At 41.3% G+C, this 288,358-nt stretch overlaps 2 protein-coding genes and 4 long non-coding RNA genes across 6 annotated transcripts in view; 4 read left to right on the top strand and 2 right to left on the bottom strand.

Annotated features, from left to right (window-relative positions):
- Positions 1-20,156: 20,156 nt before the first annotated feature.
- Positions 20,157-26,464, bottom strand: FOXF2 (forkhead box F2). The gene is made up of 2 exons (XM_038130056.1): positions 25,062-26,464; positions 20,157-21,107 (listed from the first exon to the last, which is right to left on the bottom strand). The coding sequence occupies exons 1-2, from the start codon at positions 26,068-26,070 to the stop codon at positions 20,941-20,943; spliced, it is 1,176 nt and encodes a 391-aa protein (XP_037985984.1). The 5' UTR covers positions 26,071-26,464; the 3' UTR covers positions 20,157-20,940.
- Positions 26,465-61,176: 34,712 nt separating this feature from the next.
- Positions 61,177-62,729, bottom strand: FOXQ1 (forkhead box Q1). Its single transcript, XM_038129728.1, has one exon. It carries the CDS (start codon positions 62,591-62,593, stop codon positions 61,358-61,360), a length of 1,236 nt encoding a protein of 411 aa, XP_037985656.1. The 5' UTR covers positions 62,594-62,729; the 3' UTR covers positions 61,177-61,357.
- Positions 62,730-68,653: 5,924 nt separating this feature from the next.
- On the top strand, positions 68,654-69,089 carry LOC119698136. Its single transcript, XR_005256071.1, has 2 exons — positions 68,654-68,716; positions 68,828-69,089. It is a non-coding gene; the product is annotated as an uncharacterized LOC119698136 (long non-coding RNA).
- Positions 69,090-77,305: 8,216 nt separating this feature from the next.
- On the top strand, positions 77,306-243,960 carry LOC119697915. Its single transcript, XR_005255999.1, has 10 exons — positions 77,306-77,452; positions 175,999-176,117; positions 219,287-219,362; positions 223,539-223,635; positions 225,535-225,604; positions 231,905-232,089; positions 235,888-236,029; positions 237,357-237,497; positions 243,140-243,252; positions 243,671-243,960. It is a non-coding gene; the product is annotated as an uncharacterized LOC119697915 (long non-coding RNA).
- LOC119697917 lies at positions 171,702-175,438 on the top strand. Its single transcript, XR_005256001.1, has 3 exons — positions 171,702-171,848; positions 172,538-172,656; positions 175,332-175,438. It is a non-coding gene; the product is annotated as an uncharacterized LOC119697917 (long non-coding RNA).
- A 30,900-nt stretch (positions 243,961-274,860) lies between the features above and the next one.
- Positions 274,861-288,358, top strand: part of LOC119697916 — a 14,132-nt gene continuing 634 nt past the window's right edge. The window contains exons 1-7 of the long non-coding RNA XR_005256000.1: positions 274,861-274,986; positions 275,337-275,423; positions 276,468-276,574; positions 276,957-277,085; positions 279,659-279,780; positions 287,898-287,961; positions 288,078-288,131. This is a non-coding gene — a long non-coding RNA (uncharacterized LOC119697916). The remainder of the gene's footprint in view (positions 274,987-275,336; positions 275,424-276,467; positions 276,575-276,956; positions 277,086-279,658; positions 279,781-287,897; positions 287,962-288,077; positions 288,132-288,358) is intronic.

The following is a 288,358-nucleotide window of genomic DNA, read 5'->3' as shown; positions in this document are numbered from 1 at the left end:
TGACCAAGTGGGGGAAATTTTTGGTGGCATTAAGGAGAGGGAGAAAGAGCTTTCAGGGGAAATTGGAAGGGACAGGTGCACTCACCAGCTCCTTTGGTACATATCAAACAGGAAACCTTTGCCAACATTTGAGTGGTAATTTTATTAGTGAGGGGATAATTTTACTTTGAAAAGAATCTTAAAAATACTACGTTCTTGCTCAGCTGATCCATTTCTCTCTCTAGACTGGCAGTCCATTGACCTCCCCTTTACTTGTTTCAGTCTGAAAGAGATAGTTGGCACCAGTTCTTGGTCATGTGTCACCCTCAGAAACATCTGGAAAGTTTAAGTCAGCTGTACTGGGTTTCAGCGGAGTGCATGCAATATTTTTGCACAAGCAGAAATGAGGGCTTAATTTAGTTGATTGAAATTTTAAAATATTAGCTGTTAAATATTAATGGGGGAAGATGATGATTAGGTAAGGTGAAGGTGTTTTCTTAATGGCAAAGGAAATTACTGGAGGTACAACTCCATCAAGGGCTTAGTGAGTTTGCCATCAGTCGAAATCTTATAGCCACATGCAGACACCTCTCTAAAAGTGACACTTTGTTCAGTTAGCAGGTCTGATTCGTGTGTATGAGGAAGCCATGAATGAAACTGTGGGCTGTGTACAGCATGAGATTAGACAAAAGGATTGCAGGGGTCACAGGATCACAGAAAAGCTGAAGTGGGAAGGCAGATCTGGAGACTATCTAATTCAAAGAAATTTCAGCCACATCAAATTTCTCAGGGCTACGGTCTGTTGGGTTTTGAGTATCTCCAAGGATGGAGACTCTGCTACATCTCTGGACAGCCTGTGACAGTATCTGACCATCCTCACAGTAAAAAAAATAAATAAATTTTTTTGATTCTTGTATTTAAATGGAATTTCCTGTATTCCATTTTCTCTTGTCCTGGGTACCACTGGAAGGATCTGGTTCCATCTTCCCTCCTTTCAAGTATTTTTCTAGATTTATGAGATTCCTCTGAGCCTTCTTTACTCTAGAATGTACAGTCACAGCTCTCCCAGCTTCTCCTCACATGAGAAATGCTCCAGTCCCTCAGCATATTTGTGGCTCCCTGACAAACTTGTTCTGGAATGTTCATGTATCTCTGGTCCTGGGGATCCCAGATCCAGACCCAGCATTGCATATGGGTCTCACCAGTGTTGAATAGAGGGGAAGGATCGTACCCCTTGACCTGCAAGTAATTCTTTCCCTAGAGCAACCCAAGATGCTGTTGACCTTCTTAGGTTCATTGCTGGTTTATGGGCAGCTGGATGGCCACCAGGATCCCCTGGATCCTTTTCTGCAAAGCTTATATCCAGCTGGCCAGACTCCAGCCTGTACTGGTGCATGGGGTTATTCTGCTCATATCCAGGATTTTACAATTCCCTTTGCTGAACATTGTGAGGCTCAGGTTGGCCAATTTATGCAGCCTGTTGAGGTCCCTCTGAAAGGCACCACACCCACCTGGTGTGTCAGCCATCATTTTATATCATCAGCTGAGTCACTTCATTTTAGAGGGCCATTGGGTCAGTCAGGCATGATTTCCCCTGCATAAATCCACAGTGAATACCCTGAATCTTGTTTTCTGTGTGTTTGGAAATTATTTCCAGGATATTTTGCTTCATCATGTTCGCAGGGATCAAGGTGGGACTGTGGTTCTCCAGATCATCCTTATTGCCCCTCTGGAAGCTAGCAGCGACACTTTTATCCAGTCCTGAGGAACTTCCCCAGTTGCCACGACCTTCCAAATATTATCAAGAGTGGCCTCACAATGATATGTGCTCGGCATTCATGAACACTCAGTGATGCCTCAGCACTCATGGCTGCAGCCCATCAGAGTCCACAGATTTTTGTGGACTCAATCTGTTTAAATATTACCTAACTAGGTGCTCCTTCAGTGAGGGTAAATTTTTATTGCTCCAGATTTTCACAGTTATGACCTATTCTTCCTCATTTGTCAGTAACAGGTCCAAGAGAATGTCTCTCCTCATTAGTCCCTCAGCCACCTGTGTCAGGCAGTCCTTTCTGACCTTATAGATTCATGACTCCCTAAACAGGGAAACTGATTCTCAGCACTTGTCTGAATTCTCTATATTAGCCATGGGTAAAAAGATGTCTGCCAGTAATCAGAATTGATGAGGAGAACAAAGACAGTAAATTCTACTTCTAGAATTCTACTTTTACGTTGATTCTTCTGGCTAGAACTACACTTCAGGAATTCTGTTAAAATTTTCCGTCCATTTCCAAGTTAATAGTAACTAAATTTGAGCCAAGGAATACACCTGTGACCAGGAATTTAAAGAGAAATTCTCTTGAGAAAAATAATTTATTTATGACAAAGTGGACAAGTGTTGAACTTAATGTGGCCAGAGCATGTATTTCAAGTTTGACAAATGTATAAAGATGCCCTTATAAGAAGGCTGAATGGTGTAATATTTATACGTGGTCGCTTCTTTAGTGTTAAACTAGGAGTTATCTAAATTAATTTGGGGGATTTTAATAAAATAGAAGAAGTCAGGGGAAACGTTGCTCAGAGAAATTTATAGAATATACCACATAATTTGGGGTAAGGAAAATACTGGGTAGTTGCCAAAGGTGGAAGCCCAGTGTCTCCAGCCTGTGTATGGAAACAGTGGGGAGAGACAGGATCCCCCTTGCGAGAAGCCAAATTTGGGTCTGCTCTGGGCAACACAGTAGTGCCATTCGGTTTCCTACAAATGTGTGTGATCATTCATATTGAACACAAGGTTAGAGCCCCTCTAATCCTCAATGCCTCCTTTTCCTCATCTGTTTTCCATAAGAAAGTAGCCTAGGCAAGGAGAAGTGAGAGCCCAATACAGTAGATGACCAGCCTGGATGATAAGGGCACTGGAAATGTGGGGTCCCTCTAGAACCAAAGTGCAGTTCCTGCTGTGAAATTCCTTTGGGGACCCTCTCTCCTTACCATGCCAGTTAGGCAGCACAGATATGCAAACAAGTACAGCACCACACACTGACCATGTGGGAGCCTAGTTCTGCAAACCACACTGCTTATTTCTGCCTGTCAATCTGGACTTGGGTGTCTAGGTGCAGTTACTTTTTCTTCTGCATGAAGATAAATAGTACTATTGACAATGGAAATTACTCTTGCCAAAGAGAGTTTGAGCTTTAGGCAGCCAAGCTGGGGAGTACTGGTGTCAGCAATCCATCTGGAGCTGTATGATAGATGGGAACACAGTCAGGAAAGCATCCAGGTGCCCTGACACCAGGCCCAAGCCTCCCCCTCTCTGCAGCCACTGCACTCCTTAAGGTATTTTATTGCTTATGTCTTTCAGGACATGTGAAAAAGGCTTAAAATACACAAGACAAATTATCCAACACGATTCTCTGGAAAATGTTGTGTATCTTAAATGCAGCCAAAGTGCAGAGTGTATGCCAGTTGTAACAGTAATCACTCATTTTCTGTTTTGACCTAGCTGAGAAATTACAGACTTGGAAAGGAGTAATTTGAATGTAACAATCTTTGCTGTTTCAAAGGTTTTCTTTCTCTTTTACCCTTCTGGGAGCAGCATGTACTGTGTTAGTTTTTTCTCCACTTGTTCAGAACACATCCTGTCTCATCTGACCCTTCTTTCTTAAGGCAGTTAATCTATTGGAGATAGATAATTTTATCATATCTCACTTCCTGCCACTCAAGTTCTGTCTCAAACATTCATGCAGATGCCAGAAGTGGAGCTGGTAAGGGTTAAACATTAGAAGATCAGTGAATTGCAAAAGAATTTCTCACTGCTTCCAGGTCAAGTATTCACAGGTTGTTTTGAGCTGTGCCTTCTAGACTGGGATCATGTCAACACACAGAGCAGGGCTGACACTGAGACATCCATTTAATAAATATTTGCTTTTATATGTGTGTGAGTGCATGTGTGTGTGTGTGTGTGTGTGTGTGTGTGTGTGTGCAGGCTGGCGTGCCTATGCATATTCACTGAGCTCATATCCAATGTCCATCCTTGGAAGATGGATTCATCCCACTCCCTGACTTGCCCACAAGACAAGCCCAGGACACATATTTACTAGCAACAACATTTTGGAATGCATTTGTGGTTGTAGAGTGCATTTTGTGGTATCCTGCTTTAAACTTGCAATATTACTACTCTTTTTAACAGCAGAGTAGCTGCATCACTCAGCTGTTGGCACAATGAACTGAAATAGAAAAAAAATGCTTTTTACAATACAGTCTCCACTGATACAATAAGTTACACTAAAAACATTTCCTCACAGTTATTGTCTCCTTAGAAATTGAAATAAAACATTTGAAAGTTTTCATCCTTCCACTAGTTTGTTTTCAAAAATATGTGAGCTAAAAAAGGAAGTTGACAATATTTTTAAGATGGGTAAAAATACATTGATATGTCAGTGTGCAAGGATTAAAATGGCATACAAAGGCATAGGCAATAAAAACCAGTTACTTTCAAGCATACATGAAAAAAAACATAATTATTATGAGGCTTAAAAGCACATGTTGGGATTGTGTATGTGGACACAACCAGTATGCAATGGTATTTGTAACTTACATTTCTTTGAAGCAATCTTATTTCTGAAAGCCCAAACAAGTCACTTCAAAATATCACAAACATTTGTCATGGTCAGGGCATTCTCAAATTCATCAGATTTCTTGGCTCAGACTGTAATTTTCTCTTATTTATGTATTGCAAATTTATTCTATTGCTCTATATATTGATAGCTATATTCTAAATTTGAGCTGCAGGCCCTAAACAAGACTGTGAAGCCAACAAGTGATCTTTCATGTTTGGCAATGGCACAACTCTTTCTAGCAGGAATATTGCCAATTTTTTTGAACATTTCTGTATACAGCATTTTATTATTAATACTTTCTATAGATCTCAGATGTCTTTGGATGAAGCCATAGCTTGCATGCGACTGACTTTTCTCATCTTACGAAAAGTCCATGGATATTAAATTTATTAATTCATCTGTGGTATAATCCATTGATCTTCTGTATACATTTGTTTGCCATGAAGTGTTCTTGATTTTTAATTGGAGTTATATTCCACTTCTGCCCAGGACCCGTCTGTGACAGTCAGACCATGAGGTGTTACTCAGTAGGAAGTTGAGAGCATCCTCCAACAGAGTTTTAACTTCAAGGAGAAAAATGAGGAAGGTTTCCCTTTCTGTGTTAGCATTTCTTGGGCAACTGCATTGTACCACCCACACTGTAAAGGTGATTGACTCTGATGCTGACTCATCACATAATTCATCCAGCCACCATTCACTGCTTTATATATGACACATTAATAAAATTTTCCCCTTGATTATGGTGCCTTAATCTAAAACAACCAACTATCATTCATAATGGCCACAAGCACTTTAAACCTATCCAAACCACAAAAAGAATCATTCTTCACTGTGATTTAGAATGCTATTAATTTGGTGTAATAATGCAAAACTGGCAGACTATTTAGATAGAACAACCTTCACCTGAATTACTAGAGTTAAAATCTTTTCCTCCAGGGAAATGTGACCTACAGAAATGTTTCACATTATCCCAGGCAAAAGAGCCATGTTGAAAAGATTAGAAGCCATCTCATGCACACATGCACACATGTGCTTGCATGCACGCACGCTCTCCCACCCCTAGCAGTACTGTGGGCAGCAGAAGGAGCAGTGCCCTTTCACAGACTCCTGCCTTGTGCTCAAAGGAAATGCAGCAGACATTTAAATATTTCCAAACCAAACAAGACATCCTGAAGGATTCTCCTCCTGTGGCCTCATTATCTGCTTACATCTGTGTTTTTAAATTCAAAAGAAATGCTGAAGCAGTCAGAGCCACCCTTGACAGGAGCAGAAAGGGGAAGTGGAACTAGAAAAAGTTTGAGACCTTCACTCAAGCAGCCCTCACTTTCTGAGGACACCAGCTTTAAAATATGGTGGTTGGAAATTAAAATCATAATTTAAAAAGGCATCTTTCTTTTCTAAGGCATCACCTCTAAGTGTATAGATTTAAAATGTATAGGAAGGTTGATCTTGCAAAAACACTGATGACCTCTTTGCAAGTACCTGATCATTCCTCTAGAGTTTAGGGGCTAATTCTTCCCTAAAGCTGCACCTTTGCATTCGCTTTTCCATAGGAAGATCTGAGGCAGCAACTCTTCTCCCTGTATGACCCTGGGGTCCCAGCAGAGCCTGAGGCTGACGTGATGAGCAAGCTGCTGACATGAGGGATAGGCTGATGCAGACAAAACCTTTATCGGTGAGTGCCAAATGTCATCAAAGCCCCATTCAAGCCTGAGGAGGACCTTCTAAAGGGTGCTCCTCACATCACCTATCTTCACAGTGTCACTTCCTGTACCCAATACTCCCTGGATTTTTGCTTTAGTTTTCGACATCTTTGCACCAAATAAAAATACAGCTTTCTCCATTCTCTCTGATGGTCTTGTCCACCTACTAACATGAAAGGGTACTCACTGAAAAATTCCCAATAATTTTTAGTGAGTGGGGAAGGAATTTAAAGAGTCTTTGAGCACCTCATACTTACTGCCTGTAAACATTCAGCTTTGAGGAAAAAAAGAGTAATCAGCGAGGAATTTGGCTTCAAAATCAATGGCATGATACTGTGTGGTCAGGCTGCATTCTCCAAAGCCAGCTGAGTAGCCCTGGAGGGAGGAATTGACCCTTGCTGCTGCAAAGTGTCTGGTAAGCATCTCCAAAATGTTTGCTCCAAAGATGTCTCACCTATAAAGCAGGTCAGCCACAACCTGTGAGCTGGGCCAGCTGCAGTCACAGAGCTACCACCAGTGTCAGCCTAGGAAAGGGCTGTGGATTGAGTGTGTGAGCCAGCCTCATTGTTCTTTCCCACCACTGCTGGGAAACTGTAATTTTAGCACTGGGTACAGGTCTTGCAGAGAGAGGCAACAGGGGACAGAAATAAGAGAAGGGTTTCAAATTTGCTGAGAGTGAGGTAGAGATAGAAAGAGAATAAGCCTGAAGCAAAGGAGATGAGAAGTGAGAAAATGAAGAAGAGCATCCTTGTTACTTGTTCCAGATGCACTCCTCCCATTGAATACATGCTGTTTCTTCACCTTGAGAATGTCAACCTGTAAATAAATTATTTTTATTTATGAATGTGAAAAGCATCTCTACCTTGGTGGGTTGTATTACAACTGAATGCTGTACAAGCTGGACCAACCCTGATGTTGCTTTTTGTTGTGAATAACCTCTTGCCTTGCACCTGAATTACCCTGTTGCAAAGGCAAAGGTTGTTTTAGGCATGCCAGGGAGCAGGCTGAGGTAAGGGCAGGGACAGAGTTAAGGAGAAGGGCATGCAAGTGGCCATGAACACAAAGACTATGGTCCCATGGGCTGAAGAAAACATGGGTGAAATATGTTGGCCTAATCAAACAAAAAGCACACAAGAAGTTAACCTAGGGACAGAAACTGGCTTCTTGCTTCAGCACTCTGCTTGCCCTTGCCCTGCTGTTATTCCTGCACCTCTGCTACCAGCAGGCAAGTTGAATTCAAATCTTCTCCAAACTAGGTCTCTCAAGATATTGTGGATCCCAAAAGCCCTGGGAGAGATGAGTGACAAGCAGCTTCCAATTTTAGGCAACAGGCTTCTTGTCTTGATGAAGTGGCACATGGCTTCCCTAGTAAAGGCATCCTGGGTTCCCCAGATGAAAGCTGAGGTTGGTCCTGGGAGATGGCACACAGTGTCCCTCACCAACCACCCTGCTTTGGCAATGCTCTTGTTGCCAAGACACAAATCCTAACAGGAATCTGTCACACTTGAGTCTCTTTCGTTGGCTAGGAGGCAGTTTCTGAATACTGGCTGTCCAAAGGCTACAGATGAGCATTTTTACAGCCTCAAACTAAACACTGTATCTTTCCTACTAGGAGAGCTGCCATCACTGAAATCCAGGGCCTACTGGTTGCTGACATTTACATGAGAATTTATGGCTGCAATAAATTATGCTTCAGATTTTCCTTATTTGGAATAATTTTGGAATATCTTTTCTCCACATTTTTATGGCAATGTAACAGACTATTTTTTAAAGGACCAGGAAGATGTTAATGCTACCTTCACTGCATAAAGAGCTTGGATATAAAGCTTTCCAAGAAAGGAGTTTTTGGACAATGCAATGTTATTTATTTACTTAAGCCATTTTATAATAATCTGGCAGTGTAAGCCAATGGTGAGGTCTCGAGCAACTTGGAATCTTTAATTTTTTTTTAGTCTCTGTGCACAGGATGTACTTATTTCACTGATAAGACAAAAATAAGGTTTTTCTGAAGAAGAAAATCTATATTCTTTCTCAGTGACTTTATCTCTGCAGACAGATTACAGGTATAAGGGAAACAGGAACAGTGAGACAGTTGTGACAGCTAAAGCTCATCTTTGAAAGAAACCATAAATGTTATCCATATGCAAGCTAAATGCATTTTCACGTGGCAGCAAAAACCATTTTTAATTGGAGATACCATATATTGAGATCTCCATGTCCCTCTGAGCACAGAAACCATGTGCACTTCAGTAAGGATCTGATATGCCTTTAGTCACCTAGATATGTCTTGGAGAGAGGAAAAGAAAACCCTTAAAGGAATGAGCAGCAAATGGCCTATCCAGGATAAATGAAAGATCATTTTCACTTTCATGCAGATTTGTCTTTTCCCCTTGACCTCATGCATTTTCATTGCAGGCATTTCTGTGTTTCATTCCCTGGACTGAGTTTTCAGGGACTGGTAGCTGTTCCTCTCCTGCAGTGTATAAAATGGGAAGGACTTCCTCTCCTGCAGGTTAGCCATCTTGGCTTCCCTCTTTCCTTTGGAAAGGCCTTCCCAGCATCATCCTTTTATTCACTCCTTCCAGCCTCCTCAGCTTCCCTCTGTCCTACCCTGCCCTTGGCATATCACTTTCCTTTCTTTGGGTTTCCCATTCTCTTTCTCTATCAGGATGACTCTGACCACTTCTCTTTTGTCTTTTTCTTTATTCATACCTGTTTCCCAGACCTAATCCCATAGGTATTTCCCCATCCATAGATCAAAAAGTCTTTCTTTGTAGGCTAGCTTTTTCTAAAGCCATCCTCCTCCTGTAGTCACTCCTCTGGGCTTCCCTGTTTCCCAGACACATTATTGGTGATACGTCTCCTTGGTGGCACCTCTCAGGACCAAGGGGATGTCATGCTTTCCCCAGACCTATTTCCCAGGCAATTTGGGGTCTGCAAAATGTAGAATCACAAATGAAAGAGGGAAAAACCCAGACAGCTGTGAAAGGCTTGTTCGCATCAGCATGCCACAGCCCCAAATTATGATGAGAGCCAGTATTCATCTGCCAATATCAACATAGCCCCTCCATGGTGAATGTGCCTGCTGCTCTTCCTTGCTCTCTTTGGGACCCTGTGAGAGCACCCCTTCCCTGTGCTCTCCCTCATTTCACATGGGGACCATCTCTTTCAGGCTAGATGTCTGGCTTCAAATCCCCTTGTCTCCTCATTTTGCTGAGCTGGTTTGGAAGCTGGCTGGAAGTTCCCCACTCTTGGGAGCTCTGTAACCAGACAATGCATCCATCCAGTGACGCAGTTTGGCCTTTTCTAAACAAAATAGGGTTTAAAAATCAACAGGAACACATTGCTTCGGTAACTGGGTTAAAATAACAGAAGGAGGCCTGCACGCGTGAATATGACTTAAGCTTCATTCTTCCCTCCCAAATTTTGGGCAAGTTCCATGTCATCTTGGCACCTCCGCTCTTGGGCTGGGAGAGGCAGGACACAACTTTCTGTCTTTCTGTTGGAAATGGTGTTAGACTGGAATGTCCGTCAGCGCTGGGTCTGGATGGAGCTGGTGACATGCCAGATCATGGGCCAAACAGGCCAGTGCTGGGATGATCAGCTGCTTCCCAATGCCCTGGGCGTTGCTCACTCTTTCTGGGGGAGTCTTAGAACCTCCTTTATTTAATTTTGTGTGCACTTCCTCCTACCCACCTCCTTTGTTTTTTGCGGTACAGAAAATAACACCAAGGAAAGACACAGTGGCATATCTCATAAAAATTTTCATTTTTAATTTTCTGCGGGTTCTTCATTTTTGTTGGTTTTCTTTCTCATTCTCATCTCTTCTTACTGGTTCTCTAGATAACTGTTACTGCATTAGCACATGCATTCAATAACAAAATACTGGTATCTGCAAGTATTTGGTGTTTCCATGCATTGGACAAGGCGATTTTACAAATGACATTGTTATTGAAAATACTAGCTTATCATATTTATAATACAGTATCTGATCAGACTGTAAATTTCCAAAATATTTTAGCAGGTTTTTCTTTCAGTTAGGATAAGCATGCCCAAATAATCAGACCAAACTAACAAAGCTTTCTTAGTTTGCACTGGTGTAATTAAGATGAGAAGTTTATCCACGGGCCTGAAAAGCAGTGTATACACTCTGGGAATTGATCTTTCAATTGCATCTGTATGTTTCCAGCCTGATTGTTGTATCAAAAAATACAAAAATCCCAACCAAACAAATAAAAACCACCAAACCCAAATTCCAGCGTCCCACATCCTTCTTTTAAAGAACTTTGATAAGATCTTGTTTAAGTGTTTACTGAAGTAATTGAAGCTGTCACATGATGAGAAACCGTGAACTGAAAGATATGTAAGAAATCAGAGACAATAGATATAAAAAAATAGCAAATTTTTGTCTCTGAAAAAATGTTGGCACAGACGTGCCAAGGTCTAGTACTGTTTAACAAGTATATTGGCAGTCTGGAGATGGGAATGGGAGTAAGGATGTGAAATTGATGAAGATATTTATTTTAGTCAAAGCCCAGCGCTTCGCTGGGGGCAGCATGTCAGTGTGACTTCAGCAAAGCAATACAATGGCAAATAGAGGTAAATTGGTGGCACATGCAAAATAAGATACCGTAGGGGGAAGACAAAATATTCATTTGTCAGGGAACACTTGATATGAGCTCTGAAAAAAGACTTGGGTCTTACTGAAGGCAGCTTGATAGAAACTTCTGCTTCCTGTGGAGAGTGGTGGGGACTACACAGCATCACACTAGAATCCAGCAGTGCAATTTTGTCTATTACTTGTTGTTCAGGATTTGGCATCTTGGCCAGGATTCATCTCCCTTGACCACAGAGCAGACATCTTCACCTGGGCCTGTCATCTGAGCTCTTTTACAGCCAATGGAGAGAAGTGTACATGCAGAGGTTGAGTCATGTTCTTCTAAAAAAGACACCTCTGAAAGATCTCATCACTCTTCCTCAGATGCCTGTTTTGACTTTTTCTGTAAAAGGAGTTTTGTCAACTAGTATTAATATGTATGCTATAGAAAAATGCAGTCTCCTGCCCAAGCAGTTTTAATTTTCTGTGATAAGAAAGAAATTAGTATTTCAGTAAGAAACCAGGGGCCAGGATATCTGAAGATGGTGTTGAGCTGCCTCAGGAAGGGGACAAGGGCAGATGTGGTAAAATCAGTTAAAGATAATAAAAATGTAATTAGCATTAATCAAGAGCTTCTGTCTTGGCATTTAAGACAAAATAAACACAGACAAAATGCACAGAAAGAAACGTATCTTTAAAATACTAACTAGCAGCCTCTGGTATCCCCCAGCACAGGATGCTGGAGAGGCCAAGAGCTGAGTTCAAATATGAGTGCAAATCATGCTCTGAGGGATTGGTGTGGATACAGGCTGGCCTGCTGCAAAATTTCTTGCATCTCCTGAAGCACCTGGGGTGGAATAGGCTGAGTAAGATGAAAAATATCTTATGTATTCTTAATATCTGTATGTGCATAATTCACCTATGGGCTTGGAAAAGAAGTAAATTCTGAGTTCAATCGGAAGTTCTTAGGCTGCCAAGTGGATATCTTGGGAACTGAATGCCCTGGCAAAATTATGTGTGATGACTATCTTTTTAAAACAAGGAAGGACATTCAGGATGTAGATCACGCCCTCCAGAGACACTTCACGAGGAGCAGGAGATGTTAGACTGTTAATGCTTTTTTTAAAGTCCACCAAATTTTTGTTCCCTTTCAAATACAAGTTCCTAGAGCACATGGACTTTGAGACTGGACTGATGAGGAACTTGCTACATTTTCTTAATGACATGAGTCCACCTGAAAGAACATGAAAGCATGTGCACTTCATGGACAGATGGGGTTTTTTAAAAGCTTCTACCTACTGCCTGTGTCTGTAAGGATGTGAGAGAGTTATCAAGTTCTCTTTCTGGTGGAAAAAAGTGACCTTGTGAATGACAGCTGTGTGGGCAAGAGACAAATTTATTAACATCTCTACAGAGCAGACTATGCAGAACACATGCTATAAGTGGGGGCTTTCCCAGCTCTGGGGGGTCCTCTGTCTGCTCTCCCTGTGCTCAAGTGCCTCCTAAAGTGCTGAGCTTGGAACTTTTTCTAGCTGCACGTTTCTTCTTCTGTTTTTATTTTACTCTGCATTCAAAGGACTAAGTAGTGAGAAAGGGCTCTGGCTGCTTCAAACAGCGTACAGGAAATGAACAAGCTGAATAGCATGTTTGCCAGCACATGGGTCTTTTTGGCACACAGAGCCTATCTGCACTATGGATTTGTCTCATTCTTAGCCATTACTAGGCAACCATCAAAGGCTTTTCCATATAGAAGGAGCACCATGTTTTGTTGTGGTTCATGCTCCTGACTAATTAATATGTCCTGAAATGCTCCCTAGATGGGATGGTCTGTTTCATATGACCATCTGTTTTCTGTTCCTCATCCCTGGAGTGTGGCTCCTGCCTGGGGACCCTGGGGGTACTTAAAGTCAGAAACAACTGTGGGCAGGTGGAAACTACTCAGATGTCTGTATTTCTGTTTCTCTTAGATACATCCCCGAGGAGGCAGCCAACCCAACCAGTGGTGGTTGAAAAGGAGGACAGAGATCTCCTGGAACAGACAAATGGCAGTTGCTTACAGTAGATGCTCTTCTACTCCATGAGAACAAGGAATTTTGATCACATTTCCCTTGAAGTTTGAAGGATGGGGCCAAGAAGGATCTAACCAAATACAGTAATGGCTGGTAGAAGACCTAGCCCACTTCTGTGGGCTAAATCCAATGTTTGTCCTCTCTTGCTCCTCGTTACGTGTCCTGTGGGTCTGATATGCTGAGTTGCTATGAGTCTGTCCTCCTCTGTTCTGGCCATTTTCTCTCTTGACCCTTTCCTTCAGAAACTGAGTTAGAGGAAATTTCCTTTCGCAGGTGGGAACTTAAAGACTCAGAATCCATAATCAGCAGGCTACAGTAAAGAAAAAAAAAGAAAGTTATGGGAATCCTGGTTCTTCTCTTCAGATGTGGGAAACAAGTACCTGTGGATGTCTTGTCTTTTACCAAGGAATATCATTAAACCCTGATCTTGTAGTAGGACTGCAGTGCAAGCAATTAATCAGTAACAATAAGGAGGAAATCAGTGACAAAAGCAGAGGAAATATCAAGGGCTTGCAGAGGTCAGCAGATCTGGCGATATAATAGAACAGAAACAGTAGTGTATGAATCACTCACAGTCAGTCCTTGCCCCCATAGTTTTGGTAACAGAGGCCATTGTCTGAAGTAGGATAGGAGCAAGGTTTGTGTCCCAGGATTGAAATGAGGCTCATGTTGGCAGACATAGAAATCTTCTGGGTAATCAACAGGCATGGAAAGGTGAAAGAAGACAGCAAAAAATTAGACTCTTGCTGCTGTCACCTCCTTCCTGGATATTCACCTCTGCTACCATCACAAACACACTGACATCAGGCATAAAGTGATCCAGCTGAGACCCTTGTCCTCATTATGGTCTTGCTGAAGGCAGGCACAGAGCTGTGGTCCTTTCCTCTCTTGGGTGCTAGATCAGGCTTCACTGTCTGGAGACTGCAGTGGGCTGCAATGTGCCAGTTGCACTTCCCAGGATGTTGGCAGGGCTGAGCATGTGCCATCTTTGAGAAAGCCTGAAATGGCACATATCCAGGGATAAAGTAGTCTTCTGAAATTCAGACTCTTGATTGATTTTCACAGAAGAAATAATGCTTTTAAAAAAGAAATTTGAAGAGCTACCATGTGTCTCCATACTGCCTACTGCTGGAAGCATTAGCAAGGCTGGACTGCTTTACATGTGCCTGTGTCTAAGATAGGCTTCACCAAACAGTTTCTACTGCTTTATTGACAGAGCCTCTGAGCCTGCTGAGCAACTTGACTGTGTCCTGCACTCTGGTTGTGCTTGTTCAGACTACATTGGACACCTTCAATGAGTAGCCAAGCCAGAATCCTCCTACCCCCTGCTCCTCTGCTGCCCTGGAACAAGCTTATGTTTGTTTACTGGAGGTCACTTTTCTTGAGCTGTTGCTTTTTTCCTGTCCACTCATCCTTGCTGCCTCACACTAAGCAAAACCAATATGCTGATGTGTTGAAGTGTTCCCGCTTCCCAGTGCAGCTTTGTTTCTGCCTCAGAAAGGAAAAGGGGGTACACTGCAATCAAAGCAGTATTTAGCACTTGATATGAGGAGTAGAACTTGGTATCTGTTTTTAAGGGACCTAATAATTCTGCCTTTTGTTATGACATAGTGGATCTTCCCATCGTGACTGCCGATGTTACTCCCGTTCTTGGACCTTTTTTATCCATGATTGCCTCAACTTGATAACATCCACATTGCTGCCTGGAATCGCCACTCTTTCTATTATGGCCCTGCCTGGTAAGTCACCTGGAATCAAAGTACACCTCTTCAGTGCTTTTCTGATGCCCGTTTTTCCTCTGTGGTGAACAGTTCTGCTTTCCCTTCATTAACGGCCGAGAGACCATCCGACATTAGGAGACCAAGGGCCAAAAGACGAGTAGAAGAACCCAGAAACATTTCTGTGTTCTGCAATTTTAATTTATCTTTAATTTGAGCCTGTTGAAGGCTCTTTATTCCTTTTTTTAAGAAGAGTGAATCCTATTGCTGACTCTAATCTTCGCTACATCTTCCCCCTCCCTGTTGTTCATATTCTTTCCAGGACAAAGGATGAGAAGCACCATCCTGTAACCAAATAACTTTCTCTAAGCCACCAGAAAATGCTCTGCAAGCCACCATTGGTCAACAAATCTCTGGCAAGGAAATATCCAGATTAAAAAAAAAAAAAAACAAACACCCCCTTGCAAAAAAAAAAAATCCAAAAAACAACCCAAAAAAACATGAATTCAAGAAGGCCCAAGGCCTGATTTTAAGGTCTTGATTCCATGAGTAAGATTGTCCAGAAAGATGCTTTAGATCCAGTTTCTAACATTCAGCTATTTCATAAGGAAAAGCTGCAGCCCTTTAATACAAGGATACCTAGTCACAGACACTGCCTTGTTTAGTTTCCATCAGCTCTGGGGAGATGATACCACTTTAAAGTTGGTCGAATTGGTGCAGCTTGCAGCTGTACATGTCTAAAAGAGGGATTACAGTAATGGAGTGTCCATAAACACCAGTTATGCAGTTTGAACTAAATCACACTTTTCATCATATCAGAAAATTGTTGTGCATGAGACACTCTCTCAAAGAATAATTTTAAACTAGTTAGAGAGATTTTTCATCAAGTAAAATGTGTTTGGTATATGTTAATCGGGACAGGTATAAACCAATCCAAAGAGGATCTCTGAAAATGAGATAAGATTGTGTACATAAGGGATTTCAGTAGCTCAACTAAATCAGTTATAAAACTTCTAATTTAAACTAATGCTACCTATATTTGGACAGCAAGAATTAATGGGCTGCAACTCTACTGCAAGGAAAATGTTACCAGTGGGGATCCAGTCCAAGAAATCCTGTTCCTCAAAAGCAGCACAGTCTCTTTGAATTGCCCTAAAAACATCACATTACCTGTGAACTCAGTGGTACTTTGCATACCACCACAAATTCATTTTGCAATGCTTAAAATAATCGATGTAATGCAGTTAGCATTTCTCCATAATCTCCTAAATAAATCTAAATCCACTGTTAAAATATCTCTAATTTCCAGCTGCAGTTTGGTAGCAGTGTCCCAACATATTTTAAAACCTCCTCCTCCTCCCTGCATATTTCTTTTTAGAAAAGACCAGTGGAGAAGCCAATAGATTTCTATAAATCACTGCTGGATGAAAACAAGCATAAAAAGGAGGCTTGAAGTTGTTTAATATTACAGATGTTTTGGAGCTCTATTCGGTAGTTGGCAAGTCACATGAAGCTGCTCTGAATTCTTTATAATCTAGACACAAAGATCATTGAACTCTGAAAGAACCTCTGGGCTTTTATTCAAAAATATGTTGGCTTCTATTTACCTCTTTCTTCATTTATATCTATCAAATGGCTCAATATATAAATAAAGCCCGGGTGTTCTTATTAGCTAAGGCAGTATTTCATGCAGATTAATGCCAGCAGGTTTTGTAGAATACATCTCTATTCAAAGCTGGAGTATGTTTTGAATTAATTTTCATCCTGTATATGAATCAGGTATATTCTACTCCTTTTCTTATACAGACATCAGCTGCAGCAGCACATAGGAGGAACCTGTAGTGTTTAATTCTAGTCCCATCATCCTTCTTCAGCAAAGCACTTTTAACTCTAAGCGTCTGCATAATCCCATTGACTCTAATGGGAGTACTCATGTGCTCAGGTATATTAAAATCATAATTGAAAACAGCACCTTGCTTTCTCTAAGTGACATACCTAGGATTTTATTGAACAGTCTTATTTAAATATTACCTCATGTATATGTTATGAGCAAATCTTTCTAGTTCAATAAAATCAGGCTTATTGTTACTGAGTTAAAAAAAAAAAATCTTAACTTTTCTTTGCCTCCAAAGCAGGCTAAAACTCTCTCACTAAACTGAAAATATTGTGTTGGCTAAAGGTATTTTGCCAGCTGAGCTAAAACACAGCAAGATGTTCATCTGCTGTTGGTCTTAATAGAATGATGGGCAAGAAGACTTAATGGGATTGATAAACTTACTGTTTTAAAGAACGCTTTGGTCCACTACCAGCTAGAAATTCAACATCCCACATAAGATAACTCAGCATTTGGCTAATTTTGGCTGAGTTAAAATGATTACTTAAATGATCCCAGCTTTCAAGTGGTTGAGTGGGGTTTTTTTCTGTGTAATATAAACACCCTCACAAGCAAAATCCCTCCACTGAGGCAGTAAGACTGTGATGAAACCAGAGAATGGAGAAAATATATATGTAAGATTATAGTGGATCACACGCAAACTGTTTGAGGCACTCCAGCGTGATTTCATTCCCATCCCACGGAGACTCTGCCTAGCGTGTTCTAATAATGGAAATGTTTGGATTAGTCTATGTTCAATCCATTTACCTCAGCACCTCACCAAATGTGAGCTATGCCATCAGTCTACATGACTAACTATTTGTAACTTAGTTGTAGCTTTCTTGTAGCTGCGGCCGTCCGGGGTCATTAGGGAGGCACGGTTTGCATTACTAATGCATTAGACCGACTGATCTGGTTGGAAAAGCTCGTGTAGCTTTCTGGATACACAAGCTGTTCACTAGGATAGATCAGAAGTGTATCTAGAAGTTCTCTGCTCACATCTTCCTTTGAGCCTACCTGAAAGGACAAAGTCACTGTGAGGGCTGAAGTCCTAGGCTGAAAGTCAGCAGTGACTTTTTTTCCAAACACAGCAGAGGTGTGAGACTGTTGTTGGGTGCTACTTGGGTTATAGCACTGCTAAAGGGGAAAAAAGTATCTTGTAACTCCTTACAATTAAAACATAGGAAACAAAGCAGTCAGGGACATGTTAGCAGGCAAGGAATTAAGAGAAAAAGAGAAAGAGAATAGACTATTGTCAAAGAAAAGAGCAGTAATGGAGAGCCGCAGAGACACAGACCTTCCCATGTTTTATACCCACTGGTGCTCACTTGAACATAGCAGCCACAGATTTTCCTACAGACCGACCAGCAAATGCATGCTCAGTTTTGGGTCTGCCTTCCTGGACTCTTTCACAATGCTGAGACTAAATGTACACATCTAGATTTCAGGTTTTTTCTAATGCTAGAAATTTCAGCTTTCTCTGACACTGTAAATCCCCACAAGTCTCAGATATGAGTACTGCGTCACTGCTGCTGTGATTTGAAGTCTCAGTGTGCTGGATATGTAGCAGAGAATTTCTCTTTCTGAAATGTGAAGTATTTGGGTACATTCAATAGCTGTTAACAAATGTTAAAAGGTGCAGGGAATTTTTAACTGTATGGCTAAAATGTAAATACCTTGTCCTCACAGGGGCGTAGCTCTTGGTCATGACTCTCACTGGCTCTGCAGCCACTGGAGCTCTTTAGACTAAACAAGGGCTGAATTCCTAGGGTAGAAGGTACTGCAATAAAATCAAATATCAAAACAAAATCAGATCAAATTAATGTAAAAATCTGTCCACTTCTTTCCTCCCTGTCATTTAAGTCACCCTTAAATTCAGAAGGAGTTTGAGCTCATTTTGCTGGCAGCACCCAGAAAAATGCTGATGTCTAAAGAGTTCAGCTTCTGAAACGTCCTTTGTTTGAGAGGCTTTAATGGGGAAAAGGGAACCTTAATAGTCTTAAATCACCAAGGGAGAACACAGAAGTCCAAAACCGAAAGATGCCCTAGCAAATCATTCCCCTTCCTTAGGAGACCAGCCGCTGGGAGCGTTACTCACGCTTTCTGGTATATAACAGCACTCAGAAGGTGGGGGAAAAAACTAATAATAATTTTAAAAATATTCGCCGGGGCAACATTGTGCTGCGGAGCTGCCGGGGCCCGGCGCTCTGCGGGCCGGGGCCGCTGGAGGGCACTGGCGCCCCACGCCCGGCGGCCGGCCGGGAAAGGCAGTTTTTTTCTCTTTGAGGTCCTGTCATTCCTGTGTAAACAAGTTACGTTCAAGTGTTTAGGATATAAATTACGACCATGCAGGCTTGCCTCGGAAAGAATGTAAACACAGCACTGTGGTCGGAGCAAACGCTGAAACTGACTTTATAATTTATCACAGGCCCTGAGAAGCTCAGGGAAGAAAAGGGCATGCCTGAGCATAAATATGTATTTTAAAGATGAAGAGTTTTATGTCTATGTATAATTACATAGATATAATTTTAATATACATATATATATGGGAGTGGGGGTGTGTGTGCGTGCACGCATATATATATTTTTATATATATATATATATATATATATTTGTGTGTGTGTGTGTGTGTGTATATCTACACTTATATATGTGCACACATGCACAGAGCATTTTGCTGAAACTCTCTCCCCTTTTCCAGCGCTCGCACTCGGGGCTGGGCAGAGTCGGTCGTCGGTGCGCGTTGAGGTACGGGGACGATTCTGTGTCCCCGTCCGAAGGGACGGGCTGCGCGGGGGGTGGTGGCCGTGCCGAGCTGCCCCGGGGCCGGTCCCTGCCGTGAGTCCGGGGTGAGTTCGGGGCGCATCCCCCGGCCGTGGGGCTGGCGCGGCCCCGGGCTCTGCAGGATGCCCAGACGAGCAGCTCCTGGCGCCCAGCTCCGACTCTTGGCCGCTCGCCATCCACGGGGCACCGTAGGGACAGGGATCGCCTTGCTTGGGGTGATTCGGGGGCCCCTTTTTGTTTTCTTTTGTACTTTTTCCCCCCTCTTTTTCTCTCCTCCGGCCCGGTTCGCTGCCCTCAACTTTGTCGGTGCTTGCCCCAGACCTTACCCTGCCACGGTTTTATCGCCTCCCCCTGTGACATGCCCTCTCGGGTCCAAGCCCGCATTGCCCAGGGGCTCCTGCCCCCACACCTGGCAAAGTCCCTCGGGCACAAAGGGACTCCGAGGGCGCTATGGGGAAAGGGGGACATGGGGACACCCAGACGCGTCCCCAAGGAGCGGGGAGGGCGTTTCAGACCTGGAGGCGCCCCCCAAGAGAGGATCATGCAGTCCCGACCCTCCTGCTTTTGCGTCCCCTGCCTCGGTTATCCCAAAGTCTACCCAGCAGCGGTGGAAAGCAGGGTGGGAAGTGGGTGACGGCGGGAGGTGCAGCCCGGAGAGCATGGCACTGGCCTGCTCGGGTCAACCTCTCGCTGCCCTCCTCCGCCAGAAGTGACTGGAGGATTTGGGGTTACATCCTTAACTCTCTCGGATGGTGGAAGAGTTTTCTCAGAAGGAGCCAAGGGAAAAGAAACGCCTGTCGAGTGATAGTCGTTCTATACATTTTATTGGAAAAAAAAATTTTTACATCAAAATATTTTGGCAAACTGTAAAAAGTATACATAAGTGCAAATATATTCTCCTTTTAAAGCAATAGTGTGTGAGTATACACGAGATTTATTTAAAATAAATTTTTAAAAAATATTGTGGTAGAAAACAACTTTTGTAAAAATAAAAAACAAAATATTGTATTGCTGCAATACTGGAAAAAATGGAACTTTTCTTACAGTCTATACACGAAAGGGCTAAACAATACTGTTTTAATAATATCAATTGGTCGGTGCTGAAGTCCATACAAAGTGTCCTTGGTGGGGCTCGGAGAGAGAACACAGTAAAAAAGTACATTTCCCGCTAACGCAGTAACAAGGGAGAGTCCTCGCAGGTGCGGAGACATTTACTTTTCCTATGCAAAGACACTTTCTCGTATCAAAATATGTCGAATTGTTCCCTTTCCCAAAGCTCGGTTCTTTGGGAGATTGCAGAAAAGTGGTTTGTGATTAAGGTGGTCAGACTTGGCACAAGGACACTTAGATCCCCCCTAAGCCGAAACATCACGCAAGACATTTTTCTCTTAGTAAGACCTTTGGAGCACTATATCGGCTGTACGTGTCCTTCAGGGGGTGGAGTGGGACCGAAAACACTGCTTCCTTGGGCACATTTGCTAAGTGACTCGTGTACTACCAATGCTATCAGAGTGCACATTATATTTAATCTGCGTGGGTCCGTCTACACCTCGGCTCTGTTCAGTGACACCTGATTGTCTCTGTTGGGGCGCGACCTTCACATCACGCAGGGCTTGATGTCTTGACAGACGCTTTGGTGGTGGTGATGGTGGTAGTAAGATCCACTAGCAGACGGGTGAAACGAAGAAATGCCATTAAAATTGAGGACAAAATCTTTCCTGTCACACACCGGGGAGGGATGATGCTGGTAGCGAGGCAGTCCCACTGCAAGAGAAGGAAATAACAAGAGCTGCTCAGAAGTCGGAGAGCTTTGCCCGGGTGGAGCAGTCCTTCCTCCCTCACCCGCAGGGAGGGGAGGCTGCCTACACAGAGCTGGCACACCGCCCCCTTACCACCGGGCTCGGCTCCCCCAGGAGTTACCAGGGTTCGGTAACTCATCTTTGACTTTCCTGGCGGAGGACTTGGACGCTCCCGCAGGAGCAAAGCCTGACCTGCTGCAGGGCAGAGAGCCCGGGGGTTCCATTGCCCCGAGCGAGGAGGGGAATTGGGTTCCCCGGAGCCCCCCAACCCCCGCAGGTCGGCTTGGAGCTGCAGCCGTGCTCGCAGGAGCCCCCGAGCCCGCTCTGCGGGGAGGTTCTAGACCACACAGCCGTGCGGCACGCAAGCTGAGGAGGGGAAGGCATGCGGAGGTGGATGCCCACGGACCCGTGCCTGGCCGCATCCCGGCCTCGCTGGCATCTCTGGGCATCCCTCCTGCGTGGGCACACACGCGCTGTTGTCTGTCTGCCCTCTGCCTCGGTACTTATCGACGTGGAGGGGTAGTTCAGCCTCCGCGTGGGGGGTGGATGAGGGAGTGTGTGTTTGTGCGTGTGTGTGCGAGAGGGAAAGAGGAGGCGATGCCACTTGCGTGTTTTCCTGCGTGCACCACAGTTATTTGAATCCGATTCCCACCTTTCCTCGCTCCTCCCGCTCCCTACCCCGTTCCTGGGAGGATTTTGCTTCTGACTTGAGCGGCTGCAGGTTGAATTCCAGTCAGGGTCCGTTTGTGTGTTGATACAGTATGTATTTATTTATATGTGTGTGTGTAAGAGCGTTCACGCCTTTTCGCGTGTGTGCTTTCATAAACATAAGATACACCCTACGGTTCATCAACAACAACAAGCCAAGTACATCCGTGGCACCGACATGCGCATGACCTCGCAAATTCCCATTTTAATTTCCCACAGCCTAAGGCAGCCTTTCGGGGGCCGCATGGGAGACGTCACCCCACCCCCAGCACCGAGCTGGGATCGGGGCTGGGATCTTTGGTCTGGCAGGGTTCCTACTGGATCCGGCGGGGAGGGGAGCATTGCCCGAGCAAGGCCCGGAGGGTAGAGCCAGAGAGGATTTTGGGTTGGCGTGTGGATGTCAAACTCGTCTAGCGGGATCCTGTCAAATATGACCGAGGGTCAAGGGAAAAAAAAAAAAAAAAGAAAAAGAAAATGGCGAGGAGGAAAAAAAAAAACAAACCAGCAAAAGAAAGAGCAGGAGAGTGAGGGTGTAGGAAAAAAAAAAAGAAAAAAGAAAAAGAAAAAAAGATAAATAAAAGAAAAATAAACAGAATAAACAGGAGGGAAACGTCCCCGGTTTTCCTCAGGATGGCGGAGCCGAACCCTTTGGCAGCGTCGGCCGGCGGCGCGCACAGCCCGTTCTCCTCCGGCGTTGTCCCCTCCTTCACCCCGCAGAGCTCACTTTATAAAAGTGATTATTTCGCTGGATTTCCTCGGCTTTCTAATAACCCTGCTGGTATGCTCACCATAAACTGGGGCACTTTATTAGAATCCTGATTCAATCATTTAGCAGGATTTAATAGTCTGCGAAAAAAATCCGGCTCCCCCCGCCCCCCAGCTTCAAAATCCTTTTAGCAGAACCAAGCCTCCTGTTTCCAATTTTTACCTCTCCTATTCTTGGGTCTGATATAAATTCACGGTTTTAAGTCCTCCCTGACGCTGTCATGGGTAGAGAATTATTGGCAAACCAACAGCGATTAGCCACCGAATTTGCTTTGCATTTAACTTAGAGAAAGGGAAAGGCGAATTTCACTTGCTACTGCTTTCGCGGGGACAGGAGGAGAAAGATTATTGCTGATTTTAAGTACAAATAAAAGACCTCATCTCCTTTCACTCTTCGGAAATATTTGTGCCACAGAGATTTTACATATCATGCACAAATAAAATAAGGATTGGATCCACTCAAAAAATAAAAAATAATAAATAAATAAAATTAAGAATTTGTTTTGATTTTTTGTTCAGTTAATCAAGGATCGCATATAGTTTGCACTAAAGCCTTGGGCCCAGATACTGAAGCTGTAGAAAATAAGCGGAGAAACACCATTTTGCAAAGTGATGGCATTAAATCTGAGCTGCTGGAAACGGACGCTGGTGGTCGACATTAAGACAGCGTCCAGCGGTTCGTATGCTTCTGTCTCCGTCCTTGAACAGAAATTCGGATTTAAACCGCCCGACCTTGGAAACTGCAGTGGAACTCCAGGAGGACCAGAACCCTTGCTCTATCTCCCTCTGCTTTTTGTTTTGTAGAGGTATTCTTCGGCTGTTTCTGGATGAAAATTTCTCTTCCAGGAATCAGCTTTCTTACCTCAGGTGTCTGGCAGGAGGAGGGGGCAGCTGCCTCCCAGCTCCGCTTCCCGGGCCAGTCCCACTCCTTCACCACGCGTGGCCCCATGGGCCCTGCGTGACGGACTATGCGGCCGCAAAGAGTAAAACAAACAGAGGGGAAAAAAGATGCAAAGAAAGAAAAAGAAAAGAAAACAAAAATCCAAGCAAAAACAACAAACCAAAGCAGAAATTCCTAACGGAGCAGGTACGGAGTTCGGCGGGGGATGCCCTTGTGAACCCGCCGGCCTCTCTCCCTGGCCTCTCTCTAAAAAGCACGTGGAAGGTGCTCTATAGCTCCGAAAAGTTGGTTTAAACCTCAGCAGCAGCAGAACCCTGTGGGCACAGAGGAACCCAGCTGGGAACGCATCTCGTCCACTCTCTCCCCTGCGCGGAAAAGCCGGTGAGACGGCGACCCGCTTTGCAGCCTCCTCTCCCCAGAAGGGCTATTTAGGGGGTTTGCCTCCTTTGTTTTTAAGGGAGGAAAGTTTGCAACTGCTTGCTGTCCCCTGACAGACCCCGTCCCTTCTGCGGTGACGGCAAAGCGACTTGCATGGCGACAGCGGGCTGCGGGGAGGCCAGGGCAGGCTGCGGTGCTCGCAGGAGGACAGGAGAGTGATTGACAGGCGCCCAGGGAGGGGGCGGGAGGGGACCCAGAGCTGAGGGTCGCCTGTATTTGTTACTTGTTGAAATTCCCATAAAATTGAACAAGACCCCGCTCTCATAGGGGTTAAGTCAGGCTAAAATCCTCTTCGGTGTGGTCCAGCCCAGACTGTCTTTGTTTGCTTAACCTCTGGGACCCACGTTTAAAAGGGCTATTTGGAAAAATTCCCCGTAAGAGCCCAACATCTTTTACCCATTTTTGTGCTCGGATTTTTCTGAGCAGACATTGTCTGTAATCACCGGCCGGGGAGGGGGTGAGGGGGTGGGAGACAGCGACCAGAAAACTCTTTCCCTCCGGTTGCAGAATTATACTCGATCCGCTTTAATCTTTCTAGCTAAGATAAGCGGGTGGTTTGCTGTCAGAGGGTTTTTTATTTTCTTTTTAATTCTTTCTCTTTTTTTCCCCCCCGGTAGGGTTTCGAGGATAATATTTGACGCCTTTATTTGATTACTCCCGCGGCGCGTCTCCGCGGAGCGCGGTTTACCGAGGCGGCGGCGATGCCCGGCGGCGCTCCCCGCGAAGTGAAGCCGCAGCACGGGGCCGAGGGGCCAACCCCGCTGCCACCGCGGCGCGCACATGTCGCCGGCACCGGGAGGGGGTCACGCGAACCGGGACGGAGCCGGGACGAAGCCTGGCTTTCCTCGGAGCGCTCCTTCTTGGCACCGGGCGAGCGGGAAGGATGCTCGCAGCCGTGCCCACAGCCGCCCCCCTCAAACAGCCCCCCTGTCCCGAAACAGAACAGCTCCAACCCACGCGTATTTTTTTCCCTCTCGCAGACAATGCGCCTCTTTTTTCCGACACCGTGGCGGTCCGGGGTTCCCCCGCGAGAAACCTTTGTCGCCGGCGAAAACCCCCTCCGGCGCCGCGCTCCCCGCCGCCCCCGCCGCCCCTCCGCGCCCCTACCTGAGAGGTCGTCGCGGGGGCTCTGGTGCAGGTATCCCTGCTCCAGGGAGTAGGAGGGCACGCTGGAGTGGATGCCGGAGGAGGCGGCGTTGGCGGCGGGGAGGCCCTGCTGCTTTATGTAGGGCGAGGCCCCCGAGGCTGTCCAGTGAGCCGAAGGGCTCGTGTAAGGCGAGTGGCACTCGATGGCGCTCGCCATGGCCGGCGAGGAGGGCACGGGGCTGCTGCTGCTGTCGGGGCCGTAGTCCCCGTTGGCAGTCACCGGGCAGCTGGCCATGTAGGTCGAGCCGGGGTTGGGAGACATGTGTGGGACGTGGTGGCCGCCGCTGAGTCCCTCGTAGCCGCTGGCCATGGCGTTGGGCATCATGTCGAGGTTGTAGCCGTTGGAGTGGCAGGCGAGGGAGGCGGGGGGCGCCTGGAAGTCGAAGCCCTGCGGGAGGATGGAGGCGCCGAAGCCCAGCCCGTTCATCATGCGGTACATGGGCTTCAGCGCCTGGCATTTCCTCCTGAAGCCGCGGGGCCGCCGTCGGAAGGAGCCCTCCTCGAACATGAACTCGCTGGCCGGGTCGATGGTCCAGTAGTGGCCCTTGCCCGGGCGGCCCAGACCCTTGGGCAGCTTGATGAAGCACTCGTTGAGAGAGAGGTTGTGGCGCACGGAGTTCTTCCAGCCCTGGTAGGAGCCGCGAAAGAAGGGGAAGCGGGCCTGCAGGAACTGGTAGATCTCGCTGAGGGTTAGGCGCTTGGAGGGCGAGCTCTGGATGGCCATGACGATGAGGGCGATGTAGGAGTAGGGAGGCTTCTCGGGACGCCGCAGCCCCGAGCTGGCCTTCTTGCTCTTGGAGGACGCCGCCGCCGCCGAGGAGGAGGAGGAGGTGGAGGTGGAGGAAGAGGAGGTGGAGGTCTCCAGGGCGGAGGAGGGCGGCCGGCTCATCTGGAGAGCTCCGGGAGCCGGGCTGCAGGAGCGGAGAGGGACGGGGGGCTCCAGCCGCTGCTGCCCGCTCTCGGTGGTCATCTGGCGGAGGGAGGGGAATGGGGCAGGGTGGGGTGAGGCTGGGAGGGAAGGGGGGGAGCCGGGCGGGGTGGGTACCGGGGCGGGGGGTGCCCTGAAGGGGGAGAGCGGGGGGTGCGGTGGGAGCCGCTGTCCTCCGGGCACCTCCTCAGCGCGGCGGGCGGCGGCGGGGCGGCGGCAGCGCCCTGCGCATCCCTCCCCACGGTCCCTTGCGCAATGGCTCCTCTGCTTTCCGCCGGAGCCAGGCACTAGGCGGGATGGACCGGCCCAGCCCCGGCCCCGGCCCTGGTCCGGCCCCCTCCCTCCCTGCGCGGCTCAGCGCCGCTCCGCTTCCTCCTCTGCCCCCCACCTGGGGACCATCCCGCTGCCTAATCCGGCAAGCAGAGGAAGCGCAAAAGCCTGCCCCCCGCCCCGCAATCTCTTCCGCACTGTTACTTTTTCATATATACATTTTTTTTTTCGTAAAAGGCACAGCGCGATCGCCTATCAGTTCCTTCAATCTCGCTATTATTTTTTTTCCCTTTCCCCGCATACCCCCCCTAAATCCGGCCGAGAAATCAGTAGAGATAGAGGGAGAGGGGGAGCGAGAGGGGGAAGAAAGAGACCACCCCTTTTCCAGCTGGCCTCTGTCCACCCGTCATCTGGGCAAGAGGCGCTGCTGCTTCTGCTGCTGCTGCTGCTGCGGAACTATTCCCGGCTCGCTCCCGCTACCGGACTAGCACCGGTCCCGCTTACCGCCTTCCGGGGGTTCCCTCGACCCCACAGGCACCGCTTTGCCCTCTGCTCCCGACACGGCCCCGGGGCGAGGCGAGCGGCTGCCAGCCCTGAGTTCCGCGGGCGCGCCCCGTGACACACGGGCGCTGATGCGGGACACGCGTGTGAGGGGATGGCCCACCCTGCGGAGCCCGAGGCAGCAGAGTTTACTGCTCCTCAAGCCTGCAAGACATTTGTTTTTAAAGACTTTTCACTACCCCTTGCTACCTTCCACGGCCCTGTAAAATATCATTCATTTTCTAGAGCAGCAGGGATAGAGTCCGAGGACCAGGGATGCGCCCTCCCTCCACGCCCCGGGGACGTTCCACCCCTGCCACGGGTGGGTCACGCGTTTGCCGCTTGCCGGAGGAAACGGGGCGCCGGAGGGGGCAGGGAGGAGAGGGGCCGGGGAGGCACAGGCCTGCTCACGAATGATGGAGGAGGCTCCAGAATCAAACTGGAGACGCAAGGAGGACGGCGGCAGGGCAAGAGGCAGAGCAGACAGGGATGCTGGAGCAAAGGAACGGGGGTGGGAAGGACGCGGGCAGAGCGGGACGCCGTGTCAGCGGCGTGCCTGCAGTTCTCTGTGTGTGTCTGTGTGTCCGTCTGTCTCCAGTGCAGCTCCGTGCTGAGAGCTCGCTGGTGGGTACGGGTAGGGAGGGGGTGGGGCTGGTCCCAGACAGTGACCTGCAGTTGAGTGGAAGCAGGCTTTTTCCATCAAACTCTGCCTGGATACCACACACAGAGCCCAAGTGTCAGTTTACTGCCCTGAGCCCAGCTCCTTTTCCCTAAGCTCCACAGTAATTAGACAAAGAAAACCTAAATTAACTGAACAGGCGTCGACAGCTTCCTCCAGATCACCACTGCTACATACATGGGAATGTGTCCGAAAATGGCTTGATTGTATCTGAGGATAAGCTAAGAAAAACACTACCAAGCCCGGCAATGTTTATGACACATTTTTAATAGAAAAAAAATAATAGGTCGGTCCATAGACCCATGTTTACCTTTCCTAAGGCATCGATTTAAATTGTTCCCATAATTATATTTAAAAAAAATCTATCTATCAACCTATCTGTCTTCTTATCTTTTTTTTTTTTTTTTTGCCTGTTGTTCCCTTGAAAGACAGGGAGGCCGATGTGAGATTCCTGATCTTGTTGTAACGACCTATTTTGCTTTTTTTCCCCCTTTTTTTAATATCCGTGGTTTTATATATAAACATCTTTCCTTGCTCTAGATCTGTGAGGGAGGGTGCTTTTTCACCTTCCTCGGCGGGATGTCTGTCTAAATGTCATCTTCGGATGACGCGTCCAAGTAATCTCTGCGATCTTCAGGAGACCAAAGGAATTAAATGCAAGGGGGAGGATCATTGCCTGTAAATCATTCTAACCTGCCCCCGATTCAGACTCTTCGTTTGGATCATTACTTTTAGTCGAGCGAGAAAAATTTTTTACTCCCAACACAAGATGTCACGATGTACCGGGGTGTCATTGGTGCCTCGGCGGTGCGACACTGGACAGGCAGTGAAGCAAAGCCGGGAAAGGCAGCCCGAATGCTACTTCAATCCTGACTTGACAAAGTGCTGATACGGGAATCGGGGCTAACACATTCAATCTTCTACCTGTTAGCAACGTCCTCTTCTTCGCAGCAGATACTTGTTCAAAACACAGCGTTAAAAAGTCTCCAAGATATGATCCTGATACTTTAAAAGATGATTTAAATTGCCTATGGTTAAACAGGAGTGCATTTGCTGTTTTGTGGAGATGTTTATTTTGGTTGGTGTATCCATTTCTGAGCTGATCCTAGTTTCGGAGCACAACTGGTTTGTTTTACCAAAGTATACGGAAATTAAACTTTTTGGCAGATTTGGTTACTCAGATGTTGTTGTATAATCATAGTTTTTATTCTAGGAAATCTCTTCATTATTGCGGTTTCAGTTTCACGTTCATAACACAGTCCCCTCTGCTTCGTGAGCTAAATGAAATAAGTTAGACTAAACCAGTTAAGAAAATGGAAGACAAATATGAAAGATAAATGTTTACAGTTATGTTGGAGTTCTTTCCCCCCCGCCTCTTTTTGTTCTTTTTCTGTCCTTTTCCTCCCTTTTTAAACTGTGTGCTTCAGGCTCTTTCCTCTCCTCTGAGGTTCTGCAGATGAGAAGCGTTTTTTCAATTAAAGCCGAGACTGAAACTTAAACAAATCCCTCCAGTATTGTAAAAGTGCGTTTCCTTAAGCCCTGGAGGATTTTCCTCCAACTGTCAGTTTCAGGGTGCCTGGATTTAGATCTCGATCTACAGCGGCTGACAGAGATCCCTTTCCGCATGAGGGGCATGCGGGCACTTTAACGAGCTGGAAGAAGCCTTGCTGCCGCAGTGGAGCGCCCAATTCTCGGCCCCCGCGGCCCGGAGCGACCACCTGGAGGGTGTGGAGGGGGGCAATCCCACCGCGGCGGAGGGAGCAAAAAGGCCAGGATGGGAAGGGACTCCCAGCGGTCTTGTCCCGTCCTTTGTGCTGCTCCCGGGACCTCTTGACTTCTCGGGACCTCTGGCAGTAGCCGTGCGATCCCGATGTTTGTTTAGAGAGGTTTTCCGCTTTTTTTTTTAACGCCCCCCTTTCCTTTTTCTTTTCTTTTCTTTTTTTTTTTCCCTTTGCATACGCAATGGGCAGCAGGCGTGACTCTTTTTATAGAAGTCTCCCCGAAGGCTGCCATCAGGACCTTTCTTCCCAGCTCCTGTTGAAGAGTCGGTCTCTCCCTCCTTTCCCGAAGCAGAGGAAAAGGAGAGATGATCACGACAATCTGAGGGGTTGAGACATCTCGCATCTCAAGGGCAGACAAGGACATTTAGAGCACATGCACTGCATTTTCTCGTGTTGGGAGAAAATCCCCCAAAACCAGCCTGACTCCAAAAGCATCACCAGACACTCTCCTTGCACAGAGCGGGCACCTCTCGTAGCATTTTACAGGGGATCGCCTGGGGTATCGCCACGTGGGTTTGGTTGGCTTTCCGTGAAGATACCTTAAGAAATTTTTCATCAGTGTCTGAATGTGGCAGAAAGCTAAGCCTGGCACAGGACACCTACACGAATGTGGCGATCGTAAAATCGTAGGGCCGCACCTTTCCCTTTCCTCCCTGCTACTCAACTCTCAGAGCCGGGGCAGCTTTGTTCAATGCCCGAGGACGGAGAGAAAGACCAGGAGGGAAACAAAGTTTGGGCGAGCAGCCAGCCGAAGAGCAGAATGTAGTTGCCTTTAGGGAAGTGTGTTCCAGGGGAAAAACGGCCTCAGCAGGTGGGAGAAGACTCTTTACTCAATTCTCCACGCTGGACCCGCAGGACCCAGCTCCTGGGGGCGTCCCGCGGGGACCCGGGCACCGCGGGCCCCAAGGGCAGGAGGACCCCGCGGAGGGGAAGTGAGAGCATTGCACACCGGGGACGAGAAATATAGGCCCTCCGCCGCACATCCCATCCTCCCCCTCCGGACAGGTCCTGCTTTCACAGGCATTTGGTCTCTTCAGCGGGCTGATAAAGAGTTTCTCAGCGTTTAGACTTTCCGGGGGACACCTATGCCTAAGATTTTGCTGCACTGTTAACCCCTCAGCTCTCCCCCTCCAAGACTGCCTGCATCCCCTGCATCCCACCCCAGCCTCCTCACTGCTGGGAGCCGTGGCACACAGACACCCTAAGAGACTGAGGTGCCCGCGCTCCCTCTGAGCTCCCGAAACCCAGGGTTCAGTCACGTCGAATTCCACAAAGATGCGAGGCTGTGCCAGGGGACCAGCTGGTGGTCTGCCGGGCCCCAGCGGGCAACCTGTCCCGCACGCCCTTCTGTGCTTTCCCCGCGGGGCCGGGATGGTGGGACACCGGAGAAAGGGGGGTCCCCAGATTCCGGCTAAAGCAGGGGTTCCCACAGATGGAGCGGATCTGGCTGCCCCGCAGATAACGCTGGTGTTTCAACAACCGGCCGGAGCTGCGAGGCCATCGCAGCGAATAAACCTGCCCAGAGACACGCTCCTCGTGAAGTAAAGCTCCTCTGTAGTAAGAGCGCTGGTTTTGTGTCAGCCCCGGAGTACTTCCAACCGAGTGTTTTTGTGCGTAGACTTTGAATTTCCTATACCAGATGACAATGTTAAAGATTGTATCCCCTCCCATTTCTGCACAGCTCTAACTGAACTTCCCGGAGCATCAAAATAAACCCCCTACAGCGGTCAGGATATAGGTCACCTCTCTAAAAGGAAACACAACCCTTCCAAAAATATAAAACATCTTTGACGTAGAAAAAAAAAATACTCTTTTGTCTCCGAGCATCCTCTGTCGGTGTAAATAAAACGTGACAGGCGCGGGGTAAAATAAGAAGCGGGATGTTTCGAGATCACAGGAGAGGCGAGGTGCCGGCGCAGAGCGGGCAGCCGGGCGGCTGCAGCAGAGCAGGCGGCTCCGGGCAGGTGGAGGGTCTACCGCGCTCCCGGGAAGGAGTCAGGCTGAGGGCTCGGGCACACCTCTGAGGGAAGGCTGCAAAAGACACGGGTGTGGGATCCGCCGCCCTCCACCCGTTCACATCCTAAAGGGTTCTCGGTGGTAAAGGTCGCGCAAGTGCCAGCAGCGCCAGCGCAAAAAATGTTAGCGGCGGCCCTTGTAGAGATTCATCGTGTCTCTGCAAGGTTGTACGAAGAGCCCCCCCGTCTCTCGATCCTGCTCTGCATACCCCGTTGACAGCCGCGAATAAGGGCAAACACGCTTTGGCCCGAGATCTGAACACACGGCACCTTTTTGACTGGCTTCTCCCCCGCCCAAGTTTACATTCCGATCAAATGAGATTTCTAACTTTACACGTTGTCAATAATTTTCATACGTGCGCCGACCTTAATTACTTTCCATACCATTTGCAGCAGACAAATAGTTTCAGTGGAGCGAGAGAGCCAGCGGTGCCCCCGGCCCTGGCGGAGGGCTGCGCTTTTCTCCCTGTTGCTCGCCGCTCCCCCCAGGAACTCCCCCCTCACCCCGAGCCCTCCGGCCGCCGCCGCCCCCGGCGGGACGGCATCCTCTTCCCGCAGAAACCCGCGCGAAAAGCTCCGCGGGACGCCCCCGGCGCCAGGCAGCGGGGCTCCTCGGGTGGGCAGCGAGGGGGGAGCCCTCGGGGGCCGGCTGGGACGGCTGGCGTATCGGTAGCATCGGAGGGTGTGTGAGGGTGTTTTAATTTCGGAGGAAGAAGGGCTCGGAGCGATGCGCGCAGCCGCCAACGCGGCCCCGCCGGGCGACCCTGCGCGCCCCCGACCCGCGCCGCGGCGGTGCCCGCAGCCCCGGCCCCGCTGCTGGGGAAGGCACTAATCAGGAGCAGGTTTCCCCGCTCTCTCCTTTCCTCCTCGCCGCCTCCCCCTCCGTACCCCCCTCTCCTTTCGTGAGAGGTTTGCATTAATTTTTAAGTAAAGCCCATAAAACATAACGACCCACTCAAAGGTAGGGCAGAGTTACTGAGTGCCGGATTATTACATGATTTACGAACATAGTTTGGAAAAAAGTAATAATCCAAGATCGCACCTCAGGAGCGAGCCTGCCAGGGCCGGGCATGGCTGCTGTGGCCGCGGTCCCGCTACCTCCTGCCTCGGCGACCCTCAGTAGGGCCGGTTCAAGGTGCGGGAGCAGGAAGCCGTAAAACCAATTTTAAATTTTTTTGTTAATTTTTTGCTGTTGTTGCTGCTTTTTAATTTTTTTTTCTGCTGTGGGTTTACAGGCTGCATCTCCCCGCCTCTCCCCCTCCATACACACCTTTTTACACCGATACCTCCAAAGCCCTGCGTCTGCTACGATCCCCCACAAGATCAAAGGCAAAGGGGGAGCAATTGTGCCTCTGGGGTCCATGTCCCCCCCACTCCATCACCCTTTCTCGCTTTCCCTCCTCCATCCGGGAGGTTTTTATTGATGAGCTGCCTTCGAGCCCCCGCACGAAATGTCCCTGAAGGGTTTAGACAATTCATCAGCCATCACTTTCAGTATCTGCTTCCTCCCTTTCAAATACAATCCTCGCACACCACGCTGGGAGGGGAGCCGACTTGAGACCAGAACAGCTACATAATCAACGTCAAAATGATACAACTGACCTTTCGGAATCATGGACCCCCGGCCAAAAAACCCTCTTCATGATTGATTTTTCCTTTTTTTTTTTCTTCTTTTTTTTTTTTTTTTAAACTTTCACTGCCACACCATTTACACCATTTACACATTATTGCTTGCTTCCCCAAATTCATTAAGGCTTTGCAGCTTGGCAGATCCAGCTCCTCCACCGCAGTAGAGGAGCAAAAAAACCCGAAAATACAACGTGAGGTTTTAAAACCATGTCCTTTCAAGCTGTCCATCTCCTACCCGCAGTGTGTTCGGGGGAGGAGGGAGGGACCGGGGGACCACCGGGACGCCCGGTGTGCCCCGGGACGGGACTCCCTGCCCCGCGGCGGCGGCCCGGCCTCTCCGCTGGGTGGCGCTGGGATCCTGGGAATGGGGGCTCGGGTGTCCCTCACCTGCCGGGACAGGAGCCCGGGACCCCCGCCACCCCCAGCCCATGGCTGCCCCCGCCCATGGCATCGCCCCCGCTGGGCGCCTTCCCACAACAGCTCCTGAGCCGCCCAGTTTTAAAGATACGTCTATATCGATATTTTTCGCCCTCTATTCAGATGAATTATGCCACTGCGTGGAGAGGAATAGGGGGGACCCCTCCGATTTCAAAGGGCCCCTTGTTTGGCTCTCATGTCATCCCTACCGATAACGCCAGCCATGCCTGCTTCTTGCCACGAAAATAAATTCCCAAGCTGACAGGCGGAGAGGGGCGGCCCCGACCCGGGTCCCGGTCCTCCTCTCAGCCAGGCTGGGTTTAAACATCCCACATCACTCTAGAAGTGAAAAATCTCGCCTCGGATTTGTCCCAGGGCAGAGCAATATCCTTTGCTTATAAAGACCAGCTATGCCTTTTAAACACGAGGCTGACATCACACATACATTATATGTTCGTCTTTATTAAAACTTCGAGAGAAGTTTTTATTGTTTGGGCCGAAGGGAGAGGAAGGGTGAGATCTGTTGGGAGGGGTGGTGCTGGTTGTGTGGACCAGAATAAACCTCTTGCTCTGGGTCTGGGCGGTGAGCAGGGAGCCCCGGGCTCCCCCTGCCATCGCCAAAGGATGTGCGGATGCCAGGCACCTCGGGCAGTGAATGGCCTGGGCACAGGCTGCTTCTTCCCCAAGGTCTCTCAAGGGCAGCTGGGCATCGACTCTGGCTGGAAGAAAGAAACACTTGTGGCTGCTTGGGTGTGAAAAGCCATTTGAACGGCACCAGAAAAGAAGCAGAAAAATGTCCAAGTCGATGCAGTCATGAAGGCATTTTACTATTCCTCTGCAAACCCAGACAGCCTTTAAACCTGCATGTGACACGCAAAGCAATGGATCTCTTCCAGCACTAGATATAGTTAATTTTCCTTCTCTTCCTTGTCTTCAGTCTTCAGAAAAACAAAAAGGCAAATAAAAATAGGATAAAATGGATTTGAGAGACAAATTTTCTTTAGCCTTTCTTTATTCCCTTTCCCTTGTCCTCATTCTTCTTCATGAAAAGAAGAAAAGAGAAAAAAGAAAAGAAAAAGAAAAGAAAAGAAAAGAAAAGAAAAGAAAAGAAAAGAAAAGAAAAGAAAAGAAAAGAAAAGAAAAGAAAAGAAAAGAAAAGAAAAGAAAAGAAAAGAAAAAAAAAAAAGAAAAGAAAAGAAAAGAAAAGAAAAAGAAAAGAAAAAAAGAAAAAATACTTTCATCTTCCCATCCTGGTTGAGGGCTGCTGATGAGGGAGCCTGCAGATGAGGAAGACAGACCTCCCCAGAAGCAAAGCAGGGTCTGCATCAGAAGGGAGCTGCTGTGGAGTCAGACAAAGGCATCAAGGTGGGTACCCACAAGCATGCTGACCGAGGCAATATGTCAGGCTTAGTGACACAAGGAAGTGGTCGGAGGTGTGGGAAGGAGGTCTGGCTAGCAGACCTCAGGATGGAGGGATAGCTCCTGTGGTTAGAATCTGGCTCCATCTCCAGCTGTCACCCCAGAAATACAGTATCATGCATGATAGAAGTGAGGAGAGCAAATTAATGCTCTGGGAGTCTACAGCTTTCTGGATCTCATCACAGCACTTCCCAAGCCACGTCCAAGGAAATACATTCTATACTCACTGTGTTCAGGAGTGCTCTCCTCCTTGCATGTCCCGCCCCGGGGCAATGCAGCCACGGTGTGCAGTGGGAATTGACGGATGCTCTTGTAGCACAAGATACACAGTGAGGGAAATTGTGTGGAGTGCCTGATTCAGGCTGCACATGAAAACAGAAATATGAACTGTCCCCCCTTTTCCAGAGGCTCTGCTTTGGAACAACAGTGTGTGTCTTCATGGGATAGAGGCTTAGTTTCCTGCATTCTGAGAAGACATTAGCTAAAGTGTCTTATGGCTAACCATGCATCTGATTATTTCAACAGATCAGACATACTGGCTTGGAGGCTCTGAAGACATCTAAGAGAGAGCCAAGAAGTAAGTGAAACAACAGCCGTGAAGAGGATGAGATGTAGAGATTTCCCCCAGGGAAGGCAGCTCTGCTGCTTCTCATAGTACTGAGGATACAAAGTCCTGTATTTATTGAAATTCAGCTATTCAAACCCTGCTTAATTTTAATTAGGCTTTTCCCCCCTCTTCTACTAACCCTTCTACTCTTTTTGTTCTCATGAAAGAGACAGAAATAAAAGGAAAAAAAAATCCCATGGGCCTTAATAGAGCAGGAACATATCTGTTTAACAGAAAACATCACATCTTTTGCTCTCCAAATTGAATCTTATTACAAACTCACTCCAAGAAATACCAGACCCAAAAGGAAGAGGACATGGCCTTTTCTGCCAGCTAGAAAAATGCTAGTGAAGAAACTGATTGGGAGATGAATCTGTTGCCAAAGTTGTCCTGCCAGTAACTAATTTATTCCCTAAAGCATAACTTATTCCAACTCTTGAAATCTGCAGTGTGGATCCAAGGGGAAATTGGTTCACAGGAGGTAGCAGGTTCAAGTCTCTGAGCTTCACATAGAAAAATGAATCTGGTGATGAGGGTGAAGATGTGTCATTTTCTTTAAAAAATTGAGCCCTTGTAACACTCTGGCACATTCATCTCACCAGGATATCTGGATGTAGAAAGAGCTAGCAGTTGTATTTGTCCACATCCGGATCATGTCTCAATGATCGTCTGTCTTTTCAAATCATCAATAATTTTCTTTTAAAGTTATTTCTTCCCAGAGACTGGACCTAGCCCTGCAAAGTGGCGCATTCCCAGCTGAGAGTTAGGAGCAGTAGGATTGTTATCAGTTACTTAGCTCCTAAATGGAAAACCATAAAATATTTTTTATATATTGGTATAAACTCATGTTTGGACGGAGACACAGCTTTTACCTTTGTGTCTTTATATAGGCATACATATAGCACGTACCTAAAGCATTTGCATAAACTCACCAGCAGGTGCAGTCCAGACAGGCTGTGTGTTGTGTTAAAGGAACAATTATCCATGTACAATTCATATATCCATGTACAATCATCTTTCTTTCCATGATGTTTCCCTCAGCTGTGGCTCATTCAAATTCCAACAGAACTACTGAGTAACATCAGGGTGACCAACACCGAGGTGAAATCTTAGCCATCCCATTTCGCAAATGGTATTTATGCATGAGGTAGATCTGATGTCACTGCATTTGTCTGGATGCATTGGTGATCTCTGATACGGGTGAATAAGATGTGGCAACATAAGTATTTTTCATGTAAGTGACTTGGTGATGCCTTCATCTTACAGAGGGATGGAGGGATGTAATAGAAATTTGCCTGGTTTGTGCCTTGATCCCTTCTCCATGCATACTGTTGCCTTTTGGGACTTGCATGTTTTGATGGCACAGAGAAATTCTCAGATCTGGAGGACTATTGTTAACCAGACACTCATTTTCTGTTGCCATCTGAGTGGATCAATAAGTACCTTGAATTGCTGACAAATTGTCTGCTGCCCCTGGGTAGATCTGGCAAAGAAGGAAGCCCAGCAGCAGAAAGAGGGAGGAGAAAGACTGACACAAGAGTGAACTTACTAAAATGGCTGTAGAAAGCAAGGAAAGGTGTAAAAGTTTATGTGACCAAGAAAGCCAATGATAAAACTAAACCTTGGTTCCAAAACCAGAGCAATCTTGATGGACAGGATAATAGGATTGTCTCTTGTCCCATTGGCCTTGATTTTCCACTCACTTCCACTGCAATAAACAAGGAGTAATTCAGGTAAGTTAATGAAATTGTGTTAGTGCTAGTCTGGTATACAGACCTTATTGAAGCCAATGGATGTTTTACCATGAACATGAATAAAAGCAGAGGAAAAAAAATCAAGCTTACAGCTTTCCTCCATTTTGCGTGTTTTTGTACAGCAGAATTAATCAGCAGTAATATCTCAGTGTGATTGGAACAATGCAGGCACATTGAAAAAAAGTGGAAGTGGTGGGGTTATTTTTGGGCTCCTGCCATTGGGTGCAGTCCATTTATGAGGCTGTGAGCTGGTTCCCCGTGAAACCACCATGAGAGGGTGTTCAATTGGCCTTGCTGTCAGGAGTTGGGGTGGAGTTTGAAGTAGCTGACAAGTGCATTAGAAAAAATAAATATAACTGGAATGCTTGGGAAGTTACCTCATCCAGAGCTAGAAAATAATTTGGACTGCTGTGAGAAGGAATATTTGAAAAAAGATTATTCAGTAGGAAAATGCTTGGATTGGCTATTAATCCCCAGTGCTAAGCATATTTTTCTATATTTCTGTAATTATATTATTGCCAGCTACTGTGGGACAATTGACAAATAACATCTGGTCACAAAGCCTGTTCAGGGTGACGGAAAAATCACTACAGCAGCAATTAAAATGCTTAGAGCCAAAGAATAAAACAGCATGCAGCAATCAAATGAAACAGAGCATACTCTACAGTCAACAGTTTTTCTCCCTCTGTTTTAAACACAGCAGTGCCAGCCCTGGCTGTAACAGACACAGACTCACTGCTTTCTCAAGTGGTTCCGGCAGACTCTCCTGACACATTAAACTAACCAGGACTTTTGTATCAAATTCTGCTTGATCCTAGATCAAGCTTCATGCATCCACGGTTGTTTTGTTAAGAAATATATATTTCAATTAATGCTTCAGTGTCTTTGATAAAACATCTTTAGATTTAGAAAGCTGGAAATGCTTTTGTTCCTTTCTGGGTTTAATTCTTTGCTGTCTCTCTTTTCTTGATTTGTTTCCTTTTTTTTTTAAGAGTCTGAACAGGGAGTGGAAAGAGGGCAGTGAAAATTGCTTTCAGTTTGTCTTATTTCTGAACACCTTATGCATATGCTTAATCTATAATTTAGCAGATAGCTTTTGCATAAAAATAAATATCTCACAATTACCCCTGTACAGTCATATAATTCTGTATGTGGCACACATGAAGAAACATGAGTGGATGTTTACTACTCAAGCCATATGATTTTTTCAGTTTACAGGAACTATTTAAAAGATCTGTTCAATAGCTGAGGTGTATACATCAGTAGAATGATTACCTTTAAACTTTTGAAACAATATTTCAGCAACAATTTCCTTGTCTACAACTTTACAAGGCTGTAAATAGCCCCTGTGTGCATAATGAATTCTGACATCATAGGCCAGGGTTCTTATACACAGCAGGTTTTCCAGAACTTTTATGAGCAAGCTACACCTTGAGGCAAAACTAAACCCCCCAACTTCTATTATAAATGTTACAATAAAATGTTCCTTTGAGTTTTCCTAGAGCTCAATGTTCCGTCTTTCTTCCCGTTCCAAGTCATTCTTTCTGTGCCGTGCACCGATTCGATACACGAAAAATGTGTTTTGCTGCAGACATATTGGATATTAGGTATGGTTACAAGGTGTTTTTTATGGCTAGGCTTGCAGGACCAATATAACAAGGTGGTAAAGAACAAAATCTCTTGCTCTTACAATACTGTACTCAAGGCTGTTGCTGTTCCTACATGAACCATGTGCGTTGATTTTATTTATTCAAGTGCTGGGTGTAACAAAACTCCAGTATGTCCCAAGCAAGGACTGGGAGGAGAAAGAGTCAAATGATTTTTTCAAAAGATTGAATAGAGACAGGCTTGCAATGAAACTATTCTGTGTAGCCCGACTGTGTTTCTCTTCACCCAGTGCTGTGGTGAGCCCACCTTACAGTGCTGCTCTAGGTTCCTTCATATTCCACCACAAAGCTGATGCAGCTGTAGAGGTCTTTCTCCTCAGTTTTCCTACAGTAAGTCCAGGCTTTAGAAACACAAACAAATTAAACTAGATATATAAACTAGACATTAAACTGATACATGCAATCTCCTTTTAATCACTAGAGCCATTCCCAGCAGCTAAAAGTGATCTTGGTTTGAGAAAATAAAGAAACATCCCTTTTGTCCTCTGCATTGTCACTGGGCAAGCCACTTCCATGTACATTTCTGAGCAGTAGACTAGCTAAAGGGTGGGGACAGTTGAATTAGCCAAGAAAGCACTTCAAAAGATGCAAGCAGAAATTGTTCCTAGGTGAAAAATGCAAATGGCAGTGCTTCCTCATTGTGTAATGTCCCTTCCCTGCCCTTCCTTTACAGAAAGGATTTCATGACAGTGTGACCAACACCTGACTGTGCACAGGAAAAAGAAACCTAGGCAAGGTGAACTGTAGGTATTTATACAATCAGCTGCTTACTGAATGTGTGCTGCTGTCAAATGACCGTGCAAACAACCCCCATTCCTGCTTTTGACCCTAGTTTCCCCTTCACTTTCAATTCTGTGTCTGCACTTTCATTTCTGGTATCCCCTGGTATGAATGACCAAAATCCACACTGAGACTACATATCTAAGGCAGAAGAGCTTGGTTTGCACACTCCCTCTGTGCCTGCTGGTTGAAAAGCTGTGTACAGTGTGGAGCTACTTTTTCTTTGGATTCCATTTGCCTTGGTCTGTGGAAAAGCAGAGTCCTCAGGTAAGAGGATCAAGGCAAGTGGAGGCAGCACCACTTAGCTAGTGCTGCTAGGGCAGAAAAATTCACTTCAAATCTCTGTCAGGAAACAGGTTTTTTTAGAAAGCTGATGCTCTTCTCCTTTTACAGACTCATCAGACGAACATCAAAATGATGACAGAGTTTTCCTTGGCCCATTTCCTATGGCAGCAAAGCATCTTCCCAGCGCTGCCCCTCCGCCTCCTCAGCACACTGTAAGTTTCATTGTTGCTGAAGTAGGTTATCTAGAGGTCAGTAGGCTAACAGGGTGTTTGGATTTCCTAAAATTGTGCCTGTCCTTAAATGTGGCAAATGGGATTGTTTACCCACCACTCTGTGAGCCTGGACCGCACACTAAAAGCCGTGTACAATGCTGCTATTTCTGCTTCCCTGCTCCCCACCCCCTCCCTGCAGGTATTTCTGCTTTCCGTGGGGGGGCTCATTAAGGTTCATAAAACACAGTAAAGGACCTGGCTGGAGACCCTTGTAATTCTACTGGTCCACCATGTGGGATATGCAATAAAAAAAATTGCATAGCTGGAAAGAGATGTCCTCAATAAAAGGCTTAATTGAAAGCAGCCCTGATGGTCAAAGTGGTATCAAGAGGAAGGAACTGCCATGACACTAAGGTTTGAATTTGTTTCCTCTGACACTGATTTCCTGTATGGCTTTGAGCAGCAAGGCACTTAATTTCTTCAGAGCTCTGTTTCCTAGCCATAAAACAGGGATAAGAAGATTGCTTTTATTTTATTGCATTTTATCTTACCTATTTGGACTGTGAGTACTTCAGCACAGAACCTATCTCCAACCAGCTAACAATATCCATGTGGCTGTTTAAGGTGCCAGCATTACACTGTCAAAGGACAGACAATATCTCTGTTCTCTTCTGCTGTTTTGGGGTTCAAAAGGGTTTTACTATGAAGTGCAGGAGTGAGCGTTACATTCTGCTCTTCTTCCTAGACCAGTAAAAAAGCCCCTTTGCAAGAACTCACTCGAATTATTGAGAGCCCTTTTGGGGCTTCATTAAGAACTATTAACCCCATTACTCCTATTTACCCCAATGTACTTCCACTGAGATAATTTCACTGTCTTCACAGGTATTTTACCTTCTGGTTTTTCCTAATAAAAATACACCTGTAAAAGAGCAACCCAATTCATATTCTGAACTAGAAACTTTCCAGTAATGTCAACAGCTTTGGATTGAGTATGAGAAACAAGGAAGAACCTCCAACAATACTTTTTTTACTTCTAAAGTAGTAATATACATAAAAAAGTCCTTGTTCTGATTGAAGTGAGTGATATTTCTATGGCTTTTTGCTTTTCCTAAACACAATATTCAAACTCAATCTTAACTTTGGCTGCTGTTCACTGAAAATACTGCATAGCATGAACACTTAGTACTCCTACTATGTCTTCTTGCCCATTTGTGTCATGTGGATAATGTTAGAAATCACACATTACTTTGCTTGCAGATTGAGACTCAAACATTATTGTTAAAAAGGCTTTAGGTGCATAGTGAAATTTTGGGCCAGAAGAGGACAGTTTTGGAGAGGCTGAAAAATCACACAGATTTTGAAAACATCTATGTCTACCTTTAGGGTGTAGAAAGTTAAGGAACTCTTACTGGAATATTAAAACATATTTAATAAATGGAACTTATGAAGTTCACATTATTGTCTTTTTGTCATGGCTTCATATTGTCTCCCTCCTTCTGTGCATGCCTGGCACCCATCATGGAAACCACCACTGGGGTAGCAGCAAGTAGTTGAGGGCTCAATCTACACAGAAAAAGTAGCCAAAATGACAAAGTAGAAGCCATTCCAATAGCTAATGCCCACCACATCACTTTCAGTTGTGCCTGTGTCAGACAGCTGCAGGAGAGATACCATGGCACTAGGAACTACACTGGGGACAAGGGACCTAACATGCACCCCAAACCCATGCTTGTATAGACATGAGAGACCACTTGAAGGATGATGAGCATCACCTGCCTGCTGTTCTGAGGGAGTGTAAGGCCAGGCTGAGTGCAAGCAAATGCTCTGAGCCTGAGCAGCACAGCTCTTTTCAATGTACTGCTGATCAAGGCAACCATAAAAACCAGGGTGGCCCCACAGGCTGGGCTAGTGGTCACAACTGGGTGATCTCTGTGGGTTGCAAACAGGGGAATTATTGTAGTACTTGCTATGTGTTTTTTAGAGCAACCAAATATTTGATGAGTAGTTGTAGTGTGAGTTGCTCCAATCCTCTTTGGGTAACCTGGGAGAGACAGAAGAAAAGGAGTTGTCATCTTTAGCACAAAATGATCCAATGTATGCTTGAACCTTATTGTTGTTTGGGTTCAACACGTGGGCTTGTTCTTGGTATCTTTGGAGTCAAAGTTGTGTGATTCTTTATTGATGTGCTGTTAATTAAAAGTAATTGAGGCAGAGGGTGTGAATAAGACAAGTTGTAATTTTGTATGTGAGCCTGTGAAAGACGTTTTCTAGAAGAAAAGACAGAAGATGTCATGACACGTGCAGTGTCTAAAATATTGAGAGATGAGAGCTCAGTAGTGGTCAGAGAGGTTGTTGATGCAGTGTCAGGGTTCAGAAGGGCACAGAAATGGTCCTCAGACTGCTTCTCCTGTTGTTCTGTGTAGAAGGCAGTACTTAAGTTGGAGACATCATGGGAAGATGAAATCATGATAGTGTTTCTCTGACTGCTTTTTTTTAATGTTAGTGCAGAGGAGCCACAGACAGGTGTGACCTTACCCAAATGGAAAGTAAGTTTGGGGCTTGGGAGAATCACAGCTCCTGTCCTTGTAAGTAGAGAGGCAGGCAGGAACAGGTAAGTGCTAGAGGGGAGTGTGTGGCTGAGCAAAGGGACCAGATTGAGTCTCTGTGTCTGCTGATCATGAACTTTGTGTGCTGTGAGAAAGAAGAAATAAAAGGTGATGTCTAGTTAGTTAAGCAGGGAGAAAGCATTTCTTGACAGAAGAGAGAACTAGGCTTGAAAAGACTTTTGGTGAGAATCCACAGCTAAATGAGCATCCTGACATCTGTTGGGGGTAGAATGAGGAGCCTTATAAAAGCCATCACAGAAAGAGAACTGAGAATAATAGGGCAGTGAACTGAGCACTTGGGATCTCTCTACACTAATGCTAATGATATGCCAATTAAAAAAAAAGTATCCAAAGCATTAGACTACAGCCAAAGATAAGTTATAACAGGTATTGTAGAAACTTGGGAGATGGATTCTATGACTGCTATATCAGAATAAATTGCCGTGGAAGGGAGACAAGGGAATGAAGGAGAGAGCTTGTATGACATGCCAAGAATTTGAGACTTTCTCCAGAGAAGAAGAGATGAGTACCTAGTTTACTGGTTGCTTCTGGGAAATAGATGTAAAGATACATAAGTCTTCTGAGGTCACAAAATGAGTGGAGGCATTAGAGTAGAATCTGGTTTGAGTAACTATTAGAAGGATTTAAAAGCTAGGTCATGAAGGAGTTTTAATAAAAAATATAACAGGACAAAACTAATCAAAATTTTGGAGAGTGCTGAGAATATTTAACTGTAGGAATGTAGAGAAAGCAGTAAAAGATGTTATTTCTGACTCTTATTTGAAGAAGCTGACAAAGGATCTGAAGTTCTGAGTTAATTTAAGTGAAGAGGATCATCTGAAATAGCTTGAAAATGGTGGTGGTAAAGCACCTGAGCTCCAAGGAGAGAAATATGTTAAAGCAATGGAGGGGGACAATAGACTTGGAAAAAAAGCTGCCCTCAGCAGGCTGCCTGCTGGGACTTTAACAAGGTATCTGGCTGCTAAATCAAAGAAGGTAACGAGTGTTAGCTGATTTGGTCCCCACTTATATGTTGCTTTTCAGTCCCAAGTCTCTATTTCTCTCTTATGCTCTCAGTTCTGTGTAAAAGTACATTTACTGTTCATCTTGAGGGTTTTAGACTTTCCCATGCACATAAACATCCACGGAAAAATACAGAATTCTACAAATAACCTTCACCAAGTCCTTCAATTATTGAGAAAGGTGGGGGTTGGGGGGGAGAGAGGGAAGGAAAGGTAAATCATTATTTCCTTCCAGTTATGAAGAGAGCCCGAATAATTTATTTTGGTCTACTTAATACATAGCCCATTAAAGTAACTTCAGAAGATCCTCTGGTCTGTCACTGCCAGTGCACTGTCCTCTGGGGGTGGGGAACAGAGGAGTATCCAGGTGTGTCCTGGTGTTATCTTAAAACACACCTGCAGGCTGCAGTGTTGCCTTGATTATCTGCACACCTCCACAGAGGTTCTGCTTTGTTTTTTTTACTAATGGTATACTAATCACAAGTTGTAGAAACTGGAGTCAAGAGAAAGCCAGCAATCTGGCTTCAAACTAAGACAATACTAGTTAGATGTTTTGATTGGTGTTGCTCAGGCTAATGGGGGAGAAAGAACTGACAAAACACTCACATTATTCTAACAGTAATGCGTCTGCTCCTACCAAGCTGATTGAAGAGACACAAGGTTTGTAAGGGTTGCTGATGTTCCTGCTGAAAGCTAAACTCATTTTGGCTGAGAAAGCGCCTTTTCCTACAAGTACCTACAAATTCCCTCAAAAGATGTTTAGCTTTGTGTCCAAGAAGTAATATCAAATTCTGTCTTCTCTTTTTTCATTGGAAATCATGTGTCTCAAGAATAGAATGAGGGCTAAATGTGTTCTGTAGGAATAGTTCCTCCTTTTGTAAGGATGGATGATAGAAAAGGGAAAGTTTTGAATCTGAGCGTTCTCAGTCTGTGTAGAAAAGGGTTAGTGTGTCCAGGGGTTGCTGCTGAAGAACACGGAAGACTGAGTATCTTGGGAAAGGCAAATTGGCACAATTATTATTTGGATAGCAGGAAGAGGAGAATCTCCTCTTCATTGGGGGTTGTGTGGGTGTGAAGTTATTTGTGCTGATCCTCGATTGCAAAGCGACTTTGCTTAGTGTATGGCACAGGTATCACACTTGCTGGATCAGACTTACCCATCAACAGAAAACAGAAGATGGGGTGTCTCCAGTGCCTCTATGGAGGTGAGCTCCTGGGCAAGTCCTTGGTAGATTCAGTCCTCAGGCCTACTACAGACATAAGTCAAGGAGTGCAGACCAGCACCTCCTTGTGCCACAGGTCTCTGCTCTGCTGAGTGAGATTGAAAAGGGTTTAGAAATGGAGTTTGGATGCTTTGCCTGCCATCTAGAAAGCAGTTAACAACAGGAAATTGTGCCCTACTGAGAGGTACCCACTGTTGTGTTGACCTGTAATTAAATTACCAGACTGTGTCCATGGAAAGGCAAATTGTATGTTGGAGCACTGTGCAGTTCTTAGTTGATGCCAGGCTTAGGGCTTGTAAACTGTACTGAGAGAGTTGTGGGCTAACGGGGAAGTTGCGAATCTGGAGAGACCAAGGGTACTCTGTTGGTCCTGAGTGGTGTCACTGTCAGACAGGGACCTGGAGATGTGGATGTTTGAGTTAGAGGCACAGAAACCAAGTAAAGTCCCAGGTTAGTCTGCCCATGTGGGCTGTCCCGCTCAGCGGCAAGGAGACTTCTCTGGGAGCTATTAAGCTGCCTTTTTTTTTTTTTTTTTTTTTCTGTAACAAAAAAAAAAGCATATATATCCTGCAAGCCTCATTTAATGGTAGTTAATTCTTAGGAAAATTTAGCAATTAACAAAGCTTGGCCTTGTCTACATTCACCCCAATATTCAAGACTCCGTAGATATCTGTTATATTCTGAGGTGATTTTTCTCCCCCCCACCCATTTGTTGACTCTAGGTTAATTATGTTTAACTGCTGCAGAGAGCTCTTCCACAGCAAGATATTTTTGAACCTGATCATGTAGACTGTTACCCATCAAGTAAATTCGAAGTCTTTGTTTTGCTTCTTATGCAGAAGTCTTATGTTTTCTAGGTCAATATATACAACTGTATGTGAGAGAATAGTTTTCTTTCCTTTTTTTTTCCCCCTCAAAGTATTTCCCCACTGAGTTGTGTACTCTCCAGAGACCTTAACATGTCTGGAGGAAGGGAACAAGTAGAGTCCTGACCCATAGCTTTACAGATAAACTGTGTCACTAGAGTGTCCGCTCCTACCTGAAAGGACTTCCTGATGGATAGAGCTAGACTTACAGCTGAGGACTCCATTTCCATGCTGCAGATGTAATTTTCCTGTTATAACAGTACAGCTGTCACATGTTTTGCATTTTTCTTGACATAGAAGTGCCTAGGAATAGATATATCCACTTGTATCTCAACTGCTTCAGATGCTTCCTTCTACTTTTGCTAGGGCTGTCTGCATAGGTCAGCATTTCCTGAAGTGAAATACCTAGAAAGTATTCAAAACTATATTTGGGAATATGAATTGAGGGCCGGCTTTTTTTCCACCCCCTACCCCATAAGGATGTAAAACAGATGCTACCACAACCAACATCAGTGCCAGCTCTGATTTCTCAGCTTTGACAGGAACATATGTCCACTTTAATTTCCTCTACAGTTCAAGCCCTATAGCTCCATAGAAGCAAAAAAGGGAACAACATGGAGAACACTCAATGTCTGATCCAAAGCATGTTGAAATGTATGCAAGTCACTATCATGGGCTTTGGTTCAGGTCCTAAGTAAACTAATTCTTGGATTGTCACCTCTGGTCGTAATGACCTTCTGTTTTGCCTTTTTAATGATAAATGATTATGCTATAAAAAGCCTTATGTAATTTCTGGCATGGTTAGGCATCATAAGTGAGGTGTATAATCTTAGAAATGCTCTAGCTAGTTTCTTGTGTTGTGTAACAAATAATTATGGAATCTCGCTGAGTCTTGCTTTATTATTATACAGCTTCAGGCTCTTACCCCCACTGGCTTTACATGCTTGTTAATATTTAAGCTATCTTATAGCTTGGGTAATTTGTAATGAGTTTTTTTGTTGTTGTTGTTGTTGTTACTGAAGCTAGTATTAAACAAAAGTAGTCCTTGGAGGAAAGGGGGAAAGGTGTGATGGATGATTTGTTCTTCTGAAAATCCTTTTCCTTGTTTTAGTACCTTTTGGCTCATTCACAGATACAAATATGAAATAGAAAACTCTTCCAAAACCTTTTATGTGTGCTTCTCTAGCCAATTAGGAACATACAGCACTGCTACTTCTCAGCAGCTTGGGCAGTGATGGGCACGAAGGTTTGACATAAAGAATATTTTTGTGTAAAATATAGATCACTCTTAGAGATGGTGGTTTTGTCTACTAAGACTAAAGATCTAGACCATGACTACTAAAGCAGAAGAGGTCTTCTGACTACAGAAATTATCCAGACTCTTAGAAAGGACACAGAGAATTTGGTCAACCTTTGCTATGAAAAAGGTAGACAAGATACCTCTTGTTCCTGCTGATTTTACCCCATCCTGCTTAACCATGAGCTCTTTCTTTGACACCTCTAGTTAAACCCCAAGAATTTTCTAGTTACTTATTCAAGACCTTTGTGGTCTATCTTCAGGGTCAGAAGAACAGATCAAAACCAGGAAACTTTTGTGGAGAATTAGAGTTGTTCTTTGGCAGGCCAGAGCTTCTGTTTATATATGTGGTAGACAAGGCTTCAAGAATGGAATGTGCAACTATAAAAGATCCTGGTATGGATGGAATGGTGGGGGATTGCCTGGAGGGATTTCAAGCAGGACTTATTGTTAACCTCACCCTCCCCCACCAGTTTTTGTGGTCTTCACAGGGACCTGAGGACAGCATGTGCTGCATGGTTTGTATGCTGCTTGCTCAAAGACAAAGGGACGGAGCTATACAGCCCAACACTGATGACCTAGAGAGGTCCAATCCTCCCTACCAAAGCTGAAGTACATCTGGCTTTTTCAAAGAGAGCAATTTTAATGGTGAAAAAATAAGAGCTTCAGGTAGGCTCTGAAACAACACTTACCACACAGGAGTGCTGCTTTGAATTTCCTAATGAAGAATGAAAGTCCAGATTGAGCTGCAATTGGAGAAAACAGTATCAACCAGTAAAGGTATTTTGTTCATGACTACCAGTTAACTTGTGTTTGCATAACATGGGTCCTTGGTAGACTCAGCTCTCAAATCCTGTCTGTGGTTGGAGGCCTCCCAGCCCTGAACCTTTACCAACCACTTCCACTTCTCAAAGCAAAGTACAGTAAAGGTAGAATAAGGTTCACATGTATAATCAGGATGAGGGATGGGTTTATCAAAACTCTTCAAGAGAGTCCTCGTAAGGGGATTAAATGCAAGTCTGCAGTTGTGAGTGAAGAGCTTCAACCATTTGCAATGGTTGCAAATTTCTCCCAGATGGCAGCTACAGTTGATCTGTTGCCTGTTATCAGGAGGTGCTTTTGTAACAAAATAGCAAGAGGTCCTTCTTCACATGACACATATCTGACTATGAAATTAAATTGAAAAAAATTGGAATGGACTCAAAAAGTCACAGGACATATTTGCTAAAGAAAAGTTTTTCAGGGCTATTAAGCACAAAAATTCTGTTTCAATTTAGGAATGTCTTAATGTTCATGTAAAATTGGGAAAATGTGGGACTATATTTACCTGCTGTTGCCCATTCCCTAAGCTATAGAGAATAGATGTACTGGAGACAGGACCTTGGGCTAACCAAAGCTCCTCTTTGATGTAGGACAGGCAGATTTTTGGACATATCCAAAGGGATTTTGGAATTACATGGCTTCCTATGAGAAGATGCATAACAATTCTCACAATTGAGCTTGGTGTTCTTCATGACCTTTTTGCACCAATTACAGGTCAGTTGGAAAGCTCTATACAGATTGGTTGTAAATTTGGACTTTTAGTAAGATATAATTCAGCTGTATGGAGTGTGCTGGAGTTGTCCTGGACAGAGCAGCCAGGGAAAAGCAAATTCACTGGGCAGGCTGTGATGGTGGTAGTCCAGCAAGCCTGTCCACCCTGCTTGGGTCTTTCAGCATCCCATCCAGGAACAGGCTGGGAGATGCTGCCAGAACTCACAGGTTCAAGTGGAGCATGTGGGCCCCTGGGGGGATGAACAGCACAGTCACCTGTGTCACTTGTGGTGCAGGTGCATGCTACTGTCCAGAAGGAGACATTCCTTTGCTTGCCCACATCAAAAGGATGGATCCCTTCTTTTCTGCAGCATGTGGGTCTTTCTCTGATTGCAGAATAAGAAACTGGCTCTGCAGGTCTTTTTTCATACAAAAATTTTCTTTTTTTCATGCTCCCATTTACATCAGTGAAACTGGGGGTTTTAAGACCTATTTTTTTCTAGCTTTGGGCTCTGTGTTCATAGTGCAAATATGGCCACATTTAATCCATATTTCTACCCTGCCATATTATACAGCTTTTCACCAAGACAAACTTGTTATTTCAGTGAATGCCAGTATATATTTATCTCTGCAGCCATAAAAATTTTATGCTTTCTTTTTCATACAAATGTAAATGGCGATTTGCCAAATAATTGAGGATTTTACTTGTAGATAATATTTTGATGTATTATTCAGATTGTGTATTGATGGGCCCTTTGCTATTACTTTTACCAGATGATATTTAAAAAAAGTTGTTGGTTTTTTTTTTTTCTCCTTATATTGTGTGGAGTTACTAAGTAAAGCAGGTACTGGAGTAAATCAAGCAAAGGAAAAGTAGTTTTGACAGTGTTGATCAGGTCTCTGAAAAAGAAACCAAAGTTGAAATGTGAATAATTAAAAATAGGGTGTTTTTCCCCTTCCTGACTGAAAATAACATTCTGGTTTTGTTCTCACTATAACTTTATTTTAATGAAAAAAAAATTCTAGTAATATATTTAGTTTTTCCTGTATGTTCAGTCTGTAGAACTAATAGAGCAAGGAGAGAGCCTTATGCAAGCAGGGCCACCAGTCAAGCTTCTCTACCAGTCTGTACATATAAACACCTCAGAGTTCAGGTATGTTTTCAGCCTGATAGGGATGATCAACACTGTATGGTTATCACGCATCAGTGCAACTTGAACAGTAGTTGAGTTTACATGATGGAAAATGATGATAACATATCTATGCATTGATGGGCAGAAGGGAACCCCCAGGGCTCAGAGCTATACATGGTGATAAGAGTGTTTAGGTTGGAAGCTTATAAACCTCTAGACTTGTGACTGATACAGTGTCAGGCAGAGCTGCAGCAAGGCCTTTGGGAGACTGAACTGTTTCCTCCTCCTTCCCCAGGTTCCTTCCAGCTGCTGCTGCGTTCGGCAGTTTATTGTCCTGAGAGGCAGCAGAGGTTGGCAGGGCTTGGACAAAGCTTCTATCTCTGCAGACATCCTGTGGAGTAGTTTTAGTTGGAACATGAATCCATGACTCTCTGGACCTCAGGATTGTCTCCAAGGTCCCAGTTCTCATAGATGCAGGAGAAACTTCCCCCTACTTGGTTAAAGAATGATGTGTCCTTGTCCATGAGCATCTGACTAACTCCTGCCTATCATGACCCTCCCTGAAGAATTAGTGTGTATTTTGAAGGCTTAAGCGGTTTTGTTCTGCCCATTAAAGGGATGTGCCCTTGCAAGACCTGGTCTGTCAAACATTTCAGGAGTTGCTCATTGATTTCACCTCCCACTGGAGTAAAAATTCTTCTATCTATGGTGAGGATGGCACTGCATGTACTTCTGGGTGGCATTGTATGAGGTGGAATTCTCTATTCCATGCTGGGAACCTCAGAAGAACTGGATGCAGCCTGGCCCGTGATAAGCTCAGCACCCCGAAATCCCTCTGGTTCCTCTGAATTCGCTGCCATAAGGTTGTGGCCATAAGGCTCTTTGAAATAAGTTGAAGATCCAGAAAAACAGTTACTGTGTAAGTGATCATTCTGTTCAGCATCTTAATATCTCAAATTTGGCTGTTATAGGGCAAATTCAAAGAAAAGCGACAGATAAATATGAAAATATATAATAAACTATCAAGTGAAATTTAGTTTTAGGATTTTTTTGGCTTTATGCCAAAATAAGTGTCTTGCTCAAAACAGAGTTTGATGTCAGTGTTTGAGCCTTCTAATTTGAACACCTATTTGGCCTTTTAATAATGCAGGGGACACACAGAAATACCCCTTCATGCCTCTGGTTGCTCAATTTGGCTGGGGTTTCCCATTACCTTCTTTCCCAGACTATTTATAGAATAGCAATTAAGATTAATGTATAGCTGCTCACATTTAGTGAGCAGCTGTTATAAAATTTGGCTGTTATAGGGCAAATTCAAAGAAAAGCGACAGATAAATATGAAAATATATAATAAACTATCAAGTGAAATTTAGTTTTAGGATTTTTTTGGCTTTATGCCAAAATAAGTGTCTTGCTCAAAACAGAGTTTGATGTCAGTGTTTGAGCCTTCTAATTTGAACACCTATTTGGCCTTTTAATAATGCAGGGGACACACAGAAATACCCCTTCATGCCTCTGGTTGCTCAATTTGGCTGGGGTTTCCCATTACCTTCTTTCCCAGACTATTTATAGAATAGCAATTAAGATTAATGTATAGCTGCTCACATTTAGTTCCTGGCTCAGCTGGGTTTTGAGCCACTCCCAACAAGAGCTGAGTGACTGGGATATTTAATGCCCATGAGAACTCCTGCTGAAATCAGTTGGAGCCATCTGTCTTGTAGGTAGATATGTGCGTATCTTGAAAACAAATGGACCTTTTTACCTTTTTTCACCATTGTGAAATGAAATTTTGAGGCTGAAGTCAAATAGAACATACTTCTGAGTGAATCTATGGAAATATATTTTCTGTTTTTCTCAGTCTATTCTTGTCATTGAATCGGAAATTTATCAAACAACTAGAAGTGACCTCACTATGTGCATCCAATCCTATCCCAGCCCTTTTGAGGGGAAATATCCATACAACTCAAACATTTTACAGTTGTTATGAAGTGATGAAATGCAGTGATTGGTGAGGTTTTCTTTACTACCTATAAGCTTTTGTGGCTAGGATGTAACTGGTATCAGTAAAAATTGTGTAGGCATGGTCTGAGGTGCTGCATGTGCCACTTAGAAGAATGTACTCCAGTAATAAGTGCACGACACCAAAGTTCTTTTTGTGATGGAGATCCTGTGATAGTCCTGTGCTGCACTAGTGGTGGCTGATAGATCCAGGCTATTGGCACAATCCCTGGTAACATCCCATCATAGGATGTTACTTGCTGGCCTTGTGTCAAGGGATGTGGATGGATGGTACTTACAAAAGCAGCCAACCAAAATAAATTGAACTCAAGCAGTGTTCAATCCTGTTTTGCAAGCAATTAAATAAGAATGAATATGATGATACGGTTTTGTCAGCCCTCATCACATCTGGGAGACCTGTAGGCACCAGCCTGTTAAGCCAGACTTCTTGTTCTGGTGAGGAAGAGCAGAACTGTGCCAAAGGGAAGGGTCCCACGGCTTAGATTATTATCTGAGTTAGATTCAAGTCTGGGTGCCTGTGACTCCTCAGAAATTGCAAAACCTCATTTCTTAAAGGATACTATGACAGAGTGTGCATGTTCACAAGGAGCCCTGCTTTTCCATTGCAGTGTCCCATGTATTAGAATGGATTCTGGTAATGTAACACAACTCTCTGTGTTCCTGTTAATGCTAACTACCAGAAGTACTCCAAATACAAAAAGGTCTTCGTTTACAACAGGTTTCTATATATTCTGACACCAAGCTGGCTGAAAAAATATTAAAGACTTTAGTTCTCCCATGTACAAGCACATCTATAATACTGTGACTTAAACATTTAAACTGTTCATTCTTTTCCAAAGATTTTTATTCTCACTGGAATATACCTCCTGACTTCCACTGAGTCAGGACCCTGAAAACAATTTTCCTTTTAGTTCCACAAGACAGTTTCCTTTCCACAACAATTAGTTATATTGGATGGTGCAGCAATCCTATAGGAAGAGAAGGAGTGTGATCCTTTAATTTAAATAGTTCACTACAGTGATATGTGCACTGAATTAAAAGCTGCTAAAATAATGGTGTACACTGGTCCATTTTTAAAATGTATTTGCTTTAATATGTTTTATTGTAGGGGCTTTTTTAATGTAATATCTATAAATGTGAAAATAGTTTCTAATTGCTGATACCACACTGTGACCTGAATAAAAAGGTTTTTTTGGCATCGTAGAGTAAGACAGTAAACTAAAGCTTTGGCTAATTAGCACAAATACTAGCCTGAGAACTATATCCCATGCTCTTCTCTGTTATACAGATTTACTCCTCCAACTAGCAGGCCTTTGGCAGCACTGCAGTGTTCACAAACCTGTGGGTGACCTGACTGACTTCTAACTGCTTCAGCTGTTTCCTAGTTTGAGTCATCTCCACCTTGTAGGAAACCCCAGCATAATTCCCCAACATTTAAATCAAGCTATGAAAATTTATACCTTTCACTTCTTTTTACATAGATGATCTATTGGTCTTGAGATTTCAGTTGGGCAAGGAACAAAAAGGTGTCTAACATAAATTTTCCTGACGCAAACATTAATTAAAGTTTGGGTAATCTTACAGTCCTTGCTCTGGTTGTTTGTAGTGGAGAGGAAGATATTATAACAACAAGATCATGGTATACGTTGTGTCAAGTCACCTGCTCAGATTTGAACCTCTCATCTGCAGTGCCAGAAATAATAATGTAATGATATTCTCCCTTGCATCCACTGGTAACAGTATGGGATGGGGGAAACTTATTGCCAACAAAGAATAAAACCAATCTTCTTTGTATGGAATAAAGAAATGGGGAGCAGTATATAGCTCCTGTGGAACAGGAAAATTCTAACCTGAATTCTCCTTGGGGGCTCTGACAAGTGTTTTATCTTGTTAGCTGTGGAAGAACCAAGAATTTCCCAATTTCCTTGGGAAATGGCGTGAGCAGTGCAATTTTACTTTGGCCAAGGTCTCAGCCATGACTTTGCTACAGGATGAGTGGGCTTTGGTTTAGCAGCTCTGACCAGACAAAACACATTTTATGTGCTTTATCTTCCCAGTTCAGGATCTGGAAGGACAGATGTTGTCTGTTAGAGACTTGGGACAAAGTCCTCTTACCAGAGGATGCCAAAGCATCAGAAAAGTCTATGGCAAGTTCTGCCATTTTGTGCCCACTGTTTTGTAGACTACATTCAAGGGCAAAATTGTTTCTGTTTCCTTAAGGATAGCTTTGGATAAGAGCAAGCAAGATATAGGAGCAGAGGGAAGTGAAAGGGGAAGGCTGTTTCTCTGACTGAACAAGGTTGTTGAAATGTTACACTGAAGTGTTTTTTTTTTGATGATTATTGCTGAGAAGGTTGAGTAACTGCAGTCTGTACTCTGTTGCCATGTGTGAGCCTGGCTGCTTTGAATATAATTTATAACTTCTTTGCCCTTTTTTAACCTGCTTCTTCTGGAGCTGGGGGGCATGGGAAGAGCCTGACATGACTCCAGGTATTGTGACACAGAAAGCTATGCCTTTGCCATGTTCTTACAATTAGTCAGAAAGAGATGATCCAGAGAAGTTCAGAGAAACACAGAAATGACTTGGGGGCTTCCTGGACTGACTTACGAGGAAAAAATTGGGAAAGTTGCTGCTGTACATCTGCACAGTTCTGCTAAATGATTAATGGGGAATGTGATGATAATATGCAACTAATTGAGGCTTGTGCATGCCAAAGTGAGGAGAATTGTATGTCTGGAGTTGTACGAGGATGAGTATTGAGCACTTACCACTGTATTGAAAATGGCTCTGTGAAGTACCTAGAGCAACAGCAGTTGCTTGTTGGTGAAAGAGAACTGCCCTATATTCTTGTTTTAGGAATAATAATAAAAATCTGCTGTTAAAAAAATGCTAAAAATCTGCTGGTTATACAAACTTAACTAGTCTCACAAAGAAAACCATATCTTTGTAGGGTTTCTTCTTCATTGCTTAGGATGCTTGAAACATAGCTACTAAATAATGTCTTGCTTCAGAAGTTATTAAAAATAAACTGAAAGAAACTGAACTGGAGGGAAAGTAACTGGGCGATTCCAGAAGATGTTCATGTCCACATTTTTATACATTTTTATTGGAAATCTAGTGAAGCTATTTCTGTAGTAAGATCCTGTGATTTTAAACAGTAAATTCTGTGGAAGGAACTGAAATGGACAGTTTTGGGTCATATGTCTGGTTTGAAACACGATAGGTAATCTCTGAGGTTTTACAGAAAATTGTCTTTTCAAAAATTCAAGATTGACAACTTCTACTTGGAATGTTGAAGTTCACTTACCTGTTTGTAACAGCTACTGAATAAAGTAGTATTAAAGCTCCAGGAAAATGGAGTCCCAGGTTTCTGCTGAAACATTGAGATCTTCAAGACAGGTAATTTAAAGATCTACCAAATAAAAAAATTAATTTCACAGAAGCAGTCATGTTGAAGAGTCCTCCGAGTAAAGTATCCTGGGATACCTCACGGACCCACAGAGTGCCTGTAGTTAAGCCAAATTTGGCTCAGGTATGTTATTCATTAACACTATTTCTCTACAGTGGACTAAAAATACTTCAGCAATATTAAGGATAAACAAGAAGTGTACTATTTATGTGAAGGGTTACTAGCTGACTGTCAGATGCTATTGGAATTATACTCCAGTACCAAATAATGACTTAAAATAACAACAGCAATTCAAACACAGCTAAAATAAACCCATTGGACCCTAAACAAGCTAAATTATACTTATTAAAACATTTATGAACACATACTGCATATAAACATGTGTTCTGTGAATAGTTAAGATCAGGAAGCAACTACAGCGGAATTTGGAAAACTAGGTGTCGGCCTATTATTCTGTTTTTCACCTCTTTTTCCCCTCTTATGTTTTTTCTACCTTGTGGTCCTGGGTTCCACATTCTCTGCTCAAGACTTTGTACTGAGGACTAGAGTTGTATTGCTCCATCTTGAATATTCTCTGCAATTAAGGACAGGAAAGAACCCACAAAAACATTGCTTTTCCCCATAGCAGAGGAGGCTATTAGTGTGCCATACTGCTTGAAAGAGCTTTGACGTTTTGAAACAGGTCATAACAAAGAAAACAATAGCATGGTGCAAGAGCACAAATGTGTAATGACTGTGTTCTCTCAATCCTTCCTCATACTCTCCCCCTCTGGCTCGGGAACAGAGGACAAAGGCCTAGTCCATCCAGACATATGGAGGTATAACTTCCTGAAGGCAGCAGCAATGTTTACCTCCTATGCAGGGCTGGAAACTATGTGAATTAGTAGCTTTCTGACGTTGTCAATAGATAACCTGAAAAATGATCATTAATACGTTTGCATGTTTAGAAGGGACTAAGTGTTCTGTAGCCATTTGTCTCATTTTATGATAGGGTATTTGCACTCCATAGATGTCTTCCCTGAAGCTGGCTTTGAGACTTCTGAGAGTCAATGAAGACAATTCAGTCAAGAGGAAAATGTTTCCCCTTCAGGATGTAAACAAAAGATGGAACTATATTCACCCCATCATTAAAGAGCTACTGTAGTGCTCAGCAAAATTGCAACAAGCGCTCTTTCCAAAATCACAGTATAGTGCCTTGAATTTGGCTGGAGGTGGATTTCAACTTTGTTTTTGTCTACTTCAGACCTAAAAGGCAAAAAGCCTGGCACAAAAAAGGACTGACTCTCTTGCCTGTTATTAAATGAAACACCTCCCCCAGCCCAGTGAAGAGTTGTGCAAAATGTAGACTTTGGTTAGAAGCACTACCCTTCTGTGTAGCGCTGTGGTTGTTCTCCTTGCTCTTGTGTGGGAAGCTTCACCTTGGGCTTCTTAAGGCACCGTGTGAAAAAAGAAGGCCCTGTGAATCTGAGTCCTTTGTATGTGCATTTTCTGGGGTGGAATTTATTTTTCGAAGGGTCTTCTGTTCCTGAACCATCCAGCCCTTAAGAATCACCATTTTGAAAAATGATTTGGGGAAGAAAAACCTGCAAATTCCCAAGACAAAATTCCATCCAACTTTTTTTCAGTCTTCTCAGCATCTAGTATGATGCAAAGGGCAGCACTTTTTTCCTCAGATACCTTCACTAAAGATCTGTGTTGAGCTGAGTTTTGTAGCTAGCACTGTTGTGCTGAGCTGGCTGTTGAATAAAATTATTGATTTCAGTGGATTCCTTCCTAAGTAGTATTATGGATGCTGGCAGGATACTTCTGCCATCTTATGGGTGATTTGGATGGTAAACTGAAAGCAAATTTCAGGCTTCATCAGATCTGGATGGTAAAAATTTGGGTTAATTAATCTGATGGGAAAATAACGATCAAAAGGCTGTCCTGCTGGCATGCCTCACTGAGATACAAGACTTAAACATTTTGCCTCCACTACAGAGGAGAATAGGCACAGTATTATTGTATTATCCTGCTGCATGGACTCTATGTAATATATGCAAGCTGCTATCTACAGATCACTTTTGCAAGCTTATTTCTTCTGTGAGTTCATGTTTGGCAGCCATTAATTGCTCAAGTGCAGAAAATTCTGCTTAAACATCTCCTTTGCAATAATTTGGTCTTATTCCATTCAGGAGCAATTTATGCAGTTGTGCTTCTCACCAGGCTAAAATTTGAAGATATTTAGGAAAGTGGCTAGGACTAACATTATTCAGGCAACCATTTAAATCACTATCTGCCATAGCTGGGGTGGGATATAGAGAAGCTGCCCAAAATATTTGCTGAAAATATTTTGCTTGTCAGGTATGATTTTTTTTTTGCTTCCCTGCTTTAAAGCAAGTTTAAACATTAAAAGCCTGAAAGAGATGATTTAGTCATAGGGGAGAAAAGTCTCAGGAACAAAATATATTTATCTGTAAAGCTAAATCTCTCCTCAAAAATGTGCTTTAAACCAGAGCCCGGTCTGAATCTGAATTCACATGCAATTCTGCTCAGGCTGGTGTTTCCATTGAAGAAACTGCAGCAGGGTTGGAGCAGCCAGCGTGGGATGTTTTCAGGTCCTCTCACACGGTGATAGACTTGTTTTGCTCCCTGTTCCTGTCAGGCTTTCTTTGCTATTGACTTAATTTTTGCCCATGTAGTGTGTAAAAATCCCTCAAGTGTCATCACAAACTCACCCAATCCAACAAACACGCTATGGGTGATGCAGACACTGGTAGGACTAAAAGGCCATGGCGCCAAAGTGTTGGCTCGCTGCTGATGTGTCAAATATCACAAGGCAAAAGGCTTTGTCTCTCTTCTGTCATCCTGATTTATTAGACGTTAAAAAAGACAAAGTACCCAGTTTTGGGAAGGTCTGTGAAATGGTTAATGGGCTTGTTCCACACAAAAATGTAAAGTGTCGGTTCTCTGATTACCTGCTGCTGGAAAGTGTTTGGACAGGTGCTGTGTTTCACCAGCCGTCCGTCACAGCTGACAGCTCGGATTTATGGCTGAGCACCGGGGCCGGCCGTCCCCCTTGGCCGAGTCCGCTCCGAGTCCCGGGCGGGGGCGGCGGGCCGGTCCCTGCGGCCGCTCTCTGCAGCGGTGCCTCTGCCGTGTGCCGGGGCCGCAGCACCGGCACAGCGGCTTTTTCCTGCCCATGCGTTCATTCGCTCGGAAGCAAATCAGCCGGCGCGCTCTAAGAAGTAGCGCGAATGGGACAATTTCCACCCAAAGGTCAACAGGGGGAAATTCGTCTCTTGCTTCCTCTTAGGAGGATGATGCTTCAGCAGGAGGAGGCGGAGAAGACCCTCCCTAGCCTTCAGCAAGCGAAAGCCACACAGCCCCGCCGCCGAGCGGGCTCCGGACAGCAGGCGATACCCGCTCCCTGGTGCCATCGCCACGCACCGGGGACCACTTTAAACCCTCATCTCGACAGTCTGAGGAAATCGAAACAAGGGCTAAAAAAGGACAGCGAGGACACAGATATCCCTGTTAGTGTACTGTTGACATACGTCTCTCGACATGTCAAAAAATGGAGTTTCATAGAAGATAAATACAAATAGAATACTTGTTAACAAGGGATATATCGAAGTCTGTGGGTTTTTTTCTTTTTTCTTTTTTCCTAATTAGAAAGATCAATGTGATCCTGCGAAGCATACGTTTACACACAATTCATCCCTACTCACACTTAAATACATCCGTTTAAAATGCACGCTTGTGGCTATAACAACAAATTCCACTTTCCATCAAGATACTTTTAACATACCCTGAAATATGACCTTTACAGATGGACATAAGCAAAAGACAGGAGTTGCATGCTAACAGGTCATATGGACTCCTATAAAAAAGAGATGGTAAAATACAAGCCAGAGGAAAGAGCAGATTATGGATGGGTAGATTAATATTTGCACAGAGCCTTGAAGGCAGAATGATGTCGAAATAGTGTGTGTGTATATGTGTGCGTGCGCGTGTGTACATAAAAACCAATTCCTTCAAGGGCTGGATTACTTCATACATTAGTCACTAATCTCTCGCAATGCTCTGATGGATGTTATGGTCTGAGCTTAACGCACCGTGAAATCTGTTTGAGCTGTATTGAAACAAGTCGGTGTTTTCGGCCGCAGATTGTTCTGTTTGAAGCTTTCTTTTCACAACACACCTTTGCTATTCGGAATAATTTTTGCCAGTAGGGTAGAAGATAGCCGCTGAATCTCGGCACTGAGGGAAAAAAGAAGTGGGAGAGAAACTCCAAGGTCCGAAATAGGTGTAATTAAAAATTCTCCTTGACATCGTGTTTTTAGGTAACCTGTGCTTATAGAGGACTTGAAGGGGAAAAAAAAACCCCACAGATTTTCATACTTTAAAAAGTATTCATTAAATCAAGCAACCGAACAAACGAACCCCGAAGGACCATTTCAGCATTTGTATAAACTCTTCGAGTTCGGGGACGACACTGATTTGTAATTCAGCAGCACAGGCAGTTAGCCCCCCAACCTGTCCTTTTTCCGATTTAGCCTTTCTGAGGCTTTGCTGATCACTTCTGACAATACAAATCAGTCTTAACATAACGTCTATCGGGAAAAGGCAACGCGTGCGAACTTTATATTACCAGCAGATATTCCCCAGCTTTCAACCCGCTGAGGATGCGCCCGCTGTAAGTGCCACCGGGGATGTCTCCACCAGAAGTAACCAGAGCCCGGTAGTGCCAGCGACCTTCCTGAAGCGAGTTTTCCTTGGACCGGGAGATGACAACAGGATTACATGTCACCTGCTGTCCTTCGTGGGAAAAATAACAAAAAACAAAACAAAACAAACAAAAAACCCCAAACAAAACAAAACAAAACAAAAAACCGAGGGGAAGAGAAAAAAAAAAAAAAAAAGCAGGCAGAAGGCAGATGTACAGGATTTTCACAGGCTGCCCCTACGTCAGGCGGTTTGTCTGCAAATCTCTCCGCCTGCAAATCGCCAGCATTTCTGCAGGGCTGAGCCCCGGCGAGAAATTCTGATTTGACTCGAGGAATTGCAGAGGACTTTCATACCTGGCGGCAGCCCAAGAGGAGAACCTAAAATAAGGCGGGTCCATAGATGGCACCTCTACCCGCCGGCAGGGATAGGGACGAAAGGGCGGGCAGCCCTGCTGACCCCACGGCCCTAGCCAAGCTTCTCGGTCAAGGTTGTTCCACGACAGGCTTCCCTCCCTCACGCCAGCACAAACATCACGCTCTTCTCCTTATTACCGCCTTTATTTCGGGGGCAGCTTTTATTCGGGGCAAAGGAGAAGGGAAAAAATCCGGAGAAAACATGGTGGCCGAGCGTCAATAAAATGCACACGCACACATATTACATACAAACACAAAAATAAAATACGAAAAAATTTACTCTTCTCTTTCCAGTAGCAATGGTCTTGGCCATAAACATAGAACGCCAGCCAGTACAGGACACAACGCCTGACATTTCCTTGAGCCCTTTCCCCTCTCCCGCCCCCTCCAATAATTAATTTAAAAAGCTGCACTCTCTTTGTGTTAAAAACACTACTTTTATAAATAATTTAATATCCTCCCTTCCCAGGAAATGCCAGTTGCCGGACAGGAGAAAAGGTTTCTTTTGGCACAGTGATGCATTGCTTTGCAGTACAGACCTACGGCTCCACAGCAGACCCCGGCCCCCTCCCCTACTCTCTCCCTGCTCTTCCCAGCCCCCTCCCTCCTCCCCGCCCTCCCAAGCGCACAGCGCGTCCCCCAGCGGCCGCCACCGCGCCCCTCCGCGGGGCACCCCGCTCTACTGCCCCAGGCTTCGGTAGCAGGAGATGTGGGGACAAGAGAGGGGCATAGAAAGGAGATGGCGAGGGACTGGCTTAAGTCAAGTAGTCTCAACGAACAGTAAGAAGCACTTGAGGCTCATGGCTATGTCCAAACCGACAGTCGTCTGATTTTGATTTTTTCTTTTTTTTTTTTTTTTCCTTTTTTTTTTTTTTTTTGGCTTAAGTTAAACCCACTGTCATTTCACTAAGGCACAGTCACCGAGGCTTTTGCTTGGAGGCTGTGGTCGCCTCTGGAGCTAAAGTGCGGGATCCAGAGCCTCCTCCTTTCCCCCTCCACGCCTCCCCGGGCAGGTCCCTCGCAGGGGAGGAGGGGGGCTCCATTAAGCCAGCGGGGTCTCCACGGCGTACGGCTGGAACGAGGCCGAGCCCCCCACCGCCGGCGGCAGCGGCCCGGCCAGCCGGAGGGGCGCGTACAGCGGGGAGCCGGGCGGCGGCCCCCGCCCGCCCTTGGGGAGGCCGGCGGCGAACAGCGGCGCCCGCGGCCGCTCCGCCAGCGGCGACGCCTCCCCCGGGGCCAGCGCGGGCCGCCCGCCCCCCAGCAGCAGCGGCGGCGGCGGCGGCGACGGCTCTCCCAGCCCGTAGGCGCAGAGCTGCAGGAGGCCCCCGCCGTAGAGGGCGGCGGCGGGCGGGGGCTGCGCGGCAGGTGGGTAGGGCAGCAGCGGGTAGGGGCCGGGCAGCAGGTGCGGGGGCGCGGGCGGCGCCGGCCACAGGAGGCGGGCGTGCGGTGTCGGCGGCGGCTGCGGGGCGGCGCGGGGTCCTGCCGGCCGCTGCAGGAGGCTCTCGATGGCGAAGGAGCTGGAGAACTTGGCAGCGCCGCCGCCCGCCGGCCTCGCCCCGCCGCCCCCCGCCGCTGCCTCCTTGGCGCCCGGCGCGCAGTGACAGGGCGAGGAGGCGCAGCAGCACCGCGGGGAAGCGCCGGGGGACGCGGCACCCGCTCCGGCCGCCTCCTGCGGCACTTGCGGCGGGACGCCGGCGGCGGGGCGGGCGGGCTGCGGCGGCGGGGCGGCGCGGCTGAGGCGCTTGCGGCGGCGGCGGAAGACGCCGTCGGCGAAGGTGTACTCGCTGCTGGGGTTCAGCATCCAGTAGTTGTCCTTGCCCCAGGGCCGCGCCGGGTCGCGCAGCACCTTGACGAAGCAGTCGTTGAGGGAGAGGTTGTGGCGCACCGAGTTGCGCCAGCCGGTGTAGGCGCCGCGGAAGAAGGGGAAGCGGCTCATCAGGTAGTCATTGATCTCGGCCAGGGTCAGGCGGCCGCCGGCCGAGTCGCGGATGGCCATGGCGATCAGCGCGATGTAGGAGTAGGGAGGTTTCGGGCGCCGCGTGTAGGGTTTCCCCTTGGCGCTCTCGGCAGGCGGCGGTGGCGGGGGTTGCGGCGTGGGGGGCGGCGGCGGGGGATGCCCCGGCCGCCCGGCCCCGCCGCCCGGGCTGTTGGCCGCGCAGTCACCGTCCGAGCCCAGTTCGCTCTCCGCCGGAGCCGGGGAGAGCGAGCCGCTGCCTTCCTGGTCGCTGCCGGTGCTCAGCTTGTCCTCATAGTGCTGCGAGAACACCTCCAGCTTCATGGCGGCGGCGCCGCCGGCCCCCCCGCACCCCGCGGCTTCGCTGGGCGGGCGCGACCCCCGCCCCTCGGCGCGGCCTCAAGGGAGGCGGGAGGCAGCGAGGCGACCCAGCGGCTTTCTGTCCCCTCGCCGGCTTGGACAGCTCCGCGGCGGCAGGCGCCCGCCTCAGCCCGCCGGCCCGGGGTCGCTAGCAGGGGCCGGCCCCTTCGCGGCCGGTGGGCGCCGAGGACGGGCTGCGGTGCCCTGCCGCCTTCGGGACTGGGCGATTCCTCCGGGCTTCCACCTCCTTCTTCCCCACTGGGGTGCTCGCTCTCCTTTCGCCCCCTTTTTTGTCCTTCTCGCTCTTTACTCTCGCTGCTCCATGGGGCCGAAGGAGGCGGGCGAGGAGGTCCCCGTGGAGCCGGTGCGAGGAAAGAGAGGGCGGGCTGGCGATGCCGGAGCCGGCACTTCTCCGTGTCCGCCCGGGCTCGGTCCTCCTCGGGGGCGCTGCCGCTGTTACCGTTCGGCGCTCCCCGGGCGCGGGGAGAAGCTCTCGAGGGCCGTCGGGGTTACTCCGTTCTCTCCGGCTTCGAGCCCTGTCAGTGCCGGGACGCCGGGCTGGCTCCTCGCTGCGAGGCGGGCAGCAGACGGGTTATTAGGGTTATTAGTGTTATTGTCATTATCTCTCCCTTCCCCTGTGGTTGTGTGTCTCTCCACCACTTTCAGACCAGCCCATTATAACGCCGGCGAGAGGCGGAGCCAGGACAAAGATCTGAAAGGGTGGTGGGTGGAGAAGCAAGGTAGCAAAGGTGGGTATGCCCTAATAAGCCGTATCAGAGCCATAATTAGCCAAGATGACAGCGAGGTCTTGTTGGAAAGTTATTTTACGAAACTTGTTTGTATTTTCTCCTGCCAGGTCCCTCCCCTTCCCGGGTATTTCGAACGAAGCCGCAGTTCGGCGCGATTAAGCAGAGCCGGCCCGCCTCCCAGGTGTAAAATGCAGAATGACTTATAGGTGGCAGAGCTGAACCTGTTACGTGCAGTGATTTATTTTAATAGCACCGTATAAAGCAACAAGTTGTAATATGACAGCTCAACAACCTGTTGGAAAATAATACATGGCTTTGCAGTTGTGAATTCCTAATGATTTATGTAGCCTGACAAAACAGTTTCAGACCTCGTCTCTCTTTCCTTCTGTCATAAGCACACCTGGTGCAGAAGTAGAATGGGAACAGGTAGGCAATGCTTTGGAGTGCTGTTATGAGAGAGTTAATCAAAGCCTTAACCTCAGTTTTACATGTGCTACTGTTTCTGTAGTAGCATTGCATAAGCTCTTCTGGATGGTGTGTTTGTAACCTCTCTCTTACAACTGCCCCTCTCTAGTAAAATCTTTTATTGTGTAGGTTTTCGGTTCGGGTTTTCTTTAATGTTAACTTTAACATTTTTTAATTCACTGTGAATCTGTAAATTTCCCATAAAACTTGGGACGGCGTATTCTGCAATTTTACCTAGACAGTCTTCTTTCTAAAAAAATTAGTCATCCTTTTCAGGTTTGTTTTTAGGTTTAAGTTGTCAGGGTCTTGCCCTCCTTCGGAGTTGTTTTTTTTTTTTCTCCTTCAACATTATGCTAGATAGAGCAACTCGATGAAGAGAACGAGCTGGCAGTAGCTTCTCTGAAAAATCCCCGTTCTGCTCACTCTTCAGAGTCCATTGCAAAATGCCATTTCACTTCATACGGCAGTAGCGCTGGCGTCTGCAAAACAATAACAAATACATCAGCAGAAATCCAGTGTGGTGCTTATGTTTTATTTCTCATATGTATGCTTCAAATTTTGTGTCCTGGAGTAAGAGTTGGATTGCTCCATATTTTCCAAAAGCAGTCTTTCTAAACCAGACCTTATTTTAGAATAAATACATAATGCAGAGTCACTCTGGTTAGAACTATTCCACTGTGGTCTGGCTCTCAAGGAGTATTGGAGAGGAAGATGAAAAAAGACAGGTATAAAAGACTAAGAGGAGAAACAAACAGCCCTACTTTCTATCTTGATCTTGAGAATATATGTTCTTGATCTTGAGAATATATGTTCCCCCCCACACACCTGCATTTTGTTTCAAAGCTTTGCCATTTCTTCAGTCTGCATGGGTTTTCATGGTAAATACTGAAGAGTGAGAGGTTCTTCTGTCCCTCTCATTGCATTCTTGACAACTTTAATAGAAATAATAATATGCTGGGTGTCTTGCTGTTTCCACAAAAGCTGTACCAGTTGAGAAAAGCAGGCAATTCAGAAAGACAAAAATAAGAGGAGGGAGACCTCTCTTGGTTCATTGTTGTTGTTGTCTCCATGTAATGTAAACTGAAATCCTTCAGTAAAGTCTTGTCTTAGCTGTAGGTGCCAATGTTTGTGTTTAAGGGTATGGGAAAAAGGTATCATTCCTTCCAAAACTCATATTTTCTATGATGATGCCAATGGCAAGGGTAGGTTTGTTCCTCTTCCTGCTTTTGTTGTAAATAGCAGAGAAGTAGCGATGATTTGCTAGCTTGCCTTTGATGTTTATTTTATTACCGTTCCACTATTTGTGTGGAAAATGTACACATTGTCTCTTATCTTTATTCAAAGAACTTAAAAAGTCATTCAAATGCTGTAGGTAAACACGTCAGACATAACAGAAGCTTTTTCACAGCCATACTTCAAGACTAGGAGTGGATGGCAAAGCTGGTTTTGCAAGATTCAAGAGGGGACAGAAGCTTGTACTCAAAATAATACTAAGATAGCTATTAATGGGTGGGAGCAGGGAACCTTTCTAAGATCAGCACTGATTCTTGTGGTGGCTCAAGGCCCCTTTGCTATCTCTGAGCCAGTGCCTGTTGTAAACTGTCCCTTGAAATCTCTGGTGGCTCTGATTTGAGAAAATACAGGAAAGGTGCTCATGAAAGGTCTGTGCAGGGTTTAAATAGAGCCTTCCTGGCCTGAGAGCAAAATCAAGCCCGTTGCTAACGCTGCCCATGAAACATGAGCAAAGTTGTAAGAAGTGGTGAAATAATCCAACTACTCCCATCTCTCGCCACTGAGAGTATATGTAACCTCAAGTCTTTTCCTGCTATAGTTTTTAAAAAGGCACAGTATCGCCTTCAGGTTTATAAAGATTAACACAATCATCGGAAAAACTGATTCTGTTAAGTAAACTTCACATCAAAAGCACTTTGATGTGCTGTATTATAGCAAAGCCAAACACCCCACCCCCATCACCCCAAGAAAAACCTCCAAAAACCTCCAGTGAAGCAAGGTAAAAAAAATCCAATTCTTTGTTCTAAAATGAAATGTCTCTTCCTCTTTAGATCAGCAGAGCAGGACTTTTTTTGATGTACGATCCCCTCTTTTCCTACCCAAAACAGTATCCAGTCAAAGACAAATGGAGAAATGTGAATGGCTGCTTGAAAATCATGCGATCAGCTTTGCTTCCCATTTTCTGTAGTATTTCACTCATTTAATTCAGAAATAGTCCACCAATGGGTATTTGGAAATAAGGTTGCACAGTCCTTTGAAGTTTGCTCAAGCTACCAATTACAAAAATATTCCTTACTAAATGTAGAAAAATGTTACGCTGTCTGGTGGTTGTGAGTGTATTTTTGGTTGATCCATGTTGTCTCCATGGTATTTTAAACTGTGGAGACATGTGTTTTTTAGTTCAGCAAACATCATTCAAAGGTGTGTCACGATATGTTCTTGGTTCAAATTCTTTTTAAAAATTATTTCTTCTAGTTTTTTTTTTTTTTCCTATCCCCACCCAGTTCTTTCTTCTCTTTTCTGCCTTCTGTCTCTCCAGACCACTAACTATAGATTAGAGAGGGTTTCCAGGTAAGGTTGTATAAGAACAACTGGTCAATAAGGGTCTCTTATAAGGGTGTCTGGGAAAGTCCTATAGTTAGTGGTAGGCAAGCTTATTTGTGCACCTGAGATGTCCAGCACACCAGCTGGACAAAGTGCTCCATCATCTCTTCTCCTCCTGTGGCAAGCTGCAGGAGTGCATTGCCTTGCCAGGAACGATCAGACTGGACAATGCACTACACTACGTGAGAAACAATGGAGCAGTTCAAAGAGCTCGCTCTGGATGGGCTGCTCGCAGCAGGAGATGTGCCTAGCATGCATAAATGAACTACAGTCTGTGAGGGTTGGCTAATTGCACTATGTATATTTTTTCAGTTGAAGGAAATCCAGCTAGGGACTGAGCCGTAAGAAAGGAGGTTAGTGGAAATTCCTTTAGACCTTGAGAGGAAGAGTTTGATCACTGAAGCAGAATGCATGTCTGCGTGAATTCCCTCATTGGGAAAGACTGGCACTTTTTCAGAAGGACATCCATTCCCTGTGGGTAGAGATTTTCTCGTGTCTTTGGCAGGTACTAGGAGCTGAGTTTACAATGGGGAGTTCCATTTCAACTTTGTTTCATGCGGTCTTTATTTTCTTGGGAGAGATTACTCAGAATGAAATTTTCCCATGCTGAGAGCTTAGTATCACTTCCTCCCTGTGCCCACTTCATGTTCCATAAAAAATCTCTGCATCTAAGCAAATTTTTTTTTTCTCCAGAGCTGTGGATTGTGACAGAATGGGCAGGCACAGATTTTCTCCTGTGAAGGAAGTGACATTATTGTTCTTGTTATTAATGCTTAGAACTGGAGGAAAATAAATCCAGATTCTTACACCATCATTTTCACTGACAAATCTCAGAGCTCTCCCATTTTACAGGCGACAAGGAGTGAAGGCGAGTCCTGCTGAAAATAATTTGGTAAGTCGGTTGCAACCCTGTCCGTAGAACTGAGCTCTTTGGAGCCCTTGTCCTGCCCTGTGTCCACTGAGGTATCCACCGCAAGGCCTCACTGGAAAGTGCTGTACTGTTTAGCAAGGAGCTGTCAAAATGGAGATTGCTCTGTCTCGAGACTCAGATAATTTATAGCTAATTCTCGCTTTTTACTAGTGCTGTGTTAAGCCTCCAGGGCTTGAATGAGGTTCCACACTGGCATAAGATGAACCTCTCTGGAATATATTGCAGGTTTGCAGTCTGAGAAATACGTGACATAAAAGAGTGCAGGGTGAGGTTAAATCAACACAGTATTTACAACATATTTTGTGATGACTTAATTCAGTAACTGTCCCCAAAGGCTTTTCTCATGGCTGATTACTGGGTTTCATGTAACTGCACCACGAGAGACAAAATCCAAATGGTGATGGACTTAGGGGCTTGTGGATCTCTTCAAGGGAATTTTTCTTATGGTAAGGAAGAAACTGGTATTGGAAAGCAGCACATGTATTGATAATCCTGGATATAATTGCCAGGAGAGAATTGCTTGCTAAGGGGCAGGCTCCAACGCAATTAGAAGTTACGCTGTGTTATGCTTGTTATGAAGTTATGATGCAGAAGCCATTTGGTGAAATTCTGTGGCTCTCTGCCAAGCATAGTGAATGGTTTTTCCTACTGGTGCCAAACAAACTTAAAAAGAAACCATCACAGCTTGTTTTTGCTGGTGCTGGACCAAATATCTGTTGGCATCAAACTTGGTATTGATGCCAGAGGCTTGCTATCACTGGCCCGTGATATGAGGAAACACCAGCTGAGCTGTTACAATAGCCTCTCACTGCCTTCAAGTCCGTGCATTGATGGAGGAAAGTGAACAACCCTGTAAGAAGAGAATTACAGCAAAATTAACCGAAGGATGAAGGACTTAGAAAATGTGATGGAGACTCACTGAACTTTGCTAGCCCTTGCTGGAGTACACCTAAGCCAACTCAAACCCACATATATTTTACATGGGTAAACAGTGACTAGAGATATGAAGGATATGTTTCAATTCAACAAAGTTAAAGTACTATTTTTAGCACTGTGGATCAACAAATTAATCACCTTGCCAATAATATTCCAGTTGTACAGCAATAAGTATTTAACATTCTTACTTCTGGGTTGGATTTCTTTTGCTGTTTCTTTGTTTTCAAAAAGCTATTTCTGGGTGGAATTGCATGATTTATATAAGCATTAGCCAAATATATGAATAAATAATGATGTGAAAACTTTCTTGATTTTTATTTTTTCCAAGACCAAGTGAAATGCATTATAATGGAGCTTTTCAGGAGCAGGCTGCTGACAGACTTTGCTTTGGTAGGCAGGATTTGGCAGGATTTAACTACCCTTAAGTTGTACCGCTCTGGTGCATTTTCTGACCTCCGTTTGCTGTGTTCTGTTTTTCTTCTCTGCAACCCCCCATGACAGCTCCAGAACCATTGGTATCTTTGAAAATCTGGTCCGTGCTGCTGCTGGCTTACTCCTGGAACAGAGAGCAGAGTTATACCGAGGGCACATCCACTGCAGTACCTCAGGTGGCGAGAGATGGGCATTTATGTCCTGCAAACTGGTTCTAGAAACCGGCATGTTTTCACCACCTTTCAGATGGCAGAGAAATGTAGCAAAGACTCGGAGAGCTGGTCCTTCTGTTGCTGCAAATGAAATAAAATCATTAATTTGTTGAGTTGCATGCACTGTGTATTTGATTTCCAGTTCCTAGGTGAGTTCTTAAGGGATTAGCTGAGTTTCAGTCTCTTTAAGGTGTGAATAAACATCCTGTTGCCTCACACCCATGAAATTTCTTCCCTACAGATGTCAGAGTGCTTTGTGCAGAGTGTTGCTATTTTGGTTCTCTTAAGTAAAGGTTTACAGGTTTTGAATGTCTTGGCCAAACTTACATGATCTAAGATGGGAATAGGACATGGGTTTCCTAATTCCTCCACTACTGCTCTACCTACTAACCCTGTTGTTTCCCTGAACCTTTACATATACTTTAATAGATTAATAATTAACCTCCAAGTGGGGCACTTTGAAGCAAAGCAAATGTAAAATGAAACCAAACACTTGTCATGGTTTTTAGTCATACCAGATTTGCAAGTAGGGTGTGTTTAAATGATGCAGGTAGATAAAGTCTTGTTAATTTAGATTAGAGTAAAAGTCAGTGCCTTATCAAAGCAAGTGACTAATTAGGAAAACTATTACCTTTTGGAAAAGAAACAGTTGAACTATCACTCAAAATTATTTTAACTAATTGAACTGTGCAACTGCTCAGGCTCGTGCAACTTCTGGGAAAGAGGAAAGACAGCGAGCTTTTCCCAGGAATTGCCAGTGTTCTGGGGGTTTTTGATAATTTTGCTTTTAGAAAGTTAACAGTACTTGTCATCACTGTGTAAACAAGGGGAAGGGAGGAGAGTCCCATGAGTCATCAAGGAGCCAAACATACAGAATTTAAGTGAAGAACTGGAGCATTTGTACTAAAGACACTGCCTTCATTCTCTTCACCTTACTAAGCCAACAGGACACCAAAGTGCTCGTGAATGGTTCAAAATGATGAAGTGAATCTCAGGTCTGTAATAACAGACATTGGGCATTTGGGAACCTGCAAGGGTGGAAACACTAGGGCAAATTCATGGTGTGAAAAGAAAGATTATGATCAGACTGTATTTATGTTCAGACAGATACATGCAATTGTGAAGAATCATTAAATAACTGTTAACCACACCTGCACAGAGCCTCTGGCAATGCTGGCTTATGCAGAATCTCAAGAACTGCCATGTGCCTGACGTCATACCTTTGCAAAGAGAGAAAAGTCTTGGGTGTTAGCCCAAGACTGGTAAGTAAAACACAGTCCACGGATTTGTGCCAGTTTAATGTCTGCAAGTGACTTTCTGGTGTGTCACACCCAGTATCTTCTGCCCTGTAAACCTGTCAGTAGTCCTGATTTGTTTGCTTATGACGAGGTCTTACTAAACATCTCCAAATCTACTTTAATGCAATGGCTCCTTCCCTCTAAGTCAGTCAGGACCGTGAGGAGTGAGTGAGTGAGTTTATGTGCACAGAGAGAGTCTAGCACAAACAGGATCCTAACTTCTCCGGGATTGTAATTGCTATTGTGGCCCCAGATGCTGCTTTGGGTTTCTTTTTACATGGATCATTTTCCCTTTTAAGAATATTGGGAAGTTTTGACATTTTTTTTATGATGGAAATGACTTTTCAGAACCTTTTTTTTTTACTGTAAAAAATAAATTAATGGAAATATATGGGGGAGGGAATCAGGCAGGTTAAAGGCACCATAGGAAAAAGAAAAGGGAGCAAAGCTGAGATGAAGAGGTGAAGATGAGGAGAAAGTTGGAGTAGAGAGCTCCAACTGAGAATACATTGCAGAGCAGTTCCACTTAGACTGCAGAAAATTTTCAGGATGCCCAACAATCTCCAATTTGACTGCTTCTGCTGGTGTAATTTTTTTGGACTGCTCAGCTCTACAGCTTTCCTCAGGCTAGGGAGTTCTCTGGCTTTTCGTTTCCCATGGTGCTTTTGGAAGCGATTGTCTTTCATCTACATTTTGTCTCTTGGAGTATACTTTTCCAGTCTTTCATGGCTAGGGGTGGTTGAGAAGTGGAAGGGTTTTTTTTGTGGTTGATTTTGGTTTTGTTTTGCTTTACATGGAATAAAAATTACAAAAAAAAAAAAAAAAAAAAAAAAAGCCAAAGTGAAGGTTGAACATCAGTATGTAATTCCTAAAGGGGCTGGGGTTCATCAGTTTGAAAGTTCTTTCTACTTGCAATTTCTGTGCAAAATATTTCCTCCTTTTATTTTTTTCCTAGTGAAAATCTCTAGCAACTGTTAAGAATAGGAGATTATGAATGAGAAACAGAGCATGACTGATGCACAAAGGGATTTAAAGATCTGCGGACTTCAGTATTCATATATGAGAAGTGGAAGCTCTGGTGCCTGACATTGATGGATCAGGCAATGGAGATATTTACTCATCACTTATGAGACTTCTTATTCATAGCTTGATTTATTTATGCCATAAGGGTTTGGAAGACAGTCCGTTTTTATCTTTTCGACCTGACACACGGTCAGTGCCAAGAAACTCAACAAGGCCCAACACAAAGATTTTTTTTAAGTTATCTAAGTGGTGTGGGGAAAACGGCCTTGTCCAGTGCTACTTAAAAAACTAGTGATCTCTGTAAGTCTTGGTGACTTGGATAGACTTTATTTTGAAGGCAGGATGTGACACCCAGTACCCCCTTACCCCTACTCTGGCCTTTTAATGTACTATCATTAAAATTTGGCCCCATGATGAAAACTGGTGTAGTCAGGTGCAGAGGCAAACTGAATAGGTGGGGCTCTCACTCCAGTGGGCTTGTATTCAAACCTTCAAAACTTTGTCAAGACTCATGACTATTCCCAGTTGAGACTTTAATTAAATGGTGTTGGATATGAGAATATTCTATTATACTGGCTTGTGCTGCTGAAAGAAATAGTGCCATGCTTCTTGATTGAAGAGACAGAGTCAAGTGAATAATTCGCAAGAAATAATTAGTCTAAATGTTCCTAAGTGATTCTTACAGAATCTGAGTCTGGTTGAGAAAGATCCCTATTTATTAATGCCATAGGACTCCCTTCCACAAGGGGAAAGTTTATTTATATAAGATGAGTAAGTTAAAGTATAGACTTGCAAGTTCTTCTTGAGTCATCAGACCCAGAAAACATGTATTTTATATTAAGGTTTGTACAATCTTTCAAACAAAAACATTTATGAGTGTGCTTTAACTGATGGGTATATGATGACTGACATTCCAGAACCTCTTCTGCGCACACCTACGCTGGCATACTTTTATACATAGGAGTAATCCTAATTAATTTGGGAAAATTGCTCTTGTGCATGAATGTATTCATTAGTATTTGAAACACCATGGTATGGTGAGTCTTCCAGATACAATCTTGATCTTGCACTTAAAGGTGCCCACAATGTCCCATCTGGTCTTTAGGGCTACCTTAGCCCTAATAAAAACAGGCCAGCACCCAGTCTTTCCCCTGAGGGCTTTAGCATGGCAAAATTCTCTTCCTTACAAAGAAGTGGCCTCATCTGTGCTGTCTAGAGGGAACTGTCCTTCGTCTGTGTTATCTCCTGACCAGAGGCCTCTGCATGGCATGAGAAAGTGCTGGGTTAGAGGGACAGCCCTTGTCAGGAGGCTTGTTGCTAGTTAAATAGTGTGGACAATCAGATGCCAGCTTCTTCACAGCATGACCTGGCTGTTTTTAATTTGCAAGTGCAAAATGTAACTTAAATGAATATGTGTGTTCATTCTATGCCTTGAAGCTTTGATAAGGTATTATTGCTCCCATCTGCTCTTTACAGGAAAGAGTTGTTCCTTTCAGCAGTGTATTTTTGGGGTTGTATTGCCTGGGTTTCTGCCCCAGTGAAGCTGAAGAGTTTTGCCCAAGAACATTGCAGGGAAACAGTCTTTTTCTGTATGTTGTGAGTCTTCCTTTTCAGAGTTAAGATTTGATGCAGCCTATTTTTTAATTTTATTTTTATAAACACCATTTTAGTTTGTTACAAGGAAACTATTGGCTAAGGTATTAAAGTGTTCAAAAGTTACAGCACTAGGAAGAGTGGTTTTATTTTAAACAGTGGAAAACACCGATAATTTCACAGGCAACAAGAAAATAAAGCCAAAGAACCAAATATATTATCGTCAGTTTGAACTGAAAATTTGTACCTTTAAAGACTTCAAAGTATGTAGATTCTGCTTTGCAGATAGTGGGTTCTCAGTGCTACTGCCTGAAATTTCAAATGCCTGCACATATTGTCACACCTGGGAATTGTTATAATCTCATCCCAAAACAGGTGACTGTCGTCCATGAAGTGATTTTCACCCTGTAGTACCTGTTTCTGTTAGCTGAGGAAGTCTAAGGCTTCCCAGGTGACCACCTGGGATGTATTACAAAGCTCTGAAAAGCATTTAACATCAGTTTCAGTTGGTTTGTCTTCTTTTATGAAGCATCTAAAATGAAAGGTTCTTCAGTTTTTAATGCTTGAGATACTCTGCTCATTTATTAACATTATTTATGTAAGGTAATTGATTGTGAAAAGAAAAACTACTTTCATCATTAAATCAAACTTTATCCTGATGTTAAGATAGGATTTAACATACTGAGCTAGACAAAAACATTGTGTAAGGTGAGAGGGATTGCCCCTCAAAATTTATTTGCTGCTTAAAAGCTGCACACTGAGTTCTACCTCAAGCATTACAGATATTTTCTTCCTTTACCTGGCCGCCACTGGTTTATAGTCCTTTCTGGTATGACTTGTGCAGAAGAATGTTTCCCATCAGGCTATTTTGTAACATCTTTCTGTGAAGTGCTTGAACATTAGTGCTTGCTCCAGGAAAAGGTGAGTTAAGATGTGTTTTTATGTGTCCTGATGGCTGCCTTGCTTCATCAATACTAAAAAGGATGTCTTTATTGACACTGAGTGCTTTCCAAAAATGTTCTTTCCACCATTACTGATGTGTTGCTTAAGAGAGCCAGCTTAAGCTTGCCGCACTGAGTTTTGTGTTGTGTTGCATTGGTTGATTACCTCCTTCTGTTAACTTTCCATGCACAATTTAATTAAGCTGTGAATAATGGGATGTTTTATCAGATGGTACAGCATTATTAATTTCAGTGAAGTGTTGTGTGATGAACCAGCTAAAGATCTGGACAATAATTTATACATTCTTCACATTTAACTGTCAGTGCATTTTGGATGAAGATAGCTACCAGCATGTGTGATTGCAACCCTGCTGCTGAAAGAGGTGTGTCTGTTTATGCCAGCAAAGTGCTTGACTGTTGGTAAAAATATAATGGCATGGTAATTACTGGTTATAGATACAATGAAGATCGAACTTTTTTTTTTTTTTTTTTTTTTTTTCCCTATCCAGAATGCTTTTATTATCCTGGAAGCATTCTTCCTGTCTTTTTGTATAAATAGCCAAGAGTACAATGTTTCAGAGTTAGAAAACTGTGTTAAACAAGACAATCATAACGATTAATTTCTGCAAATATTTTTCTATATATTAATTGCCCATGTGCTGTAAACAGTATTCTCAGGTGCCCTTCCATACAAATTATTCATGACTTATTTTAGCTAAAGATCAACAGCAGCCAAAGAACCCCTTTATAATGTCTGTAATGTGCATACTTGCTATTTGTATGAGCAAAATGGTGTGGTTTCTTTCCTCTGATTAGATAATTGTGGGCCAACTTAATTCAATGCATATGTGAATAATGGGGAAAATTAGAATATAATCTGTAGCCAACAATATCTAGTTTTAAAGTTGTTGTTCTTATGTATCTGGAAATTCAAATAAGCCTAGTCTGATTTTTCAGTAAAGTAAATAAAATGTACATTTCAATAGAAATCAAACTGCTCACAAATGATTTCAGATGGAAGTTGGCTTTCAACAGAAAATGGCAATGCAGTTTTCCTGCTCTTTTCAGTTCATACTTCTGGCTGAAAGGTGTATGCAGTTGACACAACATGTTGTGACTCCTCAGCAAAATGTTGCAATTCATATTGGTCAGAGTATGCAGTATTTCAGAGCAGTGCATAATTTGTGATTGCAACAATCTCAAATAGAATATAAGCAATGGGAGCACATAAATTTTGTTCAGTGTTTCCATCTCATTCATAATTTTGACTCAGCAGTTCCAGCTGATTATTAGTAGTTTCTTCAACCAGCCTGGATTGGCTAAGGGAATTCGCTTTAACATACTGAAGGGTATTTTCATTAAACTTGGCCTATGTAAAAGTGGCTTTCTAAATTGAATTTACTGAACTAATCTTGGTGCCTTTGCTATTGTGTATTGCATCAAGCAACAAAATAAGCAAGAAACAAAGTGGTAAAAAATATTATTTAAACTGGAAGCAAAGCAGAATTCATTAGAAGGAGAATATGGACCATGCTCATTATAGGATTTGCTAATGTTCATAAGTTCTTCTAACTAAAGTTAATGTATGCTAATCATTATTTATGAGCAGTTATTATCAACAATACTATTAACTTCTATAGTACTAATAATAGCTATCTGGGCTAATTAACTGTTTTAAATTGAATTTTGTAATATTTGCAATTTTTCTCACTTTTATGGGAACTAAATAAAATCACCCCCATTGCTTAACACATTTCATACAGGACAGTTCTGGTTTTGGAGACATGATTTGAAGCAGAATTAAGTGGTGCTTAAGAATGTTCCTGCTTGTGCCAACAAAATAGACAGAGGAATAAATTCAACATAAATTCATCGAGCACATTTTCTCTGTTAGTATGAAACCAGTTCATTCTGGTGAAGTGCAGAAGGCTCACTTAAAAGTTTTGTACTGTAAATACTGTGTTTAGATGGTTCCAAATGGTATGGGGGAATGCTCTTCTTGTGTTGGCTGTTTTCTGTTTTTCTGGTTAGAAAGAAAATTATTTTATGATCTCTAGGCAGTTGTTTGTTTGGGTTTTTTTATTATTCTTTCCTGTTTGTGAGGGGGCAAAAAAGAGTAGAAAAATCTTGACTCAGCTATAAACAGAAAGTAGAAGGCAAATTGATGGGAGCACAGAAAAGGGGATCTTCTAGCTTTTACAATTACCTCTTCAAAATGGTTTAAGGATGGTAATAGTGTGCATTAGTCTGCAGATTCCACGGGACCTCGTTCTATTTGAACAATGAGATACCATGTATATGTACCCTATGTGAGGCATAAAAATAAGTGTGAATGATAGCAATGCAGATAATATTGCTTCTTATAAATAATAATTAATGCTAATTAATGTTGACTCTATATATTGTGGCTTGGATGAAACTCTGGCAGGAATTGGCAGACATGCTGATATGAAATCTCCACCCACAAAGATCTGCTGAAAGAGCAGTATCTGGTGTAAGGGGACCTGCCCTTTTAAGTGCAAAGAATACAGAGGTTTTCTAATTGTTTTTCCCTTTTGCAGGGAAAACAAGCTTGTAGCTTTAGAGTCAGTCTGCATACAAGTCTCCAGGAGCTGCAGACATGGAACAAATGCAGGATCAGATCATGTTCCTTATGTAAGCTTATAAGCAGCGTTGCACATTCACTGGAAATAGCACATGCAGGGCAATGTTCTCCAATTGTACTGGCCCCTTCCCATGTGAAGATGTAGATGCATTTGTTGAGGACAGGCGATGCCCTTTCCCAAATTGGGTGGGAGGCTGCTGAGCCATGCTGCTGTGTGGCTGTTCCACAAGATGCAGGAAGGCAGGCTGCACAAACTGGTGCCAACAGGGAGGCTGACGCCTCCTCACTAGGCTTTGGTAAATCAGTATCTGCAAGTGTGTCCACACATATGCAAACTATTTTCCCTCTGCCACTTCCCTCCCACTCTGAGCTGCCTTCCTCCCCACACTGCCCTTGAGTCAAGAGGTCAGTGCTACCACTTCTTTTTTCACCAGTCATGCTTTTCCTTCTGTATTTTATCCTCTGGGTGTTACTTTCCTTCCTTCCAGTGGAAGGGCAGCAAGAGCCATTTGGCTGATTTAATGTTTTTCTGGGAAGGAAAGGATAAGACTTAAAAAACCTGGATGCCTTCAGGCAAAATGTGATTTTCAATCAAAATTCTTTGTCTGAAGGGAGCAGATTTTTCTTACAAGGGACAGAATTTGCCCCTACAGAGCAGTTTTACCCACATTCCTCTGAAACACAGAAGTCTGTGCACTGTTGATGTTAAGGAGGATGAGGGATAGAATGACCAGTTGCCATCATAAAATAATCCAGCTTCCCAGAGGGAGAGGAAGAGAAAGGGGTTGCGTATGGCCTTGAGAACAAGAAGGAAAAGGAGAGGAGGAAGTGCCTGGTTGTTCCTGTTTTGGTGGGGAGTGTTGTGGGGTCCCTGGTGACTGTGTGAGCAGCAAACACCCTTGCTTAGAGCTGTAGACCAGGCCATTTGCAAGAGCAGCTCTGTGCCTGCAGCAGCTGCCTCTCAGGGGTAAATGCTAGAGAAGAACTGGGCCTGTGGAGCTGTATTAACTGGCATTTCAAAGGTGAGGTATTCTGTTTTCTTGTTTGTTTATTTGCTTCCCACTGGGGGATCAGTTAGATGTTGAGATGGCTTGACTTGATACACACCTCCTTAGCAAATACGTTGATTCAACATTTAGAGGATCATGTTTCTTTGTGGTGCAGAGTTATTTAATACAATATTTGTGGTAGGCTGATGACACTTGTGATGATCAAAAAGAATAAGTTGTGTATTTTTTTAAGAATGTGTTAAACTAGTTCTGTCAAAATAGAGACAATAAATACTAGTAATTGTTTAGTCAGTTGAAAAGGAATAATTCCCCACATTTTTTAAAACACAGTAGGTAATGTTTTGGTTGAATATTTATGAAGAACCTATACTTACCTCTACATGTCTGAAGCTGGGCATAGAGTACTGTACTTGTTTTGTATGATTCTGGAATTGGAAAAACTGGACTATATCCCTGACGATGACAAGGAAAGTCTGCATAAAGTAGACTAACTTTAAATGTTCAGATTTCCTCTGCTAAACTGCTCTGGCAGAAGTGAAATGCTAGGATAGCAAAGATAGACTACACCTTCCTTCTTAAGCTGAGGAAGGTGGGCAGGGACCAGGGAGATGGCACAGGTTCTGCCAGTTTGGTGGAAGCTTGTTGGTGGAAATCCTAACAGACCAGCTTGGGACTGATCTTTCTTAACATTTTCCTTAATGCCTTGGGTGTAGAAGGTTGGAGCTGACTTATGAAATTCTCTGCTGACACAAGACAAGGAGGCATTGTCAAGGTAGAGATAAAGTCCAATTCTTCCCATACAGGGAGTGTGAGGGCAGGAACAATAAAAACAGACTAAATGTTTAAATATCTGAAGGTTTCTGCCTTTAGTGAAAATGGTGGTTCCCTAGGGAAAAATACAGTGCAAGGCAGTAAAGAAAGTGGCAGAGAAAGATTTGCATATGCTAATTGACTACAGAATAACTGTGAGCTTCTGGTGCAATCTGGGAACAGCCGAATAGAGAGTGGTCATTAATGGTTTAAGTTTGCAGTTAGGAGGCGACTAAAAATGAGATTCTGTTACAATCTTACAGCTGGAGTAGGAAAAGCAGCAAACCTAGCTGGACCTTTATGAGCTGATGAACAGGGCTCTTGATTCAGAAGTTAGCAATATCAACATTAGTGTGGTGGCGCAAGGCTAACACAGTCCTTATTTTTCAATCAAAAAGGCATGTGTGCTTTATTTAGCTGCATAGTGCATATAGAACGGGAAATTACTGTAGACATTGCTGATTAAACATCTGAAATCCAATAAATTTTAATATTGAATGATGATAGTGTTCCACTTTATTCATCTTAATTTTCATTAATTTCTCCATGTATGACATATTTTGGACTTTATGGAACTTGTTATTTATAATTGGTCTTGTGTCAACAAGCAGTGAAGATCAGGCTGTCTGCCTTTGCTGAGAGTTGGCTTAATTTAGTAGTAGTGCTTAGCAGCTATGTAGTGCTTTAAAATTTCAAATATTAACTAATTAGCCATCGCACCAATTGCTTTAAGTATTATCAACCTTCTATAACAATGAGTAAATAGCTGTTGTTACCCATATTTCTGAGATGAGGAAATGCAGACACAGATGGGCTGGTTATGTCCCTGTGTGTATTTGTATATAGGTATTTCAAAGGCACATATAGTTTCAAGACCATCTACTTGTTAGACCTGATTTGGTGTCCACTGGTGCCAATGGAAATTGTTCTATCAGCTTCAAAGAGTTTCCTTGCTGCCTAATTGAATTACTCTGCAGAAGCCAGCTTCCAAATATGGTACACTTTGAGATGGGTTGTCATGAAAAGCACATCTGCTCTGGCTGTCAGAACCCTTACTGTGGTTGTAGGGGAAAAAACAAGCACCAAAAGTGATGAGGTTTGCTCAGCACCCAGTGAACAAGTCCTAGAGGTGAGACTCCATGTGGGCTTTGTTTTCTGGGAAAATAATATAAGAGCTTGAAAATATTGATTATAAAATTATGAGATTTTTCATGTGTTCCTAAGCAAACATCACCTGTTGATTTTTATAAGAAGTAGCCAGGTATTTTGACAGTCCCAACATGTATTTCTCAGACATCTATTCAGACATCCAGATGACTTAAAAAATCTCTCTCTACACTTCAGGGCTATGTGGGAGTTAAAACTTAGATAGATATGTCTGTTGACCTTTTCCTGAAAACTCTAAAACTCATCTATGTTGTTTTTTTTTTTTTTTTTATATTGCTTTTCAAATAAGTTCTGAAGTTCTGTGAAGAAGTAAAAATGAAAGGAAAAAATCTTAACCTCAAGTATAAAGCTGAAAGATCATAGAAATCCTTAATGGTGTGGCCAGCAGCTCTGTAATGTCACCTAAACGTGACATACCTAGTCTAAGTTTGACCAGTTATGGGGAATTTTATGGTTCAGCTGTGTTCCTTGAAAGATGGAAGTAACTCTTCACAAATTCAGGATCATATTGTCACATGTATTAATTCAGAGTTCTCATTCCTTGAGCATTTACGATGCTTTACATAAGAATTATTTTTTTCTGCAAATGCTCCTGCCCTTAAAATTATTGAGATTTGTGACAGATAGCATAAAATGAGTAAAACAATATGGAAAATGGGCTTTTACAAAATATAATATTGAATTCCTTTTGATGTTAACATTTACTTGATCCTAGTAGTCAATAGTATAGTATAGCCCAAGCTTTGAAAGATGAGCTTAGAGTGGGAAAACAGCACAGACAGCATTTTCTTCACTGTCCTGCCACATGCTGCTAAATTCATGCTTCTTTTGCCTGCCTTCCCAGCCAGGAACGTCTCAGTATACGGGAATTATCACAGTAACAAGAACATACAGAACAATCCTCTCTCTTGAGTGCAAGCCCTATGCTGTGCTTCCAAACAAAGCTTTTCATGTTTGTTAACTTGCTACTCAGCAGCAATTGGGAAATGACAGATGCTGTAAGGGAGACCCCTCCTTAGGCTTATTTCTGTAAAGAAAAAATGATGAGAAAGAGAGTCACGTTCCTCCACATGCCTCAAGGTGTCAGATATTATTGGGGCACTGCAGTCAAACTGGTGTGTTTACAGCAGATCAAAGGGGTGAAATGAGCCGGAGATGAAGGCTGCTGAACCAAACCCCCACCTGCTGCTGGCACATTGGCTGCACGTGTTACACTCAGCAGTGCGGCATCAATACTAGTGCAGCAGCATGGTAGCTGTTGTGCTCAGCTTCTGTTTTCAGGTAATCTCCAGCATGTGAGGGGTTGTTTCTTTCTGTCCTTGTGAATCTTAGAATAGAATATAATAGAATCACAGAATGGCTTTTGTTGGAAGGGACCTCAAAGATCATCTAGTTTCAACCCTGCTGCCATGGGCAGGGACACTTTCCACTAAACCAGATAGCTCAAAGCTCCATCCAACCTGGCCTTGAACACTTCCAGGGATGAGGCACCCACAACTTCTCTGGACAATCTGTGCTTTGCAGTGCTTTGCCACCCTCTCAGTAAAGAGTTTTCCCCTAGCATCTAATCTTTAAACTTGCTCTCTTTCAGTTTGAAGCTATTCCCCCTTGTCCCATTGCTCTTGTGAAAAGTCCCTCTCCATCTGTCTTGTAGCTCCTTTCAGGTACTGGAGGCTGAAATTAGGTCACCCTAACTCTAGACTGAACAATCTCAATTCTGTTAGGCTTTGCTCACAGCTCCGTCCTTGTGGTCATCTTCGTGGCTCTCCTTTGGACTCAATCCAGCAGGTCCATGTCCTTCTGTGTTGGGACCCCAGAGCTGGATGCAGTGTTCCAGGTGGGGTCCCACCAGAGCAGAACAGAGGGGCAGAATCCCCTCCCTGGCCCTGCTGCTTTGGATGCAGCCCAGGACATGTTTGGCTTTCTGGGCTGTGAGTGCACATGGCTGGGTCATGTCCAGCCCCTCATCCACCAGCACCCCCAAGTCCCTCTTGGCAGAGCTGCTCTCAGTCAGTGCCTCTCCCAGCCTGTGTCATTACTGGGGTTGTCCTGACCTGGGTGCAGCACGTTGCACCTGGTCTTGTTAAACCACGAGGTTCCCATGGGCTCTCTTCTTGAGCTTGTCCAAGTCCCTTTGGGTTGGCATTCCATCCTTCAGGTGTGTCAGTTGCACCACCAAGCTTGGTGTCATCTGTAAGCTTGCTGAGGGTGCACTTGATCCCACTGATGATGTCATTATTAAACTGTAGTGGTCCCAATACAGACCCCAAAGGGACACCACTTGTCACTGATGTCCTTTGGGATTCTGGGCCATTGACCACAACCCTCTGGATGCAACTGGGCAACAAATTGCTTATCCACCTAACAGTCCACCTGTTGAATCCACCTCTCTCCAATGTAGAGATGAATTCTGGTTAGCTACATCTACCAAAAAAGAAATCTGAATTGGACCCAGGATCTGTATGGCCACTGGCACCGGCCTCCAGCACGGGAGCAGAGGAGGACCCGGATCTCCTCACCAGGATGTCTGCTTGCTCTCCAGAGCAGCTGCTTTCCCTGTTTCCTTTTACTTCTGGCTATGATGTTCCTCTTTCTTGGTTGGTGTTCCAGAGGAGACTATTCAGTGGAAATTCAAGATGGAAGATGTTTTACTTTGTGTCTGATAGAAAAGTGGCAGCTATGGTCTGCCACTATGCTGGCAGTTTTATTGGCTGTATTGATACTTCTATACCTGTTCTTCTTGTTCTCAGCCCTAGAGAGGAGATACCCCTTAATCCTTGGGGTCCACTTGATTCCCAAATTTCTCCAGATACCTTTATATTCTTTCTTGTAACTTATATCTGTTTAAGCATTTTTGTCTGACTGGTTTGGGAATAAATTGAATGAAGGTTTCATTTCATCAGTCTTCCATTCTGCCTTTTTTTTTTTGAGCTGTGTGGGTGGGATTTGTTCCTTTTAATCATGTGTTTTCTCCGTTAGCAATGTTGCTTTTTGCTTAAAGGGTATTTAGGAGAACAATCTCACTCCTGTCACCCAGATACAATGTGTGTTTCAGACACCAGAACCTTTTTCCACAGTTCTCCTCTCCCCTTGTGTTCCTGCCCCTGTGATAAAATGTTTTGTTCAGGCAGAGCACCAGAATTGTAGTGGTGAGACAATTTTTAGTTTGGCAGTGTGATGGTGTACGGATGATCTAAGGGAAAAGCGTGGCTTTGGAACGTGGCTAAGCACAATAATCTGTTTCTTAAACTTGACTTCTTGTTTCTCCCACTCCGTGAGCTGAGCACATAATTTGAGTCTGTGCCCCACTTTTTCAACATGCAGCCTGAGCATAGTGGCAAGGATTCACATGTTTCACAAGGCTTAGAATGAAAATGCCATATAAATGGCTCCCTTTCCATATGAGAAGGAGGTTCCAATCATCTGATCCTTCTATGGCCAATTTTAGATCCTACTGTGGCCAATTTTGTGACATTAAAAACCATCAAGATTAGGTTTATTTTTACTATGAGATCAAAGTCATATCATGAATTGTAGAGAGATGCATGAAAAGTCAGGTGCAGTTCTTGCCCTGGAATACTGTGAAGTTAACAATATTGGTTTTTGAAAAAAATTGGCTATTATTCCAAATTGCGGAAAAACTGTTAATGGATCCTTTCTAGAGTTCTTTGGAATGGAGCTTACTAAGGGCAATCTCAGGCTGTCTTCTGTAGTCTCGCAAATTTCTTATTAAGAAAATGAATAGGAGTTTATTGAAATTATTAGATTGGAGTTGCCAGGTCTTTTCTGGTAGTCCTTCAATTCCTCTCCCCACAGTGCCTGAAGCCATACTTAAGTTTCGTGAATCTACATATGCAGAGAGAGAAATGAGATTATTGTGCTAAAGATCACTGTCTCTATAGAACACAAAGATATCTTACACACATACACGTACTCTGAGATGAATATGCATAAAGAAAGGAGAGATGATGTCTTTCTGTAAATTAGTGTACCTTAATTGAAGTCAATCAAACTGCTAATTTGATTTAGTCAAACAGTACTAATTTATACCAGCAGCTGAGATTTTGGCCCTTACTGGTTTAATTTCATACTAATCTGTTTATAGCTTTCAAATATATGGAGCCAGTTGATTGCTAAACTGTTTATTGGGTGTGGTTCCAGGATTACAACAGTAATTATTTTACTGAAACCCTTTATTTTCAAAAATGCATGCTTCAGATTTACATAATAGGACTAGACAATGACTAAGGGGCAAATTATACAAAGATTATTGCATGCACTTACGCATGTGTTATGTTTTTATGACTCAGAATGGAGCTTGTTTGTGTTCCACCTTTGGACAGAGGTCTCTTTGTGGTGGGGGGGGAACAACATTGTAGAGTACAAAATTACAAAAGAGTCTCAGCCTGTGGAATTCTGTGCCAAGACACGATGCTAGACGATAAAATATTACTTAAGCGTGAAGGTGGGGGACTTGATTATGAAATGCCAAACGGTTTTCCATGGCTGTGCTCCCTCCATGTGGTGTTTATTGCATCCTTAGAGCTGAGGCCGTCAGTGCTAATCCTAACTGCAAAACACTTGTCTTTGTGACCTGTTATCAAGTGCTGGCACAGGGGCATTCAGAGTGGTATTTTGGGTGATGTTTGCCTGGAAATACCCACTCTGAATGCCTTTCCCCATGCCAGAGGATAGTGTTGTTAAGGACAGTGGCATGGTGCTTTGAAATGTTGTTTTTCCTCATCCTCCTTTGGTGTGCTCCAGAGAATAGTTTGCATCCATTTGATCCTCAGGAAGGCTGCCAGCAGTCTTGTCTGAAGAACCATTGCAGCAAGAAGAGTTTCAGCCCCGCACAGTGCCTGTGTCGGGATCGATGGATCACAGTGCTCCACCCTGTGTGGTCCTTCCCTTCTTCTGTCATCAGTGAGCCAGTGAGTTGCTACTGGTTTGATGAGTGCTGAGGGTGGGAGGACACTTCAGTGTAGGTTTGATACTCGAATCAACCTGTTCAGCCTGGTTTTTGGTGGGATCTGCAGTCTGAAGGTGGAAGGCTTTAGCCTCTCATCTTTTGAGCTGTGCAGCTTCTCTCCTGGCTTCTTGGTGTTTACAATAATTACTTTAATGACACAGACCATCATCTCTGTGCTGTTATCAAGTGCGCAAAATATTTGTTGGAGAGTTCAGGACTGCAAGATTTGCTTTCTTGCAGCCAGAAAAGAAATTAATGAAAACATTGCTCTAATAATCCCCATCCCTGACCTCTTTAATGCATCCTCAAAACTAAATGCGTATAAATAATCACCTGGGTTTTGTAAACAGAGCTAAGTAGAAAGATACAACCCACTTTGGGTTCACCAACTCTGACAGCACTTCTTAAAAAAAGAAGTGTCTGTGAAACAACTTACTGTAACTCTTACAAGTTTACAAAATGACCTCAATCTTCACAAATGCTTGTTAAAGGATTTTCTAAAAAGAGCAGCAACACCTGGAGACTCATTTATCACTGTCTCTGCCTACTGGCAATCCCACCTACACACTGAAGAATGACTGCTAACACAATATTTATGCAATAAACCAGCTGAAATGTATAAAAAGAAAAGTCTTCTGTAGGGATGGTAGAGATTAAAGAAGTATTTGAAGTCATTGGTTATTTTTTGCTGCCTGATAAACAGGGAAGATTCTTTTGGTTTCATGGCACAGTTCTCTTAAAATGAGAAAACTTGGTATTCATTCTGACACTGGAAGGCCACCTAAGACTGAGAAGATTTTCCTGTTATGAAAAAGGTTCTTTTTTCCCCCTCATCTTCATGGTTATAAACCATAGTTTCATCTTCTGTAACTCTACTACTGAGCAGGGCCACTGAAAATTTCTTGAAGCCATTTGTTGTCTTTCAAGCCTCTTCAATAATATCCAAAGGTATCCACCATGCAAATACTAGCCTCATAAATCCTAAAGACCTTACACTTCTCTTACTGAAAAATGGTGTGACGACTCTACCTAAGACCCAGACATTAACTTCAGTCAGTCCAGTAGCTTTGATTACGAGTGACAACTGGGTTTGTAGAATACTTCTTTCTGCTTGCAAGCATAAGGCCTCTCTCCCCAGGCTTCTGTCTCTCCTGTTCAGTGGCCCAGTGCATTGAAATTCAGGAATGTTCATGGAACCCAAATTTTGTCTTAAATCTCCAGATTGTCAACCCATGAAATTCTTAAACAATGAGCCTGTTAATACAAATTTACAGTAGCTGTGTTGGTCAGTTGGTATAAATAAAGAGGACTGTCACCTAAGATCATGTTGGTCAGTCTAGGAAAAAAAGAACATTCTCTTCAGACCTAGGAAGATGGTCACCAGAGGACTATCACTTTAAAATCATGTGCGATTATTCTGCTGGGTCATACATTCATGCCCAGTGCAAGTACAATGATTGTACAGAGGAGCGATTTGTATGCAAATGGTCAGCAAAAAGTGACTCTGTCAAGGCAGAGGGAATAGCCACTAAAGACGAGCTGGGGGACAGTCCTCATGGCCTTGTGAAAGTTTGTGACTAAGCACACAGCAGCTATGCAAGTATGTTGTAGTCAGCAAGAGTGCTTACTGATGGCATGATCCTTCTTCTGCATGTATCTTCTCCCTGCTCAACAGCTTTGTTGAAAATGTACAAAAAGACCCCAATAAAACTAACACAAAGCAAAATAACAAAAGCAAACAAAGAAACCTTCCAGGACACACAGAAGTAGCATGTTAGATCTGTGCATGGAGGTTTTTATGAGGGGTAGTTTGCCCTGAAATTGTGTTGCTTTAGCACTGTTTGTTAGTGAAGAACACCACCAAGTCATCAGATGATGTAAATAAGTGTCTGGGAAGTACTTCAGAATAAAATCTTGTAGCTTGTATTGGATCACATGTGTGAACATGAGTTAGGAATGCTGTTTAAAAAGGAAAAATAAAAATAAATGCCAAACTTGGGACATACAAACAGGAATACAGCTGACAAGACACATGAAGTAATCCTGCTTCACTCAATGCTGATAAGGCATCAGCTGGAGCACTGGAACTGATTTTGGGCTGTGCCTTCCTAATAGGATGTGAGCTAATTGGAGAGAATCCAAAGTGAACAAGGGGATTATAAAACATCTGCAAAACCTAATGGTAAGAAGAGATTGAATGAATTGGGGATTTCTGCCCAAAGAATGGAGGATCTCAAAGGGAGAGAGAGTTTAATAAGGGTTCTCAAATACATGAAAAGCTCTGGCAAAGTGGGCACTAATTGGAATATAATGTTATCTAGTACAAAATCATAGGATTCTATGCTATTATTGTTCATATCAGGTTCTAATTGCATTTTGTTAAATGGTAGAGTAGATATTTAGGAATACTTTATAGCAGTAAGAATTGTGATTTGTGGAGGGATAGAATGTAAGAAAATAAAGATAGTGCAGAAGGTAATTTCACACCTGAGAAGTTGCAGCTGTACCAATTATCAAAGATTAGGAACAGGCCTGACTTTAACAGGCCACAGCTGTAACCCATGAGAAGAAGAGAGAATAAGAGTGGGTTAGCTGGCTGAGAAGAAAAACTGTGAACTGAGAAGAGAACTGGGAACAGGAGTTTGTTAGCTGTCCTGTGAAGAAGAAGGAGTCAGTGCTGTGAGGGTCTGCCCATGAGAAATCACCCAGACGGTATGGAACTCTTGCAATAAGGCAACAACAGTGATTGCCTGGAGTAGTAGCAGAGTTTCTGTAAGTAGAAAGAAATAGTTTAGAAAAGGTGGGTAAATATCTCTGAAGAAGGATGTAAGAGCAGATGCTTTTGCCTTGGAGCACCAAAATGAAGAAGTTCATTAGGTTGGTTTCATTGCTGTTTTTGCTATTCTTTTATGGGAAAGTTAAACAGTGATGATAACAAGACTGCTAAAGGCCTATGATGATTTGTGCAAATTTTAAGATGCATTTCTAACACAATGCCGTGTTTACAGACAGATTCTTCATCATGTTACAGGATGGCAATCCACACAGACCTCTCTCTCTGATACACCCAGGAGTCTGTAGGGGCTGGTGAAGGAGGAGTATCAGAGGGTGGTGCCTGGCCCAGCACAGAAGATGTGGTTTGGGTTAGTCTCAGTATGTTGTAGCTCAGCCAGTTTTGTCTAGATCATCTCCTTGTGGTGTAATTTAAGGGATTTTCTTTTTCCTTGTAAGAAAATAGATAAGGATTTGATTGAAACTGGAGGAGAGGAGATTGACTAGATACTGGCCATATGTTGTGCAGGAAATGCTACTTGCAGGTGCTACTAGGAACTTGTGTGAAATGCATAGAACCATCAAATTAATGCTTAGTGTCAGCAAATAAAGGAAATGCAGAACCTGAAACTAAACAGCCTTCGAAACTTACCTTCATTTCTTTTTTTTATTGCAGTATTAGGGCTAAGGAGAGAAAGAAAAATGTGATAAAAGTCAGGTTTTGATTAGAACAGGAAGAATTGAAAATTTACTGAAAAAAAAAAGGTTTAATATAAATCTATTAGACTTTTTCATCTTCAGATAACAACAGAAAATCAGCTGAAATGGAAAATGTTATGTCATAGTCCTTAGGAACTGCAGGGGCAAGTACTCCAGTGTACTCTATTATACACTGGAGTTCCAAGTTTTTGGACAAATGTTTCTGCCTTATGATGAACTACTGTGTGCCAACAGAAAGTGAGGCCATCAGATGTTACCAGAGAGGGAGCCTGGCTAGCCAGTCTCATTCATAAAGGAGAATGCACGCACGTACCAGAAAGTACAACCATTGAGCTCTAAGTTAAGAAGTTAAAATCTTTAGTGTTCGGACATAAGTTGGGAGTTTTTGAAAGATATTATTCCCTGTAAGGAAAACGATTCTCTGGCCAGCTCTAATGGGTAAGAAAAAGACAAGATAATATGGCTGGTTTGTAGGGCAAAAGGCTTCTCCTGCATGTCTGACCAGTTGTTTTTCTTTGGGAGACAGTAAAATGGGCACAGTGCTGCACAGCAGTTCTCAACTATTCTGTTTATCTTGAAAAACATACAGGCATGAGAGTGAGCTGCTAATCTTTTCAAATTTCTAAATCATTCCATGTCATACACTACAGAGAGTGGAAATAACTACATATCACCTTTAGGCCTCTATTTTGTTGTGCTGAAGAAATGCATTGGCCTGGCCTAACAAAGTGCCAGATGGGTCACACCCATCACAGGGGAACCTGTGGAGGGCTAAACCTGGCCAGCAGCCCAACACTCACCCTGCCTCTTGTTCATTCCTCTCTTCTGTATAATAGGAAGAAAAAAGAAAGAAGGTGAAGAGCTTTGTAGATTGAGATAATGATAGATTAATACGGAAAGCAAAAAGCTGAGTGTACAATCAAAGGAGACAGAGGAATTAATTCATTACTTCTCATCCACTTTCTTCCTGGGAATCAGGGTCTCAGCAGGAGTAACAGTTGCTTGAGAAGGTATATGCTGTGGTGGCCAAAGACTCCCTTCCTCCTCCTTTTCCCTGAACTTTTACATGCTGACCATAATGTTAGATGTAGGGAGTATCCCTTTGTTCATTTGGTGTCCTGTCTACATCCCCTCCCAACCTCCTGCCCACTCACAGCCCACTTGTCTTGTGGGGAAGAGAGAAAGCTTTGATGCTGTAAGCACTGGTGCAGGTGCCAGAGCATGGCACCACAGGAGTAGCTGTGAAGGAAGTTAACTCCATCCCAGCCAGAACCAGAACCGGTCCAAAGAACAGTATTGGTCCTTGCAGTGTTTGCCTCAATATCTCAATATTTCAGTTGTTTGGTATCATACTTACATGTTTTAGTTTTTTCTTTTATTTTCTTCTTCTTTTTTTTTTTTTTTTTATGAGGTGTGGGTGGAGAGGCCTTGAATGTGTGCTAAAGATTTATTCACTAAGAGTTGTATATACAAAATGAGTTTTCAGGAAGTTCCAGATATGATGAAATTACAGAGACAAAAGAAAACTTGCTGCAGAACTTGTCCTTTAAATAAGCAGTTGGGAAATGCCTGATATCAAAACACTCTTGGTTTCTTTGGAGATTAGAATAATTTTTTAAAGTTATTTGGTTTGTTTGTTTGTTTTTAATAATGAAACAGTTTGTCTTGCAACTCTCTGCATGCAAAAGGAGAAGGGATCTTAGTTTTAACCTCAATTTCTGTAGCAACATGGCTAGCTTTTCAAATTGCTTGAGCTCTGAACATGATGAAATACAATTGTCCAAAGGGAAGCAAAAGCATTCCAGGAAAGGTGATGTGTGTATGCTTCCACTCCTATAGCAGAATGGAGTTGAACTCAGCATTAAACACTGGCAATGTCATAATAAAGTGGTTATGGTGCTAAATGTAAGGATCTACTGTTTTGTTACTGTTCTAGCCTCCCTAAAACAACTTTGCTACGGGACTAAGATGAACCAATTTATTGTGTTTTACCATAAATCAGCAGAAACAGCCACATTTCCCCCAAAAGACAGGTTTTGGCAAAGCATCAGAGCATTTCAAATATGTTTTTAGCTTTTGTCCAGACTTTCTGAAAACCAATTATAAAATAAGAAATATTTAAATAAAATCTGAGACTTAGACATAGAGGGGGGGGAAAAAAAGGCTGGTGGATACTTAAGGAGCTAATGCAGGACTTCAGAGTCCCTGCTCTGCCACAGGCTTCCTCTGTGAGCTTTGTCAGGAATTCAATTTTCCTGTGCCTCCATGCTTAATCTGTAGATGGGATACGAGCTTTGTTTCCTCACATTCATCATTACCTGAGTGTTTCATGGGGTGATGACTAGCAAATCTCATTTGTCCCCTTGAAACTGCTACATTGCACATAGATACATAAACAGTGGAAATATTTGAAGACTGTACTCACCTATGTGACAAAATGGGATCCTTCTTTTAGAGCAACTTCAGGTTCATAATTGGTCTTTTTTTTTTCTTTGCATGATTTACAATTTGCAGCAACAACAATGGGTATTCTCAGGCCATTATTTCTGATGGCAGTATGAATGGGGATATAATTTTAATCTCATAATGAAATGATGACAGATAGACATAAACATATAGTAACACATGAAAAATTCCCACAGAATTGTAAGTCAAGTGTCATCTAGAAGAGGCCAGGAGACTGAGCTACCATGTTATTACAGGCAGACCTGGTAATGACACAGATAATTAAGACTGACTAACTTTATTCATTATATGATTTTTGTTGCAATTGCTGATAAGATTGCCAAAGTTTGAAACACTGAGACTCAAATTTTCTGTGCGAGCACTTTGGCTAAGATGGATTTTTGTTGTAATTTTGGTAACATTTATTAAAAAAAGTGATTCAACAATTTCTGAGAATGAAGTAAGGAGGAAAATTCACTGCTTTTGAGCAAAGACTTGGATCTTAACTTGGAAAGCTGTCTGAGATATATTCATTTAATTGACCTCGTAAAAAGACCAGAGAGAAGAATAGGCATGGCCATGAAGGTTAGATAGTCTGAAGACAAAAAAATGGAAAGAAAAGTTTTTAGAAATTTGACAGAGCCAAACTTGTCACAGTGCTCTGTTATCCTTCAGCAGGTGCATAACAAGCCTGCAGAGAGATGCCTTGGTCAGCTCATACCAAAGACAGCAACCAGCTACCAGTTATCCATAACTCCCTGCTAAAATTGTAAAGGTTGGAGCTGCAGGCTGTAGAAACAGAACAGATCTGTGGGGTAAAAGTGTTGTAGATCGTATTATGTCTCCAGAAGCACAGACTGTACAAAGAGAGGGATGTACCAAAAAAATGGGAGTTGCGTTGAAAGGATGGAGGGTTGCAAAGTTAAGAGTTGAGGTATTGGGGCATGTTTGAGTAAGGGTTATCAGGGCAGTGCTACAGCAGTACCATGACGTGTATGTTCTGAAGTAATTTCTAATTACATGTCTGTGTGCTGTTCTCTTCTAGTGAGTGTCTATCACATGAGACAAGGTGTGTCGAGGTCCATGGAATTGAATGCTCCCCTGGCATAGTCCATAAGTTGGTAGCAGTTAAGCCTTAAACATAGGATACCTTGCAAAAACATGGAAAAAAAGTGTTTATGAGCAGAGAATGCAACATTAGGGGGCAGTTTTCAGATGCACCAGTTTTTCAGCTCTGATTTATGTGATGGATATAGGACAACTCCTCCTTTCTCAAAGGAAAGTGGTTTGTGATTATAAATCTATCAACATTTGGTTGCTGCTTTTTTTTTCTTTTCTCAGATGCTCTAATGACAAATATGATAAAAAAGCCTATGAATCCATTAATGAATGCTGGTTTAGTGTTGTTCTAAGAGGCTGTACTAGCAGTTTTGGGTGCTGAATGAGGCAGAGGTCCTTGGGAAAATCATCTATCATGTCACTGCAGAATGCAGACATGCAAGGAAGGCTGACATAATTTTGCACCAGGAATCATTAAGCCTGATGTTCTCAATCCTATTTGTTTTTGCACCTTCATCTTTTCTTTAATGCATTTTATTGTTCATGGTAGGGAGGTTATGAGAAGTTTTCAACATGATGCTGTACAATTGAATAAAACTCAAGGAGTTCTCCTCATGGTTAGGATTAATAGAATAATATTAATATAGCCTCAAATGTGGCTTTTCAGCCTGCAAGGCATCCACCTCTGGCTAAACTACAGTTTCAATTGCATTTGATAGGGGGGTAGAGGGTGGACTTTTGGAGTGCCTCTACTGATCCCACCTGTTTCACGCAGTGGTTTTGTGTTACATTGTGCCATGTATTAGATGCCTATTTGTTGTAATACACCCGCTGGTGGATTCCCATCCGTATATGTAAGATCAGCAAAAAGCCTCACAGAAAGCTTAGGAAAGCCACCCAAAGGGTGTCTCTTTACTCCTTGCCTTTATCACTGCAGCTTGCTCTGATGGCTTGTGCTATGCACAGTAGAAAAACAGTGCAAGTCAGTCCTTCTTTCAAAGATATTACTATAGAAACAAAAGACAAAGAACAGGTGGACACAGATCAGCAAGTGAAGAGCAGAGGACAGCTGTGGAGAAGGGCAATGAGGTAGCCATTGCAAACGTAAGGGATCCTCTTAGAAAAATGCAGCAGTGTGAGAAAGCCCTAAATTACTGGTTTGAAAACTTATTGAGTACAATGATGGAGTCTGGCCTCCTGGGTTAATGGCAGGCAAAGTCCTTCTGCATGACGGTGATGAGAAATCTCTGGTGAAGATTTCACAGTCTACTCATAGCTTGCGCCATGAAATAGCTGAGGTCTCTGAGAGAAATAGCTTCTTTTCCATTTCATTTTGGAATTATTTGATCTTGCTGCAGCAGGAGAAATCCCTCTGCTGGTATAAAACATCTAATAGTGGGACTCTTTTTCAGGGGCAGGGATATGACAAACATTGAACACTATTGGTTTTGAGGAAGTGCACCACTGATTTGTGTTCCAAGGGGAATGAAGAAGTGTTTGCAAAAAGGTGGCAAGCAGGAAAAACAAAAGAAAATATATGAAAAAGGAACAGAGATAATGGGGAAGGTGCTATGAGAAAAAGGAGTATGTCAGATCTTCAAAGAATACCACGTTTTGTGGAAGATTAGCTTCTGGAGGTAACAGAGGTAGAACATTTCATTTTATTTACTTTGATGTCTTTCATTCATGTAGAAAAGTGTTGGTTCTTCCCCTTTTAATTGAACTACCTTTGCAAAAAATACTGGATTAAGTTACAAAAATAAGGTCTATTGTAGTCAAACAAGTTTTGCAGATACAGACATTACTCAGAAGCTTGCAAAACCTGGATCTGTGAAAGATTCATATGTTCTAAGTGAATACCTTTGCAGTATCTCTTTTGCTTTCTGAGTACAGTTTCAACTCCTCTGAATGGTTTTAATGTGATTACCCTTCAGACAGAAAAGTCTCTTTGGTCATTGTCTCAAGTAATGATGAATTTATTTTTTTGAGTAATCACCTGCTCTGTCTCCTCTGAAATAGTTGTAAGTATTCTAAATTTCAATGAGCTTTAGCAGTCAGCCCTGAGCCACATGGTTTGTTTGGAATCTAAGGCCTTTTTCTGCGGCCCCAGCTCCTCCTTTACTGTTCCTCTCTTTTGAATAGCATGAGTGAATCAGGCCCATGTCAGTTATTAGGCACTCAGCACTTACCAATGTCAAGGTGATTTAGTTTCCTATATAATTCTGAGATCATCATCTTCTTCTGCACCCAGGAGAACTGGCAGGTATTTGTAAATATAATAAATTAGGTTGGCCCTGCTTCTGTTCTGCAGAAATCAGTGGCCAATCTCATGACTTCCACACACTCAGGTGCTCCTATGGAAAAGTTTTTGTTTCCTATGGAAACGTTTTTGTTTCATTTACTTCAGTGTCCCACACACTGTCTTGAGCGAAGAAAACATTAGAGCTGCTGCAAGTGGCTTGTACTAACCATGTGCCTGTGGAGTTATCAGAATGACCAGAGCTGCCAAAAGTCATCACTCTCAATCCAATGTGTGTGGGCTTGGGGGCTCAAAGAGTGAAACTGAGCACATGGATTAGTTGTTTCATAAGCAGTCTCAAAATTTTTATGTAGAAGACGGCCAGACTTCCCTTCCTCCTTCCTCAGTGCTTTCTATCACTGACCTGGGTTCTGTTGTACAAGTATTCATTTTTTCCCTTAGCATGTTCTTTCATGAACTTGACATACACCCGAACTTCTGGAGCACTGCAGAAATTACCTGTTAAAGTGGCTGTGGGAGAAGAGCTGAAGAAAATAGGTTTGTGCTCCTGTTTGAGGCTGAAACAGAGAAGGGTAAAGGAGGAAAGGACATTTAATCAAAATTAGGCCTGATTTTTACAAAATTTAAAAATGCAATTTAATTAATTGTAATGTCAGAGAATGGGAAGTGAGAAAGCATAATTTCTTTGTTAAACTTCTTGGGCTTTTAAATTAGTACACTGTATTCTATATGTACAATCTTTAGTGTCAGTTTAAAAATATGTATCAAATAAACTTGTCACATTTCCATGGCAGGTATAACTAGGATATTATTTTGAATTAGAATCAACTGGAGTAGTCTTAGTTGAGAAGAAAGTTCAAGAGCTGGGAACAGAGCTAAACAGAAGGAGGGAAGGAGGCACCTCGTATGAAGATGCAAGAGAGGAGGCAGGGGATTTATGAATTTGTCCATCCCCACAGCATGATTTCATGCTTTCCCTAATAACACATGTAATGTGTCTTTGTTTTTCTCTTTAAATATGTCATTGCTAACAATAGGATGAATGTGGTATCAGTCAGCAAGGTTGGAAGGGGTTTTTTTGCTCACCATACTTTCCACCAACGCATCTTTGCATATGGCTTATTTTGTTGGAACATGGGGAATGAAACATTCTGGATCCGATTCACCCCAACTATAAATCTGGTTGACATTAAATGATTTACAGCATGGGTGTTCTTGATTCAGTATAGCTACTGGAAGGAAATTATTTGTTTATTTTAGACTTATTTTTCTAAAAAATGCAACGACCTGCTCCTGACAGGGGGAGGGAAAGCACGATTCTCTACCCACATGAGTCAAATGCCTGGTTTGGTTTTAGTGGGTACTAACTTGGATTTAATTTCTTAGAGGAAGAAATTCCTTGGTAACCTAGGTTTGTTCATTGGTTTGCTCAGAGGAAATTTTTTTTCAAAAAGAAGTGCTGTCTGCTTTCCTTCTCTAATGTGCTCTGCTACATGTCTAAGCAGCTCTTTAATTTCAACCATCTGTTCTTCTGCCACTACATCAACAGACAAGGGGAGGAAATGACTTCAGATTTTCAGCTATATGTATTTTTTGATTAGTATGCCTGTGTAAGCAGCTATTAAAAGCAGGAAAGAACTTAGAAATGTAGCAAGATTATTAATACAATTTAACTAGGTTATCAAAAGAGATGAGTTTTGCCTTAGCGACAAAACTACCTAGAAGTCCAATTTCATTTTAGAAGGAAAGAGAAGAAGTGCAACTTGCTTCATGAGACATCAATAGCCCATATATGAAGAATGGGTCTAAAGACATTTATTTATACCCAGTAAGGTGGTAGGTACAACAGAAACCTCAACTGATTTAGAACATCATAGAGACTATTTGATTAATATTACTATATTAGATAGTCTCTTTTTATTATTTCTGTGTACAAATAAAGCAATTGTGTAGAATCCCATGCTGCCCAGAAGGGGAAAATAAGTGAAATCAAATGAGTGTGAGCTTATGAACTGTTGGGTTGTGCACTGATGCCCACTGCTTCCTTGGACAGTCAGCTCTGCTAGCACTTGCTCAGTGCATAGGTCAAGCAATCCAGACTTTTGTCGCACCCCTTGAGTCTCTTCTGAAGTCACTAGATTATAATTTGTACCTACATTTTGAAAATTCATTAATTCACCTAGTTAGCTCACAGGAGTAATGCATTCAGTGGCTATTCTCCTTTATGTACAGTAGGGATGAGTGTTTGCAAAATCAATGTTAGACAGGCTAAGACCTCTTTACCTCAGCCAAATTTCAACCTGGAAATGCAGCAGCCTTTCCTGGTGCTGCATACCCACTCTCCATTTGACTCTAATGAACATCACAGGTAGTTAGTCTGGGGAACTATATTAGGAAGCAAGTTTAGGGATTTGAATAGTTTTGCAAAAACTAGATTTTATTTGGGTTTCTGTGAGAAGGTCAAGAGGTTTTCCTACCTGGCCCATAGACGAGTGTACTCTTTGTCATTTATTTCCCCCGAGGAAAATGCAAGTTAAACAGCTTCAGCAGTGATTATTGTTAGTGGTCCCTATTAGTCTTGTGAATTCACTGGTTTTACTCATAGACCTGTGGGATTTACAAAAAGCAAGAAGGCAGAAGACTGTACTATTTCTCTGTACCGTACAAAAATCTTTGCAGTGCACTGTGCAGTATTACCTCATTAAGTCTTTGGAGGTGAAGTAAGGTGAACCTCTCAGACCAATGACTTGCATACACAATTAAGGTAAAGTGTCTGCAGCCAAAAATAAAGGGTGTCATCTGTGGTGACTAGCACAATATACCAATATACATGCAGAGTCAGTTTTGGAGGTGAGCAACCAGAACAGTTGCTGAAGGCTCTGAAACCTGAGGACACCCCTTTAGGTTGAGTTAAGAAATTGTAAGTCATCTAATGTGGGAATGAAAAGAAGGGTGGCCTAGCCTCTGCCTAGAGCCCTGACAGGTAAATGGCTCTGCATAAATGTCTGGATCAATTAAATTGCTTAACAATAACTATTGTGGCATTGTTGCTTTTGTTTGGCTAGAGTCGGTTGTTACAGTAATGAGCATCACATATGGTTTTAAATCCTGACATTATAAATTACCTCTGGTAGCAGCCTCAGGCTCGATCCAAAGTGGGACTTTGATGCTGCAACACTGAGTGTTATATTGCTGAGCTTTCATGTGGCTGGCCCAAGGTAAGCAGACACCTCTCTTAAGTGCCTTGGCCCCATACAGGTATGTGGGAAGAGCGAGGTGCATCAGGATCAAGTGCTCAGCTTTCTATTAGGAAATGCTGAGGATACTGTGGGATCTTCACCAGCACGTAGCTACCTGCTACAATCTTTATTCCAAAAACAGAGCTTGTCTCTCTCTTCTTCTAAGACATGGCAGAAGAGTAGGTGGGGGTGGCCTTTTGAACAGGAGCCTAGTGATTGAAGCACTCCCCCGGGCTGTGGGAAATCTCTCTCAGTTATTGCTTTCGCCTGAGGGAACTCAAACTCACCTCCCAGAGAGTTTCCTAAATAGTGTGTCTATCTGCTCTCTGCAGTGCAGATACTGACCCTGCTGTGGGATGAAAGAGAACTGAAAGTGAGCTAGGCTAGAAACCAAAAATAAGACAGTGCTTCCAAGGAGCGTAGTGACTCCTCTCTCCAAGGGCCATTTCAATCAAAACGCCTTTGCTGTGCAGAAAGTAGGAAGTTGAGTTCAAAATTTTCTTCTCCCTTTTAATGAAAAGCAAGGACTTTCCATTCCAAGTGAAACAACTCCAGTGAGAAATAAAGGAGAGTAGCATATACTTCAAAGGCTGGGGGGCCTTTTAAAGCAGATGCTTAATGTGCATTTGAACTCTAGGGCATGGTGGTGGCAGGCAAGTTTCTTGTATGCTAACAGGGTGATCTGACAATTGAACAAAAAATAATATGGTGACTGTATCTAGAAAGAAAACAGTAGCTTCTGCTGTGTGTTATGTGGTGCCTGGTGTGTAGGGACAGCCTGTAGACTCTTGATGGAGCAAAGCAGTGAGAAAAGAGGAACAGAAGAATGACCAGTTCTTGGATTTTGCTTGGGTAGTCAGTGTTGTTGAGGCTGGAGTGCTTTGTGGCATATGGAAAAGCAGAACTAAAGGTAGCAGCTGAATTGGAAGTTATGGATCCACTTGAATATGGCTGGAACTTAGGCATTTTGGTCCTTTTTTTGAATCTATTTTCTTGTCCTGTATTTGGTCATTTTAGTTACCTTTACTACTGTATAAACAAAACCATTATGTCATGAGTGAATTTGTACCATAATATTTGGGGCATGTAAAGTAGTGTAAGCTAACATTTGCTCATGATGCATTTCTACACACACTCAGAGCAGCCAGTGTTGACACTAATAACATGTCATATGTGAACACAAGTGTTTTACTAGATGGACATGTCTTGGGCAGTCTTAGCAGGATGTTTGTCTGTAATTCAGTTGGTTCAGAAACTTTCAACTCAAAGTCCACTGAAAGTTGTACCAAGCTGGTGCATGAATTTAGCATTCTGCCCTCATAACCTGGCTATGTTAGGGCACTGCCACTTCTTTCAATCCAGTATCTGAATGCAACCCATGTGAAGGGGCAACGATATCTCCAAAGAGAATGGGCTGGTTACTCCATTTAATGTTGAATAGTGTTATACATAGAACCAAATAGCTAAATCCACACCTTTGGCCTTGTTTGTCATTGTGTGATAACCTGTCATCAGGCATATTTCTTCCTAGTGCAGTGGGATTTTGGGAAGTGGAGAAATTTAGATCATGTTTCAAATATCAGTGCTGCCTGGAAGAAATATTTCTTAATTTGCAGCAGTTTGTACTGATTTGATAAGATGAAGCCTTTAAACAGCCTTTAAAGCATAGCTGATGAACAATCCTTTACAAGTAGGGCTAAGCAAAAATAAGAATGGTTTCTCCTTGTGAAAATTTACATTTAGTCAGAGCTGGGGCAAAAAAAAATATTTAGTTCTCAAGGAACAAAAAGATCCAGGAAATGACAGTTCAAAATATTATGTTGCTGGTAAAGAAATTACAATTTCTCAGGTTCTGAAACACCACAAGGAAGTTGTAGCTCATTAATCTGTGTGGAATTCAACTGACTTAATTTCTGGTCTTCTGACATAGAGAGCCTCAGCTGAGTATGTGTCCTGATTCTGGCCAGGACAGGGTTAATTTTTGCAGTAGCTAGGAGGTATATGTCTAGGACCCAGAGGTCGTCTTGTACCACCCCACAGCATTTTCCAGAGATAGGGGAGGGAGTCTTTTCTGATTGGCATAGCATGGTGAAGGGAGCAGTTGGGTATTGTCTAACTTTTGGGGTGTTTCTATGTGAATTGTTCATGTCTTGTATGCTCTGTCATTGATATTGTTGCTGTTAATTTTCCTGTCATTGCTGTCTCCAGTGAATTGTTCTTATCTTAACCCACAATCTTTACCTTTTGTGCCTCCAGTTCTCCTCTCCATCCCACCCTAGCAGCAGGTAGAGGGGGAAGGAGAAGCATGTGAGTATGGAGACACTTGGTTTGGAGAGTCTCAGTTGGAGCACCTAATTAGGGAGTATCATTCCTAAACCATAACAGTGGGTCACTCCAGGATCCCTTTTACTCACTGTACAGAAAGACTCATTTCTACAATGATATTCATTTCATGTTAAGCGAGCTTTTAAATAGGTCACGCTCTATAAGTGTAGCTGTCCAAAGTGATCTGAGATGGATCCTACCCCATACATATTCCCTGTTATCCCATAGCCAAGGAGAAGTACCTGTCCTGTGGTGTAGGTGCTGTTATGGCTCCAATAGCTCAGTCAGAGGGAGGGACTACGTTTCCTAGCTGGAAGTGTTCACTCACCAAAATTACAGATAACTGCAGTTACAGATAAGATTGTAACTACAGAGTCATCTTCTCTTGGCAAAACACTCCTAAAACCACCACGATCCTGCCCACCTCATCAACTTCCATATCAATTATCAGACTACAGGCCACTAATGAAGATTCTGTTCAAACTGTTGCTCTTTGCATTCCCTGCTGGGTCACACCACCTTTTCCCCCCCTTCTTTTTAAAGAATAACAGCAAATAGCAAATGAGGCTGTTCTGATGGAAATTTTCTGAGAAACTGTCATTCAAGCTAAAATTCTTGAAACCTTTTAAAAAATACTTGGCAGCTGTCCACATATTCTTAGGAAGAGAAGAAAAAAAGGGGTAATGTAATCTCAGAATCACTGTTCAGCTGAAGCCAGCATTCTGGGCTCAATTTAAAATTTTTGTTTCCCATCAAAATTATTAGACATGTACTACCCTCCTTCCTCGTGTCATAAAAGCTCAAACTCACCTCTTTCTAGTGATTCTTTTATTTCTGAGTTAGTGAGCATCTTTCAGGCACGTGCTTGTGTTTGCATGAGTCTTTGATAGCTATAGTTAACAAATATATTTGAGCTATAGGATACCTTCATCAACAAATATCCTACTAGTTCTGTTATCTCCCTTTAACCCAAGAATTGCTTTTGATGATTGGATCTTTGTTAATATAAATTTTTTTGTGAGCTTATAGGTAAGTGTGAATGCATGTTGGGCAGTAACAAGTTTATGATACGCCTCACATCCTTGGAATGGAAGCTTTATGTTCATTTGAATTGAGACATTGGAACAGAATTAAGTATTATAATGATCTCCACACTGATAATATACTGGCAATTACAGTGATGCTTCTTGTCCAGACTACATAGTCAGGAATATTCAGGTACAAATTTAGCAGTGGAGAGACTACCACCTCCTGACATTGTAAACAAAGAGGCAAAAACCATCCAAATTGGGTAGTTCAAGTTAGCAAGGGGCATATGTAGACTACTCTTAATAAAGTACATCATTATTAAAACTAATAAAACACAAATGCATTTTTATAGGATTCCTGTGTGGGAAAGTCTTTGGGCATTTCACAAAATACAACCAAAACCAAGAATTTTGTTTTCCATTCAAAACTGCAGGATAACCTATTGAAATTAGAAACTGGCAAGAGAGCAAAAAATGCCTACTAAACAGCTAGTAAAGCACAAAAGATAGAGCAATCACCCACAATTCATTATATTTCTCTACATGCCAATCCCTCCTGATATCAGAGTGAGATTTTTCACAACATCAGTGGGAGAAAGATCAAGCTCAAAATGAACTGTAGGAAAGGTCTCAGTGAGAGAATAAGGGCAGCAGTGCTCTCAGCTGTGCTTGCACAGATTGAACTAAAAGATGCCTTTCTCTGAGCCAACAGTAACTGGAATAATGATATTGCTATCTTTTAGAATTTAAACTTCCTTTTGCTGGAGAAGGATGACAAGATGGGAGACCTCTCTGTTGATGTTTAGACCTAGGCTGGATACTGAGACCTGTATTTGAAATATCTTGTGGTGTAAAAGAATTCTGTACTATTTCTTTATGGATTTCCTTGATGTTCTCCTCTTTACACATATTCTGGCAAACTCCTCTTATCTCAGCCAAAAGGTGAACAAAATAAGCTTTGATTTTTTTTTTTCTTAAGGGAGTTATTTTAAAATCTGCAGAGTTGATAAAAATGCTGGGTTTTCAAAAGGGTTGGCATGGTGAAGATGTAACTACCTTTTGGGGTGGATTGAAAGGGAGCTAAACTGCTCAAAAAATGTTGTGTTACCTTTAAAATGTCTGCAATTCTTCCTCAGGCTTGTAAATCTTCATTTATGTAAACCACAGTCTTTTGTGGTGAAACTGTTCTCTAACAGAGTTTTTCAGCTTTGTAATACACTGTTTCTCTCTCAGTTGTTTTGGGTAAGGATATGGTCTGAATTACCATGTTATCAAAAACACCCCCACAAATGACTTTCACTTCCAGCAATCATAACTGCATAGTTTTTCCTATTTTGGCAGACAGTACCTTCACAACATTGCATACTAGATCAGATCAAAGCTAAAAAACCCATTGATGCCATGAAATAAAAAGGAACAGATATCACAAAGCTTGCATTTGTTCAATTCAGGAAGGGAGAATAAAGATTCCAAATGAATTGGAGAATAAAAGCACGATCATTAAGAAGGGTGGCCTTTGGTGTGGTCACCTCTGTTAAGATTCAGGCTAAGAGAAGGTTGTTGTTGCCTCTACTTGTTCTGTAATGGCCCCACCCTATTCATTTCTGTAGAAGAATGGATCAAAGTGTGCTTGAAGATAGACAAAGTTTATAAAAACAGAAAACTCATTTTCTCATACGTTCTTTGGTGCCTGAGGCAAAGGTATTGATTGTAAGGCAACCGAAACAAGTTAAGCTATTCTTGCCTCCTGTATGCTTGAATACTTGTAATTGTGCAATATGCAGTGAAACAACCCAGAATGACGCACAAAGGGCAGTACAAATGAGAGACAAAAGGAGATGAATTGTTTAAATATAAGGCAAGGCTGCAAAACCTAGATTCAGATGGGATTTCATCTTGTAGATGCTTCACAGAAGGGATAAAAAATCATTAACTTGCTCAGTGGTTTTGTCTTAACTGTCAGTTCATATGGCAACTCTATACTGTATAAATAGAAGTATGTTTGGTTTGGTTCTTTTTTTTAAGTCTGTGTACTTTGCACAGGCACATTAACTTGTTTATTACAAAACTGGCTTGTGCTAGATCCAGGTGTAGAATGTTAAGGAGAAAATTAAAAGGATCTTTTGTAATGGAGTATGACTCTTTTGCTCTGCTTGGGGCCAGTGGGAATGTCTTAGGCATGACTGATGGCTCAAAGAGGGACTTTGGTGATTTTGGGTACTCTAAATAAATAGGTTCTCTGTGTTGGGTAATGGTATTTCCCATGAGGAGGTGTTGTTCAAGGTTGTTTGCAAATCACTTACAATATATGGGGCTGCTCCATGATGTATGTATTGCCTAATCCCAATTGATTTTTGCAGTTTTGTCTCTGTTTGCCTGCACACCATCTTAACCGTAGCAGCACGTGTGTCCTGCTCATCTCGTGTCCACAGGACTGGTTTGTGGACAGCCTGTCAGACACGTTTGGCGGTCCGCTAGCCTCCTCCATGTGTCCAGGCATGCTCAGGTCGGCATGTTTCAGCTGTGTCAGCACCTCTGGGTGCTGCTTTGCTGCTTGTATGGTCATGAAGCTGGTTTTGAAGAGGGCTTTGAGGTCACCCTCTGTGGCATGGATTGTATACACATGGTGGACTGATTTGCCCAGAGATGAAAGTGCTTCTCCAGGGATATCTTATTCTGTTTGAGGGAGTGGAATTAAGTTCTACATGTGTGATATGCCTTGATACTGGTGTAGCTGTACCCTTGCTGGGATTGGTGTGCTTTGCTGCTGGTTTTCTGGTACTGACCAACAGTAAAGAGACTTGTACTGCTGTGGCAGCATAGAGGAACCACAGTGAGGGAATAAATGCTGTTTACACCTCACGGAAGGCTTCTTTTTAGTCCCAACACAACAGAGTGCAGTCAGAGCGGAAGGAGGAACAAGACTCCCAACTTGTGCAAAGAACTGTTCATTATCAAACCTCTCCAGCTCATCACCAAGTCTCTCCAGCCCCTCCCTTGGATTCACCTGGACATGTGCTTCTTCAGTAAGATAAACTATGTTCACTCTCCAATGTGCTGACTTTGGGGTAAGAGGGGAAAAAAAGTCAAATCAGATACGTTCTTTTTTGTTTTAATTAAGTCATCTGTATTTGAAGGTGGTGACAACTCAGCTTCGGGCTCCTCTTGTTCATACCATACTCTGGGAAAAGTTCCAGTCTGATTTTAGCTTTGCTCATAACAGAAAGTTTGCATTCGTGTCCTAGCCCTATAATAAATTGTGAATTCTGTCATCAGCTCTAATGGTATAATGACATTTCAACAGTTACACAATGTGCAATATTCTTGTCTCCTAAGGTCTCCAGCTGAATGGCCAGCTGCTGCTGGGGAAGGTGAGAGCTCCATAGAACACAGAAATATTCCTTTGGATGGAAGTGTATTTGCTGTTCTTGAGAATTCCCATTATTGCCTCAAGGGTCCCTGCCCTACTTTTGTTTTTCCCTAGAAATGTGAAATCTGCCACGTCAGTGGAGATCATTAAGATTTCACTCCTGATATCCTGCCCATAGATACATGTAAGGTGTTGTGGTTCAGAGACAGCTGAAGTCCCACTGGTTCTGTCTTCCACACCTCGACCTCTGCTGTAGTTAACTTTACCAATGCTGTGTGTTCTCCACTCCTCCCTGATCACTGAATGTGCAGGGGATGCTCACTCAGGTGTTGCTGGGTAGGAGGGGAAGAATGTGCAACTTAATTGTTCATGACCATGGACAGGAGGAACAGCCCTTAAGCTTTTTGGGGCTGGATTGCTTTACAGCCTTGAATAAGAAGCCTAAATTCTCTCTGCAGATCCCATGCATAGAATGATTCCTTCCTTTCTTAAATCCATCCGTAGCATTTATCTTCACCTACGTGATTTTAATGAGCACCCTGACAAACTCTGGGATAAATAATCTATTGCATTTTACTGTCTTGCGTTTCCCAACCCTGTCACCGAATTCATCTTATCGTTAAGCTCTGTAGTATAACAGTCTGATCAGAGTTTTGCATCTTGATGCTTTTACTCTTAACAGTACTAGGCACTGCTCTCTCTTCCAGTTTTGTCACCTTGTGGCAATGTGAAGGACAATATAATATTGACTAATGGAAAGTTATTCCTGCATAGATGGATGTAATTATATATTCCACTTCTCTGGAGCATTTCAGGAGACACAGAGAAGATAGACACAGCCTTACATCCCAGTGCTGCTCAGATGCTGGACTGGCAGTAACTTTACCAGCTGTTCGAGTTACTTAATCCTGCATTGTGACTCAAGCCACAAAATTCAATAGCTACAACGAAAATATAAAGGCCTTTCTATCCTCTCACCTCTATTCTGCATCTAAGAATCAAAACTATCATTGTGTTGTCATTTCTTAAGGTTGTGTCTGCATTTCATTGCTGACATTTAATGAAATCTCTTAGGATTTGTGGAAATCGTCTAGTCAACCCTGCATTACTGCTTATTAGGACAAGCAGCAGGTAACATAGATAAAGCAACCAAACTGGTGGAATAGGTGCTTGAAAACAGAATAGGCATCTTTCAGCCTTGAGAGATTCTACCTTAGTTTATGGGCACTAAGGACAAGATTAAGTCAAGACTTGCCATTTTAACAGCATTGCCAGGAAAGATTTATTGCCACAAAGAATATAGAGTGCAACACAAATGTCCTTCATCTGACAAGCTGATGGAGATGGCTGTAAACTTTGATGATCTTAGCTTGCAGCCATTGTGTGCCCTTTTCTGATGATGCATATGGTGTATGTAATACAGTAGTACCTAGAAACACTGAATAGTCTTCCAGATCTCATTGTGCTGGATACTGTATAGAAAGCAAAAAAACAAACAAACAAAAAAAACCAAACAAAAAAAAAACAAACCCAAAAAGAAACCCCAACCCAACACCAGAAGGTAATAAATTGAAACCTTAAAGTATCTTTCAGCTGCTGATTGATAGACTGCTAGAATTCTGGTTTGTCACCTTCCATTTTTATACTTTCTAAAGGAGACATTCTAGCAAGAAATTCACAGTTTTCTTTTAAAGAAACTTGATCTGTGGAGTTCCTGATGGGTGGTGCTGTTCCTGTTGGATCCTGTCAAATTAGTGGGTGCAAAACACCTTCCTCAGTTAAATCCTTGCTGACTAGGTCTTCTCCATTTTTTCCCTTGCCATCTGGAAAGTGCTGTGCATGATGATGCTCAGTCAGAAGAAAAAGCACTTTTTTCTCTAACACTTGGCAGGGAGCTGGCAACAAGAAAGTTTTGTTGCCAGAATCAGTGTTCTCTGTGGGGGTGGCTCAGATGGCACTGAATTAACTCAGAGACTTAAAAATGAAGAGTATTTATGATAATTTTTATTGATGGCAAGTAACTAACCCTACCTCTAGGACAACTAAACAAATTAGCTTTAAGAACAGGAAAATGAGCTTTTCTGAATGGTCATTAGACTTTGGTTTTACAAAGAGATTAATTTGTCCATTCCATAGTAATTCTTCTTCAGCATACATAATGCCTGGTTCCTTGGAATCAAGACTTTATGACAAAAGGCATATCTCTATTCCTTCTATACAGTTTTTTAATTCCTTTGTTGAATTAGATAGGGGATAAAGTCTTGGGGCAATGGGCAAAGAGATTGTGGGTGTGTACAGTTTTAATCAATTCCAATAGATAGTTGGAAAAGAGGGACTCCTTGTTCCTACTAGAACGCTCTATTTCCTCCCGTAGAAGTGAAGGACTGGCATTAATGATCAATCTCTTAGCCAGCCTGAGACCACAGCCCACTGACCAGTCAGCTTGTGCAGCTCCAAATCAGATGGAATGTGCGCTGCTGCTTGTGCAGGCTCACCGATGAGCACTGGGAAGGGAACAGAGGGATTCTAGGATTGTCAATGCTGTTTTAAGTGGGGGATGTGAGGCATACATCTGCAGGATACTCAGCTACATCAGTTGTGTTGCTCCCAGAACAGCTCATTGGCCTTATGCCTATTAGTTCCCTAATTCTCCACCCGCTTCTGTGAGGGCTCAGGGAACAATAGGGAAAATATCAACCTAGTGAATCACTGTTGACTGTGTCCTCCACATTTCCCTTATTTGGGCAGCCATTTTTCTCAGGTATGCTGAACATCCACAAAGTGGCCAGGTACTAAGCCCTCAGACACTCAGACAGGTGCCTCAAAAGACATTTGGGAGAATTACTCTGAGGTTCATGAACTAGATTTTAAAGTAAGTCTAAAGAATTTGGATGTGGGATTTGGGACCATACTTCCTTAGGCTTCTTTACTCTCTAAAGGCAAGATATTCAAATAAACTTGACCAAATTAGGATAATTAATCCTTCATCTTACCCCTGCAGCATATCTATTATACTTGTCTGTTGAGTCTACTATTCAACCGCATCAGGGATCTTTGTTAATTTAGTGGAAATAAAGGATATCATCAGTATCTATGCTAAGAAGCTTTTGTTTACCATCAACATGCTCAGTAGATGTGCAGATGTTAGCCTGATGTGAAATTTAGACTTCATCTTCCACTTCCAACTGGCCGGTTCATTAATTCATGTCTTACATGTCTTTGTTGACTACATTTGGCACAGGGTTAGAGTTTTCAAGATGGGCTGGTGTTTGTTTACTGTGCGTGTTTGAGATAACATACCAGAGAGCGAGAAGCATAGTTTGTGCTTTGGTTTGATTACAAACTTGTAGCTTTTACATGCCCTTTAGGTGAAACTGCTCTCTGGGGTACCAAGAAGTTTCACCTTTCGCTGATATATTTGGGACAAAATCCTCTGTCAGGTGATGCAGCATTGCCAGACAGCTGTCACAGTTGAAGAACTGGGTAAGATTGGATTCCTTTGATTTTTTTGTTGTTACCTAACAGCCATAAGAAGCTTAGAGCCGGAAGTTCATTGGAGCATCATTTTTGTCTCTTTCTGCAGCAGGACTTGCAGAAGTAAGAGAACTGCTTGTTTTCTTCATTTGTGATTGTTCTTCCCACATCCAGCTGTCAGAGAAGGAATACAGAGTCAAGTGCCAAATTGGACAAAACACAACAGCCAAAACAAATCCCTCAAAACCCCCTCAGTTCTGTTCTCCCTGTTTGTCTTTGGAGGGATGTATGAATGAACTACATTGTTCTCGCTCAGCTTTTTAAAAGTTGATTATATTTGAAAAACATTTTGGAAGAGATACTTCTATTTTGTTTGTTTGTGTCATTCTCATTTTGTTTGTTGAATGCCAACATCTCATCCAGATCTAAGAAGAGGCTAATAAACAAATCCTGACTATTCTGTGGCAAAAGCTCAAAGATGAACAAAAGCCAAAGAAGACATGGAACTATTAGCAGTGTTTAATTGTGTTTTCAACTCCTTTTTCAATTGAGAAAATTGACTGAGAAGAGTTATATGATGGTTTGTGAGAAATTATGGTATTAGTAGCTTGCAACTGACTATATATTTTTTTGAGGAGGAAAAGACAGGACACCTGACCTAACTGCCCGTCTCTGAATATTTGCATGGGGGGTAGTATATGAAACACAGAGGTGTTAAATGGATTTTTTTTTTTCATCCCCAAAAAGGTGCTTTTTCATCAGTGGCATGATTACTCACAGGTATTAGAAGCAGTATTTTGGAACATCATCTAAAGATAGATAATCCATCAGGTTAATTGAAAGGTTGAGGGTGTAAAACCTCTCTACTACCTTGAAATGCCATCTTGCATTTGCATCTTGCTAATGGACCTTGCCACTGGCAGCTATGCCCTTTTCGCTATTTGGCTCCTTAATGTTGCTTTAAATTTGCAAAGATTTGGTCACAAAAAGCATCACTTGAATTTCAGGAGCAAACTTCTCTTCTATTCTCTTTCTTGCTACTGCCCCTTGAGCATTCCTTCATGAGACATCCTTAGGTTTGTAAGGCAGATTGCCTCTGGTGTAACGATGCAGTTACACCAGGAAGAGATTTGGGACATTTTAACTGTACTCAGTCACATGAGCCATGCAAAGACAGCCTTCCCACGCAGAGCATTTGCACAATGCTTTCCTGGAATTTGAGGATGAAACACATCTTGCCTGTTGTGCTTCAGGCATTTCACCCAATGAGACAGAGCCCTGCGTGCTCGATCACATTAGTTGGATTAGATCAGCAGTGACAGTTCTTCAGCTGTATTGCTGGGGCTTTTTCCTCATCTTGTACCAGCTGACCATCATCCCAGACCATGACCATGACCATCAAACAAGTTATTGGTATGGGTGTACTTTTGCTTGGCTCAGATAAAATGCTTCTATATATTTTTGAACAGCTGGTATGCTTTTAAATAGAACATTTGAGGATGTGCCAGGAAAAATCAATTTAGAGGGTGTCTGAAAAGGATTGTGGAGAAAATTCCTGAAATGCAATGGCTGCTGATAACTTGTGGTGACAATTATCACTGTCTGAGTATTCTTGCTGTGATCAGTTTTTACACAGTCCATTAGGCTGGATGGATCTAATCAGTTTTTCCCCCAGGTATGTCTCCCAGGATTCCTTTTACTGATCCTTATTTTTCCTGGGTTGAACTAGGTTGCTGCAGGACTGCTGCATCCCTTTGCTTCTGTCCTTAAGGCATGCAATGTCAGACCTGTTTGAATAGAAGTGTGTGTGAAGGGGGAATCATCCCCTTCTCTTCTTGGGGTGGAACTCATCTTGGAAGCTCCCTAGTGGCTTTGCATCTTTGTTGTTGAGGCCACAGAGGAACAAAATAATTGCTAGTTATCAGCTGCCTAAATCAGGATTGATCTGCAACATGAATGAGGATGAAGGCTCTTCATCTTTACAAGAAGTGGAGCACTAGAAATTTGGGTTTTTTTAATAGACTTCATCCATAGTTTGAAAGCTGTCACTGATTTATCATTTTTTTTTCTTTTTTTGTTTTTCCATTGCACCTATTCTAAGCTCTGGGAAATCATGCCCTGGGGGATTTATTTTCTCTCCCTGAGTTTTTTAAACACATGCCTCCATTCCAAATAACCTAGTAAAGGGAATTTCATCTTCCTGGTTCTTCCCGAAGTCAAGTTCCATCTTTGCCCTTTTGTAGTTAGATGCTGAAACAAAATCTATTCAGAGGCTGACAGGGAGCTGTTCCATTTGAGGCATACCTGTGGGAAATTAGTGCCTAGAAAAGAAATAAATGCGTCATGGGTCCTAGAGCACATTCAACCCTCCTGTTTCGGTTACCTGAGCTATGTGAAAGCATGTGAGAGAATCACAACGCAATCTGCTGACAAATAGAGATGATAAATGATGAGTTGTTTATTTATCCAAGACCTGATTTATTTATTTACTTGCTTAATCCCTGTATAAGATATGTTTGGTGATAAATTCAGCTTAAATCTGCCCAGGTAACTCCCTTGGTCAGTATCGGTTGGATTTCTGGTAGTCACCATTATTTTTTACCCCCTTGTTAAAATCAGTGGAACATCACAGGCCCCGAGGGACTGTTTTGTTTGGCATTTTTTGTTTCTTTGTTTGGGTTTGGTTTTTCTCTGCTAAGTTTTGGCAATGAAAATAGTATAGATTATTATATCTCAGTGTTTTATTTGATCAGGTCCATGGATCCTGCTTGTCTGCATAGCCCTCCTGATAATGTGTGTATTTGGTTTGGTCAGACAGAATCCCTGTCCTTTATATAAACTATACTTTCTCTCTAGCAGGGTATTATTTTTGCTTATAAAATGCATGCAGTCACACAGTTTATACTGGGCTTCATGCTTCACTTGCTAGCGTTGTCATCTCTTTCTTCACAGTGAAGCTATGAATTTGTTTGCTTTTTGGTTAGTTAGCTTGAAACTATGAAACTCTTACAATTCTCTGTTTATACAGGCCTCTCTTTGGTTTTGCTTTTAGTTTTAGGAAGCAACAGAGCTGTGAGTACCCATTGCAAACTGCAAAAAGCATAGCAATAGCTCTGCTATCCTGGAAAGAGGACATACTCTTTCTTGAAGCATTTTGATATTTAATGGTCCAGTGTCCAGCTGGATCATTAAATGTATCATTCAATATGATGACGTTTAAACGGATTTGCTTCTTGTGATATTTAAGGAGGGAGAATTCCATTAAAAAGTGTTCTCAACTAAACTATAGTTAGCAGGTGTACATATGAGTCTGAGCTGCAGTCTAGAGCTCTGAAAGATGTTGTTAATGAATATTAACAGCTTCATTTGAAAAAATACATTTAATTGCAGTCATACTCAGTGGGGGAAGAAACAGCCTACCTAATATTTATGAATTAAAGGCACGTGCTGGAACGATTTATACCTCAGTCATGAAAGAAAACGCACAAGAGAAATAAGTAGAGGGAAAGAGCAACAAGTAGTCGTCTTAGTATAGGCTGCATTAACATGTTGGTGTACAAGAGGTACACATTAACATTGCACAGCTCTTTTTTTAAGACCCTAAGTCTTGGCTTTGCCTGCTGAAAATACTTACTTGTTTTGAACATCAAGAATTACCGTAATAATTTGGCTTGTATTTGAAGGTGGAAAAGGTACAAAAATGTTATGATGTGACATTAGAACGATACTCCCATGTAGCCTGTCATGGGTATCTCCATATCCTAGTCTTTGCCGTCACATGCATCTCATCTCGTGGTAGTGCTGGACTGGTGTTCTACATCTCCACCTTTTGTCCACCACTCCTGCCTGGCTCCCCATCCTGGGCTCTGATCAGCTGGCTGTGATCTTTCTTCTTCCCTTGTGCTTGGTGTAGCATATTCCTTCTACCAGCTAACCTGATTTTGGTCAGGTCTTTTACTTTACTGCATTTCAACTCCAGTCTCTTTACCCAAATGCTCTCAATTTCTCTTTATCTCATTCTTCTGCTGTTTGTTTTCCTTGCCCATAGTTTGTTTTATTTGGGTTCTCCCTGCCCTCCCTTTATTCTTGTCCAAAAGCTGCTTCTTCCAAAAGCTGCCTGGCAATGAGCAACTGCTGACAAGGATAATGGAGGATGCTGGGTCTGATGCAAAGCCTATCTGTGTTCCAAAGTAACCAGGACTTTCAGCTGCAAAGAAAAAGGAAAAATAAAAATAATCATCTGTATTTTATGAAGAAAGATTTTCAGTTGTTGTCTGTGACAAGATCATGAACAGTCTGAACAAAATAAGGCTCCATTAGGTTGGAAGATGCTTGATGAAACTGCACCCAAATAATATAACTATTCAGTGTGTTCAGTTAGCAGCTTGCTAAAAATACAGGAAAGATAGAAGGCAAAATTAATTATGTAGAGCACAGTAAATCTCCTCTTACTCAACACCTCCATAGCCTATATATGGCTCCCTTTTTAGGATTCAGCGTGGGCTTATTGTGGAGCTTAATGGCTGAGTTACCCAATCATAATGAGCCACTGTGTGCAAGAGTTGAGCATGATAAAGCACTCCTAATGCGTCTACAATGCAAGGCATTTTAATTCTGACATGAGTGCTGCAGAAAGACATGACACTCTTCCACGCAAACACATGGACAGACTTAGGTGGGTGGTAGTGGTGCTGGTGGAATAAAACTCCTCCCAAATGGTGAAGTTTTTCTCACTGGTCCTAAATACAGTGTCTGAGAAACCTAACTTATATTTTTCTGGCTTTATAAAAGTGACAGTCCTTATTATATTAGAAAATAGAATCACAGAATATTCTGAGTTGGAAGGGACCCAGAAAGATGATGGAGTCCACTTCTAAAGTGACTGGCCCATACAGGGATTGAACCCATATCCTGGGCATCATTAACACCATGCTCCAACCAACAGAGCTAATCTCAGGGTCATGTTAAATACATTTTTATGCCCTCAACAAAATACACAATTCTTTGCTTCTTTCTGGGGTCTCTCAGTGAAGGAAGTGTTTCTGTTCCACTTATAAGCTAAGAACTGCAAACTTACAACATGAGTCAATTTGCAGAGTAAGTGCTAAGGTACCTGTTTAATTTTTGTCATGCAGAGAGGCTTCTGAGATTTCAGTGTTGTGAGATCACTCTTCATTCCAGAACTATTCAGCTGTGTTACCTCACTTTGGCCCCTTTATGTTCGTGAGGATCCTACTTTTACCCGGTGCTTTCCAGGTCTCTCTTCCTAGGAGCAGCATACATCTGTAGCACAGGTCTACCTTCTTTCCATATCTCTGGGCCACATCTCTTCTGGCACTCCTTTTGTATCTTCTTTCCCTACCTAGTTGTTATCCCTCTGGGTCTCAGGCATTGAAGACAGCCAGTGTAATACCAGGAAAAATTATTAGGGAAGTGGGATTAGGACCTCATTCCCCCAGGTGTGCAAGCCTAGAATAAAAAACCTGTTACTGTTCAAAAAGGCTGGTCTAGCCTATGAGAGGAATTTCTGCTGTACTCACCACTTCAATATCCGTGCGTTAGCAATCTGGATAAAGAGAGAGATGAGACATGGAGGAAGCTCGGGAGTGAAGACCTGACGTAGTTTCCCAAATCATGTGTTTGTGGCAAACCTGTTGGGTTGTTTAGACTGAGGCTGGCAGAAGTGAGAACTGAGAGGGTTCTGGGAAGAATAGACAAAGATCATTGTCTGTCTGGGTGCAGTTGTTGGCACCATCTTTGACTCTAAGAGTGACTTTTCAATTTCTTTGCTTTTCATGTACCTGTTTGCCTTCTTTCACAATTTTCTTCTGCCCAGCCATAAATTAATTGATTGTTCTGGGGAAGGAGAGATACATATTCTTTGTCTTCTGAGCCTCTCAGGTTAGATTAGGCCTCTGTCCATGACTTCTGATGCTCCTTTGCCTTGTTGTAGCACTTCCTGAGCAACATATAAATACCTATACATTTGTAAAGGTCCTGTTTCCCTGCCTCATAATTTATAGTGTAAAATGGGGATATAAAAGGGATGGTGGCTATCACCCTCCCTTGCTGGAGGGAGGGTCTGTGACCCAGGCCATGCAGAATGAAAGTTGTGCCTCCTTGTATCCTGCTGCCCAGGAGGCTGATGTGACTACAGGTGTATCCCTCAGTAAATTTAATTCTGTATTCATCCATTCTGTGCTGTTTACATGCATGGCAAATATGTTCCTTCAGAAGGTGGGGGGAAAAAATCCATGCTTACTGATAAAGAAGCACAGGATGTTGTTGGCACAATAATTTCTGTATCTATTTAGGAGTCCTATCATGCATGGTTGTAATAAGATAGTGGGAAGATAATAATTTTGCACTTGGTAGAAAAACATATTGTAGAGCTTAATGAAATTTCATTGTGCACTCTTAATTGATTTCAGCAAGGAAGACCTTTACAAAGCAAATATAGCTATTACTCTAATTGGAGTTTCAGCTAGTATACTGGAAATTATATTTGTATATCAATATATCAGACAAATATTTGTACGAGATAGGCATTTCAATGAATACACAGCTGAAATGAAAAAATTAATTTCTTTGATTATAAGGGCCTTTTTTCCTACAGGTGTACTTTGTTGTTCGTTTTCCAGTGTGAATGCCTAAATTTCACTGTTCAGTCCACAGTTAATCTGAAATAATTGGTTTTTCACTTTTTCCCCAAGTGATCTGTGCAGTATTGCTTGTTGACTCTGCTGCCTGGTTTTCCTGAGGACTGTGCCAATGGGTCTGTGTCACTGGGTCTGTGCAGGGTATGGTGAGAGCCTCTTGGAATGGGGTGTTGCCTGATATCAGATTACTCTTTCTGGAAAAGATGGGGCTGAGTGCACAGCATGCCATGCTTTGTTATTCTGTCCTTCTGACTGTCCAGCTTGTGAAATAAATTTTTTCTTCTTTGAAGCAATCCTGATGCTGTTAGGTGTTCCTGTCGTTCCTAGATGGGGCTAGGATAAGGCTGAGACCTGAATGCTCAAAAGCATTCCAGGATTTGCTGCTTTGTCTGTGATGTATTTTTTCACCCTTCTCAGCTACTACTGGACAGCTTTCAGTGGGGATGAATACAAGCAAAAATAATCACACACAGTCAGACACAGGTTCTCACTTGGTTGTTGTGTTGACCTCTGTGGAGCTTACTAAGAGCTTCAATGAGACTGGAGTGAGTTTTTCCAGGCCCTTTCAAACCTATGGCAAAGCTCTCAGTGGAGTGCAGGATGAGGCACAGAATCACCTTGACTGAAATCCAGAGCTTTGGTTTATGGTGCTTCAGAGCCCTGCATAAGTAATTAAGGACCATTATACTCTTCAGAATGAGATCCAAAACAGACAGCAGGCTCTGGATGTGCCAGGCACCAGCTAAAAGAAATACTGAGAACAAGATGTCTGAAATGCTACCATCCTCTTGGGCTAGTGCATGAGACACCATGCTCTGATCAAACATACCTCCATTCACACACCTGATATCTTAAAGAAATAGGTCTAAACCTGATATCTTAAAGAAATAGGTCTGGAGGCCTGAAGTCTCTCCTGCTGATGAGTATTCACAGTTTTGGTCTGAAATTGCTGAACAAGACTCATTCCCCTCTCTTACGCAGCTCTTTTTGTCAAATTTTTCTCATGTTTTATATAACACCTTAGTGGCTAGACATCATCCAAGATCTGTCAGATCCAAGTCCAGTTTCCTGCTCTGCTTGAGGTGTTCTTACTGCTGTCTCCCATCTTCAAGGGAAGTGGGGGAACATCCCCCACTGCCCCTGCAAAAACTGTTCCACTAGTCAGGCAATAATTTAAGGGAGTCATTGAGGGTATGTGGTGAAGTTTGTGCAGCCTCCTGCTTAAGGAATTCACTCAAGATGGAATATAGAATTTTGATCTCTGTTTCTAGGACTATGTACTTTTTGTTTAATGTAATGCTCAGGTGCAAATGCCACATCTCAGGGCTCACCTTCTCAGGAAGGTAAATTCATTCCAAGTCCCACATTTGATACCCAAATACATTATCAGAACTCTAACAGTTTTGGAGTTCAAAGATTTCTTACAAGGCTCTAGGTCTTCCCTGTATCTCTGGCAGGTGTACATCCTGGAAATGAAGGGATTCTGTATTTGGAGAGAAAGACTACCTAAATTTTTCTACCAAACTTGAACTTAATTTTGAATCTTCCTTTGAGTTCTTTGTGAAGTCATTCACCTCAGTGGGCATTAACTGCTGTGTTGTACTTTAGCGTAGTTATGGCAGTTCTCATGGATCCTCCATCATGGCTCATAGTATCATGTTCTTTCTTTCTGGCAAGCAGCTGGCAAATTCTGCCCAGTTATGGCATTAAAAAACCTTAAATTCTCTACTTAAGCTGGGCAGAATTTCAGATCCACAGTTGCTTGTTACTTAAGTCACTGTCATCACAGAATACACTGGATAGGACTATGTAAAGGACCTGATGGCAGTCTTAGATACAAACTGGAATGAAAGTAGATGAAGAGAATGAATGAAAAGATGAATGTGAATGAATATATCTGTACAGGAACCTAAAAGTAACAAGCCATGCTGGGAGTTCTATTCCTTTTGCATTGTGACAGCTTATTTTTTATGTCTGCTGGGACAGTTTAGAGATACAATTTTCAGGAGTGATGAAAATACAGGAATTTCTCTGTGTGATAAGACTCTGCAACAGTGTTACAGATAGCAGTTGTTTGAGTTATCACTCTGGTGTACATTATGGAAAACAGAGATGGCAACAGAGAAAATGTAAACCGGCCATGTGATTTTATTATGAGTTCTAACACTACAGACTGCTAAAAATAAAAAGCACTGTCCAAAGAAATTTATTTGTTGGTTTTCTTGGTACTTTCATTTCAGCATGTGAAGCAAAAGGTAATATCAGCAGAAACTTACAGTCACTGTTGTGGTAGGGATACAGTTCTAAAGCCATAAATGCTTTGAAGGCTCTTCATGTTGTTTCTTGAGGAAAAAAAATTGCTGCTGTTGGAAAAAAAGGGATGGAAATATTTTTCTAGTCTTATATTTTGTTGCTTTCATAAAAGCCTACATTTTGACTTGAGGATATGGACCTCTAAATGGAGTAAACTACTGCCATTATTAAAAACACCTTCCTGGAAAGAATTCAGAGATGTTCAAGCCTATTCTTTTTTTTTCCCTGGCATGGTATTCTAATTAACTCTCAACCATTTCTTGAGTAATGTTTTTAAGGTCACTAGCTTGGCTGGGTATTTGGTAATAAAAATTACACCCCATGTCTGCAATAGGACCACTAATTTAAAATAGCCATTTGATTCAAACTGACCTGTTTGCCAGCATAACTAATGAAGTGTCACTTTAATATTTAAAGTACTGTTCTTTCAAGGTAATTGCTATTTACTGGTAATTCTTCTTCATTTGATGGTTTATTAGGTACCTATAGGAATTTAAATTGGGCAACTGAAAAACTGTAATTGTCTAACTAGCATAATTCTTTGCTATAAATAAGCCTGGACACCTGCTTAAGGAAGGTTTTCTGTTTCTGTTTTTAAGGAAGTTTTTTATTTCTGTTTTTTATACCATAGAAGAATAGGGGAAGGTTGATTTGGAAAGGAGATTTTTACCTATTAATAAGATATTAGGAAAGAGCCAGCAGAAGGTGCTGACATCCGAAGGAATGCAGGGACTTGTTTTGGCTAATTCTGCACCCACCCACGTGGGCGTCAACATTCCACTCAAATGTGGCAGGACATTGCCTCTCCTTGTGGCAGGGGGGATAGATCTGGGGAAGGAGATGGAGGGAAACAGCCAGGAAAGAATTGATCTAAAAAGTAATTCCAAAAAAAAAGCATGAAACCAGTATTCTCTTAGGAAAAAAAATATATTTGGGAAAAAACGTAGCTGGTAAAATAAATGCATCGTTTGCTTGCTCCTTTTCTGTTCTGGCTTGTTATTGAATATCTTCTTTTGTCCTCAATGCATCATAAGGCTTTATTTTTGTCCACAGAATATAGCTATACAAATTAACCTTCTGGTTAAAAAGATGGGGAGTTTTGTCCTCCACAATCTGATAAATGCATTAGAAAGGAGACAGGAAACACCTCTTTCTGAGAAACTCCTCACTTCTGTTGATACTTGCCTCTTAACAAAAGCGCTTTCTGAGTAGGCATTGCAGGTTACTGTGTTATTAACCTTTTCTTTCTTCCTGCTTGAAACTGGTTCTTTTTTGTTAAAGCTCAAATCCCCAGCTCAGTGTTCTTTAATAACTTTTAGGATTGTTTCTGTGACACATGTTTTGTTGTTAGCTTTTACCAGTAATAGCTGTTGAACAATGTTTAGATTACATGACCCTAAAAGCAAGAGTTCTTGTATCTGCCTTCATGTTGTCTTGGTATAATGTGAGTTCTTCCATTATTAGTGAATTTATCATTTTTGTATCTGTAGATTGGGAGCTAAGAGCCAAAGCAGCAAATGTTTCATTAACTTACACAGATTTTTTTCATAAAGTGGGTATTTCCATTTCCCAAGTTTAGGAGATGATTTGGTTTGGCCATCTTAATTTCAAAAGAAAAAAGAATGTTGGAAGAAAATCCTGCCATGGAAATGTCACACCTGACACCTTAGGTTTAGCCAATATAAAGTCAATGAAAAAGGAACTACTTAGAATGGGAAATGTTGGGTAACCTGTCTTTCAGTAGGTTTACCAATACTTTTTTTCTGCTGGAATTTAAACCTAGGAAAGCTAGCAATAGTGTTTCCTCCTCCACAGATCCAGCACGTTAGGTTTGATTGGTGGCTCTCCATGCTTGGGCAATGAGGATCATTGAAATGTCTGTCTGCACCTGAATTCCAGTCCAGTGGTGTATCCAGTGGGTGGTGTGAAGATGCTAGGTCATTTGCTCCTGGGTGCATCACCCTGTGGAGATTTGCCAGATGACTTCATCATCCCACTCAGTCTTGCTTCTATATTCTACACTTTCGCAGCATGGAGACAGCACAATATCCTGGTGATCTGTGTGTGCATTAATCAAGTGTCTGCCCACAGTTCTTAACATGGGGTTAGCAACAATGATTGCCAGCATAATGCACTATTTAAATGGCCTGTGCGGTCTAATGTAGCTATATAGCTGCATAAACCACAAATTATTTTGTCGTGGTTGCTATACTTTGTGCAAGCATTTAATGAAAAGCACTGTTGCAATACATCAAATACCTACTTATATTTTTTGTGACTGAAGAGCTTAGTTCTTCATAGCTGTGTTACTGTTTTGGTCCACAAGCTTCATGAGTTAATGTTGACACAATTTGATCTATGACAGGTTGAAGAAAATCCCAGAGACAGTACCATTTGTAGTCAGGCCTTGGAGAGGACTGAACCAGAACTCATATTTGCTGCTTAGGCCTGTGTTAGTATTGTAGATTCAGTACTTGAAAACTGATTCAGAGGTGGATGTTCTTACTGAAAACTGGTGTTCTCAAAAGCACAGATGGAACTCCCCTAGAAAGAGTGGTAGTCACCGCCTCTAGGCGTGTGCATATGTGAACAAGTATGTGTGTTTGTGTACATGTTCATGCATGCACGTGAACACACATTGCTTTTATGTGATGGCTCTTGTGTTGGTTCACAGCAAAAGCTGCGTACTTTTAGGTTTTCCAAATGTAGAAGCTTTTCTGTATGCTAACTGAAAACTCAGTGTGAAGAATTGAAAAACAGTTTCTTCGCATTATTAAACTGTTTTGCTCCCTCCTCGCCATTCTTCTACTTCAGGGAAACCCTATTTCAGAGTAAGAGGGAGACAGGGATGTAGAGTGAGCTGCTGGGAAAGAAGCCCATGGTATTCAAAACTGTTGTGGTGTTTGTTTTTTCTCCAGACATGGCATGAGCTCACAAATACCATTCTGAGCTCTTGAGGCTCTCTTTCTTCATTGACCTATCTTCTTTTATGTGCAGAGTCAATAGGAAAGCTTGTGAAAGCTTAAATAAATACATGCATTTAAACTGAAACCAATCTGGCTTCCAACAGTCAGGGTTCCCATTATCTCATCTTGTTTCAGGCAAAACGCTGGTATGGAGCAATCCAATGGTATCAGAGTAAACATTGTTTCATACAAATTTATAAATACTCTACCTTGCCCACAACAGTGCTTGAATAAGAAGCTTCCCTGCCTTGAATGCTGTATCTCAGAGTACTGAGTAGGTGCCATTGCTCTCATGTAGGTGCTTTTTCCAGCTGTGTAAGCTATGACGGGGAAGGTGCTGAGAAATATTCCTTCTGTCCATCCTTGGCTGATATTATGTCTGTGTTGAGAGAATGAAAAGTTGAAGGATATTCACTAGGGTGAAAAATCCTAGGATGGAGAGCTACTGGAAGATGGTTCACAGGAGCATATTCGTCTCAGAAATGAACAGTGCAAGTGGCACAGTTTTTCTCTCTCTTGGGAGGGAGGGAGTTCATGAAGGAAATTTACCCTTTACCCTTCCTTTTTCTCTTATGGGCACTTAGAGTTTTGTACCATTTCCTAATGGCTTCCCTTTGTGTAATCTCATGTGTCAGAGGTCTGTTCAACCTTCTCTCGCAACATGGAAGACTGGCACAGCTACATTCCTGCAACATTTAGCTTCTGGTAAGTGGAAAGCTGAGATGTGGAAGGCCTAGTCAACAGGAGGCTGCAGAAGGAATCTGCAGAGCATGGATGCTGGTGTCAGTGGATTTCTTGACAGTAGCTTCTAAGGAAAGTCTGTGCTCTGGGACTCATGCCTTGGAGTCTCAATACATGCTGGAAGAAGAGAGGATATGCCCAGTGCTTGCTATATATTTGGTGTTGGAAATTCTCCTGTGAAGCAGCAGTTGCCCTCTGCTTTCTAACTACTGTCAGCTCCTGAGCTTCCCTACTCTGTTGCAGAGGGAATGAAAGGTTCTATATATACTGGTAAGCCCTTGCTTAATTGTACTTTTCTTTCACCTAAGCATCTGGGCCCTTTTTCACATGATTTCCATGCTTTGATTTCTCACCATTCCTCACACTTAAAGGAGTCAGCTGTGTGTCTCAGATGTTCAGCCAGTCTTTGGCTTCTGCCACCTCCCTCTAATCCTGCTCAGAAAACAGTGAATTTAAATGTCAGCTCCAGTTCCCCCTACTCAATATCAAATTAACTCAGCTTAAAAGATTTTGAGGTTTTTTTGGCTCGTACACATGGCACCATCTCCCTGTGACACAGGCAAGTTTTCATTGCAGTGTTTGCTCACAGCAGGAGCATGTGAAAGGAGCGCGTTTTGAGAATGACTAGACATCAAAGTGGTTGCACATAAGCTGTCCTGAGAAGTGTAATGCTTATCCTGGAAGATGGAAGAAGTGTTTATGTTATGCTAATGGCCAGAGGTCTCAGTTCACATTTAGTTTCCTCTCTACCACAGTTAATGGAAATAGAGATGAGAAACCTGTCTTATGCAGATACAAATTTGTTGATCTTGCTCAGCTTAATTACAGTAAAGAGAAGTCGGTCAGTAGTGTCTGTGATTGCTGTTCCTGCCTGGTTGCACTCTATCGTCTCTTAGAGAACTGCATTTTTGCAACTCCAGAGAGAAAAGGCCTTTTTTTTTTTTTTTCCTTTACCCCTATGGGCTTGCCTAGGAAGATACCCATCTTTAATATGAAGCTTTGAAGCATTATTATGGTAATGTCAGGTAACTGCTCTTCAATGTAGATTGACAGCTAGCTATTAAATAAGGGTAGGGAAGAATGTGGCATCTGTGTAGTGAATGATGCATGTGGTTATTTTAAAATGTTTTTTTATAAGCAGAGACACGGCAATTGCAGGTTTTCTTTGCCTTTTTGATTTAACAGCATTTCAGAATCTTTTGCCAAACCACAAGTAAAAGCAACACTCAGATCAAACTGCAGTCTCAAAATATTTTCCCCACCCTGATTCAAGCACAAAATTTAATTTCTAATCAATTGCAAAATGGGCTACTGGAAGACTTTTTTTTCCATGTGCCCATTTGAGCCTCTGAAACAAGCAAAAATGTTTTAGTGTCTAAAGTCACTCAATTTCTGACCAGTTCTCACTAGGGTTTAAATTGACTGGTACCTGAAGGCTGTAATGGATTCATTTTCAATAACTAGTTGAGCTCTGAATTGCTACTAGTTGACACTGGCAAGAATATCATGATGAGCTCACAGAGCTCAGTACATGTGCTCCTTTTCGCAGTCAAAATTACTTGTTCTGCCTACCCAAAGAAAATTACCAGCAGCAAAAAATAACATTTTCCTCCATGCCATGAGTTTTGGGGCTACCATCTTTTTTCTATGCCTGGTTAATACACTTTAATATACTTATTTTTTTTTCTTCTTACTTATTTATTTTTCTTAATATACTTATTTTATCTTTTTTTTTTTTAATGAAACAGAGTATGACAAGGAACAGGACTGGATAATGGAAATAGTGGCCACCTGCAGACAGAATATTAAAAATGAGATATAGTTTTTAGTGATGAGCTTCTCTCCTTTGATTCCAGAGAACTCCTGCAAAGAGCCAGTTACTGCTCACATATCACTTGCATAGCCTTGTGTAAGTCTTCTAAGCAGAGAAATGTAAATTCTGTACTCACTTGGCTAAGAAAACTGTGAACTCTCGAACCTTTTAACTTGCAATTTTGACACAACTTGACCTAAATACAAAGGTTGAAGCCTGCATTAACTTTTTCTTCTCTATAGTTGAGGTCAAGAAAGGGAAAGCAAAAAATATCAGACTGACTGCTTGTTCTTGCAGCTTGTCCAGCCTGACAGGCTGGTGGGAATGCCCGTTGGTCTCCCACCCAGCTTGCTGGTTCCTTGGGGCAAAATATGAAGTGGGTCTAACGTGGTGTAACTTGCATTCCAACCAGTAAGCGATTGCTTACTAAAGTACTCCTGAAGTTGTTTGTTCAGTTTTCTTTGTCTGCAGCAACTTTAACAAAGCTTGCAAAGTCTCCTTTCAACTCTTAAGTCATACCATTTCAGGTTCCACTGCAGAACTAAGCAGGTATGAAAGCAACTTCAAGAGAGTCTCCCTTGATTTTTAGAGTGGGGTTTGTTAGAGCATGGGCGTATAATGAAATATCACAGCATATGTTCACTGCTGACTCTGGTTCAAGAGAATGACTCCTGAGAGATCTCAGGCCCATTGCAGACAAGATTTCTTAGCACAGGTTTCTTTGATTTTATTTTTGGCATTGCCCATGGATGCGGCACATTCAAACAGTTACAGATCCAAAGACAAGGAGTGTGTTGAGAGGTTTTAAAAAAAAAAAAAAAGATCAGAGAATTCGCTTTAGGGTTTTTTCCCCTCAGGAAGAGAAGATAAATATGACCATGATTAAAAAGTCATTATGAAGAAGACGGTGATCAATCTTTTGCTGTGTTCACCGAGAAGAGGAGAGATTGACTTCATTAGCAACAGATTTAATTGATATTGGCTATTAGGAGAAGTAGTCATCTACTGAGAGATGCATAAGCATTGCAACAGGCTACTTGCACAAGCAGTTGGCATTCTCTCTCATGAGAGAATTTAAGGAGCAAGTTAGATAAACCTTTGCTTGGAATGGTCTAGGAGTACTTGTTTCTTTTTTCTGAAACTTCCTCAGTTTTGTTTTGGTCTGGTATTCCTGTGGGCTTCAGCTTTAACCCTGTCACTTCTGAAAAGGAATCATCAACATATGCCAATAGAAAATTGCCTGAATAAATACCATTAACACAACAGGGCATTTAAAAGACCTCCCGTGAATCCTCATTCTTGTATGGTGAGAAGCATATCAATGTGTACCCACAATGCTTAGAATGCCTCTAAAGTTTATTGGAAAATAAAGCAACGATGGTATCTAATCTCTTAACCCTAACAGAGAATCTGTTCTTCTGCCTCAGATTGCAGGCATACCATGAAGTGCTGAGATTGGCATGAGCAGCGCACATTTTTATTTGAGGGGAACATAAATCCTAAGTATCTTGTTTGTGTATAATTATTCTTGCCCCGAGGTTGCAGCATCTTGTGCACACAGCTGCATTGTGAACATTTTTCCAAGTTTATTTAGCACTGAGTGCAAGTACTTTACATGTCAGAGCTGGGAACGCTCCTGTTTCAGCTGACTCCACTCCTTTGGGGTGTTGTAGAGCGCTTAGGTGACTAAGCGAGAGGCGGTTGCACAAGCCTGGAGAGACAGGGAGCTTATTTAATCACATTAGAGAAAGAGAGAGTAGGCGCCTGGGAGCAGACAGAGCTAATCTGCGAGGAGAAGCGAGAGTGAGCAAGTATGTCTTATGGAAAGGCTCAGGAGGTCAGCGGATTGGCAAAGTCAGTGCACCCTTAACAGAGGATTTCTACATACTTTCTCAATTCACATATGTCCATACCAAAGAACCTAGCTAAGGGTCTCAACTCGTCTCAACACACAGCAGCTAACGAGCTATAACTGTGTTCCAATGTTCCAACAGGACACTTTATTCCTGGTTTTCTTTTGCTGCTCACCCACCTCAGTTTTAAAGAGATCAGTGAATGTATTGGTGGCAGTGACCTGTCATTTGATCAACCATGTATCTAGGTGGTTTCCGGTCCTCTTTGCATTGTTTTGTTCTTGTTAAATGGTGCAGAGGGCATAGTGAACCTGCTGTGTGGCAGGGATGCCACCTGGAAACAGATATCTCAGCAGTAGCATAGGGATTTTTAAGGCTCTCTAGCCAGTTTTACTGAGGATACAATGAGCAGACTGAGGGGCTAGGATGTTACTTTTAGACTCAACCTGTACTGTCTGTGCTTTGTGGAAACAGACACAAGGTAAAGAGGTAGTCTCTATGATTCTGACTAAATGCCTGAAACAGAGCACATCTGAAATGCCTACATGTATATTGCAGAATCATCTAGGCAGTTGCATGTTATGACCCTTTCAGCTTCTGCTTTTTTTTTTAATATTTCCAGGAGTAATATTTTTGTAGTAAGTGATAAAATAATTTTATTCTTCATTCTTCTCTTTTATAATTTGTTATTTATGAAAGTATATAATATGGCCAGTGCAGATGTAGACCAGGTGAATATGTGGGCAACAATGGCCAGTACAGAACACAGGAAGGTGAGGATTAAGAAGAAATTCCAATTGTATGTATGCATGCATCCTTAGCAATCCTTCTGGTTATGGTTTGTATTCCTCTTTAAGTCAGATGTGGGATGTAACCTATAAATGATCTCCATCTTTCACTCTGTTTTCATTGTAGAGCTTTGAGAGAATCTCTTCTTTGTGTGTATGTGTACAGCATGTGTCACTTCTTGACCTCCAACCTACAGGCAGTCCAGGAATAGTGTAATTAATTTAGACTTGTTTGGGAAAAAATTTGATCATCATTTGATTTTATGAGGTGACTGATCTCCTGGATGATGTCAGCATGCCATGAGGCCGGCCACATGAACAAGATCCCATATTCTAATATGGCTTTGGAAGGAGAGGGATTGGTCAGACCTGTGTTGGAAACAATGTTGTTAGAGCAGGTATGAAACTGACTCACACAGGGAATTCAAAGAGCTGAAATTCAGAATCTGACTTGTGGCTTATTTTGAGCAGCAGCAGTTCCTTGTAAAAAAGAAATAGGGATGGCTACAGCAGCAGCATGGCATAATATGCAACTCTTTAAAAGGCCCAACACAGTTTTCTGCAGATGACATTATTGGAAAATCCATTTCTATTGCTTTTCTTCAGTGTGTCAGAAGGACCAAAGAGGTAATTGTATAAAGCAGTTGTCATAAACATTCAAACTAGATGAATCTCCATGTCAGGTTTTATTGCAGCCTTGCAATTTGGGCTAGGTTCTCTGAACTCTGCTAACCTTGGCAGATCTACAGGGAAAGCCTGCAAAATCTTGAGTTCAAAGCAGGCAAAATATATGACACCTTTTGAAAGTTTGGCTTAGAGTGTTGAGTTTATTTGAACTTACATTAACCAAAGCAAATAAAAAATGGCTTGCATGAGCTCCTGCAAGGTGAAATTCCAGCAGAGAGAATGAGAGTAGACAACCTGTTTGCCAAACACTGTTATTTTATTTGTGTTAAAGGAAGAAAGTTGACTACTTTTATATTTGATTTAAAGTAGGAATAAGGAAGATTGTGTCTTAAGGATATTATGTAAAAAATATTATCCCTCTGGGAAGGTATCCCAATCAACCTGGACCGTATCTATTGGGTCATTACACAAGAGTTCTTTTTCTAGGCAGTTTGTTTTTCATTTTCTAATACCTAGTAATACAGAGGAAGACAATAAAGCACCAAGGCAGAGATCAAACAAAATATGAATAGCTGTACCCTATACTTTTGTGAAAAATAAGTAGATTGAATAGAAATAAAATCTGACCAAAATTCATTGCAGTTTACTATGGCAGAATCAATCTGTGGACAACATCACACTTAAATGGGTGCTCAGGATTTACTAGGTAAGAAATGAGCTTGAGAGAGTTTGAGCTTGGCGCTTCCCAAGAATCAAGAGAAGAAAGAGATTCTATGGGTCCAGTATAAAAGTTTAGAAGTGGGGGGCAGGGATAGAAGAAGGATTCCTTTTTAAAAATTATTTTTAGTAAAAACTCTGTCAAGGAACAATAGATGAGGATAACTACTGAGGTGCAACAGAGATGGCAAAACAATTGTGAGGTAGCTAAGATGGTTGCTGGTTGAGAAGGTGTTTCACATAAATTTTTGGGTATGATGTATCACTGAGAGTATGTGCTGTAAGAGTAAATTGCTGGACTGCAGTTTCACCTGGAAATGGTGGAAGGAGTTCGAGTGAGTATTTAAGGACATGACAAAGGAGGTTGGGCAGGGGGGCTATGTGAGTGTTTGTATATCTGGAAACAGTTACTGAAGGAGAAGGTGAGGAAGGGGAGGAAGCTGGAGTACAGGTACTGGAGTATACCTGACTTGTGAAAGACAGAAGTAAACAGTCTGATGTTACTGTAAGCCTTTAATGAGGTAAATAAGGAGAGATAATGACTTAAATAACCAACCTAATAGAGCCAAAGATATTCTGGGGAAGTCTGATTGCTGAGCAAGTGTGGTATATCTGCCAATGACCTCAAGAACTGGATTTGGTAGATACCGATCTTGCTTGTTAGAGGTCTGTCATTATGGGAGGCTTTGACTTCCTGGATTATAGAGGGGAACAAATAGCTAAATTCAGACATTTCTGAATGCAGTAACCAGCAGAGTTCCTTACCAGTCACTGAAATAGCAAGAAGCAACACTTTTTTAGATCTGACACTAAGTTGTAGAATGAAGTAGAAAATAACCTTGCTTTGAGGGATTTCCATTTCAATTAAAATGAAGGGTAGGCAAGTACAGATCTATAGCTTAGCTTCTCTGCTCCAGATGGATGGCATATCTTGTGAAGTGAAAAACATGGAAGAAAAGTTATCAGATATGACTGAATAAGGAGTAGAAAAAAGAACAGGTCAGCAAAGAAAGCCATGTGTAAGAGGTCAGGAAATATATGGGTGAAGTGAGGATTGGCATGAGACAAGCTGAGTTTGACTCTGCAAAAGAAATTAAAACAAATAGCAGGAGGTTCTTCAGCCACACAAATAAAAGGGGAAAACAAAAGTAGTTTGTCGTGGCCCAAAAATGTATCAGATACTTTGTTTCCGTTTTAGTCAGGATGCTGATTCTGAATTATTCAGGCATTGCAGGTTTTTAGTGGCTACAAAAACCTGGAAATTGAAACGGTTTCTGCCAAAGTGGGAGAAACAGCTCCAGTCAAATATTGGAGAATGGCTGGATCATTGTCATCTCTCTATCTGGAAAGAGCTGGCCCATATAATTGCAGGCTCAAGAACACTATTTTCAATAAGACTTAACAGAGAAAAAAGGACCCTGCTCAGATGCAGAATGTGAGTCTGTCTTTGACAAACTGGCAAGGACCGGCCTGTTGGAGAGCAGGCTATTCATAGCAACTGTTCTATTCTTTTAAAAGTAAGAATAGGACATAAGGTAGCAGAAAAAGGAAAGAAAATGCAGGAGGCCAAATCAAGCATGATATAAGTAAACCTAGTCACTGATAAAAGCACTGGTGTTTCTAGTCATGGAAATGCAGTCCTCCTTGCTTGGCTCCTAGTGTGGTGTGGTATGTGAAACTGAGAGACGTGCTGAGTAATGCCAGTAAAATTGTGACTAATAGGTAAGCTAAAGGGCAGATTTCAGTGAAAAGAGACCTTTCTGACTGGAGGGAAGTTGTTATTGAAAGCTCTCCCTAATGATTGATTTTGGGACCAGTGTTCTGTGCTAATTTTACTAGAGACTGCTGCCTAGAAAATGGAAGTGTACTAGTGAAACTAGTTGCAACAGAGTTGGGAGGTAATGGTAGAAAGACTAAATAACTGGAGAACAAAAGGGATAACATGAAAGTTGCAGAGAGAAATATGTTTGAGATTAGTTATAATAAGTAAAATACAAGGCTCTTGCTAAAAGAATTTTGTCTGTAACTGTGGGGCTCACGAGTCTGGAATAGCTGAAGAAGAAGAAAATGCTACTACAACTGAATGTCTCCAGTGCTCTGTGTGTGCCAGTGAAACAGCCATCCAGGTCCTGGAGAGTGGCAAACAGGTTATTTTCAGTTTTGACAGGTATAAATGTTGCTATGCTATGTTATACTGTGTTATCCAGTCTGAATCCTAAGGTGGGTACAAGCCGAGGGATTTCTTTAATGACAGGCATTTCTGATTTGTGTTCAAATATGAATGCAGTCATTTGCATACATTACTCACCCCCTTCCTTCTCCTTTGTGGCTGATGCTGAGATTTGGAAGAGCACAGACCTGTGCAATGTTTCTTAATCCAAAATTTGGTATAGACTGTCATTGGCAGGTTGTATTTTTAAGAAGCCTGCTTTGAAATGTCAGATCTTATCCTAATTGAAATCCTCTTACCTGTTATGGGATTTGTGAGACCAATTCACTCAGGATGTCTTGGCATGAGAAGATGTGCCATTGTTGCCAATGGAGAGAAGTTCCTTGGGCTCCAGCTAGAGGCAGATAAAGTTACGTTAGCTCTAGTACTATAGCCATTCCTCCTCTCTGCTATCCTCTCTCCTTCATAGGACATATTTTTTTCCCTTTCCAGTAATGGCTATCAAGATAAATGAGAGACTGATAATATCCAGAGTTTATCTTTGCAATGTTTCATCACATTTTAAGATACTGGAATGGAAACTCTTTCTACCTCTATCTCTAACTGCTGGCAGCATAGCCCCTTTTCATGGGCTAAACCAGTGCTTTATGCTTAAAGACTTAAAAGATCAGTTGCAAAATCAGATTCTGCCACATGCTGGGAATTAGCTTCCATTTGCACCCCTTTTCCCTTCGACGTGGATGATGTGCAGCATGGTAAATCTGGTCAAGGCTCTGAATAGATCTGCCTCACTGCCGGCTTTCATTTAGGTGAGCTATTGATTATGTTCACCACAAACACTATGTGTTTGAGCAAGAGTGGTTTCTTCAACAGGAAGATGAAAAGGATCAAGCCTGGCTTGCGGTCCTGTATAACTTACTTCCATAAAAGTCCTATGATGGAAGGGAAGAATTCTGAGTTAGCTTCTGATCTTCTTGTGCTTTGGGAGAGGAGGGACATTTTATGCTTTGAGAGATGTCTGAGTTGGTACCTGAAAATATCTGTCACCTCCCTGGTGTTTAGTAGCAGGCCTGTTTGCTCCCAGTCTGATCGGCTGCCATTGCATGCTGAGCAGGTACAGCTAAGAGGAATGCAGAGGATTTCAGTTGTTTGAGAAGAGGTGGGTGGGGGCCTTCAGAGTCCGTGAATTCATTAAAATTCCATGTTGAGTTGCAATGTAAATGCGTGGGCCTTAATATGCAGGGCTCCAACAGGTAAATACTCGAATCTTGGATACAAGACACAGCAAGTTTTCACCTGCCCTTCATCCAAAAAGCTCACCAAGTACTCAGCACCCACCCAAAAGGCAGTGCTCACCACTACCTGAATTTAATGCAAACTGATAGATGCAAGCACAGATTAGGGGCAGCAATTCACCTTCAGATGGATATCTGCCACAAGAGTGTGCATTGTTTACACTTAAGAGAACTCAGAAGTAAGTCAGACACTCTTTCCGTTGCTGTTCTCTTTGAACACACGTTACGTTGCTGACAGCATCTATTTGTGTTGTGCATCATATAAACCACTCTCAGTACCCCAAGCTGCTCTCTTAAACCCTGAAATTCCCAAAGCCTCACTGGGCAAGTAATCTCATGGATCAGAAGCACAGAGAATAGGGCCAAAAGCTGCCTGCAGGCACCCTGCCTTTGCACACTCCATTTGAACCCTGTGAGGTAATTTGGCCCTTTTTGGGAGCAGTCTGCTCCATGTGCTGCGATCCTCTCATACCAGAGCTGGTAACTTTGCTCAGAGCAATTTCACCCTAGACTTGACTCTGCAGTTACCAGGCCCAGGGCAGTGCTTCTTGCAGCAGGCGTGGGATGAGGGAGCCACGGTGCTCTTTGTCCCGTCTCATCATCCCGATGCAGCACAGTATCTTGGAACTGAACTTGCCCTTCTCACCTGAAAAGATGGGAATGTGCAAAGGCAGCTCCTGAACTCCCACAAAAATGGGACTGGGTACCCTCAGGAGCTGTGGTGCTCATCTGCTGCTGCAGTTCTCTGCAACTTGTGGGGTATCTGGAGGGCTTGTTCTTCAGTCAGCGTGACTCTTTTCCAGTTATTTACTCCTTTCAGTGGGCAAATCAACTGGGAGATGTGAAACAACACAGCTTTAGATCTCTCTCATTTATTTCTCTTTTTAAAAATAAAATGTTAACAGAGAGCTGTGGTCACAGGAAAAAAAAAATCTCTCCGGTAAGAAGGGAATGAAAACATCTGCATGAAGAGAAAACACTGAAAGTAGAGAACTGTGTTATTCTTTGGAGAGAATGTTGGGATTAAGGTTTAAAAAAACTTTTTTCTTCTTAAAGGCATCCAGTTTTTACAGGTCTCAGTTACTTCAGGGATCAGATATTTAAAAGATATTTTCTTGATCTGACTCTTTTGCAGGACCCGAGTATTTTGAAAGACTTCCTGCACAAACATGCCAGTTATTTGATCTGATCATTGTTTTAATAAAACTATTATTTAACTAACCACGAGTTAATTTCTTTGGCCCTTTGGGAGCCAGCCACAAATAGTAGCAAGTTATTGTGTAACCTGGCTAAAGCTGAGCTCCTTGTCTTCCTTGCCAACTCCCACCATTGACAAAACCACTTACAAATGTATTTTTTTTTCTTAATGGAGTTAGACTATTATGAAAAAAAAATCTTGTGAGATCCTTATAAGTTGTCTTCATGTAACCTTATTTGAATCCCTTTTAATCCTTTTTTTTTCTGCCTAAGGATGTAAGTAGATGCTCTGTAAGGAAAGAAGGGATTGTCTAAGATCTGTTGTGTGGAACAATTGCCACAGAGAAACACTAACCATAACTGGGGTGTGTCTGGCCTATACTTCAGTGAGAAGATACTAGAAAGCTCACTGAAATTTTTCCCTTCTGGTAACCTCCAAATTGGTATAACTTGCAAGGAGTTTTCCAAGAAAGGGGAAAAATTATTTAAAATGAAAGGGTGTTTATTTAAACTATTCTGGAAAATTTAAGAATTTTGGTTCAGGAACAGGTAATTTTATTTTCACTGTGACATGAAGTGTTCCCAAACTTCCTTCTCTGTTATTAATGAAACTTTGAAACAAAAAAAAAAAAGATGACTGTGCAGATAAGCCAGTGAGCAAAGAGCAGTGTTTACTGGGAATGACTGTGTGAGACTATCAAGCTCCACAGTGGTGTGTTAGTAAAATATGCCTGACGTACAAAAGAGGCTGCATTTGTAGCAAACACATTTCCCTGCACACAAACATTAGCTCCAGTGTTTACTGCTCACTGAGTCAGAACAATTGTAGGCTACAGCTTGATTTCTTTGGGACACCATAGCTGTTGCTCCAGTGACCTATTCTGGCTTAGATACTTAGTCTAAATTCAAAATAAACTAATAGTTTCCAAAAAGATGAGACAGCTGTTGTGTGATCTGCAAGAGTGTAGTGGAAATTGTGGCTTTATTTTGAGGAGGACAAGGTGTGTAGAGTCACCAAGACCCTTTGCAAAACAGCCTTGCACTTGAGTACGGGCAAGTGGAAAGGGATGCACCTGGGAAAGAGAAGTGCTGCCAGGACTATGAAAGGGGGCTTGGGGTGGGACAGGGATTTCAAATCAGCAGGCAGCTGACTTCAGAGCCCTTCCTAGACTGGTGTTATGGCCAAAAGGATTAAGGTGGCCTTGGAACAAGTAGGAGCAGTAAGTAGAGGCCCAGGTCTTGTTTTTACCTGGGTGAAGAGTGCTTTACTGATGCAGACCACATGGAATGGGATGTCTCCTGCTGCAGCGCACATCCAAACAAAGTTGAAAAACAAGATTGGGCAGAGAAGACTAAGAAAAGACCTGTTGGGATGGGGAAGTGGGAAATAGTTGGGAAATAATTGGGAAATATTTTTTTCATATTTCTCTGTAGTTGAGGTCATCTGGTAATCAAAATTTTTCATAACATTGCTGAACTCTTCATCTCCAGAGATGCCCAAATGAAGAGCAGATCAGCTCTTTCCCAGAGACATTTTTGTAGTTGAACACAACATCTAAGCTTAGCCCAGTAACAACAGAGAAAAACTCCTCAATCTTTTCTACAAAATGCCATTTGCAACAAATATTTTTGGCCCAAAAATATATCAGCTCTATAGATGGAGCTAGTAAATTTATTTAGGCTATAATTTTCAGAGTGCATCTTCTGCAAAAGTAACCTGGAAGTATTTTCAAATAATTGTATAAGGTGTTTACTGACCTTGTAGCTGTCTCAGTCAGACACTGGAGAAAGAGTTCTCTGTTACTATTGCTCAAAGCTAGGCAGACCTGCCTGGTTTTGTGCTGTAGATAAAGCTGATCAAGGAAATGTTAAAGAGCAATGCTATAGCACTTGTCCCACTACTACTGGGCTTAAAGTAATCCATAAACATTCCCTGGAATGGCTCATGAGCAGACAAATGAAACAAAAAACAATTTAAAGGGGATAAAACTCTGTTGACATGAATACTGTTCAGGTAAACCACCTTGGACATATTTACAAACAGAAGCCAGCACCTATTTAACTCTATCCCAGGAGATTGAAGCTGTTTGTACAGGAGGGTTTCTAAGAATAGAAAATATAGTTACCTATAGATTGTCCTGCCTGACAGCTCTCCTTGACAACAAACCTATGTTTTTTCAAATCAAGTGTGGAAGTTCTGCCTCTGTGAACGTTGTTGTTGAGCCTCAGCTGGGAGGGAGATTTTGAGAGCATCGCTGCCTCCACACACTGTTGTCCGGAGGCCAGTGCAGGTGCTGGAAGGATCTGTGCCACTGGAGCTCCTCTGTCAGTGTCCTTGAAAGCTTTGTTTGGATTGAGAGGCAGAAGTAAGAGGTTTTTGACAGAGAGTCTTTGTAAGAAGAAAGGGGCCAACTTTGTTGTAAGTCTATTTGAGTGACTCCCAAGGGCTGCTTAGGGAACATGAAGCCTTTCCAGGTTTAGAATCATTTTTAGGTAATTTTTTTTTTGTTGTTATAAAAGTATTGAAAGCAAAGTAGGAATGCAGATATCCTTTCTGCGTCCTTCAGTTCTAAGGAGAAGGCCCAATGACAATGTCTGTATGTTTTCTCCCTTAACAGGGTAGAGCCATCACTAGAGTTTCCCATTCTGATGGAGCAATGGTATTTTGCTTGGCAGCAGATTTCAATGCCCTGGTTCTAATCTTCAAGTGAGGCTGCTTCCCCTGGGAATGCATAGCTCCAGTTCACACCAAGGAACTCCCTACACTGGGAAGCATGCTTCTGTTTTATGCATGTAGCATGATGGAGGGGGGTAGAAATTAGAGCCCTGTTTTCTGTAAGCTTATGTTGTTTCCCTGGGTGAAGATCTAGAGTAGCTTCACTTCTGCTGGGGAATGAGTCTATGACTCATATTCAGGTTAATGGCCTTGTCTCAGGATGCTTGCCTCTGAAAAAGGGCGGGAAAATGAATACATAGACAGTGGTCCATACATATTGCTTTCTGCACTTATTGCTCTGATCTTGCTATTCTATTTCTGTTCAGAGAAATAACCATGAATTCACCATCCTTTTAGGTGTCATGAAAAACAACACCTTTAGGTGTCATGAAAAGCATGGTCTCCTTGATATACAGAAATCCCCAGCCTAATTATTCCTCAGGGACAGGAATGACTGATGGGTGAAAGTTAAGATCAAGAAGGCAAGCACATTTTAGGCAATGAAGAAATTATTTTGTGTAGTTCAAGAGAGCTGAGTTTTCTTCTTTTTGGGCCCCTTTACTTCTGTTCTTAATTTAATTAACTTTCCTCTTCTGAAGAGATACAAACCAACCCCTGGAGGAAGATACCCCATTTGAAAGAAAGGTAGGAATTGAAGTAAATGCAGAATTTGCAAATGCACCTACCAAAAAGAACAAATGGAACTGATGCCCTGGAACAGGTTTGGCAATGGGTGATATTCTGAGGCCTTTAGGAACAGGTACAGAGAAAAACACTTAGTAAATTACCTCACCATGGAGTACTGAACTGACATGTATGATTTCTAGTGGACTTCTGAAGCTCCATTCCTTTCCTGCTAAGAGTAGAGTCATCCAGTGATCTTCTTAGTACCTGAAGATCTTGACCTAAGGTAACAAAGTGGCCTTTTTCTTTTAGTATTTACATCTCCTGTCCTCATTTTGTTCTTGCAGACTTTATTTCCTCATCTATACAAAGGGGATATTTACGGCACTTCCTCAAGCAGCCTGGACTGGTGTCCTAGAAGAGTGCCAATGTCCCAGCTGTGCAGGGATTAGGGTCCTGCTCACAGGCTGGGAGCGCTGCTGACCAAAGCAGGGTCAGGGAGGGAGCTCTGGGCTACTGATCTCTCCTGCTGCTCCCCTCTTCACCTGCTCCTGGGCTTCATTTGGGCTCACACCACCCATCTAGGACCCTCTGGGACAAGTCCCTGACTACAGCCCTGACTTGATTGCCAATTCTTATTGCTCTCTCACTGAACTCATTTGGGCTTGACTCACAGGTATGTTAATACAGTGCGGCTTTGGTGCAGGCCTGCTGAAATCACTGATTTGGAGAAATGCAGTTGACGAAATTTTCAACAGATTGCCTTGCCATGCTGCCCAATACTTACCATGACAAATATTTTAAAGCACTTTTCATCTGTAAATGGCTAACCACAAATAATTCTGATAGTACTATATTCTGGATTTTTTTTTTGCTGTCTCTCTAGTGTTGGTGGTGTATTCAGTTCAGAAGTTTCTTGTAAGAGATAGTGTACCCTATGCACAATACTAAATTTAGTGGAGAGAATACAAGCTTTTTGGCCTAACATCAGCCTATAATGAAAACAATGCAGCCAGAGCTGTATTACTGGTAATTTAAATCCCATGGCTTTGTTCATCTGCCCTGGTTGGCTAGAAAACTTTTGTAGGATTTATGCTAAAACTCTTTTTCTGTCATTTTCCCCTTTGATTTGATACATTCTGTAACTTACAAGAGGCAAAATATTTTTAGTATGACATATTAGATGTGCCTAAATATGTATTCTTTTGTGGAAAAATACATAACAATAGGTAACATATATGTTGAAGGCATTTAAAATATATATGTAATCCAAGATAGTAATTATAACCAAAGACACACACACACACATTTACTTATTTGCCTGCCTGAATATGAGCAAATATACAGGTGCAAATTTCACCTGTATCTTTTTCTTGTATTTTCTTATTCTTCCTGTATGCTTTTCTTCACCTCCGCAAATTTACAGGTGAAGAAAAGAATATTAATATCAGCATGTATGTGAAAAGAAGATATGAGGGGTTTCATGACAAAATGTGTTTCATATTTATTCATTTTAATTTTGTTCTGTTTGTAAAATAGTAGCTACAATGCACATATTAGATAGTTTGTATATAATCCCAATCTGCCGGTGTGACACTGGATCTGGGTTCATAGGTGGGTTTCTCGCTCAGTTCTGCTACTTTAAAGAGACATGTGTGGGTAATTCTCCATAATACCTCTTTGGATTTCAAACACTAAAGTACATAAGTAACTGACTTATAATGTGTGCATGTATGTGTCCTGAGGTTTTAGTCTTGCATATGGCCTGGGAAGAAGGTGGAATCTGCAGATATGGAAAGGGTATGGGTCAGAATAAAGGAAGAAAGTGAGCTACCTGTCTCTGCTCTAACTTAAGCCAGGCTGCTGTGAGCACAAGAGGCTGTATATGCAGATCAAGGTTACCAAGGGACATAGACACCTCTGGCCTAAGTTGTTTTCTTTATTAAACTGGCAGTGGAAGAAGTAAGTGATGTAAAATTCTCTAGATCGACTCAAAAGCACCAAAATATCATCCGTGCCCTAGAAAATTAAATTGGCTTTTGGTCAGACAATGCCCAGCAGTGTAATCCTGAGACACAAGAGGATTTGGATTGTAAAGTACTCAAATTAAAGGAGTGCTTATATTCTGGGAGTTTGATTCTTCCTACCACAAGTGGTGTTTGGTTCTGGGATTTTTGTTTGGACCTGCCTGTGCCTCTTACAAAACCAAAGCAAGCAAGCTGTCATTTTTACAAAAGCCCAGATGTATTTTTACTTTTTGCAAAGACAGACAAATATCAGTGCTAAGGTATTAAAAAACATAGGTACTAAAAATGTGTTGCAATTCTTTCTGTTCGTTTCCCCCTTTCTACATTTGCCTGCTTTTTTGTGCCGTTCAACTTGTTTGCTTGTAAAATCTTCCTTGGAGCCACATTCGTGCAGACAGACTAAAACATTTTTGACTCTGAATGAATCCCCTGAGGTAAAATTTACTCAGATAATATCTTGGTTACTACCTAACCTGTTTGGGTTATTTTTGAACACTATAAAGCGGTAGCACCAACAAAGGAAAACTGCATAGTACATACCATAGCAGCTCACTTCAAGTAACTTAAGACCTCTGCTTTTGCACAAAACACCTACATCTTGTGGCTTTTTGTAGAGGTCAGAAATCAGAAACTGAAATGTTTCAGGTGGTCCCCTAAACTCCCCATCCAACATTTTTTTTCCTTTCTGCAAAAGCAAAAAGAAAATTTTGATTTACCTGATCACAGACATAACTGTTAAAGAATGCCAAATGTACATAACAGCACAGATGTGAACGAACTGGACAAGCAGTGCTGAGTAATCACTCAGCTGTGATTAGGCACAGGTCCCAAAGAAAAAGCCAGGCTCTGAACAGGCCTGACTTTTCTGGTTCAGATCAAAACCTCATGGCTCTTTGTTTCTATAAAGCATTGAAGCAAGTCCCCAGTTCTTCAATTTGCAAACAAATTCAGATTCGGATTCCAAACCTGTAGCTTAGCTTCATCTCTAATAAAGCTGATGTTCCACAGATTTGGGTTTCCAGCCATTTCTCCAGATGCCTGTTGTAAGACAGATGCTGTTCCAGTGGAGGCTGCCAACCTGGCAGCTCTGCTCTTTCTGCTGTGTGCTGCACGTGGGCTGAGAACAGCAGCTCTGCTGACCAGCTCTGCCAGCACTCCCTGTTGGGGGAAATGGGGGAAAGAGATAAGCGAGGATTTTTTTGGCTGATAGAGTAAATACGTTGTTTTACTCTCTGCCGCTGCGAACTTAGGAGAGAATATAAATCAAAACTTATCTACTTAGGGAGTGCAAGACAGGTCCTAAAATGGTGGGAAAGTTTTTAAAGGGAAAGCAGGTTAAAAGAAAATCTATTGGGCATAGGAAAAGGCCACGAGGAACAAGTCTGGACACATTAGTCAGAATGAATTGAATTATAGCTATGCCACTCTTAAAAAAATAAACATTAAGCTCTACAGACCTATTCCCTAGGAGGAATTTCTGTTTTGCAGGAGATTTTGGGTTGTGTTAGGAAGACTGTAAAGCATAGTCTTGTCAGTCTCCTCTCAGGTGCTGAGGCCTTTACCCATCTGCTGGCAGATGAAGAGCTCAAGGCCCGGGGAGCTCAAACGACTTGATGATGTTCATCTGCTGAGCTCTGCTGGGGTAGGAGGGGAGAGCCTACTTCTCCTGTAGAATTCTCTGAGGCCTCTGTACAGCAGCTCTCCTCCTTGGGGTCAGCACGGACACCTTTTCAAACATCAAGCGTGTTCTGTTGTGTCAGGATGGTGATAGCAAAGTTTTCAAGGAGAGCTGCTCTCTTGGCTCTGCGATGGAACAGTGCTGGCAGGTTCAGGGGAAAATGGCTTGCTCCTGCAGCAAGAGAGGTGAGTAACAACTGGATGCATGAGTAGTTGCATGCAATGGCAGGAGCTGGCCTGGCCAGGTGTGAAGGCTTGTCATCTGGGAAGAAGTTGGGCTTTCCCTTTTTGGTGATTTTTTTAAAAAAGGTGATTGATCCTACTCTGATTCAAGTAGTTTTTACCTTCCATTGATTTAAAGGCTGGAAAGGCAGCACAATGTATGGAAGGATTTAGAGTCAGCTCTAATTTCCTTTCTTTTTCATTGTACAAGGACTTTCTCAAATGAAATCATGGAACAATTTGCACAGTAAGAAGTTGTTCCTCCAGTAAGTTGCTGGTAAAGATAGGATAAACTGTATAGTTTTGAATATGAAAAGAAACCTCCAAGGATGAAGTCTACTAAGAGAAATTCAGAGAAAAATCTAGCCTAGAGCATTTTTTAAAGCTGCTTTATCTATCAAATCCTGTAAGCAGTAATCTCTCCTGGAACGATGCTAGTTTTAAAGTCTTGGCTTTATCTGCTCCCTGTCAAATGTAAATAATTTTTTTTCTTCTTTTATGTAGGTTTATAAAGGTTCTGTGCTTGTCTCCGCTCCAATTCTTAAGTTTCTTTTTATTTTTCTTCTTAGGAGTCTAGATTAGAATGACCAGAACCTACTTTTAGGACTGGAATGCTCTTAGGATTATTTCAGGGATTCAGAGAACTGTCAGAGTTCAAACTGTTCTTACTTATCAATCTCTATGTGAATTTAGGTGCCCATCATAAAATATGGGGGTCAGCACTAGCCAATAAGGTAATGACACTAATTTTTCAGCCAGACTCAAGCTCTCTAAAGTTGCACAGAGGGTCTTGTTAAATGTCTACAATGTGATCCAAACCAGAAAAGTAATAATTAAAAAAAAGTAATTAAGTTGATAAAGTGCTTGGTGTAAGCACCAAATTATTGTAATTTACTGAACAATTAAGCTCTAGTTCTGTAAAGCAAGTAAGTGTGGATGTGTTTTAAATGACCTTAGTAAGTGCTTACATGCCTTGCTTCTGTCTGTTATTCAGACAAGACCTTCTGGTTGTTTTGTGTGCTGAAGCTGTGAATGCCCTGTTCAGCAGATACCCTGACAATCTGTGTGTGTTCATGCCCTGCTTACTAATCAAAATGTTTTATTTAAAGCTTAATTAAATTGTATCAGTTTGGTTTATGCTTTCAGGAGCAGTCTGAGATACGTGCAGAGTGCATTACAGACGTACTCAGTATTTCTCTTTTCTTATATTATTTCTATCTACCTAGATAAATTCAGGGTAAACTTCTCCTCCCTCTTGAGGAACTTGGGCAGTTCCTCAGATTACTACACCTTGCTTTAGCTGGGTGTGCCTTCAGTTTTTAATTAAGGCTGTTAAATAAACAAAACAACCAACAAACAATTCCCAAAGGGAAGTAAACCACAAGAACGATGTTGAAATGCTCATAAGAGCTGAACCCCGAGCTCAGGAGCTGCAGTGTTATGGCCACGGCTCTGCCCTTGACTTGTCCTTTGGCTCTAAGTAAGAGGAGGTGTTTGCTCCTGAGCAAAGAGGGAAAAATGGTGTAAGGTTCAGTGCAGGAAGCAGCAAGGCCTGCTCAGTGCTGGTTCAGGTACAGATCATGACTGCCCTCCCAAAATCTGCAGGTGGGCATTGGCCTCTTTTTATCAGTTTCTCACCTGGCAAAAGGAAATACTGGTACAAAATTCTTGTGGGAAATACTTAGGGCATCGATACTCTTCATTTCTGTGTTTTGGGACAAACAGAAAAAGCTTCCTCCCCACCTTCTCCCCTCACCCCTCTGCAGTGTCAGGTTAGGAGGCAGCACAGTGAGTAGGTGCCATGTTGCAAACACCCAGGAAGAGGTGACTCCTCAGGGTCCCATTTATCTGTAGGTGGATCTGTGCCTCCCACCAGTCCCCCAAGCAAAGAAGAAGTTCCCTAGACTGAACTTGTGGTGACTTAAACCCAGAGTAGGAATAAATCCTGTTGATAACCTGAGTTTTGGTTGGTTTTAGACACAATGAAATAGTGCATCAGACCTGAGCGCTGCTGGGGCTTCGTGGCAAAATCCTGGAGTAAAGCGGTAGGCTAAAGTTTCCAACTTAATTGCATTTAATTAGTCTAACTTAAAAACTTAAACATGTTGCTAGGATGGATTTTCCTTTGCTTAGCTTCTTTTGGTGTGGCTTAACAAATTTTAACCATCTAAAACTGACTCTTGGTTGGAGGGACCATAGGTGGTAGAGCACATATCCTTTGGTGGAATAATGAAGTGTTTACATTATGCAGTCCTATTGTGAGATCAATCAGACTACAAGGCTGGGTATATAAACAGAATCTGCAGGTGGTCCCTGCGTCTCCTTGCCCAGAAGACATGCTTTAATCCTCAGGAAGTAGGCAGAGTGGAGGTTCCAGGAGGCAGCCAGCCCAAGCAAAATAAAAGAACAAAACCAGCCTGAACAATGCAACGCATGTCAAGCTCCAAGCGCAATCACTGCAAACAGCAGCTGATGGGAAACTTCATGACAATTCACCCATCAGCTAAAATTGCCAGATTTGGGATCCTGGGGATTAATGAGGATCTTACTCAGACACTAGGAGCATGAACCATTAGGCAGAAAGGGTGGGTAATGCATCTCATGTAGCCCCCAATTGATTTTCTCCCTTTCCAGCTATTTGTTACTGGGAAAGTTCTTTTGTGGAAAATCTCTTGCTCTGTGTTCTTGCATTTGTTCAGCTTTTTTTGGCTGTTAAAGCCCCTTAGTATTTCTGCTCCTTGATGATGCAAGCAGAATGCTAATTTTGAGTTATTTGGGCCTCAAGTTGGGAGATAAACGGGAGAATTGAGCGTCCATACATGTTAGCACCTTTGGTGTAGGGATTGTGCTAATAACTCTTCAGTACGTAAACACTCAAGGGGTGCGAGCAAAACAAGTGTAGCTCAGGCTTGTTCAAAAAAAGATATAAATGACTGACCTCTGAAAGAAGTTTCTAACAGTGTTCTTCTCTGTGGAATGGAGGAAAGTTTTGCTGGAGTAAGGACAGAAGGGTCTGACTCAGTAAAAAGAGGTAGAAGATGATACTGAGAGCACAGAATAATGAAAGAAATAAATGCCTGTTCAGAGGAAAAATAATAATACCAACAGAACCCTAAACCCACATAGTTGGGTTGGCTTAAATGTAGTTTGCTATAGGGTTGTTTTAATTAGATTTGTGAAGCAGGGAAATGCCAACTGAGATGTTCTGCAGCAAAAAATAAATAGTTTTCAAGCTGAAACATGGCACATAATGGAACAGAGTTGTCCACATGGGTGCATTCTCTTCCTCTTTCTGAAGAGAGCACCTAAATCAGTTGAGTCAGAAATTAGTGAAGGGTAAAGCTCAAAATGTCTGGAACTCTCCTGTCTCTTTAGATTCTTATCTGAAGTGTATTTAAGTTTTTAGAAAAGGCTTGCAACCTCATGAGATGTTGTTTCCCCACACCCCCCCCCCCCCCCCCCCCCCCCCCCACCAAAGTGTTCACACATTTCCTGATTATGAAACAGCCAGTCATCCCTCAGGAATGGGTAGGTGGTGGGAGATGGGGACAAGTTTATTTAGTTATTTGTTTATTTATTTATTTTAGCAATTTTGCATTTCACCCTGTCCAAAAGCAGGAATCATGCATTTACAGTGTGTGAAAAAGGGGAAAAATGAAAGCAGCTCCTTTGCTGCTGAACTACTCCATGTGAATGTACCCAGCAAGATGTGGGCAGTTTCTCTGCTTGAGAAACAAGTCCATCTCAGCTGTGTGCAGGTGACCTTCTTTATGGACACAGAGAAGAGATGTTGCCCATACACCAAACAAGATCAAACTTGCCTGATTCCTGAGGCAGGATTTTGTTGACAAAATTAAGAATACCAAACTCTACATCAAGAATTATTTCCACTTTCAGCTACTCTTAGATCTTTGTGTCTAGCTCCTGTTTATCTATGTCTCCCTCCCTGCCTCAGTTTTATTGTATGCAGGACAAGAAGTATGATTGGAAAATAATTTCAATGCAAAATCTGTCCCCTCTTTCAGGGCAGAATTACATTTCTTCTCCTCTGCTAACTTACTACCACATTTCTTCTCCTCTGCTGACTTACTACCACTATCACATAAAATTTGTTCTTTTCAAGCCACTTTAGAGGTTTGAAACCAGTGATGTCATTTATTTCTAAATCATATATATGTGGATTTGCTTCATTACCTAGAACTTAGGGAAACCTTGCATGGATTAATTTGCAAATAACAGGCATAATTTTGGTGGTGATTGTGGTGTTGTTTAGGTTTTTGGGGTTTTTAAAATTGTGTAAATTCTTGTCCTTGCTATTTATTTACTTATAGGAGCACTTCTAGCATCAGAGCTACCCTAGCCCAAAACTTCTATAGGAAAAATCTTGGAGATGTTTTCTGCATTGTTTGAGGCCTACTGCTCTAATCCTGCAGGACTATGTGAAATTTCTTCTTTTTGAGCCATTTGAAGAGACAGTAAAACTAAAAGTTTGTAGTAATAAGTTCATGCTATTTCATTATTAAGATTTTCTCTTTTTTTATTCTGCTGATCATGGAGACTGCATGTCACCTATGTAAAAACTGGTATTGGTGTCATAGCCTGTACTCAGCTTGATTTCAGTTAATTTAAGCATTTCTGTTAGCTGTTCTGACCAAAAAGGGAACTGTGCCAGATGTCTCTCAAAGCAGTGGCCCTATGGGCATACCTAAAAATAATCAACCCTAAGAAACTGTCTGATCGTCTCTAGAAGACTGTCCCTGTTGCTCACACTCTTCTCAAGAGAATTTGTGTACAGTTCTTGCATATTTTACACTTGGCTTTTCATTCCTGGTTGTCCCAGAGCAGCTCAGTTGTTGTTTTTCTGATACAGGAGGTCTTTGATGTGTTTGGAATTAATCCATCAATGGTGGCATGAGAAGATATTCTCCTGAGCTTGTGATGTGAGCATCACGTACATGCAGACACAAAAATGACAGCAGATTATTATCTGAGATCCTATCTTAGCATCTGCCCTTCCCATTTTCTGTGAAGTAAGCTCTGAAGAAAGAGGAGGTGGTGGATTCAGGGATTTTCTAGAATGAGCTGCACAGAGGCATTGTGCATATCAGTGCTAGGAGGAATGTGACAAAGGGGGGGCAACGGAAGTGTACAAAAAGATTTTGGAAAAAAAAAAGATGGAATGGACAGCATAAACTTAATTTGCCATGGACATTCTGAGTTAAAGGTCAAGGCAAGGAGGTTGTGTGTGCCAGATGAGGAGTGTTAGGTGAGCATGGTGTGGGTAAGGCTGAGAAAGAGACCAAAGAAACTGTTCTGACAGGTCTGGAGTGCAGACTGAGATAGCAGCTAAGCTAGGCTGGGCCACGCAGAAGATGGAGTACTAACCAAAACACAGAGTTATGAAGGTTAGGCTGGGGAGGCTGCAGGGGTGCAGACTAAAAAGGATGAGGCGTCCTGTGGCCATGATGTGATTGGCCTGTGAAGCACAAAACTTTCAGCAGGGGAATCTGAATAAAAGGAATAATGCCATCAGAAAGTTGAATTGGACACATGGAGCAGTGCTGGCAAAGGTTTGCTTTTTGCAAGAGCTCAGAAATGATGATTTAGCCTTAGAAAACTAAAACCAGAGACATCTACAATGAACTGCTTTTCTGAACGGCTGTATTAAGTTGGATATTTAATTCTTTTATGAACTTCAGTGCAATTTGAAACATTTTATTTTGTTTACCTGTTTCCAATTTCTTTATCATTGCATTCTGAAGATACTTGGCTTGTATTAGATCAACTCATCTGAAAACAGAGACATCACTCATCCCTTCCTCTTCTTCACGCCCTCCTGCTTTCATCTTAATTAAGACACAGCAGATAGACATTATTTCACACTGTCCTCCACAGCAAACAAACATTATACCAAAACCATGAAGAGGGTATATTTGTTTTAGCAACATTTTCATGCTTATGTATTTCTGTCATTACTTTAAAAAGGCTGGGATGTCTCAGATCATAAGGAGCTACTTAACCCAAAAGGCTACATGCAGCCCCTGGGTTTGCAAAGTCTCTAAACCGCAGATTTCCAAAATCCAGAAGGATAACAAGTAGAGTGTATGTTGCTGTATGTTTGTCTTGTTCTTACATTCTTTCACAAATAACTGCCACTGGCTATGAGATGCAGTGCTCTGATATCCTGTGCTATCAGATAGAAGATAGCAGCTGAATGTCATACAGCTTTTTTTTCCATCTCTTCACAACTAATCTAAACACACCTGACCACAGAAGCACGTTAAGTAACATAATGTGTTTTTTTTCAGAACAGTGCCCTGAGGAAATCCTCAAATTCTTCCCAACTCCTGTGTATCATGGAGAAAAAGATTAGAGCAGTAGCCGATGTGGGTAATTTTGGTCTTAGTAGTTAGCCCCCTTCTCGTCCCAAGCAGCAAAATGCTTCTCTCTAAGGCAAGATCATTCAGCAAGGCTGTCAGGTGCCATTTAGCTGCCCACGCAGAGGAGGGAAAGAAGCCAGTGTTCCTTGGAGTGTTGATCCATGTGAGGAAGGGCATACCCAATGTAGCAGGCTGGTCCTGCAGCTTGGAAGTACCACCATGCAGAAGGGGAAGGGTCCCTTTCTAGATTTTCATGGAGAAACCTGTTTGGGCTAAAGCCCTCCCTGGGACATATAAATGGAGGCTGATCAGCTATTGGTAATAAGTCACTACTATAGGTTACAGACATAAACAATTCACAAGGAAAAATGGTAAGGAATTGGCATCACATCCTACAGGTGTGGAAACACAGGCACGTGGAACTGAAATGGGTAACATGAGAGCACAGAACATATGAATGATGGAGCTCAGCTTCTCCTCTAAAGCAGTTGGCAGACCACAAGCAAGTAGAGAACTTTCAGTATGCAGAGAGCCGGAAACACCTATTGCTATTTGACCCATAATCAGTTTACTATTTTCTGCTTCTCAGTCAGACTGTTTATTTGTTTCAGCTGCTTTTCAGGATGACGAATTGTCTAAGAATGTGTTGGTGTTTAGCAGGAAGTGGGGGTTGTCTTACGGCATGCCCAGCTACCTGAGAAGTACTGAAAAGTGAACTGCATCACTGAGCTTGAACCGTACCCATGGCCTGATGAGCAAAAAGAATTCAAACGCTGAGTGGTGTCTGACCTTGCATCTGTAGGTGTCGCCTGTTGTATGACTACCTTGAAAGGGATCACCATGAAGTTATTAAATAAAGTCTGGTAGCAGGGCTAGCTCAAAGAATTATCCTATCTATCCAGGTCTATAATTTTTAGAGTCTTCCTCACACTGGTAGTTTTAACTCTTGCAGTAATTTTGTTACCAAAATGATGATGGTTACTTGAGCAATGAGGTTTGTGGCCCTCAGGAAACATAAAGAAAAATTACTTGTGTAGAGAGATGTGAGTCAGGCTCTGTAAGTACATTAAGATCTCTTTATACATACGTAGATATTATGAATTGGAATACAGGAACTAACTCTCCCAACAAAACTCTCTTCCTGAAGAACCAGGAAGAGAATCTATAAACAAAGATTTAGGTACAAACACTTAGATTAATGACTTTTTTCAGTCAACTGTGCTGATGCCCTTTTTGCTTTGAGAACAAATAGGTTTAGGGGAAGATACTGTGACTTTATTAGGAGTGGAGGCCTGTGATCAGCACAGGAGATATCACTTAGAGTCACCACAACATAAAAGCCCTCCTGCATCTGCTATGAAATGAAAATAGACTCCCAATATCTTCTGTTCTTGTTGATTCTGGTTACGGCAAACTGGCAGACTTAAAATTCTTTTCCATTTTAAAGTAAAAGATTCTCCAGTGCAGAATGTTATAATGGCTTCAGGGTATGCTGCACATTGAACTTTCTTCTGTCATTCTCCCTGAAAGAGAGATGCCAAATCACCCTTCATCATGAGATGTACCTGGTTTGTCTGCACCTCCTTCAGCCCCTCCAGAGCACTCACACAGCATATAGGAACAGCCCAGTGTCCTGTGTTTGCTTTGTCTTTAGATTGCTCCTGGTCAGGTCAGAAAACAGCAGGGATGATCCTTGGGGAAGGGTCCTCTGCCCAGACAACAGCACAGCACTGAATGCTCTCCTCCTGCTTGGGATCTGCTGTCCAGGAGAGAGTCCTGCATGAAACTCTCCACACGGAGCTCCCCTCAGCTGACCTGGAGTCAGTGGCATCCAGATAAGGTACAAGATCTGGGTAAAGTTAGCTATGGAAACTTGGAGACTGCTAGTGTTCCTTCTGGCTTTGTGACTTTGAAAGGCGGGCTGTACATAGGGCAGTAGAGTGGCCAGGAAATTATGGTGATCTCCCCCTTTCTCAAAGAAAGTGCCTGTCCAACAGAATAGTGATTTGCTCTAAGATTTCCTCTGAATTAAAAAGAAAAGAGAAAGGAGGCTTTTGTCTGTAAGTATTCTTTTAAATACAGAAGGACAGATAAACAGAGCTCAGTTCAAAGAGGATGTGAAAGATAACATATTTCAAAAATAGTTTCAGTTGCCAGTTTGTGGTCATTACAGACAGGTCTGTTGTGCCAGTGGGGGTACTTCTGTCACTTTGAAGTGCTTTGCATCCTTACAAATAAGATCTTGTATTGCACCAGGAGATATGCTGGCCACCTGTGTCTTGTTCTAGCAGAAGAACAGTTGTCTTCTGGTAATATTTTGAAACTTAACTTTTAGAACAATTGATAATTGATGGTTCAGACATTAGAATCTTATTTCCATTACTTGTAGATGGTAAAATTTTCTGAGAAGGTCAGCACAGTCTGAGAGAAAAGATAAACAGGTTCACCTGAGTCTAAGCAGTCCACAGGTATAAAACGTATGATTTTCAGTAACCAAAGGAGCCATATGAAGTGCATGGCCAGAATAAGCTCAGGCTGCATTTGGTTCTTGAATATAAAAGTAACCATTTACAGGAGCATTGATTCCAAGTAGTTTTGATTTGAGCTTATAATACACTGACTTCCAGTTGCTTAAACCTGCTCTACCTTTGATATATGCATAAAGTAATGTGAAAATACAGGTCTGGTGGTCATTATGATGATTTGCATTAACCTTTGAACTATTGAGAACAGAATATATGGAAAATGTGCAGTTTTTCTCTTGAAATTACTTCATCTTTTTCTGGTGTAATTATATTTTGTGCTGTTTTCATCCTATTTGTACTCCATCTCACTCTGAAAATAAAAAAACCTTTTAAAAATAATAAATACATAATAAAATAAAACTAGCAATTTTTAAAATGCACAAATAGTGACTAGAATCACTAGGTTCCTTCAGCCCCACTTGCATCATTGGCAGTATATTTTAGTGTACACCAAATAATGTGTTCTACTGTGTCATAGCCTACATGAGTGAAAAGAAACAAGAAACTCACAAGATCTACCTGGTGTTTTCAAAAACAGGAGCAGGTGTGCAGAAGCTCTTTCACAGTTAGGCAGATGTTGTGAACTTTGTCAAGCTTCTTTCACATGTTCTGCCTGGGCTCAGGTTAATGTTCATGGCTGCTACCATTAAAGGACAGAGCAGTTCTTTGCTGTCCACTAGATCAATCCATTAAATATGAATTAAAGAGAATGTGTAAAGATAATAGTAATGGAAACACCATGAATTTATTTCTGACTTGAACAGAATACAAAAATGAAGGCCTGGTTTAAAAATGGGGTAAAGCAAAAGCTAGCTATTCACATCAAAATCAAACACCAATCCCTCCAAACCCTAACAAAAAACCACCTCATGGATGTCTTGTGACTGAAAGAAGAATATTTGTCGCCCATCCTTTAGGTCTTAGTCTTAGGGGTTAGAAATAGTTGTTAGACTGCGTAAACTCACTGAGATCATCACAGATTTTGTAGATAAAGTTCTCAAATCCTTAATACTGAATTAGGATTGAAAAAAAATCAAGCAAAAAGACCAAGAGACAACTTTTCCTTTCCTATGTCTGTATTTCAAATATCTGCTACTTACGGGAAATAAAATCACATTTTTTTCTCATAAGCAAGCTGGGTGTGGATTTTTCCAGATTGATCCTTGCTCCCTTGGCTACCAGCCAGGGTGGGGAGCATACTTACTCCTGCACAGCACCCCAAGCTTAGAGCTGTGTTAAGAAGTTAAAATAAATGTTTGAATTTAGCCTCTCCCAGTCTGGAGAAGATTGCGGCTGAGAGAAATCCCTACGTGAGCTGAATGCTCCTTTGCACGCATAGGCATGGTCAGCTGACCTACATTAAATCTATGTAAATGTGAAGTTGGATGTGTTATCTTATTCTATAAAATTGATTTTGGATTGTCACATATTGCCTCAGAATGACTAAGCCTCTAAAACAAATTATGCAAATGTAAATTAATGTAACTCCACTAACAGAACTGTGCTGATTTATACCTACAATGCTATGGCCTTAAAGCATTTTTTCCCTTGTTTTTTAAAGATGGTTAAGCTTCTGGCCTTCTCTCCAGACAGATTTGCATGAAATTACCTTTAAAGCATTAGATTATAAGGACTTGAGAAATCAGTTTAACTGTAGAACAGTGTGAAATTTCCATTACAATAGAGATAATGTAAACATTTTATAGCTATTTTCATTACACAGATAGGTGTGGTTCTTATATTGCTGTTTCCCCACGGGGGGAGGAAAAAGCTGCGTAAGTTTTTTAACTACAGAACTATGAACATGTGCAGTGAAATCAGTTGAGAGATTTGAAATCCATTTTTTCTTTTATCTTTAAACAAAGCAATTAAATTAAACACATGTACATTAATATAAAGCTGAAGTTACAATTATGATCATGAGAGTCTTTGAAATCAGTGGCAGAATTCCCATTCTGTAATGATGAAAGGCAACACTCGGGATAAAAAGTAGCAACAGGCGACTTGGCAAAAATCTCTGTTTTCCTCTTGGGACTCTAAGAGGAAGCAGCCTGAAAGTGTTATCACTCCACAGCAATGATGGATAAAAGGCACGCTTATGCTTGCAATAATATGATGAATGATTTTTCTTTTGGAAGTGTTGTCTTATAGAAAATTGTTGCTTATTGCTGCCCCATTCTTTCAGTCCTGGATTTTGGGTTGGGTTTGGGGTCTTTTTTTTTTTAATCCTCCATGAAAGATGTTCTGTAATTAATTTTTTTTTTGTTTTGAACTGTTGTGCTCGTTGGGGCGTTGATTTTTCTTTGGGAATTTGTAGCTTGTGAGATTTACAGCCTTGTTCTCTTGGATGGATCAAGCACTTTTGTCATTGCACAGAGTGCTACCTCCATATCCAAGACTTAGTCTTACTGGGAAGCTTGATCATGGCTACAGAAAAGAGATGGGAACTGTTTTCTGGCTTTCTAAAATACAAGGATCAAATCTGCTCCTAAATGTAGCTCTTTGCACTGACTACAGAGGGAGCCTGGTTTAACCCAGGTATCTTTAAAAGGCTAAAGCCAGGTGAGATGAGTTGAGTCCCACTATTAGCCTCACCTGTATCTCTCTGCGTATGCCAGAGGGAATCCATTTAGTTGAAAAGCAGACTGCTATGAAGTAGGGAACACAGTGGCTTGAGTGAGGGGACATTTCTGATCAGTTGATGTTTCTGTACTGAGATTTCCTGTAGGTTTCTTGCTAAGAATGTTCACTAAGATTGTAGCTGGTTGTAGCCAGACTGATGATGCAGAGGGGAATGTGGATAAAAGTGACACAGCACTGGATTTCTTGGCTTACTGCCAAGGGAAGAGCCTCAGCACCAGCCCTTTTTTTGTGGTGTTTGGGTGAGTCAAACTAGACCAGTTTGATTTATTATTTGTTGCAAATTAACATCTACTCTGTGGTACCACCTTAAGGTCTGACCAGGTCAGGAACTCAGTGCGCTAATCATAAACATAAAGCAAATGACTTTCCTTGGTTCAAAGTCTCATTAGAAATTTTCAACAAATTCTTTCTTTGTGTTCCAGCTCTCCAATGAGTGTTTACTGGCAGGAATGTTTAGGAAAGCTGTGAGTGTTTAGCACAGATGACGAATGCAGAACCATGAGTATTCCCACCAGCAGCCAACCTCTAGGAGTTAATTCATCAGGGAATAGAAGCATAACATTCCAGATGACCTGTATATACAGCTTGAATTACAAATACCAGCTAGTTACAGCAAATTGTTCACATTGCTCTGTCTGAACAGGGCAGGGAATACCCATGTGTAAACCACAGCCTGTTTGTGGACAGGCCAGGGTAAGAGGTAAAACCTAATCTATATTTTCCCTATTTTATTACTTGATTATTTATTCATCCTAGATCCAATAGAGAGAATGGCATTATTTCAGTGTCCTTGGACACTTGTTACTGGCTTTTTAGTATTAAAAGACACAAAGAAACTGGGCAAGAAGTTATAAAAGCCATAGGACAACAACTTGCTTTCTGTTTCCCTATCCAGGGAAGATAGTGAAACTTTTTGTGCATCATACAGAACATAACCCAAGGATTCTGCTAATTGTGACAGAGTAACCCTTGAGAAAACCCTTGAGTTTTCTGAACTCCAGAGTTAGGAAGGTTAAAGTTATGGTGAAGTTTTGCAGAACGTGCTGTGTTTGATCTGCTGTCTAGGGGAGTAGGAGCAGTGACAGAGATAGACACTGCTCTGCAGAGCCTGGTCCCTCAGCTTCCAACCACTTGAGAATTCATGTTCTCAGAAAGAATTGCAGCATCATATGTAGGTTCCAGGAGAGTAGGGTCTTTTAGGCAGTTAGTAGAGATTAGATGCATTTATATATGTAATTTATACATATATGCTTGTTTGTCTATTTCCTCTCCCCCGCTCAATCTTACTATACCTTTTCTAAGGTGTCTAGATTGCAGATCAAATCTTTGGATTGAATCTTGATCAGAATTTACAGTTTTGAACTTGTAGCCTAATGCCATTACCCCAGTTTTCCACCAGTCTTTTTGTAGAGTCAGAAAGAGTCCTGAAGAGCTAGAACAGACATTTATATGAGCTGTGTTTAGTGGAATGCATCTCTGAAGCAGTCCAAGGAGGATAGAATCATTCCATGATTGTATGAGCTGTTTTTGGTGGAGAGTACCTCTGTGGAGTAGTCCAAGGATGATTAATACTATTTTACCACAGATTGAAGTTAATTCTTCTGTGTGTATCATAGCTGACCAAATGAAATAGAGTCAGTCTGTGTAAGTCCAAGAAATTGTGTTGTAGAGCTTGGAAAGCTATGGAAGAACACATAGAAAAGTTCATGCCTTGGAGAAACCTAAAGTATTTCTCAAGCTCTTTCAAGCAGTTACAAACACTTCAGTCCTAGATGAATCTAGGCATAACCTATCAGTTTGAATGAAGATTTTAGGTTTTTACAACATGTTTAAAATCTCCACTGCTGAAAATCAGAAGATGGGTTTTCTACTAGAGCAGCCAATGTTAATATTTGTCTTTCTGTGGATGGTGAAATATTGCACATGTAAACAGTTCAGCTGAAAAGAAGTAGTTCCTCCATGTGGTCTTGGAATGTATGCTGCGAAACACTGCGGTGACGTGCCTCTGGAGCACATCATAGATGGTTTAGCGAGGCAGTGAATTTGGGTATTTAAATGCTTATTCCTCATCACTTACATCCTCATCACAAAGTGTTTTCTCTTTTTGATCTCTTGCATGGTACTCAGATACAAAACAGGACCTTTGTACATGAAGAGTGTACATGTACAAACCCACATGTGTGTGTATTAGCTTTTCTCTTTTACAGAAAGCCAAACTAGAGCACAATCTTATTCGAGTAATGATGGGCCAGTTTCTCTAAAAAACTTCAGAAATGTATACCTTGAAATAAGTATTGGATACATTAGAGAAGTCTCTAATTGGACTTTGAAATTGGAGGTATTGCTGTCTTTTTTTTTTTCTTTTTTTTTTCTTTTTTTTTTCTTTTTTTTTTCCCAGGACTGAGCATTTGAGTTTGAACTGTTAGTTCAAGAATTTGAAATTTGGGAATTTAGACTCTCATTCTCCCTCACTGTATGTGTTTACAGTTTTCCCTCTGGTTTGAGTTAATGAGAATGGCATATCACCATCCACAGAACTGTATTTTGTGAGGATTAAATCAGTAAGAAGGACCAGTTATTAGTTGTCACTTGAGTTAGTTTTCTATCTAGCCTCTGTTTCTGCCTACCCAGTAATTTCACACATTGAATTAGCAGTGGAAGTCTTGCTGCCCTGCAACACTAAGTGGTTGTACTTTCTGGCACAATGCTACAATGCAAGATCTGCTCTGTTTCTGACAACCCTGGGTAAAGTCAAATGTCATAATAAGCTGCCTAATGCCATGTCCAAGAAGGAATATACCACTATTTGACTTATTCAACATGACAGAAAAAATGGAGGAGTTAAGCATTTAAAGATAATTTTTGCACTCTCGTGAAAGAAGCACAGAGATCTGAATCTACTCGCTGAGAAACCTTGGGGATCATCTGCATGCTTGTGACTCATCCTGCTTGATATTAGACACTGTTTGTTTAAATTGCGCAACATACTGATCCCACCATGTACCGACTGTTTCCTCGTGTTATCCGTCTGGATCTGCTGTCATGCCTCTTCATGCATGCATATTGAACAGTGAAGCCAAGTGACACTAATTGCTAATTCCATCCTCTCGTTTGGCATGTCACTCCTATATTCTGGCTGTGGAAAAAAAAAATAGTGTTAATTTCAGCCCATACCTTGTCAGCATGTTTAATGTTGTGGGTAAGCCGTTTGCGCTGGAACTTGATTGGGAGAAATTTTGTCTCGTTTCCTTGCTGATCAGATGTAAACATTCTGCTTGCCTGCTATATTGAAAAAAACTTTTCTACCAGGGAGTAATAATCAGTCTTGATTCTCAGCTGTGTTCTCAGTACCAGGAGTGATAGGGGCTAGGAGGTACAGCTCAGTGCTGAGTAGGGGACTGTTGTCAAACCTCATGGCTCACAAGTGTCTAAAACTCAGACCAAGCCAAACCAAATTAAACCCCTGTGTCTAAAATGCCATTGAAGTTTCACTGCCTGGAATCCATTGCCAAGCTGTGTGGCGAGGGTTTAAGTGAGCAGGCCAAAAGACTCCCCTAGGAGCAAGAGGAACAGAAAGCCCACTGGAACTTGCATGCTTATGTTCAGCACTGACAAAGTCCAGGTCACATTGGCTCCAGTTGCTAAGGACCTATTTCAATATTCAAGTAGGCCAGTGCGTGTTTTTCTTTCCCTCTGCTTTGGAATAGAACCAAGCCTTGTGGAAAGCATTTTTCTCCCCTCTGAGTTTATGCTAGAAGTGTTACAATAATCCACATGCAATAAGGAAACATTATTGCATGAGAAACTACCCATGAAACAAAGTCTCGGAGGTATTGAAACTTGGTGGTGTTAGCATGGAGAATCCAGAAAGTAACACTTCTTTTGATGTGTGGTGTCCACTAATTAGAATAATTAGAATTTTATCTATTAAGGACATTGCATTTTCTTTGTGCTGGTGATAATACATTTAGTGTATCTTAAACAGATATTCTGCTGTGTAACAGGCAAGTGAGCTTTGTGTACTGTAATCCTTGACATAAATCAAATTGTACTCAGATTTTTTGAGTCACTTTGTAAGTGTTTTGTTGTATACTTTGTCAGATGAGAATGCAAAGTAGCAGGTTAATCCTCACTACATCAGAGAACAGGCATTCTTCAGTCTGCTGGAAATGTTTGGGATCTAAGTCCAGCTTGAACATAAGCGTGTGCTTGAAGTGAAGCCCTCCAAAAGCCAATCAGGTTTTGCCAAAATGATTTTAATTTTAAGTCCTCTGCTTCTGCATTGAACTGTTCCAGATAGCAAATGCAGCAATGTCTCCTTCAGATTACTCAGTCCAAGAGTGAAATTGTTTTCATGCCCAGAAAAAAATTCTTGATGTCTGGTCATTAGCATAGTTTGAAGCTGGAGCTGTTCTATACATACTTAGCATTTGGAGCAGTGTGTGGAGCCAGTTGGGGATGAGAACACAATGTACTTACAAAAAGAAATCTTTTTCTTAAGGAAATGGTAACTTAATTACTGGGAATTTCTTTCCCAAATCCCAAGTGTTCGTTCTTTCTTTTCTTTCTTTTCTTTCTTTTCTTTCTTTTCTTTCTTTTCTTTCTTTTCTTTCTTTTCTTTCTTTTCTTTCTTTTCTTTCTTTTCTTTCTTTTCTTTTCTTTCTTTTCTTTCTTTTCTTTCTTTTCTTTCTTTTCTTTCTTTTCTTTCTTTTCTTTCTTTTCTTTCTTTTCTTTCTTTTCTTTCTTTTCTTTCTTTTCTTTCTTTTCTTTCCTTTCTTTTCTTTCTTTTCTTTCTTTTCATATTAAAATTACAGTCTCTTTAAATCTTAGCATAAAAATATCTGGTTAATGTTAATATCAGTGAAATTTCTGACTTAAATATCAGTTATTTTTTTGCTTGGATGAGCAATTCTTGGTTAACTAAAAGGCTTCTGTCAGCTGCTACAATTTGTTTTAAAGTTGCTTGATACAGCAAGCTGATTAATATTTTCCTTGCTAAGGTAATTCTTAATTTTCTTTGCTGTTATATAAATGCAATATTGCTAATGTATTTATGTAATATGAATTGCATTTTGCAATAGAACAGATATGTGTGCAATGTGTAACTGCACAAATGTTTAATGATATCAAAATTCTTTTTGGCTTGGTTATATGAACAGTAAAAGAAAATCCCTCTTCATTGGCTTCACCTTGGTGAACCTGAGCTGAATTACAAGCCTGATGGTGAAGATGATGGCAATAACATTGAGGTTTAATATTAATTGGGTGGGGAAAATCTGACAATTGGAAAATTGGATCCACATGATAGGACTCCGGGTTGCTGTGATGGCCTTCTCAAGAGTTGTCCTGAAGCAGAAGGTCATTTTGGGGACCTGCCTTGCAGGCCGTAGGGCTCTTGCTGTCTCTGTGTCCCAAATATATACACAGTCCTTCCATGCTCTTCCTCAGGGAACATGCAAAGTGACCACCAGTTAGGGCAGAGTGGGCTTCCTGAAGAGCCCCTTCATAACTTCCAGGGGTGTGCAGACAGCCCAGCACAGGTATGATGGGGCTAAAGAAGCAGTTTAAATGCTTTATCTAGCTGTTGAGTTCACCCAGTAATAAAATATCCCCCTTGAAACCATTGTTCAAGAGCAACCTCCTTCCTCCCTGTGGATCCTGTATGACCAAGCTGTTGCCAATTCCTGGTGCTGAATACAGATGTTTTATCTCAATGAACCATTGCTTTAGGCGAGTGACAGCTGCAGATGTATTTGGCTTATCTTCAAAAAGAATATCAGGGATTCACTTCATCATAGAATCATTGAAGTTGGAAAATACCTTTAAGATCCTCGAGTCCCACCATTACCCAGCACTGCCAAGTCCAACACTAAAGCGTGCCTCTAGGTGCCACATCCTCACATCTTTTAATGGCCTCCACAGACTGTGATTGCACCACTAACCTGGGCAACCTGTTCCAGTGCTTGATAACCCTTTTAGTGAGATTAGCAGGGAAGTTTACCCATGTGAGGAACCTATGTTTTGGAATATTTCTCAGTTTGAAGTTTTTGGTCTCTGTTAGTGATTTGCCATGTGTTTGTCCCTTCACCACCTCGGTTTCCAATGAAGAGGTTAAACACACATCTGCCAGATATGATTTGAGCACTGCTGATACTGCTTTGATGAACTTTCAGGGGCTATTTAATCCCTGAGCTCTCTGATATTGTGACTTTCCAGGCTTACTCTTATGAGCTTCTAAAAATGTTTAAAGATTAATGGTCAGCAATGAAATTGCTACTTCCACAGAGCATTAAAGCAGCTGTGATACAATAGGATTGGAAATTGCCAGCAACTTAGTGTATATTGAATTTAGAGAAAGTAAATTGCTTCTTGTAAACTTTACTGCTGTGTAATTGTCTTACAACTTTTAACGAATGTCTCCTGAGAATGTAGAGTTGGGTTTTTTCCTTTTTCTGTGAGCTAAACTGAAACTTCTTGATAAATTGCACAATACTAGTTACATAAGGCAACAAAATCCTCTTTTTAAAAATTAATTTTATGTAAATAGTAGAAGTGTTGAAGAGGCTGTCGTTGCCTGCCATAAGAGTCAAAGAAATAAAATACAGAAATGCTACTCATACTCATCTGTCCAGGTTAATGCAGTTGGGCGACAATTCATTGAAAGACCATAGGACCCCTTGGCTCAGCTGAAGCACAGCTCTGTTCGTAGGTGGGTGCCCAAAAGCTGGGGTTTCTTTTTCACCAAAGAGACTTGCTCTGTGTTACGTGACTTTGCTGTTCTTATCTGCGGTCCCCCCACCCCACTGTTGTTTAATCGGAGGTTTTCAGGTGAGGGCACGTTACCATATCCATGAAAAATGTTTTGCTGCTGTGTGATTTGGTAGTCAGTCATTACCTTACTATCAGATAAAGCCTATCTGATTTGAGCATTTTATTCACTGTTGAATAAACATTTCTGATAATTTTTTTCTTTTTAATGGGAATAGCTGAAAGAGTAAAGCTCAGTTATTGCCCTTTGGAGGCATGCCAGTTTAAAAGGTACCATTTATTTCCTTGCAATTCTCCAGCAGGATGCAGGCTGAATTATTTTGTGAAATTTCAGGGCAATTCATAGCAGTTGCAGAGACACTTTGTTCTTCTCTTTGTCACTATGGTTGCTCTGGGCTTATCAAATGTGAGAAGCAGGTGTTACTGTGAGGGTCGATGTGGGCAAAATTAGGTCAGGTTTCTAATGCCTTTGAGCCAGGACTCTAGTCAAATCAGAGGAAATAAAAGGAAGTGGAAAGTATGTAGCACTGCTCTGCACATCACCTGGAAGCTCTGCTCTTCCACCTATTGCCATATAACTCCAGCCTGGTTTCCAGCTCTGCTCCTCCTGGTGAGCAACACCACACTTCTCATTGAATACTCCTGGTTTCATAGAAAAAATGGACTGACGTGTTCAGAGAAAGCCAGGAAAAGCAGCACCAGTGGCCCTAAATCCTTTAAGACACATCATTTACGTGGGTGAGTTTGCAGTCAGTTGGAGATGAGACCCAGTTGTAGAATCATGCTGGTGTTTGCCCTGTCTGAGAAGGGGCATTAGTCATGCAGGCTGGAGCTCGACAAGCAGGAGTTGATGGGAAGAGAGGTTTAAGCAGGATTTCCAAGCTGATACTGTGCATGGCCTTTTCTTCTCTCCTCCTCCTCATCTGCATCATCAAGGATGCAGTGATCTCTCTGCTCTCTGAAGAGTGAGGAGGAGGGAATGTGTGCAAACTGAGGCACCGAAGCAAATTGTTAGAAGCGTGCTTAGGCATGAGGGGACATTTTTTCATTAAAAAAAAAGCAAAGTGACAGTGTCAAATTTTATTTCTGATGGGAAAAAATCTATATGAAGAAAAGCTCTTTCATTCTGTTGAAGGAATGATTTGGAAATTTATTACTTTTTCTTCCTTTCTTTTTAAGATTTATTTCATGGGATTTGTACTTTTGCCTTTAGTTGGGAGGTTTTTTTGGGCTTTGGGGTTTCTTTTAATAACTGTGGCAAAAGAATTCAAGAGGAAAAAAATACAATTTTCCACTTTTCTTACATTTATTTATGTCTTTCCAACACCATTTTTCAGCAGGGGAAGGTGAAAAGAAGAGAAATTTTTTTTCTGCAATAGTTCCCTTCTTTCAAGTCTCCTCTTTTACCTACAGCTTTTTTAGCTTTTTAAATATGGAAAATCTTTAAAGGGGAAAACTTTCTCTTTCTGGTAGGGTTTGACAGAAAGCCTTTAGCAATCTTTGGCTGGAATGACAAATATCATCATATAGCCAATGTTTCTTTTTTTTATTTATCCACTGCAATTCTATCCGTGAGTCAGCCATTCTTTCAGCAGCATTGCATTAACAGATGTTGCCAGCTTTTTTGTGTTCATGGTAGAACTGCTCTCTTAATCTGATTTTCCTGGGACAATGCGCTAGTACAAGTATGGAGAGAAAGCAAATAGAAAAATGTTTCAAGTGAACAACTTCATCAATAATTGTAAAGGCTATAGTGTTAACTGCACACAGAGTCCATCCTTTATTATTTACTTCACAAACTCCCCCCAAGTTGCCTGGCTGTTTTAATTCAAGCCCCTTGTCTTAGCTGGACACAATAATCCATAACTTGCACCCCATCCAACATCTTCCAGTCTTGATTCCTGTACAAATTCTGGATAGTACCTGGAGTCTAATGCTTCCTTCTTTCATTCTCACAATCAAGCTGCAGTTCTTTTTTCTTTCTGCCTTTTTAGTGCTGGTATGATGCAATGAAGTGATAATTTCTCTAGCACAGTTAGAAGGTATGTGGAAACACGTATAACAAATCCATTACACAGGACTGGAGACAGGAGTGAAGTGTTGACAAAGGGCAAGGCTTCATGACAGTGTTTGTGTTAGCTCATTCTGCTGCTGGTAAAATTTAGTTTGCCATTTCAATAAACTGGGGCTGAATCCAGGTTAGTGATTGCAATCAGGTTGGCTGGCATTAATGCTGAACTATTGTCTTTAGAGAGATAGGCTGGGCTGATTGTTCCATGGGATGGTTAAATTCAGGTTGGATAAACAAAGAGCCCTAAGGCAAGACAAGAGTGCTTGTGTTCTTTACTTCCTTTTTCTTTTTTATGTTTTCCATAAACTGTTGCAGCAGGTTTTTTAGCATGTCGAATGTTCCCATTATGAAAAAATTCCTGAATGAAGCTACTGAAAAAAGAAGCACTATGCAAAGGACATGTCTTCAAAAGAGTAGCAATGGCTTTGCAGTTATTTATGCAAAGGTTCTTAGTGATATTTATCATAAAAAAATTTGAAATACTGTGAAATTTTTTGAATACATTAAAGATTCACACTAGAGGGTGGTGAACCCTCTTGCATTCTCAGTTGCACCTCTAGTTTTTCTGTACCCCAGTTTTCTTGTCTGCTGAAGGGGCTAATGTTATTTGTTAGCTTCTACAAAGTGATTTGAGGTTGTTGTGAGCACACCAAACACACCAAGAGCACTGATCCAGCTAAAAATCCAAAACCTAGAATCTGCTAAAATCACTCAATGAGATTTTTAAGACTGTATATAAAGGGGTGGTGAAATAACAAGAAAACAAGCCAGAAACAGGCTTGTTTTTACTCTGTGAGAGATTGCCTGCAAAATCTTTTCCTTAATTGCTGCTCTTCAATGAAAATATTTCCAATACGTTTGTCTTGGCAAACTCAGGAAGGTAGGAATGATGGTGATCTTACTCTTACAAATGGTTCTTTGAAAGGTGATGGATGTTCTACTGAGGGACAAATCAGATAGGAATCTGAAGTCACATGGTAGCTTTTCTTAGAGTAATGAAGTCTGCTTTTGCTAACATTTGGATGCTTGTGTAATTTGTCAGGTTGGGTTAAATGGATGTATCTGATCTCTAGCAGTGAAGAAGCACCTGCTCTGTGGTGACCAGAGGGTAATAGGGGCTCTCATCAGGTGAGAGGGGAGAGAGTGCTGGTGGGCAAGTGTCTTCCTGTGTCCTCCAACATCTGTAAACTCCAGGGCTCTCAAAGATAGTTTACACAGAAGTTGCATATACAAATGTTTTGGTTTTTTTTTCTTTTCCCCCATCAGCTCCTTTGAAAATCTTTGGAAGTATACCTATGAAGCTGATAATGCTGGCTTTCTGTTAGGACAGGTTTCCTTCTTTTCCTCTGCAGTTTAGCCTGTTCCAAGCTAGCAGTCTGTGTGTGTGTGTATATGTAGTTGTGTCTCCCAAAGATACAATTAAGTGTAAAATAGCTCCTTAAGTAAACAGCCCCCTGCTACAAAAGGCAGGTATGCCAGAGGTCAAAAGGGTCATCTCTTTGCTACATTTCCCCCCTCCTACTCCAGGCTGGAAATTTCCTGTGTGAGATTTGCCTACATATACATGTATATATACATAGTGTAGCTTATTTTTTATACATAGTGGGAGGTAAAAATACGTGCATACTTGTATATGTACATATATATGTGTTTGCTTATATACATCTGTATATATATGGCTTTTTGAGCTAAACTATAGGCACCCCTGGTAGATGCAAACCAAACCAAACAACTTCCCAGGCAGCCTTACAGGAATACAAAGTCTGTTACGTATTAAGTGGATGGAGTAGAAGAGGTCACAGTTTATTGTTTGCTCTTGGGTTGCTTGCTCAGTTTTGCCAGGGTGGAGGAGAGCAGTGGGGCAGAATTGAAGGTGAAGTAATGGTAGAAAAGGTCTCTGGTAGAACATGAATTAGGGGTGAGCACCTTGGAATAGGTCTGGGAGCATGGGAATTGTTTTTTGGTTGTTTTTTTTAGCAAAGGGATGTAAGCTTCTGGAGCATACCCTTCCTTCCACCTGTTCAGGATCCCAGTTCTGTGTACATTGGGCTGCTTGGAAGCATTTTGTTTCCCAGTGTCACTGGCAGCACATGTCACCATGTCAGTGAGTGCGTGGTGGCACACGGACCACGAGAACATCAAGGTCTCATGGTTACAGTGAGAACTGCTGCCTCTGTCCCTGCCCAAGCACAGAGATCCAGGCATTCATCTGTGGGTGCCGTGGCAAACACAAGGGTGTGTTTAATGCCAGACTAGCTGCTTGAGAGAGCCAAAGGATTTTGCTGGGGGAACTGGGCATGTGAAGAAATACCACTCTGGTATGTGCCCTCCACTCAATGCATCAGGAGGTTGTTTAGAAATACTGAAGGAGGGGAAGGAGAGTTGCTTAAATCTGTGCAACATCTATAGTTTATCTGATGTTACTTGGACAGCAGGGTCAGATAGAAAGACAAGAAAGCAAGAATGGTAAATTACTGAACTCTTTGCTATGCTGAAAAGAACATGAAAGGAGCTTGTAAACATCTGGGTAGGCATTTTTCTAAATATGAACGGCTTCAATGAGCTGTTATATATACCTGATACCTGAAGAATTTCATCAAACCCAGTAAAACTGGACTGCTCTGGCTGAGATCAGAGTTTAGCTCATTTGATGTGCCTGAGGTTTATCAGCTGACTAGCAGTCATCAGAGGGGTGTAAGGGAGGTGATCAGGTGAGCAACTGTGTGCACCCCTTCCCATTAGCACAGGACTCCTTTGCAAACATGTTTTACATAATTCCTGCATGTTCTAAACAAGATGGGAATGAGGCAGGGAAGCAGTGCTAGAAGTTGTGCTTTGTCCAGGGACTTGTAGTAATCATATTTTCCAATTCAACAGCTCAGGATAGAAGAGACAAGATATTTTCATTCCTGTGGTTGCACATGCATAGCCTTTCCTTTTAGGAAAGAGTAGGTAGGTAGTCTTTTTTTTTTTTTTTAATTGCCAGAGGTAATTGCTGGAGGTAGGAGATTTGTCTTGGCAGTTTAAGCCCTGTAGGAAGTAAAAATCCAACAGAAAATCCGAATTGCAAAGGTGGTTTTTCTCCCCTCTGTCCTGCCACCCCCTTGAACTTCATTTGTTATTAGGGGAAGCTGGGAAACCCCCTATTGCCTCTCCAAAAGGCAACATGCACTGTACACAGAGCACCTGCAAACCAAACAGCTTCTCTGCATTTAGGCTCAGGGGGTCACCTGTAGCCACAAGGTGATGAGGCAAAAGTACCCCCTCATCTCTGAGCTCTGTTGTTGGTGTTTCTCACTCCTCCAGTTTGATCTGATATCCTTACTGGAATGGATGCTACTAAAAGCCAGAAAAGTTGTCTTCTCTCTGCCCATTTTCAGTGCAGAATATTTCCAGTGATATCCCTTGAGTGAACAGGTCAGAGAGCATCTCTTTCGGGGTAAAAATGTGGCAAAACCTCTCTGATTTGTCAAGTTATATGGGAATGGTTAGCAAGGCTGGCACTTGTTAAGTAAGATGAGAGAGTTAAGTATGTGAGACTTCTCAACAGCAGTTTACTTCAAAACACAAATGTTTTTCTTTCAACATAACATCTGTGGTGGTGAAGAGGAAGACTAACCTGAATAAATCACTCTGAGTAGCACATAGCATCCCTTCTAAACTTTTACCAGTCAAAAACCCTGCTTTCATAAATTTAATGACATTCATTTTGAGTTATTCCTCATTTTCTGTGTAAATGAGAGAAGAATCAGAAGAACTTCCAGTAATATCTTACTAATTGAGTAGAAGGTAATAAAATACCATGGATAAATGCCTTCAATAGAATAAGAAATTGCTTCTTGGTCTGGCAGTATCAATAGCCTAGCAGCTGCCAGTGTCTGAAAGTTGTATCCAGGTACTTTTAGGATACAAACAAGAGAACATTTCAGTTTGAATTGGTGGACTGAGCCCCAGAACAACCTGAGGATACACTGGTCAGTTCTTGATTCCTTCAAATCCAGATCAGAACACCTTCTAGAAAACATGAGTTAGTTAAAAGCAAACTTTTAATAATAGTAGAAATAGAATGATTTGTGAGATACTGGAGATTGAAAGTAGTAATCTGGAAGGTTTTTTAGACATAAGGGCTATGCATCTGTGAATGAAATCCCAAGTCTTGGGCAGGCCAAAGCTAAACAAAATAAGAGGAAAATCATATTCAGCTTGAGAAGCAAAAAAACTGAATTGTGTTATGCACATTCTCACTTAAAATCTGTGAAGTTTCTGTTGCTTGTCTGGATCCAAGGCTATGGTGAGTAAAACATGCTCATTGTCGTATCTCGTACCATCCACTACATTCCCAGATCTTATTCAGGCAATTTGAAACCAGAGGTGTAGCATTGGATAAACAGCATATATCAAAGAGCAGGGAAAATTCTTCACAATGGCAGATACATTCTAGTTTAATATCAGACCAAATAATGGTTAGTGGCAAGATCAGCTCTCCCAGCTCCTTACAAAAACCAGGGTTGATAAGAGACCTCCACCCAGGGATTTTAAGCTGATCCTGGTTATTCAGAAAAGGACATGGATGGGAGACCATGTTAGAAGCCCTGGAGACTCTCCATCACTGCTGAGGGCTCCTTGCCCCTGCTGGTACTGAGGAGAGATGAGGACGTGCTTGTGCTTGCAAGTAGTCCCTCTTGATAGTGTTTGTTGCACACAGGGGGCTCCTGGAGTGGCAGGACTTCTGTGTACAGAAGGCTTTGATCCAGCCAGCACCCTTCCCTAATCACTGAGGCACTCACCTGTAAGCCTTTACCTTTCCCATGATACAACGTGCAGACAACTGCAAGGACATGCCAAATTCAATTTATTAGGAAGGAAAATTTTAAGCAGTGTACAGGAAAACACCATTGCTCCACATCAGAGAAATGTAAACAGAGAATAAGCTTCAAGGTTTTTTGGTATGGGAAGCCTGGAGATATGAAACATCCCTCAGTGACAACTACAAGTTGTTCATATGTAAGTGGGTTATTATAAGGCTGAAACGAGACTCCCGAGGCATCAAAATAACACCAAAAGCAATCTTGGAAAAGGTGGGAGTGGTGCTGTACACTCTCATCACTTTCACAAAAAACACATCTTCAAGGAATAGAATATATTAAAAATTGCTGAGCCTTTGGAAGGAAGCAAGCGCCTCAGGAGAAATTTTACAAATAGAGCTCACTTGACAAGACAAAGTTGACTCTCCCACTTGACCCAAACAGGATATCGCTATCTCAAATCATGTTACAGCAGCATGCTTTTCATAACCAACAATATTTGCAGCATACTTTTACATTTAGAGCTGTCCCAGTTGCTGCCTGTATGCTCATCACCATAGTCCTGCTTTAATTACTTGTGGTGTGGACTTTAATGGGATCTCACCTGTTTGTCCCTGTAGAGAATTTTGCCTGTGGCTTTCACTCAGGACACTTGAAAGATCCTTTGAATCTGCTTTTGGGAGCTTGGAGTTTTAATTGCTGTGCTTTGAGTGGATTTACTGGAGGGTGAAGAACTCCAGGTTTTAAAGGTGAAGGCATCCTCCACCTGCTTAAATTAAAATACAGAAGATGTGGTAACTCAGGAGCAATTAATTTCAATAATAATAATAATAATAATAACTAGTCATTTTAGAGTCAAATCTGGGGGGTTGTCTGCCTGTCAGATTGTGCAGCCATTCTTTGCTAGGTGCATTCTTCTTCATCTGCATTCTGATGCAGAGGCTCAACAGATTTTGCTCTAGCTTGGCTGACTAGCATGGAACTGAAAATTCGGTATCTCCTGTGGTGTCTTCTTTGAAACCCCAGCTATACATTTGCTCAGCTGTGCTGGTTGTGCCTTTTCCTCTCATGTTCTTGCCACAGTCTTGCCTTTCCCATATCTGAACAAGACAGAGTACTCTCATTGTATGATAATGTTTGTGTACTTTACCAGCTCCAGATTTTTATTTCCAACAGTAGAACCCCCATAATGGCAAACAGAGAGATTTCAGCTGTAAAAGTGAGATGTGTTTGATTTAACAACTCAGCTTACAGTTGAAATTAATTTAAGTGGAAGCTTTTCCTGCCTGCCTCTTGTCCTACCATTATCACACCTGTAAGCAGGAGAGTTTTTGCCTTCACTAGTGGTGGGTGGAGAATCTGACTCCCTTGCTCTCAGTAGGAAAAGGAGGGGTTTGCTTATCGCTTCACCCCATCTACAAAGTCTGGCCTGCTAATGTTGTTGCTTATGAACTCGAGTGTGAGAATGTATTTCACAGCTCATATAAGAGTTTGCTGCTTTGACTCTTGAGTTCTTGTGGCTGCTGGTGATGCAATCATCTTGGGAAGGTGCAGCTCCAGGCAGAGCAACTTTTTCTTTGAACTCCTCCTGCTACAGCTATTAAAAATAGGTCAGGGTAGAGAAAAAGTAGGTCTAGCTTTCAAAAATATATTAAGCTAATTTATCTCACATTTTAGACTGATACATGTTCAAGGCAGAAGCTTCAGAGCCAGTCTCACGAACAGTAACAATCTTACTCAAAACCAGTTGGATGTGCAAAATACTCTTTCATACAGTCAGTAGGAAGGGTAAAGAGTCTGATGTTTAATATTGCTATTTCCTTTTTTTTCATGTTTCACCTCCTCAACCCCCAAAAAAGAAAACAAGCCCAGAAAACCCACAAAACTCAAAACCTGAACGGCCTGACTGCCAGCTTCTACCTTTCTTTAATGAATTACTTTGTTCAATGATAAACTAAAAAAGAAATCACTCAATATCCAATCAAGATGATCAGGTAAGAGGAGATTTCAGAGCCATAAAGGCAAATTATCATAAGCTAAACCAATGCATAAAAATGGTAAATACTGGCTGAGAAATCAACTGTCTGGAGCCACTGTCTGAATGATATTAAGGATATTGACTAGCCAAAGGGAGGTATGGATAACTTCTGTGAGATTTGCACACGAGAAGAATTGAGATCTTTATGTTGGGCTGTACTTTTTCCCTGTGCCAGATCAGTGTTAAATAAATGAGCCCAGCTCAACTGATTTCATATGTGTTTGTGGAAGTAGTATCTTACTGTTTCTGTATGTTTTACATTGTCACAATCCAAAAGCCAAATACTTTGGAAAAGCATCTAAGAAATGGGATCTAGATACTTTTGTTATGAGGCTTGTAAAAAACATGTGAGTTCCCATTTCTGAGGAAGGTGCTTCAGGGTGGTGGAAGAGATTCCTGCTGTCTTCCACCTTGTTGTTTGCCCAAGCTAGTTAGAGTGAAAAAAAAAAAGACAACAAAATTTCTGTCATCTTAACTGCATTCAAACACTCTCCCTTATGTCCTTGTGTGTGCTTTTCCTGTGATGGGATCTACGACACAGAGGGAAGAAGGAGGTCATGTACTTTTGGATGGCTTTAGCTGTGTTATTTTGTGGCAGCTAGGGTAGCACTTCCCACAATCATGGATGAAAAGGAAGGGTCCATGAGGCCCTGACGAAAAGCTGGATGACCCCTCTTTTTTCCAGAGGAATAGAAAATAAAACCCCTGCAGTGTTCATAAACAGTAAATACAAGATTTCAGGGAATGGGATTGGCTCTTTGATTATCCTGGTGCTGATACAAAGTTACTCTATCATGCTTGGTGGGTTTGCCTCAGAATGAAGGAAGCAAGGAGGGTAGCCCAGTTCCGGGCCGTGTCAATATATCATTGGTGCTTTCATGAATCACTTTCAAACTTGGTGTTACATTTGGATGCACTCAGGTAACTTGCAAAGCAGCCCTCTACTTGACCATGTACTTTGAACTGGTAATAAAAATACATATTTAATAATTTCTAGTTTATCACACTATTTTCCTTTCTAAATTTACAGCAGTTAGTATAAAAAAACCAAACAAACAAAAGAAAAACTAGTCCAAACACCCCTTCGCCCTGTACAGCTACAGAACTTGTGTGGTTTTGGTAAGGATGTGTTTTGCTAGAAGCATAATCCAAAGGTACTTTCCAGAAATGTCGGCAGCTGTTTGACGCATTGCTTTAATTTGTTGTGGCCATTATGGTTGCTGTGATTTTCTCGAAGCTCCCAAGGGATGACCCTGACCTCTATTTGAGCATGGCCAGTTCAGGCATCTTTTTGGTAGGTCTGGCTGAATTAAACTTTCTGGCCCAAGGTAAAAGAACTAATGCCTGTCTGCTCCTGCCACCAAGCTGGGGAAGTGCCCTGAAGAAAATCCAGGCTGGCTGCCACTCCTTCTTTTGTATGATGAGAATCTGGGGAAAGTAACAACGGTTTCTGGGAGGCTGCTCTTTCCTCCATCACCCCTTCATGGTGGTAATTCTGCCCCCCCACTTCCTGCCCACGGCAGCAACCTTGGCTTTCCCAGACTGCAGCATAGACAGGAGCTGCCTTAAGCATCTTCCTTTATTACCTGGGCTGAGACAAAATGCTCACTAATCCTCACCACACCACAGATGTCTTGAAATTATTTAGACAGGTTGTTTTGCTTAGTGTGATTGTATCCTGCCCCAGAAGCTTTGGTATCCCCATGTCTTCTCTCTCACCTTGCAAGGGAAGCAAAGAGGACACTTGTGTAGTGACTATTCTGTGGAAGGAGATAAATGCAGGGATTTTTATTCTTTTTTCCAACTCCTGAATTGCCCCAAACCATCATTGCACCTTGGATGTCTGGGAAAGAGGGAAAGAGAGCTGAGACACAGGTTCCCTGCCAGTAATTATTTTACATAGCCTAAGCCGAGGAAAACTGGAAGGAGGGCAAGGCAGTACAGAGGAGGATCTCACTGAGGCAAAAACAAAATGCAGAAGCCAGAGCTTTGCTTGGAGGCAGCTGGCCCTTTAGCTGGCCTGCTGTAAGGTTGTCTCCAGATGAAAAGCAGTCTGTTGCTCTTCTCCTGTTCTGTTTGAGAAAAAGCAAGTGGTTGGATGGTGGATGGCATGGCAGGGGGCCCATTTCCACTTTAAAAATTAAAGAGTCCTGCCTGAGTCAGTCCAAGAACAGAAAAAGTATAACTTCTTCATCACATGTTTTCTGTGAAGGTTTGATTCTCTGGGGGCCTGTTTTCCATTTTCCAGGGACTTTCTTGCAAAAAATAAAATTATTAAACAGATCTGAACTTACTGGTTCTAAATTGAGCAGATCTCCCCTGGAATGAGTGGGTTGTTTACTGCTTTGCAGCCTGCAGAATTTGATCCAGCATTTGGACTCAGTTTGAAGAAAAAAACATCGAGAGAAGGAAAACAAACATGAATTGTAGAATCAATTTTGAGCTGAATTCTGTTCCCTAGTGATTTTTTTGCTTTGAGTGGATTGCAAACAAACAAGGAAATTTTCCTCATGCAAGAAGTTCTCACCCAGCACAACATCCGCTTACCCAGCTCCTCTCTCCTTCTGTTTCTGCAGAATCTCTTGTGTAGGATAGGAAAGAAGAAGCTGAACTGATACATGGTATGCTGGATACCAACAGAGCTTGACTGCCAGGCAGGTCTTTCAGAGCAATTCCACTCATCATCAGCTCTGAGATGGACAGATGATCTTGAGACACGTGGAGATCATGATTTCATAGTTTGGAAATGGGATTGGATCTTTATAGCACTTAGGTATTACAATTTGTTGAGTGCAATAAAGAAATGGCAGGTGAATAGAACAGAGTTGGGGAAAACAAAATTTACATAATCAAGCTAACACTAAGTTTTGCACAGAAAAGCTCTTCTTTGCACTGAAAATACAGATGAATGTGAGACTGCCTGAAATGGCTTGGTTTTGCTCTCATGACCACGAGAGTTAAAGTTCCCCATTAACCCAAGCAATCTAGAAAGTAGGAAGCAGATAATGGAACATTTCTGTCACCACTAAGGAGGGCTCCCATTAAATTGCTGGTAGGTCTTTGAAAAGGTCAGTCAAAGCTTAAGCAACCCCCTGTTGTTTGACAACATCAGAGCTCAAACTCTGTGATTCTGGAGAACTCTGCTCTTTGAAAGAGGGGGATGTTTAATTACCTTTTGAAAGCTGGCAGCAAGACAGGATGCAAGGATGTTTTCTTTCCTTTGTGTCAGTTGAACAACTTGCTATTTTGGGACATGAGAGCAACTAACCTACTGCACTAGAGGAGATTGTCCCTTCCTCTGGCCTGCTGCTGGGAGAAAAGCAAAGGCAAGGGGATATTAGTGAAGGTGAGCCTGCTGCAGGAAGGAAGCCTTGACACAAGAGTGTTTGTGGAAGGGGAGGCAGAAGATCCTGATGCCTTTCTTAATCTTGTATCAACGTGTCAATTCTGTTTGCCTTTAAATATATACTTATTCATTGGTCTTGTTTTGCAGGATGACATTGGTGCAGTTGCAGGAAATCAACTGCTGTCACTTTAATAAAATTTGCTTTCATCATCAAAGGCACTGGCAAACTGTTTGCAGGAGTTTTAATTTTCAATATTGTATTGCATCTGCTCCCTCCCAGGGGCACTCTTTCATAGTGCTGGTTTCATGTTCTTCAACTATATGTATAGTTTTTTCTTTCCAATGGTTTGGATTTGTGGCATCTAAACAAGCTAAACAGAAACTGTGCCTCAGGGAGAAACATCCTCTTAAGTAACTGAAAATAAACTTGGATGGCATGCCTTGTGTAACATACAAATTCAGCTGTGCACATGGTGGGAACAGAGCATTAGACATGGTACCTGCCACTGTAATGAGAACACAAAAATATGTGTAACATATGCTTGTGGTAAGCATAAAAGAGATGTAAGAGGAAAAGGGTATTTGATTTATGTATCTCCAGCTAAACCTGCCCAAGAGGCCAAGTATCCATAATTCTAATTTCATGTACAGTACATGAAGTAAAAACAAGTGCTTACTGTGCTAATTCTTCCTTCCAGCAGCATTCACAGGGGTTTGATGTTGGCTTGGTGGAAAGGCCTGGTTCCCCAGTGCTGAGGGGTTATAGCTAAATACAAATTCCAAAGATTTGTCTCACCCAGGACATGATGCCTGCTCAGCAGGCACACCAGTTCAGTGAACAGGGAAGAATTTGTTCACTTGCCCTACTGCCCCTTGGTAGCTGCTCAAATGCAGCCTTGTGCAGACTCAGTGGTCTTAGGAAATGGAGACCTGCCTGGCAATAGATGTTAATTCAGTAGATGTACAATATTTTTATCTTTGGTGGGATATAAACAACACCAGTATGGAAGAGTCACATCTAGGTTTGATGTAGGCATGGGTTTATTTCTTTATAATGGGCCAAATATATGTCATTCCTTTACTCTCTTCTTCAGCGATGTACTGGTTTTGCCTGGGCAAGAGTTCATTTTGTTCATAGTAGCTCGTGCGGTGTTCTGGTTTGGATTTGAAGTGAGAGGGGCTGAAAACACAGGGGTGTTCTAGTATTGCTGAACCATGCTTGCACAGCATCAGGGCCTTTTCTGCCCTGCCTTCTGCCCCAACAATAAGGAAGCTGGGAAAAGACACAGCCAGGACTGCTGACCCCACCTGACCAAAGGGAGATGCCAGTAGCACACAGCACCATGCCCAACAAGAAGGTCTTGCAGGAAAAGAAGAAAATGGGAGGCACATTTTGAGCTACGTCATTTGCTTTCCCATGTAATTGTTATGTGCAACAGAGCCCCGCTCTTCTGGAGATGGCTAATGGGCAGTAGTGAATTAATTTCTTATTTTGCTTTGCTTTGTGGACACAGCTTTTTCTTTCCCTAGTAAACTGTTTTTATCTCAACCCATGAGGTTTTGCCCTTTTACCCTTCTGATGCGCTTCCCCATTCCACAGTGGCTGTGTGGGGCTGAGCTGGGTTTAAACCACAAGAAGCTGGTTGACCACAGTGGTCACTGGCCTTTGCTAACCTTCTGGAGATCTATTTACACAGGTAGCCCAGAGCTCTTGTGCCTTCAGTAGCCGTTGTCTCTGGTGCTAATGGTTAGCTTTGCTGTGGGCAGGCAAAGCAAATGATTAAGGATTTAAGCAATAATAAGAGAGGTCAGCCATGCATCAGCTGTTCATCATCCTTCGCTGTACTGTACACATGCGATGACCAGTCTCAGGAGCCCCAGGCATGATAGGTCTTGGCAGGCTGGACATAGCCACACCTGAGCTTGGTCAGCTGGGCTCCAAGGGCAGCCTGGAAACCCCTGCCCAAACAGCTGCTCATTAGGCTTGGAGGTGCTGGGTGTTCTTATTGAAAACTGTTCTGCTGACGGTCATGTTGGCTGGTATGAAGGACTGGTGGTTGGGCGTTGTGTATCCCTGAACTGGAAATGTGGCATTTGCAATACTTGGGTGATTAGTTTTAATGCCACATATTAGGCAGAGGAATATTGGCTAAGACAGGTGAGTAGTGCTAATTACATGCTGAAAGAATGCTGCAATCCTAATAGGCGGAAGCAAGCATGTGTTATATCTCACATCTGTTGTTGCTGCTCAGTGCTAGTGCAGATTGATTCTTTCTGGTACTGTGCAACTTTGCAACTGTGACAATGCAGCTCTCTTCATGTCCTCTGCAAATGTCACTGACAACAAAAATAAAAATCTCAGCATCTGACTGTATATATTGGAATCCATATCAGGAGGTGGTGTAATTATCTAAGAGGAGTTGTCCTGCAGTATTTAAAACATTCTGTGTAACGCCTATTCTGGGTGTTACACACGAGTCTTCTGTAAATCCTCACCCATTTTCCTCATTAGCTCAAGCCTAGCTGAACAGGAAGGTTTGCATGTTGATTACCCTGTGAACAAGGATATAACCCTCGCCCCATCCTTGCTGGAAACTCTTACATTATAACTTGTTTCTGACAAAGTGAACGTGTAACAAAAGTATTTTTTGCTTTGCCATGCACACCAGCAATTTTGTGATGACCGTGTTTGACAACTAATTGGCTTCTTACCAAAAGTGAAAACAATAGACACCTATTTTCAGCTGGGAAAGCCACGCTCAGTATGTTCCCTGGCCAAGATAAAGCACTGAAGCAGCGTGACACAAAGTGCTCCAAGCTCCCTCCAAGGCTTTACTTTTTTTTGCAGATCTGCTGATGAACTTGCCTTTTTTTCTCCCAGGTCTCCTCTGTTCTAGGGCATTGACTATTCATTGAAAGTATGTTCTTCCTACAGTTAGGTATTTCTTTTGCATTAGAGCAAGTATCTAAGTGCATGTTGCTTCTTGTAGCTAAAGGAGGTGTGCTCATAGACTTGGTGAGAGGTTGGAGAGTCCTGGCATGATGAAAAAATGTTGTTAGCTAGACTGAAAATGAAACCTTAGAAAAATGTTTGACATGGCTCTAGTTATTGTTTCCTTGGTGCATACTATTGCTATGTTTAATATGTGGAAACTGGTGAGAATAAATCAGATTGCTAGACAGATTACTGATAGTTGAAATGCTAGCTGCTCTAACTGACAGAGGAATGGTAACATATGCCAGTGGCTAAAAGAGAACAGTCACTCAACCTTTGAACATTTGCAGAGATGTTTTCAAAATATACTTCTCAGACGTAACTAAAGTTGGGAAAGATTTTTCAAAATCTCTATTTGTGGAATAAAAATGTGTATGTTTATTCTAAGGTAGAATACTTTATAGTCTTCCATTTTACCTATTCTTTGTAAATGTGGCAATTTCTGTTAAACGCAGTCCAGGAAGGATGTTTAAGTACAGAAACCAAAAACAAAATCAAAGTGATTCCTGCTCCAAAGCATCTTTTGGAATACCTTGTATGTTTTTGAAGTTCAGTTTCTTTCGCAGTACAACAGCCCTGATAGTCATTTTTTCCCTTTTGTCCTTCCTTTTCCTTCATCTTCCCCAGTGGTAACAGCACACAAAGCAGATACTTTAAAATCTTCAAGCTCACAAGGTTCTAGGAGTATTCATAGACATGAGTCTCTTGGTGATATACCAGCATCTTTCTGAGGAAGGAGGCATAGCAGAAGAGAAGGAGCTGGATGGATCCCACTGCTGCTGGCTCCCTGGCAGGTGGGGAGAGCATGCACTGTCCCTGCATCCAGCTGTTTAGGACTGTTTATCTTGCACTCCTGATGTTTTGTTTAGTCAGTGATGATGTGTAAGTTTCAAATGGTTTTGACTTCCAGGTAGACAAAGTACATGAAGCAACCAGGAGTCCCAAACATTTGTTGCTGGCAGAATGCTAAATAAACAGTGGCAACACCTACCTGTGTAGGTGGCAATTAATCACATCAATCAACCAGATCAGCTAGCAAAGCTTTTTTTTTAACTTTTCTTCCCTTTTGTTCCTTGTCTCCTCTCACCTTCTTGTCTCCTTGTCTCTTGGTTGTTGCTCCTGCTGGCAGTAGAGCTGGGTTATGTAAACCCTGTGTCACCTCTTCTCTGCTGGCTGGACCATTTAATGCTCTCAGCCCAGTTTAGCAGGGGACTCTCAGCCTGCCTTTGAGCACAGATTTCTTCTCTTTCTGTATTTCTTAGACAACTGAGCCAAAACTTCAGCCTGTGGGCCCGTAGACTTATATGTGCTATACCCATTTGAACAACCCTCCTGAAAATTTTTGAACTCATTGTTTTAGCTAAATTTGATGGAGCAATAGAATTTTCAAAGTTCCTATGGATTTTCTAAATAAATGTGCAGAGAAAAAAGTAAGTTAGTCACAGGGAAAAGTGCCATTGCAAACTCTTCTTTTTTTTATTAGGCATCTGTAATGAACATGGAAGAAAGACTTTCTGAGACATGGAAAAACCATCCTTCAAAGCCTGGATAAGCACCAGTGGTAACTGCTTCTTGAGACACACAAGTCTTCAGTTTTGTTTTGTAGGTGTTTTTTTTTCCCTTTTTTTTTTAATAGAAATGGGATGGCAATTTTTTATCAAAGCTAAAAAGAAAAGCATTTTTTTCTTAAAATCAGAGGACTATTTTCCTAGTCCTCCAGCTTTTCTTTTTTTTTCAGGCTAGGTTTTAGGCAAAGACTTACCAATGTGAATTGTTAGAGATTGCAGGGACTGGTGCTTGCAGAATCCAAGCCAGTAAGTAAAGTGACTGTGGCAGCTGATAGAGAAGAAAAGATGACCCACTGGAGGAACTTTCAGTGTCTTTAAACTCCAGACTGTGGTTTTCCCAGAAGATGAAAATATTGAATAAAAATAATCCTTATTTCTTGGTGGATTGTTATTATAAAATGCCTGAAATTTTTATGCGGAGGGAATGATTAAATATATTAAAAAAAAAAAGCTCAAGACCAGGGCAGTGCCCAGTTTTCCTTTCCACATATGCTATTTCAGGTTCCTTCATTTTTTACCTCATAGTGAGATTCTAGGTCTGTTTTTTATCATAATGTCTATGCTGCCATTTTTTCTGGAGCTGAATTCAACCCATTACTGGAATCAAGAATGTGGCTGCATGTGATCTGGTGGGATCAACCTTTCCTCTAGCCCTGAATCCACTTGCATGTTTTACACCTCATGGAAGAGCAACGTAACAGGACTGACCTTTGAAGAAAAGAAAGTAAATAGTGAAAAAATGTCCTCCTGAAATTGTGCTCTCTTACACAAAGGAATGGCTGTGCCATGCTGGACTAAATTTTCTTCTATCCCTGAACCCTGTCTCCAAAGGTTTTAAATGTGGATGTCAAAGGAAATAGGGTATGGAGAGGGCAAGTAGCAGTGATGTGCTTCCACCCTCCTGTGATTTGTAGTTGTGAGATTTCTGAACCAGAGATTGTCTTTGTGCAATTATACAATGGTATGAAAAATTCCTGCTGTAAAGGAATATCTATTTGCATATAAAAAACTTAATTAATTATCCCTGCAATTCTCCTGCACTTGCCAGGGAAGAGCTGTTTTATCCTCCTGGTTGTGGTAATCAATTACCACATAATAGGCTAAGACATACGAGAACAAGAAAGAAAACATGCAGGAAACGTGCAGGTGGGAAATTTTTGCCACTGTCTGTATCAGGGCAGATAAAAATTTATTTCCACGCAGACTGCAAGTTTTGAGCAGTAGTATCTTGCATCTTTTGCATAAGCTTAGGCCAGTTTTACAGTCAGCCTGATTTGTGGGTACTCAGAGAATGTAAAACTGTGGCTTTATGTGGTCTTTGTGTGAAGCTGAAGGAAGTGAAGAGCTTCACTTGGTGGTTCAAGCACATAAGAACCTCATATTTAGGCTAGAAGGCTTGAGGTGCATGTTCCCACCCAGTGTGCAGCCAAGGGAGGGTTTCAGGCTACCCTGATCTTCATGTGGTTGGTAATACACAGGTTGTCTTGAGGGGTAGCAGAAATTGTTTCTCAGTAGCTCACAGGTTATTTTTGAAACTTAATCCATTTAATTTCTTTAATGGCTTAGGCAGAAAATTGACACTGCGGGACACTGTGGACTTGCAACACAGTATGCACTAGCTTTTAGTATATTAAATAGCTCATTTTAATTCTGTCCTAAAATGGAATCCTTTGCATCTTTCATGTCCATTACATAAGAAACAACCATAAACCATGACCTTAGTCCTTGACATTGGAAAGCATGTTGAATAAATATCTCTCTTCATTGTGGTCCTTGGCAATAACAGGTTTAATTTAGTGAATTTTGAGTTTAAGTTTATTCCTGTATAAGTTATAACAAAGGCTGCATGTTTCTCAAAGCTTAAAACTTCACTACAAGAAAAGAATTTCCTAGATTAGAATAGCTGATCGAAAGCATAGGAACCTCTTTGTCTATTGTATAGATTTTATAATAGATCCAGTTAATGCTCCAGGGACAGATAACATAGTCACATGAAGAGTGATGAAGTGAAAAAGACTAAAAGTATGACATTCCAGGTTTTCATTTCTTCAATGCTTGGTTAAAGTGTCAGTGGTTTTTCCAGTGATTTTTAAAATTTCAGTAATTTATTACTCCATATCAAATGGCAGTGGCTTAAGAATTCAACATATTTTAGACTCATTTTGCTAACCAGAGTGTAAGTTTAAAAAACCCAAACCCATGAACCAAAAAAAAAAAAAAAAAAAAACCAACCAAAAAAACCCCCAAAAAACCCCAAATAAAAAAACACTTGTGGAAGCCACTGTATTAAGAATTACTTCAATCACACAAGGGCGCAGCTGCTGTTTTGAAGGAGTATTGCATCCATGTTTGGTAAAACATTTGTTGTCTAGGAATTCATTATCAGCAAAATTTACAAAAGCACTTCCATGACAATGCTTTAGCAGATTTTGTCCAGCAACTCTGCAGTCTCCTCCATACTTTGAAACGGAAGGCTACCAGAGGCAGGCAGTGGCGACATTGGCCAGGTCAGCACACCTACTACGGAGTCCCTGACTTCCAGTTTCTTTCCAATACTTTGGGCTGTCATCCCACTTTGCTCTTCACATCTGTATACATCTTTAGGTCATTTGTAAACTGAAGAATTCAGAATCTCATGTCTGGAACACAGCACAGTGGGCTGCCATACTGCTGAACTAGCTTTTTTGATACCCTTTTTTCTCTCTCCAGATTAGATGACGTTGCTTCCACTAAAAGGTTGATTCACTTCAGTGATTGACAGGAAGGTGAACAAGAGATCTGAAAGCTTCAAGACAGAAATCCCTTTACTAAATCAGGCATGTTCTGCTTTTTACAAAATTAGGTCCTCCAGTTCTATCAGGGATTAACATTTTTGTAACTCAGAAGATGGTGTACAAAAAAAGAAATTTTTTATGGTGCTGTTAACAGCAAGCAGTGCCAAAATAGATTATGCCATTATTTGCTTAGAAGAAAAACACTTGAAATCTGACCTTAGTGAAGTATTTTTACTGTGTTCTACTGTTGAAACATAAGATCAGAACATAACTATATAAGTGGTAAAATGGATAGCATTTACATCTTTTACCAGTTAATTACTGCTTGTGAATTTTGTAACAATTTTTTCTCCCTTCAGTCAAATAATTCAGTGCATTTCCATGTCAGACTTTTGTCCACTGATCTAGCAGCAGTATTTCTATAGGATTATAAAAGTGTTTTACTGATGTTATAAGTTCTCCACTTCTTGCCAAGATGTAGGGCAGAAGTCTAATGCATATCTAGAGTCCCTTTAGGACAAATCATTTTTGAGTGATAAAACTCTACCAACCGCACAGGAGGAGCAAGGATCTCTCCAGTCTATCCATCTCTTTTTTTGCAGAGTTGTAGAGAATCCTGAAGTGCATTCAGAGGTCAAAAGGAGTGTGCCATTGCTGGAAAAAGAGAGGAGGTCCAAAGACAAGGGGCTTCATGATGCTGTGATTCTGTATAAACAGAAAGGTAAGCATCATCTTGGCATGACATTTGAGTTTTTGTGTTCCCTTCTTTATCCTTTTCTTTTCTAGAACAGAGAAGGAGAAATATGCCCTCAAACAGCGTAAAGCATATCTCCCTAAACTCCTTGTCTCCTGCCCACCATTTATTTCTTTCCTGCTTAAAATGCCCACACTTCTCTTCCTAGTGCATATTTATGTTTAGAGGGTGACATTTCATTGTGTCTTATGTTTAATAATTTTGTCTCTAAATGGATGCAAGATAATTTGTATAGGAACACACCTGTTTCTATTGGTTTGCTTTTTTTTTTTACATTAAAAAATCTGGGTATAAACAACTGTTTATACATTTTTGCATTGTTTTTGACATAAACAAATCAAAGTGTCATTCTCAAGTTACTTCAGTCCTTGATTTGAAAATGCCCCAGTGGACTTGCCTTCAGAATTTTTATTGCTCTCTTTCCCGTGTGACAGTCACTCATGCAAACAAGCTTTCTGTATTTTTCCAAGTTCCCTTGATCTTCAAGAAAGATGGAACAAGTAGTGGAGTAACCAGGAGTTAGTTTGTAATATTTGCAGATGAGGAGTAAATGAGGAATTTCTGGTACCTGATGTTTGAGAAGGAATTGTGAGAATTCATAAAGCAATGAATTCTGTGGTAGAAAGGAACTCTGGTTACATTTTGCAATGGGCACAAACTTCAAGCCTCGGTTTTATTATCTGCAACAGTTTTTGATCTAATTGCTGAGAAAATACAGGTAAGATTTCTAATGACACAAGCCCAAAGAAATATATCACTGAAATGAGAACATCAAAATTTCCGTTTAGTCTGAAATGCCACCCAAAGATGGTTTTCCAAAGACTTTCTGGTTCTCTCTTGGAAACCTTACAAGCTTTTGTTTCCCCTCGGGACTTCTAGAATTTCCCTGTTTAGACTGGAGGGTCTCTGAAGCAGAGGCTGTTTTGATAAACTGTGTGTACAGCACCTTACACAATGGACCTCTGATCACAGCCTGCATCTCCACGTTATGGCAATGCAAATAAATATATGAACAACTGTCCCTTGAACAGGAAGGAAAATAAAAATCAGATTCCCCAGAGAGTTGACGCATATATGGTAACCAGTCTCCTATCATAATAATGTTGTATATGTTGAAATCCAAGATTTAGTAGATGTTCAGCTTTCTTAGCATGGCAGAAGTACTCTCCCATTTTGTCTTATATCCTTGGGCAGAAGTTTTTTCTTGTTTGCTTTTTATCCTGTTTTGCCTGACACTAGGGGAGACTTTGTTTTAGTAACATTTGTAGCCATCACTTTGATCTGCAGCAGGAAAGCTCAAGATCGGCTTCTCTGCCCACAGGGAAACAGATGAGATCAGAATATGCCAGCTTTAAAAACCTCACTAGATTGGATCTAGAAGAAATAGTTCTTGTTCCTTAGTTAATTGCAAATTACATCTTTAACAAAAATGCTACGTTTTCTACACGATTATTCATTTGTGAAAACTGATTTCCATTTATTCCTGTCACACATGAGGTTCTTTGTTCTTTGTAAATAAAAGAAATATTGTAGTTTCCAAAATCTCATTTGCTGCAGGTTTCTGTGCTTGTATTGTTTTCTAATGTTCCTCTGTCATAGTGTTTGTTAGCAAAATTGTCACTCTTGACAGGTACTTCCAAAAATGTTTTGTTATAGGCCAGGGTAGTGAAATATCAGATTGGGTAGAAAAGGTTTCTTTGTTTCAGCAAGCGCTGTGCAACTGCATCAATGATTGTGACTAAGCTGATTTCAGACCAGATTCCCTCTTTCCTAAAAAGGGAGGAAGCGGGATTTATTCAAGGGAGAATCAAGGGGAGGAACACCAGAAGAGCAGCTGAAGGCTGTGCCAATTCTATCGGTGTGTCCTGCCACAGCACTTGTGGTGACTGGGCAGAGAAGTGCTGGCAGCTGTGCTTTGCCCTCAGTGTTTAGCCTTTGGAGCAAGGTATGCTCCATCTCCTGCACCAGGATTTTGCAGTCACAGGAAGGGCTCAAGTAAGGGTGTTTTTGTTACTCATTGAGTCTCCTGGTGGGTAAAAAAAGTCTGGGTGTAAGTCTGAATGTGCTAAACCACCAGGCTCTTTGGTGGTAGCTGCAAGTGACTGAATATTGCAGCACACCTTAAGAAAAAGACAACTGTGTGGCTTACTATAAAAACTGAATGTGCAAAACAGAGTGTGGTGGCTCAGCCATATCCCCTGTGCACCCATCTGTGTTCGGCTGGGCCTGCAAGGTGTTTCCCTGTTTCTACTTGTTTGCTCTGGAAATGGGGGGAAAAGTCTGTCCACATTCCTTCTCTGCTACACTTTGACTATTCAAGGCAGCCTGGAGTTTCACATGATCAACACAAATGGCTGGAGAAGGATCCTCCTCAGTGCCAGCTTTCCTCTTCCAGATTTTTCCTCCTTGCCTCTGCATGAGAAATGAGCATTTTACAGGAGTACAGAAAATTATATGGGCTATAAGGACTCAGCAGGTGCTGAGAAGAGTTTTACAGAAATACCTTTTTAAAGTTGAAAACAAATTTTCTTTGACCTTTTTAATGCCCTGTTTGTGCTTGTTTGCCATTGGTGTTCATGTTGGTGCAATTTGGGGCTGGGGGGTATAGGAGTGGTCATAGAATTATAATTAAATTGGAGTATTTGCAGCAAGGCTTTTCATTAGCACCAGAGAAGTGACTGACTATGAGAGAACCTTAAGGCATCACGAAAGCAAAAACAAAACAGTTATGTCCAGTCAGAACAACTCCAGTTGTGAATTTAGATTTTAACAATCCTTACAAAGTGTTCAGTCATTATTAACGAAATGATGTAATAATAATAATAATTTTGCTTGAATAAATATGAGAACTCTGGAGTAGGTGGCTGCCAACAGTAATATCGTCTCTTTTGTATTGTTCTTTCATCAAATTTTATCATATTGTGTATTAGCTGGTTACCAAGACAATCTATGATTATAAACAGAAGAGTTTCTTTATCCCATCATAGAAAAAAAAGGAAGTTATCCATAATTGTCATCACAGCTTATGGACTATATAATGTGAAATGGATTAAGCCCTCTAAGATAGTACCTTTCAGTCTTCTTTCCCCCAAAAGTATGTGCCAAACATTGAGATTTTTGTCATGCTGGGAAACTACAGAGCATACCCATGTGAGTTGTTCAGAAGAAGAAATGCATCACTTTTCTTTGAAAGAACATTTGTATTTGCTGGCAAACTTTGTCTTGAACAAACATTTTGAAACTTTGGTTTGGGCAGCCATTCAAGAATACCCCAAAATCTGTTCACTGGGAAAGATTCTTGTATTTGTGCAGCAGTTTCTGGACTAATACAGTCTCTCTCAAGAATGAGGGATTTATGAAGGTAGCTTTAAAAAAAAATCTGTCTCAAAACTCTAACAGTTCTAGTTCTAAAATCCAGAAAAAAAATAAGCCAGCTCTTAAGGAGTGTGCCTGGCAGGTACCAGCGAGTTAGTAGGTAGCATGACTTTCACATGAACTTCCTGTAGATAATTCAGCCTTACAGCAAATCCTATAATTCTCTCTTATCCATCTCAAATATTGCAATAATTGCAAATATGACTTGGGCATTTCATGAGGCATTAATCATCTTTATCAGATATTTGGCTTCAGAAATTATTTTGTAATGCTGTTTACTTTGTTACTCAGAGATGAGTTATTACAGAGCAGTAGTGTTAGCCATGGGAAAAGGCTGAAAGGAGGTGAAAGGCTTTATCCTTTGCATTCAGAAGCAATTGTAGAATGATTATGTGGCTAGGTGCGCACTTTCCAAGGCAGCTGTGCCTATTCCTTGCCATCAGACAGTAAATAACGGTTCCATGGTTTGTTGCTACATTTGGTTTTCCATCCAATTCTGCTTTCCACCAAAGTCAGGACACCTGCAAGGTGTAACTTCATTGGGAGAAGTAGCACCCATCAACCATAAGGAACCAAAAAAAAAGGAATGCAACTTATAACTTGGACTCTTGCATCCTGTGGTGTGTGCATATGCTGCTTATAAAAGGTGCTGAATCCAAATCCTGGCCTTGACTGCAGGTAGATGCAGTACAAATCCCAATTGTTCAAATCCCAACCTGGGTGTCTGCCCTGCTGCAACTGAGAGGTTGCTTAATTGAATTTAATGAGGTTGTCCATATGCAGCACAGTTGGCAGATAGTTGCAAGAAGCATCTGGTGAGCTCTCCTGAAATTCTGCTCCATAGGGGCTGAGTTTGTGTCACTGGCGGTGGGTCAGGCTACCACACAGCTTCTGTGTAGGAGGGTGTCACAAAACATTGTTTCCCTGGGGAAAACCAACCTAACCCTCTGCTCTTGAAACAAACTAGTTAGCCAATTTGGAAGAGCTGTCCAGACTTCTCCCCAGATATCTGGATTTAAATTTGCAGTTCAGCATGTTACACAGAGTTAATATCTCCTGCAACATGTGGGTGGAGTGTCCTCTGATTTTTGCTGTAATTGAGTAGATGGGCATATAGCAGCCCAGTTGTGTTTAGCATTACTTTTTACATAGAATTTATGGCTGAAATTTCCAGCAGTGAATTGACCTCTAGGAGGGTGTGGTTTGTCCTCCATAGCCACATAATCCCCCAGCAGTGTATGGAAGCCGTGAACTCGACAGGGAAGCAGAATCAGCTTCCTCAGCCTGAAATCCTTCCCTGCCCCTGCCCTGCTCTGGGTGAGTCTCTGAAAAATTAATTCCCCAGCAATTCCCCCCCCAGATGAAACTGGTACTAAAACATGTTAAAAATAAAAGGAGCCATTGTTCTAATCATCTGGAGATTAGTTATTAACGTATGTGATAGGTACAGGCCAGAAAACATGAGTGTTTTAATGTTGATGTGTGATTAAACTGTGAATATGAAGTGGGGTGAATTGGTTTTGCATTTTTTTTCTTCTTTCTTTTTTTTTTTTTTAAGAAATTTTATCTAATCTTATTTCAGAGTTTAAGAGCAGCCACAGGGAAATGAGAAGCATATAATCTGCAGTCCTGAATATTTTATCACCTTAAAATAGAGATGGCTGGTTTCTACAGGATTTTTTGGTTTCAGATTCAGGTGTCTTCAGACAAAGCATTTCTCATTTTCTCATTCCCTTTCTTTCTTGGTTTGTAATTAAAATAAAGTAAAATACATATATACAGCATTTTCACTGCTCTAACAGTTCTGTCTTGTTAAGAAAATGAAAACAACCTTGATGAATGAGCTTGGGAAATTGACAGACAAGGAAAAGCAAGGGTTGGTTTTGCTTATGGGCCATGAGCTGGCCCTGCAAATCTGAAATGAATTTGCAGTGCTTTTCTTACAGTGGGGCTTATAAAGCTTGGCTGATTCTTATAAAAAAATTCTTGCTCAGGGATCATGGAAGATAAAGTATGAAGAGAAGGTTCTTTATTTTAAGAAGTGTTATATTAAAGCATGAAACATCTGCAGTATCAAGAAGGCCCCTTCAGAATGATGGAATGGGGTCTGGGGCTGTGGGAAATTCCCCTGTCTTTCATCTTTGGAACCATCTTTTGTTGCTTAAGCTTGGGAGTGTGTCTTTCAGGATAATTCCAATCAGAGGGCAACTACTGGAGAATCATTATGATTTTAGTATATTGGCTGCATTAGTCTCTGTTACAGAGGACATGAGGCTTAGTTAGCAGCCTGGGAATACTTTTCTGTAAGAAACATCGTAGTTCTCATATCTACATGTGCCTAGTGTCCTGCATTCGGGGATGATGAAGTATTTTCTGCCTCTGAGAAGAGATAAAAGAATACCAAGCCCAGAGGGAAAGCAACATTCCAGAACCTGACTATGAGGGATAGTTGCAGAAAAAGGATGAAAAAGTGTGTCTACAAATAGGAGAGCTTCTAAAGGAAGAAAGACATGGAGCAAGAAACCTGCATATTGGAGAAAAGTAGATCACACAGAAAAAAGTTCAAAGAAGCCGATATGGAAACAGAGCACATGGATTCTGCTAGCAAAATGGAAAAAAAACTTTGTTTTTTCCCTCTGCATTTATGTATATATTAAAATATTTAGGACTAGGACAAAGTCTGTTACAGAAGATGATTGGGGTGGTGTTTGCTTGTTTATAGGAGCAGAGTAAAAGGCTGGAAGAAAGCAGAGAGAAAACAAGTGGGTGTAGTGGTGCCTCTCATTATTAGAAAAAAAGGAGTTTTTCATTCTCTTTCTTGCTGCTCCTCCATTTATGAATCATGTTGTATTTTTAGACTGTCTTGCATCCTTTGGCTTCTTCTTACCACATCTTGCCAGCCTATCAAATATTTGTATAAATTCTCAGTGCAATGTTGCTCAAATTTCAATCCCCTGAGAAACTTTTGCCAGTGATGATCACAAGCCAATTATCAAAACTAGAACCTTGCAAGACAGGTAATCATTCCAACATGAAAAAAAAATCTAGTTTTAAATTAAAAATCACTGCCCTACAGTATTCAGCCAAGAAAGGGCTTCATACCTGTAGATTTCATCAGTATATGATGTTTAAACAGAATTTAGGGTCCTATTTACCTTTATCACAAGGTTCATCACTTTGTGACAATTAATGTTGTAATCACATGCTAAGTTTTTATCCCTTATTTTATAAGTGAAATTGGGAATTACTGATAAATAAGTATTTCCATAAAATATTTTTTCTTTTGAAGTTTTCCAATTGCAAAGTTGAAATTGATATGTAAAATGGAACAAACATGGGCTGTTATAACAAAAATGGACATCAATTTAAGCCAATTTTGGTGAGGTTTATTTGCTCAGTATTTAAGCTGGAAACTTCTACACTTTCCATCTGGCTTCTTTCAACAGTTATGTGTTGTAGTAATCAAGTATTTTGACATCTGAAATTCTATGAAAATCCAATCCATTCCCAATTGGAGGAATAATACCAGCTATTTCATAAAACTTGAAAGGGTGATGTTTCCTTATGACAGCAGAATAGGAGGGAGAGAACCAACAGAGGAAAAATAAAGGAAATTTCTGCCCCCTCTTTGATGGAAAGTTCCACATGTTCATCTCTAGAAGAAGCAGAGCACAGGTAAACTGGACAGATTCTTATGTCATCTTGGAACATTTCTTGTTCCTATTCTCTGCTTTCAGAATTTGAAATTGTTCAGGCTCACTGTTCTGAAATGAACAGAAAAGTTATTTTAATGTGTGTTTATTACAAACTATGATTTTTTAATTTTTATTTTTGTTGTTTCTTGCCTTTTTAAATTCATTTTTCCTCAATGTTCTGATCCTTCCTTCTCAGAAACGTTTGGGGTTGGGGCACTCAATTAGTTATGAGAAGCAGCACTTGCCAAGAAGAGTCAGGTATTGCCCAAAGGTGGTAGCACTGATTCAGAAAGTGAGTCAGGATGCAAAAAGTCATTTTGTTGTTCGTCCTTTGGATGAAAAAGAAGTTTCAATGTTTAAATGCAGCTAGATACAATTAACATCATAGTGCCCTTGAGGTGCAAGTGACTAATCTCCGTTTCAAAGGACTCCAGACATCTTGCATGGTGTGAAGGGTGAAATAGGCATTACAGCACTAACAGTGGGGTTAACAGAGATGCTTACCACAAAAAGGCACATGAAAGTTACTGCTTCTCTTCCCCCTCCCTCCAGCCTCCTCCTGCATTGCAAACAAAACATGAAGGTCACCTGCAGAACATTGTGGCTGGGTTTGGGTTTGTTTGTTTGTTTGGGCTTTTAAATTATTATTTGTTTATTTGTTTTTCTGGATAGAAAAATTAAACAAGGAAGGAACATTGAGGGCAAAGGAGTTGAAATTCTTGGTTTCTGCCTGTTGCTGCTTTTGGTTTTTGAATCCCATTGGCAAAATTCCGAGGTCTGGCTCCTACTTCTAAGCTCATGGTGAGCCCAAGTGTCCTTTCCAATACATTCTGCTTAGTAAAAGCTAAATGTCAAAGAACAAAGCTGTAGTGGAACTAGTTGTTTCCTATTAATGAATTTTTTTTTATGTGTTGAGTCGCCATTACTAGCCACCATTACTTTTTTGCTTAATGTTTCTGATAATTTCTAAGATCCACCTTGGTAGGTTAGTTGAATTGTCTTACCCTGCTGCAGGTTAATTATGACTGGGGGTTATGGAATCAGTTGCCCAACAGAACTTCAAATGTGCAGTCACTGATGACTTTTAAAAGCCATCCTTTCATCTAAAAAGATTGAATAAATTAAAATGCCTTCTCCAGTTATTAACTGAATGCTGTCCTTAATTACCAAAATATTATTGTAAAACTGTTTTCCAAAAATAAAGTAAGATCTTGCTATCCAGTACAGTTTTACTAGGAAGTAGCCACACAGAGAGCCAGATACAGAGGGAGTGCTGATCTTTACTGGAGGAAAGATATTTTGTCAGCCCTTGTTACCACCACATTGCATGCTTGTTCAGTCCACATACACTTAAATACAGGACATCTTAATATCATTCTGTATTGGCCAGAGCTAGCAAGACAACTGTGAATGTGTCCAGAATATTTTGCTCATCCATTCTCTCCCTTATTCATTATGGAGCTGTGATTGACAAAACCAGGAGAATTTCCACTGGAGCCCACATGATAAAAGATGAATATGTGTTTTCCCCTGTATAGTGGTCCTGAGCATGTGCAAATATTTCCAAAGGAAGTCCTATGGACTGCTTGATCATCATTCCTAATCCTCTGTAAAGACACCTCTTCACTCTTTCCTTGAGGTGTTGGCATTTGTTGGCTTTCTACACGAGGACGCATGGACTGGAGATGGGCACTCTTCCAGGCATGGTTAGTTGTTTGGTGGTTTCTCTGGCCTGCAAACTCTTCTTTTCCTGTAGAATATGTGTAAACAGGTTATGTCCTGCTGTCAAAATGCAACAGCTTCCATGAGTAGCAAAGGCCCCCTTGCTTGTCCACAGCAGCCAGCATCTGTGCTGCAGAGGGGAGGGATGGACAACTGTGAGCTGGACCTGCCTCATGTCTTTTGGAACACTTATGTTGTTCTGGGCTGCTGAAGAGCCAGCTGTAGCAATGTTTTTTTCCTAACAGATCTGGCTTGTACATTTATGCTGTCCTTTTAGCTTAAAACACATTCTCAAGGCCAGGGTTTCTTAACTCTCAGCCTTTGCAAGACACAGTAGAGTTAACCAAGTACACATCCCACCCGCAGTGGATATGGCATGCACAAGGTGACTACAAAACCAACATTGGCCCAGGCTGTTTATCATCTTTTCTACAGTGTGATGTTTGCAATAGTTTGTATCAAATACAGGTGCAGAGTGGTTTCCTACTCCTGCTGTTAAAGGGATGGAAGCTCCTGGGTATCAGCATACGTGGTAAAGTCGGCATGAAGCACACTTGAAAAGCACCTTTGCTTTTGTCAGATTTCCATGACTGTGTGATTCTCTGTTCTGTACTAATGAAAGGCACCGTAAGCATGATGCCCAAAACTCTAAATATTGCGGTCTAGTGAAACAGCACAAGAAGCAGCAGTCAGTATAAGGTTGGCTCAAAATTATGAAAGATGTGAAAAATGGGAGAAGCTTGTTGTAGCACTGCTAAAGGAGCTTCTTCAAATGGAAAAAAAAAAAAAATACCCAGCACTGGTCAGAAAAGGCTGCAAATAGTTTGTAGAAAGAAATAAAACTCCCAAGAATTGCAGATTAGTAACTCCTGATTCAATCAAGTGTATTAGTCTGGCACGCAATGTTTAAGGGTTCACTGCTTATTTAAGGACCCATAATTCAAAAGTTTCAGTGTATGTATTGATGGGAATGGATGTGAGATGCTGTTCTTTAGGAACTGAAGATAAAAATATATTAAAGCTACCAACTATGAGTGGCAGAAGTTGTTCAGGGCTGTGTTTTTGGCTCCTGAAGAGGATTAAAATTCCATCACTTGATTCTGGTAAAGGTAAAATATCCCCACCCAGACTGGCTGGAGTCTTCCTCTGCTATATGTTCCTTAACATGATATAAACCCTCTACTACAGTTTAACCTAAACTCCTGGATTGAAGACACTTTTGCAAGCTGCTGTTTCATTGTACTCAGTGGTGCTGAAGACTGACTGTGTCTGTACAGGAAAGCTTTTGCATTTCTAGCTTCAGCCCATCAGGCCAGTAAATTTATGAGGAGAGGCGGTCCCAGCCTATCACAGATAATTGGAAAGCTTTCAAAAGCAATGGTCAGTGTCTAATTTTAGTGAACTCCTGACCTGGAGTTTTTGCTGAGGACATCACTCCATAGCCAACTGTCATGAGGTAAAGCACCTGGTTCATGTAATTTAGTACTTTTGACCATGCAATCTAACTCTTTCTGCTTTTTATCAGAAAATGATGCTAATGATTAGCCACAAAAATAATATAATTAAATAATACTAGAAGCACGTAGAGTTCTCAGTCTTCAGAGCAGTATCCTGCTAATGAAACTTCAGGTACTGCCCAACCAAAATTTCAATATATCTTGATTCTCCAGGGTTCATAAATAACCAGAATTGTTTATAGTCTTAAAGAAAAAAGGAAAAAAAACAAACAACAACAAAAAAAAAACATGGTAAAAGGCATGGAAAGGAAAGAACAAACAAAATGAAAAAGTCTATCTAGGAATTCAGGTCAGGGAACAGTACATATTAGGCCAAAGTCTAGGAAAGAGCAGGAAAGGAATTAAAGGATATAAGAGAAAGGAATGCAGAAAAAAAAAAAAAAAGGCTGAAATAGAAAAATAATGAGAAGGCTATGGACACCCAGAAGTACTTTTGTAGTTCTGAGTTTGAAAGATCATTTCTGGTGCTGACCATCAGCTGGATTTTTTGACACATCTGTTTTCTGAGAGAAGTGTTTTGTTCTAATTGCAGTCCTAATAACAATTTTTTCTGGCATGCCTGGCTCACCTTTCCTTTGCACTTTGGTTGAAATTATTAGCTACCCATGTGCCCTGAGGGTACGTTCAGTACATCAGTAATAAAGTCTACCATGCTCTTATATAGCCAAAGGATTAGATTAGATCCACAGCTTCTTCTGTCTGTTTCTCTGAATAATTTTACCCTAATATCTAAATCTTCTTTTCATATCAACAGTAGTCAAGAAACAGTAACCCTAGTAACATCTTCTAGCTCAATATTTTTTTTCCAGTATGAAAAGTTCTCAGCAAGTTGAAACACAGAAGAGGTGACTGTACAACAGAGCCCAAGGCTAACCTTTGTAGGCATGTGTTAGCTTAGTCATGGAGAGAGAGATTAGGAGTGAAAAAAAATGTAATTGGATGTGTTTTATTCTGTAATTTCATTTTGTTTTTAGAAGAAGGTTTCAGGCAAAATGATAATGACAGCAATTTATTCAATTTATCCAATGAAATACTTCTGATTGTATTAATAGACTGAAGTGATGTTTACATGTGTAGTTTTAGGTATAGTTCCCTATAGAGACAAGCTCTTTAGGTCAGTAGTTAATCTCCATCTAGATGCAGTCTACTGAGATAGACATTGCAAAAGCACAGGACTTGCATAATTGATAATTTGGACTGGAATTTCTTCAATAAACTGTCTTTTCCTTGGGATGACAAACTGGGACAGCCTCTTCTCTGGCAGACAGACAAGCTCTTGTTTGTCAAAACTGGTGTAACTTTTACACTTCTTACTCAAATAATGTTTTGGGAAATTTATCTGGTTAAATTAACTCTTTGGAATATTTTCAGGAAAAAATGTAATTGTGAATTTAAATTGATCTCCCCTTCTACCTAAACCAACAACAAAACAAAAAAAAAATAGTGAAACTGACTGAGGAAATAGAAATATTTTTAACCTGGGGCAATGATCATGCACTTTTCCCCCTGTCTTCCCTTCGGCTTACTAATTCAGAAACTTGCTGAGGTGTTTTGTTCCCCACATTATGAAAGAGGATACCTTTTCTTGAGTTTTATGATCTTTTAGGAAAAAGAAAATGTTATTTTCTGAACTCTAGCAGTCAGGGCACAAAACTTGTTTTCTGTATGTAGCAATGCAATGTATGTAAAGCATGCATGTCTTTCACAATGTAGCCCATTCTGGCTTGTGGCTAAAGTGTAGATACCTATCAGAGATGAGTTCGGGAAGAAACAGATTAGGAAATTTTATGCAGACTCACATTTTTTATTGGTTTATATGGGTTTTTTTCCTTGTTATGTTTAGTTATACTAAGTGAAGACATAGGTGTTCCATTAGTGGTTGGAAAGGAATAGCCCTGTTCCAACCACCTGTACAGATTTTCTAGGGTTTGACAGACTATTAGAGCTGTCTGTGTTTAGGTGAACCCCATAGAGAGTCTACATTTGCATAGGCAAATACCCATGCCAGTGGTACTTGCCCAACACCTCCCAGCTGTGTGCACAGGTGACCTGCCTGGCAGCTCCAGTGATCTGCTTGCTCGTGCTTACTTACATAGAGAATCCTGAGCAATGAAGTTCAGTGTCAGAGCTGATCCGTAAGAGTCCATGGAACTGCATGTGAACCCCAAAAAGCAGTTGGCAGGGAGCCAGACTGAAACCCTGCAGAGTCTCCCTGGGGTGTGGTGCCCTGTTGGCTTGCTGGAGCAGCTCTTTGGAACCTGTACTAACCTTACACCATACAGATGAAAAACCAGGATGCATAAACTTTGATGTCTGGAGCACCACACTTTCACATATGTTATTTCAAGTTGGACTTGCAAACCCAAATTACTGTGAAGGCAATAAATGGTTTTGGAGCAGATTGACCATATCTATCTATCTATCTATCTATGTATATATATATATATAAAACACTTCAATTCATGTTCCTAATGCAGCAGTGGAATATGTGGTCATTCATGCTGGCAGCTCACTGCCATTCTGCATGTGTAAATATAAAGGGAGGCAAAAGGAGTTTTCCTCAGCATTCTACCTTTATATCCATCCTTTCACACTTCCAGGGCTTTCAGCTTGTTTCTTTGGGGAGGAAATCATAGAGTCATAGAATGGTTTGAGTTGGAAAGGATCTTAAAAATCATCTAGTTCAAACCCCCCCCTGCCATGACCAGGGACACTTTTCAACTGGACCAAGTTGCTAAAGTCCCCATCTAACCTGGCCTCCAACACTGCCAGGGATGGGGCATCCACAGCTCCTCTGGGCAAATTGTCCAGTGCCTCACCACCCTCGCTGTAAATAATTTCTTCCTAAAATCTACCTTAAATCTTCCTACCCTCTTCCAGTTTACAGCCATTACTCCTTGGAAAAATCTAAGTGCTCATAGGCCAGAAGGAAGGAGCAGATGATGGGATGCTCCAAGCAAATCCCTTGCATCCTAGCATAGGTACAGACTCAACTAAATCTCCTTACAGCAGAAATACCTGTCACCTGCCGAGTAGAGATTCTTCTGCTTTGAGTCACTAAATATTATTGTCACAAATTTTATTCTAGTTATCAAGGCTCTTACAACCTCTCCAATTTCCTTTATGCTATTGATTTCTCTCAATATTCCCTTTCAGCACTGGATGCTCCCATATCTCCTGTATCTCCTTATCTGCATAATAATTCTGCTAATCCACCATATCTTCTCTAGTTTAAAACAGCAAGCTCCTCTATGCCACTATGTCTTACAGGACTTGACATAAATCTGCCACAATTCCAAGAAAATCAGTTCAGAGAGAAAGATTAAAAGTCATAGCCCCATTTTAACCAACCCAAGCTGCATTTTATGATATTTTCTATCTGCTTTTATGTATTTGCATACAACAGCAGTCAGACTTACAGGTCTGTAGGGGCTATCATATTCTACCTTTCACTTTTTTTTCTTGCTGTTCTCCTCTCATATGGTTTTGTTTTGTTTCCAACATAGACCAGAGTATGGTAGAGATATTTAAAAGAGGGAAAATCAGTAAGAACTCAAATCCTGCAGGAGTTCGTTATGTGAACTCCCAAACTATTCAGGAGGAGTTTGTTATAGAAACCCTTTATGAGATCAAGTTTGACATCAAGTCTACCAAACTAGTAATTGCACCAATGTGTTTCTCAGTGCAATAATAATTCACTATACAATGGCAACAAGGGTTTGTCTGTCCAAGTTTATTCTAAAAGCATACAATGTGGAGGGACTTAAAAGTTGGGGAATGCTTTTAGTTCTGATCTTGGTATCTCTAGGTTACCTTCTGTATCAACAAATTGGAAATAACGTACCTTTAATAGCTTACTATGCCAATATTATTAGAGAGTATAAAAAAAAAGTTTTAAAAAAAGTTAGGCAGGAGTTACTATAATTATCATCACTTAAGAGACTTCTATGGGACTTAGTACAGAAGTGTGTGTGAGAATGCTAAAAACAAAAATTTGTCTGCATTGTGGTGACCCAGCCAGCAGACGTGGCAAGACCTGAGGTGACAGTCTGGACTCTGTGGTAACAGCTCTGGCCCTGGTCATGGGAATACACACAACTTTGGCTTGAAGCAAAGTGCACAAGGATTTCTATATAACTTCATTGCAGTTGTTGATGCTGCAGCTCAAATCAGCATTTATTTGACTAAAGGATGTCTAGGATGATGAAATGATCTCTAATTACAATGTGCTGAAAGAGCTCCTGAAAAATTGTCTCCTTTCTGCTTTTAATTTAGCTGGAGGCATTTGAAAAGAAATCCAGGTGGTGGAAAAAATTTCTTAAGTCAGAGTAAAGGATTCATATGTATTCTTCAGGAAACTTCCATGTCTTTTTTGGAGTCTCAGGCCCTGTCACAGTACAGCCCAGCAATGTGCATTTGACCTCAAGGATATGATATATCTTAGTGAGATCAGAGGAGCATGCACACATTGCATCAGCTTTGATTGTATTTGAAGCCAGGCAGATCCAAGTGTTAGACTTTTGATTCAGTCATTTTAAATTGTGCATCAGGCAAACCCATAAAAGTTTGTCTTCTTTTAACTTCTCCCTGTTTGCCCACAAGGTAGCAATTCCTAGATAAATGCTATAATCAAGTTCCTTTTGCCCATACTATTATGTGTCTCTTCTGAGCAGTAGTATTTCAGTATGCACACCATAAAAACTGTATTGGATTATTTGCTCTGAGCCACAGCACATCACAAATGCACATGTAGTTTGTTTTCCTCTCTCACTTCAAGCTTGCTGCTACTGCTGGTGCTTGCCATTTTTCTTCTGACTTTTGTAGCTTCCAGTGCTCTCACTGTCCTCTTCACTGAGTCTTCTCTATTTCATGCTCTTTCCAGGCTAGTGCCAACGATACATGTAATACACTGATTATTTCCTCTGCTAGGTCATAAATTGCATTCACTTTCTTAGGATCCAACCCTGCAGTGTCCTCAACAGTGTTCAGACATGCAAGAGCATGCTGTAAGGAAAAACACACATTGGTTTGTACAGGGCTTTTTTAAATGATGAAAACAAACATCTGCATGGGTCCCTTGCCCTCTGGTCTATCAGGAATGGCCTTGAATGGTCAGCCATCACAGAGCTTGAGGGATGGGAGCAAAGTACCAGCTCCTCACTGTTCCCACCCAGAAGACAATTTTCCCCTTCAGTGCAGATCTCAAGGTACCCTGGTAGTGCTGAGCATGTCAGTCACTCCCCAAAAAGTCACTCCTGAGCTGCTTTCTCCATGGCTTAGCACCGAGCCTTTGAGAGCACAGCAAAAACGCTGCCCCAGGAGGCTCTGAAGTTGTGTTGGCACAGGCAGTATTGTGGAGGGAGCACTGGGGAGAAAGTGATTTGCTGAGCCAGAGGGTAGGAAGAGAGAAGGGGTTGGAGATGCAGGCCAATCCAGAAAAATGTGGGTACTTTCCACCTGAAAACTGGAATCTCACCAACAGATCCTTGGGTCTGCTTGGAGAGGATATTACCCTTTCTTGCTGCGGGGTTCTTTGGCTCCTAGGTCATTTCCAGAATTATTGCAAAGTAATATTCATGAGAACTAATCTGGGAGGTAAAAAACCATACCCCTTCAGCTGCATGTGTGACCCATGGTGAAGTTTAATCAGTTTTGTAAGGTATTTTTGTATCCTACTGTTTCAAATTAATAAAGCTTCAGATAAAAATTAGGCATTTAAATAGACCTTCTGAGTAGGTTTAGTTTTTTTTTTTTCCTCAATATTCCTTCTATTTAGCTTTTTGTGATAAATGGCCACTGTTTTGCCAAGCATTCAGTAGAGTTTTTAGTTATGCATTTTATGTATCTTTTTGGTTAATTATTAGCAGGCATTTCTGATATTTTCTGAGGGGTGGATGCTGACTTACTGCAATTGGACTTGGTGCCTGTGTGTATTTTGACATCCCATTTTACTTGCTTTTCTTTAGGAGAGTGGGACAGAAATCAAACCAAATAATACTGAGAACATTTTGAACAAGCTTGGATCCAGAGACAGAATGTGGTGCTTGGGTTGTCATTCTAAAAATGGGCCAACTGATCTTTTTCTAAGTTTTATTAAGTTCTTTTTACATAAAAATACATCAAATATAACTATTCATGTTATATAAAAATTAATTGGAACACATTACTTATTTTAAGCATAGAGACACATACCATTCAAGAGAATAACCCCATAAAATTCATATTTGCATCTGCTCTAGATGTCTGAATGATAATTTTTGCTCTGTGTAATCTCTCAAGCTGCTGTGCTCCGCACCTCTCCTGTGCAGGTTGTGTGATTTTAGTGAGCTCTTTTTGTTTGCCAAGACTGCAAAAGCTGATTAGAGAGGGAGGGGTCTGCCCTGCAAGGACACCAACAGGGATCTGATCCTGACAGTTCTGTGCAAGCCAATATGTAATGCTGGCCATTTTCTAGCAAAATATATTTTGCCTGTAAGTTTGGTAGTACACTTTGCATTTATGGTCTCTTAGTGTCTCTCACTTTACTTAGGGGAATATTCTGTTGAGTTCTTATGTTATTTTATTCCTATATATTTGCAGCAACTCTCAACCACTAATACTTTCTGAAAATAATTTGCAGGTTTGCTAGTTAGGTGCTGAACTTCAACCACTTTTGTGCTCTATGTATGAAGTATATCATTATAAGGCACTTTCTTGAAATGTCTTCTCTGAAATTTCAGACCGTGTTTAATCTTGCTCACACATCCAGCACTGTAATTTCAAGTTCAGCTTGCAGTTTATAACTTTGCAATCCTTTTTTTGAAGAGCTGCTAACCAATTATTCTCCAACCTATGAGTGAAGAGTTGCATATTTGTGCCAAAACCATAATACTTTGTTCTTCTGTCTACTAAATAAAATGCTGGTTTTGCAGAGCATTTCTCCAATTTTCCTACAGGCGTGCATATTAATAATAATAAAGTTGTGCCCCTAAATCAGCCTCAACCAAGTAATTTAACAAAGGTCAGAGTTGGTTGTTTAAAATGTAGTCACAGGAGTCCAAAGAAGTGAAGATGGTAAAGAGGAGAGCTGTAATACAATAGCTAAAATCATGTTAGTTCAAGCTGTGAAAACATTAATCCTGAGAATAATTAATCCCTGGAATAATGTTTGTACTATTGTTGTACAGTTCTACAAGCAAGCATAAGAAATTATTATGTATTATTATGCCAATAAACACAATAATAATTCCTCTTTTGCTAATGATCTGAATATCCAGAATTAAATAATTTTGCAAATTAAGCGGTTTCACAAAATGACCTGCATGTATAATTATATTTTTATAGAGGTGCATACACATATACACTTTCTTTAAGAATTATGGACCTTTAGTCCCAGTAAACGTTTAATTAGGTTTGTTCCATAATTTCTGTTCTTCTTTGTATATGTATGTGATGCATACAATCAGTGGTTGGAAAAAAATTAGAAATCCCATTTGATCTTATATTCACATCACTTCTCATTACAGGAAGTGACAGTGAATGTGTTTAAAAGTGCTGATGTGATCACTGGAACGACTGCTACAAAGCAGCCTAATTCAGCTTTTCTAAGAAACCTGCATAAAATCTGGGTGTTTGTCGTATGCGTGACAGTTGAAGTCAGTACAGGTAATTTTGGAATTGTAAGAATTCTTCAGTAACATGCTCAAGGAAGCTTTGCACATTTTCTTTGTGTGTATTTTCATCTACAGTAGGCCAGCTGTTAAAAAATACAGTGCACAGAGAATACAAACACTAATGAGGAATATTAGACCAACTTGGCATGCTAATGTAATTCTCGCGGAAATTCCTCCCTTTCCTCTCCCCTCTTAATTTTTCAAGTACATCTTCTCATTATCTACCCTGATTACATGACTGCTGAGATACTATTAATTTCTTTTCTTTCCACAAGATTCCAAGATATTAAGGGTAGATAAAGATAATATTTTTCCATATGCATAGAACAACCCATAAAGCCATGTAATGTGCTTTCTGCATCAAGCCCTGTGTGACTGTTTGAACTGTACCATCTTTTCAGAAAGTAAATCAGCCTCAAGTTTAATCTGCAAGTGACGGCAAGTCTACTGCATCTATATTCAAGCTGACCCAGAAGTTAGATTCTGATATTAATTTCTTCATTCTCAGTTTCAAAATGCAAACTTGCCATTGTGCTTTTATTTTCTACAGCCTCTAATGTTAAAAAAAAAAAGTTTGCTACTGGAAATTTTTTAAAGTTTTCTTTAAGAGCTTGCTTTATCAATTTTAGCATTGTCAAGATGTTTCCACACTTTTGTAACTCAACAGAATAATATGGCTAGTAAATACACGTGAATCCATTAGTTTGCTTCATTTAAAAGGAAGGAAAAAAAGAATTAAATACGTAGTCATCTACCCTGCCCCATGTAGTCCAGTGTCAATGATCAGTCACAGTTCTGACCTCAAATTTTACTCCTCTCTTCTCAAGTAGTATCCCCTTAAAAGTAGTTATTACTTAATTTTGAAGCTCTGAATGCAAGCTCAGAGAATGTCTTGTAACAGCACCTGGGGTGAGCTCAAGTTATGCTCTGTGCTCTGATCCTTACTTATAAGCCACTGATACATTTGTGTATTGCCAGATCACTGCAAGATTCATCTGTGTTTGTGAAGAGAAGTCAAAACAGAGGCTATTAAATCAGAAAGTTTTATTAATTAGTAATTAAATTATTAAATGAACGGAGTAGGAAGAATTCTTTAATTCTGCATGGAACCTTTCTTTTAAAATACAGGATAGTTTCCTTACAGCAAAACCATAAGAAAAAAGTTTCAAAATAAATATGTGATAATTATCCTCCTAGACCTGCTTACATGTCAAAACCATTTTCTTCAGTGTTGCTTCATTGTTGAGGGTTAGTGTACTTCACCAGCAAGTGGCAGAACATGTCCTAAGCAGGGATTTTCCATTGCATGCCACAATTACAGACAATTGACATTTGATTATAATAACCAGAAAACTTTCATGAAATAAATGACACCTGAGTAAGCTTCATAACCATTTGCCTCACCCTCCCTTGGAATGCATCTGTGCTGTGTGAAGGCTAGGAACAGTTCTGGTGATTGCAAGCAGAATTATTAGAAGCCAGGGGAGCACAGAACATTTCCTGAGATAGGTTGCACTGGATAGCTTACATACCGCTTGTAGTGGATTTTAGAATTCTTTCCTTGTGTGTAGTTCTGAGTGCACTCCCAGGAACAAAATGGTAGTCTGTGCTGGAGATTATACACTTACATCCTAAAGTTTCTGTGTGTCCTGAGCTTGGTTCAAACCTGTCTTGCATTTTTACCAGCTCCCCGCTCCTGTCACTGAACACTAAGTAGAAGTGATGCTGCCAAATCCGAATTATTTTGTAGAGAAGTGCAGGAATTGTGCCACTTGTTTTTGGTGCCTATGGTTTGAGCAGCAGCAGCAGGGAAAGCTGCTGGCCTGTGTGAACTCGTCACTTTGTTATGTAACACTCTCCTGTAACTTTGCTTGCTTCATGACCACGTCCAGCGTTCAACTGCTGAGAGCCCACAAACAGTGTGCCAAGAGCGTGTGGGTTGCAGGTGTCTCTGGCTATGAGCAGTGATGTGTAAAACTGCAGTGCTGGAAAGCTCTGTAAAGGTATAACTCAGCAAGTGTAGTGGAACTCTGTTCCCATAGACTGAGAGTTTCTGCTTGAAAAGCCCATCAGCAAACACACTTCTGTCACCTACATAGTGAGTAATGTGAAAGAAAAGTTTTCTTCGTTCAAAAATCGAAAAATGATGACTGGAAAAACAGATTTTTTTTCCATCTTGATGCTAGCTGGAATGGGATATGCTACTGTCACATTATATATTGAGACATGTCTCCTACATCATTGCCCTTCAGGACCCTCAAAACTACTCTACTTGTCCATCCCTCCTTCACATTCACTTGCTTATCATCTGGATCCTACTCAGACTCAGGAGTACATCTAGAGTTGAGAAACCATCCTTCAACCCTTCCTGCTCTTCTTCCATTCTGAGGTGGAGGAGCAAACCCTGGCAACTGCAGCAGTTCTCTTGCATGTTGGCATCACAGAGGGAGCATGGGCAGTGTCAGTAAGATGTTTCACATACTTCATTGTTGCACAGTGTTGAGAACGCTTTTGCAGTGTAAATGGATGGTTTTTGTTATGTTCCTAAGAATCCCATAGTTTTTAGCCCATTCTCAGTTTTGCAATTTTTTAACAAATGTTATTAAACTGCGGAGTTGTTTTCCTCTTAAGTGTAGAGACTAACTTAACAGTTCTGACATCTGAACTTCAGAGAACCCTTAAGAACTCTTAATTGCTTAGCTTAAAAAGAAGCCAAGGCCCAGCACAGAACAGATGTATAGTAATAAACTTATCTCATAATGTCAAATGATTAAACAGTGGATTCTTTTTTACATTTAAATATACAAGACTTTCCATTAAGGGACTTTGTTGACTCTGATAACAGTTTCACAACCATTAAGTTTATTTCTACAGCTATTTGTTAAAAGCCAATAGGGAAAATAATAGAAACTAATTGAAAAGCAAAGCAAACAAAGCAGAGCCTAGAATGTTTCAGTTAATAAGCAATAGAGATTGTATTGATTTCATTTTATAAACAACATTAATCCTCAATAACAATTAAGTGTAGACAGGTTGCTTGTTTAAGTTATCAGATAAGATGGCCTACTCAGGTAGATATCTCGGGTAGTAATTTGAAAAGGATATGAGGATTCAAGAATCTATTGATCTATCCATCATGAGCCTGTGTCATGAGAAATGTTCTTGGCAAGGTGCAGTAGTTCTTAAAACCTCAAAGACTGGCAGTGCAAAATTCCTGCTGCTGGAAAACATTGAAAGCCTAAATGAAAATGGTACCGTTTCAAAAGTAGCTTTATGTATTTTCCCCAAATTATAGAGATGAATGAAGTGAGACATCAGATCTTGTGTGCTCTTTGTTCAAAGATAGCAGAAGTGAATATGTGTAGCCTCAAAGCAGGATCTGCATTCAAAACTCAGGGAAGCTTTGGTCCTGGGTATCCTCTGCTGGCAGAAAATTGCAAAAGCTATTCCAGAGACACTTCTACTCCCAAATAATGAGCAGAATATAACCCCTTCTAGACAGTGGCTTAGAACTCGAAGGAAGGCTGGAAAAGAATTATGTGAGTGCAAATCTCTAAAAATACAAAATAAAGCCTCTGGCATTTTACACAAAGCAATGTCATATTCACAGCTCAGGTGTTGACAGGTATTTATTTGCAGTTGCTCTGTGACTCTCTGTGCTTGGTGGTGAATGAGCACTTCTCAAAGCATGTTGGTGTAACTGGCTCTGGAGTAGCTCCTTTTGTTTACCTGATGGTGTGGCAGTGGCTGGGAAGAGCAGCAGGGCAGACTCCCTCTTTTAGTGTGGTGGGAAGTCCGGAGGCTTACTTTGTTTGCTGGTCCCTGCTGAAGACCTGGCTTTGGCCAAGTCAAACTAATCAGCAAATTGGTTCTTGTCTTGTGCTTAAACCACTTGTGTGTTTGTGAATAAGCTGCTCTCTTCAGCTCATGGTGGGCAAGACCCTATCCAGTGGCTTGCTATCCAAATGCCTAAGTGGCCAGTCTGTGTGGCAAGGTTGCTTAACAGGTGTGTGTTCAGTGCAGGGATCCATGGTCCTCCTCTGCCACAGGGAACTTCAATGTTGTGTCACATTAAATGTGATATTGAAGGTTGATCAAAGCTCCATCTGACCTGCTCTGGAACACTTCCAGGGATGGGGCATCCACAGCTCTTCTCTGGGTGACCTCTTGCAGTGTCTCCTCATCCTCACAGCTGTTCTGCTGAAATTGGGCTGAATTTTATGGACTAGTTCAAAATCCATTAGATTAAAAATGAAGGAAATTAAAATAAAGGAGATTGAATGTGATTCTATGATCTCATGTTAACAGCACGCATGGGAGAGAAGATACTTTGATGTCAGTTCCTGTTTTATGAAACATACAGCACAAAAGTGTGAAAGAGGCAGTAGAACAGGGACTGACACGCTGGTTTCCTTGATCCAGCTGAATGTCCAAGAGCACTCTCTCTGGCCAAGATAATATCTGTCTGTTCCAAGTAGTGTGGAATAACTTTCATATGAAAGAACATTGTTCCCAAACTGCCTTATGGGTTCTTCAGGGAATTAATTCAAATTCTTTTATGGTGAGAAGGAGAATGAAGCCCATTCCTCTGTGGATATGGGTGAGGTCACCGGTTCTGAGCCAGGAGTAACCTCCTCTGGCTGTATATTTTGAAAAACAGACTGTGCTCCTACCCCAAACTGCATCAGGGTCCTACTTAAGCACTAGGTTTTGAAATTCCTGCAGGGTGTCCTGTGTCCTATGAAAAAAGTAGGGTTTAAGACAAGGTCTTCTCAACAGCAGTTTCTCCTTTCTGAGCTGAAATGTTGTCTTTGGGATAAGGCTTATGACTCTGGAGAAATAAAATCAAATAAGACCATGCTAAAAGCTTGTACTTTTGCCTTCTTTGTTCAAGATAAGATGCATTGTACTGTATTCAAATCACATTTTACAGTGGAGCAGTACGCTGCATATACTGGTATTCCTGGTTTTTAATATAATAGAATGGGTTGGGTTGGGAGTGACACTAAAAATTGCCTAGTTTCAACCTCCCTGCAACATACAGGAACACCTGCCACTGGAACAGGCCTCTCAAAGTCCCATCCAGCCTGACCTTGAACGCTTCCAGGGAAGGGCATTCACAGTGTCTGTGAGCAACCTGTTTCAGTTTAAACCCATTACCTCTTGTCCCATCACTACAAGCCCTTGAAAAAAGTCCCATCTCTCCTGTAGGCCTTCTTTAGGTACTGCAGCACACAGCTTGATTGACAAACTTGCCAAGGGTGCCCTTGATCCCACCATCCATGTCACTGACAAAGACGTGGAACAGCACCAGTCCCAGTAGCAACCCCAAGGAACTCCAGTTGTCACAGGTCTCTGCTTGGACCAGGGAGCCCTTGAAAACAACTCCTTGAGCTTGTTCCTCATCTACCGAGTGGTGCATCTCACAAATCCTTGTGTCTCCAGTTTAGGGACAAGATTATCAGATAGGACAGTGTCAAATGCTTTGCTCAAGTCCAGGTAGATGATGTCTGTCACTCTACCCTTGTCCACCAGCACTGTAACCCCATCTTAGAAGGCCACCAAGTTTGTCAGGCTTGATCTGCTCTTAGCAAAGCTGGCTGTCACCAGCCATCTCCTTATTTTCCTTATGCCTCAGCATGGTTTCCAGGCAGATCTGCTCCATTATCTTGCCAGGTGCAGAGGTGAGGCTGACCAGCCTGTGGTTCCCTGGGTCTTTCATTTTTCTCTTTTGAAAAATAATGACAATGTTCCTCCTTTTCCTGTCAGTGGGAACTTCACTGGATTGCCATGGCATCTCAAATATGATGAGCAGTGGCTTAGCCACTTCCTTGGCCATTTCCTTCAAGAACTGTAGATGTATCTTGTCACAAGTCCCATGGACTTGTGCAACTTGAAGTTTATTAGATGCCCCCAAGTCTGATTTTCCAAGGTGGACAGTTTTTCCCTCTCCTAGTCCCTGCCTTTGGGTTCTACAATTTGGGCAGTGTGGCTGGATCACTTGCCTGTCAAGACTGAGGCCATCTCTGTATCCTGGGTAACCAGATCTTCTGTTTCCCTCTGCAGAGGGACGACATTTTCCCAAATCTTCCTTTTATGTACCTACAGAAGCTTTTCTTGTGGACCTTAATGTCCCTGGCTGAATTTAATTTTATCAGAGCTTTAGCTTTCCTTACATGATCCTGTACAATATCTCTGTATTGCTCCCATGCTATCTGTCCTTGAATTCACTCTTTATAGATGGAAGCATATATTTATATAATTAAATAAAAATTTCTATTATCATAATACAATTATATTGAAATATAAGAAGAAAAATAGGTATGATTAATTAAACAAATCAACAGACTGTTGTAAATAACAGATAACTGAGAGATAAACTAAAAAAATTGGCATAAATGAAAGCATTTACTCCAAGCAAATTTCTGTTAGTGATAAGAGTCTTTGGATATAGCAGAGGAGACTAAAAAATATGGTAGCAAAAAGGAACCAAAAAAACCTGCCTGTCTTCAGGCAGAAGCTTGCAGTTGCTTAAGGTAGAAATTTCCTGTTAACTTTTGTAGTCCTTGGAGAGTAGCCGACTGTCATCAATTCCTGGTCAATATTTGAGTAATGCTCCTTGGCAAGTCACACCATTTGCTATTTGCTCGATCAATGTATAATAGCCCAATGACTCAATATTATAAAACTCAATGACCTGTGAAACTTCAACATTTACATTTCTGTTAAAATCTCAAATAGTTCTTTATTAGTAGGAACTCAAGCTAAAATGCCAAAGAGATAAGCATGATGGCAATTATTAGCTACTTTTTTTAGTCATATTGAGACAAATTCTAGTGCTTTTACTAAAACTAAACGATATGAAATGAATGAAACTGCTCACATGGAAAGATAAAACTCATCATACATTTGAGGGATTAGAAGATGCAGAGGTCAGAATCTGTCCCAGGCAACCCACGTGATTTTATTTGGTTTACTCATCCTGTTTACTACGGCATGTTGTAACTGTACGCAAAATATTTACTGATTTTACTGTAGTGGGAGTCCAGTGTTTCACAGGAACTTTGCATGAAACACCATCAGTTATCTGGTTATCAAATGTCTGTGCAGTTTAGCAGGTTTTAGAGTGGTAAGTACATTAGCGGATAAAATCCTGACCCCATTGAAAACAAAGTAAATCTCCCAAGGGACCATACCTCAGACCTGGTGAGGAACCTTTCCATTTACAACCTCCTGAAGTCCTGCAGTTGCAGCCCATTTCCCATATCCTCCCTGGCTCCTGGCAGCACAGGAGCAGAGCAGGGGCAGAGAGGGCCAGGGCTGTTGCTGCTAGGCTGGGTGCTCACGCAGACACCGTGTCTCCGTGCAGGGCTGCCAGCCTCTGCAAACACATTTCTGCTGACCGGGCACTCCCTGCCTGTTCCCGTGCAAAGTCAAACCTGGAAACTTGAATTGCACTGTGGATGACTTACCTTGTTTAAAGCTACATGTTTGACTGTCCTGAAAGCATCTAAAACACTGAGGTGGGCCATGAAAGCATATCAGGATCTTGATCCTTGTGTGATTACAGCTCCAGTTAACACTCAGAGGTGAGTGAGATCAACACAGCAGTTCATTTCAGTGCAAGATCAAATGGGTGAAGCTAAACTATTTACTGTCAAACAGAATTTGTAGACACCAAAGAGCAGGTAAAACCAAGATGCAAGCAAATGTCTGCCTCTCATCTGCTGTAATTCACAATCTCTAAGCTCAGAGAGGTGCCGTGATGTTGTGAAGGTTCTGCATCAAAGATCGGTGCTGATTTGACCCCCTGGCTTGAGGTAGAAAGTTCACATACTTTAATACTTTAGTGTACCAGAGTTACATCTAGAGTGGTAATTCTGTGTTGAAAAAGCAGACTTACATGCATTAGGACATTGCCACAAACTGAAATGCCTCTTTTTTATTTCTTTCCACTTTCCTTCAAATACAGTGGATTGAATAATTGTCAACCAGCTAGCTCAGACATATTTGCCAGAATAACCATTTGGACAAACATTCTTATTTATTTTTCCTATTAAGAAAATGTCCATCAAGCCATCAGGACTGGGTTCAGTTGTGAAGTGAAATCACTAATAAGAAAAGAAGAAGCTCTTAGTAATAATCTGACCAAATTAAGGGTGAGAGCTGGTATAGGAAGTGCTCTGCTGACTTTTGAGGCACAGCACCTGGGATATTTAAGGAAAGATGAAGCTAGCAGTTGTGAGGTAGGGTGAGAGAAACTCTCTGCTGACCAAGGCTGTTTCCAAGGCAGGTCAATGGAGCACATGTAGGTACCCAAGTGTGCAGTCGTCACATCATGTGAAGTCCAGACTGGTGAGCCTCCATGTTTGCTCCCATACCTTACTCCCCAAACCCCTGTGGAACAGGAACAGTTGATATAGGAGGCATTTCAAATTTAACACATGAAAGAAAAATATTTTCTGGCTGCAGAAAGGAAAAGAAATATAAGATGTATGACTCTCCCAATATCTCTGAAGAGATTTTCTGACAATTTCGGCTGATTTCTGACAATTTCGACTGTGTTGGCTGTGGTATGGCACCTCTGTTCCAGCAGCCCTATGTGTCCCTGCCCTGGCACAGTGGGCTCTGTGTATCTTGCACTGTATGAATGCTCTGTAAACATACAATGTGTATGTAAGTGCAGGTTATTACACGCACTTACTACTTGAAGCAACTCAGAGCAGCTCTTGGGTCACTATTTGCATGAAGAATGTGTGTGGGTTTATCATTATGCAAAAGGTATCAGACACACCTGCTAGAACAAATGAAACATTTCTAGAAAAAACAAACCTGCCTTTTGCTGTATTGAATATCTGCAGTGTGTTCTCTTGCATATTACACCATTTCACCACACTGCAACGTCAATACTGCCTTGGGAAAGTGTGTGCCACCCCATTTCATTCAGCTCCTTAAACAAATGTTCAGGAAACAAATTAAATCTGAAGCAACATGAAACAGGATAAAGAGGGAAGAGAGAACACATCTAGCTAGGGAAAATATAAGGTCATGTCAACACAGTACAGTGCTGCACAGAGCCAACACATTAGTATTGCTAAGAAGTACTGTACCTTTGGATGTAACAACATGAGGAAACTTCTTCAACTACCTCCATATGACAGGTGTTTTCTTGTCAGAGCCTGGTGGCAATGCAGCTTGGCATTGTCACAGCAGTTCTCTGCCTCACATGGAGCTTGTGCTGTGTTTGTCCTGCCACATCTTTCTTTTAGATGTTTCAATAGCTCAGAGTTGTTTTTGATAGGAAGTAACATCTTGGGACTGCCTGTGAACCCGGGCTCTCTTGTCCAGGAGATGCAAGTGTCCCTGGCTCCCTGCTCCCTCTGAGGGCAGCCCTCAGCAGGCGTCCCCACTGAGCTTTGGAGCACTCTGACCTCATTCTGCACCAAGGAACATTCCATGCTTTTCTTTCTCCTTTTCACATCCATGAAAGGGGATTGTCCTATTCTAGGAGTAAAAACATGCTTTGGAGGCTAAAGTTCAGTTTACCCTGCCTACCTTTTTTACCCTTTTATTTATTCTGTTTGCTCTTTATTTAATGCAGTCTCACCCACAAAATGTGGGTCTATGAGGCTGTTGAGGCTTCTACAAAAGCTCTGTTAATTGTGCTATGTTGAATTTTTAAAAATTGATCTATAGATCATATATGCATAAAAAGAATGAACTCTTTAATGTAAGCAATGAAAAAGCCAAGTCATATAGGAGGCAAACCACAAATGTTGTTAATTATCCTAATTATTTGAAGCATGTGAACAAGAAACTGCTTTAACATTGAACAAGTAACAGCGACTATGAAATAAAAAGAACAGTGAAGCCATGAATACCAACTTATGGTAAGGTGCAGTAAATAGCAATGTGTTAAATATATTAATACCAGAGCTATACAGAGTCCTGGCTTTCCTTATTGTTCAGTTTGTTTTTGGGCACTACATTTGTGGTGCATGGATGAAAGAGGGTCTAATAATTGACATGAACATAAGAGATAATTTACTTGCAGTGTTTCTGTTGCAAAGGTAGGACTTAGCTCTGTATAACATTTGTGCATAACAGGTCTGAAATCTGTTTTCAGTGTTGTGGGAGAAATACATCTGCAGAGTCCTGAACCCATGAAAACAATCTCATATCTCTCAGTCAGTGCAACAGCGATGTGCTACATAGTCTTGGTTTACTCACCTGCATCACTTGCTATCTACTTAAGTGCACTTTGGCTTGGTTTAGTTTTGCTTCCCTGGGCCCCTGCACCCCCCCCCCCCCCCCCCATCTTAAACTGGATTTGTGCTCAGACCTTTGGTGGAGAGAGAAAGACTTGAGTATAGTTTCTCAGTTTATCACAAGGCTTTTTGCTCGTGTCAGGGGAGGAGAGTGAAGTAAGTGCCTTTATTCTTCATGTCAGGCTGATAAAATGTAACAGAAAGGGAGGGTGATGCCGCCAAGGTAAAGAAAAGACCGCAGACTTACTGCATGCATATATCCCCTTACACCTGCCCACAAACCATGACATATATTTAGTGAAATCATGCTTCAGTTTCCCAGGGGCATGAATGAATGAATACGCAGGGAAGCCAATAAACCAAGTGAATCTTTCAAGTCACTCCATTAAGGTCACCAATTTTGCAATTTTTGGCCAGTAGAGTGATCTCTCAAATGAATTTGTGCTTCTATTTAATTTATAAATACCAAGCCCAGGTCTTTCACCTGCTTTAGAGCATTTAAATAATCCTAAAGAATTGAGCATGATTCTTTGCATGTTTTGTACCATCAATTCTGGCAACCACCATCACTGCCAATATGTTTCTACATATGAAAATAATTAGTTGAATATCCATCCCCTTGTCTGAGAGGCAGTGTCATCTGCTCAGGAACTGGTTGGAAATACTACTGAAAGATGGTGATATTAGGAGAAACAACAAGAAGAAATATTAAGTGCTACAAAAAGAAATACTAGAGATTAACATAAGGAGAGATATTCAAGTGATACTGACAAATCATCAGTTCTTCTCTTCTTCTTTATATATTACAAAAGGAGGCTACCCAGTAAAATTCAAAGCCACAGAGTATGTCTTCTTTTCATATTGCGCTTTTGTGGCCTGGCAGATATCTCTTCTACTGAAGCATCTATCTAGGAAAGCAAATTAACTGTTCTTTTCTGTTTCTTGCCCCTCAAAGCAGGAGATAAAAGCAGCAGGTGCACACAGCTTAGCTAGCAGTTGGTGGTGTCAGTGCAGTGTGTTTGTCCCTGAGGTTCCTGCCTGTGACATTGCGCTGCCCACACAACCCTTCGATGAACGGTATTCTGGAATGTCCAGGAAAGTCTGCAAGAATCACCTTGACTTTGTGAGACTGTTTAATGATGACTACATCAGCCTACATGTCTCTGTAGAAAGCAAAAAAAAAAAAGGTGGAAAAAGGGAATCTTCCATTCTTCTTCCCTTGACATTCCAACAGAAGATACAAATAATGAAATATAGCTGAGTTCTTCCTTGCTTTTACTCAACAACATTAACTGCTTTCTAACAGCTAAGATAAGTCCATTATAAAGTTCATATCTCATTTATCTATCATAGATTTTTATGTACAGAGCCCTCAATGTCTAAATGTCTCTCAGCAACCATTTTCTTAAAATTAAATGTATGATCACTACAGGTTCACTCTGCACTTAGGAAGGTAGTAATGGGGCTAGGAAGTTCTGATGCAGTAATAGCCTCTGTTCAGATTACAAATAGTATTTTAGCTTTGCTTATAAATGAAGTAAAAGATTATATTGGGGCATCTTTGTGGATGCATCGCTAATTTGATGAGGGGTTGTTATATTTTTAACTATTCTGCTTATTCTCTTACACCACTTACCACCAGCTCTCCCTTAACAAATGTGATACATTTTCCAGTCCACACTTCATTTTGATTTTATCATAAACAGTCTCATTTACTAACAATATGTTAGCTGTTGTTTCTTGTCTATGAATTCGAGGGACAAACCAACGTGGTCACCTTTTTTCATCACATGATAGAAGGATTTCTTTCTTTGAGTCTTTCCATCTTCTCTCCAAATGATACCCTCCTACTTGCTCTTGATGGAAAATTCTGCATCACTATCTGAGGAAAGGGAAAATCCCAAGACATGTGTGCACACACACAAGTACCAGAAATACCTTTTCAACAATGCTCTCAGGCATCTATTCTTAATGCAGAGCACACAGGCTGAAATCATCCTCTCTTTTAGTCTTAATTACATCCCTTATGTAAGTGGAGCCAGCTGGGGCTTTTTTTTCCCCCAGCTTCTTCAATTCCTAGAAGGTTACTCTAGCACAGGGACTATCAGGTTACTGTTGACAAGGAGTTTACAGCTGTACTGAGAGAGGATAACATGCTATCAGTCATCTCATCTGTATCATCACATAAAAACTTGGTTTCTTTTTTTAATTTTTTTTTCATTTCTGATGTGCTGTTCTCCATCATCTGGGTGCTCTTGAAAGGAGAAACTTACTGGAAATTGCCAAGTTCTTATACTCAAAAAAAATTCCCTAATGGCTTAACTTTGGCAATGATGAGGAATGGGGGAGGAGAGTAGGGGTGAGGGGGCTTTTCTTCTGGCTGTGAGCCATCACCTGTGTGAAAAACATCCTCATGGTGCAGGGTGTTTACAGGAAAGTAATGCATCTTATATTCCAGTTCTTTATTATGCCAGTCATGTTGGAGGACTTCTTTTGAGCTGTGGTAGGAAATTTCTCTTTTTCTATTCAATAGAGTGTGGTTAGACAATTTGAAGAACTCTTGTCTCCCTTCCTCTATTTGAGCTCAAGTCTTCAATTAGATGTAATTGAAAAAGGTAGAGTAAATGGCAGGTGCCTGCCTCTTTGGAAGGCATAATTATGACTAGCTTGCAGACTTGGAATTTTGATGACTGAATAAATAAAGAAGACAGATGTGTTTGTGTACATACTGACATCAGTATTGACAGGATGACACAAGGACATTTGTAGCTCTGTAGTCTGTAGGACGAGGAGGAAAATGAGGGGTTTGGGCTGCTTTCCCACCCTCTTATTTAGAAAATGAGCATTTGTTCTCTCTTCATATCTGCAGATGAGGTGTGCTATCGTGAAGCAATAGCTATTTGTGCCTATGAAAGATAATAACAGTTGGAGTTAGGTCTTAGGCAGTGATTTGTGCTAGCTAGGGGGTTCCCATTCAACATATTCAAGAAAAGATCTTATTTTGTTTCTCCTTCCACTTTTACTCTTGTTTATCTTCTCTATCTTCTCAGCATTCTACAGGTAAGAAATTGCCTTGAGTCTGAATAGAAATTGGAATATAGTGTCAAGTAATCCTCTCTGCTAAACTCAAGGGTATTCTGGGAAAAAAAAAAAAAAAAAAAGCTGTGCAAAGGACTTCTTTAATCTCCTTCAAAAGCACTATCATAGCCACGTTGCTGTGTGGTAATCATAAAAAAAAATAAAATAAAAGGCAACCAAGGCAAATACTGCTTGGAGGGGAGCAATAGAATATTTGGGTAACCAAGCTCTTCACAAGGTCTTCATGCTCCCTCTGCCATGGCTTGCAGGTGGTGATACTGGGATAAACAAACCAGTTAAGAATAAGCTGTTATCTAATCTATAGCTTAATAAAATATTGGTGCTTCTAGGACATGAACTATCTTTTCGTCATATGTTGTTAATCTGCCTATCATTATTGTTTCTGATATCAAAAAATGTTCTCAAAACACTACTTAGTCAGCAGTCCTCTGTTTTTTCCCCATTGTCTTCTATGTTACAGATTAATGTAGTCATCTATTATGTCATTGTATTCTTTGCACGCAATCAGAGCAGGGTCACTGTTGAAAATGACTCACCATTTTTGAATTTGCAAAGGCTCAAAGTGAAAACTGTTTGGTATGTTCTTAACACACACCTTGAGCTAAGTTCAAGAATGATGTGTCAGTTTAGGATGATTTCTTTTTCATTTGATTCAGAGACTTCATAAATGGTCTGACTTTGCTAGGCCTACTCTGATGCCATGTGGAAGGAGTTCTACTTTGTTGTGTATCACCACTCTCTTCTCTTTCACTGATATGTTAACTTAAATAACAGTATGTTAAATAAAATAGTGTGATGATTATAGATGCCTTGGTGGTGCAGGGCTGAGAAATCTCAACATAAGACTTTTGAGACTTTTTCTCTATTGTAAATAGTTTCTCTTGAATAGTGTTTGAATAGGACTAAAAAAAGGGTTGTTAGGATTGCATAAGGAAATGGCTTGGCTCGTCTGTTTATTGCCAGGAATATGCTTCTATTGCTCTCCAGGGAATAATGGAAGAAAATAAAATAACTGAACTGAGTGTAAAATATCTAAGTGAATAAGACATAGAACCAGCTTTGAGCAGCGTCTCTTCGTACATTAGGCTACTACAAGGTTTTTTAGATTGTGAGTTTCTTTAATTCAGCTATTCCCCATTAGCTCACATTTCTTTTATGTTTCCCTCCTCTGTTCTGCTCACTGAAATAAATGACTTTGGTATCTAAGTATCTATGATGTTGTGTACTCAGGTCCTTCAAATATAAAATACTTTCATACTTCTTTTTCTTTCAATCGAAACAAAGGCTCTCATCAGTGAGACATCTGGGTTCTAATCTCTGTACCCGGTAGTGTGGACTCCTTTGTTGTGTTTTATAGACCTGCAAAGTCTCATCTGCCTTTACACGCTTGCACAATGTGCATTGTTTGCTCCCACAAAGCTATTTTGGCTTATGTTCTGTTACTAGCATAGATCTGTCATTCTTCCTCAAACAGCTTCCTCATGCCCTCTGACAGCTTTACACCAAGTGTAGAAAGTCCTGGAGTGTACCAGCATCCTGAGGTTTATTGTTGTGGAATTACAGAATCACAGAATCACAGAATAATGAGGTTGGAAGAGACCTCTAAGATCATCAAGTCCAACCTATCCCCTAACACCTCCACTAGACTATAGCACCAAGTGCCATGTCCAGTCTTTTTTTAAACACATCCAGAGATGGTGATTCTACCATCTCTCTGGGAAGACAATTCCAGTATTTTATTATTCTTTCTGTGAAAAATTTTTTCCTTATATCCAATCTGTACCTTCCCTGACGTAGCTTAAGACTGTGTCCTCATGTACTGTCACTTGCTGCCCAGTAGAAGAGACCGACCCCCACCTGTCTACAACCTCCCTTCAGGAAGCTGTAGAGAGCAATAAGGTCACCTCTAAGCCTCCTCTTCTCAAGGCTAAACAACCCCAGCTCCTTCAAACGTTCCTCATAGGGCTTGTGTTCCAAGCCCCTCACCAGCCTTGTTGCTCTCCTCTGGACACGCTCAAGCATCTCACTGTCCCTCCTAAACTGAGGGGCCAGAACTGGACACAATACTCAAGATGCGGTCTCACCAGCACCGAGTACAGGGGAAGAATGACCTCCCTGCTCCTGCTGGTCACACAATTCCTTACTGAGCTCACTTCTGCTTCTATTGCTTTGTTCTTGTACCTCATGGGTGTTTTCTGTCTGCATTCATTTTAACAAGTGCTGTGTTGGTGCTGCCTGCTCGGTGGGTATTACCCAGGTCATTGCTGTGAGAGCTTGGTTCTGCTCTTCACATGATAAAGCAACTACCTGTCCTATGTGCTGTGGAATAAAAACCTAGATGGGAGCATGTGCTTACAAAATTTCTGGCATTAATTCTTACTGGAAGCACTCCTCCTGCTGGAAACGCTACAGCTAATATATACCATTAATTTTTTACATAGGAAACAAGGAACCACTGCATTTAATAAAAGTAATTAATTTGCTGTCTGAGGTTATCTTCTTGCTTTTACTAGAAAGATCGTTGCTAGAGGAGCTTTTCCTAATGATATGACTGCATACATAGTAGCAACAAGGCATTTTTTATTTGTATCATTTATTCTTTCTTCTGTTTCCTTTCATAAATTAAAAGAAAGCAACTCTTCCAATTTGCAAATAAAGCCACCTCTGTGTCACAAACACAATAGCACAGTTCTCTTTGCCAATGGTTGTACCTCTTCACAACCCTTGCTGCTACCAGGACATCAGCTAAGCTTGTGATACAACTGTCTGAATCAAGGAAAATTGCAGTGTGATGATAAAAAGGACTGCAAGGAAGGAGGAAAAGGACAAGTTCTTATTCAATTCTTCTATTTAATTTAAAAATAATTTTTCCTAAGATTAAGAAAAATTCAACATTGGGTTTTTTCCTCCATTTAGTCTGGTTAAGGAGAGAAAAAAAGAAAATAGTTGCAAAAATAAAATTAGAAGTATTTAAAATATTAAGAATCGGGATAGAGCAGTCAATGCACATTCATCTGTTGGCTGGAAGTTACATTTGTAGACTGTTCTAGGGTCTAGCCATGTTGTACAATTTGTAGAGCTGGGGACTGTGAGAGAGATCTGCATGGGAGAGTTCACATAAGAAGGGAAACAAAACTAAGGTCTTATGCCACAATATGCATTCCAGCTGTTGTCCTGGATCTGAGAGTAAGAAGTCACTCACTTTCATGAACAATTCTGTATTTTTATGAAATATTATGTAATATTTTGAAGAAAAATATTCTTATGTCAAAAATATGTTAAAAGCTAAAAAAATAGCAGTCACTCTTTGCATAGCAAGGAATTTTGAATTTTCTGGAGTTTGAACAACTGTGAAGACACAGGTATATGAGCCACAGCTTAGGAAAGGGAGCAAAACTTTGGTAAAAAGATTGCAGCTGGGCTAAAAGATACATTCCTCTGGCCCTTGAATGTGGCATGTCCATTTGCTCTTCAAGTCCATTTTGGGCTGATGATGTGGGCTGTTGTGTAAGAGTGGAGTGCACGTGAGTACTGCTTGCTTCCCCAACAGATCTAGTCTGTATGCACTGATAACACACATCTGACCACAGACTCTGTGCCCAGAGATTAAGTTTCTGCCAGCAAAATCCCTCTTCTAGAGTGTTCATATAAAACACACCTCAAATGAACAGAAAATTTTCTTCAAAATTAGATGCATATATACAGAAACTATTTCGTTGTACCTCATCCGGAAGAAGTTAGGAAGTATTAAAAAATGAAAACTCATTACACAATACATTGGAATGAGGAACATTTAGAATTGTGCAACACGCACTGCAGTGAATGAGAATATCACAAACTGAATGTGATTGATATGACACAAATGATCATCAGTTTGAATGCAATTTGGAACCTTGCCAGTTACACTTTTGATTAAACACTTGATTCTGATGATGTTCTTATGCTGTACAAATATATCCCCTATCATATGATATAAACTAGGCATTGGTGTAGCTCATGTTACAAGAATGTGTCTCATGCTCCAATAATTACTTTAAATTGTCATGGGAGTTCAACATTTCCGTTGGAAGCTGGTGTTACAGTAGCTATTCTCTCGCAAGCAATTATAAAATTTTTCACCTGAAATATTTTTGTCTGTGTAGTGTTAAAACTACTGCAAAAGTAAGCATTTTCAGTGGGAAAAGTATATTAATCTTCTGATTAAAACAAACAAACAAACAACAAGCAAATAAACAGGAAAAGAGTGAGAGAAATGTTTTGATTGAATTACAAGTGAGTGGGAAAGGAAGTGGTCAGTACCTTCCTCCAAAATCCTGAACTGATGTGTCTGTGACATGTATACAAGCAGAGTGCCTCTAGTCACATTCAGGCACAAAGTCACTGGTTTTGCACAGAGACATTTCATATTTCTGGGCCATTTCTCACTTCACTGACTAACTACCCACTGCTGCATAATGGTCTGACTTAAAATAATGAATAGTTGTTTCTTCAAGCAAGGTTTTTAAATACCTGAAAATGTCATTGATATCTGATGTAGAGAGCATCTTTTATGTCCTTTGATTCACAGTGATGTTCTGCTTTTCTTACTTCTGGCATAGGCCTCCTACCTTTAAGGGTTAGTTTCTCATGTTTAGACAACAAACACATAATTAATAATCCATGAAAGATTCCTTTTCTGTTTCATGTGATCTGTTGAGTACACACACATATGCTTCAGTTGAAATTAACTCCGTAGAATAGGTAAATCACTCTTTAGATGTCTAATAAAGCTGTTACATCCTGAACCCAATTTCTATATTAAGACGTTTTGTGGGGTTGTTGTTCCCTCAGGTATTCTGCTGCATTGCTGCTCTTAGTCCTTGACAATCTCTGTCGAGATGCTTTCTTTCCCTCGCTAAGGGCGACACCTGGTAAGAGACCAGCTCATTGGCAGCTCCCATGCAGTACTATTTTTCTTTCAATATAGTTTCCCATCTCTTTGTTTCCTCTCAAGCTCACAGAAATTTCAGCTCTGGTATTTTCATTGTGCACTCTATTTTATTTCTGGGTTTGTTTTTTATTTTGTTTTATTTTATTTCCTGGAGTATTTTAACGAATTCTTAGGAGTTTTCTCTGCTTCAGCCATTGGCATAGCATAGCACTGCCCTGACAATGTGTCCACAGTCATTTCCTGTTCCAAGTACTGCTGTATCTCACATTATATCGCTATGCATAACTCTTGCCAGGAAAAAGGGGTCTTAAATTGATTTTTCACAGAAAAACACGGATATATTTATTTGGTTTGCTACTACAAATATTCTTTCTCTAGGTTGTGACCGGGTGAATTCCAGGCCCATTGAGGCCAATGGAAATCTGTCACTTGACTTCAGTGGAGACAGGATTTCCACCCAAATTTTTGCCTGTTTGGAGAATTAGAACTGACAGTGATTGCTGAAAAAAAACCCTGGAACAACACAGCAATGTAAAAAAATAATAATAACAAGATTCTGACACTTCTGGTAGTATCAAATAATGACTTTTCAGCACTGTGTGAAAGCAATTCAAACAACCAAGCTTTTTATTTTTGCTTGGCTTTTTTGTTTTATACCATTCCCTGTTGTTATTTGTGTGATGATAGGATCAAGGAGACTTAGCCACAGATAAGAACCTCAGTGTTGTATAAACTGAGAAAGAAAACAGAGCCTCCTTCAGGCTTGCCAAATAAGTGCTTACCAAGAGGTGAGGGAGCATGGGGAAACAGTACATCTACACTGATGGTTGTTGTATCTTGGGCTGTGGAGCAGCACCCTGGGAGTCTCTTTCCAGGTTTTCCTAGGTGTGATGGCAGAGGAGAGCTTTAGGAGGTGTTTTGAAGGACATAGAGTAGCTCTGTGCTGAGAATTCCAGATTTCACTTTCAAAACATGAAGAAAAGAGAAAGGGGTATGAAACATGAAGAAAACTGGTGGGGGATTATGAGTTGCTGCCTTTGAGAAGAACCGAAGTAAGGGAAAAACAAGCCTGGGAAGGGAAGGAAAAGCATCTGTGAAGTGCTAAGGGCAGTAACAGCAGGACTGGAGAGGCTGGGTGGCCTTTCCTCAGGACAGGAAGTTGTCTCAATTCACCTCTCCCTTCTGTTATTGTCCTCAACACATCTCTCTGGTGTTTCTAGAGTTGTTTGTATTCACAATCCAAAATTCAGAGTCTCAAATAACATAACTGTCCATATCCAGATACTTTTCTCCCACCATCAGCAGTACTTTTGGAACTGGATGCAACCCAGCTGGAAATAAGAGGAGGACAGATTTTCTTGAAGGATTTCTCATACGGACAGCTTTTAGCTGGGTTGGAAACATTTCAAAAGAAGTAAGTTTTCATTCTATTCCAGCATTTCTTCATCCAGTTAAAGCCAGGGAGTGCAATGATAATTTTAAAAGAGAAAGGGACTGAAGCCTAATTCAAAAACTACAGTAACTGACACAATAGAAATATGATTAGATTTTTTTTTAAGAGTAATGGAGTTTTCATAAAATCTATGACCTGAATGAAGACTCACGCAGGCCACTCATTTGCAAGCTGTGGCTCATCTCTATTTAATATACAAGGCTCCAAAACAGATCTCAGCCCCTAGGTATTTTTAAACTTTAGGGCTATTTGCAACCTGCATCTACACTGTGTTTTCTATATTTTGAGAGTATACAGCTAATCTAAAGTCAATACTCACTAAATGTACACCACAGTTTTGAAGCACAGAAGTACCTGAGAAAGGCAACTCTGGAGACCATCCTCTTGGTGAAACCAGGACTTGGAGACTGCCTGTACCTAGATACAGATGTTCTGCCCTCAGACACCATGCATGCAGCCCAGCCCCTGCCTTTATGACTGCTGAGTGGAGCCTGTACATCAATGTAGGTGTCTGAAACAGGGATTTGAATGCTGAGGCTTGTATCCCTCTGTGCTTGACTGACATGAGGCAGATCTCTCTTTTTCATCTCAAGTTCACTTTCTTCTCTTGAATCATGGTACACGTCTGCCTCTGCTCCTTCAGATTTTGATGTGCAGCAATATTTTTCCTAAACCCTTCTTATATGAGCACTTTGGTAGTGCAGACAATCTTTATTGGACCCTATATGTTTTTGACAGTGGTGGGAAGAGGAGCTAAATTTTGTTCTTGCGTGTGAACTTCGGTGTTATCGTGTATGTTCTTTTGACTGCTAACCATATTTCCTGCTGGCTTTGTTACCCACAGCAGTATGTAACTTTCCTTCCTTTGTCCCATTCAAACTCTTTAAAAAAGGAATCAATTCAGAAAGCAGCTATGGGTTGACATTTTCTAAATTTTCTCTTTTCCTCCTTTTTCCTTACCTCACTAGTAGATTCTTTCACTTTATGAGAATGATCAATTACTTATCTGTGCCATTCCATAGATGTTCAACATGTCTTCAGTTTCCCAGCATGAATATTCCTACTCTTTCTGACCATAGCACATCAAGTGTTTAAAAGGGGTGGTTCTGTGCTTGTGCAGCAGCTTGCTTGATATTACCATGGCTAGTACTGGACCAGGAACTGCTTTCCTGTCCGCCAAACTGGTTTTGTAACCATGGCTTTCATCCCAATTGTAATCAGTTTGAAACTTTCCCCTTGGGCTGTGGACTTACTTTGCTACTGTAACTACCAGGTAGATATGAAGACTTTTTCAAACAATGGTAATTTTTAATTGAAATTACCATATAAACTTTTTTACTTTTTTTTAAAAAACAAAATATTTTGTTGCTCTGGAAGCATTTTTCTTACTATTCTCTACATTGTGAAATTTATCTGAAGTGACTGTTTCCTGAACCCCCCCCCCCGCAAAAAAAAAAAAAAAAAAAAAAAAAAAAAAAAACAGCAAAAAACCAAATCAATAACTGGATTTTTTTTTTTCAAATTGATGTTTTCTGACTGGGGAAGTTGTGTGAAGAAATTCCCATGTGGCTTCTTTACAAGTTTATCAGTTTAGAATAGAGACACATTAGCTGCTTAAAGAAATTTAATTTCACTATTCAGTCAGAAGTAATACAGCTTTTATTTAAAGCATGATCCAACACATTGTAGTCAGACACTCTCTGCATTAAGTAGACTTCACACTCAGAAAAATCAGAACCATTGACAGCCATCAGTAGATCAGTAGCTTCATGTGGCATCTCTGTGGATCTCATAAAATTTTCTCAGTTTTCCAGCTGTTGAATATGAAGCCTGCTGAAGGTGGAGGCACTCTCCCAAGGACATGCTGTATGCCAGTGGTGACATCCTGAACAGTGGCAGCATCTCAACACTAGACTTTGGCTTTCAGACTATAGGCTCTGAATGCATTTATAAAAGAACTTTCTCCCATATGCACTTTCAACTGGCTGTGCCTAATGTTGACAACATCCTCAGTATCCCAACCCAGACCTGGAGTCTCTGCCTGAGCAGCTTAAGCCTTTAAAGCACAGTTCTCAGTCCCATGATTTCTTTTCATGGAGTAATGAATGGAGTAATAGCAGTTAAAACCCCAGCAACCCTATAGCTGTAACACAACCCACAGGCTGTTACACTCTCTCCATGGGGTCACATCCTGAACAGTTGTTCAAGCAAGAACACATTTCATGGTCTGTATTTCATCTAGACAAGGCTTTTAAACTTAGATTGGCTCCCACCAAATTTAGTTTGTTACCCCAGACTTTCCTTGAAGGCTGAAATGCATATGCCTGCACTATCAGCCTCGTTTAAATTTGCCTTGCAGATCATATGTTTGGTAGCTGGGAAAAAATAAATTTAGTTGTGCTTTTTCACAATGTGTGTCTGGCAAAGATAGTAAAGAGTTTATAGTCAATTTGAAATTCATAAGACTCCTATCAGTAAAAATATCAAATATTTTCAATTTGTGGCTTAAAATTGCAGCAGCCTTCTTTCCATCCTAGAGCTCCTGATGTCTCAAGCCATCAGTTGTCAGTTGTGACTGTATTTTGGTGTCAGAACTTGAACTGGTAACTTCCTTAAACAATTTAAATGTTATGCTTTCTGATATATAAGTAGTTCTGGGACATCTTTAATTCTTCCAGTGCTTCAACTTTTTACGCTGTCATTGTTCCATCAGGCCATGAACAACAAGTGATCTACTAATGAACAAACTTCCCAACACATCTTTCACTATTCTGAGCAATATTTTTATGTCTCCTTTGTCTATCAGAGGTAGAACTCAACTGAAACATCCCCCCCCCACCCCCCTTACACAGACTCTGTCTTGTTATTGTCAATCTAGCACACCTTTTCTTTTCAAATCATATCTTCCACTGGTTTTTCAATAGTCAAAAAATGCAGTCTATGTTGAGCTTGGTGCCTATTGTAGATCCAGGCAGTCTAAACCCTTGCATGTTCAGATGTAATTCTCGTGTCCTGAAATTAACCCAAATGCAGCTTGAGGAAATCCTGTCTTAGGAAGTGCTGCATGTGCCCAGAGTTGTTGGGCAGGGTCATGGTAAGCGCTAGCTGGCAAAATGTTTCAAGTTACAGGGACCATCTCTTGCTGGGTTCGAGCTTAAACAACCTTGCTGCCTTTTGCTCCCACTCTTTTGTCAGCTCTCAGTTTTCTCAGATAGGTCCACTGGGTTCTCCTATTTGGGTAAATCTGAGCAAGTTTTCAAGGTTTGTTTATGTGTCCTCTAGTGTTCTGCCACAGGATACCCACAAACTGGGTTCAGTTGCAGACAGGCTTTTTTTTTTTTTTTTCCCCTTCTATTTGTATTCTCTGTTCAAGAATTGCCATCTCTGAAATGTAATTTTTCTACTGGAGTAGAGCCAGCTTCATATTTTTGCCGTGTGATCTCACTTCTTGCTGTCTGGATTAATTGAAATCTGAAAATCTACCAGCTGCTTCAGAACCCACTGTTGTCAGAAGCAAGAAGAGATTCCGATCACTTCTTTTTCCTCTCAGATTCAAATACATTTTTGTACCTTTTCCAGTTCAGAAAAATCTCAGAAAGGCTCAGCCCCAGTTGAGCCTCTGGTGGTCATTTTCCTACCAGCAAATTGTCTTCTCCCTTTCATGTGTATAGGACTCAAAATCCAGTGAACATTAGGTGCTTAAATTAAAACATGGAACATATAAGCCCTTTATTCTGTGTCTGGTTCTATCTGCTCTCTGTAACAGGAGTTTGACAGAAGCTTGAAGAGACCCTCCTGGAAAACAAAAAACACAAAGACAAAAGCCCCAATAGGAAAAGGAATGGTTTAAGTGCCATTCACTAAGGCATGGAAATCAGTCCAACCATTGGTGGCATCTGTGGAGTAGAAATAGTTTGGAGATGTCATAAAAACCCCTGCAGTGGCAAGCCAGGAAGATGTGCAGTTAGCTGGGATGTATGGTGTCTCAGTTAAAATAGAGCCATGCTTTGGGAAAATGTATTTAAATAATCTTCATTGGAAACAGTGATCATCCTAGAGTGCTGCTGGGTCTTACCTAGTCCAGTGCATTGCCTGTCTCAATCCCACGGGGACACTCTCTGTAAGAAGCATCTTTAAAACTTACTGCAGAAGCTTAAGCCACAGAAGAACAGGAAGGACTGACTTGTTAGAGCCCGTGGACAGTCCAGTGTCAATGTGATCCAGCACTGAGTTCTCTTTGCTGCATCTTGGGACCAGGTTACCTCTTTGACCCAATCCACAAAAAGACCTGCCCTGTAAATTGTGTATCCTGCATAATCCTTAGGCTCTGAGGAGAAGAGAGGGGCTTTCTTTGCCTCTTTCCACCTTTGTACTTGTGTTGCTGTGGCTGTTTAACAATTACCTGTGAGTTGCTGCTTTGCATCCCACCTCCTGAATTTCGGATAGGGCCAGCTGCAGCCAGGAGTGAAATGTGGAAGAGAGGGAAGGCAGACTGGCATAAGAGGGCAAAAAAGCACTGTGTCTCAGCCCATTGTGTGTGAAAGGGAGGTCTCATATCCCTAATGGGAATTACTCTTTTGAACTCTCTCTGGGGTAAGAGCAGCAACATGCTAGCCATCAGATAAGAGATGGAGCAGCCCGATATCTGCTCCTGCACCAGCATCAGTCTCCCAGCAGCCACGTGAAATCTCCTACTGGAATTTTCACACATTTGCCCAGAAGAAACTGAAGATGATGTGCACAAGCTCTGTTGATTGCCACCACTAAAAGAGCTGTGGCAGCAAGCAAAATCTACTAACAGGCAGTTCACACTTAGTCTCCCCAGTTTGGAAGACCAAGGGATTGTGAGGATAACAGCTTGGGGAAAGCATCTTTCAAGAGTAACTCTTTGTGTATGACACACCACGCAGTTCATTTCTTCACATACATTCACTTTGACATTAACTTCATTGTCAAGTGCACAGTTACATACCTGTCTTGCAGGTGTCCTACCCCTGCCTACACATCACAGTGTAACAGGCAATCATATCCTTCCTGGGGTGTTAAAAATGAATTCTCTCATTTATTCGCTCTATGCATATTGCAAAAATCCTACCAATTGTGTCTCCTGGGGCAGACGCTTTTCTTTGGCTTGCATTGATGTGTTGCTAAAAGCCCAGTGTTGTTAACAAGATGGCAGGGAAAGGATTCATGAGATTCAGGTGTGCCCACTGTCTCCCTGCATTTCTTGCCATCCCAGGTCTGGAGAGGAATAGGCTGTGACAAGTAGAAAGGCCAGATCTCAAAGAAATGATAAGTGACAAAAGCCCAAGGATTAACATTTGGGAAAGTGATTCATTCATAACTGTATAAATGCTCTAGGATTTATTCCTGAATTTATATACCCATTTCTACATCATCTCTTAAATGGTTTGTAATTTTCCAGATAAAATCAAGAGAATGCTGAAGTTAACTGCCTACATGACTCTGGAATATGGACAGCTTTGGAGTCCAAGAGAGGAGTAGGTATTGGTTTCACAGGATTTTAAATTTATTGTGTCATGGGCCTTCCTAACCTGTGGAGTAAAATACAAAGTTTCGATCAAGTTAAGGGAGAAACAGCATTATTAAAAGCCTGCTTAGTTGTTTATTTCATTACTGAACTTCATTCCTACTTCTCTTTTAATTTGTTGATGTGATCTGTGTTTTGGTGGAGGATGCACCGTACGTGCTTTTCTGGCTGTAGGCACCTCACAGGCGCTCCAGCAAGCACATAGCTGTCATCCAAATGGGGTGTTTAAGACTGAGAGCAGAGTGCCGTGGGGCACAGGACAGAGCTTTTCCCCCAGGTTGATGAAAGGCCCACCCTTGGCTTCTGCTGGAATGCTGTAACGCTTCTGGAAACAAGAGCAGTGAAGATCAAAGGCAAAATAGTGCCAAAGAATGAAATTTAACAAAGATTCCTCACCCTGCCTAATTATCACATCACACTTTGAGTCAACATGCAAGGCTGCTGGTGCCAGCTGTGAAAAAGGCAATTAATAACTTTAAACCAAGGATAGCTTCAAACTCAAGAGGAGAAGCTGTGAAGAGCTATGTACAAGCGATAGACCCACTGTTTTCATCCCTTGATGAGATGCTGGTGAAGCATGTGCAGTGGAAAATGCCTTTGAGAGACTTTGAGGAACATGATAAAGTCTAGATGGATTTTAGAATGTCTCTGTCGTTCCTAAAAAGATAGGGATGGCATTTCAAGAGGATAAGGCAAGTACTGCTCATCATCCAGGCTGGTGTGCTGCACTGCAAGTGCTGTGGGGTGAGCAGCAAGCAGTTTGTGTTCTGCTGTCCTCAGGTGAACTTCCCAAAGAGAATGAGTTGTTTACTAACACTCCAAAAAGAATTTAAGTTGTTTGCAACTAGTCTGAAGCCGGTGCTTGTCTGGGTTCAAAATCCATCTCTGAGTGTGCACTGGGGTTGTCACAAGAGGGCACTTTCTTGGCACTGGATGGCTCTGACTCAGAGAGGAAGGCTATGGCTGGGGGAAGTCTGGGAGTCAGGGGTCTTCATCTTGGTGCCAGTCCTTGAAACACAATCTCTATTTCATGTTTTTACCACGAGTATAACCTGTTCCAGATACCTTGTGGTACCTTCTCACACCAAACACTGAGCTTTTGCTATCAGTGGCAGAAGGGCGTTCCCCAATACCTGAGGTATGGTCTGTGGAAAGCAGAATTTCATGATCAATTTTACTGCACATTAAGGACAAAAAATAAATGCCCAAGCATGTTTTATAAATACATCTAGGAAGAAATCTATGGTATTTCTGCAGTTGTTTCAAAGCCACCTTGTTTCAATTTGAGATTTTGCTATAAAATAAACCTTCTTAAAAGCTGCATGTCGTTATGTTTTGACTTAAAATTAAAGGAACATTGTAATTCCTTTTATTTTGCTAATATTCCAAAAATAAACATTTTTACTTATAAAGCTTTTAGGAAAATTCATTCCTGTTTACAGCCCCAGCACATGCACCGTGCTGGTTCCAATTCTGTCAGCCAAGCAGCTGTCCTGCCATTAACGCTCTTTAGCAGCTGTGCTCTTTCCACTACCTGGGGACCTGTTAGAAAGTGTTTACAGAGTTTCGTGTGGACAGGTGTCCCTGAAAAAGCCATGCTGCCTGCAGAGGAACGCAATAAGAGCGACCTCTCTCCAAGCACCCTCAGATATTTCAGATATTTTACTTCAGTAATAAAAGAGAAAAGCAAATTATGAAGGTGCTCCACCCACCTACCACTTAGATAATTAAAAGGAGGAAGTTGTTGTATAAGTTGTACCCTTGCAAAAGTGTCCCCTGGCACATTTGCTTCTCTTTGTTTCTACAGCCCTTCAGAAGCGAGCTGAAAAGGTTGTAATGAATGAACCAGTGCAGCAGTGATACTGTATGTCTCTGGCAGCTGCCTTTTGGTGCAGGCTAAAGCAACTGAAGTGTCTGCTTTCACACTCAGGTGCTTTGAAGACAGACACCACAGAGCATTCGCTCTCAACTTTGGAGACATAAACTGTCCTTTTGTTGGACAAATATTCTTTGTCATATCTAAACACAAAAATATTTTCACTTACGTTAAAATCAATTCAGTTGCAGAACTGGGTGTGATTGTGGTCTTGAGAAAAATATCTCAGGTTGTACCTCAGTGGTAACTGTGAACTGAATGTCAGCATTCATGAACGTGTTAGTCAGGCCAGCTCACCAAATTTTCGAATGTGCAGGATTTCCAGAAACAGCATAAAAAGAAGCTACCTGCCAACATTTTCATTTATCAAAGATCAAAGTTAGGTACCTCAAAAAAAGTCAGACACAGGCAATGCAGAACTGAGCTTGTTTGCTCACAGTCAGCGTGGCTTGCTGCTGTGCTATCGGCAAATTCTCCCTTTGATATTGGGAAAAGAAGCTGTGGGTTTTTTTGTTTGTTCCTTGGTATTACTGTAAATGTTTCAGAGCCCAGTGACGTCTGCAAGGATTCCTTGAGAGTGTGATGGGCATGAGTGAATCCATGTTGTAACACCTCTGTTAATGCTCAAGTGCATTGTGCATTGTGACTTGTACGCTTTGTGGTTGAAGGGTGTCATTGTGAGTGGTCTGGTAGAGGCTGCCAGGTACAAGCAAACTGGCAGAAAGCCTTCCAGTCAGGTTTGGCTACCTGCAGCTGAGCTAATAATGTTTTGCTGTGTCTGAGATAAGGAACAGTCTCTGAGGAAAGATTTTATCCCTACATGGTTCAAGTGCCTCATGGAAGTCCTTAGCCTCTGTAGAGATCTCCCCCAAACCTGAGGGTGACCCATTGTGTCTGACAAGCAGGAGGACAGATGTGCACATTGCCAGAGCCTTTCTGTGGAGGTGGATGTAGGGCATGTTGGTGACATGTCTGCACAAAACAGGCACCTGGGTGAGCTCCGAGACTGCTGATTTAGCAACCTCAGACCCCAGATGCAGCACTGCACTCTCAGATTCCTCAGCCATGAGGAGCACTTGTGTGGGAAACAGGGACTTTTGGTCCAGACCTCTGTCCTGGATCTGAGAGAGGTAAAATCCAGAAAACATAGATGACATTACTGGAAACAGTCCCTGGTTTCTGGTCTGTTAGGTAAGGGATCAGTAGAAACTTGTCTGGTGTTGTCTGGCTAGTCCACCTCAGATTTTTAACTTCTGGTATTTGAAAAAAAATTGTAAGTAACTATATATCTAACTGTCTAGCCCTCTCTGCTGGGAAAAAAAGAAACCAATGGAGAAGGACAGACTTGGCAGTCATCCAGGAATGGGAACTATCTTCTTATCTGCATAAGACATAGACCACAAAAATCTTGGTTGACAGCAGCCTCTGGATTTCAGACTTCTGCTCTGACTTAACCAACAAAATCCTAACCTTTATCTTATGGTTTAAGAAGGTAGTGTTGTACTTTTGCTGGTGCTGTACAACCTCCTCACTTCCAGTTTTCTGCCTGACAGCTCCTCTGAAGAGTTCCTCTCTTCTTGTCTGGCCTGTCCTGTTTCCATCAGCTTTTTTTCTGGTTGGCTACAGTTAGATCCTCCTTTTATGTATCTCTGGAGTTGGCATATGGCAATGCCAATCTTCCCTTCGCAGATGGTGGGTACAACAAATGGAACACAGAAATTCAGGGAGAATGGCAAAAATCATCACTTCACTTGCCTAGTGAGGCATCTGCAACTGGAAAAGGACTCACCTGGCACAGCATAAAGCCCCTTGGGCTAATTTGTTCTCCTTAACTTTACTTTTAGGGTTAAAAATTTTCAGTTAAAGAAAAATAAACAAAAGTGGCCAGAGCATTGCTCTCAGAGACGTGACCAAAGGGGTTTAGCCAGTAAAGGAAATAAGGCCAAGAGATTATCTTAAACTTCTTTCCTATTAAAACAATTCATTTCATATATTGCCACAATGCCACAACTTTATCTGAACTTCCTTTCAACCTCTATAAACATGTCCTTAAAATGAAAGCTGTGAATTAATATTTGAAAAATACAGTCTCTGTGTGACATTGGGCAACGATTTTTGGGTTGTAGTAGTAGTAGAACTTGCTTCAAAATGAAGCATTGCATTATCAGATCAAAGAGAATTTAGTTGGAAAATATGCCTAGTGTGTAAACCAGCTATAAAATTAATGTATTTTTTTTTTCTCTCTTTTAGTGAGCTTTGTTGCATAAAACTGTGGTTTGGAACTAACACTTACTCTGGGGCAAAGAATCTATTGAAAAAGTTTGAAGAACTCTATTGAATAGGATAGGTAAGAAAAACTATATTTTTTAATCTATGGTATACTGAAGTGAACTGTAAAATCTTCTGCTCGGGAATATCCCTTTTTGATACTCAGTCTCATTCTTTGGAAGGTGCAATGTTTTTTCAGAGAGTGATGAGAAAATAATGAATTGTGAGGCAAAATGCCTGTATTAGGCACCCACTCAGCAGAGTGACAAGAATTGGTGCTGTCATTCAGCAAGGACAGCATTGTTTTTCTACTGCTGGGATTATCTGCAGGAGGGCTCTGTGGGAGACTGTGAAAGAAGTTACAGAAGAGGAAGTTTCATATATGCATGACCCCAAAATGAATGAAGATAAATGAGATTGTGTATCTAGACTTTTTTTTTTTTTTGCATTAACATTTAAAGCTCTTAAATATGGATTCTTATATGATTCCTGCTACTATATTGTGAGCATGGGTAACGAGCATAGGTATACCTGCTGCATTAGCTGGAAAAAAGCATTCTGGAGAAACCATAGATGCAACAGAAAATTTAGGACTTGAGATCAAGGGAAGGACTATCAGGCCCCAGACCTTTCCCATGGCTTTTGCTCTCCACCTCTCAGCTTACTGCCCCTGTGTGGCTTCCTTCCCTTTCAAAGCTGTTTCATCACATTCCAAGCAGATTTGGCTGCATGGGCATAGGAAGGGTGTTTAAAGATTTTAAAATTGTTGCCTCATGATCTGTAGTCCAGTTTCTTGTACCATAAATGGGTATCAGCAAATCAGTGTGGGTGAGAAAGCACTTCAGTGTGTTTTGGGTTGGGAACAAGGGGCAGACCCAGGAAAGGCTTCCCAAGCCACCCAGGTGTTTGCAGAAGGGCTGTGCACCTATGCAGTCACTTGTGTTCCCAGACAGTGAAGTGTTTTGGGTGCCCTCCTTGATGTGCCATTAGGCAACAATTAGCCAGGAAGCAGAGTAAGAGTCGCTGCTTTTAAAAGACTTCCACAAGGCCTCACACCCAAGGCTCAGAGGGGCCAGGAAGAACCCTCAATGTGTGGCAGACATCCACGTACAGGGATGCTCAGGTGCACACAGGAGGATCTTGGCCAAACCCTGTGCTTGCAACAGCAAGCTCATCTTGTTTCCAAGTGAGGGCTGGGTCCCACGGGGGACCCCACACCTCCCACCCCACTCCCCCTTCTCCACCTGTGTGTTCTTTTGTTTCCTGAGGGGATTTTATTTCTTCCTTCCCCTGGCAACAGCTCCATGGCAGTTTTACCCTGCCAACAGCAGCAGGCAGCAAATGCTTTGTACACCTTGAAACAATTTCTTTTGCGGGCCACACTGTAGAATGAATCCGAGCAGCTGAGTTGCTCCATGCTGTAGGGGCATGGATCTGCCTAAATCCCATTGACCTCAGCAGGAGATGGTTAAATGTCTGGTTAGGGTTTTGGTGAAAGTTGTGAAAGGCACACAAGAGAATAGAGACCTAAAGAGTGGGGATTTGGTGGTGAATTCTGAACTCCTGTGTTTTTGAAGTTGAAAAAAATCACTTAAAACGCTAAGGTGAAAGTTGTTGGGTTTTTTTAGTTTTGTTTTGTATTTTTTGGCTTTGGGTTTTTTCTTTTTTTTTTTTTTTTTTCAATTGTACTTATTTTGAACACATGCTGATTCAGGAAAGACAGCTTGTGCCTTAGGAATCCCAGGTATCCAGAGGAGTAATTAGATCCCCGGAGTCAGTTTGGACAGCTCAGATGGCTCTTCTGGATGTCACCCCTCACTCAAAGGACAATTTAGTTGGTGAAAGCAGTCTGGGACAACTGTAAGACCCAAATTTTTCTGTGCACTGAAGTTTGCACTTGAACCTGAACAAACATAAAGAATGGAAACCAGGAACCAAGTAATAGTAATCCATGTTTTTTGCCTGTGTTATTGCACAGGACTGTGGCATGCAGTCACGGTGAGAGAGGAGGGAGATGCTACCAGCGTGATGGAAAAATCCTACAAACGGTAGGAAAACTTACAGGATAAAGGCCTTGAACTGAAACTTGACGTTTCAAATTTAAAATACTTGAATATAAGCTATAAAGAACAAGGTAGGGATAATTTCATCTTCAACCTTTATGTTTTACATACAATATTTAAAAGTGCTCTCAAGATATTTGTCCCAAATTCCCCATAGAAGGAAGCACCACAGCCTTGCCTCGCAGAAGCACTGAAAGAGTGTTGTTACTGTGCTGCTACACAGCTGCCTTTTCTGTGTCCCCATCATAACTGATCTCCAAACCTGCCTGCCTGCATGCCTGCCTGCCAGGCATTCCCCCCTGGAAGATGACGGTACCTTCATGCTGGTGCTTACCTGGAGAAGCTTGTTCTCATTTTCTGCTTATCTGCCAGAGCAGTGTGATCAGACATGCTATTTGAAAGGTGTTTTTGGGGTTTCTAAGCCTCATGAAACAAGGCAGAGGTTAACCCAGGCAACCACCAGGCTGTAGTTGAAAATTGGCCTGCCTTCAGAGGATAAAAGAGCAGTGGGAGGGTCTCTTTAGGCAAACAGCTATCTAGTGAATTGCTAAAAAAAAAAAAAAAAAAAGAAAAAAAAAAGAAAACAAAAAACCCTTGATCTTCAGGATGCAGAAAGAAGGAGCTTTCTGAACTTGGAGAAGGTTGGTAAACAGGAGGTTGACAGCCAAATGTTGGTGCCCCCCCACATCGAGGGAATGGGGACTGTGTTGCATGGATGCGTTCCAGTTGGAGGAGAGCTTTGCTATGAGGAGATGCTCTTGGGTCAGGTGAAGACAGCAGGATTCTTGCAAACCAGATGGGTAAGTCAGCTCCTCAGAGCTGGATTTCAAATGAAATCTGGGCCGGTTCATTATAGCAGGGTGGAACCAGGAATTTCCATGGCTTTGATCAAAATCCTACAAAAGTAATGGTTGCGGAGATGGCTTGCTTTGAAGTTTTGAATTTGAATTTTGAGAGAATCCAAAATGCAAACTGGAATAGGCTGAAATTTGTTTCAATAAAAACATTTGGGGAAAAAAAATAAATAAAAACCCAAACTATGAACTCTCATAAAAGTGAAGGTGTTTCTTAAATACTCTTTCAAACTTGATGGAAAATGTACATCATGTTTGGAATCATCTTGGTGAAAAGATGGTAACACTCTTAAAATGAAAAAACTGTAGTATTTTCACTGAAGAGAAGACTGAGTTTTACACATTATGTTTTCTCTCTTTTTTTAAAAAAATTATTTTAATTTCAGCAGAAAAAAAATATAATTCAGACTCTCCTGTGATAATGCAGTGTTTTGAGGAGCAAGGCTGGGAATTTTCTCCCTGTTTTTCAGCTTCCAAAAGTCTTGAAAAATATAAATAAGTTCTCATTTATTCCCTGAACCTTCCTTTGGGAAAATCTTTCAACCTTCCAAACATCTTTTTCTTCCATAAAAATTCTTTTGAGCCAGAATTCTAACTTGATAACAATCTCTAGTGCAAATGAAACATAAAATCACTTTGTACAAACACTGGTGATCAGAGACAGCTGACCTTAGCCCTACTCTGTTCCTTCTAGGGATTACTGTAATTGTGGTTATTGAGGAGGTAGGAGAAATATTTTAATGGAAGTCCAGATGTGATTTGCATCCATGTGTGTGTGTGTGTACATGAAAGTACTATATTTATATGTGTGTGTGTGTATATATAGGTACTATATATATGTGTGTGTGTGCGCTATATATATGTGTGTGTGTGTGTGTGTGTGTGTGTGTATAAATTGTTTTCCACATTACTGGGAACTCATATTGAGACAGTGACATTTGATTGCATCCTGTGAGATGAATAGTTTACGCATAGCTGAAGTACAGAGTCACTATTTAAGCTGTAAAATATTCTGGTTTGCGCCACTTTCATCTTGATAGACGTTAATGTAACTTTCTTTTGCCAAACTGAAGATAAACTGTTTGTCTTGCAGTCTCATTCCAAAATAGAGAAATTACTTAAGTGCCTCACCCCTAAAAGGAACAGTATGTGATGAAACAGAATATGCCTGAACTTATATTTAATTTTGCTGACAAATGTCTTTTGAGTGACTGACTGTTCCTCAGGTTCTTTTCCAGTCCTTTATTTTTATGAGTTTTTTTAAAACACTGATCTTTCCACAAACTGGTGACACAATGACATTTTAAGATTGGAATTCCTCAGAACACGTTTGATGAAATATATTTAACTAAAATATGCTGCTTCTTGGATGCCAAAACATTTTGCAGAGGTGCTGGTGTTGATGAATGGGGAGTTTTATGTATCCCAGGTTGAGTCTCTGGTTATGTCCGATCTGAAAACTCGATCTCTCTAACTCAGAAATAGATGTTTCAACACAATTCCACACCCTTCCATTTTAAATTTTTTTGTTTTCAGTTCAAGACCATACAAAAAAAGTTGGAAAACCTGCACAGTTTTGGAATGGACTTATTCCACCATCGCCCAGCCAGCTCTGCTCAATACCTTCTCTCCCGCAAATGACTTGTGCCAGGTTTCCAGAAGTGGGTGTGGGGCTACAGCTATAGGGTTTTTTTTTTTCCCAGAAGTCACCTGTCATCTCACTGTAGCTTGAGCTTCCACAGACTTCTTTTTTTCCACTGAGTCAGGCTGTGAGAGCAGACCACAAGCTCACACGCAGCCAGGGTTGTGACTCGGCTGGTTGGCTCCGGGTTGCTGTTCCAGCTGTCCGGGCTGGTTTCAGCAGGGCGACCACTGTGGGTACATTTTTAAACACAAACAAACAAACAGACCAAAAAAAGTTTACAAATGTTTGTCTTCAAATTCCTGCACAAGGGCAACTTAATTGAAACCCACACCTGGTTGAACAGGGTTAGGCTGTGCCAAAGAAAGCCTCTGTGCCTGTTTCATTTGAAACCAATGGAGGGGAAGATAGTTCGTTAAGTCTGCGGTTTCCAGAAATTTCTCTGATGTGGAGTTAAACTTCTCATGTTTTGAACTCTTGTTTTGTTAAATGAGTGCAATGTTAGTTGTACAGCCTGAATTTTAATGACTTGTTTCTTGGTTTAGAAGATGGAGTCACATTTTCAACCTTTGAGGCTGTGGTTGGAGATTAGGTAGATAAGTTAAAAGCCTGACCAACTCCCCTAATTAGGTTTTGGTTCTTGCAGTATATGCTGAACTTTACAGGTCATATTTCCACACACTGAACTCTCAGTCCATTTCCCAACACACCTTGAGCTTGGAGTAAAACTTGAAATTTCTTATCAGAAGTATTTTTTCTTTGGATTTCCTGGAAGTCCTGGACTTGACTCACAGAAAAATACTATTTTTTTTTCCTTTTCTTTTTTCCCAAAATTAATGCATCCTTTGAAATGGTGAATAGTTTTGAAAAGTAGCTCTCATGTGAGTCAAAATAATAACAGCAAATACTATGTTCTTTTTTGAAAAGCAGTAGACACTTCTATCACACTTCTTCCATAGAGGACCTTGTGTTGCCATTCTCAGAAATACACAAGGGGCAAATTTTCCAAGAGGTCATAACCATCCAACCATATCAGGAATCAAAAGTAAATAGTGCTTGGAGAGGTGCCCTTTGGAGAATGGAGAACTGGGATCTGTCTGACAGGCTGTGGGCTCCTGATCACCCCGGCCATTTGTGAAAATGGGACTTGGGGTGACCAAAGAGCCATAGAAAAAAGACCTGCACACCTTTGGGAGAGGCATCCTTGGGGAGGGTTTGTGCAGATGGTTTGACACTGGTAGCTGTAAAATTTAGTCTGGCAGATTGTATGGGTTTTAGCAAGTTTAAACTATTTGCATGTTCCACAGCTGGTGGGCAGGAATCAAAGAGGGGGATGTCACTGAGATGAATGCAGAACATTAAGGCAAAAACATCCAACTCCACTTTTCCAAGTAAGAATTTATCATTGTGCCTGGCTGTTACAGTGGGTGGTCTCTGTACTCCTAATATGATGTAGCTGTTAGAAAGGTATTTCCATCTCTCATAATTTTCTAGTGTTTACTTACCCTTGCTGTGACACTGCTATTGACTCTGAAGTTGTAATTATAACTAATAATTCAGTAATCCTGATGATGTATTGCAACAAATTGACCAACAATTAAATAGGAAACGGTATTGTGGCAGTCACCTGGGACTGCCGGGCATAAGACAACTTTAATTTGAGGTGACTAATCCCTTATCCTGCCTCCAGAGTGCAGAGGATTTTGAGTGCTAAATGCTAACATTTCTATTAATTTATATGATCTTAGGAAATGTCAGTTTGCTAATTGTTCAAATAAAGGAGTCTGCTTTTGCAGAAATAGCATCGTTTACAGAATATGGAGGAAAATAATTTCAGTGGCTGTTAGCTGCAGCTGAAACCACCAGCATCCTGAGTTGCCAAGATCAATCAGTTCTGTAGAGAGGGGAGGAAGTGCTTGCAGAAGTGTCTGGCTCCCCTACAGGCACTAAGTTGAAATTTCTTCTTCCTGTATTCACAAAATATTTTGAAATTACAAATATGCGTGTAGCAATTTAAGTTGGTTACCCAAAGAAGAACTATGCACATGAACTGGAAAGGAAAACTACCCTTTCCCACTCCATCATTCTGCAAGAATGATGTTTCTATTTTGGTAAAACATGTGGCATATGTCATTCTTTTTTTCAATATATTAGTGAGATGCAACATGACAAGCTCTTGAGATTTATAGGCTACTTGTAAAGGATCTTTAAACCACAAATTAGGAAAAGACAGTCCTTATATTCTGTGTCCAACCTCAAAATACATATACATTTGATTTAAAAAAATGTGCAGTTTCCAGAGGCAGAAATCAGATTGCAAAAAACACCACAGGAGAAATCATCAGATACCTACCTGTCTGTCATGTGGAGGGCTACCATTCCAGGTATCCCTGTGCTTTCCTCTACAGCACCTCTAATACAGGCACTACCATAATCCCTGTCTTCCTCTTGAACTGCATTCCCAAATGTAGCTCTGCTGCAAACCAGCCCCTCTGTGGTGGCTTCAGGGCAGTGGAAGAAATGCATTCAATTACATCCACAAACATAACCATGGAAAGTAAAATGGATTCAGCTTCTCCCATACCTTTCTTATCTTGCTTGTTTCCTAAGCTTTGGAACAGGAGCCTTGTTTAAACATGAGTTAGCATAACACCCTAATTTTAAATATGGACCTGTAGGCAGCAGTATAACATAAGTGTTAATGCAATAACTTTGAATGCAGACCTTAGCTGAACCCTAGAGCCATGGTGGTTCTGCAGTACAAATACAGGCATTCAGGGGTGATCCTTTGCTTGGATAAAATGCTTCCATTCAAAAGTAACGATAGTGTTTGAATTAATTAAGTTATAACTGAAGTTTTTCCATGATGCTATCTTAAAACAATAACCTAGCAGTGGTACCCACAGCCTAATCAAAATCAGGCTTTGTGGTTTTAGGTGATACACAAACACTTCTGTAGACCTGAGGTGAAAAATGTGGAGCATTTCTAAGGGAATTAAGAACCTCAAACTCACCTTCTGAAGTAATCTTGCTACTTAGGAGCAGCTTTTTCAAAGTGTTTATTGTCCCTTTCAACAGTAGCAAAGGGTAAATGATAAATAGAGAGCTGCAAGTCATGGGTAGGGATTTCAGCAAGCCTGAGGTACCAGTGCACACGTCTGCAGCTATTCACACCTATGAAAAAAAAAAAAAAAAAAAAAAAAAAAAAAAGAAGAAAGGAAGAGAATAAATACCACAAAGTCTAATCATGAACAGAGAAATGTGAAACAGAATACCTTTGGAGAACAAATTTCAAAGGTGTATTTTCCCCTCAAATTGTAAATAGGCTACCTGGGAGAGTTTATTATATGAGGTTAGTTACAACATTAACTTGATTCTAACAGGTATCTCTCTGTCTGCTTAGCTCTGTTGTTTAGCAAGCCCATAGTTAGGCTCCCAAGCCGCTGTTGAAAATTGTCTTTAGAGTTGCCCTGAAGCACCTGTGCTGTACCTGGGAAAGGAATGCACAAAGGAACAGAGCTGTTAAAAGCAAATAGTTATAACAAAATAGGTCTTTTTATGTTAAAAGAAATCATACCCCTTGTGTAGCATGCCTTCAAAATGTTAGAAGCATTTCTGTCTGAGGCATCCTGTGAAGTGAACAGAAGGCAGCAGGAGAGCTCCTTAAAGGCTCAGGCTCACTTTGAGCTTTCACTGGTAGAAATGGCTTTTGACTTCTGTCTTGTATAAACTAATTTAATGTCATTTGTTCTGGAAGGACATGTTGTCTCTTGATCTTATTTCTCACAGACACTTTTCTTTGTGTACCAGAGGGACAAGAAATCACACCATTTAAAAGAAAGAAGCAGCAAGGATTCTCCCTCTTGCAACAACACTTCAGCCACAGGAATTTCTGTAAGTGCTGTTTCACTTCTCCCCTCAGCTTCCCAGCATTGTCCTGCAGTTCAGACTGTCACTAGCACAACCACGTTGAGGTGAGATTTAATTAATCTGGTGGAATCAGGAAGAGGGATTGAGAATGGCTATGGTGTAAACTACACTTAAAAGAATTTTTTACTGTGTCTGAACCAAGCTTGAGTTAATCCTGAAGCTAATTTGAGATCAAAAGCACAGAGACTGTTTGAAATCTTATCTGAATCAGACTGCCAGATCATTTAAGGCAAACATTAAATAAGATTGCTTCAATTACTCCAATCAGTCAATCTTGGTAATTGAGATTGAGTTCTTCAGTTCAGAGACTGATCAACTACTGTTAGATTCAGGTAATAAATGGGGTAAATTAACTGGCATGTATTCCTTAATGCTGTAGTTGGGCTTCTGGAAAGAGCTCCTCCACATTTGGACCACACCATGGCACAGGCACAGCTTGGGTTCACGAGTCTGGGGCTATTGTCTCCAGCATAGAAAGGGCTCAGAGTCAGTGTTTGAGTTTTGACCTACCGTCAGTTTAGGCACAAAAAAATTCTCACCTTCCCAGGGGCACTGCCTTTCTTAGTAGACTTAGACCATTAGATAAAGCAATACTGTACAATGCTGTATCACTCTGTGAAAATTGAGTGGCCATAGGAGACGATCACTACAATATGAGATAATTATTTCAGTTTTAACTGAACCTATAGTACACTAAAGTTCTGGCTGAAATCCAGACAAAATCTGCTCATTTAAAAATGTACCTGTGTGTGAGGAGATTGGCTGTTTCATCTGCAGTGGTTTGTGTTAGAAGGTAGATAGCTCAGATGTCAGATATCAGGTTATATGAACAGAATTTTGCAGATCTTTCTCCCAGCAGAGCTTTTTTTTTCTTTTCTCTTTTCATTTTTTGGTTTTGGCTTGCAGTTCCCATGGTTTAGAGTTCAGGTTGGGCAGCTGGAACTCAAAACTGATAATGTGGGGCCAAGTTTCTGGTCTCTGCTTTCCGGTGCCTGCCCCAAGTAAGGTCCCTGGGTACGTCCCAGCTTCTCTTTCCAGACTGTAAAATGGCTGTCAAAGGGTTTGCCTGCCTCAAAAATGAGTTGAAGCCTCTGATCAACTGTACAGAGAAAAGGGCTTTTACTTCCCCCCCTGGTTTTAAGCTGTTTAGGACTTGTAACTCTTCCATATAGCTTTGATTTTGGTCATTCCCTTTCTTTTTTGGAGTAGGAAGAAAGTACAAAGTTGTTAAAAAAATAAATGCTTGTTTCATTAAAAAAAACCTTGTTGCTCTGAATTACTGATTACCAGCTCCCAAAACCATAAATTTGTGATTCAAACTAGAACCAGGCATAGGTATCTTCCTTTCCTTGCTATAAATGCAGCTATTTCTGTACCCAAAATGAGACTCAGAGTAAGGCAAACAGATTCCTCAGGCAGGGTCTGAATTCAGATAAAAGGCTGAGGCCCCGAGCCACCAAGTCACCTCCCATGTAAAGGAGGCCAGAGGAATCAATAACATATGTACTTTACAGCATGGCAGTAATAGTGGAATTTTATAGTGGCTTTCAGTTATAGCCTTGAAATTGATTTCTTTACCCTCTGTGTATTAAATATGCATAACACTTGCTGGGAGCAAACCCAGTGATGTGCATTAGATCCCAGCACATCAAACAAGCCCCAGTGTAATGTAGCCACCCATTTATTTTGGGTGCCTATGGTATATGGTAAGCTATGCAGCTCAAATATGCTTGCCTCTCTTTCCACATATACTTCACAAGTTCATAAGACATAGCTTTAATATTATTAGCATATTGTTATTTCAGAAAAAAAAAAAGGCAAATTCTTTGGTAAATATAATAAACATCTGGTTGTGACTGGGGAAGAGATTGCTATTTGAAGTCATTCTGAGAAGTTGATAATTCTTCTCCTGAAACCACCTACAAAATCCCCTCCCTCTTGTGCCCCAAGGTCTAAAAATAGGTATTTCTTTTCCCCTTTGATATCCTCACAATTTCTCTCAGGAAAGGTCTAGTACGAAACAGTGCTTAAGATCCAAGGGAAAAGTTCTTATCTATTGCCTCAAACTACAGCTTTTACCTGCTTAACACCTGTAGTTTGATTGATAACACTTTACAAGATGAGATAAAGACCCTAACTGCCATTAGCAATATTCACACCCTGGCAATCTGCTCAGAGAAATCTGTATTAATGTGTAGTATTGCCATTAGCAATATTCACACCCTGGCAATCTTTGCTCAGAGAAATGTGCATTAATGTTCTGTTATTACAGTAGTAGTTACTATTTTCACCTGCAAGCCGACTTATCGGGGTGTGCAAACTTCGCAGAGGACATGCAGTCCCAGCACAAATATGACCAAGCACATTCTTGTTTCATGATTAGATCTGTATGAAGATGAGGAGGCAGTGCCTGCAGTTGCCTTGTGTTGTGAAGCAGCTGTAGACAAACCTGTTGCTGTGACAACGTGAGATAGCAGTTGGGAGATTTGGCACACAAGCTCAGCCTGAAAATCTTCTCATTCCTGTCTGTGTCTTCTCAGATGTGACGTACAGCCTGGTGAGATCCTACATGGGTTTTCACACCAGCCTTCAGACACCTTTGGGAAATGGCAGATATTTTAGCAAAAGCACAACCTTGTACTTTGTTCTGCAGTTTTCTTAGTTCACAGCCCCAAATTTTGGAATGTCGTACTGGCTCAGAGATCCTGGTTTTTTCTGATCTAGCGTCTTGTGTTGTTACTGTTTTTGTTACTTTTGTTACTTTGTTTTCACAAAATAAGTGTATGCTGCAATGTAGTGGAGTAAATTATTTCTCCCAGGTGCCAGGTAGAACATCAGAGGTTCAAACTAGTAAAAAGAAGCAAAGGAAAAAAAAAAGAAGGCAAATCAGAAAGCAGGATCATCCTAGTGTCCCCGGGGGCTGTGCAGTAGCAGCAGTGGGAAAAGAAAATTTCATCATGGTGGATCTGGGAGAGAGGGATAGTCCAACCCAAAAGGACATCCAGAAGTTGAGGGCTATCACTGGGACTGCTGGCATTTAAGGGCAGTCATGCCAGATGAGGCTTAATAGCATTTACACCCACCAGTCTACAGGACAAGGCAAGGGAGGATCAGCTCCAGGTCCTCTGAGTGTGCCAGGTTTGTCTATACTTTGTCTATACTTAGGTCCTCTCCCAAGGCAGGGCTGCTCTCTGTGCCTCCATAGTGTAAAATTCCACCCTGACAAAAATCTTTTCAACCACTAGGGTTTTCCATAGAAGGACACCTCTCTCTGATCAGCTCCTGCATTTAGGTTATTAAATAAACAAGTATTCCTACTCAACCCAGGTAAAATGGCAGGCACCAGCTGGCTGGAGTTCCTTCTGTGGAAAAAGGCAGAGGTCTCCTTCCCATCACTCTTTTGCGTCACAAAAGAAACCCAAAAATACCTCTTCAGGGGACACAAAGACAGACAATGTTTGTAAAGCTCTTCCCAATCACTGGTTCTGTAGGGAAGTGTTTTAAGACTTTTTTTTGGTGTGTGATATTTTAAAATAATGACATCAATGATATTTGTAAATGACAGAAAGTGATGCCTTAAATACCTGCTCAAAAAGCAACTGTATTATGATCTCGTCAGCAGGATAGTTGTGCTTTCTAATTGTTCACTTCCATTGCAGAGAGTTGCTAATTAAAGATGTCATGTAGACCCACACAGGAAGGAAAGAATTTCACAAAATATCCTGTTTCCCACCCATCGGATGGGAATAGAGTGGGGGGTGAGAGAATGAATCAAAGGATGAGCACAAGAATATAAAGCTAAAGCTGCAATAGTGACAATAAGGGTTTGTTCTTTTCCACAGGAGCCTGTCCCAAGAAAGGATTCCTGATGGGACATTTCCTGTTCTCATTGCTGTCTTTCTCATGAGAATCCACTCTCAGACCCCATGCCTCCTTGTGGACTCTGACAGATGGTGGCATCCAACTGGACCCTGACTGAGCAAAGTAAGGAAGAGTCAGTGACATGAGACAATACTGGTGCTGCTGGAGTGTGAGGCATAATGCACAGCCAACACTCCTGTTACAAGAACTGCAACAAGAATAAAAAATACCTACATGATTGCTTGTGGCCATTCCAAATGAGAACAATGTAACAGATCTCAAGAATGCAAAGATGCTTCCAGAGATTTATTCCAATTTGCTTAATGCATGATAAATTATTCCTATGGGGTCCTGTTCCTGTGAAAAGATTTCTTGGGAAGTGTTAAGCATATCTGATGCTTATCAAGAATGCTTAGGAATAATCAAATATATTTGATACTCTGTATAATTGCCCTTGGAATAGATGTTCTGCCAGTGCTACTGTTGGTCTAAATTCCTACTCCCATCTGTCTTGAGGGTTTGAGAAAGCAATATTTGCTAAGTAGATAGGCTAAGGATGCTGTTCAGCTGTGCAGTGGCATGCTGTGCCTATGTAGTGGCACCCTGCATCTCTTATTGAGAAACTGGACACTTCCATTAGTAATTCATGCATTCTGGGCCTAGAAATCTCTGTCTAACTTGATACCTCTTGTAGAGGCCAGAAGAAACCTACCCAGACAACACCTGACCTATGGAAAACTTGAAGATTTTTTTTTAACTGTTGGGTGGCCTTTGGGAACGGGAATGAAATAAAACCAAAAAACTAAAACAAAAGCAAACCCCAAAACAAGTCAAACTAATTAACCAGGTATCTAATTCCAAGTTTCAGAAGTTCAGTAGACACCAATATGTGGAGAATATGACTGAGGCATAAAACCACTACAGAAAGCATGTGAGGCAGAAAGAACAGAGAAATTTGATAGGTCTGATACAAAATCTAAGATTAATTTCCCTACTCAACAGGACTCTGTTGGTTCTATAGAAATAATCTAAAAGCCACTGAGAAAAAGCATTACTTTTTCCCCAAAAACAACATTTCCACTTTTTGAAAGTACTTTTATTCCTTATAAGTTGGCAGAAACTTTAAGAAGAATTGATAAGAGAATGGCAGTGCTGTCCTTTTGACTGAGGAGTCTGGTACTCTTGTCCAGTCATGGTGATGTCTGCCTGGCTGAGAGCAGGGCTACCACATGAGTAATAAATGCAAAGCCAGAGTCCTGTCCTGACAGAAAGCACAGTCAGCGTTGCTCTGGAAAAGGCCTGAGACATAACCTTGGAATATTTGTTGTGAAATTTAATGTATGTTTGAATTCCTGCTTTTGTTATACTGATACTCTGTTCTTCTACATTTTATTAAGGGGTTTATGAATTACTAATCTTACTTTGTACCCTTTCTGGATAATTAATGCAGATGGTGGAAAATTGTGGGGAGGTGGATTTTTGAAGATATCATCACATGCTCAAGGTTCCAGTTTTGTCCCTAGTGACACTGTCCAGAAAGCTGTGGCCTTCACAGGAGCGAAGGCTTGGCCATGCACTTCTACAAAAACAGGTGTGAATTTTCTTTTATTTTTTGGGCCTCTAGTGGTCTGTTTGGAAGGAATTAATAAGTGCTATAAAATAAAGATTTTCTTTGGAATACAAAAAAATAAAATAATCAAAGCCAGTGTAGAACACAAACTTTCACAATTTTCTGTGGACCTGAGGTATTTAATACGCTCATTGCACGGTAGCAGCAACACAGTTTAGCTGGTTTAAATACAGTTAAATGCTCTCTATTTTATCTGAAAGAACAATCCCAGAAGAACTAAAAGGGAGAGAGCTTTCTCAGCAATTCCTTTTCCAGAATAACTCTCCTACCACTGTTGTTCAGGAATAGCTGTACACCTATCTGTGATAGCACCCACTGGAGACAAACCTGCATTGCCTGACACCAAAGGGAATTTCCTTATCGTATCTGAATTGCCCATCAAGATCATCTCAAAAGGGAAGAGAAATTGCCTACGGGTTGTGAGGTGACAGCAAGCATTACTAAAGGCAAGCCCAAGGGATTATGTGCCTCACTGAAAAAATTCACACTTCTAGTCTTATATTTGAGCATTTTCAGTTCCAAATCCTACTCAGGAAAGGTAGTTTAATGTCGTTTGTTTTTTCTCTTTTTTTTCCTTTTCCTTTTGACTAATTGTTACTTTTAACCTGAAATCACTGTTTATATCATTCAGTAGTTTATCACCAAGAACACCTGTGTGGGAACTGGAGGTGATAAGGAAATTTTCACTATATCACTGTTTTCTATTAGTAAGGTGTGAGCATGTATAGAAGTTGCTATCTGTCTCCTATCTAAGTAAGATAAGGGAATTATGAAGTGGGGTGTGTCCTACCCATGGTTAATTTGTAAAATCCCACCTGAAGAGATAAACACTCGGAAGCTGTAAATTAAATGCAAAAACAATGTTTCAAAAATGTTCACTAAGGGATTTTATCATTCAGTTTTGTTCCAGAGCAAATCTTGTATTATTTTCTTATTTCTATAAAACTTGTTAACAGCCATGCCACAGAAAGGTATTTACTTACATCACGCGTGGGAATTGTGTTTGGGCAGCTTCTGGGTGTTACACTGGATTAGTACTTGCAAGGATGTATGGTTGAATATAAATATAGGGACAATCCTTAATATAATAGAGTTGTTTGGGGCAAACAAATTTTGAGGGGTTGTGCTGAGCAAATACGAGGGTTCATCTCTGTAAGTTCACTGTAAGTGGAGAGGAAAGAGGATTTGTCCTTTGAAAATACTAATTTGAAAACATCCTGAGCTGAGAATGATACAAAGAATGAAGGGTAGACTTTGTGGACAGCACTGGCCTGGGAATCAGGATACCTGTCACATGTTTGCGCATCTTTTCCTTTCTCTCACAGATGAAAAGTGCCGAAATAGTGCTGGATTCAGAAGCCTCAATCCTTTTGTGGATCTGTTAATTTCCTTATTGTTTTTGAGTTCCCTGATAGAATACCAATGCCACTATGCTTCTCACTTCCTTTAGACTGAAAGCTTCTAAACTGCTCTTGCCCTGTGCATATTCCCGTGACAGTGTAAGATTGATCTGTCTCACTCAGACTGATGTAGTTGAGTGCCTGTAGTCAATCCTTCACACACAGAGCTGAAAAGCACAGAAACACTGTTGTCTAACCGGAGGCATTCTCCTACCTCCATGTTTAGTATGCAAATATGGAGTCTGGCTTTTCGATCTGTTGAATGCCTAAAGCATCTTACCTCTCTTTGAAGAGTTGATTTTGCTTATCTTACTTTTTTGAAACTTCTCAAATATCTGCTTTTCTCCAGCATACAAGACAAGAATTCTCCCTGGCATGATGCAGACCTCCTAGTGTACAAGCCCATCACTAGCTGGGCTTGGAAAACCTTGCCAGTCTTGCTCTGCATTGGTCAAGATTTATCATTGTAACTACATAGAGACTAGACAGAAATCATGTTTCCCGTGACACGAAACTACCAGGAGGTTTTTGTCTAGCCCAGAGATCTTGACTCTGCTTCCCTGATCAGCTCTATGTTGAAAAAGCCCTGCCATCCTGCTGCTTTTAAGGGTTCTTCTCACAGCTCACTTTGTTTCCAGTGTGACTCCCCGTCTTCTGGTACCAGGAGTGATGATCCTCCCTGAGTGAGCTTAGCTCTCTCTGCCCATGCCAGGCAGGCTCCATTGCTAGCAGCTGCTTTGCTACATGAAGGGAATTCAGTGTTGCTTCCATTGAACTGAAAGACTGAACTTGGCAAGTTCCTTGGCTTAATGAGGTCTGCAAACTGTCTTTGAATCCAAGACTCCCATGATGGTAATGGTTAGCACTTCTCAACACAGCAGTCTTTATATGGGGTAAAATATTCAAAAGTGCTTAAGTGAAGGTCAATAAGACTTAGCTATTAAAATAAATAAATAAATAAACCCCAGACCCATAATTAACAGATGTTTGTGGTCCTGCAATAAGTGAAAATATTTTAACAGCCTTTTGGTAGAAACCAAATGCTGAAGTAACCCTTTGGTTAAAAAGCAGCATAACTGTGTAGCCTGGTGGGAAGGGCTCCCTCACTGAGAATAAAGAAGCCTCTGGGTTTGGGGAACAGCTTACTACACAGACAGACCAAAACAGAGCCCAAAGGAGGGTGCTTGGAAGAGCTTCCACCTGCAGAGCTGCACCTTGGGGGAGCATCTTGTCTTCAGCAAGATAACCTGCTGCTTTTGAAGCAGCTGGTTCAGGCAGTGACACCTCGCCTCATTTCCCTGGGAACTACTTCCATGTCTGGGGCACCACAGAACAGGCAGCACAGAGAAAAGCTGCACAGCAGACTGGCTGCGTGGAAAGCCACAGCCTGGTGGTCCCCCTTAAGCTGAGGGATGATAAGTAGCATCTCCAGGGAATGGGGATGGCAGCTTCAAGGACCTCACGAAACCAAAGAATTTGTCCGCTGCATACTGAATCAGAATGGGGAGAACACTGTTTCTTCATCTATGAAATTTAGCCTTTTAATTTCCTTTGCTTTTACTATGTGTGTCCAAAAAACGAAGTGTTTCATTTTGGGGGTCAGAAGAAGTTTTTCAGTGCACATGAGGCTTTCCTCTTTTCATTTCATGGAAAAAATTAAGAACAGGGAAGAAAGGGAAGTTGCATCTGTTTAATGAAAGCTTCCAAAATGTTTTGAATTCAGCAGTTACAGTAAAAATAAATGCAATTATTTACACAGCTCTACTCACTTTTCACACAGAAGCAGTGAGATGATTCACAACTAAAGATTCTTTTTTAAAAAAACATTTATTTACACAGTGAAGTAGCAATATTGAGCATGGGAATATATGTTTTGGATTCAGGACCTGGGTTTGTGAGCATATATGATGAAAATCGAGTAAAAATCCCACTTAGATTTGAGTTCCTCCTCCTGGTAAAGCCTACAGCTTGTGCAGTCTATCTGATTGTTACTTGCTTTAGTAGTAATAACCTGGTGTAGGCTGGAATATAAGCTTTTCACAATAAACCTCAGCTCTGTTAATCTGACTGGCTTTGACCCAAGCATTAGACTGCTTTCTCCTGCAGGCTGTGGAGGTATGGTGCAAAATGAGAGAATCATTTGCCTTTAGGTTGAGCGAACGAAACCCAATTTATGGCAACAAAAACTTTGGAGGCTAACTTGCTGTCTCATTTATCCTTCTAAACGTAAATGAAAATCACATGTAGAATTTTATTAATAAAACAACTGTCACTTTTGGTTATTTTAAGCCTGAACTCTGCCAAATGCAAATACAATAAATAATTTTAGAGAGAAAACTGGGTAAGCCAGCCCAAAATCTGCTTTTGTATTTTTTTTATAGAGATGCCAAAACTGTTTGATCAGCATGGGAGAGCAATTTGTTGACTCATGAACCTAGCTCTCTCTGATTACTGCTTACATAGCACTTTGGAAAGGTTGGCCAAATACCTTCAAGTCAAGTACCTTGTTATTATGAACATGAGTGCCAGTAACAAAGGAAAAATAGCCTACATGTCATTGAATAATAAATCATGGAGGCAAATAAATGGCTTTTCTAAGAAATGCTCTATTTACATTTTGTCACGTGACGGGGCTTTGCTTATGCTCATAGACGTGATAACACTTGAAAGAATACTTCCTTTTCACTGCAGCATCTTGGCATCAATCATCTCAGGGCAACTGCATATTCTGGGATCTGTTTGCAATCAGGCAAACGAAGCAACAAGGGAGATTTAGTGGTAAGACCAATTGCGAGTGCTGGAGCTGTGAGGGTAAACATAGCTGGCCATACTCAGCGGTCACAAACTACCTCCCTCACACGAGCCTTTGGCATAATTACTCATGCAGAACAGGTATTCATCCACTCCAAGCACCACATAAATGAGGCCATGGTAAAGTTATGCAAAGGAAATATGTATCCAATCTGATAAGAAGTCCCTAATAATTGCTGGTATTTTCCATAATATTAGTTTAGGGCTAGAGCCACAAAAAAAGGTTTAGGCATGTAAGCTCTGCCTAACTGCCTTGTAGGCATTTGTGGCCAATATTTAGATCCTCAAAACCCCTGTTCAGCTACTGCCTAACCCTAGAGGCGTCTGAAGTCTGCAAGTGCCTATGTTCCTGCCAGTAAAATTCCTGAGGTGCCCAAAGGTCTGCTCCTGGGCATGCCTGGGACTGCCTCTGTTTTTTCTTTCTTCTTTTTTTTTTTTCTCTTCCCTTCCTGAGCTCAGTAAGCAGATACTCAGCTCATGTTTAACCCCTGATGGCATCCACCAATGGGAGTTCTGACAAATATCCTTTGAGAAGCCCCAATAGTCCCTTGGCCCCAAAAACGTCCCCCCCCCCCCCCCCCCACCAAAAAACCCACAACACCAAAAGTAGTGCAGCTGCTGGAAATAGTAGTTTAACCTCAGTCTAACCTCTCCACAGTGACAGGCCACCTGACATCAGGTCCTTTCTCTGCCAGAGAGGAGACATTCCCCCTTACTGCTGTGCTCCAAGCTAGAGGCCAGGATTGTTATCTGTTTAGGGCATCATGAGGGTTTCCCCAGATGAGGCTGATGCTGCTTTGCAGGTTGTAGACCTGCCTCTCTTGGCTGTGTGAGGGACATCCCTGGAGCTCTGCCCCAGCTGGCAAGTGTCCCTGTGCCCTGCTGTCCAGCCAGCAGTTCTGTTTCCCTGTCCCAGTTAACACCCTGGGGTGCCAGGCACTGTGCCAGCTTCAACAGGGAGGGCCTGGGAGCACTGCAACTTTCTGCCTCCAGCCTGGTGATCCAGGCATTTGGCAGCAGTCTCAGGCTGTGCTTCCGGATGGCCAAACCAGCCACCCCTGCTGCCAAGCGGGAGGCCCTTCTCCCTCACCCCACGGTCACAAGCCCTGCCCTCTCTTGTGGCAGTTCTGGCATCACTGGCCTCTGCTGAGGCAATTCAACTTCCTAAAATGCCAGAAAGGTTCCCCCCCACACCCTTGGCAGGTGTAGCCTTCTGCAGGTTTAGTGAGTTATGTCATCCGGTGAAGGGATCCAGCCACCCCGAGAGCTGGCTGGGAGAAAGCCTTGTGAGCAGCCCTGCCAGTGGGGATGAGCTGGTGCCAGCTCCAGGAAAGGCTTTCTTCAGGCATCCCAGAAAACTAACTAAGAAGCCTAACTTTAATTCTTTTTCAGAGAAGAAGATCAGTGCCTGATCTGCAAAATCAGCCTGTGACATCTTGTACAGGAGCAGATGTGCGCAAGTGGCTACTGTGGGTACCCTACTCCAAAAGAAGGTGGAGACCAACGTGAGACAGCTACTTTTTTACCAACAAGATACTTCTTCTAGAGTCTTTTGAACTGCTTTCAGATTAATCATATTAAAGCAGGTGTGGAAATGTGCTCCAGAGTAATATGAGTCAGGTGAATGGGATGGAGGCATTTGCCCCTTCCTGCTTCTCACCCTATCAAATGAGATCTTGGAGTTCAACAATAAAACAAATGCCACATGGGGCAAGTAGGAGAGTCAGCAGAAGGAAGGTGAGATAAAAAGTCGGAATATAGCTGGGGTTAAGAGGGAAAAGGATGAACTTGTGGCTTTCCTGGTGTTTTCTAGATTTAGCACCTCACTGCTTCACAGTAAGTGGCCACCTCCACTTCTTCAGTTAAAAAAAGCTAGAGACTCTCACAGAAATTTTATTTGTGTCCTTCCTGTTGGGCTTTTAGGAAGGAGACCTCAGCCTGGATGTAGCTGGGCACCAGCATTTAACAGGCCCAGATGGAGTGCAAATGACTCAGGTATGGAGCTGCAATTTGCCTTTCTCAAAGTGCTAGGACTCTCTTGGATTCAAGTTCTTGTGCGCAGGTAGGTGGCCACATTATTTCAAACCTGTCACTGATTCATCTTTTATTTTGGTGAAGAAGCAGCAGAAGAAATTTTTTCTGTGGCCATCCAGACTTGGATGGATTGTGCACGCACATACACCCACACACTTGCCTGTACAGTTTCCAGTTCTTGGATGTATTCTTTGACCATGGTTGTACTGGTAGGAGGTGAATCCACAACTTCCCAATGGGCAGCCCAATACATAGCAGAGGTTATGGTTGGACCAGAGTGTGGTTGATCTGGAACAGCCTTCCCAGGGCAGTGGTCACAACCAGCCTGACAGAGTTCAAGGTGCATTTGGACAATGCTCTCAGGCACACAGTGTGACTCTTGGGGTGTCCTGTGCAGGGCCAGGAGCTGGACTTCAATGATCCTCATGGGTCCCTTCCAACTCAGGCTATTGTAGGATTCTAAGGAACTGGGGCGTTTAGTGCTAGTTCAACTATGTGGCATCTCTTATTTGGTCTCAAAAATAAATATTTGATTCCTTTGACTTTTCAATATGTGGTCACTTCATATAGATATCGTGACTTGGTAGATATGCTACAGAACAGCAGGATAATGACCCCAACTTCTTTTCTGTCACGTGTATGTTTATCTTTTCTGTCAGTGTTGAGTACTGTACATATTGAGCCCTTCTGCATATCTGTGAATTCTTACAGCACCAAAGGCAGAGTCCTAACCACCTGGAGGGGCTTCCTGGTGGTATAGAATTGCAAAGCATTATTAACAAGCAGTGAGAAATATCCAGTGAGAGAACAACAACAAAAAAAGGTTTGTGTGGTGGGCTTAAAATGCATGGGATGCTTTTGCTCTGCTTTCTCCATATCTCACCTAATTTCAAGCATGGTGTAAACCATGTATTTTCTCAATTAAAGAATGAAATGCAGGTAAAATAAATAGTGTTGTCAGCTTCTGCTGTCTTAAAACAGCTTGAACTTGAGACATGTAGTGTAGGAGGTCTCTGGTGTTCCTGCTCTCTCCCCTGCTCTCAGCTTTGCTACTTGGTCTGTGAGAAAATGTGTCTTCCTGGTAGTGCCATATTAGAAAGGAGGGGTGAGTGTTTCCTGTCTAGTAGAGCTATCATCAAGTTTCAGTCCAAATAAAGCTGAAAGAGTCAGCAGATTGGGAGGCTTTTCTGGTGAGATTTGCTCTGTACATTTGTTTTTATAGTACTATAGTTGCCAATCAAAGAAGCAAGCAAGTCACTGCTTAATCCAATGCAGACTAAACAGCAAGGGGACTGGTTATGGGAATTTGCTTACAAAGAGATTTCCTGTTCTGTTTGGAGGTCAGTCCCAGTAAAAATAAGATAGTAGATGTATTTACTTGGTCCCTCGATATATAAGTGTATAAGTAATAATCCCAGGTTAGCATGTGAAGAACATGGGCAGGAATCTGAAAAGTACCCTCAGAGAGAGGCTTTTTCTTGATTGTATTGAGGGGGGACTCTTTCAAACTGACAATGCCTTAGTTTTGTCTTGGTTGCCTTAGTTTTCAGACCATAAAAAGGGTGTAGATTCTTGAAAGACAAATTATGGCAGGGTATTCTTTTGCAATCATACTGGCAAGTTTCTCATAGGGATGAACTAAACTGTTAGCATGTTTTACAACCTCATTTTCTTTTGGTTATCCTGAATTTTCATGTAAATGAGGGAGTAGTCACTCAAAAATCCAGTCTCCAGGCATAATTTTAGAAATTAGTTAGAATATCAAATTGCTTCATCTGATGCAATCACACTCTTCCAAATGGGAAAACTAGAGTAGGTTTGTCATTTGTGTTGCCTTGGGGAACTCTGGGATGTGTTTTATGCAATCACACTGCCATATTATGGTGAAGTTAGAAAGATGCTAAGGTCAAATTCAAAAACTTAAGACACCCCTGGGTAGCAGTGCCCCGTTCATAAAGAAGCACAGCCTGGAATTTTTTCCATGAGGCAGTGAGAGTTGGTTCCTTCCCTTACCCTCTGAAGAAGTAGTACTGAAGCTGCTTTTCCAAAGGGGCTTCAAATGAATATCCTCATTCTTCCTATACTGCATAATACAAGTTATGCAAGAACAGTCTCAAGGATGGTCAGATTGCATTACTGCTTGGAAAATTCCTCATTGGAAAATTAACCAGTGACAATTTCTATGCAAGTTAGCTGGTGCACTGGGAGGGGCTATTGCTGTCCAGCAGTGTGGTTCGTGAGTGATACAGTTGTTTGGCTGACTCACTCATAGGCCTTCCCATTTCTGCTGAGGAAGGGAGCAAAGACAGGTTTTTTCCACCGCCTACTCCTGGCTGTGGGTATGATAGTCCAGATGGGAATAGCATGGGCAAGAGCTACATATTAAGGGCTGGACAAAGCAGAAAGCTGCAGTTCTTGGTGACTGGAGGTGTTGGTAACTGCAGTTACTCCTGGCTATGAATTAACATAGAGGAAGGAGTTCACAGCACAGGTCAGTAAAGTCATAAGAACCACAATTACAGCCACTTCCCTATCAAAGCCCTTTTACTCTTCCTCTCATTTAGAAACAAATGTACCAGCAAGCATTTTTTAATTACTAGAGTCCAGTCAGAGTTCATCTAAGCCTACATCACTGGTGAACCTTTCTTTTTAGACGTGCTACAGGCATGAGCATGGCCCCTGCCAGTCCAGTCTGTTTCTGGCTGCTCTCTGGCCTTTTTGTTATGAAGCCTGATGAATTTTCCTTGTATTGAGTAATGTTTTTTGGCCCTTTTCCCCTGTATATCCCTCTCCCAGCAGATGTTCTATATTCATTCATCATGTATAGCCTATAAATTTCCTCCTACTCTTCTGACTGACTCTTGGTTGTTAAGCCAACAGATTCATCCTTATGCTTACCATGGTTTTGTTCCTTTAAATGTCTATTTGCTTTCAGAAGTGTACAGACACCTGTTTTTATCTCTGATGCATTTCCAGCCTTCACTTCCATATATCTAAATGGAAATGCTTGTGGAAAATCTGTAGTTTAGTTCTTAAGGTACAGACTTTTGATGAACGAATGCAGTTTACTGCAGTAAATGTAGTTGTTGCCTGTTGTGACACTAAAATTCCTTTCATATTTTGAGATGACTTCAATATTTCAAGATTCATACATTTAGGCTTAAGCTGGAATTGGGTTCTGTGAGGATTCTTCTTTAAGGATGAGGTGTGTGATGCTTGTAGCAGATCATTTCTTTCCCATATATATGTTTGGTTCTTTTTTTGCAACCTTGGCCAAAATCTTCATCTCTACTTCTGTGTGCACCAAATTGTTAAGCATGTGAGCTATATGTTATTATACTCACATTTTCTGTGAGTCTTCTGATGTAAAGTCAAATCATGTGATATTTGTGTTGTGTTCATCTACACTTTGTCTTAATAGTGACATGGATAGCAAAGCCAAACAGGAGCGTTAAGAGAAGGTGTCCTAGTTTGACAATGAGGTCTGTGCTGCATTTCTTTAACTGGCAGATTGAATCTTAATATCAAATTTTGCTCATATCAATTATCTTTGCTTGTATATGTTAACTTGGTCAGTAAGTGTCAATTTCTCCAGTTATTTGCTTTACTAAATCTTCCATTTCTTTATTTGGATATGAAATATAGTGCTTCATTGTTCTGGGTGTTAATCTTGTTGTCTAAATCAATCCCTTCTTATGACATTGATCCATTTGGCATCTCTTGAAAGCATTCTGCAGATTTCATAATCTCATTCATCCTTACTTTGAGTTCCCTCATTTGAGAACAATTACCGTTTTAGCCAAATGCTGTCATGTGAAAAGAGCTGTGACATGTCAATATTGATTGCTGGTGATGATTCTGATTGTACTAACTCAAATTCATTACTGTTTTCTGTTTGAAATTGCTGCATTTATGTTTTGTGGACCAGCTTGTTGCTATTAGCTTCCTTGGTGCTTCTTGGGTTGGCGGCATTTTTTTGAAGTTAGAGCTTCAATTTTTCCACATGTCAGTTAGAGTAATTTCCCATTTCCTCTATAAACCTAAATCCTGGAAAGTTGATTCAGATTTCCCTCTACAGCAAAGGTTGGCTAATCTGGTTGGTAGCAATTCTGCCCAGGGAGTTCCATGCATGGGTGTTATTGTTTGGCAGCATTTGTCTTCCAGCTAGGAACAGGGCACCTGCCCCACTTCCACCAGTTTTTCTAAATTCTGAGTCCACCCAGAACAGCTTGAAACTCAAGAGCAGGTAAAAATGCTAATTGCCCAGAGACATGGCTGGGACCTGCACCTAACTCTGAGCTGAGAGAATAGGGGCAGACCCACTTCTGCCTCTTACGCAGGTGGGGAAGGAAAACACAAAGGGCATGGGAGGCACCTGCCCCACCTGGAAGGGCAAGGAGAGGTTTCTGAGGGGACATTTAAGGGCTCTTAGCAGAGCCCAGTCCTCGTCAACTCTTTGGAACAAGAGTTGGCAGATGTGTCAGCCCCTCCCCATGAACAGTGCAGTCTCCCCAAGTGCCAGGCATCTCGCAGAGTGCTCTTTCCTTTAGTCCTCAATCTTTCCCTTTCTCTTCTACGGATGCTGTTAGTGTGCCCATTAAAAGGGCTGCTTTTTTTTAGTTCTCCTTCAATGCACAAAGTTGAATTTTGACTTCAGTAAAATACTATGCAAACTAATACTATGCAAACTAAAATACTATGCAAACTAATAATAAAACTGGAACCTCTGTACTCATTTTCCTCAATGTCTCTGCATCTCTACAGAAGTCTCCATGCACAGTCTCTACATCTTTACAGAATTTATTCTGCTTTATTCCATAAAGAACATTTTTACTTTCAATTTTTTGTGTGCTTGAAGTAGGAAAATATTTCATGCGACGTTTGGAAGCAAGAGTAGCTATGCAGTCTTTCATAAAAAAATGTCTTTTGACAATCTCCATAGGCTTTCTAATATATTTAATTTAAAATTATTTTGGATTCATTATATGGTTGCTACAAATTATAGCTGATACAGATCATGTGTTGTATTAAGTACTTGATCTCCCACAGAAATTCAGTTACTTTTTATTCACTGGCCTGTCCAAACAATGAATTAGTTCCTTTATTATCTGGATAACAATGGCCAGACAGAATGTATTTTATTTTATTCTTTTGAAGTACTTTTTTAAAAGCTTTCATTTCACTCTGAGGAGCTTTTTGTAAACTGGTAAAAATCTGAATATAATTAGGGAAATTAAAAAAATGTTAGTATTATCACTATTGTAGATTTTGTAACACATAGAACCAGAAACCTCAGTAGAACTCTGAAATTAAGGGAATATTAAAAACCAGTATGTTCTTCTGCATGTAATTTTGCATCGTTTCCTGAAATAAATCACAGTAAAAAGTGTCAAAAATGATGGCTTTGGCTACTAAAGAATATTAGCGAATGCTCATATTAAAAGTTTGGTTCTCTTGATCAGAGTTTGAGTTACACAGGGAAACATGTAGAAATGTATGCAGAAATAAATAAAAGGAACATTGTTATTTAAAATACGGTTATAGCAAGTCAGACTTGTAAACATGAATTCTCTGGTAATTTTCAGTCTCCAGGAGTGGGAAGATTCAATAACAGCAAAATAGATGTTTTAAATATGACCTATGTCTAAGTATAGAAAAAATGTGCCATGAAACATGCCACACTGTCAGTATCATAATGCCATAAATGAGCTGCCACTCAGCAAAGAAATATTTTGTGATGTACTATGTATCCTAATGTGCAGACAATGCAAATGACAAATAGGAGTTAATGAAATATGGATGTTGTCCTAGAACAAAATAGGATGCTAAAGGGCAACAGATTTTAGAACAGCTGTCCTGTGACACAGAGTTGTGAAATGAGATTGAGGGTTTTTTTCTGGTTTAGCTCAACAAAGTTTCAAAATTTCTCACTGTATTGTCAGAATATGTTCTGCTACGTATTTCTTGGCAAACTTTGTACATGTATGATCCCCAATCCTGCCTAGATGTTCTGAGACCTGCATTATCTTCCAGCTGAAAAGGGACAGTAAAAAGGTTGTTTCTCGACTTTTAAAGGGGAGAAATTAAAGGTGTGTAAAATAACAAGAGTTAGAATTTAAATCTAGTTCTCCTGTTTGGTCATTCATAACAGGAGGATTAGAGAACACAGCCATAAAAAGCAACAAGTTTGAACAGTTAGAAGACTTTGTGTTGTTCTTTTGAATAAAATACCAAAGTTACGTTTTGAAAATATAGCCCTATTAGGTTGTTTTACCATTGAACTGTGAGACAGAGCAGTCAGTGTACTCTTAGAGATGGTCCCACCACTTAAAAGCAAAATTAATGGGTTGGATATGTTATGAGTCAGACATTATCTGATGAGCTATTTGGATAGTGGAAAGGGCTTTAGTAATAATTTCTTTGAAGAAAGCCCCTGATCACTATGGATAAAGGTGCTGGAGGGAGGTAGTTGGGAAGAAAGTTGTGTGTGAGGCTCACCTCAACAGCCCCTCATCAGCTGGGGCAGTCTGGGCTAAAGCTGGGCATATCCCATCAGTTGTTGTGTGTGTCTGCCTCCACCTGCTTGTAAGTTGGCTAAATTTGCTGGAGGTGCATCAGGGGGCAACCCAAGTGTTCAGGGTCCCAGAAACCCTTACCAAACATGGCACTGAGACTGCCCAAAGAGCCCAGTGTGGTTCATGTTTCAGCTCGTGGTGTGGTAGGAAGTTTCTCAGAGAGAAATTACAAATCACTGAGGAAGAAAAAGGGAACAACTTTGCCTGCAGCAGCTTGTTCTGACTTCACAAGTCTTCAGGTCTTCTTTCCTCCCACTCGACCATCTGAAGTGGTGTGTCTGAATCCCCCTAACTGCATTGTTGTGGAAGCTCCCAGAAGGTGCATTTTGCAACATTTATGGTTCCTCCATAGACCTTAGTCCTTCCATGGAAAGAGCTCGGGCAGTCCAGCATTTGGAGTCCCATTTGGAGAAAATGTGCTGGTCAAACCACTTCAGAGAGACAGACAAGAAGGAAATTACGCAGAAGGTGCTACCATATCCACATGCAGGAGAAAATTGTTGTACCTCTTTAGCTCCCTTCAGTTTAGGGGGATAAAACTGCTGAACCACGCCTCAGACTTCTCGGAAAAATCCTAAAAACCTGAAAGGACAAACTTATTTATAAATCATTGGAACAAAATATATCACTAAACTAAAAGAAAAGATATAATAGTAGCCAGACATATTTTTAGCCAATCTATCTGTAGACTGTTTTCTAACCGCAGTGAAAATGTATCACATCTGCTTTAAGAGTTACATTTTTTCAATATAATAGTTCTTTCATTATTCATTTTTAAGCTGAAAAGATATATTATGAATGGAACAAAGGACTCCTACCACTATACTTTAACAGTACTCCATACAATTCACCTCTGGCTTGTTGTAAGAAACTTCTGCCTTGCTGTTACTTTATAGGTGTTATTTATTGTGAGGAATTACCCCTAATTTTAGGGAATAACTGTGGATGTAACCACAACATACAGAATTTTTTTGTGAAAATCTTCCTTTGTTTACTGTAGCATGACTCATACTAACCTCAGTTAATATGGGAAAAAAATCAGGACATTTTAGAATTCATATTTGGATTTAAGATCCAAGTTTAGTTCAGTGAAAGTTCGAACTTTTCCCTATTTTAAGAATTTATTTTAAAGTGACTGCTTTTGCTGCTTTTGATTGGAGCTATCAGTTTAAATACCTTTCAAAACTGTTAACCAATGTGATATGCTTTAAGTCACACAGTCAGAATCAGCACTGAGGGTGGCCCTGGATTGCTTTCTTCTGTTGACCTCTCTTCCTACCTGAGCTTTTAAACCTTTCTCCTGATGTTTGAACACTAATTGGTGACTATGCAGGCATTTTCACACTACAGAAGTCTAACAAAAAAGCAAAGAATGCTTTCTTAGGTTAGGCATTACTGGCTGACCTCGTACTCAAAAAAGAAACAAAGTGTGAATGTTATATGCTAGATACAGATATATGCATACAAAAATGGTAAATGCACCTTCTCACCCCTTCCTCGAGAAATGAAATGTTTCTCCATACATGAATACAAAAGCAAACAGAATCTCTTGCAGAAAGCAAATTACAATCTATTTTAATTTTATCACTGATCACAAAAACCATTTTAATACTCACAACTGCTAGTGCCTCCTTTTTTATCATGTTATTCTTTGTATCATGAAACAGTCCCAACCGTGTGGCCTTCGCAGGGCAGCCAGGATGAGGGAAGAGATGAGAATCTTGGCTCAATTTTTCAGAAGGCTGATTTATTATATTATGACATATATTATATTAAAAATGCTAAACTAAAACTATACTAAAAGAATAGAGAAAAAGGAATCATCAAAAGTTTAGACAAGAATAGAAAGGAATGAATAACAAAGTCTTGTGACTGACCAGAGTCTGACCCAGCTGCATCTTTGATTGGTTATTAAGTAGAAACACCTAACATGGACCAATCAAGGATGCACCTGTTGCATTCCACAGCAGCAGATAGTTATTGTTTACATTTGTTTCCTGAGGCTCCTCAGCTCCTCAGGAGAAGAAAATCCTGGCAAAAGGATTTTCATAAAATATGTCTGTGACACAACCCCTTCTCCAATCCCTTAGAAAGGATCATCACCTGCATTTACAGGTGGAGAAGTTGTGGCAGAAGCTGTGTTGGAGCAGAGCAGGACAGTGCCAGGAAGGTGTCCTGGCTGGGTGGCCCTTTCCTTCTACTCACCCAGAGCACATGGGCTTCCTTCACACACAACTGATTGTGTGTTCCTTAGAGCTGGGCTGTAACTCTAACAAGATTGCTGAAAAAGCCAAGTGTGCTTCCATAAATGGTATTTTGACCTTTATCACAACCTGCAGTTCTTGTGGGTGTGGTAAAGCTTCTTAAACACTTGGGCTTTGTTTCTGTTGCTAAATAAAATCTGTCCAAGGAGTGTGTTTGGGCACTGACTTCTGAGCATCTGTGCTGCCTGACTTTGAGTATGGTCCCTGGTTATTTTGACCTGTGCTATATGGTGCTTTCCAAGGCAATACCTACTCCTGGCACTGGGAAAGCAAGGAGCAGAAATCAGTTTCAATAGGGAATACAGAAAAGCCTGAGCCACATTTAAATGCCTTTTGCCAGGACAGACCTTTGGGGTTGAGCAGACTCTGCACCCTCCAACATCTCTGTGTGCTCATGAAACATGTGCATCAGGCTCACATGATCAAAGCACTGTTTTGGGGGGGCTGCACATTATTTCAGGCATCCCGCATGAAAAAAAAAACCAACAAAACCAACCAAAATTGTGTCTATGTCTTTGGGACACCATTGCACCATGCAAAGGACAAAGGTGGGGTGGTAGAAAGGACCAAGGCCAAATATTGCACATGCAGTCAGACTGGTCTTCAAGCCAGGAGTATTCCCTGGATCTGATTTATTTAGCAGTCTTGACATTTAGCATTAGAACTTACAAATAAGTTCTTCCTACTTTTAAGTTTTACTGTAGCTATTACTAATCCTTTTTTTATTTCTGATTTCTTTAGACTTAAAATCCCTCTGCATCATGCCAATAGACCTGCATAGAAATCTGGGGGAAAATTAACCAGATTTAATGTAAAACACCAATGGGAATTTCATTATTAAGTTATTGCAATATATCATTGTATTCAAATATTAAATATTTAATTAACATTTTTTCAAATATGTAAGTAATAACAAAGAGTCAAATTTAATTTCTCTTGAGCTGGGATGATAAAATTTTCAAACTATTTTCTAATTTTTCTCTCTTTAATTTTTTCTGGCATTGACAGTGCCTTGAAAATCTCAGTCCAGAAATATATTTAAACCTCAGGAAAGCATATAGCACTTTCATTCTCTTAACATGTAATTTCAAAATAACAATCTTCATTCATCATTCAGGCAAAACAAAGCTGCTCTGCCATTGATTTAAAGGTTGCAATGAATGTATATTGTCTGATAGAAAACTAGGAGTGCTGCAGATTTGAGGTTTCCTCCTATTAGCCAGAATGCACCTTGAGAAAAGCTGTTCCTGTGCTTGTGGAGTAGCTGCTGTTTCCAAAGTGGGAGGTGTTCATCTTCCTTCACCTTCTACCAAAAAGCGGAACTGCATCCAGCATGTAAATGTGCCAGCATCTTAGCCTGGTACATTCATAAATGCTCAGCAAGCACATGCACAGACTTGGTACTTATTGGAACCAATGAGTTACTCATGTGCATCTGAAGGTAATTGAGATTCTTTTCTGAGGGTTTGTTCTTTGGAGCCAAAAAGTTTTCTAAGTGATCTAATGGGACTTTGTAAAATAGGCTGGTGTTATAGAATTTTCTTGTCCTTTTGCCCAAAGTAGCCCTGTAACTTCCTGAAAAAAGTTTTCACCATTTGGAGTTTAAACCATGCGTTCTATTCCACTGCTGCACCAGAAATATGGGCTTGACTATTCAACCTTGTGGTGCCCACAACATCTGGTTAACGGAGCCTTAGAGCGAGCTGCAGATAACTGCTGGGGACTTCATAGACCTGGGCCCAAAGAAATGTTAAAAGCTGCCTGAACCAGCCGATTCAGGATATGCTTTGAGGTTTGGCATTTTCATAAAGAACATTTCATGAACACAAAGAAACTTTAATGGAAATGTTTGGGAAGCCTGAAATATACTTTAATCAACTGTAGAAATTTATAAGAGACTAGAAGTAAGTGAAAGTCTGGGTCATGCCACCAAAGATTCCAATTCTACACAGTTCAATCTTGAAATCCATCTGAGATAATGAAAAGCTGGTTATCTCTGGGGTAAACCTCCTGACATGAATCAGTGTATAAATTTCAGTTGTTTTGATTACTTTTAGTTGTTCTGATGGGGTCTCTGTTTCTTTTTTTTTTTAATTTGTTTTTGTTGTTGCTATTTCTATTAATTATTGTTTCAAAAAGAAACAAAAAAAACCTCAGACACATTAGTTCAGAAAAGCACAACACTAGATCTTTTTACTCTAAATCAGTTCAATGCTAATGTGTTTTACAGAAAGGAGCATGCTTAGGTCAAGACTGTTAAATCACATTAAGTATTAAAAGCAGTCTAATTCTACAATGAACAATACTAGCAATCACAGTTTAACATCTGCGGAATATGAATCAGAAATATTTTCTTTTTTTGCCAAAGAAAATGTGCAGGAAAATTAATTTCTCTTATGGAGGCCAGAATTTTGAAATGGGAAGCTAAATGGCAAACAGTTTCTTATTTTGAATTTTTTCTTTTAAATATGAACATTAAATAAGAGCAGGTAGAAAACAGTTTGAACATGTTTCAAAAACCTCTTAGCATGTCATCTGGCACAGCAGGTGTGTTCTTTGTTGATTGACTTTTTGAATGGGTCAACACCAAGTATCCTAAAGGTGGCAAGTTGAAAAAAGAAGACAGTGTTAAGGCTCTTTCTAATCTGTAATGCTGAAATTCTTTGCTTTGTAGCTTCATTTCAAGGCAAATATAAATATTTTTATAACAATGCAATTACCTACTGCAAAAACTCTGTATTTCTACCACAAGTTATTACATTTCCTACAAAAATTGTGGAGTAAAATCCTAGGGTTGCCGTTTTGCAGGACAGCACTGTTGCTGATTGTGCTGTTGCCTTCTGGCCACAAATTTTCAAAGGCTTGAAAAGTTTCAGCTTGGCAAACCCAGCCCAGGACATTTACACTCATTTCTCTGACCTGGCCTTTTTGTAAATGGCAAATTTATTTACGCACAGGAAAGGTGCTAGGGTAGATTAGGGGCTGTTTTCTGATTCCAATGTTTTTGTCTGCTATGATGTACTTCTACATTAAGCCCAGATGTTATGTAGTAGATTTAATATAAATAAAATAAATGTGTTTCAGCTTGCCCAGTATTGGATTCCCTCAGCTCTGTGCAGATGCCTTGGCATAGAGAGCAAAATCCTTTTTTGTGAAATGTGGTCACAATGGATGGGATTTGCAGAGGTAAAATTATGTTTAGTTTTATTCTGGTGACTCTGAAGTGTATCAGAGACTCCCATCAATTTCAGTGGAGGTAGAATAATTAGGTCAACACAGATGGTTTCTGATGGACTGATCTTAAAGCAGTGGCTGTTTTCTGTAACAGGTCTAGCCTTTCTGCCTTTGGTCAGCACTGGCTGTCACACTCCGAGTCACCTGTCAGCAGCCTAAAGGCTGCTTATTTTGAGTCATATTCTAGGATACTTATGAACAAAAAGTGCTGTACCCACTGCATTGCTTTGCTTATGTAATTTGTTAAAAAGAACCTGTGAGATAGTGGCTACTGCTCATAGGAACAAAACTTTCCTGAAGCCATTGCCCAGTAATACAGTTTGTTAGACTCTGTGTCCTCATTCATTCCTCTCCACTCTTGCTCAGTACTATTGTGTGTCTCGACCTCTTGGAAGTGTTTAAAAACAAGAGCAAAAGCAGTATTTCTTTGTGTTGTCTTCAAGCATGTCCCCAGACAATGAAAGGCATAAGTGAGCACCAAGGCCAGCAGCTTGATTGCTTTGTATGCCCAGAGTTTCCTGTGAATGAGTATGGGTCAAAAATTAAGCCTGTTCTGGAATTTAATATCATGAGGTTCAGATGCAAACATCACCCCTGAATAGCAAGAGTGCCATTACCTCCCAACAAGAATCAGACTTCAGCACTTATTCTCCATCCAGCAAACCAAAACTACATGTACTACCTTCCATCCTCATCAATAAGGTTCTCAAAATCAGGGCTACATTATGAGTAAATTTATTTTTTTTTTCTTCTAGCTGTGCTTTTGCTGTCCATAAACTGGGAAGCATCAAAGCTGCTCCTGGGTGTTTGTTAGGTTCCCTTCACACGAGCAGGGCAGCTCCTTTCACTCCCTTAGTGGGGGTTAGTGTTTTGAAAGCTGAAGACTATTAGGAGTTCTGGTTGTACATGACTGGCTTGTGTGATGCCTGTTTGTACAACATGTGGCTATAGAGTCAGCCAACTCCAGCTTGCCTAGAATGTTTTCCAGGCACAGATTATGAAGGCCAAAACAATTTCAGATTAAAAAAAAAATAGGCTAACCTACTTTATAGAGCCTTTTACACACCATGCTTTAGAGTTGCTCTCAATTCAGATTCTAATAATTTGAAACTTTGAAAAACATTGTGTGACAATCATGTGAGGGGCTCAAATGCATTGAGGTCTAGAGGCGCAGCTTAGAAAACTTGCCATTCTTTTTTTTTTTTTCCATTTCTAAGGTATCTTAATGTCTCTGACGGGGACTATTTTAAAATTCTTTTTCTTGCTACTCAAGATTTCCTTGAAACTTATGGGTCAGAAGAGCAATTTTTGGAGAGCCTGGAAATGTAATCATGAATATGTAAATGTAATCTAGAAGAATGGGCACATAAGACATGTTGCTATCTTAAATAAATCATGAGACAGACATTTTCACTGTGCCAGTTTGAGAAAAATGTTGAAATAATGAATGGACAGTATTATTGGTTTTTAAATTATTGTTTATCATTTTGATTAGGTGTTTACCTCTCTAGTTGCAGTTACTAAGGAGGATCCACTGAAGGTGTCTACTGTGTCCAGGGCTGCACAGGTGAAATATGCATCCTATATGGTAGTCTCTATTCTAACCATATGATTTAAGACATCTCTTCATGTTTTCCTAGAATACCTCTTAAAACCCATAGAGCTTCATAAAAACTTAACACTTCAGGAGCTATAACACAAAATTCTGAGCTTGTCAGGTCTCGGTGCTCTGTTTCTGCCAACAAAAATTTCTACCTACCAATGGTTTGTGAGCCACTGACTGTCTAAATAGTTATGGAAAATAACTTATTCAGTGCTACTTACCTGTTTCCATTTAAGGTCTAACCCCATTTAAGTTTCTAACCCTCTGTAACTATTCTTAGGCTTATGCTTGTTTTAATGTCAGCTCTCAAATAAGTAAGATCTAGGCAATTTGAATTAAAACAAACTGACTTTTTTTTTCTATTTACCTATACATAGGCCCCTAGTTTGTGTAAGTTCATACAAAATCAAATTGCTGCAGGGCCAACAACTTGCTGCCCAGTTCTTGTGCTGCAGAACTCCCCACAGTGACCCTTGCAAGCTCAGGTTTCCTGTGTTAACAGGGGCTGGGCAGGCAATTGCATTGTACCGTGTGAACTTTGCTCTGGCTGACTTCACCTGAAGAGGGCAGGGGCTCTTTCCTTCTGCCCCTTCCCCTCTCCACGGTAAATCTGTGCCTGTCAGTTGTTGATATAAAGTGCTGCGGGGTGTGTCATAGTGCCCCTCATGTAAGAAAGCATCAGAAAGGCCAGAGGGGATCTCTCCTGTTGCTGTTAATAATGCTGTTTACCTGTTCAGCAGTGCTGCAGAGAGATATTCAAAGTGCAAATCAGAGGAGCAGATGGCATTTGGGTATTGTTTTAGTTTATCTGGGTTCATATGGTTCCAGGTGTCTTTGCAAGATCATTCAGGGCCCGAGGCTGGGACACAGGATGTGGTGCCATGCCCCTCTTGGAGATGTGGGCTCTGCCTTCTGGGAGCTCAGCTTCAGCATCCACCATCAAAGCACTGTGGGATATGCTTGGCACTAGACACATCCAATTCCCAGCAAAGCACTTCAGCATGTGCTGAGGCATTGGGTGAACAGGGAAAGAATATTAAGATTTCAGATGGGGTTGTGGTTTTGTTTTGTTTTGTTTTTTTTTTAAATCAGGTTGGTTTTTTCTGCATACTTTGTTCAGCTTGAGCCTGAGAGATTTTTAGAGATGCTGAGCACTCACTGCAGGAAAATTGAATAGGAGCAGCAAATTCAGGATGCTTTCAAAAATAAGACCTTTCCCAGAAAACAGAAAAAAAGAACTGGCAATTATAGATGCTTGTGTCCTTAATGAATAAAACAGAAATTGGAAAAAAAGAATGTAGCAAACTCTGCTCCTAATGTACCAACAGGGTATCTCTGCTTTCAGCCAGACACAAATAAGCATAAGAGGATACAAATTTCCTTGAAGCTGACCTAGGACAGCAAAAGATTTATGATCATATTCATGAAAAGTGGGCTTGAATGAGCTTCCATGAGCCGAGTCATCCTTTGGACTTTACTCGGGCCCTGCTGAGTTCAGAGGAAATCTGACTGACTCTCATCAGGTCAGATTCTCCTCCTATTGATGCTGATGGCAGTTTTGCCTGGATATAACTGGGAGCAGGTTCAGAGTTATCACCTATAGGAAAACTCCCCCCCTCCCCTATGATATATACATATATATCGTAGTATAAATATAATATCCAGTGGTTTAATTTCAATATATATTTCCCAGGTCTCAAACAATACTCTTATACTATAAAGCCCTAATAAGAGACATATGTTTTTGTAAATATATAAATAAATTGCTGAAGTTACTCTTCAGTTGTGTTACATGGTTTTTCCTTTCTAGCACCCCACCTTTCCAAGAATTTTTCCCAAATAATTGAAAAGAAGGGTGAGGTACATACCGCCCCAAAAGCCTTTTGTCCATAATAGCACAGTGCTTTCCCACATTTCAGTGGCAACCAGGGGTCCCAGATGTTGAGTTGTACTGGATGCATTTCCCAAACATCATCTGGCTGCCTGGCAGAACCTCCCAACTTGTTGCACTGACAGCTGTTAAGTCCCTTGGGGGTGCTTCATGCTCCAGTAGCAGCGCGGCTTTGCTGTTTCTCTCAATAACCATGCTCTAATGGATGCTGCATGCCTTTGACCCTCGTAGTTTAGCTCTTGGTTGTTTTCTCCTTGGCTGTAGAAGTACAGATAGGTCTCCTGCTGGGATTCTTGAGCAGCAGTTTTAATGCATGAAACATTCCAGCAGTCACCATGTACATGCTGGAGTGCCCTCTTTGTTAGGGACCTTTGATTCAGCCCTATGAGCAGCATCTCTAAACACTAGTACCAGCTTGCTTTCCTAACATCCAGATTGTCTAGAGAGAGTCACCACTCCTTACTCCAGCCCTGAGCTGCCACCAGGCAGGGCTTCTTTGTCAGGATGTTGGGAAACAGAGGTCAGTCTGAAACGGGGCTTTTCTAGGAGGACTGACAACAGCAAAGGAAGGGAGGAAAGCAAGGCAGCAGCTTTTTAAAAAAATAAATCCAGACACAAGAGTGTATATATATTTGTATTAGTGTGTGCAGGCATTGCTGTCGTTGAACTGTGCACTTCTCCTACTTCATAAAAGCTTTGGGTCAGCTGAGCTGTTGCCTTGAGCAAAAAGGAAAGTAGAATTGGCTGAACTTTTCCACTTCAGACCTCGACTGGTTTTTTTATCTTTGAAAGCTTCAGAGGTGTGTTTGCAATTCCTCTTTCCTTCCTCGTCACCTCTTTTTCATAATGAGCTATAACGAGAGGTATTACTACAAGGAACAGAAGCACTTCTGGGTGTTGAAGGAAGGGTTAAGAGGACTGGGGTCTGAGGGGGAAGGTGTAAGGGAGTTGGAAGCAGAGCAGTGTGGAGAAGAGCCAACAGAACTCTCCAGTAGAAGAAAAACCTCATAATTTTTGCCAGTAGCAACTGATGTGTTTTGTGCCGTGTTTGGGAAGAGAGGCACACCGCAGGCAGCAGATAGGATGTGTTCCTCCCCAGCAGTGCTGCTGTGACCAAGCAATTAAAATAAAAAGAAAAACTTCCTTCTTCAACCGTTCAGCTGCCTCTGAACCCTGTTACAAACCCTGTGCACAGCAGTCTTGTTGAAATCTTGCTCTGGCACAAGTTTCTACACTGTCTTAAGTCCTCCAAGACTCCTAAAGTCTGCTTAATTTTATTTTAAAAATTCCTCAATTTTGAGCCATTTCTTATGCAGACAATGTTTCCCAAAAAGGTTTCAAAGCTTCTCATGAAACACATCCTTCTAAAAAGTATTGTGATCGTGTCCCTTGCCTTTGATGGAAAAAGGCAGTGTCTGTATGAAAAATAGCACTCTGATTTGGAACATATTTGAGTGAACCCACCTGCTGGTAATAATTGGCACAACCCCATTGAACTGGCTTTGTCACTTATAGGAAAATGCCATCTAGACCTTGGTTTCTCAACATTGCTACTACAATCAAAGATTTATGGCAGTGCTCCAAGGACATTACAGAGATTGTCTTGTCTGCTAGAACATGAGATGCCCAAATTTTCTGCCAGGGTCAAGAAACCTGAAGGTCATATTCTCCTCCTGGAAATTCACTGCCTTTATTTCTGCAGCTGTGTAGCACAAAAACATCTCCACACATATGTATGTGTCAAATGGGGAATGGCAATGGGAAGAAATCTGAATTTGCAAATATTGTATTCAGTCCACTGTAACTTTAACACAGTGTCAACCCCCCTCTTTAATCTACTTAGTGTGATTAGCTTTGAATTTATGTCCAGTCTTGGTCATAATGCAGGTCAATGCCTGGTCTATCTAATCCTACCTCTAGGATGGCTATTGCTACATTGATAGAATTATGGCTGTGATTTTTTCCCCAGTCTTCTGTTGATGAATTCTGGATATAGCAAGGTGTGACTCAAATTTAGATCACAACCATTTCTCCTGAGGAAGAGGCAGAAATATTTCTGAATTACATCATTTTATAAGCACTTACAGAGACAGAACTTTATAATCTGGAGGTCACCTTTTGTTGTCTCCAGCACTGACGTAAACAGTTCTAAAATAATTATATGACTGGTTTTCTAGTTAAGACAGAATAAAGGTATAAATGTGTTTTAGATAAATATGACATTATCCTGTACAAACAAGCTGTATAGCAAGCAATGTTTTGTTCAGACCAAGCAGTCATTGTAACTGAGAGCAGGAAAAAAGGTTGAATGTGGAAAAGTTCATTGTACTACAAGTGTGTTATTATATTTACAGAGCCATTGCATTTAATCATAAGAACAGTTTGTATCCCAGGAGGAGGGAATATGTAAGTGTTCTAAATTGTGGTCAAAATGTGCAAGTGAATTTTTTTTTCCACGTACAAGCAATTCTATGCCAGTCAGTCAGAAAATTAGCAAAAAAAATATTAATTTTTTTGCATTTAATTCATTTTTTTTTCAATTTGCTTGATTATCAGAGGCATTGTTTGTATTATTTTATTATTTTTTCTGATAAAAAAATTTTGGGAAAGAAATCCTTCTTCAAAAAACCCAATTATTTATGTAAGGCAAAAAATGTTTATGTTGGGGTATGTTTATAAGCTTATATTTTCTTTTCATGAAAAATAAAACCATCTGAATATTAATTAAAATAGCTTGATCATTAAAATCCTCTAATCATTACCACAGCCACTGGCCATGCTTCAGGAAAGTGTTTAAATACATGCTGGTTTGTATTTTTCTGTCTCAGGGACTTTCCTAGGTTCTAGTATGTGTGCATAAGCATTCTTCCCAGTTTCAGGTCCTCTCCTTGAGTTGGGATTGCCAAACCCTCATCTCCCTCCACACGCAGAAAAGCCCAGGATTTGTAATGCAGGCTCAGTAACAGTATGCAATTCTCATGTTCTGATTCTGCAACCCCTGACTCATGCACTGTAAGACTGAGATATTTTCCCATTATGCAAAGTTGCACGTTTAACTCGCTGTTGTTTTAACCCCCTGGAAGCTTGAGACTAAAGTCTGTTTCCTTGCTGCTGCAGAAGCTTTGCATTTCTATTGTGTGTGTGTCCCGGGTTGTTATTGTAGGGTTGTGATCTCGGGCTGTTTGGCTAGCTGTGTTCCTTTTTTAGTCTTAGTTCAGTGAAGCATTTGATCTCCAAAAAAGTGAGCTACATGTGAACCGAATTTTTAAAAAAAGCACAAATTTGGCACCTGGTATGACTATATCCATAATTTCTGGAATACTTTTTTGTCTTTCTATATCTGTAACTTCTGAATAACTTTCTGGATAATAAAGACACATTCCCCACACAATCAATTTGCTGGCTGGTGGGATTGCTTTGCTCTTGAAGTAGCAGCCTGAAATACATCTCTCATGGGGGTATGAAAAAAGCCCAAAAAAAGTAAAAAGCAAACCTTGCCGTGCTGTATCAGCACAAACTGAAACCTTTGCGAGTGGATACCGCAGGAGTAACACTTGCTAGCAGAATCGCTTCGTAGATGCAAAAGGAATAAAAAGGAGGCGTCAGTGCTCCGTGCAGGCAGCAGCCTGCGAAATACCTGCAGAACAGGGTACCAACTCCCCGGGGCTGGGGAGTGATTGTCACGGCCGCTCCCTGGGGCGCCCAGCGCGATTCGGGGAGGTCTCGGCTGACCCCTGGTGGCTGCCGGGCCCTCCTGCCCTCCCCTGCATCCCTGCGGCTGCTCTGGGAATCCGCTTCCACTTCCCCGCTCCATCATCTTCCGCAGGTTTAGATCTCAGGCTACCCCTGCATGAAAGGCGACTTAGAATCCTTGTGCAGCTTTTTCTTGTCCTGGTAGAATCATTGCTCGTTTCGTTTTGTTATTTTTTTAGTACTTTTTAAAAAATGGGTTTCTCTATACACAAAGAAAAATATTTAACGTTTAAAAGAAACTCGTGTCTCCAAGCTGTCACAGAAAAGGTAGCAATGCAACTACATGTCTGCTCTTAAGAATCCCTATTACATAAAATATATCTGCACCTTCTTTCAGGTTTTCTTGGAAAAAATAGAGCAGAAATGCATATTTATGGCCTTTCAGCACACCTAACCTTTTTGACTTTTCATACCCAAAGCTTTTCAGATTTTCAACAGGTATTGGGTTTGGGTTTTTTATAAGAGCACAAAAGAAACTCGGTCAGTGTAAACTATTCAACAGAAACTGATTTTTGAGAAGTAGAAATGAATGCAGGTTCATTGAATCAGACAGACACTTGGTGCCTGGAAAAGAAGGCAGAGCAGCAGTTACAGCAAGGAAGAACAAATGAAAACAGAAGAGGGGAAACGTAGAACAAAGTAAGATTACTAATACACCTTAATACCAAGATTTGTTCTATGGATATATTCTGTGCAATCCTAAAGAAAGGATCTTATTCTGGTTTTTGGAGGGTTTTCTTCTGAGTAAATCAGGAATGAATAGATGTTATACAGAGTTGGTATTATACAAATACTTCCAGATCCAGTCCTGACTTCATACACAGGACCTGAGCACATCTTTTGTGCGTGTAACACTTGGTTTCAGTTTCACAAACACTAGCTTCAGTGGATTTGCCTTATGATTTACATGATGTGTGGATAAATGAAAGAAGAATTAGGTCTTTTGTTTGGGTTTGATTTTAATAGAGAAAATCTGTAGAACTAAACTAAACCCAGTGGAATGGCAGACTTGCATTTATGTGTTCTGCAAAAAGCATCTCCCCATTCTTTTTTCTTTTTTTTTTTTTTTTAAATTTCCATTCAGGGTTGCCAAGATACATACAGTACGTGTAAGGAAGCCTTCTTCATCTGAATTAGCAGCACCAATTTTTTATGTCACAGTCTCCTATTTTTGAAGGGACTTGCTAAAAAGGAAATCCCACAATCTTGTCACACGTATCAAGATAAGTAACATTCCTACGGGATTCATTATCAAAGAGATCATTGCAGTTGTATTCTCACATTCTCATTTCTTCTTTCAATGTATTCCAAGCTCTTTTCCTTTTTTTCCCTGTCTGAAAGTGTTGTATATTTTTCATGAGACCTTTCTGACCAATTCCCACTAAATCAGAAGGGTGAACTGAATATGTCTGGCTATGTTACAACCTTCTCCTAGTGGGCCCTTTGCAAAATGTTTGCAGTCTTTGAAAAGAGGCCTCTGTACTTGTACCCACAGAGGTGTAAAACTGTTCATGAGAAGCAGCCAAAGCACAAAGCAGAGGTTAGAGGGTTTGATACAGTTTGTTTTGCCTTTTCAGTCATTCTTCATGCCCTCTTGACACGTCTCTTTATACCAAGTGCCTCTGCAGTAATGAACTCGACCAGTCATGTCACCTAAATGTAATCCACAATTTGGCACAAAAATAGATCACTGAAGTAGAAAGCTTTTTTATTGGAAGTTTTACCCATATTGGTTTTTTAATTGTTTTCTTAAGAGATGGAGGAAAGCTCTCTGTCCCTTCCAATGATGGAGTTTCATTGCCTTCTTGATAAATAATTCTTATGGAATAAGGATGAAACTGAGACCCTTTGGGTTCAGCTCTGCAGGTGTTCCAGCTGCTGGGTTCCAGCTTTGCCCCTGTAAAGTGGATAGGCTGCTATGGCAAGCATCTCTTATGGAATTTCATACTCACATTGCAGATGTGTGAAGGATATCTTTGGGCACAAAAAATCCCAGTTTTATGGCATCTGCCTATCCTATCAGTTTTGAAGAATTATGATCTTTGGTTTGTATTGCTATGAATTGATTTTCCTCTGTGAGGCAAGCTGAAGTCCATGAGTCATGCCTTCCATTAGGCTGCAGCCTGGGTGACATGGCTGGGAACACCAGGCCACTTCATAGCTGATGTAGACAAGGCTCTTTGCCTCAAGCAAGTCCAGAGCTGCATTTACAGGACAGTTGAGGAGTAGATGATTTGGCTGCACATAAGATGACCTCCAGATCCTTGCTGGGTTTTACCAAAAGTCTGATGCAGATATGGAGGGATGGACAGAATCAAAGATGACACAGATCTTTAATTTAAACAAGACTTCAAACAAAGTCTTCAAATAGCTGAACTTTTTTCATGTTTGCTCTTGTAAGCAGCAAAATGTCTTGGATCTTTAAAACAATTCAAATTCAACCATTATTCGGTGAGGATCTACATAGAAGAGTATGAGGAAGTCCAGCCTTGGCTGACTGAAGTGTTTACCTTCTGGCCTTAAAAAGTGTGAGAATTTGTGTGCTCCCTGGTGGCGTGTTGATGAACAAAGTTAATAGAATTTTTAATGTAAGATGCAACCACTGGTTCAAATCTACCACTGCTTTAAAATATGAAATAGATACTTGTCTCATAAAGCTAGAAATCTTTTTGTTGGTGAACATGGCAATTTACAGGTGTTAAATTAGCCACAAGGGAACTGCTTAGTCCCCTGATGCAACAGAAGTATTTTGAGACTTACCATGAAAAAATTATTAAAGCCATGCAATATAGAGAGTATAAAGTTCAAACAAGAATGGAGAGTGCAAAGTTATATCTGTATTTCTATGAAATTTCATAAAATGGGATTTTACACTACGTAATACAACCTACTGCTTCAACCAAAATAAGGAGCATAGTTTGATATTTTCATTAAATGCAAAGTATTTGTAGATACTGGTGGCAATTAGGTGTTGCAAATGTAGTCATCAGTTTGAAACTAAGCATATAAAATGGTATTTTAATAAAAAATACAGTCACCTTGGTACCTGAATCTACCCTTATTGTATTGCATGGCAGACACCCTTTGCATTCGACTGCAATCACAGGTTAACAAGAAGGGAAATTTCAAGGCATAGAATTAGCTACAGGAAAGTTCTCCCATTATTGAATGAATGCAATAAAGACACAGCAAAATTTACAAGGAAAAATTTAATAAAATATTGACTATAAAGACTACAACATTCTATGTCTGCTCCACAACTTATATCCAAAACTGTGAGTGTTCAAAAGTCCATGCAAATTGGACTTAATTTACTTTACTTCTATTTCCTTCTTCAGGAATATGAAGTGAGCACAATAATATTCCTTTATTTTATCTATAAATGGTTTCTTGTATAGGAGCTTATTAAAAAGGAGGCAGGGTTAGGCTGTCCAGGATGTTAGAGTGATTTTGTCTTGGCAGCTCAAGAAGAGGCTGAGTCCAAGGCCCTGACTGTTTGCTAGAGTCTTGCCAACAACATGGATTCCCCTGATCAGACTAAGAAATGGATGGACAGTGACAAGTGGACTCTTTCCCAGCTCTATTTTTGTCATTGCTGCCAACTGCCAGCTTTTGATATGATATTAATCTTTGGCTGTGTAGAGGGCTTTTGGAATTTACATGCCAAACTCTGCCATGGATCCCCAAGTTTCCCTGTTAAGTTTCCACATAAAAAAAAGTTACTTTCACTGCAAATATTTCTATTGTGAAAAAAGAGAGGAAAAAGAGTTGCTAGGGAGGCTGTGCCTTCTGTCTTTTTTTCCCAGGAAAAGCTCTTAAGGTGAAGGAGACACAAATGGCTGCTCTCCAGATGGTTTTTAAGAACATAAAGGTCCAAACCATAGACATGAGAAATAAGCTAATTTCTGTCACATCTCTTGGACCCATAATAAATTTATCCAGATGTAGTTTACTGATTGGTAGGGTATTGAATTTTCTATTGCATTGCATGGCTGTTTATGGAACTGGAAATGGTTGTGAAAAACCCCGTTTGCCAACTACCGTCTGTGCACAGAAATTCTCTTCAGTGTGCAGCTGTGGTGGAGTCTCCTCCTCAGGCTTTCCTAGCAGGGAATGCATCAGCACACCATACACCCCTTGAGCATCTGAAACGATACATGTAAAGAGCTAAAGATCCATCCAAGCTGTCTGTCACACATCCCAGCTAGATGGTGACGGGGTGGAGGGGAGCAACAGTCCCCCTCTCTCCGGCTCTGCAAAATCCCAGGTACCAGTGGGGGCATAGAGCAGAACAAAAGGGCAGCAGCACCAGCCCTGGGGTGGAACTGGGGTAACTTTATTCCATGGTAAAACTCCCCTCCCCAGGGTCCCAGGACCCCAAACTGGGGGCAGACAACAGCTCATAAACAAGGGGAGGGCTCAGGGGAGGACACAATCTTTAACTAATCAGAAGAAACACAAGGCGGGGAATACAATGCATAAACCAACAAAGGATTTCAAGGGAGAAAAACAGCTTCAGTGAACTAGTGGGGTTTGGAAGAATACAAAACTGACAGGAAATTTTCTAGGCAAAAGGTAGGTTTGGGGAGAGACTGGCATTTCATGGAAGGAGAAGTAAAGAAAGTTCTGGGGAAGGGGTATGGATAGGAGGGGTTTAGAACTTGGCAGGGAATAGCTTGGTAACAAACAAAAAACCAACCACCTAACTAAACTAAATAACAATAAAATAACAAGTCTAGTTTTAAAAAATTTTAAAATGCAAAATGGGAAGCCTGTGCCAATCTAAAAGCAAAAAAAGGACAGCATAAAGAAATTACAAAATTGCGAATCAAACAGTAATTATACTAATAAAACAAAAACCACACCACAACAGTTGTCCCAGAGAGGTCTGGACAGTGTTCCTACCGAAGGTTTACTCTGAGTTGCAGCTTTTCCCACGATCACAGTTTTCTGGAGAAATGGCCTATCAGGGCACCTGCACCTAGTTAATACCATCACAGGAAGAAACTTGCCAGCTTGAGATGGATAATGTGTTAGGGATCATGGTAACCCTTTGTCTGCCATGGGCCCAGATTTCAATGCTTTCTTCCAAAAAAACCCCCAAAAACCTTGGAAGTCAAAGGAAATTTCTGGCCCAAGGGAGGTGCTCTGTATGAAGTATTTTGCACAGTTTTACTTATGCAATAGTTTATAGATGAATGGGGGAATGACAGGGGCCAAGTATATTATTTATATGTAGTATGGTCCAACTGCTTCTCAACCTTATCTGCCATTTCTCTGCATCCTTGTTATCTTACTACCCATGGTGGTCCACAGTGAGTTCTCCTGTATCCTCAGACAGTAGACAAAGTGACTTTTAGTTACTTTAAAACCTGTGGTGTTGGTGTGCCAGCATTGTCAGTGACTCCAGCCGGTGATTGAACACAGCAGTATTTTTCCCTACATTTATGAAACATAAAGATATTTGTTTTGATTCCATCACTGTCACCTCATTAGGCACTAGGAAAGTTAGGTTATACATTGAATCAGTTTTGCACTTGGTTTTGTTTACTTTTCATAAATTAACATGGTAATTCACTGTAATAAAATTCTTTGTTTACACAAAGATATCAAAAGGCATCGTCCATTATTCTCCTTAATGTTACAGCTTTAGAATGTGCCGTGAAAAGCTCTGTTTATATTGCACTGGATGGAGCACTTACCACAGAGCGTCACATCCCAGATATGCTCTGCTGCTCTGCAGCAGAGAAATGCCAAATCATGAAGGAAAGAAAAAAGGATCTCACACAACTATAACCACCCCCAAAAAAATCACCTTCTCCATTAAAATGTCTCTCATCTCACTGAATTGATTATCCTAAACTCTGCCTACTTCCATTTGCATTCCTGTTTCTCAGCCTAGCAGGTAGCAACGAGATGCACTCCTAAAGCATGAGAAGGCTGAGTCCTATTACCTGCAGTGGTTACAATGGCTGTTCAAAGTCATTAGAGCAAGAGCCATCTCCAGTGAAGGCAGAATTTGGACAAACTGTCCACTTTTACCATTGCAAACAACTGATTCTCTGCCACGAAAGGCACAAAATGCTCTTCAGTCCCTCTGTGCCTTAACAAATTTTGAATTCAGGGTGCCCTTCCCTACTGATCGAAAGTGGTTTTGTTCTCTGAAGAGAAAATGGTTTGCACTGCCTCTGATTTCTGATGCTGCTTGGTGTTTGCAAACATGTTATTTCTTTCTGCTATGTAGGGTTTAAGGCTATAGAAGAAAATATTGTTCACTTCTCACATGTGGAAGTGAGTTACTGAGAGCAAAACAAAGCCTAGCTTAAGCTTCTGTTTCTTCTTTTCTTTCTCTTTCCTCTTTAAGGACTGTTTATGTTTGCATGACCTGCAGGGGAACTGGAAGTGCACTAGATGATCTAGCAAAGCACAAAACCTCCACAAATATGTGTGCTTTATTTTTTTGCCTCCTCTGAACTCTTTTGGGAAAAAAATAAGCAGGCAGAAAAAGGAAAGGATCTGATGGGTTAAAAATTCACTATTGTGCTTTACATCAGATAACATTCTGGCCTATATTTGCATCAGGCTCAGCTGATGTCACTGAATGGACAACACAAGGCAAATGAGATCCAGCCACGCTTTGCCACAGCATACAACAAAAGCGTCCACAAGAAGAGGTTTTCTTCTGAGCTTTCAACTTTGATTCTTTAAAAAACAGGAGGCATATTTTAAACCACCATTTTTATGGACAAAACTTTTCCAGAAGTCTTATGATCATGCATGGAATATATAGATTGAAAAATCTTGCAGGTTTAATTTTTGAGATTAAAGAATAAAAATTACAGCACTTAGAAATAGGCTAATAATTAAACATTTCATGTAAAACATTCAAAAATCTTGTATCTTAGATGGATGACATGATGACAAAGAGTAATTTTTACTAACTTCTGTATTATCATGCATTCAAGATAAGGCGCAATAAATTAGCTGTGTTCTGGAAATCCACAGCTTAGAGAAAGGCTTCTCACACTTTCCAGCATGTGGTTTGTGGAGCACTGGATGCAGGTCAGTTACTTGCTGGTGCTCCTCTCCCAAAACACAGGATTGTGTAATGCAGCACACAGGCTGTAATGCAGGATGGATCCAACCCCAATGATAGATAGAAGTGGGCACAGCAGATGTGGTGGGCTGACCTAGGTCCTGCAGAGGAGGTGTCACTGCAGCCACTGCAGTTGTGGTGCAGGCAAGCATTGAGCTGCAACAGGGAGGTTAATCACCAAAAACTTGTCTGAGATCTTCAGGCAAGTAAGGAAAAACATGGAGCAAGAAGTATTGGGATATTAGGGAGTAACAGTACCCAGGGAAAGCTCTCAGCACAGCAAAGTGTTAATTGGTTTGGCAACATCTTCATGTGGAAGAAGCCTTCCTACCCCATGGGTCATGTCCTCAGGCTGCTTAGAAGCACATTAGCAGCTGCCTGGGGCTGTCCTCCGCCATGCAGATAGTCCCTTGCCTCTCTCCCACTTCCGGAGAGACTCCTCTTGCCATGACAGCTTCTCATTGGACTTGATCCCAAATCCACACAGTTTATGGAAAGGTTTCTACGAAGGTCAACTTCTTTGATTTGAGTCAGTGCACAGAGGCACTCCTGAATTTTGGGAGTTCAGAGTGGGTCGCTGAGGCTCCATCACATGTTGAGGTGAGGAGGATGGGGACAGGCATGGCAATGCCTGTGAAGGGCCAGAGTGGCTTGAACTTGTTCTCTACCTTCCCCCTCCTGCATTTTAGGGATTTTTATGGGAAACACATTTGTAATGTATTCAATTGCATCTATGCAGTGGAGAATTAGATTGGCATAAAGGTAAACAACTAGCAAATTATTCATAACTCAAAATCTGCCCAATGTCTCTTTGTTCCAAAACTTTAGAAATTAGAGACTGCTCACCAGATGTTATAAAAGAAATTACTAATTTAACTGCTAAACTGCTAAAAGGCTCACTCTAGTAATATTTTCTTGCAGAAAATGTCTGTATCTTGTTAAATGTTTATTGAATACTGTAATTATATTACATTTGCTGTTAAACGATATTGACATTTTTGAATAAAAAGGGGGTTTTTTTGTGTGTGTGGTTTTTTTTTTTTAATCCAAGCAGGATCTATAACATGAACATCTGGTTACAACCTAATGTGTGGCATTGAAACAAAAAAAACCCTCCCCACCCTCAAAGAAAAAAGCCTTCTGCCAATGTTTTTCTCTGTGTATTATTTTTTCAAAGTAGCTCCGGCTTTTGTAGCACCAGCTATGATTAAGTACCAGGACTTTCTCACTATCAGCAAATGTTTAAAGGCAAGTAACCAGCAAGGCTTCAGCAAGCTGATGGCTGGTGGAATAAGGATATATTTAGCAATGAAACAGCTGTTTCTTGAGCAATAACCCAGCTGTTTGGCTTTGAAAATACCTGTTAGAGTTATTAATCATATTAAAAAGTAGAAAAAAATGCTCTGACTCTGGAAGGCATGAAACAGACATTTTAAATGCCTTTATTTTCCTTAATAAAAAAGGTGGCTTTGTCACTCTAGTGAGTGTAAAGGGGAAAAAAAAAAAGGGGGAGTGTGGTTTGGAATATTTTAGAAGTACACAGGTATTAAATTAGATGCACTTAATATTCCTGTCAGCTGCCAATCAAGTTTCCTATCATCATTTAATGGACTATGCTCTTGTAAAACTCTTGCAAAATGCTTTGTAGCACAGTGCTTTCCCTATTTGTTCCCTCCTCTAACTCTGTTGAATTACTGAGGAGGGTTCAGACGTGATGCTGACTAACTGCACTACTCTGCGTGTATTTAATTTTTCCCATTTCCTATTGGGTAATGGAGGACAGAAATTTGGCTCCCTTAGGCCTTGGGACCTATCCATAACTCAAAGAATGTGATTTCTACTGGAGGCTAAGGGTAAGGAATACGTATAGAATTCTACCATCTAACTGGAATGTTGGAGACAGACTTTCTTTCATAGGATTTCCCTGTCATGCAGTAGGTTTACCTGAGAGAACCAATTGCAGTGTGCTGGACCCAAACAGATGTGAGACACAACTCAAGTATTAAAATTGCAACTTTTGCTATTCATAAAGGTGTTTCTGGCTGGGAACATCTTCAAAAACAAAAGTTTTCTTGTATGTTTCTAGGACCCAATCCTGGCTGCTGTATATGCATAAAAAGTAATTCTAGTGGCTCAATTGTTATTCCAGGTGGTCCTACACTGCACAGCTGGAACCGCTGCAAGAAAGACCTATGTGTGTACAAAGCACATGTTCTTGGACAATGCATTAATTCACTAAAAAGTGGACAGATACATTTCTTTTGGCTAGGTTTTTGGATTTTCTGACTTAGGGTATTTGTGTTTTCTTTTCCTTTATGTCTTTTAAAGAAGAAGTAAATAGAATAAAACTCATATATGTTAAACATCACAGACTGAACTACTTTTTTCAGCTTGAACTGAATATAACAACAGTTTTAAAGCAGAATGCAGTATTTTGACCTGTTAAAATTATATGTTTCATTTACAGGAATCTGAATTGGAGAAGCTATACATTTTATTTATATAATCACTTTTTATAAAATCACCCATATGAACAGAAATGTATCTGTCAGTGATGCAAATAGCTCAGACTTCCATCAAAGATATAACTCATGCATTGACGTCTACATGGACTATCATAGCTAAAATCTGCTCCCATTTATCGTGGTTTACATTTTTTGTATTAAAAGTAATCTGCCTGCTGTACAGCAGAATGACTTGAGGGTCTGGCACCGTTCCCTCCCAGACTCGTGTGATACAGGATGAATGTGCACACTTTTGCCCTGGGGCTGGACATTCTCTTGCCTTACTGGATATAAGCTTACCTTTCTTCTTGCAATCCTGTGACTTCACCAGACTTGAGAAAGTTTTGGGAAGGAGACAAATAATTAGGAGACCACATAATGACCCCTTTTTTTGGCCACCCCCAGCATTAACCTGCTAATGACACTATGACATCCAGAAAATAAATCACCTCAGCAGCTAAGCATATGATAAAAATGTGTTTGGACTCAGTAAATATTATGCCAAGATATTGTGTCCACATACACAAACAGCTCACAGACTGACAAACTAGCACTAAGAGAATTTTTTATATAAATGGAATTATTCCTAGCTTGCAAAAGGTATTTTTGTTTTCAGGTTCTCCATTTCCCCCAGAACAACACCATGACCTAGCTTTCACTGCAAGAGTTTCTTTCAAATCAAATTGAGGACAAAACCTACATTGCAGGCAACCAAATGCTCACATTATTTCAGGTGTGTGAATGGGTCCAGTTTAAGCCTGGTCTTCATCAGGATCAGGATGCCAAAGGTTTATTCTGTAGTGATTTGCATATACTGGCATTACAATATATGCCTGAAGGCTAACAGAAGTGACCCAGGGAAAGAGATTCCATAGAAAAGGCAGCAGCCAGTGAGGACTGAAGCCTGTCTGCATCACTCAATGTGCTGCTCCACATCCCCTTGCAGGTTGTGTGGTTTCACCTGAGGCTGGGGGCCCCTGTGGCAGAGAGGTGAATGGGGCAGATGAGCTTTTGCAGTGGCTACTGGGTGCCCTGGTAGGATCAGTGTGTCTTCTGCTGCTTCTGGAAAGGGCCTTAACCTCAGAAATAGCAAAATTTGTCTCAAGGTTCCACCAGTAGCAACAGGCCTGACATGTTGGCTGTTTGTCCATTTTTTTTCTCTCTCTTAGAAGAATACGAAATGCTGATTATAATTTAACATTGTATATCATTATTAAATATTATAAAAACTACAGTACTATAATTACATTTATATTTTTACAAAGTATAATTATATTCATAAATACACACATGCTATAAATGTGTTTCTATATTTCTCAGAAAGATAAACAGAAAAATCTTGATAATATTATCCACCTAAAAAGGTTTTTAAAAAAAAGGAAAAGGAGCTAATTGCCTAAGTGTAATCCTTGAGAAAAAAAAATCATTGCTTGTTGTTTCTGAGCATTTTCAGCACTCTGGAGCAAATGTAGATGTCCATTTTTTTTGTGGAGATGATATGGTGTGAATTTTTTAAAAGTTCTCAAGAACACTTTAACCTGCCTAGTCATTGCTGAACAGCTATCCAAAGGGCCAAAGGAGAATTAAGACACTGGCCAAGATCTGAAACAAATCTGACTAACAGCCTGCCAGAGTTCCCAAAGGAGCCCTTCCCAAGTGCTGTTAACTCTTTCTCATTCATTGTATGGAAAACCACAGGTGTATATTGTCATTTTGATTGTTCCTCATGGGATGGATCCCAGAAACAGAGGGGAGTGTCTGTGCTCATCTCCCATCTTAAAGCAGGGTACTCTGCAATTGTCTCTCCACATGCCAGTCTATCAAGATACAAATGCTAAAAAATATTAAAAGCTAATGACATAATCAACATTTTATATCATCTGCAAAATGCCATCTTTTCCGATGGTAGGCATTCAAGAAAATAAACACTATATCAATACATGAAAAAAATTTGAAATTATTAGCTTCTCTGCAGTTCTAGCCATTTTTGTCCACACATTTCCAAGGTAATCACAATTGGCATTGTGATGATGATGATGATGATGATGATGATGATAATAATAATAATAATAATAATAATAATAATAATAATTTTGCAGAACTGCAGTATTTGTGCATTGATTTCTAATGCACAGCTTGTGCCATTACCTTCTTTTTCAGTCATTGTTGTCGGCTCACTGAGAGCACTGCTTCTACTGCCTAGCCTGGATTCGTGTCCTTGTGAAATATTTGTGATCACATCTCTGTTAATGACACTAGAATGAGAACAGAATAGTCTCCAAACAGTAAGCATTTATTTTTAAGACTGTTCTTATGTACCATTTATTAAATCCCTGCTTCTTCATCCAAATTCTAACATTTTATTAGTGTTTCTATTTATTTATTGACTTTTACAGAGCAAGGATACGAAGTTAGTTTTCAGGACACAAAGCTTTGTTTTATATACAGTTACTAAGTATAGCTGAATCCAAGGCAAAATATACTAGAAAGTAGAAGACGCCAACTGTTGGGAGCTTTTTTTTTGCTTGGATAGTTTTTATTCAGACATGTTTTTCTTTTCATGCAGAATTCAAACATGCTTGCTTGAGCAATGCCATCTGCAGGATTTGTAAAGACAGTGATTCTGTTCTTCCAGGTCTCCTTTTTTCGAAGACTTAAATCCATCCTGAATGTGTGTATCAACTAGCAAGATGTCTGTCTGCCTCCTAACTTCCCACTGCAGGTATAAAAGTACTGTCAAAAGCAGCCTGTCATGCATGAGACTGAGAAAAGAGGAAAAACAGTCCTGTCCCCTACAGCGTCTGGGGACAGCAATCCCCAAACTCGTCACAGTCAGGAATCATAAAGGGTGCTCCTCTTGAACAGTGCAGATGATAGACAGGTTGCATGCCTCTTTCCCCTAGTAAGCCTGAACAAGGCCATTGACTGTCACCTTGTAGTTCATCTCTTTCCACAGTTTAGCTTGATGCATTGTTAGGATGTTTTATTCCTTTTACCTGAAGAGTGATGGCATGTTCTAAATCTTGTCTATTTTTTCACCTATTTTAGTTTAATAAAAGACAATACCTCTCCACATCTGGCCTTGGTTTTACCCTTGGATCATCATTGCTACAACACTACTTATAAAAAGCAATGCATCTAAAAATAATATCCTTTTTAAAAAAAAAAAGTTTTATCAAGTACAAGTGAAATGTCAACATTTTCATAATCTATGAGTACCATGAGCAAAGGCAGGATGTAGAAATGCTGGTGGTCCACTCACTAATTGATTTAAAAGGCAATAAAGATAGATTGTTTCTTTTAAGTCTCTGCACTTGCTTTTCCTAACTCATAATCCCTGCTCTGCTCTACTCAGTGCTAATCTCTTTCACTGATAGTTCTGCATGGATCTCACTCCTTTAAAAGGCCCTTATAAAGCTTTGTATCTCCAAAACAGCTTTCTCTTAGTGCCTACGTGTTCTTGGAAGAATCTTTTTGTCATGTCATGCAAAGCAGAAAATTAAAGTCAATTTCCTCTTTCTCAGCCATTATGTCTGTGAGCTAGAAGGATATCAAGGCATGGATGATATATCATTAAGTGTATGAACATTGTAGTGTTAGAGAGAGAAAATGACACACAATTGTGGAAGTCAATGGAAAGACCACTGGGAGCCCAAAGAGGGCTAAGCTGTTTATCCATTTTCAGTTGTTTTGTATATGCTGTAGTTGAAGTACTGACAGATTATCTAAAGATAGAATTAAAATAAACTTTTGTTCCCTGGTTTAGGAACTTCAGGTGTGAACATTAAATCTGACCTAACATTAGTCCTGCCTCTGAAGGTTTAAATCATTCTGTGACTCTGTCATCTTTTTACACTGAAATGTCTTTTGCTGGTGAGTTATAAAAATTTATTCCATGAGTGAAATGTACATCACAAGGATTGGTTTTGTACAGAAGTCTATAGGATGGAGACCTGTGCACTAGCTTGATCAAATCTTGTTTTGCTATATTATTGTGCATACTTTGTATTGTAGAGCGTTTTTTTTTACATCTTGCAACCTTGCCAATTTATTTCTGCAGCTTTGAAACACCTCTTTTCTCTTGTTCCTTTTACTTCATGTTGTGTATGCATACACAAAATGAGCACCACTTGAATTCTTCCTTACTAACGTTATTTACACATAGAGAGCTACCCATCAGCTATGCTCCTTCTTTATAAAAACACAAATGCAGTCTTTAGGAAGCTAATGCTAAACCTCATTTCTTTCTTTCAAGGCTTGGAAGGACGCATTGGGAGCTTGTAAAGACAACTTTAAGTCAGTATCAACCTCATGTGAATATGTCATGAAGAGCTATCAGCTCTCAAACCATTATGCTTACTGCTTGTTCTCTAGTATTGCGAAGGTATGTTGACTAAAATACATGGAAAGCTATAAAAGTGCCTCTCACCTGATATTGTGATGTCCTCAGGCTCTTACATAAGAGGGTGACCTCATGGTTACAGCATGGGGCAGGATGACCTTTCTTCATTGCCTGCCCCTACACAAATTTTCTGCAGGGCTTCAAATAAGTCATGAGAACAGGTGGAACAGAACGGACAGTGTAGATTGTTGATCAGATGTCAGCATGTACAAACCTGCAAGGGTAAGAAATTAGAGAAAATTTTCTCTGCCTTGGACACCTGCTGTCCTTGCCTTGAAGTAATGGGATGTACTTTGTTGTTTCTAAATATATACTTAAATATTTCATGGTTATATAAGTATAGTAAATAAATGTTTTCTAGATTGCACTGCATAGGGGTCTTTCAATGAACTTCTATAGATAAACACATATGCCTTTTCCTTGTCTTTTCTCCTCCTCTCCTTCTTTTCAGGTTATACAGGAAGTTCTCAAGAATCAAACCAAATCAGTGTTTCACCATTGATAAAACGAGCCATGTTGTTATCAGATATTTACATAATTATTCATTGCTATTGCTCACATAAATATATACATGGTTGGGTTTTTTTTGCAATGCTTTCATAAATCTCCAGATGAGGTTGATTCCTTCTGCTGAGAGATTTAATTGTTCGTATATGTTTTCCATGGGAATGATGAAAGCCAGCTAGAATTAATGCTGAGTGAACTAGAGCAATCCTGGATTATGATGAATGGAAGTAGTGAGTGATGTAAGCAAAACATTACTGAGTTTGAAGCACCTATAATTAGAGGGTCATGATATTTCAATTGAAAGTTGCCATGTCAAACATGGGACAAATACAATACTTGTCTTTTACTCCTGAAAGCTTTTGAGCAAGAAATTAGTTAATCACAAAATGGCATGTGGTTATTACACAGCAAGCTTGCATAACTTTGTCAGAACAGGTCTCATTTACATCAGGAACTAATTAAACAAGTGAGAGCTAAAACATTGGGAAATGTTCCTTTGGATCTTGAGCTGATCCTGGATACACAAAGTGCTGAAATCACATTTAAAAAATTTAGTCTTGTCACTAATGAGGAGCTAAGCTCTTTTACTACAGCTTCTCATACCTGCTAGGCTCCTGGCTTAAATAAATCAGGAAACATTAATCTGGGTTCAGGTTGCTCCCTGGAAATTCCTTGTTTGACTCATTTAATTTGAATCAATAGCTCATTTTTTTATTTGTTTGCCCCATAGAAGATTTGGCTCAAAGACTACAGGGTGGTTACGTAAGGACCTGTCAGGAGGCAGCTGGAAAGCTTACCTCTAAGGATAGTATTTACAGAGATGATGACTGTACTTAAAAGGATGTGACCCGTATACAGGAAATCATGGAGATAAAGTAGCCCTGTTTTTCTAGTAAAACTCATTTCTAATGAAATCTAAGAGTTTCTGAGACGTAACTCAAAACTGAGTGTGAGCAAGAGGAGGTTGTAAAAGAGCATCACTTCTGGACAAGAAACCAAGCAGGTCAAAACAATGGGCTTTAATTAGAGGAGACAGAAAGTGGACAGAATACTGGATTTTGGAGGCAAGACATCAGAGGTGCAGATCTCTGCCTCTTGTACAAAGCAGCATGTATAATCAGACTCCTGGTGGCACACAGTGGACCTTAGGTTCACCTCAGTCCTCATTTCCTGAGGTTCTTTTGACACCACTGAAGTCTATTGAAGACAGTCTTCTCTGGCAGTATTTCAAGAGAGAAGGGATATTATGAAATGCAGCAAGAGCAGAGAAAAATAAATTATCATATGTAATGTCCTTTTAACATTGTGTATGTAGAGGGGGAGTGTGAGCATGTGCACACATGTAAGTAATCTGGATTTAAACTGATTTTTAAATTAAATTCTGTCAGATGTGCAAAATTAACAGAAAAAATATGTTTCTATTCTGCATTGTCCACATTTGGGTAAGCTTGACTGGTAATAGCTGTGAGTAAAAAGAAATAAGAGAAAAGCAATTCATAGTGGTGCTGCTGCTTTGGGAGAAAAAAATGGTCACCAGTTGCGGTGCTTCACACAGGCTTTGCTACATTTCTTTTCCTTTGCCTCTCTAAAGGGAAATAGATCAGGGCCAGCGCACTGTATATATTAGCAGGTTAACATACTGGGCTATACTTGCACTTTATTGTAAATGTTTTTGGTACTTCTTCTAAGTCTGTGTTTACCTTGGGTATTTTCTTAGTTCACACATGTGAAATAACAGCTGGGACTTGCCAAAATATAGCAGTCAAGTGCTGTACATGTAGTAGCTTTAAAACTAACACAGGTGTCCTAGATCCCTTACGCAGAATAAACAGAAGCACACGATCAAGAGTGTGTCTAACTCCTCTCTTCTGGAAATGACGTGTCTTGAAATGCTTGATCTGACAGTCATGGCCTCTCAAGAAAGAAGTATCACAGAGGTGAAATGCTGTTGATTTCTACAAACAATTCCACTGCCTTTATTTTTTTCATATAAATGCATTATCGTCATAATTTGGGTCTATCTTTTTCCACCCTTTTCTTTTTCAAAGGAAAGGCAAGTACATTTAATGAGCTCAGTTCACTCCTGGGTCACACCAGGGCAGAAGGACAAGACCTCCATTGCTGGAAAGACCACCCAAAGAGGAGGAAGCTGTGCTTGCCCAGGAGGGAGGTAAGACAAGAAGGTCCCAGCAATTTTCTTCCAGAGCCCAGGGCATGAGCACCAGCAGCCTCACGAGCAGAATCCGTGGGGCCCTGGCCATACAGAAGGGGTCTGTTTCTTTTCAGTGTGATCCCACCTCACTTCCTTTGTGCTGGAGAGGCTGTCTGTGAACAAAACAATACCATTGGATTGAGCTGCTCAGCGTTTTTATGGCTTCTATTGTTTTTGTCTCCATGATTTTACATTTCACTCCTCTTTCCACATCTGACAGAGAAATAAAATAGGATAGAGTACAGCAATGGTAGCTAATATACACAGAGGAGGAACTTGCCATGGGCTTGTCCAGCTGCAGGCAACTACAATTGTGAAAATAATCAAGAATCCCACTGATAATGCACAGCAGTCATGGAAATTTGGGACAAAATTCAGGGAGGATGGCATACACAAGTATCACATTCCCATGGGAACACTTGTGCCATCTTGTTGCCTGCATAAAGGACTGTAAGTAGACAAACAAGCTCAGGCACACACAAGAAAGAATAGCAGCAGGTTGCTTCTCCCAAAGAGGTTCTGCTTTGCAAAGATGCTCTTAGAGTAGCACTCAAAGTACTATAAGTGAAGACATTCACTTGGAAAGTTCAGTCAAAAGGAAGTTGCATTTTCCATAGTAATTCCATTGACCTACACATTCTCATGAAAGAATGTGATACTGTCTGTAAGAATAGAAATTAAGTCATTGGAAAAGGACCACTGACCCTCTGGAATTAATGTACTCAGTTTAAAAATCTGTGAGACTGGACAGAGGCTTCCAATATGACAAATATAACTAATTTTGCATCTGGAAAATGTATCTGCATTATTAGTTCTAGCATATAAATTCCTATGGGTTGCTCTAATTAAAATAAATGCTGAAAATTTATTTCTAATTACACCATGAAAATGTTTTTCATAAAGAGTACAAAAAAATTATCATGGTAACAGTTATTTGTGTAAATTTCCAATGCTAAAATACTTTTTTTCACTGCAGGGCTAATCTAAACTAAACTTCTGATGTTGCCCATAGTAGCACTTGGTCTCTGTGCCTGAAAAGTTGTCTGCTTTTTCCAGCTGGATCAGTTGATCTGATGAAAGATATTGCTTCTCCTTAGAGCTTACCTAGCTGGTTTTGTAGATATCATAAATCTTATAGAGTGTTTCATCCTGACCTTTCTGTAGAGGTAAAAGTGTCTTGGATTCAGATCTAGATTCCTGAATACTTTTCTTGTAGATAATGTGATACATTTAGTTTTCCACATTGTGCATGGCCAGCACAGGATTAGCATGGCATTAATTGATTGCAGGAGGATCAAGTAAGTGGATTAGAGCTGCTTCACAACCAAGAAAGTTGATGATCCTGAAAGTAAACTCCCTCAACTGGGGACATGAGATGAAGTAAAGAAAATTTAATGGACTGTTTTGAGAAATGGGAAAAGCCAGACTATGTCCTTTTTTCCCAGTATATTCCAGTTATCTCTTGGGATAACTATATTTTAATAGAATGCAAGCTTTCTTTTTAATATGATCCTTGAAATTTCTTTTAAGCCACCTAAAATGTCATGGCTTTTTCCTTCATCAATCAAAACATATTTTTTTTAACTGTGGGATGTTTGTTCAGTAGAGCTCGCTGTTTTTCTTTCATTGATTTTCTTTTTAACATGCAGTTGTTGAAAACTTAATTTTGAGTTTAGTCAGCTTTGTTCAAGATGCATTGCTATTCCAAGTAGAATTTGTGGTATGTTTTCTACAGTCTGGTGTAAGGGATGTAAGGCATGATGGATGATGTTTGGAATGGAAAGATGAATGAATACAGCCATTACCAAAGCTGCTCTCTTGATCTGAAAAGAGAAATCCATTTCTTTGTTATTTCTTGATAAGGAATTTACAGGAACACTGTGCTGAGTTTTGTGGGTTTTGTCTTTTAAAAACTTTGTGAATATAAAAACATATTAGAAGTGCTGGTGAAGGGAGCGTGTTCCTATTTCGACTTTATGGTAATTTATTAATCTTTCTATGCAAATTTGGCACATCTCCCCCTGGAAAATTTTTCTCCTATCAGTATTAGTGTTGCCCACCCAATGTTAGTAAAAAGCAGTGGTTATTCCTGCTTTTTTATTTCTGCCCAGAAAGATCCATTAAGTTCTCAGTCACAGTGTCAGGTTGGAGCAGACATGGAGACTGGCCAGGGTTCAAAACCCCCTGCCCAGAAGTGATGCAGCTCTATAACACCAAAATGGCAACACATGGGAATCTATACACACAGTTTATTTTCTTCATGTTCCCTCTCAGTTGTGTGGGTGTATTTGGTCATGAAAAGCATCATAATATTTGAGAATGGAAGATACCAATGAAGCAGTATCAACACCACATCCATTTGCATGCTTAATTTAAATACTGCAATTGTCCACCCTGTGACTTAATTAGCATGGCATAAAATCAGCATGAAAACTGCAAGTCTCTGCTGTAAAACAACTCAAATACATGATCTCTTCCACAGCAAATCCTTGTTATAAATTAGCTTGAATTGTCAGCCAGCATGAACCTGCGTAGCCCCCTATTCCAGATGTGGCTTTACACCAGCTGAGAATCTGACCCAAATGACTTTATGCTTCCTGTCCTAATGGTAAATGGTTCTTTACCACATGGCAAAGAAGCAATAACAGCCTTACAGGTAGGCAAAACATCAGGCCTCAGAGGTCCTGGAGGAAAAAAAAAATCTTTTCAAATAGTTTGAAGGCTAAAGCAGTCAAGAGACCCTCATTCAACAGTATAATTCTGAAAATTCAGTGACAAATAGGACAGTAAACTAACAGCTTCATTCTGAATTTCTGAGTGCAAGCAGATTTGACCTCCATACTCGCAGGTTAAGTTGTTAGCCAATAAGATTACCTTGCTGATAGCACAGAAATCTCCAAGGGAACAAGTTGTTTGCTCCGAGGGAACCACCACACAAACCCTGATGGGTCTCCCCCACACACACACCTCTCCTCTGTCATCCACACTCTCCTCCTCCTTTAACTTTCCTGGTACTCATTGCCTGTGGGGGATAGGAAGACATAAACTCTGCCTCTCAAACAAGGGGGTATCACAAAGACCTGAGACCTTCCCAGGGTGTGGCACCACTGGCTTGCCAGAGAAGCTTCTGACACAGTCACTGATTTTAGGAGGGTTCACTATTGCTCTCCAAGAAACAGATCTCTAACCTTTATAGTTAAACATAGAGAAAAAACAGAGAAAAACATTAAGTCTGAATTCCCAACAGATATTAAAAAAAAAAAAAAGGATAAAAGAAAGGGACTCCATTTTTTATGTTAAAGTGGTTTTTTTTGTTTATGCTCTTGTTTTCTCTCCAGCTGTGACTGAACCCAAGAGCTGCTGCCCTGTGAGCAAGAGGCAGCAGCTGGTGCCAGCAAGAGAAACTGGAGCGAGCTGGGCCTCTCCTTTCTCTCCTCTTCCCTCTGTCTATCCACACCTGCAGGCAGGGTATGGGGCAAGAAGCCCCCTTCCAGCCCCCCACAGCTGAAGTGTATCAGGCTAGAGAACTGGAGGAGGTCAACGTGGAGCTGCACATGCCAGCACCATGGGGACCATGGGAATGTGGCCATAAGGTCTTGGCTATGTGTCCTCAGACAGGAGAACATGCTGCTTCCCAGAAGTGCTTTTGTCCATGGTAAGCCCAATGCCCTCTTTCAGAAAAGGCTTTCAGACACATACCCCCAAAAAGGAAAAAGGAAGTTTTGAAAGGTGGGATCTGAGGAGAGGAAGTGACTCATGGGCTCAAAGAGAGATGGCCAGGGAGTGACAGCTGGCTGAGACAGCAGAAGCGATCCCCAACTGTGCCGAGTCGTGGGAATGGGGGTGAGGAAGGAGCCTAAGGCTGGGGAAGCTAAGGTTCAGGAACAGCAACAGTCCTACACTTGCCCCCTGGGCATAGGATTTCTAATGCATCCCACCACAGCTGGCTCTCAGGCTCACCAACGGGCCTGGCTGCACAATGCCTGGGCCGATGGTAGCCCCTGGCATGCCCACCCTGGGGTGGCCACCCTGCCTTCTCCACCTGCATGGGCACATCACCACTTATCATGGTACTCCAGCCCTGGATGCAGCCCTTCTGGGGATCATCCAAGCAGAGGAAGGGTGTCTGTAATTTGCACAAAGAACATGAGAGTTTTGCCCTCTTTTTCCATTTTGCAAAATAGCTATTTTTGTCACATTAAAGTGGTAAGAGCAGATGTAGATTGAGTTTTATGGGGTTTTATCAGAGATGTAATACAAGAGTCATGTTTGGGGGTTTTGCACTGGTCCCTTGCAGAAAGCTTTGTCTGGGTGGACTTAGTCTCCACTGATGCCCTTTTTTACCTGATACAGGCATGAGCATTTTTCCTTCGTCCTCTTCTGCACCTTCTAATCTGTGTGCCCTCTGGTAGAGTAAGTTTTCTCTCCTAATGAGGAAGCTCCAGCGGTCAGGTCTTTGTGAACACTAAACAAGGAATTTCCTGGCTTTCAAACAATTTCCCCCCTTAATGATGATGTTCTAATAATATCCTCTTTTTTTTAATTAACTGATCTCTACTTGATCCCTCATCTGCAGAGTACTCAAATAATAAACTGGCTGCAATTCTGTCCTGTGTCTCCTAAAAGGAAGTGAACCAGAGATAACATGATGTTACCTTTTGTTCCTTTTATTTATTTTTTATTTAAGCATCTTTAATGAGTTATACTATGGACCAAGTAAGGTAGATCAGATAGCTCATTTTACTGTTGAATTAGACCCTTTTTTTGTTGAGATCAGTAGTGTTACAGAACTCACTGGTGTAGTCAAGATGTGCACTGCAGGAATATTACAAATCCAAGTTTTACTGGCTTTTGCTCTGCGGCATTAACCAGTCTATTTGTAATATGCACGTAAACAGAACTGCATTATTAGTCAAGTACTTCAGGTGCGGTTTAAAGCAACTTCTTCCCCAGAGCACTACAGAGCTAAAACTGGGAAAGAACTATTTCCTCCACTGCTGAGGTCACAGCAGTGAAAGAAGTGGTAAGATTTGCTGTAATAGATGAAAATTATGCTCTATAGCAACATCTGTAAAAGCTGTGGGCAATTACATTCATGTGCACCTCCAGAACTAGGGTTGAAGTTTGGTTTGAAAAATTTTGCAATTAAAATTGTGACAATTCATCAAGAGAAAGATGTATACAGTATCACAGAATCACAGCATGGTTTGACTTGGAAAGGACCTTAAAGATCATCTAGTCTCAACACTGCTGCCATGGGCAGGGACACCTTCCACTAGACCAGTGTGCTCAAAGATGTTTTTCCTTCTATGCCCAAAATTAAAAAGAGTGTGGTAGAGCCTTTCCTGAGAGCTAATAAAGGTAAAGAATCGGTTCTTGGCTACAGCAAGTGGAGCTCATCTAATCTTCATTAATTTCATTTGGCTGTTCAAAGAAACATTGTTTTCATGTGTCAGGTCCTGCTATCAGATCTTATCCTTTGTCCATCTTCTTAGGCTTTTCTGCAAATTGAACTTTTAATTTTTCCCCATATCTATAAAACTAGGACATGCATCCTGAAAATACTGACCTGGAAAGGGGAAACAAATTTTATGCCATTTCCTGTATCGTCATGAAAAACTTCCTGGGCTTTTCCTAGGATCTACTCTTGTTTTAGTCAGATGCTTTTGAACCTTCTGGAAGAACCTTCATAGGAGGTAATTGCAGCAAGAAATCACAACTTAAACTGGACATTTTTAGCTTTCTCTGGTAAGAGTGGTCCAGTAAGCCCACTTGTACCATCTACATAGTTCCTTATTTATTTTGTTTTCAAGTCGAGGTAATGCTTAGCTGGATCAATCAGTGACCAGCTGATGAGAAGCCAAATCAGTAGGAAGTCATACACTATGTCAGTCTAGGTTTTGAAGTGCTTCTCTGTGATAGTCATGCAATCATGACACTGTGCTCCTCATCCTCTTATCCAAAGAATCAGCTTTTCCCCAGTGATTACCTTAGCCACCAGCGCTTATAAGGGAGTAAACAGTGGCACTCATGAGAAGCAGCCCTGAGGCCATCTCGTAAATAACCTCACTTACGGTTTTTGCACCTGATCATGTTAAACAGATGCAGCAAGGGAGCTCAAAAGTATATTCCTAAATGATTATGTATTGTATGGTATATGGCTGTCGGAACTCAGAATGTCCCACAGACATTCTCGGACATTCCAGACCCAGGTCAAAAGCATCTGAGACCCTGGCATGCAGCCAGAGACCCCTGTGGCTTTGAATCTGACCCATGGAACAGTTTACCAACTTTGCAGGAAGAACAAGAAGTCACAAAAGTTTAGATATTGTAGTAGAAGTAGTCACGAAGTGAAGGGTAGGATTTTTGAGTGCTGTACAGGGGGGTTTTAAGCCTTGTACGCAGGGGTCCAAGTTTTGTACATGGGGGTCAGGAGATCTAAGATGGAGGGATTTGGGTGTGCCCTGTCCTCTTTCTTTCTCCTTCCTAGCCTCCATGTCTTTGGTGATGTTGGCACTCACAGATTGGTCTAGAGTTGAAAGTCACCATTCAATATAGATAGTAGGTATTGGGGAAAAGGTATAAACATGTAGTACGTAATATATGATATAAAAGATGGCACCAGCCCCCTGGGAGGGCAGTGTGCCTTTGTCTGACCTGCTGAACGGGCCACAGCAGTTCAGGAGAAGAATCTTTTAGATAACCAACAATAAACTACCTTGAGAACAGACAACAGAAGACTACTGAGTCTTTCTTTGAAGGCACAGGTTGGAGGAGGGACTTTTCCATCTTTTGGGGTCACCCCAATCCGGGGGTGAAACCCCACATATGGCTGCCTAAATAATTTCATCCTCACCTCTAATGTGTATCTTTGGTATGCTCAGATTATTCTGGGTTGTATTCTTAATTGTCAGGACTAAATTTAAAATACTCTTCTAATATAGTTTTATGTGATTCATCCATCACTATCCAGAACTTTTGCATGTATGTGGATCTTGGTGAATGAGCAATTAGTTTATCGCTTTGAAACCCAAAGACAGCTTAATTCATACTCAATTTTTTTCACTGATGACTCCAACAGGCCTTTACTTATATTTATGAGAGGTTTTGGGCTCCCTCTGGTGGTTTTTGAAAATCAGAAAGCTTGAACAGAAAGTAAATCAAATAAACGATACTTATGTGCAGAAGAAGTTCTTATATTTTGCAGAAGAATGTATCCCTAATTCCTCCTCTGTCTTTTGCCACACTTATTTTTGACCTAGTTTTTTATAGAGGTCTTTTGCTACAGCGATTTATCCTGAGAGAGGAGAAAGGCATGGTGATATATCTGAGAGCAAGGTAAAGTAGGTAATTCTACTAGGGGGCTGTGCTTTCATTAATGGTTTCACAAACAAAGCCTGCATGTGTCTGTTAGTTTTTCACCTATTTCTTCTACTAGTTCTTCAGCTCCTGCACTGGATTTGAAATTAGTCCACAGCTATTTACTGTGGAAAAAAATATAATGAAATTATTTCATTCTTCATGGCTACTGTGAAAATTAGGTATACCATAAATGTAAAATCAGACCCCACTCTCAATTTTTCATTTTCTAAATTTAGCATTTATCCCTGGAGGCTGAAATGAAAACAAAAATAATAAAACGTTGACCTCAACAACAGGTTTCTCTTTCTCCCCATCCTCAAATACATGGGTATGCCTCTTGCTGATGAAAAGAGAACCTGTATAGAAATGTTCCAATGTAATGCACTGTTAATTACAAACATACAGAACACACAAGGTGAAAATTGCTTCTGATCATTCTCTGCTTCTGCCGAGGTCAGTGCTGCTTTGCAAACAACCTGGCAGTGGGCTAGGATTTCGGTGCAGGTGTATGCATGGGGGCTGTGGCCCAAAATCTGCAGCTGAGGTGCTCAAGTGCTGGTTGTGCATCTGCTGCATTACTGCTACAGGAGCGTGTGGGCGCCCAGATGACTGCCAGAGCACAGGAATGTCTCCAGGAGATCCCCCTCACCTTTTATTATCTAACTTTTTTTTTTTTTTTTTTTACTTTTTTTTACTTTTTTTTTTTTCTCTAGAGCAATTGTATGATGGTCTGGACAGGAAAGCAGGAAAGTACCTTTGATATCCAGGAGTCCAGAGGTATTGTGGTTATACTTCCTTTAGATTTCCCCGCCATCCTAAATAGAAGTGCTTTTTTTCTCCTTTCTTTTTTTTTTTTTTTCTAATTTTTTTTATTTTTCCCCGAATACTTGTAGGACAGGAAAGAAAGGATGAAGACATAAAATTAAGAAAGTTCTACCTGGGCAAAGGTATGTGGTTTTGTTCAAAAAACCTCTAAATTGGTGGGATTTTTTGGATGACTAACTTGATCCTTCTGTCCCATTTGCTTAAAATTCAGGAAACAAATTAGTTGCATTAAAATAACATGACTTCCACTTTTTTTATTTTGATTGTATTAAGCAGATATTATTGGATAATTTGGTCACTGGTCATAGGAAATTGCCATTTAACTTAATATTAGAGTCAAATTTGGAGT

The sequence above is a fragment of the Motacilla alba genome, chromosome 2 (assembly GCF_015832195.1).
Source record: "Motacilla alba alba isolate MOTALB_02 chromosome 2, Motacilla_alba_V1.0_pri, whole genome shotgun sequence".
NCBI lineage: Eukaryota > Metazoa > Chordata > Aves > Passeriformes > Motacillidae > Motacilla > Motacilla alba.
Note: the sequence above shows the minus strand (reverse complement) of the source record. Positions and strands in the feature narration are given on the sequence as shown.

Bases quoted from the DNA above. Each gene is read 5' to 3' on its own strand.
- FOXF2 (XM_038130056.1), bottom strand. From the start codon at position 26,070: ATGACCACCGAGAGCGGGCAGCAGCGGCTGGAGCCCCCCGTCCCTCTC. The intron at 21,108-25,061 runs GTAGGGGCGCGG...CTTCTCTTGCAG, and splicing joins CCCCCGCGACGACCTCTCAG to TGGGACTGCCTCGCTACCAG.
- FOXQ1 (XM_038129728.1), bottom strand. From the start codon at position 62,593: ATGAAGCTGGAGGTGTTCTCGCAGCACTATGAGGACAAGCTGAGCACC.